General features: G+C 44.6%; 5 protein-coding genes, 1 long non-coding RNA gene and 1 pseudogene across 12 annotated transcripts; 4 read left to right on the top strand and 3 right to left on the bottom strand.

Moving 5' to 3' along the window:
• Window positions 1–53,585: 53,585 nt before the first annotated feature.
• LOC121573642 (leucyl-cystinyl aminopeptidase) lies at window positions 53,586–79,688 on the bottom strand. Its single transcript, XM_041885778.2, has 22 exons — window positions 79,322–79,688; window positions 71,416–71,510; window positions 71,067–71,260; window positions 70,803–70,914; window positions 68,795–69,052; window positions 68,326–68,516; window positions 67,984–68,122; window positions 67,679–67,813; window positions 67,369–67,489; window positions 66,922–67,073; window positions 66,563–66,676; window positions 66,330–66,467; window positions 66,072–66,197; window positions 65,657–65,817; window positions 65,476–65,564; window positions 58,513–58,696; window positions 58,128–58,284; window positions 57,819–58,003; window positions 57,478–57,639; window positions 56,810–56,950; window positions 55,969–56,050; window positions 53,586–55,856 (listed from the first exon to the last, which is right to left on the bottom strand). The coding sequence occupies exons 1-22, from the start codon at window positions 79,341–79,343 to the stop codon at window positions 55,725–55,727; spliced, it is 3,090 nt and encodes a 1,029-aa protein (XP_041741712.1). The 5' UTR covers window positions 79,344–79,688; the 3' UTR covers window positions 53,586–55,724.
• A 15,343-nt stretch (window positions 79,689–95,031) lies between these two features.
• On the bottom strand, window positions 95,032–116,613 carry LOC121566002 (annotated as a pseudogene).
• A 4,617-nt stretch (window positions 116,614–121,230) lies between these two features.
• LOC121583668 lies at window positions 121,231–122,740 on the top strand. The gene is made up of 5 exons (XR_006003554.2): window positions 121,231–121,349; window positions 121,488–121,655; window positions 121,799–121,846; window positions 121,960–122,065; window positions 122,287–122,740. It is a non-coding gene; the product is annotated as an uncharacterized LOC121583668 (long non-coding RNA).
• A 97-nt stretch (window positions 122,741–122,837) lies between these two features.
• LOC121573651 (repulsive guidance molecule B) lies at window positions 122,838–193,070 on the bottom strand. 6 transcript variants are annotated; one of them, XM_041885790.2, is made up of 8 exons: window positions 192,285–193,070; window positions 191,503–191,679; window positions 189,111–189,213; window positions 188,068–188,234; window positions 186,217–186,364; window positions 185,994–186,128; window positions 127,343–127,884; window positions 122,838–125,895 (listed from the first exon to the last, which is right to left on the bottom strand). In XM_041885790.2, the coding sequence occupies exons 4-8, from the start codon at window positions 188,080–188,082 to the stop codon at window positions 125,134–125,136; spliced, it is 1,602 nt and encodes a 533-aa protein (XP_041741724.1). In that variant the 5' UTR covers window positions 188,083–188,234; window positions 189,111–189,213; window positions 191,503–191,679; window positions 192,285–193,070; the 3' UTR covers window positions 122,838–125,133. The 6 variants fall into 6 exon arrangements, with proteins under 6 accessions (XP_041741724.1, XP_041741733.1, XP_045082879.1 ...); XM_041885799.2 differs by having other exon boundaries at window positions 191,537–191,679; XM_045226944.1 differs by having other exon boundaries at window positions 191,537–191,674.
• A 17,357-nt stretch (window positions 193,071–210,427) lies between these two features.
• Window positions 210,428–213,789, top strand: riok2 (RIO kinase 2 (yeast)). The gene is made up of 10 exons (XM_041885843.1): window positions 210,428–210,598; window positions 210,778–210,916; window positions 211,105–211,221; window positions 211,426–211,601; window positions 211,775–211,863; window positions 212,071–212,262; window positions 212,381–212,473; window positions 212,594–212,989; window positions 213,205–213,304; window positions 213,407–213,789. The coding sequence occupies exons 1-10, from the start codon at window positions 210,533–210,535 to the stop codon at window positions 213,566–213,568; spliced, it is 1,530 nt and encodes a 509-aa protein (XP_041741777.1). The 5' UTR covers window positions 210,428–210,532; the 3' UTR covers window positions 213,569–213,789.
• Window positions 213,790–217,499: 3,710 nt separating this feature from the next.
• On the top strand, window positions 217,500–224,376 carry LOC121583679 (protein limb expression 1-like). 2 transcript variants are annotated; one of them, XM_041899791.1, is made up of 7 exons: window positions 217,500–217,878; window positions 219,858–219,961; window positions 219,995–220,087; window positions 221,375–221,515; window positions 222,178–222,273; window positions 222,943–223,020; window positions 223,586–224,376. In XM_041899791.1, the coding sequence occupies exons 1-7, from the start codon at window positions 217,794–217,796 to the stop codon at window positions 223,862–223,864; spliced, it is 876 nt and encodes a 291-aa protein (XP_041755725.1). In that variant the 5' UTR covers window positions 217,500–217,793; the 3' UTR covers window positions 223,865–224,376. The 2 variants fall into 2 exon arrangements, with proteins under 2 accessions (XP_041755725.1, XP_041755724.1); XM_041899790.1 differs by having other exon boundaries at window positions 217,501–217,878; window positions 219,858–220,087.
• Window positions 224,377–225,450: 1,074 nt separating this feature from the next.
• On the top strand, window positions 225,451–259,697 carry LOC121573686 (ectopic P granules protein 5 homolog). The gene is made up of 47 exons (XM_041885855.2): window positions 225,451–225,553; window positions 229,610–229,720; window positions 237,062–237,748; window positions 237,892–238,152; window positions 238,305–238,503; window positions 238,591–238,727; window positions 238,843–238,947; window positions 239,144–239,217; window positions 239,437–239,545; window positions 239,674–239,788; window positions 239,990–240,140; window positions 240,241–240,390; window positions 240,512–240,669; window positions 242,807–242,958; window positions 243,093–243,233; window positions 243,392–243,553; window positions 243,660–243,782; window positions 244,222–244,484; window positions 245,161–245,301; window positions 245,505–245,649; window positions 246,008–246,205; window positions 246,345–246,452; window positions 246,626–246,748; window positions 247,015–247,181; window positions 247,272–247,499; window positions 247,582–247,705; window positions 247,827–247,971; window positions 248,129–248,300; window positions 248,391–248,556; window positions 248,716–248,858; window positions 248,978–249,134; window positions 249,233–249,427; window positions 249,652–249,865; window positions 250,007–250,182; window positions 250,299–250,506; window positions 250,694–250,769; window positions 251,016–251,110; window positions 251,701–251,876; window positions 251,953–252,156; window positions 252,391–252,600; window positions 252,768–252,912; window positions 253,083–253,325; window positions 253,518–253,731; window positions 253,889–254,101; window positions 254,198–254,233; window positions 258,555–258,669; window positions 258,742–259,697. Exons 2-47 carry the CDS (start codon window positions 229,667–229,669, stop codon window positions 258,922–258,924), a joined length of 7,761 nt encoding a protein of 2,586 aa, XP_041741789.2. The 5' UTR covers window positions 225,451–225,553; window positions 229,610–229,666; the 3' UTR covers window positions 258,925–259,697.
• The last annotated feature ends 8,514 nt before the right edge of the window (window positions 259,698–268,211 follow it).

Raw genomic sequence — 268,211 nt, 5'->3', positions numbered from 1 at the left:
GGAAATGTTTTTTGGGGATTAAGTTCATTTTCATTGCAATTTATTGCAATTCATCTGATCACTCTTCATAACATTCTGGAGGATATGCAAATTGCCATCATAAAAACTGAGGCAGCAGACTTAATATTTGTGTCATTCTCAAAACTTTTGACCACGACTGTACATGTAGGCCAACCAAGTGGTCATTACAGTTTTGGATAGCTGATGAGTGTTTAGATTGGCTCATGGATGGGTGCTGGAGAGAGCGTGCATGCGTGCTAGTACTGTAGACTCCAAAGGGGTGCTGGGTAATCTGCTACAGCCTCCTAACAGCCTTAATTAGTGTTTCAGTGGCGAAGCTCGTTAAGCTCATTAGCTAACGAAGAGCCATTAGAAGGTTAAACACAGGTCTGATTAACGAGTAGCTCATTCATTACTATATATATATGAGAACATGATCATAGTCTACCGCTACACATTTAATGTCATTACTGTACTTAATAACATAATTACTTAGTTGAACTCATATATTCATCTACATAATTGCTGTGTGACTCTTATAACTGCTCAGATTACTGTACCTGAGAATATGATTTCATTTAGATTTCATCAACGGAGGAGATGCTACCTGAATTTGACGTTTTCCATTTTCCTTCTTTATGTTGATATTTCCTCCAGCTAAGGACAGGTCCCAGGTAAAGATACCTGACTCACACCTGGATACATGGTGCACACTATGCTGACCCAGTGTGTTGTGAAGGGTACAGGCTGTTGTGGAGGGTACAGTGTGTTGTGAAGGGTACAGGGTGTTGTGAAGGGTGTAGTGTGGTGTGAAGGGTACAGGATGTTGTGAAGGGTACAAGCTGTTGTGAAGGGTTTAGGGTGTTTTGAAGGGTACATGGTGTTGTGAAGGGTACAGTGTGTTGTGAAAGGTTAGTGCTGCGAAAATGAGAAAAGTGTACTTTGAATGATGACAACAACCTATATGACAGGGTATCTGCCTGCTTGGAAAAAATGTATCTACTGTGGAGCAAACTGACAAACGTCACAACAGATGGATCACCAAATCTAACCGGTAAAAACATTGGCCTACTAAAAAGATTACAAGACAAAGTAAAAGAAGAAAGCCCTAACTCTGAGGAATTGATATTTCTTCACTGTATTATTCATCAGGAAGCCCTGTGTAAAAGTGTGTTAAAGCTGGAAAAAGGTTGTCAAAGTGGTTATAAAACCTCTGAACTTTATATGGGCAAGGGGGCTTAACCATCGTCAGTTCATTTAGCTGCTCAATGACACAGAGCACCAGGACATGTTGTACCATTCAAATGTGCGCTGGCTAAGCCTGGGAAAAGTATTTCGCCATGTGTGGGAACTGAGGTACAGTCCAAGTCAAGTCTCAAGTTTTTTAGGGCCAAGTCTAAGTCAAGTCTCAAGTCTTTTAGGGTAAAGTCTAAGTCAAATCAGAAGTCCCTTTTGGCAATGGCTTTCTGCTTGCTGTGGGTTAGGTCTATAAACCTTGTAAATTATTTGAAGAGACTCCCTTGTTCATTAGTCCATACTTGTATGAAAGAAAGCACATCAGGCACTATTTAAATCAAAATAAATTTCCTTTTAAAATGAAGACAGTTTACATGGATAAAAGTAACTGTACCGGATATGAAAAAAAGCTAACATAACATTTTAAAGTGCATGGTATTTTGTGGCAGACATTGTCTATATTTCACTTCATTCTGTCACACAAACAGAACATCTGTAGGTGAGGGAAGATAAATGACAACTGTTCAATAACGGCACTACTAAAGTGTTCTATATACCGTACCTAAAATATACTTACTGACCTGGACACTTAACAGAAACACAATTTCCTGTGACAAGTAGCAAATTACGTCCTGTGCCCTAAGACAGAGAACATTTCTGTTGCAGACAGTTTACATTTCAGAAAGATCAAGTTTGTCAGCGTTCTTGCGCTGAGCCTGGCACGATGAGGGCGCATGATGAGGCCTCCATGACTAAACACTCTCTCCACTGGGGCACTGGTGGCAGGCACAGCCAACACTGTCATTGCTACCTGCTTGAGCCTTGGAAAGTATTTCGCATGGATTCTCCAAAAGTCTAAGTAATCAACTTCATTTTCATCAGAAGATACTTGAATGTAGCGAATAATCTCTGCTCTGACAGATGACTTTATGCCTCCTTTCTTCTTGCTGATCTTGTTGCGGTAGCCAGAGAACAGTCTGGAGGGTTTGGCAGGTGGTTGTTCTTCTTCTTCTCCACTACTGCTCTCCGTAACGGGGACTTTCCGTGCCAAAACAAGGTCTGAAGAAAAATCATAAAATGATGTATATAATCAACAATATAACAGGATACATTATACATGAAAACGAATCATTATTATTTGAATGCAAGTGGCATAGAAAACGTTGCATGTTGCAATGCATTGTACTGTACCTACCAATCAGACTCTCCTTCAATTCAGCTTTATCTTCATGTGGTATGAGGACATCATGATCAAGCCAGAACAGGCAGAAAGATGGGTCCAGCAGTGCAGCCATTATGTATACATTGTCACCAAATGGAAGTTTTGTTGCCTGTTCATCCGAGTGCTCCATTCTGACATTCACAAACACCCCATGGAATCGGCGTTTGAGGGACTGCTGCAGTGCTTTTACTAGACTGACTAGGTGACGACTTGTGCTCAGTATACTTTGCAGATGATAGTTGAGTGACAGTACACAAGGAAGGGCAGCACTTTCTCCCCTTGAGTAAGGTCGGTGGCCTGGACAAAAGGGTACAAAATGTCCACTAGCTCCAATAGCTGGCTCCATTCCCTTGGTGATAAGCAGAGCTCCTTGTGTCCTTGGGCCTCAAGTAGAGTATTGAGGCTTTGTTGATTCAGATTGGTGACTGCTTTAACAAGCCGGAGGATGGAATTCCATCTGGTAGACACAGCAGCAGGGATACTACGATTGGCTCCGAACTCAGCTTCAAATGCTTCTTTCAGACCACAGGTAGTATGTAGTAAGCTGCAAAGTTTACTTACCTTAGCCAACACACTGTTTATGATTGTTGTTTCCTTTAGTCCGGCAGTTGGTTTGGATAGCTTCAACATCAGCATTGTACTCTTCACCAAATTCTTCCCATAGGCTGGGGTTATCCACATCATCATCATCATCATCATCATGATCATTGCTTGCTTTGGGGAAACAAACTGTGAAGGCCTTTTTCATATTTGCAGCGTTATCACATATTATATAATCAAATTTATGTTTTATGCCAAAATTATCACATATTACTTCAAATATATCACTGATTCTTTCCCCAGTGTGTGACCCTGTGAATCTATCACAGCTCAACAGAACTGACTCCAGTCTGGGAGTTTTTCTCTCTTCCATGGCCATGTAATGGGCCGTTACGCCCATGAAGCCCCTCATGGTCCTGTCAGTCCATATATCTACAGTGACGGACACTGATTCTGTCTTCTCTAGGGCACTTTTGATTGTAGCCTCTTTGTTCAGTGTTAAGTCATGCAGGCGCCTGGTCAACGTGGGCCTACTTACTGGTCTATATTTGTCATCTACCACTGACATCAAATGCCTAAAGTGAGGGTTGTCCACTAAGGACATAGGCAGGTTGCAGGAAATGATCAGGTCTTGCAGTATAGCCTCTGTCATGGCCTTCTGCCTGGGGTGGCCCTGGCAGTACACATGGACACCTATGGTGGTCAAGAATGAGTCAATGCTGCTCTGTCCTTCTGTCCCTGCGCTGGCCACCTTTGCTTTGCAGAATTCAGTGAACCTGCAGATGAACAACATGATGGATAGTTGTTGCTGACTTGAGATGGAAGTACAAGGACACAAACAAATATATATGGTCTATGGGATTTTTCAGCAGAAATGTCCAAGAAGTTGCATGCTTTGAACTCTTGTTTTATACTAAATTACTTCCTAGGACCAGGCTACAACAGAAAGTATATTAAATCCCATAGTGATATGCATATCGCTGAGATGTAATTTAATAATCTCTGCTAACAAGTAGACCTAGCTATCTGACAACCCACCTCTTAAACTTTCGAGAAATATTAGACAGTAATACATTTCAAGTTAGCTAAAAGATGACACACAAGCTGGCATCTGCTAAACAGGCTAAACGCCCTCTGTATTAAACTACTATCTCTGTGTTACAATGCCGCCTGTTCCATGTTATCTGACAGAATGCACAACAAAAACTTATCCCAGTACTGACTTGCATTGTTCACGAGTCTCTCATCTAGAGTCCAAGTCAAGTCTCAAGTCAATTGATCATGAGTCTAAGTCAAATCGCAAGTCATTTTCTTTGCGACATAAGTGCGACTCGAGTCCGAGTCTCAGACTCGAGTTTCCATCTCTGGATATAGGTATGTTACTTGATACAGTTGGTAAAGCTGACGACTTCTCAGAGTTGAAAGACAGACTGGCTGGGCGACTTTGCTTTCGGTGTGGACATATTGGGGCATCTGAACGATCTAAATGTGAAACTGCAGGGAAATTGTGTTTTTGTGCATGAACTGTATTCCAACGTGAAAGCATTCAAAGGCCAAACTTATGTTGTTCTCCAGACAAATGAGCAGCCGGTCTCTCGCTCATTTTCCGACACTGGCCGCACTGAACGCGCCCACATCGCAGTGCCGCACTGAGACATACAGTAGCACTTTGATCGACCTACATGCTGAGTTTTCCCGCCGCTTCTCAGACTTCACCAAGATTGAGACTGAGCTGGAGCTTGTATCATGCCCCCTGTCTTTTGACAGTGAGAAAGCACCACCAGACACACAATTGGAGATCATCGACATCCAATGTGACAGTGCTTTGAAGGAGAAGTACAAAGCAGCTAAAATAGACCAGTGCTATGGTTCACTGAATGAAACAAAGTTTCCAAACATTAAAAAGCACTCCCAAAGGATGCTTGTTTTATTCGGGTCCACATATGTGTGTGAACAAACATTCTCAGTCATTAATTACAACAAATCCCGTCACAGGTGAAATTTAACAAATTACCACTTGTCAGCTGTTCTAAGAATCTCTACATCAAAGATGACACCAGACTTTGATGCCCTTGCCAAGAGAGGTGACCAGAACCATTGTTCACATTAAGACTTGAATAACCGTGACTGGGGTAGGCAAGGATTATGCTTTTTCATGGTGATGGTTATGCAGTGAGAATTATCCAGCAATGCACTTGGATACAGGTAATAACTAATCAGTCAGATTTGGGCTGAGGTGATTGGGTAACTGTAAATATGGCTCACAATGGAGATGAGAATTGTTCCTTAATATGCTTTAAAAAACAGACCATTCCAAATTAAACTGATGCTCTTACCATATGTTTCACTCAAATTTTAGAATAGTTTTTTTTTACACATCTGCTGTTACATTTTGCATGTCTCCAGTCATATAATAGATATCTATTTTTAAGTTTGCATATTGTGACTGTAAGTTTGATTGTACTTTACAAGGGTAGAGATGCAGGATCTGTGTGTGTTTTACTAATTATGCAAAAATATCCTCGGTGGACAACGTAAAACACCAAATAATGCATGCAGAGCAGAATTAGGCTGATACCCGCTAATTATCAAAATCCAGAAAAGAGCCGTTAAATTCTACAACCACCTAAAAGGAAGCGATTCCCAAACCATCCATAACAAATAATTTTTTATTTTTAACTAGTCAAGTCAGTTAAGAACAAATTCTTATTTACAATGATGGCCTACCCCGGTCAAACCCGAACGACGCTGGGCCAATTGTGCGCTGCCCTATGGGACTCCCAATCAGGGCCGGATTGTGATACAGCCTGGAATCGAAATAGGGTCTGTAGTGATGCCTCTAGCACTGAGATGCAGTGCCTTAGACCACTGCACAACTCGGGAGCCCACCTACAAAGAGATGAGCCTGGAGAAGAGTCGCCTAAGCAAGTTGGTCCTGGGGCTCTGTTCACAAACACAAACAGACCCCACAGAGCCCCAGGACAGCAACAAAATTAGACCCAACCAAATCATGAGAAAACAAAAAGATAATTACTTGACACATTGGAAAGAATTAACAAAAAAACTGAGCAAACTAGAATGCTATTTGGCCCTAAACAGAGAGTACACAGTGGCAGAATACCACATATTTCCCTTAGATTACATAGACCCGCAAACAATTTAGAAAACAAAAACCAATTTTGATAAACTCCCATATCTATTGGGTGAAATACCACAGTGTGCCATCACAGCAGCAAGATTTGTGACCTGTTGCCACAAGAAAAGGGCAACCAGTGAAGAACAAACACCATTGTAAATACAACTCATATTTATGTTTATTTATTTTCCCTTTTGTACTTTAACTATTTGCACATAATATGACATTTTAAATGTCTTTATTCTTTTGGAACTTTTGTGAAAAATGTTTTTGTTTATTTCACTTTTGTTTATTATCTATTTCACTTGCTTTGGCAATGTAAACATATGTTTCCCATGCCAGTAAAGCCCCTTAAATTGAAATTGAAATTGAATTGAGAAAGAAAGAAAGAAAGAAAGAAAGAGAGGGAGGGAGAGAGAGAGAAATAGAGAATGTAAAATAGCAGACAGATTAGTAATGTCTTGTTTATACCAGTCCTCAGCGACTGTTAAGCACCTTGTGCTGAAATTATTATCATAATCTTTCAATTGTAGTTGTTTCTTTTCAGACTATTCATCTGAGATTCAGCCTTTATTATTCTGTGAAGTCGGGAATAATAGTGGAACATTATATGTTAATATAATAATATTCTGATTGAATTACAGTTTCTTCCACAATAATACTGTCAGGATAATACTATACTGTAAACATTGCCAATAAAGATAGAGGCAGATGTTTGTTCTTTGAATGAAAATGTTACTGTTGTGACGTCTCTATTTGAATGCTCTCTCTCACTCTCTCCCTCTCTCCCTTTCTTTTTCTCTACCCCTCCCACTCTCCCCCTCTCTCCCTGACAGCTAACAGTTGGGGACGTGTGATGGGGCCACTGAACCATGATGCAGAATAGTGTGATTTATGCCTGATTTATGCATGTGATTGTTAAGGAGGCTATGGAGCTTCTGTCTGTTGTTGTTAAACACAGAGATGTATGTGTGTGTGTGCGTGTGTGTGTGTGAGTGTGTGTTGACATTGTGACACACTTTCGCTTCGCTCCGAGAAACGCTTGCTAATTCACTACACAGCACATCTGTCCCACTTGTGTGATCTCATGCAGAGCAGAGGTGTCAGTAAATCCAGATGACAAAGTCACACTCCTCACTGGCTCACTCTGAACACACAGACAGACATTGTTTAATATCAATGATGCTACAGCTGCTATTTACTATGCAGTGCAGTAGTAATACACTCCACCGTAGTGCCATGCCTGCTTTACACACACATTATTTACAGTATCAGTCTATTATTTATGAGTCTTATGACCGATGTGTGTGTGTGTGTGTGTGTGTGTGTGTGTGTGTGTGTGTGTGTGTGTGTGTGTGTGTGTGTGTGTGTGTGTGTGTGTGTGTGTGTGAGAGAGAGTGTGTGTGTGCAGTGAGGGAAAAAAGTATTTGATCCCCTGCTGATTTTGTACGTTTGCCCACTGACAAAGAAATGATCAGTCTATAATTTTAATGGTAGGTTTATTTGAACAGCGAGAGACAGAGTAACAACAAAAAAATTCAGAAAAACGCATATCAAAAATGTTATAAATTGATTTGCATTTTAATGAGGGAAATACGTTTTTGACCCCTCTCAATCAGAAAGATTTCTGGCTCCCAGGTGTCTTTTATACAGGTAACGAGCTGAGATTAGGAGCACAATCTTAAAGGGAGTGCTCCTAATCTCAGCTTGTTACCTGTATTACATTTACATTTACATCATTTAGCAGACGCTCTTATCCAGAGCGACTTACAAATTGGTGCATTCACCTTATGATAGCCAGTGGGAGAACCACTTTACCATTATTATTATTATTATTATTTTGTTGATATTTTAGTTTTTTACGTATTTTTTTGTCTCCTTTCATTTTTGTTTTTTATATGTGTTTTTATTATTATTATTTTTTTTTATTATTATTATTATTATGGGGTAAGGGGGGGTAGAAGGATTACTTTTATACTATCCCAGGTATTCCTTAAAGAGGTAGGGTTTCAAGTGTCTCCGGAAGGTGGTGAGTGACTCCGCTGTCCTGGCGTCGTGAGGGAGCTTGTTCCACCATTGGGGTGCCAGAGCAGCGAACAGTTTTGACTGGGCTGAGCGGGAACTGTGCTTCCGCAGAGGTAGGGGGACCAGCAGGCCAGAGGTGGAAGAACGCAATGCCCTCGTTTGGGTGTAGGGACTGATCAGAGCCTGAAGGTAAGGAGGTGCCGTTCCCTTCACAGCTCCGTAGGCAAGCACCATGGTCTTGTAGCAGATGCGAGCTTCAACTGGAAGCCAGTGGAGTGTGCGGAGGAGCGGGGTGACGTGAGAGAACTTGGGAAGGTTGAACCCTTCAGGATCGGGTCAACGCTTTGATGTTAGCGGAGAATGACAGGGTGTTGTCCAGGGTCACGCCAAGGTTCTTTGCACTCTGGGAGGAGGACACAACAGAGTTGTCAACCGTGATAACAAGATCATTGAGCGGGCAGTCCTTCCCCGGGAGGAAGAGCAGCTCCGTCTTGCCGAGGTTCAGCTTTAGGTGGTGATCCGACATCCACACTGATATGTCTGCCAGACATGCAGAGATGCGATTCGCCACTTGGTTATCAGAAGGGGGAAAGGAGAAGATTAATTGTGTGTCGTCTGCGTCTGTATAAAATACATCTGTCCACAGAAGCAATCAATCAATCAGATTCCAAACTCTCCACCATGGCCAAGATCAAAGAGCTCTCCAAGGATGTCAGGGACAAGATTGTAGACCTACACAAGGCTGGAATGGGCTACAAGACAGTTGGTGCGATTATTCGCAAATGGAAGAAACACAAAATAACTTTCAATCTACCTCGGCCTGGGGTTCTATACAAGCTCTCACCTCGTGGAGTTGCAATGATCATGAGAACGGTGAGGAATCAGTACAGAACTACACGGGAGGATCTTGTCAATGATCTCAAGGCAGCTGGAACATAGTCACCAAGAAAACAATTGGTAACACACTACGCTGTGAAGGACTGAAATCCTGCAGCCCCCGCAAGGTCCCCCTGCTCAAGAAAGCACATATACAGTGGGGAAAAAAAGTATTTAGTCAGCCACCAATTGTGCAAGTTCTCCCACTTAAAAAGATGATAGAGGCCTGTAATTTTCATCATAGGTACACGTCAACTATAACAGACAAATCGAGAAAAAAAAATCCAGAAAATCACATTGTAGGATTTTTAATGAATTTATTTGCAAATTATGGTGGAAAATAAGTATTTGGTCACCTACAAACAAGCAAGATTTCTGGCTCTCACAGACCTGTAACTTCTTCTTTAAGAGGCTCCTCTGTCCTCCACTCGTTACCTGTATTAATGGCACCTGTTTGAACTTGTTATCAGTATAAAAGACACTTGTCCACAACCTCAAACAGTCACACTCCAAACTCCACTATGGCCAAGACCAAAGAGCTGTCAAAGGACACCAGAAACAAAATTGTAGACCTGCACCAGGCTGGGAAGACTGAATCTGCAATAGGTAAGCGGCTTGGTTTGAAGAAACCAACTGTGGGAGCAATTATTAGGAAATGGAAGACATACAAGACCACTGATAATCTCCCTCGATCTGGGGCTCCACGCAAGATCTCACCCCGTGGGGTCAAAATGATCACAAGAACGGTGAGCAAAAATCCCAGAACCACACGGGGGGACCTAGTGAATGACCTGCAGAGAGCTGGGACCAAAGTAACAAAGCCTACCATCAGTAACACACTACGCCGCCAGGGACTCAAATCCTGCAGTGCCAGACGTGTCCCCCTGCTTAAGCCAGTACATGTCCAGGCCCGTCTGAAGTTTGCTAGAGTGCATTTGTATGATCCAGAAGAGGATTGGGAGAATGTCATATGGTCAGATGAAACCAAAATAGAACTTTTTTGGTAAAAGCTCAACTCGTCGTGTTTGGAGGACAAAGAATGTTGAGTTGCATCCAAAGAACACCATAACTACTGTGAAGCATGGGGGTGGAAACATCATGCTTTGGGGCTGTTTTTCTGCAAAGGGACCAGGACTACTGATCCGTGTAAAGGAAAGAATGAATGGGGCCATGTATCATGAGATTTTGAGTGAAAACCTCCTTCCATCAGCAAGGGCATTGAAGATGAAACGTGGCTGGGTCTTTCAGCATGACAATGATCCCAAACACACCGCCCGGGCAACGAAGGAGTGGCTTCGTAAGAAGCATTTCAAGGTCCTGGAGTGGCCTAGCCAGTCTCCAGATCTCAACCCCATAGAAAATCTTTGGAGGGAGTTGAAAGTCCGTGTTGCCCAGCGACAGCCCCCAAAAACATCACTGCTCTAGAGGAGATCTGCATGGAGGAATGGGCCAAAATACCAGCAACAGTGTGTGAAAACCTTGTGAAGACTTACAGAAAACGTTTGACCTGTGTCATTGCCAACAAAGGGTATATAACAAAGTATTGAGAAACTTTTGTTATTGACCAAATACTTATTTTCCACCATAATTTGAAAATAAATTCATTAAAAATCCTACAATGTGATTTTCTGGATTTTTTTTCTCAATTTGTCTATCATAGTTGACGTGTACCTATGATGAAAATTACAGGCCTCTCTCATCTTTTTAAGTGGGAGAACTTGCACAATTGGTGGTGGACTAAATACTTTTTTTTCCCCACTGTACATGAACGTCTGAAGTTTGCCAATGAACATCTGAATGATTCAGAGGAGAACTGGGTGAAAGTTTTGTGGTCAGATGAGACCAAAATGGAGCTCTTTGGCATCAACTCAACTCGCCGTGTTTGGAGGAGGAGGAATGCTGCCTATGACCCCAAGAACACCATCCCCATCGTCAAACATGGAGGTGGAAACATTATGTTTTTCTGCTAAGGGGACAGGACAACTTCACCGCATCAAAGGGACGATGGACGGGGCGATGTACCGTCAAATCTTGGGTGAGACCCTCCTTCCCTCAGCCAGGGCATTGAAAATGGGTCGTGGATGGGTATTCCAGCATGACCCAAAACACACGGCCAAGGCAACAAAGGAGTGGCTCAAGAAGAAGCACATTAAGGTCCTGGAGTGGCCTAGCCAGTCTCCAGAACTTAAACCCATAGAAAATCTGTGGAGGGTGCTGAAGGTTCGAGTTGCCAAACGTCAGCCTCGAAACCTTAATGACTTGGAGAAGATCTGCAAAGAGGAGTGGGACAAAATCCCTCCTGAGATGTGTGCAAACCTGGTGGCCAACTACAAGAAACGTCTGACCTCTGTGATTGCCAACAAGGGTTTTGCCACCAAGTACTAAGTCATGTTTTGCAGAGAGGTCAAATACTTATTTCCCTCATTAAAATGCAAATCAATTTATAACATTTTTGACGTGTTTTTCTGGATATTTTTGTTGTTATTCTGTCTCTCACTGTTCAAATAAACCTACCATTAAAATGATAGACTGATAATTTCTTTGTCAGTGGGCAAACGTACAAAATCAGCAGGGGATCAAATACTTTTTTCCCTCACTGTATGTGTGTGTGACCCAGATTCCTATGCTCTATAGAGACCTTTCCATCTTTTCACTTTTCATAGTTCCCCTCTCCTATTTTTCACCCCTCCACCATCTCCTCCAATCCTCTAATGTATCTATCTCTTCCTTTCTTCCAATCATCTCGTTCACTCTTCTTCCTTCTCTCTCTTCCTCCTTTCCTCCTTTCCATTTCTCTTCCTCTCCTCTAAAAAGCTTATATGCCCATTAGTGCCCTCTGGTGGCTACCTGATGAGTCTCTCTCTCTCTCGCTCTCTCTCTCTCACTCACATCAACACATCGGCTCAATGCTCTGTCAGAACCCAGGGAGAAGTTCACGTCATCCATCCTCTGGATTTCAGAGGTAGTTCAACCAACCTGAAGACTCATGCCAGCTCCATGAACTGATGCCTTTAGCTCAGTGGGCTAACATTGTGTTTTTGTTTAACCCAGTGATGATCTGGGTCCAAAACCTGGCTTGCTTTCGCCCATTCCTCTGATTTCAGTCTTTCTGTTGGATCTTTATTCCAGAGTTTGAGGGAAAACAAGCAGCCTAATCTATAGTGTAGTCTCTAGTAGCAGCCTAGTCTCTAGTCTAGTCTCGTCTCTAGTAGCAGCATAGTCTCTAGTCTTATCTAGTCTCTAGTAGCAGCCTAGTATCTAGTCTAGTCTAGTCTGTAGTAGCAGCCTAGTCTCTTGTCTTATCTAGTCTCTACTAGCAGCCTAGTATCTAGTCTAGTCTAGTCTCTACTAGCAGCCTACTCTCTAGTCTACTCTCTAGTAGCAGCCTACTCTCTAGTCTAGTCAAGTCTCTAGTAGCAGCCTAGTCTCTAGTCTAGTCTCTAGTAGCAGCCTAATCTCTAGTCTCTAGTAGCAGCCTAGTCTCTAGTCTAGTCTCTAGTAGCAGCCTAATCTCTAGTCTCTAGTAGCAGCCTAGTCTCTAGTCTCTAGTAGCAGCCTAGTCTCTAGTCTAGTCTCTAGTAGCAGCCTAGACTCTAGTCTACTCTCTAGTAGCAGCCTAGTCTCTAGTCTAGTCTTGTCCAGTATTAGCCTAATCTCTAGTCTACTCTCTAGTAGCAGCCTAATCTCTAGTCTAGTCTCTAGTAGCAGCTTAATATCTAGTCTCTAGTAGCAGCCTAGTCTCTAGTCTAGTCTCTAGTAGCAGCCTAATCTCTAGTGTAGTCTAGTCTAGTCTCAAATAGCAGCCTCTAGTCTAGTCAAGTCTAGTCTCAAGTAGCAGCCTAGACTCTAGTCTTTAGTAGCAGCCTAGTCTTGAGGTTAGTAAAATAATACAGAATTAATGTAAACTGATGACCAGGTTTGATAGGTGGCTGTACGAATCATAGATTAGTCTTGACCCAAATGTGTGGTGTCTTTATACAACAGTCTGAAAGGCAATTATTCCAATCACAAAGACTATTTGTCATACTGGACAGCACAGTGTGTTATTATTACTAACGTATGTTATTATTATTACTGCTATGGTGTGTGTGTGCGTGTGTGTGTGTGTGTGTTATGGCACACTGTGTTCTATGTCTAGGAGAGTTAGTCTGGCTGTAGTCCATGCAGCTGGAAGCCATCATAGAGCCAATTATTGTCTGTCTGTTTGTCTGTCTGTCTATGTGTGTGTATGTGTGTGTATGTGTGTGTGTGTGTGTGTGTGTGTGTGTGTGTGTGTGTGTGCGTGTGTGTGTGTTTGTGTGTGTGTGTGTGTGTGTGCGTGCGTGTGCGTGGACTGTGTGCGCGTGTGTGTGTGTGTATTCTATGTTTATGTCTATGGACACATCTGGAGACCCCCTACCCTTTTCATATTAACACATACACACAGGCACGCATACACACACACAGGCACGCACACAGTTCCATGTCCGTCTCCCCTCCACTCCCTATTCTCCACTTCTACCCTTTACGTCTTTCCCCCTCCCGTCCTCCCTGGATCCTTCCCTCCTGTCCTCCCTGGATCCTTCCCTCCCGTCCTCCCTGGATCCTTCCTCCCGTCCTCCCTGGATCCTTCCCTCCCGTCCTCCCTGGATCCTTCCCTCCCATCCTCCCTGGATCCTTCCCTCCCGTCCTCCCTGGATCCTTCCCTCACGTCCTCCCTGGATCCTTCCCTCCCATCCTCCCTGGATCCTTCCCTCCCGTCCTCCCTGGATCCTTCCCTCCCGTCCTCCCTGGATCCTTCCCTCCCGTCCTCCCTGGATCCTTCCCTCCCGTCCTCCCTGGATCCTTCCCACCTGAGTAGAAAGTAGGAGAGGAGAGGAGAGACTTACTCATTTCACTCTTAGCAAATAGCGACTCATCTAGACAGATTATAAACACTTTAGATCAACTCATGTCTTATAAACCCGTCTGCTTGTGTGTGTGCGTGTGAATGGGTGTGTGTGTGTGTGCGTGCGTGTGCATGGACTGTGTGCGTGTGTGTGTGTATTCTATGTTTATGTCTATGGACACATCTGGAGACCCCCTACCCTTTTCATAGCTGGTGAGTGGATGTTGACCAGAGGTTACAGTGTAAACATGTGAAGGGTGTAATGATGACAAAGTGACACTGTGAACAAGTCAGCCATTGTGTTCCTTCCTACCTGCTGGTGAACACACACATACAGTACCAGTCAAAAGTTTGGACACACCTTCTCATTCCATTTTTGCTATTTTCTACATTGTAGAATAATAGTGATGACTTCAAACTATGAAATAACACAAGAGCTGGTTGAGAGAATGCCAAGAGTGTGCAAAGCTGTCAAAATAAAGAAAACCCATTGAATAAGTAGGTGTGTCCAAACTTTTGACTGGTACTATATTTACACATATTCACGCTCACACATATATGCACACGCAAACAGATCCACGCACGCACATACACATGCATACACACACACACACACACACACACAAACACAAGCAAACACACCAGGCTGGAGTTTCTGCAAAGTCCAGTTTATTAAATTAAATTAAATCTCTCTCTCTCGCTCTCTCTCTCTCTCAATTCAATTAAATTCAAAGGGCTTTATTGACATGGGAAACATATGTTTACATTGCAAAATCAAGTGAAATAGATAATAAACAAAGGTGAAATAAACAATAAATAATTTGCAGGGAACATTACACTCCAAGTTCCAAAGGAATAGAGGCATTTCAAATGTCACATTATGGCTATATACAGTGTTGTAACGATGTGCAAATAGTTAAAGTACAAAATAGAAAATAAATAAACATAAATATGTTGTATTGTATTTACAATGGTGTTTGTTCTTCACTGGTTGCCCTTTTCTTGTGGCAACAGGTCACAACTCTTGCTGCTGTGATGGCACACTGTGGTATTTCACCCAATAGAAATGGGAGTTTATCAAAATTGGATTTGTTTTTCGAATTCTTTGTGGGTCTGTGTAATCTGAGGGAAATATGTGTCTCTAATATGGTCATGCATTTGGCAGGAGGTTAGGAAGTGCAGCTCAGTTTCCACCTCATTTTGTGGGCAGTGTGCACACAGCCTGTCTTCTCTTGAGAGCCAGGTCTGCCTACGGCAGCCTCGCTCAATAGCAAGGCTATGCTCGCTGAGTCTGTACGTAGTCAAAGCTTTCCTTAATTTTGGGTCAGTCACAGTGGTCAGGTATTCTGCCACTGTGTACTTTCTGTTTAGGGCCAAATAGCATTCCAGTTTGCTCTGTTTTTTTGTTAATTCTTTCCAATGTGTCAAGTAGTTATCTTTTTGTTTTCTCATGATTTGGTTGGGTCTAATTGTGTTGCTGTCCTGGGGCTCTGTTTGTGTTTGTGAACAGAGCCCCAGGACCAGCTTGCTTAGGGGACTCTTCTCCAGGTTAATTTCTCTGTAGGTGATGGCTTTGTTATGGAAGATTTGGGAATTGCTTCCTTTTAGGTGGTTTTAGAATTTAACGGCTCTTTTTGGATTTTGATAATTAGTGGCTATTGGCCTAATTCTGCTCTGCATGTATTATTTGGTGTTTTACGTTTTACACAGAGGATATTTTTGCAGAATTCTGTATTCAATTTGGTGTTTGTCCCATTTTGTGAATTCTTGGTTGGTGAGTGGATCAGACCTCACAACCATAAAGGGCAATGGGTTCTATAACTGATTCAAGTATTTTTTGCCAGATCCTAATTGGTATGTCGAATTTTTTGTTCCTTTTAATGGCGTAGAAGGCCCTTCTTGCCTTGTCTCTCAGATCGTTCACAGCTTTGTGGAAGTTACCTTTAGTGCTGATGTTTAGGCTGAGGTATGTATCGTTTTTTGTGTGCTCTAGGGCAACGGTGTCTAGATGGAATTTGTATTTGTGGTCCTGGCAACTGGAGGTTTTTTGGAACACCATTATTTTGGTCTTACTGAGATTTACTGTCAGGGCCCAGGTATGTTTCCCCCCCAACACCGCTTTCCATCAATTTGTGTAGCAGACCCTCATGCCAAATTGAGTCAAAAGCTTTTTTTTAATCAAAAAAGCATGAGAAGACTTTGCCTTTGTTTTGGTTTGTTTATTTTGTAAATTAGGGTGTGCAGGGTAAATACGTGGTCTGTCATACGGTAATTTGGTAAAAAGCCAATTTGACATTTGCTCAGTACATTGTTTTCGCTGAGGAAATGTACGAGTCTGCTGTTTATGATAATACAGAAGATTTTCCCAAGGTTACTGTTGACACATATCCCACGGCAGTTATTGGGGTCAAATTTGTGTCCACTTTTGTGGATTGGGGTGATCAGTCCATGGTTCCAAATATTGAGGAATATGCAAGAGCTGAGGATAATGTTAAAGAGTTTAGGTATAGCCAATTGGTATTTGTGGTCTGAATATTTTATCATTTCATTTAGGATACCATTAACACCACTGGCCTTTTTGGGTTGGAGGGTTTGTATTTTGTCCTGTATTTCATTCAGTGTAATTGGAGAATACAGTGGGTTCTGGTAGTCTTTAATAGTTGATTGTAAGATTTGTATTTGATCATGTATATGTTTTTGCTGTTTGTTCTTTGTTATAGAGCCAAAAAGATTGAAGAAGTGGTTTATCCATACATCTCCGTTTTGGATAGATAACTCTTCGTGTTGTTGTTTGTTTATTGTGTTTAAATTTTCCCAGAAGTGGTTAGATTCTATGGATTCTTCAATTACATTGAGCTGATTTCTGACGTGCTGTTCCTTCTTTTTCCGTAGTGTATTTCTGTATTGTTTTAGTGATTCACCATAGTGAAGGCATAGGCTCAGGTTTTCTCTCTCTCTGTCTCTCTCTCTCTCTCTCTCTCTCTCTCTCTCTCTCTCTCTCTCTCTCTCTCTCTCTCTCTCTCTCTCTCTCTCTCTCTCTCTCTCTCTCTCTCTCTCTCTAGTCATCGGTTTACATCAATGCTCTGTCTCTCTCTCTGTAGTTGTATGTGTGTGTTTGTGTGCATACATGTTTCACCTACACAACAAAATACTACAGTATACTATGGTATAAATACTATATACTATGGTATAAATACTATATTACCTTACTGTAGTATTCACTGGAGTGTTTTTGAGGACTAAAGACAGCAAAAACACTACAATGAATACAGCAGTATTTACTGTAGTATAGTATTTACAGTTTACTATAGTATAAATACTGTTGTAAAGAAAACTGTAGTATATACTATAGTAATTACTGTAGTGTTTTTTCCAGACTGTATTACACTGTAGTATTTACTGTAGTGTTTTTGCGGACATTACTGTTGTATTTTGTATTTTTGTTTTATTATCTTTGACATAGAAGTGTCTTTTTCATTGAGAAAACCTACTAGACAAATACTAAAAGAGCAAATGTCCATAACCTGTAGGTAGGACTGGGGTCTTTTCTATAACCTGTAGAGAACTATACTTGGCATGTAGTTTTCTCACGTATGAGTGGCACAAAATGGGATATGGGGAATGGGCAGGGCAAAATTAAATACTGTAGTATTACTATAGTTTTAAAAAATATAGTGTTTTTGCGGACTGTAGTGTTTTTGCAGACATGATTGTAGTATTTACTGTAGTGTTTTTGCGTTCTGTAGTATACTGTAGTATTTACCCTAGTATTCTACAGTATACTACAACATCTGATAGTAAGTACTTCACATGATTGAGGGATACTACAGTGTGTAGTATATAATTATACTGTATACTATAGCTTACTACAGAATTCTATAGTAAGTACTGCAGTATTCTATAGTAAACAGTAGTATTATTTCAAGTGGGTCCAGTTAGAACAATTTCGACGCACACACGCACATGCACACAGACACACAGACACCAAACACAGACACACACACACACATTTGATGAAGTTGTATGTCACTGGACACAGACATACAGTAAGTTAGGAAGTTACAATGGGTTGATAAGAACGAGAGAATCATGAAGAGAACAATGAACAGAATACAACGAACATCTCTTTGTTCTATATAAGGCCTCTTGCAATGGGGGTTGATTAACAGAATACAACGAACATCTCATTGTTCTATATAAGGCCTCTTGCAATGGGGGTTGATTAACAGAATACAACGGACATCTCATTGTTCTATATAAGGCCTCTTGCAATGGGGGTTGATTAACAGAATACAACAAACATCTCATTGTTCTATATAAGGCCTCTTGCAATGGGGGTTGATTAACAGAATACAACAACCATCTAATTGTTCTATATAAGGCCTCTTGCAATGGGGGATGATTAACAGAATACAACAAACATCTCATTGTTCTATATAAGGCCTCTTGCAATGGGGGTTGATTAACAGAATACAACAAACATCTCATTGTTCTATATAAGGCCTCTTGCAGTGGGGGTTGATCTCCCGAGTGGCGCAGTGGTCTAAGGCACTGCATCGCAGTGCTAGCTGTGCCACTAGAGAGCCTGGTTCAAATCCAGTTGTAACTGACCGCGACCGGGAGATCCATGGGGCGGTGCACAATTGGCCCAGTGTCGTCCAGGGTAGGGGAGGGAATGGCTGGCAGGGATGTAGCTCAGTTGGTAGAGCATGGCGTTTGCAACGCCAGGGTTTTGGGTTCGATTCCCACGTGGGGCCAGTATGATAAAAAAAATTCTATAAAAAATTATGTTTGCACTCACTAACTGTAAGTCGCTCTGGATAAGAGCGTCTGCTAAATGACAAGAATGTAAATTAAGGCCTCTTGCAGTGGGGGTTGATTAACAGAATACAACGAATATCTCATTGTTCTAAATAAGGCTTCTTGCAGTGGGGGTTGAGATTATAAGAGCCAATATCCTCGCACACACAGACACACATATGGGGATGTGATTGAGTGTTTAGGCCAGAGTCTCTCTCTAGGAGAAGAAAAGTCACATTCCTGTGATCAGGAGTCATGAAGTATCAGGTTCCATAGACTGTGGCGGGACTCCCAGTTAAACACACATTTTTGGGCACTTTCGTCTGTGGTTCCCCATTGCTCTGAATCTGTGTGTGTGTGTGTGTGTGTGTGTGTGTGTGTGTGTGTGTGTGTGTGTGTGTGTGTGTGTGTGTGTGTGTGTGTGTGTGTGTGTGTGTGTGTGTGTGTGTGTGTGTGTGTGTGTGTGCATGCGTGTGTGAATCTGTGAATGGGCTTTTTTCTAGTTTACAGGCAGTTCCTGTGTCAGTGCCTGACATAGAGAGAGAAATTAGTTGTGGAGGATTCTACAACAGGACAGAGAGCACAGGGGAAGACCACTGGTAGTGTTGAGTAACATGACAGTCACCTGTCAGGCCAGCAGAGAGCAGCATCACTAATACCCAGACTACACTAGACTGGAGTGGACAAGTTATCCAAGCCTCTAAACCTAACCCCAAGTATTCCATCTCTCACCTGTCTATCTCCTCATTTGAATTCCATGCTGTCACTGTCCCTTGTCCACTAAAGCTTAACGTTGTTGTTGTCGATCGCCCACCAGAGTTCCTCAATGAGCTTGACACCTTGATAAGCTCATTTTCTGACGATGGCTCACTGCTCTTTGTACTTGGCGACTTCAACCTCCGGATGTCTGCTTTGATTCAATTCTTTCCAACTCTCTCTTGCCCCTCCTTGGCTCTTTTGACCTCACCCTTTCCCAGTCCCCTCCCACTCACAAGGCAGGCAATACGCTTGACCTCATCTTTACTAGAGGCTGTTCGCCTACTAATCTCACTGCAACCCCCCTCCAGGTCGCTGATCACTACTTTGTTTCCTTTTCTGTCTCCCTTTCCTCCAACCCTAGCCACTCAGCCCCTACCCAGATGGTCATGCGCCGTCGCAATATTCGCTATCTCTCTCCCACTACTCTCTCCTCTTCTATCCTATCATCTCTTGCTTCTGCTAAATCCTTCTCCCTCCTGTCTCCTGATTCTGCCTCTTCAACCCTACTCTCCTCCCTTTCCGCATCCTATGACTCGCACTGTCCTCTTTCCTCCCGGCTGGCTCAACCCTCCTGCTCCATGGCTCTGACTCATTGCGAGCTTAGAGAGCAGGGCTGCGGGCAGCTGAGCGAAAATGGAGTAAAGCTACACTTCCTGAGGACCGATCATCCTTCCACTCCCTCCTCTCTACCTTCTCTTCCTCTGTATCTGCTGCTAAAGCCACTTTCTATCACTCAAAATTTCAAGCTTCTGCCTCGAACCCTAGGAAACTCTTTTCCATCTTCTCACCCCTCCTTAATCTTCCACCCCCTCCCCCCCACTTCCCTCTCTGTGGACGAATTTGTCAACTACTTTAAAAAGAAGATTGACAACATCTGCTCCTCATTCACTCAGCCTATTGAGTCCACTGGTCCCAGTCACACAGAACTACCCTACGCCTTGAGCTCTTTCTCCTCTTTTGTTGTAGAAATATATATGACTCGAAAGTAGTCAACTCAAACATATCTCACAAGAAACTAGAGCCTGTGAATCCAAAAATTAGACTTTTATTATCTATTAACAAAAGCAGAGCAATTCCATGGAACAACTGTCTCTCTCTGGCTTAGACATCCCTTTTATACTCCCACACACAACTGCACAAACATGCGTACATGGCATATACAGTTACCCCCTTATGGCAAATTCCTAACTTATTTTAGTTCTACACCACCCTTCTTTTTCAACGTCCAGCTGTCACACAATGTCCACTCCAAAAGGTACTGAATGCTTTTTTCTATATGAAGCCTCTTATTCTATCATTCTATTGGCTGCGTGGCCTAGGCCCCTTCTTAAAAAAGAACTACGGTAATGCATACCATGTGTCCATAATAAGCCCATGGGCCACAGTTTGAGAGCCCCTGTGACAGAGCACATACATTCATTTAAACATAGTCATGTTTATTACTAATATTATTATTTTACCTTTGACCTCTCCCTACATTTACCTTAATGATACATAAAATAATACCATATAATCCCCCCTATGGGACATTCCAACAATGTCCCAACAATACAAAGATTAATTGTAAAAATGAATATAAGCATGTGCATTTACTTATTCCTAACCTTGCCATATGTGGCTACATTTTACGTGCATATATTTAAACCAATATATCTTCCTCATTACTTGACCCATCCTGATGAGGACCCAGAGCCCAGTCAGGTATTGATTAGAAGTCTAGAAGATTTTCCTCTAAATTAACCTCCACATTTTTCTATTGGGCTTTGTAACCATGGCAAGCCCATCCACCCCCAGGAACAACTCCATACAAACATTCAGAATTCCCGAATGGACAATCCATTGGTCCTCCCTTAACATTTACAAAATGTCCCATATTCATTTACATACTGTCCTGGAGCTCCCTGAACTGGGTGTATTTCTTTGGCTGAACTAGTAACAATGATCTGTACAGTTATTTGTTTTACTGTGGTTTGGATCAACAAATTATTTTAACAGAGGTAGTATACAGCAAAAAACCATTCCCATTACTACAAGTGCCATGCCTATCATGATTGCCATCTTTGTAAACATTGCTCCCCACTTCTGTTTAATTGTAGCATTTTCTCATATATGTATTAGTATCCTAACACATCAACATATGCAACTTTATCTTAACAATAATATCTAGGACATGTTAAGAATGGTGTCAACATCTTTAGCTTACATAATATTTTTTCACCCATATCACAAGTATTATAACAATCAAAATAATCAATGTCAATATCTAATCCATTAATTGCAATGTCAACATCACTAGGCATTAATATTAATAACTTATTCAGATCAATTAGTCCACTTATAATTTATAATCATAATCAAATTAATTACCCAAAACAACTTTAGAATGACAATTCTTAATTAGTCACCTTTGTTCCATCATTCAAAGTTAAAACTCTCACCTTGGCACATATTGACACTGGCAGAATGTATATTTATATTATAATAATTCTAGCATTAACTTCCTCATAACGAGACAGATCAGTATCTTAATGCATTGTCCAAATTACTATAAATTTAGTAGTGTATAATACCTCCTTAATCAACATACTACCTCAACTAACACTCCCTTCCTCTACCGGCACTCAATCTTCTGGCGTCTTCATTATGTTCTTCAAATAGCTTCATAGTTCATCTTGGATTGCCCATGGCAATGCCCCAATTCCAATGTCACACCTGAGCCTCCCCACCTCCGCCATCATTCTGTTTTGTTCATTTGCAAACCAGTATACCCAAACTACGAAGAACGTTGCATTTGCATAGACCTCTTTGCTCCTGCTCCCTCCACATGGACTCCTGTCACATTCTTGAAAGAAAAGGCACAAAAGAGAAGGCAATTGATTGCTTTGATTTGATGCTGGATTCAGGTCTCCTGGCAGAGGTGGTGTCAGACAGGAACGTCTTCAACGCCTTTGTTGTTCCTCTTCACCCGGGTAGAGGGTTTTTGGTTTTTATTGAGGTTTACACCGTTCTGGGCCGAATTATCTCTGCTTATGCATTACGACACCATCCGTAGTAACCTCAGGAAAGGACAGATCATAACAGTTCAGTTGAGTTAATTTCCAATCCAAAACATCCCTATTAACATTGTCTACATGACAAATCATTATGTTTCATCACTCATTCTTATACCCATTTCTATCTAATGCCTGATAGATTTTCCTTTGAGGGGTCCCTGTATTCCAAAGGCTATCTGTTTAAACACCCCCTAGTTTCACATTCTCCCTTGAATTCTCCCAAATTATATAACCCAATTGTTTTATTGTAACATTCCTATATTTTTGCTCATACTCTATTTGACATTACTCTGATGTTTCCCTTTCCCTGTTCCTATTCTAACAATTGCTTACACTTCTCACCTCATCCTGGTTGATCTTAAAATTGTTTATATTTAGGATTTCCTAAATATTACAAACATTCTGCTGGCCAATATGGTCTTTCCGAGTTCCTTATATGACAAAAGTTGTAGTTGAATCATAACACAGTCCTAGTAACTGTGAAGATTTTGAACTACTGTTAATTCTTTAAATGGAGATGTGGTGCATATTAGACTATTTTCTTTATTTAATTGTAATATAATATATTGTACTCATCTATATCAATCATTGTTTAACGGCTCCTTCAATTCCCTTTCTTCTGTATTTGGTATAGCTCTAACATATACAGGGTTTAGTAGGGTCTACTCCAATAACACTTCCCCCTGGAAATCTAACACCAAATACAACATCAAATTGTTTATCTAAGTCTTGGACTGTTCTCCTTATGTCTATGATTCACCTGTCTCTTTCTTTCATTATCTTAAGGTCACACTACCCCATGTGACTTCCCCATACTCTTTGTGCTGGTTTCTCACACACCAATAATATTTTAACCCTTGTATTTTAATAGTGATCCCTTCCTGTATTTTAGTTATGGTTCCTGCCTGTGCAAGAATATACATTCTAATCCTGTCTATATCCCTTCTATGTCTTGTTATTCTGCTCTTTATTATTATCAGTACTCCATTTCCCTTATTCTCAGGGAACTAGTCAAGTGTAGAGAAATCAATGATAAGGATATCTGGTGCGTCTTGGAGGTCTGGAATCTCTCGGTGGTCTGGAATCTCTCGGTGGTCTGGAATCTCTCGGCGGTCTGGAAGGTCTTGAAAGTCTCTTAATCATCAGTTCCCTCACTCTGGTACAATGGTTAAGATGATACCCGATACTCCCCTCTATCCGTACCATCGTTGGTATAACCTGGACAACGATGTATGGTCACTTCAGTTGTTAACCTTCCCCCATCACTAGGGTCTCCGGATCAGCCAGAGTCCCTCTCAATCTATCGACATCAGTCTGTGAAAAGTGTCCTTCAATCAGCCTACCCATAGGGAAGCTCAGAGTTACTGCTGCAAAGACACAAGCACAGACACACACAAAAGACAACAATGCTACCCAATGGCTGAGGTTGGAACACTCCTATAGTGGGAAACATGAATCTAAGTATCTGTCTCCACCACTTTTATCATCATTAAGGTAGCCAACAACACCTGATACAGGTCCCTCCACATAGGGTCTTTCCAGCTCTTTCTTCTGTAGTCTTTTGCCATCACATAGTCTCCAGGGCACAGAAAATACTCAGATTCTCCTACTCAGTTGGGCAGAGTTATCTTCACCCATGAAAAGAAAATCTTAAGAACATTGTTAGGTTAGGTGAGACACAGTATGCTACTCATGTCCTCTCATCCGTCAAGGTAAGCCTTGAGATTATGAAGCACACCTGCTTCCAGCTTGTTGTAGTCCACTTATCTCATAGACAGACCACCTCTACACCATGCCTCCTATCACAAAAACAAAAATGATTTAACCTAACCCATAACACATTATTACTACTGCTCATATCCTTAATACACCTTGCATATTTCCCCACAAAACCATAATAAAACATTAAAACCTCTGTAATCCCAACTTCCCCCCTTGGACACATGCATCACATCATGATTCATGTGTACAAAAAAACAAAACAAAACAATATTGCCTATCAAACCTAAAATAATAACTAACCTTAAAATGACAACCCTTGAGCATATCTTTACTTAACTGTATTCCATAACACTATTCAAGGAATACCTCTCCTTCAGGACTAACCCTCTCACTTCATCCTTGTCCTGTTTCGACTAATTTATATATAGGATTTTTTCCAAATTATAAACTTCTTCACAATTATCCTTATTATATCTAACCCCCTAATTCAGCATGCCTCTAGAATTTATAGTGCGGGTGATCAGGTCACACTATAAAGCCAGGACAGATTTCAGAGGTAATTGAAATCATTCAATGAATTGTTTCATCCAATAGTATACTACTCTTAACAAGCATCAAGATATTTGGATAAATGTTGTATCCCGAGTGTACAGTAAGTCCTTAGTACAGCTCATTTCAAAATAAATCACACATATTTACTTATCCCTCAGTAAATAAAAACCCACATTACATGTGTATGCCCCTTTAAGATATTTCACTTCCATCCCGTCACAAAACCCAAAATAGAAATAAAATCCTATACAGAATAACATTTCATACTAAGTAGTTTGTTTGTGGTTATTCGAACACCATATAGTAAAACAATAAACAAACAAAAATAGCCAGGCCTTATTTATTTTGGTAGCTCCCTATGACAACCTAAAAATAAAACTACTTAATTTTACTAACTAGTTCCACCCTAGCCTACAGACTTTTTTAACCTCCCAATAAAGAAATCCCCATGTTCCTGGAAGAGAAAGTATACATGTCATTAACATATAATCAACAATCCAAAGATAGTAATTACACACAAAACATCATACATATATTCCCAGTCCTATCTGATCAACAATCATTAACCCCAGCATCGATTTAAAATTGTTTGATACGTCGTGTCCTACTTTACCCCTAACATAATATTATAGGAGACTCCCATCAATCCTTAAAATAAAACTCCCACTTAGAAGACACTAGATAATAACACATTTTATTAAGTTAACTACACCTTCCACTATAAACCTATAACCCCATTTTAGAAATGTAAACGTCGCAAACTGTTGCATTGATGTTTTATAAAAAATATAAACTTATTGTTTCATAATCCAAAACCCATAAAAAGATGTCTACTTAATCCATCAAGCCAATAGCAACAACTACCTCCCAAGGTTCAACGTACTATAAACAAATTATCGTTATCTGAAGTAATAAAACATCATCATAGCTCACTGCTGTTTAAACAAACTATATAATGTCATAATAAAATGATCAATTATCAAATATCGTTCCTTATTCAACTATCGAGACATGTTCTTCATTAGTAAATCGTCTCCACAAAGCAATACTACCTAATAACATATTCTCATTCTCCTAAATATAAATAATTACTTATATTTAACAATCCCGTTCAACATCAAGTCAACCTGTCTCATCACCCAATTAACTTATTTTTTAAACCCTCTACAATATCTATCGTACTCTACCGCTAATTTCCCTCATAATGGTACCTCAACAGATGACAAATTATTTTATATTTATAGTAAAAACCAATAAAACATCCAATTCACCAATATGCAATTTGAATTACTATGTTATCCTATCCGACATGGATTGTTAGTACAACATCTTTCCTATAATGTTATCAATGAAACCAGTAATTCACATCAATAACATCAATGTAAAATATTTGCTTTCTGTCCCTTACTGGATTCGAACCAGGGACCCTCTGCACACATTGACAACATTCACCATCGAAGCACCGTTACCCATCGCTCCACAAATGCCACACAAAGCATCTACTTCCAGTTCATAGAGCAAGTGACGTCACCCAACGAAAACCGCACTAGCTCTCACCGCTAACTAGCTAGCAATTTCCTGCCGATAATATTCAACCTTCTACGACTTCCTACAAAATACGCGATCCTTGTACACCTAACTTAACTCATAATGTCCCTTATAGCGCTCTCACGTTTCAGCAAGCCCCAATGTTTAACACCCACAGACAAAAATGGAAATCCTTCCATTTTTCCTAGCAGACCTAATAAAACACACTTTCAAACAGCGTTCTGCATTTACCTCTATCATAGGGTTTAAAAACGAACTTAACAACATTAATCATGCTACATTTCCATAGTAACGTCATGTTTGGTTCAGTTGATCTATTACCATATAAGACATTCACTTCTCCATGCATCGTAAACTATATCCTATTTCTCTTATAATCAACTAAAATCATAGCCATGCAATTAAACCATCACCCCGCCATTACAGAATGAATGAGATCTATTAATCTATCCTTTCTAAGTAAGCTACAAGTAACACCAAACACTTGCTGTAGTTTACCATCATATATTGAAATCATCCATTTATCACAATCCAATTTATTTATAGACATGTTCCACCATTGTCACTCGTTTAATCTAGCAAAACCTTATTCAATGACAAAAATTACGTTACTCTCCTCTCCGTTAACATTTTAGTCATTTAGCAGATGCTCTTATTCCAAGCGACACACAATTAGTGGGCTCATACATTATTATACTTATACTAGGCCCCCCTTGGGAATCGAACACCCAACCCTGGCGTTGCAAGCACCGTGCTCTCCCAACTGAGCTACAGAGGATCACAGATGAGCGTATAGTGCCTTTTTCTGATAATGTTATAATTGTAGCCTATTGCATTGCTTTAGTTTAAAATATAAGTTTGTTTATTCAACAAATCTAGAACCCACTATAAATTGGTGCTATTCACTCAGCATAATAGCCAAAGCTCCTTGCATCCCCTAGTTCACGTAACGAAAATACATTATCATTCTACAATTCACCACTATTCGCATACATTACATAAGTCAACACCTATAATTTTATCCAATCCCTCGTATTAAATCACACTCACATAAAATTCATTCTATTCCAATATATTCATATCTACCAAACCATTCATGTTTCTAATTATTCTTTATTGCCACAATCAGTTAATCACAATCTAGTCTCAGCGGAACCTCCCAGAATCATATATGCTGGTCACTATTCACTGATCTTATGAAATTCTATGACAGGCATTGTTGTATGAAACTCCAAGATGTCATTTACAAGAAAAGCTTATTATTCCAATGTATATATAATTATCATACACACCTCTATATCTCATCATTCAAACTTCAGAGTGCGACTAATTTACACCATTATACCACTTTTATTCCATATTTATACAATGTTGTTCTCAAACTCGCTTAATTACTATTTGTATAACCTACAGGAATATTTTATTTTATCAAAGGGCCCAAATTTGGAATGTTAACCCTATCCTAGCTATTATTTAACTGTAGTCAATTTATCATAATACTACATCACCTCTAACTCCTCTGAAGTCAAGAGCTACAGACCGGTATCCTTTCTTTCTTTTCTTTCAAAACACTTGAGCATGCTGTCTCTTACCAACTCTCTCGCTATCTCTCTCAGAACAATCTTCTTGACCCCAATCAGTCAGGCTTCAAGACGGGTCACTCAACTGAGACTGCTCTTCTCTATGTCACAGAGGCTCTCCGCACAGCCAAAGCTGACTCTCTCTCCTCTGTTCTCATCCTCCTAGATCTATCCGCTGCCATCGACACTGTGAACCATCAGATCCTCCTCTCCACCCTCTCAGGTCTGGGTGTCTCAGGCTCTGCACACTCTTGGATTGCATCCTGCTTGGTAGGCCACTCCTACCAGGTGTCATGGAGAGGATTTGTGTCTGCACCACGTACTCTCACGACTGGTGTCCCCCAGGGCTCGGTTCTAGGCCCTCTTCTCTATGTACACCAAGTATATCCTCACATGGCCTCTGGTATCATTGCTTTGCGGATGACACTCAACTACTTTTCTCTTTTCTATGCATGCCTGGCAGATATCACAGCTTGGATGTCGGCCCACCACCTCAAACTCAACCTCGACAAGACAGAGCTGCTCTTCCTCCCGGGGAAGGCCTGCCCGCTCAAAGACCTCTCCATCACGGTTGACAACTCCACGGTGTTCCCCTCCCAGAGTGCAAGACCCTTGGCGTGACCCTGGACAACACCCTGTCATTCTCTGCAAACATCAAAGCAGTGACTCGCTCCTGCAGGTTCATGCTCTACAACGTTCGTAGAGAGTACGACCCTATTTCACACAGGAAGCAGTGCAGATCCCAATCCAGGCACTTGTCATCTCCCGTCTGGACTACTGCATTTCGCTGTTGGCTGGACTCCCCACTTGTGCCATCAAACCCCTGCAACCTATCCAGAACACTGCACCCCGCCTGATGTTCAACCTTCTCAAGTTCTCTCATGTGACCCCACTCCTCCGCACACGCCACTGGCTTCCTGTCAAAGCTTCGCATCCACTACAAGACCATTGTACTTACCTTCGGAGCAGCAAGAGGAACTGCCCCCCTCCCCTACCTTTAGGCTATGCTCAAACCCTACACTCCAAACCGAGAACTCCATTCTGCCACTTCTGGTCTCTTGGCCCTACCACCCCATACAGGAGGGCAGCTCCCGCTCAGCCCAGTCCAAGCTCTTCTCTGTTCTGGCACTCCAATGGTGGAACCAGCTTCCCCCTGAAACTGGGACAGCAGAGTCCCTGCCCATCTTCAGAAAACATCTGAAACTCTACCTCTTCAAAGAGTAATCCCACAGCACCCCGCCTCACATCCCCTTCTCGCACTTCACTCCCACCCCCCACACACACACCCTTTACTAGCTCTGACTTTGCTGATAGATGCTTTATTGAGGAAAAATGTACTTACTATGACTGTGATGTGTGCAGTGGTGGAAAAAGTACCCAATTGTCATACTTGAGGTAAAGTAAAGATACCTTAATAGAAAATGACTCAAGTAAAAGTGAAAGTCACCCAGTACTTTAAATAATATTAACTTAAATACTGGATATGTGGTTGTCCCACCTAGCTATCTTAAAATTAATGCACTAACTGTAAGTCGCTCTTGATAAGAGCATCTGCTAAATGACTAAAATGTAAAATGTAAAACTCTTTTCTTCAGGCAGTTGCAGAACCCTTTTCTTCAGGCAGTTCTCCTCAGTGCAGATAAATACCACCTCATATATTCTTTACCTATAATTGTCATAATAAACTTGTTTTACACTACTGAGTAGTCTGACTAGTACTTGTCTCCTTATTTCTAGGAAACAGGGGCCTCTTTAAAAGGTTGTTGGATCGTGAGTTATGTGAATGTAAAAATCCTGTTTATGTCAGAATTGCTAAAATACCAGACATCTTTATGGGCACACCTCTATGACACCAAATAAAAATTAGCCTTCTCTTTATCTTCCTCCTCTTCCCCCTCCTTCTCCCTCTCCTCTCTCACGCGCTCCTCCTCCTGCGCCATCGAGGAACGATGACTCCTAGATGTCTAGATGTCTGTGGGTGTAATTAGACCAGCTCGTTAGTCCGTCTCGTTAAGGTTGTTATGTAACTCTAATTGTATTTAATGATGTTCCTGGGTATTTATTGCGCTTGGGAGGATGATCAGTCAAAAAAACAGCACAGACAATGGAGAGAGCCATTACACCGTACACACACACACACAAACACACACACACACACACACACTACTCCAACTACTGTAGCCTCATTCCATTCAGGACATTCCCTATAAATTACACAATCAAATCAAACTTTATACAGCTGTGCAGTTGAAGTATTTTATTAAAATAAAAGTAAAATATAGAATAAAATACATTAAAAACAAGAATTAAGAATTACTTATAAAAGGAGCTGCTCACTGGATAATCTTCAAATATTGTAGCTCAACAGCTGAAGTCAAACGGACGCCCTCAGCAGCCCTCAGTGTGCGTGTGCGTGTGTGTGTGTATGAGAGAGAGATACATGGACTATGGTCGATCTCCGTGTGACACTGTGCTAGGTGGAAGACAACGTAACAAGAACAAAATGGCCTCAGAATAGAATCGAACAGACGAATAAAGACTATTTGGTGGGACAGAGATGTAGGACAGCAGATGTATGGTCCTCTGTAGCTCAGCTGGTAGAGCACAGTGCTTGTAACGCCAAGGTAGTGGGTTCGATCCCCGGGACTACCCATACACAAAATAAAAAAATGTATGCACGCATGACTGTAAGTCGCTTTGGATAAAAGCTTCTGCTAAATGGCATATTATTATTATAGAATCCGCATCTCTATTCACCTCCTGTCATTGTTAGGGTGACCTGGAGATAATTTTTCCCTGTCATCCCGTGATCTGTGAAAGTGGGGTAGAGGTAGAAAATTATAAATGTAATTTTGACCAGATGATAAACTTAATGTGTAGATAGTGCCACCAGATACCCCATCAGATGACCTGATATCCACCCTCTCATGTGGTTTTGGACGTGAATCGAGCATTAGAAGAATGCCCTCTTTTCATTAGCAGGAAAAGGTGGCTCTCAGGCCCATTTAGATCATCATCTGGTCAAAGTGACTTTTATCTCATTGTGACGTCCAAATGACAGACTATTATGCTTGTCTCTATTATGTCTAGCTCTATTTACTGTATGTCAGCCTCTATTTATCACATCATCGGGTCAAAATGACATTAATGACTTTCTACCTTGTCTAACCTACTTCCACTAATGACATGATGACAGGGCAAAAGAGGAAACATCTCTGATCTGTAGCAGCCTTGTTTGACTCAAACACAGACACACACACACACAGACACACACACACAGACACACACACACAGACACACACAGACACACACACAGACAGACACACAGACACACACACACACACACAGACAGACACACAGACACACACACAGACTCACACACAGACACACACACAGACACACACACATCCATCTTGCATAAACGTCCCAGCTATGACAATGCTTACACTTGACACATGATTTGAGATAAGAATGAGAACATAATCTGATAACAATCTTTGTATTGAAATGCTATCTGATGCCCTTAAGTCATGTTGATAGTGCCCTTCGTTAGTATGGTCTTACAGGCACATATCGAGACACATCTGTGACAATCAACTTTTCTTATATTGGTTAAAACAGAATATGCGGCCGATGCCTGGCTAGATTTGACCTTGACTGTGACTTGTTGCTACTAGAGAGATTAGAGGTTATTATGTGTCATCATGGTAGAGAAGGATACATTAACCTCCTCTCCTCCAGCCCTATAGCGTCCAGTGCGTTGGCGTCCATTAACAGTCGTTGGGACCTGCCAGTGTAAACTCTTCCCTTCAACATCGTGGTGTGTCTCCACATGGTGGCTACAGGCCACTACAACCACCACTTCCTCCAAGTCCTTATCCAGCCGCGGATGGAACTGTAAGCGCGAACCACCGCATTTAACCATGGCAAGGTGACTGGGGATATGGCAGAATACAAACAGTGTAGCTACTCACTCCGCAAGGCAATTAAACTGGCAAAACATCGCAATTCAACGGCTCAGACACAAGACGTATGTGGCAGGGTCTACAGACAATCAAGGACTACAAAAGGAAAACCAGCCACGTCGCCGACACCGATGTCTCGCTTCCAGACAAGCTAAACACCTTCTTCGCCCGCTTTGAGGATAACACAGTGCCACAAACGAGGCACACTACCAAGGACTGTGGCCTCTCCTTCTCCTTGGCCGACGTGAGTAAGACATTTAAGCATGTTAACCCCGCAAGGCTGCCGGCCCAGACGGCATCCCTAGCCGCGTCCTCAGAGCATGCGCAGACCAGCTGGCTGGTGTGTTTACGGACATATTCAATCTCACCCTTTCCCAGTCTGCTGTCCCCACATGCTTCAAGATGACTGCGTGGCCAAGCACCCCTCCAACTCAATCATCAAGTTTGCAGACGACACAACAGTAGTAGGCTTGATTACCAACAATGACGAGACTGCCTACAGGGAGGAGGTGAGGGCTCTGGGAGTGTGGTGCCAGGAAAATAACCTCTCACTCAACATCAACAAAACAAAGGAGATGATCGTGGACTTCAGGAAACAGCAGAGGGTGCACCCCCCTATCCACATCGACAGGACCGCAGTGGAGAAGGTGGAAAGTTTCAAGTTCTTTGGCGTACACATCACCGACAAACTGAAATGGTCCACCCACGCAGACAGTGTGGTGAAGAAGGCGCAACAGAGCCTCTTCAACCTCAGGAGGCTGAAGGAATTTGTCTTGGCACCTAAAACCCTCACAAACTTTTACAGATGCACAATTGAGAGCACCCTGTCGGGCTGTATCACCGCCTGGTACGGCAACTGCACCGCCCGCAACCTCAGGGCTCTCCAGAGGGTGGTGCGGACTGCTGAACGCATTACCGGGGGCAAACTACCCACCCTCCAAGACACCTACAGCACCCGATGTCACAGGAAGCCCAAAAAGATCATCAAGGACATCAACCACCCGAGCCACTGCCTGTTCACCCCGCTATCATCCAGAAGGCGAGGTCAGTACAGGTGCATCAAAGCTGGGACCGAGAGAATGAAAAACTGCTTCTATCTCAAGGCCATCAGACTGTTAAATAGCCATCACTAGCACATTAGAGGCTTCTGCTGCCTATTGAAATCACTGGCCACTTGAAACACTAGTCACTTTAATAATGTTTATATATCTTGCACTACTCATCTCATATGTATATACTGTATTCTATTCTATAATATTCTACTGTATCTTAGTCCATGCCGCTCTGTCATTGCTTGTCCATATATGTATATATTCTTAAATTCCATTCCTTACTAGAGTTGTGTGTATTGGGTATATGTTGTGAAATTGTTAGATATTACTTGTTAGATATTACTGCACTGTCGGAGCTAGAAGCCCAAGCATTTCGCTACACCCGCAATAACATCTGCTAAACACGTGTATGTGACAAATAAAATTGATTTGATTTGAACATCACCTGGGCAGAGGTCAACGTAGCTAAGGTAAGAGACAGAGCAGGGTGTGTGCGTGTGTGAGCGAGAGAGAAAGTGAGTGCGTGTGTATACTGTTTCTGTGTGGTGTTTCAAGGCCTGGTGTGTGTGGTTGTGTGAGTGTGTTCAGGAAGGTGTGTGTGTGTGCAGGTATATTCTAGAAACTTCCAGGCCGAGTCATGCAGGTAGTATCTCTGGAAATTCCATCTATCTGGAAGGGCCACATTTTGTACCTGAGCAGATTCACTTTTCTGGCCCAGTCACACACACACCCATACAGTACAGACTAGAGTTGCTCATTTTCTCATCCTCTTACCCTTTGCACCTGCACCGCAATAAACTGAAATAGTTCACATACACACAATTATGCACTTATGTACTCTGACACCGAGAAGCAGGTTCTTGACAAACCCTGGGAATTATGCCTTTAGGCTTTTCAGAAGGAGAAAAATATGACATATGCAGTACATTCTGTGTGTTTGTTGAGGTCATGACGATTTTGATTAATATGTGAGTCAGCTCATATATTACACACACACACAGACACAATCTCATCTCTGTCTCTCTCCTCAGCTGTTCACTGCAGTGCCAGTAGGTATAGGCCAGGTTTATGGGTGTGATAACCCCTGGACAGAAGGAATCTTCATGATCGCTCTCTTCATTCCCTCTCCCATCACCTGTGCCCACGCTACCATTGGATCTGCAGTCGGCATGGTCTCAGGTAAGCACCCCCACACACACACACACACCAGACGACATACAACATGAATGTACTTGAATTGTATTTGAATTGAGACTGGGGATCTGCACAGCACTTCAACAGAGTTTGCCCTTAGTTGACTGAGTTAGCCAACCAGTGCCCACAGTACTAGAAAACAGTGTTCCAGATGAGGTATTTGAAGAGTGTTCTGTACAAAATTCGTTCAGCGGAGTGAATCCCAGTGTGTGTTCTCTTCCTGTAGGTCTGGACTTGTTGGCTCCATTTTAAGCTATCTACTTTAGCCTTTGGGGTTATAACTGTGTTTACATTTGACATTTTAGTCATTTAGCAGACGCTCTTATCCAGAGCGACTTACAGTTAGTGAGTGCATACATTTTCATACTGGCCCTCCGTGGGAAACGAACCCACAACCCTGGCGTTGCAGGCGCCATGCTCTACCTGGCACACCTGTTGGCTATCACCTGTGGTGAGTTCACACTTTTGTGTGTGTCATAAGCAATTAAAGGAGAGAGAGGAGAAGGAGAGCGTGGAAGAGAAGAAGTGAGATTAGGAAAAGCGGAGGGTGAAGGAGCAGGAGTTGATGGGTAACTCAACGACAGTCTCCAGATGTTTTACTATGAGATGTACATATGTGGAAGTAGTGACTCGGGTGATGAAGAACAGATGTGTGTGTCTGCAGTGTTTGTTTTAACATTATACATACTGTATGTAACTTATCATTTTGTTTATTACTTCTGCAAAACGCCCAAAGCTCAGGTAACTAGCACTCAGGTACAGTAGGTAACGTAGGTATATAGTATTATAGAGTATTTATATCTCACTCTTCCAAGCGAAAACAATAAATATTGAAATATACTTAAATCATACTTCATTAATATATTTTAATATATTTAAGTAGGTCTGTGATAAATATACTTAAGTGTATTTAAAATGATCTAAATTGGAACAATTTTAAATACATTTCATGCATTTAATGTCAATTTCATTAGCATTTAAGTATATCAAATACATTTTAAATTATCTAAATTGGAACACTTTTTTTTGTACTTAAGTATATTCTTAGTATATTAGATAAAGAGAAAAACAAATATACTTTGAATACACCTTAAGTCAATTTTATGTATATTTCTCATAAGTTTGAAGTATACTAAAATGGTATTTAAATTAGAATTCCTGTATTTTCTTTACAAATAAAGTGTATTTATAATGTGTTTCAAGTATGCTTTTACAAATAGACTTCTACTCATTAACCACATTTGAAATTGTAGTTAGCCATGTAAAGGTTACCTTGATTGACCAAGGCATCTTCTCAGCCAATGTTAACACGCTATTTACAAAGCAGTTGTAGCTGGAACAGCAATTTAAAATAATTTTTTTTAATAACTGCTCACGAGTGGCATTTCACACTTTAGTTCACATTACAGTGATAAATTAACATTTCAATAAAATGTGTAATGGGTAATTAAAAGTACAACATAATTCAGTTTGAAAATGGAGAGGTTCCAACCAACTCAATGCACCATAGTACACATATCAATAAAAAGCTTTGCTGGGGCTGTCCCAGCAGTTGTCTTATATGCGGCTATACACAGACAAGTTATATTTGCATGATTTAGCATAATAAATTCATCATTACCGTTTTGTTTCATTCATGTGACCGACCAAAACACCACTTACGTATGTCTACGTGTGGGTGTGCAAGTTGTGTATTATTATTATTATTATTAATATTATTTTTCTTCATTGTTACTTTATCATCACTAGTAACCCAGTATACTTTTCTTCACCAATTCCTCCTTTAGAATAGTGTTCTATTCATGCAGGGGGTTTAGATATTTACACTAGTTGTTCTATTTAATTGCATATTTGGGAATAATACTCTCTTCTTTCATATCTCCATACAGAATCCCTATATAACGTTATAAATCTTTAGTTATTCATGTCCACATCGCCGCAATGACCACAGCGCAGCAGCCCGAGAGGTACACATATCATGTTCTCAAGGAAATCTCAGTGTCCGGGGGCATCAATGAACTTCATTGTTCAGCCCTTACCAATCTCAGCTGTTACCCTCTCAAACTTTTCAATGGCTTCTCCTGTCAGTGTTCACTACCTGTAGATCAATGGGCAGTGGTGGACTGAACCCATAGATAACGTTATAGATCTAAAAACTCAGCTCACAGAACTGGCTGGGGTATCCATTCTTTCATGCACTCAGTAATCCAGAGCTAGTCCCTTTGACAGCTCTCATTCACTCAGTAATTTATAGCTAAATTTCTCAATCTATTTTATTATCCAAATTCCAATCTTAATAGTAATAATTTCAATCCATTTATTATCCACATTTCAATCAGCCAAATTTCAATCTTAATAGTACTAATTTCAAAATTTCAATCAATCTTATTATCCAATCAGATTAAAATCCAAATTTCAATCAATCAGCTCTTGCTATCCAAATGTCAATCAGCTTAGTATGTCATATCTCACAATCACACAACTTTCACATCCACATTCACTTAGTACTATTCCCAAACACACTTGGTAATCTCCCTCATTACCCCATGTGAATCGTCAATGATTCTCTTGTCGTTACTTGCTATGCACCATATGTATCTTCACTATACATATAAATAACACCCCGTATTCAAAAATACCTTGTGTTATTTTGCAGTGGCTGCAGACCACGTAGACATTTCTCTTATAAATGCCTACGGACAGCTGTCAGCGGGGAATGGTACCATTACTTGCCCTCGCTCTAGTCTTCTATCTAAGACTAGCTATAGCCTTCTTCCACATCATATGTATCTTCTGCAGTTCCTCTATAGTCTCTACAGTCGCCATAGTCTCTACAGTATCTATAGTCCCTGAGCATCTGTAGTCCCTAAGCATCTGTAGTCCCAATAGCATCCATAGTCCCTATAGTTATAGCATCTATGGTCCCTACAGCATCTATAGTCCCTCAGCATCCATAGTATCAATAGTTAATCATTTACATTTCCATCACAACATGTACATGTTTTGCTCTAGGACGCCCACAGGCCTCACAAGACACGTCTGAAGGTCCCCCAGTACCAGCTGAAAAAATTAATGGAAGTATATATGGAGACTGGTTAGTGTCAAAAATAATGGGTTATATACATGTTTCCTGATCTTTCTTATACACTATACAGTGAGGGAAAAAAGTATTTGATCCCCTGCTGATTTTGTACGTTTGCCCACTGACAAAGAAATTATCAGTCTATAATTTTAATAACAAAAAAATCCAGAAAAACGCATGTGTCACGTTCGTTCATAGACGGGTCAGACCAAGGCGCAGCGTGATATGCATACATGTTTATTTGAAACGAATAAACAACGACAAAACAACCAACTAAACGAAATGTGAAGTCCAAGGTACACAAACAACATACCTCACAAGGAACAAGATCCCACAACCCACTAGTGCCAATAGGCTGCCTAAGTATGGACCCCAATAAGAGACAACGAGCGACAGCTGCCTCTGATTGGGAACAACACCGGCCAACATAGATCTAGACATACTAGATAGAAAACATAGAAAATAAAACATAGAAAATCACACCCTGACTCAACAAATAAGAGTCCCCAGAGTCAGGGCGTGACAGCATGTAAAAAATGTTAGAAATTGATTTGCATTTTAATGAGGTTAATAAGTATTTGACCCCCTCTCAATCAGAAAGATTTCTGGCTACCAGTTGTCTTTTATACAGGTAACGAGCTGAGATTAGGAGCACACTCTTAAAGGGAGTGCTCCTAATCTCAGCTTGTTACCTGTATAAAAGACACCTGTCCACAGAAGCAATCAATCAATCAGATTCCAAACTCTCCACCATGGCCAAGACCAAAGAGCTCTCCAAGGATGTCAGGGACAAGATTGTAGACCTACACAAGGCTGGAATGGGCTACAAGACCATCGCCTAGCAGCTTGGTGAGAAGGTGACAACAGTTGGTGCGATTATTCGCAAATGGAAGAAACACAAAAGAACTGTCAATCTCCCTCGGCCTGGGGCTCCATGCAACATCTCACCTCGTGGAGTTGCAATGATCATGAGAACGGTGCGGAATCAGCCCAGAACTACACGGGAGGATCTTGTCAATGATCTCAAGGCAGCTGGGACCATAGTCACCAAGAAAACAATTGGTAACACACTACACCGTGAAGGACTGAAATCCTGCAGCGCCCGCAAGGTCCCCCTGCTCAAGAAAGCACATATACAGGCCCGTCTTAAGTTTGCCAATGAACATCTGAATGATTCAGAGGAGAACTGGGTGAAAGTGTTGTGGTCAGATGAGACCAAAATCGAGCTCTTTGGCATCAACTCAACTCGCCGTGTTTGGAGGAGGAGGAACGCTGCCTATGACCCCAAGAACACCATCCCCACCGTCAAACATGGAAGTGGAAACATTATGCTTTGGGGGTGTTTTTCTGCTAAGGGGACAGGACAACTTCACCGCATCAAAGGGACGATGAACGGGGCCATGTACCGTCAAATCTTGGGTGAGAACCTCCTTCCCTCAGCCAGGGCATTGAAAATGGGTCGTGGATGGGTATTCCAGCATGACAATGACCCAAAACACACGGCCAAGGCAACAAAGGAGTGGCTCAAGAAGAAGCACATTAAGGTCCTGGAGTGGCCTAGCCAGTCTCCAGACCTTAATCCCATAGAAAATCTGTGGAGGGAGCTGAAGGTTCGAGTTGCCAAACGTCAGCCTCGAAACCTTAATGACTTGGAGAAGATCTGCAAAGAAGAGTGGAACAAAATCCCTCCTGAGATGTGTGCAAACCTGGTGGCCAACTACAAGAAACGTCTGACCAACAAGGGTTTTTCCACCAAGTACTAAGTAATGTTTTGCAGAGGGGTCAAATACTTATTTCCCTCATTAAAATGCAAATCAATTTATAACATTTTTGACATGCGTCTTTCTGGATTTTTTTGTTGTTATTCTGTCTCTCACTGTTCAAATAACCCTACCATTACAATTATAGACTGATCATGTCTTTGTCAATGGGCAAACGTACAAAATCAGCAGGGGATCAAATACTTTTTTCCCTCACTGTATATACAAAAGTATGTGAACACCCGTTCAAATGAGTGGATTCGGCTATTTCAGCCAAACCCGTTGCTGACAGGTGCATAAAATCGAGCACACCGCCATGCAATCTCCATAGACAAACATTGGCAGTAGAAAGGCCTTACTGAAGAGCTCAGTGACTTTCAACGTGGCACCATCATAGGATGCCACCTTTCCAACAAGTCAGTTCATCAAATTTCTGCCCTGCTATAGCTGCCACGGTCAATTGTAATTGCTGTTATTGTGAAGTGGAAATGTCTAGGAGCATCAACGGCTCAGCCGTGAAATGGTAGGCCACACAAGCTCACAGAACGGGACCGCCGAGTGCTGAAGCATGTAAAAATCATCTGTCCTCGGTTGCAACACTCACTACCGAGTTCCAAACTGCCTCTGGATGCAACGTCAGGACAAGAACTGTTCGTCAGGAGCTTCATGAAATGGGTTTCCATGGCCGAGCAGCTGCACACAAGCCTAAGATCACCATGCACAATGCCAAGCATCAGCTGGAGCGGTGTAAAGCTCACCGGCATTGGACTCTGGAGCAGTGGAAACGCGGTCTCTGGAGTGATGAATCACGCTTCACCATCCGGCAGTCCGACGGACGAATCTGGGTTTGGCAGATGCCAGGATCACGCTACCTGACCCAATGCATAGTGTAAAGTTTGGTGGAGGAGGAATAATGGTCTGGGGCTGTTTTTCATGGTTCGGGCTAGGCCCCTTAGTTCCAGTGAAGGGAAATCTTAACGCTATAGCATACAATTACATTCTAGACGAGTCTGTGCTTCCAACTTTGTGGCAACAGTTTGGGTAAGGCCCTTTCCTGTTTCAGCATTACAATGTCCCCATGCACAAAGCGAGGTCCATACAGAAATAGTTTGTCGAGATCGGTGTGGAGGAACTTGACTGGCCTGCACAGAGCCCTGACCTCAACCCCATCAAACACCTTTCGGATGAATTGGAACGGCGACTACGAGCCAGGCCTAATCGCCCAACATCAGTGCCCGACCTCACTAATGCTTGTGGCTGAATGGAAGCAAGTCCCCGCAGAAATGTTCCAACATCTAGTGGAAAGCCTTCCCAGAAGAGTGGAGGTTGTTATAGCAGCAAAGGGAGGACCAACTCCATATTAAGCCCATGATTTTCAAATGAGATGCTCGACAAGCAGGTGTCAACATACCTTTGGTCATGTAGTGTATAGCTCATATATAGGACAGACACTTCAGAACAAACTGCCTTTAGATTTTTTGGGGGGAATATCTGTTGTTCCATGTAGTGAATCTGTTATTTAATGTGTTTGTATGGGCTAAACAGCAGTAAGGGCAAACATCTTTTTTCATCAAATACTTTTTTCAAGCCCATAACCGTGTGTGTGAGGTGTATACTTTTGTTTCAAAATAGATTTGTTTAAGACTACCAAAAAACACAGTGTGACCCTGATTTAGCCCACCACAGTAAAAGGTTAATACATAATCCACAGCATAATTATTAACTTGACCATGCTTAAGGAGATATTCAATGTATGATTTGACATTGTTACCTATCTACTGATCAATGCCCTTCTTTATGAGGCTTTCGAAAGGCTCCCTGGTCTTTGTAGTTGAATCTGTGGTTGAAATTCAATACTTGACTGAGGGACCTAACATTTACATTTACATCATTTAGCAGATGCTCTTATCCAGAGCGACTTACAAATTGATGCATTCAACTTATGATAGCCAGTGGGACAACCACTTTTTTATTTTTTTTATTTTTTTATGGGGGGGGTAGAAGGATTACTTTTATACTATTCCAGGTATTCCTTGAAGAGGTAGGGTTTCAAGTGTTTCCGGAAGGTGGTCAGTGACTCCGCTGTCCTGGCGTCGTGGAGGAGCTTGTTCCACCATTGGGGTGCCAGAGCAGCGAATAGCTTTGACTGGGCTGAGCGGGAACTGTGCTTCCGTAGAGGTAGGGGGGCTAGCAGGCCAGAGGTGGATGAACGTAGTGCCCTCGTTTGGGTGTAGGATCAGAGCCTGAAGGTAAGGAGGTGCCGTTCCCCTCACAGCTCCGTAGGCAAGCACCATGGTTTTGTAGTAGATACGAGCTTCAACTGGAGGCCAGTGGAGTGTGCGGAGGAGCGGGGTGACGTGAGATAACTTGGGAAAGTTGAACACCAGACGGGCTGCAGCCTTCTGGATAAGTTGCAGGGGTTTAATGGCACAGGCAGGGAGCCCAGCCAACAGCGAGTTGCAGTAATCCAGACGGGAGATGACAAGTGCCTGGATTAGGACCTGTGCCGCTTTCTGTGTAAGGTAGGGTCGTACTCTGCGATTGTTGTAGAGCATGAACCTGCAGGATCGGGTCACCGCTTTGATGTTAGCAGAGAATGACAGGGTGTTGTCCAGGGTCACGCCAAGATTCTTTGCACTCTGGGAGGAGGACACAATGGAGTTGTCAACCGTGATGGCGAGATCATGGAGTGGGCAGTCCTTCCCCGGGAGGAAGAGCAGCTCCGTCTTGCCGAGGTTCAGCTTGAGGTGGTGATCCGACATCCACACTGATATGTCTGCCAGACATGCAGAGATGTGATTCGCCACCTGGTTATCAGAAATTAATTGTGTGTTGTCTGCGTAGCATTGATAGGAGAGACCATGTGAGGATATGACAGAGCCAATTGACTTGGTGTATAGAGAGAATAGGAGAGGGCCTAGAACTGAGCCCTGGGGGACACCAGTGATGAGAGCAAGTAGTGCGGAGACAGATTCTCACCACACCACCTGGTAGGAGCGACCTGTCAGGTAGGACGCAATCCAAGAGTGAGCAGCGCCGGAGATGCCCAACTTGGAGAGGGTGGAGAGGAGGATCTGATGGTTCACAGCATCAAAGGCAGCAGATAGGTCTAGAAGGATAAGAGCAGAGGAGAGAAAGTTAGCTTTGGCAGTGCGGAGAGCCTCCGTGACACAGAGAAGAGCAGTCTCAGTTGAATGACCAGTCTTGAAACCTGACTGGTTAGGATCAAGAAGGTAATTCTGAGAGAGATAGCAGGAGAGTTGGCTAGAGACGGCACGCTCAAGAGTTTTGGAGAGAAAAGAAAGAAGGGATACTGGTCTGTAGTTGTTGACATCGGAGGGATCGAGTGTAGGTTTTTTGAGGAGGGGTGCAACTCTCGCCCTCTTGAAGACGGAAGGGACATAGCCAGCGGTCAAGGATGAGTTGATGAGCGAGGTGAGGTAAGGGAGAAGGTCTCCGGAAATGGTCTGGAGAAGAGAGGAGGGGATAGGGTCAAGCAGGCAGGTTGTTGGGCGGCCGGCCGTCACAAGTCGCAAGATTTCATCTGGAGAGAGAGGGGAGAAAGAAGTCAAAGCATAGGGTAGGGCAGTGTGAGCAGGACCAGCGGTGTCATTTGACTTAATAAATGAGGATCGAATGTCGTCAACCTTCTTTTCAAAATGGTTGACGAAGTCATCCACAGAGAGGGAGGAGGGAGGGGGAGGAGGAGGATGATTCAGCAGGGAGGAGAAGGTGGCAAAGAGCTTCCTAGGGTTAGAGGTAGAGGCTTTACATTTAGAGTGGTAGAAAGTGGCTTTAGCAGCGGAAACGGAGGAAGAGAATGTAGAGAGGAGGGAGTGAAAAGGTCCGCAGGGAGTCTAGTTTTCCTCCATTTCCGCTCGATGTCCCGGAGCCCTGTTCTGTGAGCTCGCAATGAGTCGTCAAGCCACGGAGCAGAAGGGGAGGACCGAGCCGGCCGGGAGGATAGGGGACATAGAGAGTCAAAAGATGTAGAAAGGGAGGAGAGGAGGGTCGAGGAGGCAGAATCAGGAGACCGGAGGGAGAAGGATTTAGCAGAGGGAAGAGATGATAGAATGGAAGAGGAGAGAGTAGCGGTGGAGAGAGAGCGAAGGTTACGACGGCGCATTACCATCTGAGTAGGGGCAGAGTGAGTAGTGTTGAAGGAGAGCGAGAAAGAAAAGGATACAAAGTAGTGGTCGGAGACTTGGAGGGGAGTTGCAGTGAGATTAGTAGAAGAATAGCATCTAGTAAAGATGAGGTCAAGCGTATTGCCTGCCTTGTGAGTAGGGGACGGGATGGTGAGAGGGTGAGGTCAAAAGAGGAAAGGAGTGGAAAGAAGGAGGCAGAGAGAAACGAGTCAAAGGCAGACGTCGGCAGGTTAAAGTCACCCAGAACTGTGAGGGGTGAGCCATCCTCAGGAAAGGAACTTATCAAGGCGTCAAGCTCATTGATGAACTCTCCAAGGGAACCTGGAGGGTGATAAATGACAAGGATGTTAAGCTTGAATAGGCTAGTGACTGTGACAGCATGGAATTCAAATGAGGAGATAGACAGATGGGTCAGGGGAAAAAGAGAGAATGTCCACTTGGGAGAGATGAGGATTCCTGTGCCACCGCTGCGCTGACCAGATGCTCTCGGGTATGCGAGAACACATGATCAGACAAGGAAAGAGCAGTAGGAGTAGCAGTGTTTTCTGTAGTAATCCATGTTTCCGTCAGCGCCAAGAAGTCGAGAGACTGGAGGGTAGCATAGGCTGAGATTAACTCTGCCTTGTTGACCGCAGAACGGCAGTTCCAGAGGCTGCCGGAGACCTGGAACTCCACGTGGGCCGTGCGCGCAGGCACCACCAGATTAGAGTGGTAGCAGCCACGCGATGTGAAGCGTTTGTATGGCCTGTGCAGAGAGGAGAGAACAGGGATAGACAGACACATAGTTGACAGGCTACAGAAAAGGCTACAATAATGCAAAAGAGATCGGAATGAAATTAACTAAACATCTGGGGAAGCGAGAGAGCGGGGCCTCCCTCGACTAACTCCCGCAGAACAACTTGGCAGAACTGTCTTTGTTTCGGGGACAGTCTTTGTTTCGGGGACAGTCATTGTTTTGGGGACAGTCTTTGTTTCGGGGACAGCTGCCGCTGAACAAAGAGGTTGTGCTAATAACACTAAGCTAATTGCCTAGCACAAGTGTAGCCACTCCCCCTCCTATTGAGTTGTAATCTGCAGAGAACAAAATAAGTGGCTGGACCTGCGTCCAGTGTGAATGGGTAGCAATCGCTTCTTAAGCAGACTGGGTAGCTTACTAACTATGACAGACAGACAGAACCAACACAGTTTACAAGTTAAAACAATTCTACTTACAGAATCAAGCAGGATCCTTCCAAGACTATTAGTTGACACGCATTACCATCTGAGTAGGGGCAGAGTGAGTAGTGTTGGAGGAGAGCGAGAGAGAAAAGGATACAAAGTAGTGGTCGGAGACTTGGAGGGGAGTTGCAGTGAGATTAGTAGAAGAACAGCATCTAGTAAAGATGAGGTCAAGCGTATTGCCTGCCTTGTGAGTAGGGGGGGACGGTGAGAGGGTGAGGTCGAAAGAGGAAAGGAGTGGAAAGAAGGAGGCAGAGAGAAATGAGTCAAAGGCAGACGTAGGGAGGTTAAAGTCACCCAGAACTGTGAGGGGTGAGCCATCCTCGGGAAAGGAACTTATCAAGGCGTCAAGCTCATTGATGAACTCTCCAAGGGAACCTGGAGGGCGATAAATGACAAGGATGTTAAGCTTCAATGGGATAGTGACTGTGACATCATGGAATTCAAATGAGGAGATAGACAGATGGGTCAGGGGAAAAAGAGAGAATGTCCACTTGGGAGAGATGAGGATTCCTGTGCCACCGCCGCGCTGACCAGATTGTCTCCGGGTATGCGAGAACACATGATCAGACGAGGAAAGAGCAGTAGGAGTAGCAGTGTTTTCTGTGGTAATCCATGTTTCCATCAGCGCCAAGAAGTCGAGGGACTGGAGGGTAGCATAGGCTGAGATGAACTCTGCCTTGTTGGCCGCAGAACGGCAGTTCCAGAGGCTGCCGGAGACCTGGAACTCCACGTGGGTTGTGCGCGCAGGCACCACCAGATTAGAGTGGCAGCAGCCACGCGGTGTGAAGCGTTTGTATGGCCTGTGCAGAGAGGAGAGAACAGGGATAGACAGACACATAGTTGACAGGCTACAGAAAAGGCTACAATAATGCAAAGGAGATCGGAATGAAATTAACTAAACATCTGGGAAAGCAAGAGAGCGGGGCCTTCCTCACTTACGTTTCACTGAAACACTCAAATATAACTCTCCCAACTTCCACTTTAGAAATTATAATTGTTGTAAACTACAGCGGTTCAATGTTTTCTAGGAATAGACTCTAACTTAGTTTATTCAGCTAGCTAACTTGGTACAGTATTCTTCAGTGAAAACCGCCCAGGGCACCGTATCCTATGACGCCATAGCTAACTAGCATGTATGGGGAACAGACGAAGCGTTAGTCATTTTAAAATCATGCCAACCCCGATTATTTCACACAGAGTGAGCATGTAACATATTATGTGATTTGTTAAGCCAAATTTTACTCCTGAACTAATTTAGGCTTGCCTAACCGAAGGGGCTGAATACTTATGCAATGACTATATTTTAGTTATCAAATTTTTATTGACCAAAAACAAACACGTTTTTTTCTTCCACTTAGACATTATAGTATTTTGAGTAAATTGTTGACCAAAAAAATTATATTAATACATTTTAACCCCACTTTGTAACACAATAAAATGTGAAGAAATCCAAGGGGTATGAATAATTTTGCAAGGCACTTCGGAAAGTATTCAGACCCCTTGATTTTTTCCACATTTTGTTACGTTACAGACTTATTCAAAAATGAATTTAAAAAAAAAATATCCTCATCAATCTACACACGGTACCCCATAATGACAAAGTGAAAAGAGGTTTTTAGAATTTTTTTACAAATGTATGCAAAATTAAAAACTGAAATACCTTATTTACATAAATATTCAGACCCTTTGCTATGAGACTCGAAATTGAGCTCAGGTCCATCCTCTTTCCATTGATCATCCTTGAGACGCTTCTACAACTTGATTGGAGTCCACCTATAGTCAATTAAATTGATTGGACATGATTTGGAAAGGCACACACCTGTCTATATAAGGTCCCACAGTTGACAGTGCATGTCAGAGCAAAAACCAAGCCATGAGGTCGAAGGAATTGTCCGTAGAGCACCGAGACAGGATTGTGTTGAGGCACAGATCTGGGTAAGAGTACGAAAACAATTCTGCAGAATTGAAGGTCTCCAAGAGCACAGTGGCCTCCATCATTCTTAAATGGAAGAAGTTTGGAACCACCAAGACTCTTCCTAGAGCTGGCCGTCTGGCCAAACGGAGCAATTGGGGGAGAAGGGCCTTGGTCAGGGAGGTCACTCTGACAGAGCTCCAGAGTTCCTCTGTGGAGATGGGAGAACCTTCCAGAAGGACAACCATCTCTGCAGCATTCCACTAATCAGGCCTTATGGTAGTGGCCAGACGGAAGCCACACCTCAGTAAAAGGTACATGACAGCCCGCTTGGAGTTTGCCATAAGTTACCTAAAGGACTCTCAGACCATGGTCTGATAAAGTATACTTTAGTATACAAAATAATATATTAAAATATACATTTTTTTCAGTTGGGCTGCTGTACAGTGGATATTACCACAGTTGTGTACTTTTATATTCACTTGGTTTAAATTCTAATACAATTATATTTTTCAAAAAAAAGGTCTGAGTTGTTGCTCTTTGAAAATGCCACCATCATATCTCCAACACACTAGTCCTCATACACCATTGTCCCTGTTCCTAAGAACTCAAAGGTAACCTGCCAAACGACATGGTCATGGCACACATAAACACCATCAACCTAGACACCCTGGACCCAAACATACTTGCCCTACTGCCCCAACAGATCCACAGATGCCGCAATCTCTATTGCACTCCACACTGCTCTCTCCCACCTGGACAAGGGGAATACCCACAGTATGTGAGAATACTGTTCATTGACTACAGCTCAGTGTTCAACACCATAGTCCCCTCCAAACTCATTACCAAGCTCGGGACCCTGGAACTGAACACCTCCCTCTGTAACTGGATCCTGGACTTCCTGACGTGCCGCCTCCAGGTGGTGAGGGTAGATAACAACACATCTGCCACACTGACCTTCAACACGGGGGGCCCTCAGGGGTGCGTGCTTAGTCCCCTCCTATACTCCCTTTTCACCAACAACTGGGTGGCCACGCACGACTCCAACACCATCATCAAGTTTGCTGACGACACAATGCTGGTAGGCCTGATCACTGACGACGATGAGACAGCCTACAGGGAGGAGGTCAGAGACCAGTAAAACAAAGGAGCTGATCGTGGACTACAGGAAATGAAGGGGCAAGCACGTCCCCATCCACATCGACAGGGCTGTAGTGGAGCGGGTCAAGAGCTTCAGGTTCCTCAGTGCCCACATCACCAAGGACTTAACATGGTCTTCTTACACCAGCACAGTTGTGAAGAAGGCCTGACAGTGCCTCTTTCCCCTCAGGAGATTGAAAAGATTTGGCATGGCCACTCAGATCCTCAAAAAGTTATATAGTTGCACCATTGAGAGCATCTTGACTGGATGCATCACCGCTTGGTATGGCAACTGCATCGCCCTCGATTGCAAGGCGCTACAGAGGGTGTTGTGGACAGCCTAGTACATCACTGGCATCTAGGAACTTTATACCAGGCGGTGTCAGAGGAAGACTGGGAAAATTGTCAAAGACCCCAGTCATCCAAGCCATACGCTGTTCACTTTGCTACGGCACGGCAAGCGGTACCGGAGCGCGAAGTCTGGGACCAAAAGGCACCTGAACTGCTTCTACCCCCAAGTCATAAGACAGCTGAACAATTAATCAAATGGCTACTTTTTTGCACTGACTCTCTTACACTGACTCTACCCACACTCACATACTTACACTGACACTCCAACACACACTCGCTGCTGTTACTGTGTTTATTATCTATCCTGATTGCCTACTTGGTAACAATATTCCTTGTATAAAGCCTCGTTATTGTTATTGTTACTCTTTTCTATTTTTAACATGCCATTACATTATGCAACTCAGTCTTGATTATTGCAGATTATCAATTCAGATAAGAGCTAGTGTACAGCAGGACCGTTGCAGTTCAAATACACTCTTAAGTCACACTGGACATTATTTATAGCTTACATATAACAAGTAGCTGTATGAAAATGTCATGTCTTGGTGAAATTACATGTAACTTTAGTAACTTTAATTCAATCAAAACTAAATGCCACCCATTTCTGTAATTACAAATACAATTCTGCAGCTGCAATTACCATGTATAGCTGAGTAATAACATTCTGGTTAGCAGAATAGATGTAGAATAACTACAGTATAATATATGGTACTTTAGGGCCAACTTTAAGTAAAGTGTTGCTCAGTCTTTTTACTTTCTGTGGATATATACTGAACAAAAATACAAACGCAACATGCAACAATTTCAAAGATTTTACTGTTACAGTTCAAATAAGGAAATCAGTCAATTGAAATAAATTCATTAGGCCCTAATCTATGGATTTCACAAACCTGGGAATACAGATATGCATCTGTTGGTCACAGATACCTTAAAAAAAAGGTAGGGGTGTGGATCAGAAAACCAGTCAGTATCTGGTGTGACCACCATTTGCATCATGCAGCGCGACACATCTCTTTCGCATAGAGTTGATCAGGCAGTGCATTATCATGCTGAAACATGAGGTGATGGCGGCAGATGAATGGCACTACAATGGGCCTCAGGATCTCGTCACGGCATTCAAATTGCCATAGATAAAATGCAATTGTGTTCGTTGTCCGTAGCATATGCCTGCCCATATCATAACCCCACCCCCACCACAGGGCACTCTGTTCACAACGTTGACATCAGCAAACCGCTCACCCACATGACGCTATACACGTGGTCTGCGGTTGTGAGATCAGTTGGATGTACTGCCAAAATGTACATAGAATTCTCTGGCAACAGCTCTGGTGGACATTCCTGCCGTCAGCATGCCAGTTGCACGCTCCCTCAAAACTTGAGACATCTGTGGCATTGTGTTCTGTGACAAAACTGCACATTTTAGAGTGGCCTTTTATTGTCCCCAGCACAAGGTGCACCTGTGTAATGATCATGCTTTTTAATCAGCTTTTTGATATGCCATACCTGTCAGATGGATGAATTATCTTGGCAGAGAAATGCTCACTGTAAGGGATGTAAACAAATTTGTGCACATTTGAGAGAAATAAGCTTTTTGTGCATACTGATAATTTCTGGGATCTTTTATTTCAGCTCATGAAACATGTGACCAACATTTTACATGTTGCGTTTATATATTTTTTCATATTTTTGTTCAGTGTATTTCCGTGCGAGAGAACCCTACAGTTCCATAGCCAGTGTACGACAGGAGTTGATTGGTGCACAAACATGACAGAAAGAGTTTTGAAGGTTGTGTTTTCATGTGGTGTATATAAATGACAACATACAATATATCTATGTTGTATTAAAATGTGCCCTCATCCATAGATATATGAGGAACAAGGCTAAGGACAGCAAGGCCTCACAGGGAGAGGAGGGAAAGAGCAGCCTCTGGTGGTCTAGTTGATGCATTTAACCATACACAATCCTATAACAGAACACTAGCTCCAAAAATGTGTATAACTAAGATAGACCACAGCCTGTCGTTTCCAATGGGACAAATGAGTCATAGTGGGCAGAACAAGTAAGAGGTAGGCAGACCCAAGCACGAGCTAGCGAGATCCTATTGGCGCGTTCTAGCATATATTTGCATATTTCCATTAGGGAACGCCTACTCTGTGAAGTGCGCGTGTGCAATAACTAAATTCGCATTTGCACTCCTTCTAAACACATTTTTTTAAACACTTTGGCAAAGGGTAAAGTCTACAAATCTTTGTCCACTCTGTTCGGCACAGATTCAAGTTTTGGGAGCAGAAAACCATATTGAGATCAAATGTTTCATTGATGAGAAAATTTGCAGAATGTCTGCCAAATTCCATCTCCGGCCAATGGGCTTCCCTCACTACCATATTTGGTAGTGAGTAGAAATGCCAAGTGGATGCTTCACAGTCATACGTCTAGTGAAATATCTGGATCATTGTTCTATCGGTACTAGCTCTGTATACTGTGTATAGTCTACATTACATTACATTTTTATATGCAGCACATTTGGATAAGCCCCAAGCTAACACTTTTACTGCTGAGCACAAACCACGTTTAGCACACAAATACAGAACAGTGAAAGTCCAGAAAACATTTTATTCGTATTTTTTCCATGACATGAAGAGCCTGACATTTTTCAGCATCATTCAACCCCAGTGCAAAACAGTTTAAAATGATGAGCAACAATCTCGAGGTGGGCTTGGCATAGGAATACACTAACATACAATAATCATCTACAGCCTGGCGACATGCCAACTCCATCTGCGTCTTCATACACAAACACTTCAGCTGAACCAACATCATAAGTAGTCATTATGTATGATGTTGGCTTTAGCTAATTAGCTTGGTTTAAATCTAACCAACAAACCTATTATGCCAAGCTAATTGTGTTATGGTAGTGTGAAGGCAGTTTCTATAAGATTGCATCAGCTGTCATGATGACCGGTTATAACATGTTATGTCATCTTTATGGCAGTGTTATATAGACTATATGGCAGTAGGTTCAGTGAAGAGTTAACAACAGTTACTAACATAACCACCCTGAGGTACAGGCTGTAATATGTTGAGACTGACAGACATCTAAATCAACAATGATTCACAATTCTGCACTAAAGATAGGTTTGATAATAGACATATCATAACGACCAATATGACCTGGCTGTTCCAATGTTTTCAACATGACATCAGAACATTCAGAGTGAGGAGTAAAACCTCCTTCAGATTGAGACAGTACCAAACAGGAGACATAGCTACAGACATCTGAGGCTTTAAATTAGAAGAGGCGCTAGAAGCTCAGATATTCATTTGTCATGTTGTTCTGTAATAGAAGAGTCCCTTCAGGACATTCAGTGGTTGCCAACATTTGAGCCAGTGCTGCTGCAACAGAGAGGAGGTAGCATGAAATTACCCCTAGACCAGTGGAGGCTGCTGAGGGGAGGACGGCTCATAATAATGGTTGGAACAGAGCAATTGGAATGGCATCAAACACATGGAAGCTGTGTTTTTGATGCATTTGATACCATTCCACTTATTTTGCTCCAGCCATTACCACAAGCCCGTCCTCCCCAATTAACTGTGCCCTAGACACTGATCCAAGGTCAGTTTTGTGTTTGGTTAAGGTCTGCATTGGCGTGTAACTGATCCTAGATCTGTTCCTACAGGGAATTTCTACCCAAAGTCAGACTGGAGGCTGATACAATCATCTTCCACACAGTCAAAAACAACAGGGCTACCATAGACAACGGAGTACCATAGAGCTCACACATAGTGAGACAACGTAACCTAGCCCACTTAGCCAGGCTAACCAATGACAGAGGACTGTTGGACTAGACACAGTTAAGAAAACTACACTACCCAACTCTACACACTCAACTCCTTAAATGGAAAAGACAAACAGGCAACCCTGTACTTTAAAAACATACATTGGTATTTTTTAAGAATTTGATTTAATTATTACCACCTTAGACTGAAAAGAATCATGATGCAGCCACCCAACCCTAATATGAATCTACAGTTAGTTGTGTCTCATACAAGACCATGAGCCCTTGAAGTGACCCCACACTCATCAGTACACTTTGTCTTTTAGTAAAAACAAAACGAATAAAAGCATTTGACCAGGACTCTTAGGTATATGTGGCATCACACTGTACACACTGTACAGTGAGGGGAAAAAGTATTTGATCCCCTGCTGATTTTGTACGTTTGCCCACTGACAAAGACATGATCAGTCTATAATTTTAATGGTAGGTTTATTTGAACAGTGAGAGACAGAATAACAACAGAAAAATCCAGAAAAACGCATGTCAAAAATGTTATAAATTGATTAGCATTTTAATGAGGGAAATAAGTATTTGACCCCTCTGCAAAACATGACTTAGTACTTGGTGGCAAAACCCTTTTTGGCAATCACAGAGGTCAGACGTTTCTTGTAGTTGGCCACCAGGTTTGCACACATCTCAGGAGGGATTTTGTCCCACTCCTCTTTGCAGATCTTCTCCAAGTCATTAAGGTTTCGAGCCTGACGTTTGGCAACTCGAACCTTCAGCTCCCTCCACAGATTTCCTATGGGATTAAAGTCTGGGGACTGGCTAGGCCACTCCAGGACCTAAAATGTGCTTCTTCTTGAGCCACTCCTTTGTTGCCTTGGCTGGAATACCCATCCACAACCCATTTTCAATGCCCTGGCTGAGGGAAGGAGGTTCTCACCCAAGATTTTACGGTACATGGCGCCGTCCATCGTCCCTTTGATGCGGTGAAGTTGTCCTGTCCCCTTAGCAGAAAAACACCCCCAAAGCATAATGTTTCCACCTCCATGTTTGACAGTGGGGATGGTGTTCTTGGGGTCATAGGCAGCATTCCTCCTCCTCCAAACACGGCGAGTTGAGTTGATGCCAAAGAGCTCGATTTTGGTCTCATCTGACCACAACACTTTCACCCAGTTCTCCTCTGAATCATTCAGATGTTCATTGGCAAACTTCAGACGGGCCTGTATATGTGCTTTCTTGAGCAGGGGGACCTTGTGGGCGCTGCAGGATTTCAGTCCTTCACGGCGTAGTGTGATACCAATTGTTTTCTTGATGACTATGGTCCCAGCTGCCTTGAGATCATTGACAAGATCAACCTGTGTAGTTCTGGGTTGATTCCTCACCGTTCTCATGATCATTGCAACTCCACGAGGTAAGATCTTGCATGGAGCCCCAGGCCGAGGGAGATTGACAGTTATTTTGTGTTTCTTCCATTTGCGAATAATCGCACCAACTGTTGTCACCTTCTCACCAAGCTGCTTGGCGATGGTCTTGTAGCCCATTCCAGCCTTGTGTAGGTCTACAATCTTGTCCCTGACATCCTTGAAGAGTTCTTTGGTCTTGGCCATGGTGGAGAGTTTGGAATCTGATTGATTGATTGCTTCTGTGGACAGGTGTCTTTTATACAGGTAACAAACTGAGATTAGGAACACTCCCTTTAAGAGTGTGCTCCTAATCTCAGCTCGTTATCTGTATAAAAGACACCTGGGAGCCAGAAATCATTCTGATTGAGAGGGGGTCAAATACGTATTTCCCTCATTAAAATGCAAATCAATTTATAACATTTTTGACATGCGTTTTTCTGGATTTTTCTGTTGTTATTCTGTCTCTCACTGTTCAAATAAACCTACCATTAAAATTATAGACTGATAATTTCTTTGTCAGTGGGAAAACGTACAAAATCAGCAGGGGATCAAATACTTTTTTCCCCTCACTGTATATACAACAGAAACCAAACATAAAAAACAAGATAAAAATCTGCACGCACAGAAAATATGACGAGCAAAAAGCAACAGAAAGATAGTAGTATTTACACAATAATTTAATCTTCACAAGCATCGTGAGTGAAATATTCTGAAAAGATTGCCCCGTACGCAAAGGAAAAGTGGAAAAGCGGTCTGAACTATACTCCTTCAATCTGAATAAAGCTAGACAGCAGGCCAGTTACATTCATGTTTACCTAACAATGGTTTCCGTTTTCTGTATGACATTAACTGTCAAAATGTAACTGAAAGTGACATCAACAGAAGTGCTGGGTGGTTTATTTCACCCAACAACGTTTCAGCAACGTTTACACCAGGGGTGCTTTTGGGCTTGGTGGGCCAAAACATAATCTGAGTGGCCAAACAAAGACATAATTTATTTAGAAATATTAAAAAGTTAAACAATTGCTTTTTAGGGTCTTGAAAAATAGCTTTCTTTGAAAATAATCATAAAATTACACTTCAAACATGAATCAAATCGTAGCCATATAACTTGACACTTAACAACACATTCTAATTACAAGTATTAAAGTATTAAAACATTTTAGTTTTTCAGCAATTCTACACATTTTACATGGTGCAGAGATAAAATGTAGCAGTTTTATTACCAATTTCATGTGATAAAACAAAAATGTCCATGGGATGGAGAGACATTTTTGCACGTTTTAATGCTAATTCCCTGCAGTTGTACACATTTTGCTATGACTTATGCCATGTTCATATGATATCCGTGTGAGAGTGATTAACAAAATCAAATGTGGGCCCCCTGGAGGTCAGGGCCCCTGGACACGTTTTAGACAGCTGGCTAGACTAACTTACCTAGCAATCAATAAAATGTTAGCTGACATGGGCTAATTGATTGACTGTCAGTGACTGACATAACAAGAGGAAAACTGCTGAGGCACTACCAAATTTTGAAATGACACGTTGTCTATTCTACTATGCCATCTCGCAACAGAAAGTTGTGAACCCGACTGACTTCCCAAAAAAAAAAGAAGTCAGTCGGGGGCCCTCTAGCGGCCCTTGCGGGCCAAACCAAACGTTGTCCCCTGGTTTACACCATCAGACCAAAATACTTCTTGAGGTCTAACTAACAGACTGACAGTGGTGGAAATGTGGTAGAGTTGAATTTTCGGAGCATCTAAACCAAGGGTGTCAAACTCATTTTGACCCGGGGGCCACATTCTGTCTTTTACAAGGTCTGGAGGGCTGCACTGAATTTTTTTTAACAATATTTCCTCACCGCCAAAATCTGCAAAACATAGTCCTCTATCCATCGTTTTTTGAATTTTCTATGCTCCCTGACGGTCTAGTTTTCATTTCGGTGATTATTAGCGAGCTAGACACAGTCAATAAACTGTATACATGTAGGTCCATTAACATTTCTACACAGTTTCAATTTGGTTTTAGTCATTTTATGTCTCACATTTTTTTGAGGCCACCACTGATCTAAACAGTAAGAAGGTATTTTCCTTCAACATATACACATGTAGCTGTATATGTTCTGGCTGTAGCCTGCGTAGCCTGCTGAGCGTGCCTACTGTACACTGTCAGCTACCCCTCTGTAGCCTTACTCTGGCCTTCAACAGACATTCTCCCATCTCCCCCTTTTCTCCCAGACAGTAGGACAGTCATGTGGAGGCTGGAGTCGGGGCCAGGGCCTGAGATCACAATTAGTCACTGAGCCATGAGAGTTTCACAGGTGACACATACTGATGACATGTTGCCAGAGCTGATTACACAGCATGTTCTCTTCCTGTATTCCTTTGTTCTCAGGTGGATGCTACACATACATGCACTAGGGGGTGGTGGAAGGGGTGCGTTACCTCCATACAATGTGAAGCACGTTGCGTTTGAAAGAAAGACGCACTGCTGTGTGTCCAGGCATGGTGTTATGATGAAAGCTGTGTGAAGATTTGGTCGACAGCATAGAGAGAGAGCTGATACGGGGTCTGATACACAATCTGGAGAGCAACCCTGAGCTGGCTACTACAACTCCTAGGACACCCTGTTCCGTATATAGTGCACTACTTCTGACCATAGTGAAAAAAAGTAGCCACTATATGGGGAATATGATGTCATTTGAGACAAGCCCTAGTATAGTGCAAACACTGCTGTTGCCATGCCAACATGGCCCCACGGAGCTGGTTGCCAGGAGCGACAGTTGCCAAGCGGCCATGTTAGAGCCAGTGTCTGAGTGTTGGGAGGTTCCTGTCCATCCAGAGCTGGTTCAGTTCGATGGTCTCTAAAGCCTCCTGGACGCTACGCATCTGAGACCCCCGCTCCTTCAGACTGGAGAAGAAACCCTGGACCTACACACACACACACACACACAGTTGACATGAGAGAAGATACACATGCACTACGCACCTGATACACAGACACATGATATACAGTCGGCATGGTTCTGAGGTATAAGCTCACCTCCTCCAGGTGTGTCTGAGTGGAGAACTGGGAGGTGGTGGACTTGATGATGCTTTGGATGGGATAGGACCCCACTGGGAACCTACACACACACAGCCAAAAACAGACCATTTATTCACAACAGCCAATAAAAATAGGCCACTTCTCCATAAGAGCCAATCGAAACAGGCTAGGCTCCATAATAGCCAATCGAAACAGGCCCACTGATATCGATTGGGAAACTGTATTGTTTTTGGGTCCACTGTTCTGTAGGTTGATGCTGTAAGTATATAAATGTGCACTGAGTATACCAAACATTAGGAACTCCTTCCTAATATTGAGTTGCATCCCCTTTTGCCCTCAGAACAGCCTCCATTCGTTGGGGCATGGACTCTACAAGGTGTCAAAAGCATTCCACAGGGATGCTGGCCCATGTTGACTCCAATGCTTCCCACAGTTGTGTCAAGTTGGCTGGATGTCCTTTGGGTGGTGGACCATTCTTGATACACACGGGAAACGGTTGAGCGTGAAAAACCCAGCAGCGTTGCAGTTCCTGACACAAACCAGTGCGCCTGGCACCTACTACCATACCCCGTTCAAAATAACTTAAATATTTTGTCTTGCCCATTCACCCTCTGAATGGCACACATACACAATCCATGTCTCAATTGTCTCAAGTCTTAAAAATCCTTCTTTAACCTGTCTCTTCCCCTTCATCTACACTGATTGAAGTGGATTTAACAGGTGACAACAATAAGGGATCATAGCTTTCACCTGGTCAGTCTGTCATGGAAAGAGCAGGTGTTCTTAATGTTTTGTATACTCAGTGTATAATTTATCTTATTCATAAGGTGGCACTCACTTCTCTATGATCCTGTCCCAGTTCTCTTTGACAAAGTCCCAGACGAACAAGTGGCCAGCGAAGCCGTCGCTCATGGTGCTGATGACCAATGGCAGCTCCTGGGTCTGGATAATCCCTCCCTCGAGCCCCGCGCTGAGAATCCTGAAGGAGGTGGTATTTAGAGTGATGAGACACACACCACAGGCCGCAACAAACATATCTGTGCACAGCTTGAGTACATTTGATATATTAGTCATTTAGCAGACGCTCTTATCCAGAGCGACATACAGTTAGTCCATTCATCTTAAGATAGCTAGGTGGGACAACCACATATCACAGTAAGTACATTTTCCCCCAATAAAGTAGTTATCAGCAAAGTCAGAGCTAGTAAGGGGGCAAAAAGTCAAGTGCGAATGTTAGTTCACGAAAGCATCGGGCATGAGGAGCGGGTGCGAGGGGGAGGGGTGCGCTGTGGGATTATTTAAGATACTCTTTGAAGAGGTAGGGTTTCAGATGTTTTCGGGAAGATGGGAAGGGACTCTTCTGTCCTAGCTTCAGGGGGAAGCTCAGCTTGAGTCCAGCTGTATGTCGCTCTGCACAAACTCTGGGTAGAGGTTTAGTTGGCCAGTTAATCTGTCTGTAAATTGATTGATTAAGTACCATGGACCCACACACACTCTCTCCCTTACCATACGATGATTTGTGGGTCCTGTGTGGAGGCCAGGGCCTGCAGTATCTTGCGTTTCTCAGAGTCGTAGGTGGAGGAACTGTAGGCCTCCATGAGAGAACGCCAACCGAGGTCAGACTTGGCCGCTACAGAGAACACCACTCGCTGCAGATCACCCGGGATCCTGGAGGAGACACAACAGATCACCACAAGATCACTATAGAATAGATCTCTGGCTTTATTACTGATGATGACCATGGTGGCCAAAAAATCTAAAAGTATATATTTGTTTTAAACCAGCAAAAGTTGTGCCTCCGTCTTTCTTATATATAAACTCTTAAGTCAGTTGGTGTGTGTACCTACTGTTTGGTTTGGTTGGAGTTGGTCCACTGGTCATAGAGGGCCATGGCCTGGTCAGTACAGTTCTGCCGTCCCAGACTACAGGCCATCTCTAGCAGGGCTGACCTCAGTTCCAGTCTGGACACACTCTCCTCCTCTCCCCAGTCCTGACTGTCCATCAGCTGGCCAAAATGACTGCAGACGTATGCCTGAAACACACATTACAAAGAGAAAGTTAGCACAGTCAGTTTGTCCCAAATGGTGGGACTAGGCTCCAAAACAAGGTACCTGACAATCTAGTGTGTGAGTGTGTGTGTGCGTGAGTGCATTTACCTTCATGCGGGCCACCAGTCTTAGCTCCTGTCTCTTGTTCAGTAGTCTGTAGACAGAGCTGAGCTGTGACAGGGCCTCTGTCAGAGGAGCAGTCTCAGTCTCATTGGTGGCATAATCCAACAGACTGAGAACCTGACGGAAGGACACACGACCCAGCCTGATGAGAGGGAGAGAAGAAAAAAATAGACAATAGATCTGAATCAATTCTATCTATTTGTATCTGTTGCCTATTCTCTGTGCAGTGGAGCATCCATAAGATCTAAAATACAGACATTCACGTAATCGTACAAGTCCAGACAGAGTATTAAGACAGGCCTCCAATAAAAAATATTTGCTAGTATTACCATTGAGCGTACCATGCCACAGTACAAACACACACACTGACCTGGACAGGGCAAAGATGTTGTGTATGAGCGAAGCGCGGTCATGGGGTGTGAGTGTGTTGACATCAGTCTTTAGAGCATCTATGAGAGTGGCCCAGCCCTCGTCTCCATAGTGAACTATATAGAAGCCCGTGTTCATGTAGTTCAACTTCAGCCACTTCACACTGTCTGACACCTTCAGAGTAGCTAAGTGGGAAACACAGAACAATGCACTCAGACACATGATCATGCTCTTACCGAGAACCTCAGAGCATACAATCAGCAGGCCAAATATCACTAACTCCTACAGTACCAGTCAAAAGTTTGGACACACCTACTCATTCAAGGGTTTTTCTTTATTTTTACAATTTTTTTTACATTGTAGAATAATAGTGAAGATATCAAAACTATGAAATAACACATATGGAAATCATGTAGTCACCAAAAAAGTGTTAAAAATATATTTTAAATTTGAGATTCTTCAAAGTAGCCACCCTTTGCCTTGATGACAGCTTTGCACACTCTTGGCATTCTCTCAACCAGCTTCATGAGGAATGCTTTTCCAACAGTCTTGAAGGAGTTCCCACATATGCTGAGCACTTGTTGGCTTATTTTCCTTCACTCTGCGGTCCAACTCATCCCAAACCATCTCAATTGGGTTGAGGTTGGGTGATTGTGGAGACCAGGTCATCTGATGCAGCACTCCATCACTCTCCTTCTTGGTCAAATAGCCCTTACATAGCCTGGAGGTGTGTTGGGTCATTGTCCTGTTGAAAAACAAATGATTGTCCCTACTAAGCGCAAACCAGAAGGGATGGCGTATCGCTGCAGAATGCTGTGGTAGCCATGCTGGTTGAGTGTGCCTTGAATTCTAAATAATTCACAGACAGTGTCACCAGAAAAGCCACCTCACACCATAACGGTGGGAAATACACATGCGGCGATAATCCTTTCACCTACTCTGCGTCTCACAAAGACACGGCAGTTGGAACCAAAAATCTCAAATTTGGACTCATCAGACCAAAGGACAGATTTCCACCGGTCTAATGTCCATTGCTCGTGTTTCTTGGCCCAAGCAAGTCTCTTCTTCTTATTGGTGTCCTTTAGTAGTGGTTTCTTTGCAGCAATTCGACCATGAAGGCCTGATTCACGCAGTCTCCTCTGAACAGTTGATGTTGAGATGTGGCTGTTACTTGAACTCTGTGAAGCATTTATTTTGGCTGCAATTTCTGAGGCTGGTAACTCTAATGAACTTATCCTCTGCAGCAGAGGTAACTCTGGGTCTTCCTTTCTTGTGGCGGTCCTCATGAGAGCCAATTTCATCATAGCGCTTGATGGTTTTTGCGACTGCACTTGAAGAAACTTTCAAAGTTCTTGAGATTTTCCGGATTGACTGACCTTCATGTCTTAAAGTAATGATGGACTGTCGTTTCTCTTTGCTTATTTGAGCTGTTCTTGCCATAATATCGACTTGGTCTTTTACCAAATGGGCTATCTTCTGTATACCACCCCTACCTTGTCACAACACCACTGATTGGCTCAAAAGCATTAAGAAGGAAAGAAATTCCACAAAATAACTTTTAACAAGGCACACCTGTTAATTGAAATGCATTCCAGGTGACTACCTCATGAAGCTGCCAAGAGTGTGCAAAGCTGTCATCAAGGCAAAGGGTGGCTATTTGAAGAATCTCAAATCTCAAATATATTTTGCTTTGTTTAACACTTTTTTGGTTACTACATGATTCCATATGTGTTATTTCATAGTTTTGATGTCTTCACTATTATTCTACAATGTAGAAAATAGTAGAAAATAAAGAAAAACTCTTGAATGAGTAGGTGTGTCCAAACTTTTGACTGGTACTGCATATACAGTGGCTTGTGAAAGTATTCACCCCCCCCTTGGCATTTTTCCAATTTTCTTGTCTTACAACCTGGAATTAAAATGGATTTTTTTGGGGTTTGTATCATTTGATTTACACAACATGCCTATCACTTTGAAGATACAACATATTTTTTCTTGTGAAACAAACAACAGAAAACTTGAGCATGCATAACTATTCACCCCCCCAAAGTCAATACTTTGTAGAGCCACCTTTTGCAGCAATTACAGCTGCAAGTCTCTTGGGGGTATGCCTCTATAAGCTTGGCACATCTAGCCACTGGGATTTTTGCCCATTATTCAAGGCAAAACTGCTCCAGTTCCTTCAAGTTGGATGGGTTCCGCTGGTGTACAGCAATCTTTAAGTCATACCACAGATTCTCAATTGGATTGAGGTCTGAGCTTTGACTAGGCCATTCCAAGATATTTAAATGTTTCCCCTTAAACCACTCCAGTGTTGCTTTAGCAGTATGCTTACAGTCATTGTCCTGCTGGAAGGTGAACCTCCATCCCAGTCTCAAATCTCTGGAAGACAGAAACAGATTTCCCTCAAGAATTTCCCTTTATTTAGCGCCATCCATCATTCCTTCAATTCCCAGTCCGTGCCGATGAAAAACATCCCCACAGCATGATGCTGCCACCACCATGCTTCACTGTGGGGATGGTGTTCTCGGGGTGATGAGAGGTGTTGGGTTTGCGCCAGACATAGCGTTTTCCTTGATGGCCAAAAAGCTCAATTTTAGTCTCATCTGACCAGAGTACCTTCTTCCATATGTTTGTGGAGTCTCCCACATGCCGTTTTGGCGAACACCAAAAGTGTTTGCTTATTTTTTTCTTTAAGCAATGCAATGGCTTTTTTCTGGCCACTCTTCCGTAAAGCCCAGCTCTGTGGAGTGTACGGCTTAAAGTGGTCCTATGGACAGATACTCCAATCTCCGCTGTGGAGCTTTGCAGCTCCTTCAGGGTTCTCTTTGGTCTCTTTGTTGCCTCTCTGATTAATGCCCTCCTTGCCTGGTCTGTGTGTTTTGGTGGACGGCCCTCTCTTGGCAGGTTTGTTGTGGTGCCATATTCTTTCAATTTTTTAATCATGGATTTAATGGTGCTCCGTGGGATGTTCAAAGTTTCAGATATTTTTTTATAACCCAACCCTGATCTGTACTTCTCCACAACTTTGTCCCTGACCTGTTTGGAGAGCTCCTTGGTCTTCATGGTGCCGCTTGCTTGTGCCCCTTGCTTAGTGGTGTTGCAGACTCTGGGGCCTTTCAGAACAGGTGTATATATACTGAGATCATGTGACAGATCATGTGACACTTAGATTGCACACAGGTGGACTTTATTTAACTAATTATGTGACTTCTGAAGGTAATTGGTTGCACCAGATCTTATTTAGGGGCTTCATAGCAAAGGGCGTAAATACATATGCACGCACCACTTTTCCGTTATTTATTTTGTATAATTTTTTTAAACAAGTAATTTTTTTCATTTCACTTCACCAATTTGGACTATTTTGTGTATGTCCATTACATGAAATACAAATAAAAATCCATTTAAATTACAGGTTGTAATGCAACAAAATAGGAAAAACGTTGCAAAGCACTGTATATATATACAGTGGGGAGAACAAGTATTTGATACACTGCCGATTTTGCAGATTTTCCTACTTACAAAGCATGTAGAGGTCTGTAATTTTTATCATAGGTACACTTCAACTGTGAGAGACGGAATCTAAAACAAAAATCCAGAAAATCTTTTAATTTGCATTTTATTGCATGACATAAGTATTTGATACATCAGAAAAGCAGAACTTAATATTTGGTACAGAAACCTTTGTTTGCAATTACAGAGATCATATGTTTCCTGTAGGTCTTGACCAGGTTTGCACACACTGCAGCAGGGATTTTGCCGCACTCCTCCATACAGACCTTCTCCAGATCCTTCAGGTTTCGGGGCTGTTGCTGGGCAATACGGACTTTCAGCTCCCTACAAATATTTTCTATTGGGTTCAGGTCTGGAGACTGGCTAGGCCACTCCAGGACCTTGAGATGCTTCTTACGGAGCCACTCCTTAGTTGCCCTGGCTGTGTGTTTCGGGTCGTTGTCATGCTGGAAGACCCAGCCACGACCAATCTTCAATGCTCTTACTGAGGGAAGGAGGTTGTTGGCCAAGATCTCGCGATACATGGCCCCATCCATCCTCCCCTCAATACGGTGCAGTCGTCCTGTCCCCTTTGCAGAAAAGCATCCCCAAGAATGATGTTTCCACCTCCATGCTTCACGGTTGGGATGGTGTTCTTGGGGTTGTACTCATCTTTCTTCTTCCTCCAAACACGGCGAGTGGAGTTTAGACCAAAAAGCTCTATTTTTGTCTCATCAGACCACATGACCTTCTCCCATTCCTCCTCTGGATCATCCAGATGGTCATTGGCAAACTTCAGACGGGCCTGGACATGCGCTGGCTTGAGCAGGGAGACCTTGCGTGCGCTGCATAATTTTAATCCATGACGGCATAGTGTGTTACTAATGGTTCTTTGAGACTGTGGTCCCAGCTCTCTTCAGGTCATTGACCAGGTCCTGCCGTGTAGTTCTGGGCTGATCCCTCACCTTCATCATGATCATTGATGCCCCACGAGGTGAGATCTTGCATGGAGCCCCAGACCGAGGGTGATTGACCGTCATCTTGAACTTCTTCCATTTTCTAATAATTGCGCCAACAGTTGTTGCCTTCTCTCCAAGCTGCTTGCCTATTGTCCTGTAGCCCATCCCAGCCTTGTGCAGGTCGACAATTTTATCCCTGATGTCCTTACACAGCTCTCTAGTCTTGGCCATTGTGGAGAGGTTGGAGTCTATTTGATTGAGTGTGTGGACAGGTGTCTTTTATACAGGTAACGAGTTCAAACAGGTGCAGTTAATACAGGTGAACAGGAGGGCTTCTTAAAGAAAAACTAACAGGTCTGTGAGAGCCGGAATTCTTACTGGTTGGTAGGTGATCAAATACTTATGTCATGCAATAAAATGCAAATGAATTACTTAAAAATCATACAATGTGATTTTCTGAATTTTTGTTTTAGATTCCGTCTCTCACAGTTGAAGTGTACCTATGATCAAAATTACAGACCTCTACATGCTTTGTAAGTAGGAAAACCTGCAAAATCGGCAGTGTATCAAATACTTGTTCTCCCCACTGTATATATATACAGTGCTTTGCAACGTTTTTCCTATTTTGTTGCATTACAACCTGTAATTTAAATGGATTTTATTTGTATTTCATGTAATGGAAAAAAAGTATTTAGTCAGCCACCAATTGTGCAAGTTCTCCCACTTAAAAAGATGAGAGAGGCCTGTAATGTTCATCATAGGTACACGTCAACTATGACAGACAAATTGAGATTTTTTTTTCCAGAAAATCACATTGTAGGATTTTTTATGAATTTATTTGCAAACTATGGTGGAAAATAAGTATTTGGTCACCTACAAACAAGCAAGATTTCTGGCTCTCACAGACCTGTAACTTCTTCTTTAAGAGGCTCCTCTGTCCTCCACTCGTTACCTGTATTAATGGCACCTGTTTGAACTTGTTATCAGTATAAAAGACACTTGTCCACAACCTCAAACAGTCACACTCCAAACTCCACTATGGCCAAGACCAAAGAGCTGTCAAAGGACACCAGAAACAAAATTGTAGACCTGCACCAGGCTGGGAAGACTGAATCTGCAATAGGTAAGCAGCTTGGTTTGAAGAAATCAACTGTGGGAGCAATTATTAGGATATGGAAGACATACAAGACCACTGATAATCTCCCTCGATCTGGGGCTCCACGCAAGATCTCACCCCGTGGGGTCAAAATGATCACAAGAACGGTGAGCAAAAATCCCAGAACCACACGGGGGGACCTAGTGAATGACCTGCAGAGAGCTGGGACCAAAGTAACAAAGCCTACCATCAGTAACACACTACGCTGCCAGGGACTCAAATCCTGCAGTGCAAGACGTGTCCCCCTGCTTAAGCCAGTAAATGTCCAGGCCCGTCTGAAGTTTGCTAGAGTGCATTTGGATGATCCAGAAGAGGATTGGGAGAATGTCATATGTTCAGATGAAACCAAAATATAACTTTTTGGTAAAAACTCAACTCGTCGTGTTTGGAGGACAAAGAATGCTGAGTTGCATCCAAAGAACACCATACCTACTGTGAAGCATGGGGGTGGAAACATCATGCTTTGGGGCTGTTTTTCTGCAAAGGGACCAGGACGACTGATCCGTGTAAAGGAAAGAATGAATGGGGTCATGTATCGTGAGATTTTGAGTGAAAACCTCCTTCCATCAGCAAGGGCATTGAAGATGAAACGTGGCTGGGTCTTTCAGCATGACAATGATCCCAAACACACCGCCCGGGCAACGAAGGAGTGGCTTCGTAAGAAGCATTTCAAGGTCCTGGAGTGGCCTAGCCAGTCTCCAGATCTCAACCCCATAGAAAATCTTTGGAGGGAGTTGAAAGTCCGTGTTGCCCAGCGACAGCCCCAAAACATCACTGCTCTAGAGGAGATCTGCATGGAGGAATGGGCCAAAATACCAGCAACAGTGTGTGAAAACCTTGTGAAGACTTACAGAAAACGTTTGACCTGTGTCATTGCCAATAAAGGGTATATAACAAAGTATTGAGAAACTTTTGTTATTGACCAAATACTTATTTTCCACCATAATTTGCAAATAAATTCATTAACAATCCTACAATGTGATTTTCTGGAGAGAAAAAATGTCATTTTGTCTGTCATAGTTGACATGTACCTATGATGAAAATTACAGGCCTCTCTCATCTTTTTAAGTGGGAGAACTTGCACAATTGGTGGCTGACAAAATACTTTTTTCCCCCACTGTGTATATATATATATATATATATATATATATATATATATATATATATCCACATGTATCACAAGCAATTAAAATCATAAAGGCTTACTTGTGCTGAATTGGACAATTCAAAAAGTTAGTCAAGCTCACTGACAACTACACAGCTGAATGCACAGAGATTTACCTGTCTTATTATTTACCTGTCTTTTAATTACCTGTCTTCTTTATCTGTCTTATTAGTTACCTGTCCTATTATTTACCTGTCTTATTTCTCAGATGGAAGATCTGTCTGCAGGAAGGCGCAGAGCTACAGCTGTCATTCACATATGTCACGGGGATATGCCACAGGCTGAGAAGAACACAAAGAAATGTTGGTGTGAGTGTGTGTGTGTGTGTGTGTGTGTGTGCGTGCGTGCGTGCGTGCGTTCGTGCATGTCTCACCTAGAGGTGTAAGTGGCATTGTCTGCGGAGAGCAGGAAGTGTTCCTGTGTGAGAGTCACCTGACCAGCCTTGCGGCTGACGGTGACCAATGGGAAGCCTTTTTGCAGCGTCCATGTTCTCATCATGTCTGACACACTCTCCTGCTGGGGAAGCACCTGGGCCTGGAACATCCAGAACCAACAATCATCAATAATCATAAATAATCAATGACAAATATAAATAATCTACTAATATGACTACTCATCACCATGGGAGAGATATGGAGTATCACCATCAGTAGTACTAATACAACAGACAAGAGGAAGGATATGGCGGCAGATTTTACAGGAGCAAAATAAGGAACCTGTGAAAATAACTAATAAGGAAACAGAGATTAACTGTAAGAGACAGAGTGTCTCAGACAGACCACACCTACCTGTGTGAGGCTGTTCCAGAGGTCTTCAGTAACAGTGTTAGATCCTTTATTCAGGTAATTGATGAGTCCTTTCCTGAACTGACCGTCTGGCAGAGTGGAGTTCAACATCAGCAGGAGGGATGCACCCTAGAGACACACACAGACACACAGACAGACACAGAGAGACACATTACTGATGTGACTATAGCAGCAATATCATTCACTCTACTAATCAATTAACTTTTAAGCACATTTGTAAGGTAAGCCCAAAGATTGTACCTTCTCATAGGTGACAGAGTCAAACATCTCAGACACCTGTTCAGGTGTGGTCACCTGGGACGACTCTGACACTGGGTGGGAGGAGTTTACAGAATCTTTGGCCATCGCCTTAAACCGCACCCCCAGGAACGAATTGCCCTGGAGACAGAGAAGACAGGTTATTATTCCATGGCCATCTAAATCTACATTGACCCCTTCTACAGCACTTGCATGTGTAACGTGGTGCTACTTACTAGCTCCAGCTGTGGGAACTCTGTCATTAGGGACGTGTACTGCCAATAGGTGGCAAAGCCTTCGTTCAGCCACAGGTCATTCCACCAACGCATCGTCACCAGGTTCCCAAACCACTGACACACAACATCACAACAGAATTAGAACAGTTTTATGACAGCTTTATAACACTATCATAAGAGCATTACAGCACTGTTATAGCAACGGCATAAAACAGCAGCACTTCTTAACCAAACATCAAAACCGCATTAAGACTGCTGAGATACATACACATATGTTCCATCACCTTGTAATGGTCTACACACCCACCCACCCACACACACACACACACATCAGACAAACACATCAGACAAACACATACCTGGTGAGCGAGCTCGTGGGCTACGACGTTAGCAATGAGTTGTTTGTCAAGAGGAGAGGACTGGTTTCCCACCAGCAGGCTGGTCTCTCTAAAGGTGATCAGACCCCAGTTCTCCATCGCTCCCGCCAGGAAGTCTGGGATAGCAACCAGGTCTGGAGGAGGGAGAGAGAGGGAAGGAAGAGTAGAGAGAGAGGGACGGAATGGTGGAGGGGTAAATACCAATACATATTTAGTGTCTCATTATCGAAAACATTACACTTTTCCCTCACATTTTCAAATGGATTAAATTGTTATTTTTAGAATAAGGCTGTAACGTAACAAAATGTGGAAAAGGTCAAGGGGTCTGAATACTTTCCGAATGCACTGTACATGTAAAACGTGTTCATCAGTTGAGTTTATTGTGTGAGGGCTGAGTGTCTGTGTGTTGTGTCTTGTGTCACCTCTCACCTAGTTTCCTCAGAGGGTAGTCGATTTCAAAGAAGGTGTTGTAGAACTGCAGCAGCTTAGAGGCTGTGTCCAGAGCATAGTGTGTGTGTTCCTTCTTCTCTGGCACAGAGTACACTGACACCTAGAACACACAAACCATAGAAACTGAATAAATACAATAGATCCCAAAATAGGGGGATAGGCACAGAGTGGGGGGGCTCAAAGTGTGTAGTGGCCACCGGGGAAACACTTGACAGCTATCTGCATTCCAGTGTGTTGCAGGCAATAGAAATAGTGTGAATAGATTGTGAGGCAGGGATTCTGTACGTACCAGTGTATTGGAGACGTTTCTAGTGACGCTGGTGAAGTTAGCTACGATGAAGGCCACCAGGTAGGTGCTCATATTAACACTAGTCTGCTCAAACTCATCCTCCAATAGGCCGCTGGGTAATGTAGTAGTCTTAGCCTGGGGAACACAACACAGTCATATTAACAGATGGTTAACACACTGGCAAGTGTCTCCAATCAACACATCATGTATTTGCTTTTGTAATGTATTGATGCATGTTTACCACTTAAAAACACTGGCGCACGCAAACTCTCGAGCGCGCTAGCGAGTACACACACACATTGTACCTGGGGCATGTTGGACAGAGTGATGTATCCAGGCTCCCTGGTGATCCTGACCAGGAAGGTGGCTTTAAAGGCTGGCTCGTCAAAACAGGGGAAGGCCTTCCTGGCAGCCTGGGGCTCAAACTGAGTGGCAGCTAGGACCCTGAGGAGGGGGTGGCCAGGGTCACTCACAGAGAGCAAGGACTAGCAAGGACTAGGCTCAAACTGGAGTTGTAGTTTATTACATGTCAACAAACATTGTCAAGTTTACACACCATTACAGAATGAATCTCACTGCATTCACCCTGAGTTAAGTTGTTATTTTTTAGTAAATAGTTTTTAGTGTTTTTAAATAGTTTTGCTTACCTCTTGGCTCCAGTCTTGTCGTTGTAGGAGCTGTTGTAGAAGCCGTCATAGGTGTGTGAGAGGTTGGCTGTGTAGTCCAACGTTAACACACACACCTGGCCTGCCTTCAGATCCTCTGGGAAGCTGACAGCTATCTGCTGCCACGGCTTATACTCCAACACCTTGACCTCAACACTCTTATCCTCTCCAACCTGGAAGGGTTACAGTAAAAACAGCATTTAATAAGGTAAAACATAATCTAACTAGGTCAAAACATTATTTCGAAAGGGAAAACATAATTATCTAGGTAAAACATAATTTAACTCCTCAGGGGAAGCAAATCTTATTCTCTCTACACTGCTAGTAATTAAGTTACACACTGTGCATTAATATAATAATAATTACAGTTAAAAATCTAAACCTATAAAGATTTATCTCTCTTCATATTATTTTCGATTAAATAGCAATGGTAAGGCTGATCATTAGCTACCTGGAAGGTTGCCTTGGTGATAATGAGTTCAGAGCTGTGCAGAACGATGCGCTTGGTGTTGTGTTGTATCGTCATGTTGATGACGGTGCGGCCGGTGAAGGTCATGGAAGTCAGGTTAAGGGTCAAGGAGAGGTCGTAGTTCACAGGCCGTACGCTGGCTGGGAGGCGGAGCTCATTCCAGGGAAACAGATCCCCATTAGCGCTGTTAGGATAGGCCGGCTCCATAGGAGTGGAGGAGTTAGCCTTACCACAGCCAGCCTGGGGAGAAAGAGGATCAACACAGTGAATATACACCGTTCCTTCAGAAAGTATTCACACCCTTTGATTTTGTTGTGTTACAGCCTGAATTTTAAATGGTTTAAATTCAGAATTTGTGTCACTGGCCTACACACACACACAATACCCCAGAATGTCAAAGTCCTCCGTGGTCCTCTGTAGCTCAATTGGTAGAGCATGGCGCTTGTAACGCCAGGGTAGTGGGTTCGATCCCCGGGACCACCCATACGTAAAAATGTATGCACACATGACTGTAAGTCGCTTTGGATAAAAACGTCTGCTAAATGGCATATTATTATTATTATAAAGTGGAATTATGCTCAGTCGAACAGTGAATTTCAAAAACAGATTAAACTACAAAGACCAGGGAGGTTTTCCAATGCCTCACAAAGAAGGGCACCTATTGGTAGATGGGTAAAATGTTTAAAAGCAGACATTGAATATCCATTTGAGCATGGTGAAGTTATTAATTACACTTTGGATGGTGTATCAATACACCCAGTCACTACAAAGATACAGGCGTCCTTCCGAACTCAGTTGCCGGAGAGGAAGGAAACTGCTCAGGGATTTCACCATGAGTCCAATGGTGACTTTAAAACAGTTTCATAGTTTAATGGCTGTGATAGGGAAAAAACTGAGGATGGATCAACAACATTGTAGTTACTCCACAATACTAACCTAAATGACTGAGTGAAATGAAGGAAGCCTATACATAATACAAAATATTATAAAACGTGCATCCTGTTTGCAATAAGGCACTAAAGTAAAAGTGCAAAAATGTGGCAAAGAAATTAACTTCATGTCCTGAATACAAAGCATTATGTTTGAGGCAAATCCAACACATCACTGAGTACAACTCTTCATATTTTCAAACATAGTGGTGGCTGCATTATGTATTGGGTATACTTGTCATCGGCAAGGACTAGGGAGTTTTTTAGGATAAAAAGAAACGGAATAGAGCTAAGCACAGGCAAAATCCTAGAGAAAAACCTGGTTCAGTCGGCTTTCCAACAGACACTGGGAGACAAATTCACATTTCAGCAGGACAATAACCTAAAACAGAGCTTGAATAATTTTAAAAAGAATAATCTGCAAATATTGTACAATCCAGGTGTGCAAAGCTCTTAGAGACTTACCCAGAAAGTCTCACAGCTGTAATCGCAGCCAAAGGTGATTCTAACTCTTCTAATTCTAATGTATTAACTCAGGGGTGTGACTACTTATGTAAATGTGCTATCTGTATTTAATTTTTCTATAAATTTGCTAGAATTTCTGGGGTATTGTGTGTAGATGGGTGAAAAAAAGCATATATCAAATCAAATTGTATTTATGACATGCGCCGAATACAACTGGTGTAGACTTGACAGTGAAATGCTTGCTTACGAACCTTTCCCAACAATACAGAGTAAAAAAATAAATAATACAAAATAAAATAGTAACTAACAAAAGAGGAATAAAATAAAATACACAAGAATGGAGCTATATACAGGGAGTACCAGTACCAGATCAACGTGCAGGGCTACGAGACAATTTAATGCATTTTGAATTCAGGCTGTAACACATCAAAATGTGGAATAGGTCAAGGGGTATGAATACTTTCTGAAGGCACTGTATATATACACACACTATCTTGACTTTTTGGCACTGGTGCCACTTCCCGTGGCTGTGGAGGCCAATGCAGGAGCCACACACTTTTCACATACACCCGATACTCCAACACACACACCCCTACCTTAGTGAAAGTACAGCCAGGCAGGAAGTAGAGAACCATCGCCATGGATGCGACCAGTACCAAGATGAACACGCCCACCACCAGCATACGAGCTGAGGGGCGGGAACATGACCTGGCCAAAAACAAAAAAACTGTATTTATTAATCTATAAATATAATATTTATCTTTAGTATTGTTAATGTTATTGTTTTTCATTTACTGTAAAGTGTACTGGGATGTTTAAATTCACTTTAAATAAAGTTTGATTTGAAAAGTAAAAAGGACCTGGGTGGAGCCTGTCTGTTGTAAGGGGAGGAGCTAGGACTGTGGGTGGAGCTTCTGTTCATGAATGACATGCCCAGTAGGCGGGCTGACGACTCATAGTCATCCTCCTCATCGTCCAGGTCGTTCTCTCCCAGACCTCGCACCAGCAGACGGGAGCAATGGGGCTCGTACACCACCTCATCTGGTTCCAACGCCTGGAGGAGGGAGGTGGAAGAGAGCGAGAGAGAGAGAGAAAATAAAAGAGAGAGAACGCGAGATATGAAAATCTGGAAAAACTCTAACAGTTAGAAGAGAGGGGACTACTGATGGGTGGATGGGTTAATGTCAGTGTTGTATAGTATGTAATTACCGGGAAGGCTGTTGAGTCTTTGGCCAGGTCCACCACGTCAGGTTCCTCCTCAAACATACTGTTCTCTATCATGTTCCTGGGCAGGGACGCTCGCTCTGGTTACACACACAAACAAACAAAAGGTTAATATATACACACACAGACACACACACACACACACGTTCAATAAAATGTGCGTGTGTGTGGCTCCCTTTCTATTGATTCTCCCCTGTGTCTCTACAAACAAACAGAGAAATGCTCAATTCGCTCTAATTCAATAATAACAACAGTAGTCAAACTGTATAAAATGTCCCATTGTGCCTCTTGGTAAAGGGCGCCGTTCTCTCCTGTAATAAGACCAAGTCTTCTGAAGTCCCAGTGTGTGTCTGTGAATAGTGTGTGTACCGTGTATGGTAAGTGAAGAGCTAGCTAGTTTCATCATCATAACTAATGACAACACTAAACAAAGCCATCTCATACACCTAGTACGTTCCATTGTGTGTTTTCCATTGTGAGAAAGCGTGCGTGTTGGTAGGGCCCAGTGAATAGGAGAAAGCTAACTGAAGCCATCTGAGTTTCCTCTATCCCTTCCTGCAGCAGATATAGTCCTGATTCAGAGATCATGAGGTCTGCAGCGCTGCAGCCAGTCCTGCTCCTAATAATAGGCCTAGATATGGAGCTGAATATGTAATAATACCCAGATCAAAATAAGAACCAAAGCAACCTTATCAGATTCTTCTGACTCACACCAACCAGACAGACCTAATGCCATGTTAGTGTCAAATGAGGCTGTGCTATAAATGTGGTATCTGTTATTCAGACCAAAATGAGAGCACCTCAAACTGAAACAGCAAGGGCTGTAGCGTAAGCAGCAGTGAAACAGAAAATGTCAGCAACAGCTCACCACACTTTTCCTGTTTTCACCAAATAAACACAGAAACAGACTCAGAGCCACAGACATAGATGTTTATCCTATAGCCTACACAACTTAGCTAGAGCCACACAGACCTGAAGTTGGAGGCCAGTTGTGCTAGGACTAGTCCCAGGTCTACCCCAGGCAGGGCCCAGACCAGGTCTACCTGGGGCCTCAGGGCGTATAAGGCCAAGTAGGTGAAGCTGTGTTTTAGTGAAAACAACCTGACTGTCTGTCAGCTGAACAAGGAATAACCTCTGGACATTTCAGCTCCATATGTAGGCCTACTAGTGCCCTCAATGTCCAGGACAGGATTCCCCATCAGTTAGGCTTTTCACGTAGGCCTTGTGCATTCTGAATTGAAGCAGGCTAGGCTAATGAAATAACATACTTGGAATATTTTCCAAATAGTCAATTAAGCTTTAATGAAAAAGCCCCCACAGAGAAAGACAGCTGTGTCTATTGACCAGTAGTGTGTGTGAGTGTCAGTGAGTGTTCCAATCTGAACAGACAGAAGTCCCTTTATTTGCTGTAATAAAGCTGTTGAGCCATAAAGCAGACAGCACAGAGTTAGAGCAGGAGAGTACAGTCAGTGCTACTGAGCCTACAGAAATAACTTGCTGGTCCTTATCAGATTGAGCACACACACCACAGAGAGGGGATAAGGAGCCCTATCAAACATACAGGTCTGAACAAGCAACCAGTTGAGCGAGTTAAGAGGCAAATAAAGGCACATATGATTGAGTTGTGTAGGATAAACTCAACTGTGACATAATGTAGCCTGCCTTCTAGAGTGTGTCACTTGCAGTTGCTAGTGTGAATGTTGCAAAGAGCTTGGTGTGTCTCCAACAGCTCGATGTGCTTTTAGAACAGATAAACAAAGCACTGAGCTAAAGCAGCCACCAGTCACAGACTGTAAATAACACTACACACAGCCTGGCCTAGCCTGGCCTGAGTAACTAAAACAAGAGGATATAGCATCTTTGAGTAGCAGAATATTGTGGGCTACATATCCAATTCTGACTAATGTTATCAATGATAGTTGTTATTTACAGGAGATACATGTAACATTTCCACCTGCAACTAGCACCAAATGTCTATTACATTTGGCAGGGATAGACATTAAGGTCTTCCCTACACACAGGGGAGGAATCAGAAAGACCAGACTACTGGAATTCTTTGCATTTTGGTTGTTATCAGTGAGCGATCCCCTGTAGTAGCAAAGGAATACAAATCCACAAGAGTAAAACATATTTTAGAACGCTGGTTAATACATACACACATACAACAGCCCTCTGATGATGACTGGAAGAATAAAACACATCCAGCCTGCATGACACTAGAAATAAACCCAACTCAGATAGGCTTTACCTTGGCATATAACCCAGTGGGCTAAGCCAATCTGAGTTGGGTTTCCTCACTTTCCTGGGTAGTAGGGTTAAATATTTTCCCAGTATTTACAAATGTTCCATCCATCCTGAGAATAAATCCCTTTTCTCCCGGGTAAACCAGTATTTCCCGCCAAAATCGTTCTAAAGCATATAAATACAGTGGGGAGAACAAGTATTTGATACACTGCCGATTTTCCTACTTACAAAGCATGTAGAGGTCTGTGATTTTTATCATAGGTACACTTCAACTGTGAGAGACGGAATCTAAAACAAAAATCCAGAAAATCACATTGTATGATTTTTAAGTAATTAATTTGCATTTTATTGCATGACATAAGTATTTGATACATCAGAAAAGCAGAACTTAATATTTGGTACAGAAACCTTTGTTTGCAATTACAGAGATCATACGTTTCCTGTAGGTCTTGACCAGGTTTGCACACACTGCAGCAGGGATTTTGGCCCACTCCTCCATACAGACCTTCTCCAGATCCTTCAGGTTTCGGGGCTGTTGCTGGGCAATATGGACTTTCAGCTCCCTCCAAAGATGTTCTATTGGGTTCAGGTCTGGAGACTGGCTAGGCCACTCCAGGACCTTGAGATGCTTCTTACGGAGCCACTCCTTAGTTGCCCTGGCTGTGTGTTTCGGGTCGTTGTCATGCTGGAAGACCCAGCCACGACCCATCTTCAATGCTCTTACTGAGGGAAGGAGGTTGTTGGCCAAGATCTCGCGATACATGGCCCCATCCATCCTCCCCTCAATACGGTGCAGTCGTCCTGTCCCCTTTGCAGAAAAGCATCCCCAAGAATGATGTTACCACCTCTATGCTTCACGATTGGGATGGTGTTCTTGGGGTTGTACTCATCCTTCTTCTTCCTCCAAACACAGCGAGTGGAGTTTAGACCAAAAAGCTCTATTTTTGTCTCATCAGACCACATGACCTTCTCCCATTCCTCCTCTGGCTCATCCAGATGGTCATTGGCAAACTTCAGACGGGCCTGGACATGCGCTGGCTTGAGCAGGGGGACTTTGCGTGCGCTGCAGGATTTTAATCCATGACGGCGTAGTGTGTTACTAATGGTTTTCTTTGAGACTGTGGTCCCAGCTCTCTTCAGGTCATCGACCAGGTCCTGCTGTGTAGTTCTGGGCTGATCCCTCACCTTCCTCATGATCATTGATGCCCCACGAGGTGAGATCTTGCATGGAGCCCCAGACCGAGGGTTATTGACCGTCATCTTCAACTTCTTCCATTTTCTAATAATTGTGCCAACAGTTGTTGCCTTCTCACCAAGCCGCTTGCCTATTGTCCTGTAGCCCATCCCAGCCTTGTGCAGGTCTACAATTTTATCCCTGATGTCCTTACACAGCTCTCTGGTCTTGGCCATTGTGGAGAGGTTGGAGTCTGTTTGATTGAGTGTGTGGACAGGTGTCTTTTATACAGGTAACAAGTTCAAACAGGTGCAGTTAATACAGGTAATGAGTGGAGAACAGGAGGGCTTCTTAAAGAAAAACTAACAGGTCTGTGAGAGCCGGAATTCTTACTGGTTGGTAGGTGATCAAATACTTATGTCATGCAATAAAATGCAAATTAATTACTTAAAAATCATACAATGTGATTTTCTGGATTTTTGTTTTAGATTCCGTCTCTCACAGTTGAAGTGTACCTATGATAAAAATTACAGACCTCTACATGCTTTGTAAGTAGGAAAACCTGCAAAATCGGCAGTGTATCAAATACTTGTTCTCCCCACTGTATATCTGGATTTGATTAGAGCTTTGATCAGCATAAAAATTCAAGTCTGATGCTAACTGAGCCTGATGAACCATACATTTAAGACATTTTATGATCCCAACATTAAATACATTTTATGAGCCCAAGCCCAAAAATTGCCAAATGATTGTGCCGTTTTCCAATACGTCACCTATGATATAATATATAGGCTACCACACATTACGCACAACAGAAAAACATAAAAGCCCACAGATATACAGTGGGGAAAAAAAGTATTTAGTCAGCCACCAATTGTGCAAGTTCTTCCACTTAAAAAGATGAGAGAGGCCTGTAATTTTCATCATATGTACACGTCAACTATGACAGACAAAATGAGAAAAAAAAATCCAGAAAATCACATTGTAGGATTTTTTATGAATTTATTTGCAAATTCTGGTGGAAAATAAGTATTTGGTCAATAACAAAAGTTTCTCAATACTTTGTTATATACCCTTTGTTGGCAATGACACAGGTCAAACGTTTTCTGTAAGTCTTCACAAGATTTTCACACACTGTTGCTGTTATTTTGGCCCATTCCTCCATGCAGATCTCCTCTAGAGCAGTGATGTTTTGGGGCTGTTGCTGGGCAACACGGACTTTCAACTCCCTCCAAAGATTTTCTATGGGGTTGAGATCTGGAGACTGGCTAGGCCACTCCAGGACCTTGAAATGCTTCTTACAAAGCCACTCCTTCATTGCCCGGGCGGTGTGTTTGGGATCATTGTCATGCTGAAAGACCCAGCCACGTTTCATCTTCAATGCCCTTGCTGATGGAAGGAGGTTTTCACTCAAAATCTCACGATACATGGCCCCATTCATTCTTTCCTTTACACGGATCAGTCGTCCTGGTCCCTTTGCAGAAAAACAGCCCCAAAGCATGATGTTTCCACCCCCATGCTTCACAGTAGGTATGGTGTTCTTTGGATGCAACTCAGCATTCTTTGTCCTCCAAACACGACGAGTTGAGTTTTTACCAAAAAGTTCTATTTTGGTTTCATCTGACCATATGACATTCTCCCAATCCTCTTCTGGATCATCCAAATGCACTCTAGCAAACTTCAGACGGGCCTGGACATGTACTGGCTTAAGCAGGGGGACACGTCTGGCACTGCAGGATTTGAGTCCCTGGCGGCGTAGTGTGTTACTGATGGTAGGCTTTGTTACTTTGGTCCCAGCTCTCTGCAGGTCATTCACTAGGTCCCCCCGTGTGGTTCTGGGATTTTTGCGATCTTGTGATCATTTTGACCCCACAGGGTGAGATCTCGCATGGAGCCCCAGATCGAGGGAGATTATCAGTGGTCTTGTATGTCTTCCATTTCCTAATAATTGCTCCCACAGTTGATTTCTTCAAACCAAGCTGCTTACCTATTGCAGATTTAGTCTTCCCAGCCTGGTGCAGGTCTACAATTTTGTTTCTGGTGTCCTTTGACTGCTCTTTGGTCTTGGCCATAGTGGAGTTTGGAGTGTGACTGTTTGAGGTTGTGGACAGGTGTCTTTTATACTGATAACAAGTTCAAACAGGTGCCATTAATACAGGTAATGAGTGGAGGACAGGGGAGCCTTTTAAAGAAGAAGTTACAGGTCTGTGAGGGCCAGAAATCTTGCTTGATTGTAGGTGACCAAATACTTATTTTCCACCATAATTTGCAAATAAATTCATTAAAAATCCTACAATGTGATTTTCTGGATTTTTTTTCCTCAATTTGTCTGTCATAGTTGACGTGTACCTATGATGAAAATTACAGGCCTCTCTCATCTTTTTAAGTGGGAGAACTTGCACAATTGGTGGCTGACTAAATACTTTTTCCCCCCACTGTAGCTATGCTCTCGGGTAAATAAATTAAACAAGTTCCAGGAGGCTAATCTTTTTGAGTATGGACTGTATTACTTTACTGTATTGTATTATGCGAACTGGAATTACGCACGTCGTTCAGACCATTAAGCTGGGAGAGAACATGTGATGCTGGTACAGGATATGCAGCCTACAAAGTTACAATTATAGGCTAGCGAATTTGATTTGAATTTTGAAAGATAATAGGGCCTATTTTACATGTTTATAATTAGTAGGACGTGCGTATTAGCCTACCTCCTCTTTCTCTCTCTATTGTTGCTTGCTTTCTTCCTCGCTTTCAACAGTTACATTTAATACGTTTCGTTGTCCTTATCTTCATCATTGTAATGACATGCTTGAATAATATAGGACTGGAATAAGATGCAGCGCGGTATCACTTTTCTTCACAAATAATAAATAAATAGCTACTATAGTCTACCGCCATCGCATTCAGCAAACAAGAGCTTGCATCCCTCTTTGAATAGTCTATTAGTATAAAAATTATAAAATAAAAATGTCAAGCAAGCTACTCTAGTCTAGATTTTCCTGGGACTCCAAGAGCTAAGGAGTGTTTTTTAAGGAGAGGCAAGCGGAGTGCAGGTGAGTATTGCGCAAGAGACAGAGGCTATAATTTAGAAGCTTATGCATAACCCATCATCCATTAGCTAAATATAAGGCTAATATTGCATTGAATGTATTACCTGAAAGAGGTAGGCTAGGACATGTCTATATACACACTGAGTGTACAAAACATTACGAACACCATCCTAATATTGAGTTGCACCCCTTTTGCCCTCAGAACAGCCTACATTCGTCAGGGCATGGACTCTACAAGGTGTCAAAAGTGTTCCACAGGGATGCCGGCCTATATTGACTCCAATAGAGCCCAACAGTGGAGGTGTCATAATATCCATAATACCTAGCAGTCAAACAGGGAAATGGTTCCAATTGTTTTTCCACCATTCATTTTTCCCATAGGGGATTTTAGAAACACTTAAAATAAGGGTTGTGTTTTGTGTAGGCTTACCCTGGTGTGACGTTTTAATAAACATGTAAATCTCTCTCGGACAGTGTGACTTTTATCAATATATTTCGGCTGTATTTACTTTTTTTTGTTACTTAAAAAAAAAAACATGTACTGTGCCATTTTAGGTCATTCTGTTCATAGAAATAATGTATTATAATTTACAGTTCTCTCGCAGTTATTTATCCCGGGAAAGGGGAGTGGGTTTGGGCGGGAAATCTCAGTAACAAGGTTCCCGATATTTAACCCTAGTGGGTATGGCAAAGTGTAGGACAAGGCTGAACAATAAGGAAAGAATCATGTCCCAATAAACATAAAAAGAGTATGTGGTGTCAGTGCAATTCAGTCAATTCAACAGTTGTATCACAGATGGGTTAGTTATAAGTATATTTGGTTGTGTCACAGATTGATAGGGTTACTAGTATCACTTTGGTTGTGCTTTTCGCTCCCATTTTCCCTCATAACAATATCGAAATATTCTATCAGCTGTAACTGCAACTGGGCTGTCATAAGATTTCCATTTAGCCCCTTTAGCCCCTTACTGCTCTTTAGATGGCTAAGATACGTAGATAGCCTTTAATGGGTTAAATAAATAGGCCCTCGGCTGACAAGAGTCAAAAGTCAACTCTGACCTCAGCCCGACTGGGGAATGTGTCCCCAGTGAATGCCACTGAGAACACAGAATAACTAAAGCTAAAGATCCCAGTCTATTCAGGCAAACAGAGATACACTGGCTATTTTTATTTAGCTGTACTCAAAGGCCAGGCATAGCTAGCTATGTTTCTATCAGCTAACATTCCCATCATTACAAGTGTATGAATGCTGATTAGTCCGTACCAAAACTGCTGCCTGGCTATCAAGAGCCTGACACTTGTTGACTTGGAACGTTCTGTACTGTAGGTAACCGTCCGCAAGCTAAAATGCTAACTACTACAGAAATTGTGGCTGGCTAGAAAGTATGGGGAGCAGCTAGCTAGAGCCATCATCATTCCTTACCACTGTCAAAGGGGTCCTCCATGACAAGGTATCTGAAAGAGCCGAGCTGTCCTCACTTCACTGATAATAACAGCATGCCGCAGGAGGTAACGACGGTTAAACAAACTCCGCCACCACACACTGACACAGACTAGCTGATGCTACTAGCCTTGCGCTGGCTGAGCTAGTATCAGCCCCGATCAGTCCACTGTGTAGCTGCAGATTGTGTGCTAACTTGTAATATTGAAGTTAATAGCGTGTGCGATCAAATTAATTAAATATGATCAATCATCCAAACGATTCGCCATGCATTTCAATTACAGCTTCCTTCCTTCGTCTCCGCCCGGCAATGACTGTATGCAGAGAGGAAGAGGAAGAGAGGCCCAACTCGGCGGGACATCTGTCTCCCTCCAGCAGGTGGCGATGTTTCGCCCACTAAGCAAGGAATTTTTGTATGGAGGTCAATGAGTCGAATTTGGTCAACAAAAAATGTAATGGATTATTTGATACGTGAGGTTTATTTGATCAAATATAAGTTTCGTAATGCTTAAATTCTTACGAGTGTACTGATATAAGTAGGACACGTGACATCTGTCGTAGTAAATATTAAAATGTTATAGCTTGGTCTGACTAAAATCTTGTGCATGACCCATTTTAATGTTAGGAGCTTGTTTTCAGTCAATGCTGTTCCTATGCAAGAACAATGGACAGAGCCAATATCTTCTCAAGGACAACTCCCACGCCACAGGCCACAATCTGGTTGCTCCCCACGAGACTTTCCTTTGAGAACATACACACATTCACACACACATCTCCATGCATCGCACACTCATCCTCATGCCTCACGAGTTACGCACACACACAAACTGCACATCTTTCTACTGGTCGGTGCCTAGGGCAGAGGACTCTGCCGTGCACAAAATGGGGCTTCTACTCTGGACAGAGCAGACCCGCCTCCTACGCTTCGGGAACCAATCAAGGGACTAGAAGAAGGACCCCCTTCCTTTGTGTTGCATTGTATAAAGTAATGCTGAAAACTCTGTTTTTGATCCCTTTTCAACTGTCTCCATAAGAGGCAACTGAAATGGGTCCATGCATGTAGCTTGAGCAGATACCAGCTATCTCTGTGTTTAATAAACTGCCTTTTGCTTAAACATATTCCTCTCCGTCTAGCGTCGTTGGTTCTGTACTTCCTCTCCTGTATGGTTTCACCAACAAAAATGGTAGCAGAGGATGGTTTTTAATTCGATCTAAAAGTTGGTGCGAGAGGAAAAGGCAAATCATCGATCTAAAAACAGACGGAAGAGTGACCTGAAAATCCTGGAGAAATCAACTATTCGTCTTGGCTCAGGGAAACCTGATCAGAGCGCTCTTCTAAAAAGGTATGCAGAGCCTGTTAAAACGAAATCTTGCATATTGTATTATAGACCAATACCAAATTTTGATCAGAAGTACTGAGCGTGAGTATGAATACTTGTTAAATAATTTCCATCCTAAATGAATTAAGGCATACATGAGATATCTCGTACTGTGATTTATATTAATTAATCTATGTGAAGGCATAGTGGAAATCATAGTATAGATCTATGTGGAAGTTAAATCTATGTGAAGGCATAGTGGAATCATAGTATAGATCTATGTGGAAGTTAAATCTATGTGAAGGCATAGTGGAATCATAGTATAGATCTATGTGGAAGTTAAATCTATGTGAAGGCATAGTGGAATCATAGTATAGATCTATGTGGAAGTTAAATCTATGTGAAGGCATAGTGGAATCATAGTATAGATCTATGTGGAAGTTAAATCTATGTGAAGGCATAGTGGAATCATAGTATAGATCTATGTGGAAGTTAAATCTATGTGAAGGCATAGTGGAATCATAGTATAGATCTATGTGGAAGTTAAATCTATGTGAAGGCATAGTGGAATCATAGTATAGATCTATGTGGAAGTTAAATCTATGTGAAGGCATAGTGGAATCATAGTATAGATCTATGTGGAAGTTAAATCTATGTGAAGGCATAGTGGAATCATAGTATAGATCTATGTGGAATTTGCTGTGTTTTATATTTTAACGTGTCTGTGTTATATCTTAAACGTGTAATGGATGATGGGAAGTTATAGTGAGACTTATGAGACCGAACACCAATCTGTGGAATTGAGTGAATTTGACCTAGGGTTTCAGGAACCAGGGACTGGGGAGACTGATATTGAAGTTGTGCAATGATTCTAGAACAAGCGTGAGATAACTAAAGTGTGGTGTGTGCTGTGTGTAGAAATTACTGCATTGGTATATGTGACTGGAATTCTGACTTTTATGATAATGATTGCACTACACATAATATAAAAACAATCAGCCTCTTTATATACGAGGGTGTCGTACATGAGATAAGTCTGTATTTGATACCGATAATACATCCAAGATAGAGAAAGCAAGATGGCAGGACCAAACATAACCATACCCAAATTCAATGAATACTTAGAACAACGAATGACAGGGAGAGTAATGCCAGGTCCACCAAGGGAGGGAGGTCATATGCCCGCCCTTGATGTACAACAGATAGAAATGACTGATTATGTGTAGAAATTGACGGAATTTTCTGCAGCACTCTCTTCTCAGGTGCAGAAGGCCCAAGAGGGGGAGCTGTCGGGAAGTACGCTGCCGCTGAAGGTAAACGTGGGAGACTGGGTAAGGGGTTAAAGTCCACAAGAGAAAGTGGCTGGAACCCAGGTGGACTGGACCGTACGAAGTGAAGGAGGTTACTTCACACTCAGTCCAGGTCAGAGGTAAATCAGGCGCACCCTGGCACCATCTAACACACTGTACTCCAGCCCCCACTCCTTCCAGACCATTGTCTGAAGTAAGAGCTGATTTGAGCAGCGAGAACCAATCCTGACAACACAATGAAGAAACCCTAATGGGAACAACAATCTCACTCAGGGTGAAGAATAACTTTTTCCCCCTGGGAGAGATTGGGAGTGTCTGAATGTTTGTATGTATGTTTTCTGATAGGAATTGGACTCTGCTGGGCACTCCTTATGAGGGGTTGTTATGTGAAGCTATTTTGAATTACTTTAAATTTACTTGTAATATAGAAGAGGTGGCTAAGGGATTTTTAACAGTACCAACCATGGGGGAAATCCTCACAAGAGGTCCCAGAATTTACTGGGGACGAGAAATGCTTGATGTAATTAAAATGGAATCCAGAGATAGAAGAAATCTCCATTATATAACGAGGTGGAGGGAGAGGTATGGTTTTGAGGGGACGTCTGGACGCAGATAAACTCGAATCCATGCTTAAACAGATACATAAGGTGTGTAAAGGAGAAATAAGCAGTGAGAGAGAGAGAGAGTAGGAGGGGGCCAGTACCCACTGATAGCCTTACCTAATCTATTGGCGGGAAATGATAGGGGCCCCAGCAACCTTAGATGTATACAGTAATAATAATAATATGCCATTTAGCAGACAGGCCATGAACACAGAGGACGTGGCCAGAGCGGTAGAAAGAATGACCCACCCCATGACAGGAATAGTAAGGTTTGGGCTGCCGTTAGAGGGCAGTGGGTTTCAGGGGATGCCCATAGGACACTTTTGCCATGGGCCGACTACGAGAGTATGTTGGGAAAATAACTGAATTGTGTAATAGCCTCAGAGAGACATGCAATCCATCAGACAGGAGAGAGGAGAGAGAAGTCCATCCCCCAGCTTTGAGTGTGAGAAAGAGGAAGATAAGGCGTGACTAGTCCTTGAGGGAGAAATAGTAGACTCTAGTGGGGGAAGACTAAGGAACCCTTTGATCCAAATTGTGAGGTGTTTGAATTGGCTACTATTGACTTAGCACTTCAACAGGAACAGAGAAACCTAATTTGGCATTGACAGTAATGGGTATGAAAATTAATTGGATGATGGGGTTTTGTGTTGAATTAGAGACAGTGAGACTATTAGTCAATACCTAGGAGAGAAGAGAGGTTACGGTAGCAAAGACAGACAAGAAGGAAATAGTAATAGTGGAGACAGGAGTGAGTGGAAGTGTTACAATTGTGACAAAACGGGACATTTTGCTAGAGAATGTGAGGAACCGTGTAGTTACTGCAAGGAAAGGGCACCAGTTAAGAAACTGTATGCAGAAGGGGAAGAGAGAAATCAGGAGTCCTCATGACCTGGCTGTTTGGTTGTTGTTTTTTAATTGGGGTTTTCAAATAGAAAACAACACACCTAGTATGATGTTTATAAAGCCTTGTTGTTTCAATTTTGGAGGGTTTTCAGCAGGTCAAGGGTTATAGGTCTTAAAGGTGCACACAGTGAATTTTATGGATTTTTTAGGTTTTGGCTGAGTTTGGGGTATATATGATTTCTTATGAGAATGAATGTCATGAGGACTTAATGAACACTTGGGATAACTAACATTTATGAAAATATTTAGAATAATGGTAATTGTTTAGTATACTATGGGATTAAACAGTTCGTTAAATGATTTCAATGGCCTCTGAACTCTGTTTTAACATTCTGGTGTTAATTAATCATCCACACTAGTACATTCTAAAGGCATGAGAGGAAGACTTTAAGATAGTTTATTTTACTAAGTTGAGGGTAATTTATAGTACCGTGAAAATTGTGAAGAATATTATAATTTGGTAATAATATATTTGATTTGAACCATAAATAACAGAAGAGAGAGTGGAGGAATGGCAATTGGATAATGAAATACCAATATTAACTAAAGTGATTGTTTAGGTAGGTGGTAATATTGACACATGGCCAAATCATGTGTCAAAGAGGGGGATGGTTGGATTAAATATTAAATATATACGAAGGAGAGGACAAAATACTTAAAAAAAACAAACATGTATGATAGTTTATTAACCACACCTGTATGTCAGAGGTTTTGTGCCCCACAGGTGAACTAAAGGAGAAGGTGACCCACTCTATCTAACCAGGAGACTGAATCAGGCCTGGCGGAAGGGCCCTACCAAGTACTGCCTTTGCCAGCAGAATAGCTGAGAGATCCATCTGGGTGCATGTCACACACTGTACAAAACCAGCTACACCTGACGAACAAACACAGAGTTAGGAGAAAGATCCGATCACCACTATGGTTCGGGGTTGCCTCCTTAACGAAGATTCCCTTACCCTGTCTGATCATCCCTGTGTGAGTTCGATAGAAGGTAAAGCAATGGGTTGGCCTCTGGCATCTGACATGTTCTCAGGGCAAGGGTGGGGATTCACAGGTCTCCCGACGGTAGGTAGCTGTCTGATTGTGGGGGCCATATTCCTAACACACACGGACCCTCCTGTTTCAGCCAGAAGTGGTAGTTAACCTAACACAAGTTGAAAAGGCATAGGAGACAGCTAGACGTAGGGAAAGGGGAAATTCTAGAGTAAACCTCTCTGAGGGAGGTAGTGAGACCGGGGCTGTGATAAAGATAGTGCAAAACTATGGACCTGGAGGAAATAGTACAGGTGGAAACGGGTATAGAAATCTTAACCTGTGGTTGGAATGGATTCAGTATACGGAAAAAAAACTATGTCTAAAGAGGACTGTTTTGCCTGTAGGACAGCCAAACCAGGGATAACAACTACTCCGTTCCCCTTGACAGGCTTTAACTCTCTGTCAGGTTTTTCCTCCATGCAAGCCACCTGGGAATGTGGTGAAAGAGTCTTATGGTAACTTGCACTATCTGTTTCCCCCGATAACGAAGTCATCCCCGACCTGGGTTGCCTCAGTTTGAAGTCACAGGGGATTCTTATTATTGTTTTTCTAGGACTAGTAAGGATAGGATACAGGGTAGGGCATCTTAGCTCCTGCTCCCACACAGAGAATGTCACACCTAAAGAGACCATGACTAAATCTCTCCTCTTTGTTGCAGCAAGAGGATTATAGGAGCCAAAACCAGGCCCGTGCTGACATCTGATGGATGTGTGGTGATAACTGATTGTGAACTCACCTACATAAGCAAACAATCAAACGTGTCAGAGACTGGTGAGTTGTCACATAGAAAGTAGGACCTCCTCCCGGGATCCTTTGATGAAAGGATATATATTGATGGGATCCACAATCAGATCGCAGCTGGGTTTGAATCAAGTATTTTCTGGTGGTCAAACAATTAATAAAAATGTAAATTGGATAAATTATATTTAATATAACCAGCAAAAGATTTATTAACCACACTCGTGATGCAATAAAGGGATTAGCTGAGCAGACAGCGGCAACTAGCTTAATGACATGGCAGAATAGAATAGCTTTAGATATGCTTTTGGCTGAGCGGGACGGGGTTTGTGTTCTGTTTGGATATATGTGTTGTACTTTCATCTCCAACAATATAGCACCGGACGGGCCCGTGACCAAAGCGTTTGAGTGACCATCACCACGCTGGCCGAACGAACTGGTTGAGAACTCTGGTATTGATAGCTCCATAAACGGTTGGTTTGATAACGTATTTGGTAAATGGAAAACTATTGTTGTGACTATTCTGGGTGAAGTTATGGCCTCTATGGGTATACTTGTTCTTTGTGGATGTTGCCTTATTTCCTGGCTGAGTGACTGGTTTGGTGAGTACTCTACTATGGTGGTTACTGGATTTCTGACCCTAGTAATTGTGTTTTTTGCTGTTAATGTGTTGTGCTGCTTGCATCGTCCCCTGTCTCAGGAGGTCAGTGGTAGGAGTGGTGCAGGCGTCGGGTATGATGCTGTTGTTACCGGCCCAGGATGATGCAGGTGACTCTGCTACTGACTCTGAGACCAAGCTGGATGATCCATGTTTTGCCTAGTAAAATACATACACGCATTTATTTTCAGTTCTTGCTCATTTATTACCTTATGTTTTTACTAACCACTGTGATTGTTTATTCTTCCTGATGTGAAGGTAAAGGATTCCCTGGGTGGCTGGTAGCCAACTCAGTACATGTTAGGTGTAGGGGGAGGAATAGAGGGTTAAAATTATTATTTTTATTTTTTATTAACATTAAATGTTGTGATTTAATTTCCATATCCTGTTATTCTTAAGGGTGATTATACTCTGTTTAGAGTGACACCATAAAATTGTTGGGTTTTATTTTTTGGATCTGTATGTGATGAATAGCTTGGAAGGAATGCATTAATGAGGAGCACTGTACTGATATGGATTGTTTCACATAACAGGCTGATAAGAACACTCTCTCTTTGTTGTCTGTGAAACTGTCCTTGAACATGGGTACATGGAGTACAGTTTTTGGGGGCTCGTCCTTTTGGGTGCTGACTGTTGCACTATTAATAAAAACGTCGATAGAATTAACTACATACATTAATGTCCAGAAATTAGAAAACTGGACTCAACAAGGTTTTGAGGCTGTTCATGGACAACTAGCTGCAACTTCATTAATGGCTTTTCAGAATAGAATTGCTGTTGATATGTTGCTTGCTGAAAGAGGGGGTGTGTGTGCTATGTTCGGGGAACAATGTTGTACTTTTATTCCTAATAATACTGCTGCAGATGGAAGCTTGACAATTGCTCTAGAAGGTTTGAGGACTCTTAATGGTAAAATGAAGAGCCACTCAGGGTGGATACTTCAATGTGGGACTCTTGGATGGATGCGTTTGGTAAATATAAACGCTTGTTTCTTCTATACTTGTATCCATCTCTGTTTTTGCTGCAATTCTAGTGCTTTGTGGATGCTGTTGCATTCCATGCATACGGACGCTGACAACCAGGATTATAACCACCGCTATTGATCCAAATCCTGCAGATAACGGTCAGATGTTTCCTTTGCTTGCTATTGACGATGCTGACCAAGGATATCTGGATGATGAATAGCATCTAAGCTTTTGTCACGTCTCTTGTGAGACGTGAAGAGGGGGAATGTAAAACTTTATCTTCTGATAAAGTTTTCCCTATTTTGCCAATTGCAGCATTTAAGCTTTTTGTCACGTCTCTTGTGAGACGTGAAGAGGGGGGAATGTAAAACTTTATCTTCTGATAAAGTTTTCCCTATTTTGCCAATTGCAGCATTTAAGCTTTATGTCACGTCTCTTGTGAGACGTGAAGAGGGGGAATGTAAAACTTTATCTTCTGATAAAGTTTTCCCTATTTTGCCAATTACACTGTTAGCTTGTGTCACGTCTCAAGTTTTCCTTCTTTACTGTTACTTGGTCACGTCTCTGGGGAGACGTGAAGGATTTGTCGTAGTAAATATTAAAATGTTATAGCTTGGTCTGACTAAAATCTTGTGCATGACCCATTTTAATGTTAGGAGCTTGTTTTCAGTCAATGCTGTTCCTATGCAAGAACAATGGACAGAGCCAATATCTTCTCAAGGACAACTCCCACGCCACAGGCCACAATCTGGTTGCTCCCACGAGACTCCTTTGAGAACATACACACATTCACACACACATCTCCATGCATACGCACACTCATCCTCATGCCTCACGAGTTACGCACACACACAAACTGCACATCTTTCTACTGGTCGGTGCCTAGGGCAGAGGACTCTGCCGTGCACAAAATGGGGCTTCTACTCTGGACAGAGCAGACCCGCCTCCCTACGCTTCGGGAACCAATCAAGGGACTAGAAGAAGGACCCCTTCCTTTGTGTTGCATTGTATAAAGTAATGCTGAAAACTCTGTTTTTGATCCCTTTTCAACTGTCTCCATAAGAGGCAACTGAAATGGGTCCATGCATGTAGCTTGAGCAGATACCAGCTATCTCTGTGTTTAATAAACTGCCTTTTGCTTAAACATATTCCTCTCCGTCTAGCGTCGTTGGTTCTGTACTTCCTCTCCTGTATGGTTTCACCAACACATCCCGGCAATTTGGAGAAACAACACTTTATATCGGAGTTGTCTGAAGATGGCTAGGCATAGTCATGGCCGGAGGCAAGGAGCGTAGCATCGCATCTCTCTTCATTGAATACATGTGGTTGACGTCAACAACCCTCATCGAATATTCAAAAAATATTACAATAATGAGCTGTATCCACCAATCCCAAAAAAGTATAGGCGGGAGCGAGACAGCTTTGTGGACAACGACTCCCATTGTTTGGGCGGAGAGACTTGTATCTTGTCAGTATATCCATAATCTCTCTCTCTCTCTCTCTCTCTCTCTCTCTCTCTCTGTCTCTCTCTGTCTCTCTCTGTCTCGCTCTCTCAATTTCAATTTAAGGGGCTTTATTGGCATGGAAAACATATGTTTACATTGCCAAAGCAAGTGAAATAAATAATAAACAAAAGTGAAATAAACATATATATTTTTTACAGTAAACATTACACTCACAAAAGTTCCAAAGGAATAAAGACATTTCAAATGTCATATTCTGTTTATATACCATGTTGTAACGATGTGCAAATAGTTAAAGTACAAAAGGGAAAATAAATAAACATAAATATGGGTTGTATTGGGCTGTGAGCTCGCAATGAGTAAATATGGGCTGTGAGCTCGCAATGAGTCATCAAGCCACGGAGCAGGAGGGGAGGACCGAGCCGGCCGGGAGGATAGGGGAAATAGAGAGTCAAAGGATGCAGAAAGGGAGGAGAGGAGGGTTGAGGAGGCAGAATCAGGAGATTGGAGGTAGAAGGATTTAGCAGAGGGAAGAGATGATAGGATGGAAGAGGAGAGAGTAGCGGGAGAAAGAGAGCGAAGGTTGCGACGACACATTACCATCTGAGTAGGGGCAGAGTGAGTAGTGTTGTAGGAGAGCGAGAGAGAAAAGGATACAAAGTAGTGGTCGGAGACATGGAGGGGAGTTGCAGTGAGATTAGTAGAAGAACAGCATCTAGTAAAGATGAAGTCAAGCGTATTGCCTGCCTTGTGAGTAGGGGGGACGGTGAGAGGGTGAGGTCAAAAGAGGAGAGGAGTGGAAAGAAGGAGGCAGAGAGAAATGAGTCAAAGGTAGACGTAGGGAGGTTGAAGTCACCCAGAACTGTGAGGGGTGAGCCATCCTCAGGAAAGGAATTTATCAAGGCGTCAAGCTCATTGATGAACTCTCCAAGGGAACCTGGAGGGCGATAAATGACAAGGATGTTAAGCTTGAATGGGCTAGTGACTGTGACAGCATGGAATTCAAATGAGGAGATAGACAGATGGGTCAGGGGAAAAAGAGAGAATGTCCACTTGGGAGAGATGAGGATTCCTGTGCCACCACCCCGCTGACCAGATGCTCTCGGGGTATGCGAGAACACATGGTCAGACGAGGAGAGAGCAGTAGGAGTAGCAGTGTTTTCAGTGGTAATCCATGTTTCCGTCAGCGCCAAGAAGTCGAGGGACTGGAGGGTAGCATAGGCTGAGATGAACTCTGCCTTGTTGGCAGCAGAACGGCAGTTCCAGAGGCTGCCTGAGACCTGGAACTCCACGTGGGTGGTGCGACCTGGAACTCCACGTGGGTGGTGCGTGCAGGGACCACCAGGTTAGAGAGGCAGCAGCCACGCGGTGTGAGGCGTTTGTATAGCCTGTGCGGAGAGGAGAGAACAGGGATAGACAGAGGCATAGTTGACAGGCTACAGAAAATGGCTACAATAATGCAAAGGAGATCGGAATGAAATGAACTAAACATCTGGGAAAGGAGAGAGCGGGGCCTCCCTCACTTACGTTTCCCTGAAACACCCAAATATAACTCTCCCAACTTCCACCTCAGAAACTATAATTGTTGTAAACTACAGCTGTTCAATGTTTTCTAGGAATAGACTAACTTAGTTTATTCAGCTAGCTAACTTGGTACAGTATTCTTCTGTGAAAATTGTCCAGGGCACCTAGTCATATGACGCCACAGCCAACTAGCATGCCGGACTCCAACAACACGGTTTAGCACCAATACTCGGCCACAACAAACCACCAGTGTGTCAACACGCCAAGCAGATCATTCATGTCCGTGTCTAACGTTGTGGGTTAGTCCCGACAGCTTGAGCGAGTCCGTCGTCAACTTATTCAGCCAGTTAGTTAGCTAGAATAGTTAGCATACTAGCTAGCCATTGCTTTCAGACAACGAAGAAACCCCTCCTCCCACGGCACGAACACACAGAGAGAGCCAAGCTAACGTTAACTAGTCACCCATGTCCCGAATTCCCTTGAATGACTCTGGCTACCAGTATGTAAAAACAAAACACAAATGTAGGTTATAACTTACCCCTAGCAGCTACTGTTAACTAGCCAAGTGCAACGCTAGCCACTGAATTGACTCAGCCAGTTTGCGTCTGTTCGCTAGGTCGTTCCAGCTATTGTTTAGTAGCCATCCAGGTAGCAACAAGCTAGCTAAATTTCAAGCACAGTAGCCACTTACTACCTAACGTTAACGCTTCAGACAATGAGGTTAGAAAAACAGCTGAATGGTAGGCATTATTGTATGTAATTATTGTAGGCAGCTAGCTAGCGTAATTACAGGTACTCTCAGGCGTGAAACAACTATCCACAGTTGCTAATAGTTACCAGTAGCTACCCGCTAGCTAGTCCAGGTAGTGGGTTAGCTAGCTTCGTGCTTCACCGGGCTCAGCCGAATACAATACAAACCTACAATAATTACATACAACAACCCACGATAACTACCTACAATACCTAACTACAATCTAAATACATCGTTTAAGCTTTACTCGACAAAGCCCAAACTATGTATATAAGCCATATAAGCCAAGCTTACCTCCCGCCAGAGAGAGACACAACCTCACCTGACGACGACGACCTCACCCGACGACGACGACACATCTGCTTTTGCACATTTACAGTGGTGTTTGTTCTTCAGTGGTTGCCCAAATCTTGCTGCTAAAGATGGCACACTGTGGTATTTCACCCAATAGAAATGGGAGTTAATCAAAATTTGATTTGTTTTCAAATTCTTTGTAGGTCTGTGTAATCTGAGGGAAATATGTGTCTCTAATATGGTCATACATTTGGCAGGAGGTTAGGAAGTGCAGCTCAGTTTCCACCTCATTTTGTGGGCAGTGTATTTGTATTTGTATTTTATTATGCTACTCTTCCTGGGGTCCGGCAAAATTAAGGCAGTTATACAATTTAAAAAACATTACAATACATTCATAACAGATTTCACAATGCACTAAATGTGTGCCCTCAGGCACCTACTCCACTTCCACATATCTACAACACAAAATCCATGTGTATGTGTGTGTACAGTGCGTATGTTATCGTGTGTGTATGCATGTGTCTGTGCCTATGTTTGTGTTGCTTCACAGTCCCTGCTGTTCCATAAGGTGTATTTTTATCTGTTTTTTAAATCTGATGCTACTGCTTGCATCAGTTACCTGATGTGGAATAGAGTTCCATGTAGTCATGGCTCTATGTAGTACTGTGCACCTCCCATAGTCTGTTCTGGACTTGGGGACTGTGAAGAGACCTCTGGTGGCATGTCTTGTGGGGTATGCATGGGTGTATGAGCTGTGTGCTAGTCGTTTAAACAGACAGCTCGGTGCTTTCAACATGTCAATACCTCTCATAAATACAAGTAGTGATGAAGTCAATCTCTCCTCCACTTTGAGCCAGGAGAGATTGACATGCATATTATTAATGTTTGCTCTCTGTGTACATCCAAGGGCCAGCCGTGATGCCCTGTTCTGAGCCAATTGCAATTTTCCTAAGTCCCTCTTTGTGGCACCTGACCACATGACTGAACAGTAGTCCAGGTGTGACAAAACTAGAGCCTGTAGGACCTGCTTTGTTGATAGTGCTGTTAAGAAGGTAGAGTAGCGCTTTATTATGGATAGACTTCTCCCCATCTTAGCTACTGTTGTATCAATATGTTTTGGCCATGCACATAGCCTGTTCTCTTGAGAGCTAGGTCTGCCTACCAGTCAGGATGCTCTGCATGCATTATTTGGTGTTTTACATTGTACACAGAGGATTTGTTTTGAAGAATTCTGCATGCAGAGTCTCAATTTGGTGTTTGTCCCATTTTGTGAAGTCTTGGTTGTTGAGCGGACCCCAGACCTCACAACCATGAAGGGCAATGGGTTCTATAACTGATTCAAGTATTTTTAGCCAGATCCTAATTGGTATGTCGAATTTTATGTTCCTTTTGATGACATAGAAGGCCCTTCTTGCCTTGTCTCTCAGATCGTTCACAGCTTTGTGGAAGTTACCTGTGGCGCTGATGTTTAGTCCGAGGTATGTATAGTTTTTTATGTGCTCTAGGGCAACGGTGTCTAGATGGAATTTGTATTTGTGGTCCTGGCAACTGGACCTTTTTTTGGAACACCATTATTTTTGTCTTACTGAGATTTACTGTCAGGGCCCAGGTCTGACAGAATCTGTGCAGAAGGTCCAGGTGCTGCTGTAGGCCCTCCTTGGTTGGGGACAGAAGCACCAGATCATCAGCAAACTGTAGACATTTGACTTCAGATTCTAGTAGGGTGAGGCCGGGTGCTGCAGCCTGTTCTAGTGCCCTCGCCAATTCGTTGATATATATGTTGAAGAGGTGGGGCTTAAGCTGCATCCCTGTCTCACCCCACGGCCCTGTGGAAAGAAATGTGTGTGTTTTTTGCCAATTCTAACCGCACACTTGTTGTTTGTGTACATGGATTTTATAATGTCATACGTTTTTCCCCCAACACCACATTCCATCAATTTGTATAGCAGACCCTCATGCCAAATTGAGTCAAAAGCTTTTTTGAAATCAACAAAGCATGAGAAGACTTTGCCTTTGTTTTGTTTTGTTTGTTTGTCAATTAGGGTGTGCAGGGTGAATACAGTGTCTGTCGTACGGTAAATTGGTAAAAAGCCAATTTGACATTTGCTCAGGTCATTGTTTTCACTGAGGAAATGTATGAGTCTGCTGTTAATGATAATGCAGAGGATTTTCCCAAGGTTGCTGTTGACGCATATCGCACGGTAGTTATTGGGGTCAAATTTGTCTCCACTTTTGTGGATTGGGATGATCAGTCCTTGGTTCCAAATATTGGGGAAGATGCCAGAGCTAAGGATGATATTAAAGAGTTTAAGTATAGCCAATTGGAATTTTTGGTCTGTATGTTTTATCATTTCATTTAGGATACCATCAACACCACAGTCCTTTTTGGGTTGTCCTGTAGTTCATTACATTTCACATTTACATTTTAGTCATTTAGCAGACGCTCTTATCCAGAACGACTTACAGTTAGTGAGTGCATATATTTTTCATACTCAATGTAATTGAAGAATCCAGTGGGTTCTGGTGGTCTTTAAAAGTTGATTCTAAGATTTGTATTTGATCATGTATATGTTTCTGCTGTTTGTTCGTTGATATAGGGCCAAAAAGATTGGAGAAGGGGTTTATCCATACATCTCCATGTTGGATAGACAACTCTTCGTGTTGTTGTTTGTTTAGTGTTTTCCAATTTTCCCAGAAGTGGTTAGAGTCTATGGATTCTTCAATTACATTGAGCTGATTTCTGACGTGCTGTTCCTTCTTTTTCCGTAGTGTATTTCTGAATTGTTTTAGTGATTCACCATTGTGAAGGCGTAGGCTCAGGTTTTCTGGGTCTCTATGTTTTTGGTTGGATAGGTTTCTCCATTTCTTTCTTAGGTTTTTACATTCTTCATCAAACCATTTGTCAATGTTGTTAATTTTCTCTCTCTCTCTCTCTCTCTCTCTCTCTCTCTCTCTCTCTCTCTCTCTCTCTCTCTCTCTCTATATATATATATATATATATATATATATATATATACACTGCTCAAAAAAATTAAGGGAACACTAAAATAACACATCCTAGATCTGAATGAATGAAATAATCTTATTAAATACTTTTTTCTTTACATAGTTGAATGTGCTGACAACAAAATCACACAAAAATGATCAATGGAAATCAAATTTATCAACCCATGGAGGTCTGGATTTGGAGTCACCCTCAAAATTAAAGTGGAAAACCACACTACAGGCTGATCCAACTTTGATGTAATGTCCTTAAAACAAGTCAAAATGCTACCACTAGAGTGAAAGCACCGCCAGCATTCAAAAGTGACCAAAACATCAGCCAGGAAGCATAGGAACTGAGAAGTGGTCTGTGGTCACCACCTGCAAAACCAGTCCTTTATTGGGGGTGTCTTGCTAATTGCCTATAATTTCCACCTGTTGTCTATTCCATTTGCACAACAGCATGTGAAATTTATTGACAATCAGTGTTGCTTCCTAAGTGGACAGTTTGATTTCACAGAAGTGTGATTGACTTGGAGTTACATTGTGTTGTTTAAGTGTTCCCTTAATTTTTTTGAGCAGTGTATATATATATATATATATATATATATATATATATATATATATATATATATATTGTGTGAAGGTCTCGAAAAGTCAGAACCCTTGCTGTATTTTATGAAAAACAAAGAAAAAAAACGCTATTCTACATGCAAACATCTTTTCGTGTACGTGTCAAATGGGAACATTCTTTTACAAATCTCAGGGGTAAAAAACTTTATTGTGATGTCTCAAATCAATAGTGATACAGACAGACGAGTCAGTAATATACTCATATAAGCATTGAAAGACAGTTCGACCTCTGTGTTGGACCCGGACCCTCTCTGTGGCTACTACTCCATTAGGAGAGGAATTCATATACTCAGCATTCTGAGTTGCATGTGCCGGGGGGGCTGTCTGTCTCACACTGGCCTCTCTCTCTCTCTCTCTCTCTCTCTCTCTCTCTCTCTCTCTCTCTCTCTCTCTCTCTCTCTCTCTCTCTCACACACAGACACAGACACACAGACACTGTACAGGAGGTCAGGAGTCACATGCAGTAAGACGATGTCCCCATGGCCCAAAGCCAGCATGTGACTGAGCTTTGGCTACTTCCCTGTCCTTAACAATTAAAATAATGTGTGAGTTGAGATAAATACAAGAGATGATTCGGACAGCAACATGAACATGATATTCTTATGAGGTGCAGTGATAATTTATGAGATGGAACTGTAAGGCCAATACAGCACGGCTTGGAACGTTGCTTGTCCAATCAGCATCGAGGATCCTAACAATCAGTTTTATAACAATAGATTGCTAACAGTCAGTCACCACACACAGCTTTGTGTGTCACAGCACTTCAGAAACATTACTTGTGTATGCAGCTGCAAATGTGCAGTTGCTTGGAAGTTCATTATGGGCCAGTGGAGCCAAGAGATTTGAATAGTTATAGCACAGTAGGTAGTGCTCCTGCCCTGTAACCGTGTGTGTCTGATTTCAGGAAGTTGTTGTTTCAGCAGCGTGAGAAAGCTGTAACAGAGATGGAAGAAGAAGCGAGACATCCACTAAGCAGACCAGACCCAGCTGCTAATGCATTGGTGCCTATGGGAGAGCCACCCCGTTAAGCAGACTGGAACTGATATTTTTTTCAATGGTAAACGGTCTGAGTGGGACATCTTCATTTATCCACAATCTTTGGCTGTACTGCTCCAACAGCTTTTTCAGTTTTTCAGGCCCATCCACTGGTTTCCTGACTATTGCCATGACAACAGAGGAGAGGTTATGAGGTTCTCATCGCCTGTCCCTCCATCTCTGATCCCTGATGACTGTGTCATCACGCTCTCCGTAGCCGATGTGAGTAACACCTTTAAACAGGTTAACATTCACAAGGCCGCAGGGCCAGACGGATTACCAGGACTCGTACTCAGAGCATGCGCTGACCAGCTGGCAAGTGTCTTCACTGACATTTCCAACCTCTGCCTGACCCAGTTTGTAATACCTAATGTTTCAAGCAGACCACCATAGTCCCTGTGCCCAAGAACTCCAAGGTAACCTGTCTAAATGACTATCGCGCTGTAGCACTCACATCTGTAGCCATGAAATGCTTGTAAAGGCTGGTCATGGCTCACATCAACACCATTATCCCAGACACCCTGGACCCACTCCAATTCGCATACCGCCCCAACAGATCCACAGATGACGCAATCTATATTGCACTCTACACTGCCCTCTCCCACCTGGACAAGAGGAACATCTACAGTACCAGTCAAAAGTTTGGACACACTTACTCATTCAAGGGTTTTTCTTTATTTGTAAAAAAATATATATTGTAGAATAATAGTGAAGACATCAAAACTATGAAATAACACATATGGAATCATGTAGTAACCAAAAAAGTGTTAAACAAATCAAAATATATTTTATATTTGAGATTTTTCAAATAGCCATCCTTTGCCTTGATAATGGCTTTGCACACTCTTGGCATTCTCTCAACCAGCATCACCTGGAATGCTTTTCCAACAGTCTTGAAGGAGTTTCCACATATGCTTAGCACTTGTTGGCTGCTTTTCCTTCACTCTGCCGTCCGACTCATCCCAAACCATCTCAATTGGGTTGAAGTCGGGGGATTGTGGAGGCCAGGTCATCTGATGCAGCAATCCATCACTCTCCTTGGTCAAATAGACCTTACACAGCCTGGAGGTGTGTTGGGTCATTGTCCTGTTGAAAAACAAATTATAGTCCCACTAAACCCAAACCAGATGGGATGGCGTATCACTGCAGAATGCTGTGGTAGCCATGCTGGTTAAGTGTGCCTTGAATTCTAAATAAATCACAGACAGTGTCACCAGCAATGCACCCCCACACCATCACACCTTCTCCTCCATGCTTTACGGTGGGAACAACACATGCAGAGATCATCTGTTCACCCACACCGCATCTCACAAAGACAAGGCGGTTGGAACCAAAAATCTCAAATTTGGACGCCAGACCAAAGGACACATTTCCACCGGTCTAATGTCCATTGCTCGTGTTTCTTGGCCCAAGCAGGTCTCTTCTTCTTATTGGTGTCCTTTAGTAGCGGTTTCTTTGCCTTCAATTTGACCATGAAGGCCTGATTCACACAGTCCCCTTTGAACAGTTGATGTTGAGATGTGTCTGTGACTTGAACTCTGTGAAGCATTTATTTGGGCTGCAATTTCTGAGGCTGGTAACTCTAATGAACTTATCCTCTGCAGCAGAGGTAACTCTGCGTCTTCCATTCCTGTGGTGGTCCTCATGAGAGCCAATTTCATCATAGCGCTTGATGGTTATTTGAGCTGTTCTCTCCATAATATGGACTTGGTCTTTTACCAAATAGGGCTATCTTCTGTATACCCCCCTACCTTGTCACAATACAACGGATTGGCTCAAACGCATTAAGAAGGAAATAAATTCCACAAATTAACTTTTAAGAAGGCACCCCTGTTAATTGAAATGCATTCCAGGTGACTACCACATGAAGGATTGTCCTTTATTGGACACTGTGTTAACAAACCTCCAAACGAGCTTCAATGCCATACAGCACTCCTTCCGTAGCCTTCAACTGCTCTTAAACGCTAGTAAAACTAAATGCATGCTCTTCAATCGAACGCTGCTTGCACCCGCCCGCCCGACTAGAATCACTACTCTCGGCGGGTCTGACTTAGAATATGTGGACAACTACAAATACCTAGGTGTCTGGTTAGACCGTAAACTCTCCTTCCAGACTCACATTAAGCATCTCCAATCCAAAGTTAAATCTAGAATCGGCTTCCTATTTCACAACAAAGCCACCTTCACTCATGCTGCCAAACATGCCCTCGTAAAACTGACTATCCTACCGATCCTTGACATCGGCGATGTCATTTACAAAATAGCCTCCAACACTCTACTCAGCAAATTGGATGTAGTCTATCACAGTGACATCCATTTTGTCACCAAAGGCCCATATACTACCCACCATTGAGACCTGTACGCTCTCGTTGGCTGGCCCTCACTACGTATTAGTCGCCAAACCCACTGGCTCCCGGTCATCTATAAATCACTGCTAGGCAAATCCCTGCCTTATCTTAGCTCATTGGTCACCATAGCAACACCCACCCGTAGTATGCGCTCCAGCAGGTATATCTCATTGGTCATCCCCAAAGCCAACACCTCCTTTGGCCGCCATTCCTTCCAGTTCTCTGCTGCCAATGACTGGAACGAACTGCAAAAGTCTCTGAAGCTGGAGACTCTTATCTTCCTCACTAACTTTAAGCATCAGTTGTCAGAGCAGCTTACCGATCACTGCACCTGTACACAGCCCATCTGTAATTAGCCCACCCAACTACCTCATCCCCATATTGTTATTTATCATTTGCACCCCAGTATCTCTATTTGCACATCATCTTCTGCACATCTATCACTCCAGTGTTAATACTAAATTGTAATTATTTTGCACTATGGCCTATTTATTGCCCTACCTCCATAACTTACTACATTTGCACACACTGTATATATATTTTCTATTGTGTTTTTGACTGTACATTTTGTTTATCCCATATGTAACTCTGTGTTGTTGTTGTTTTTATCACACTGCTTTGCTTTATCTTGGCCAGGTCGCAGTTGTAAATGAGAACTTGTTCTCAACTGGCTTACCTGGTTAAATAAAGGTGAAATTAAAAATACATTTTAAAAAAGCTGGTTGAGAGAATGCCAAGAGTGTGCAAAGCTGTCATCAAGGCAAAGGGTGGCTATTTGAAGAATCTCAAATATAAAATATATTTTGATTTGTTTAACACTTTTTTGGTTACTACATGATTCCATATGTGTTATTTCATAGTTTTGATGTCTTCACTATTATTCTACAATGTAACATTTTTTTACAAATAAAGAAAAACCCTTGAATGAGTAGGTGTGTCCAAACTTTTGACTGGTAGTGTATGTGAGAATGCTGTTCATTGACTACAGCTCAGCATTCAACACCATAGTGCCCTCCAAGCTCATCACTAAGCTAAGGACACTGGCACTGAACACCTCCCTCTGCAACTGGATCCTGGACTTCCTGATGGGCCGCCCCCAGGAGGTGAGGGTAGGCAACAACAGATCCGCCACGCTGACCCTCAAATCAGGGGCCCCTTAGGGGTGCATGCTTAGTCCCTTACTGTACTCCCTGATCACATACGACTGCGTGGCCGCGCAAGACTCCAACACTATCATTAAGTTTGCTGACGACACAACGGTGGTAGGCCTGATCACCGACAACGATGAGACAGCCTATATGGAGGAGGTCAGAGACCTGGCAGTGTGGTCCCAGGACAACAACCTCTCCCTCAACGTCAGCAAGACAAAGGAGCTGATCGCGGACTAAAGGAAACGGAGGGCCGAGCACACCTCCATTCACATTAATGGGGCTGTAGTGGAGCAGGTCGAGAGCTTCAAATTCCTGTCTACATCACTAAGGATCTATCATGGTCCACACACACCAACATAGTCGTGAAGATGGCACAACAGTGCCTCTTCCCCCCCAGGAGACTGAAAAGATTTGTCATGGGCCCTCAGATCCTCAAAAAGTTATACAGATGCACCATTGAGAGCATTTTGACTGGCTGCATCACCACTTGGTATGGCAATTGCCTGACATCCAACCACAAGGCGCTACAGAGGGTGTGCGTACGGCCCAGTGCATCACTGGGACCGAGCTCTCTGCCAACCAGGACCTCTATACAAGGCGGCGTCAGTGGAACACCCTAAAAACTGCCAACGACTCCAGACACCAAAGTCATAGACTGTTCTCTCTGCTACCTCACGGCAAGCGGTACTGATGTACGTCTGGAACCAACAGGACCCTGAACAGCTTCTACCCCCAAGCCAATAGACTGTTAACTAGTTAGTTAAATAATTAACCAAATAACTACCCGGACTATCTGCATTGACCCTTATTGCAACTTTCTTGACTCATCACATATGCTGCTGCTACTGTTTATTATCTATCCTGTTTCCTAGTCATTTTATTCCTAGTTATAAGTACATATCTACTTCAATTTCCTCGTACCCCTGCACATAGACTCAGCACTGGTACCCCATGTATATAGCCAAGTTAGTAAGTTATTATTACTTGTATTATTACTTGTTGTTATTTTTCTATTATTTCTCTATTTTCTTTCTCTCTGCATTGTTGGGAAGGGTCCATAAGTAAGCATTTCACTGTTAGTCTACACCTGTTGTTTACAAAGCATGTAACGAATAACATTTTATTTGATATGATTCAACCAACTTGCAAACACTATAGGTGAAAGATAGGTCTGTCTTTTGGAAACCAACTAAACCAACTCTCAACATAGATACAGATCTTAATTTGACCCAGCTTCTCACAGCAGGAAAAGAATCCTGCAGCAACAGGAAATGTGAATTAATATGTGGATCATAATTAATTGACATTTTTGTAGGGGTTGATGCATATTTTGTTAGGGCAAATCGAGTCTGACATTTTAAAGTGGAAATTGCAAACTTTAGAAGCCTTTTAAAACCTTGAATACACTACAATTTGCATTTCCTGCTGCACAGGAAAATGTTCTGCTGATAACAGTGATCAAATTAAGATCGCAGATCTGTATGTGTACATTGCAACATGTTTACACACATCTCTGTTTCACACTAAATAATCTGCGGTCTGCTCCACCTAGTGGCTATGAGGTTGTAGTGTGTGAGGCCAAACAGTGGCCAAGCTTATTTCTGTCTCACTTACTGTGATGTTTTAGCATTTTCAGACCACTCCTACATTCACACCTAAAAATGCGTTTTCTGTTTTTATTTAATTTGCTCTGTGTAATTCCACATGATCCTGGCCTACTTACTGCTCTTCAAATAATACTTTCACAACATTTTATTATCAAACATCTTAATCAAATTCAACAAAAACATTTACAAATCCTGATGTAAACTGAAAAACATGACCAAACTATATACACTCAAGTATCCCACAAATATTCATCATTAAAAATCAAAGCTCTAATCAAGCTTTCAAAAACTGCAAGCTCATTTTCTATTGCTGTCTCTCTGTCTCCCTATCTCCCCACCCCTCTCTCCCTCCCTCCCCCTTTCTCTCTTGAGTCTATCCGTTGGTTCAGCCAGCTCCTCAGAGTTCCCAGGTTTCTTTCTATCCAGAGGATGTTCTTCTGGATGTTGTCAATGGCAACCTGAGTGACTCTCAGCTGAGACGCCTGCTCATGGATCGACTCAAAGAATACACGCACCTAGGGAACACACACACCTGGTAAGCATGGCCGTGGGCTTTGGGACACACACACACCCTCGCTCATACATTGCTACTGACACATTACATTTCTAGGTTCAGGGTGTAGTTGTTGAAAATGATATTGCCACTAACAGATCAGTAATCTCACCTCAGTGAGTTCCTCTGTGGAGGAGAACTGGCCTGTGGTGCCGATGATAATGTTTCTAATAGAGAACGATCCCAACTGGAACCTGCAGGGTGGAAACCAGAGGAAACATCACAGGTTGGCTAAAGCCCACAGGCTATGGGACTGCTGGCCTACTACTACATACTTTTTTTTACCATTGTCTGTCTATCAGTTCTCTAGCACAGGGATAGACACCACCTATTTCTCCTCCTGAGTGTTAGTTTCTCTCTCCCTCTCCCTGTGCCTCTCTCTTCCTCCCCCTCTCTCCCAACCCTCTCCTTCTCCCTCTCCCCCTCCCCCTCTCCTCTCTCTCACTCCCCCTCCCTCTCCCCCTCCCTCTCTACCACCTACTTGTCCACCAAGGTGCTCCAGTATTTCTGGACGTAGGTCCAGGCCAGATGATGTCCCCTGGGGTTCCTGGCTACCATGACGAGGAGGGAGGCCAGGTCCTGGGTACGGATCACCTTCCCCTCTAGACCCAGCTCCAACAACCTGGGGTAGAAACACACACACACACAAATTTAATGTAATGTCATATATTGAATTGAATTGACAGAGTATAGAAGACTATACATACTTGTGTAGTTTGTTTGTGTCTCTGCTGCTGGCCAGGGCAGAGAGGATCTTGTGTTTGTGTGTCTCTGAGAGGGAGAGAGTCTATATGTGGAGGAGCGACGCCCAGCCACTGTCCTCCTGGGCCCCTACTGAATACACTGTCTCTGTCACTGCAGGCAGGCTGGTGGAGGGAGAGGCACAGACAGGACATGGTTTACTTCTGCAGTCAGGCAAAGTTTGCACCTTTGATTGGGTCAAGGATTGAACAAGGTACTGTATGTTGCTGTCCATGGGATGTAATTACTCTCTCAAATAGCTGACAGACAGACAGACAGACAGACAGACAGACAGACAGACAGAAAGACCTGAGTGTACTGTTGGAGTCCAGCCAGTGTGTGAAGCTGCGCTGGGCCTGCTCCAGACAGGGGAGGTCTCCTAGATGGCAGGCCAGGGAGAGGAGCTCCGAACTCTGCCGCCTCTCAGACACAGAGCCCTTGTCGCTCCACATCTGACGGTCAATCACACCACGGAAATACCACAGGATGTATGTCTGCAGAAAACACACACAGAGAGGACATCAGACCACACACAGAGAGGACATCAGACCACACACAGAGAGGACATCAGACCACACACACACATACCTAACTCAAACTTTATGTAACAGAATGTTTTAGAATTATTTCATGTTTTATGTGTTTGTGTATGTGCCCTACCCTGAGGTTTTGTGTGACGTCAGGTATGTCCATCCTCTCCACCATCCTGTAGAAGGCTTCCAGGTAGGCCAATCCTTGGAGGAGGGGCACGGTGTGACTCTCTGATCGCAGGTAGCCAATAAGGTCCAAGGCTTTATCGAGTGACAGCCGACCTGCCCTATAGAAATATTATAGAGGGATGACGTCAGAAACAAAAGAGTGTTTGTGTTGTCTATTCACATAATCACATGGACACACACACACACAGATAGGTCTCTTACGTGGTGAGTTGGAAGGCGTTGTGTATGAGGTGTGTTCTGTCCATGAAGCTGAGAGCTGTGTGGTTGTTCTTCAGTAGTTGTATCAAGTCGTCCCAGCCTGAACCATCATAGTGGACCAGGTAATAACCAGCCATGTCCACATTCACCTTCACCCAGCCCCCCTCCACACTGTCTGAGGAGAGACACAGCAATCAATAATTCAATAATTTAGTGAAACAACCAGTCAACTCAGCAACCGCCACACTGAGGAGAGCGACAGCAACTATCTTCCCTGTGAGTGTGGTCAGTAGTTGTCTTACCTGTGAGTGTGGTCATGAGGTGTCTGTGGATGCTAGTTGAGGTGTCAGTTCTGTATGTCAGAGGGATGTGCCACAGGTACCTAACACACAGAGATCAGAGAGGGGAGGGATGAGGCGCAGGAATATGACCTCACAACACATGAACATCAGAGTGAGTGTGTGTGTGTGTGTGTGTGTGTGTGTGTTTACCCCTGCTGCAAGCTGGGCCATGCTGGATCAGAGGGATGTGTGGTCCTCAGGAACCTCTCCTGTTTCAGCACCAGACGAGACCACTGTCTAGCAACCGTTACCAAGGGCACACCTGTCTGCAACGTCCAGGTGTTCATCATGGTCGTCAGGTCCAGGTGCTCCCCAGCGTACAGGTACTGACACACAACACACACACACATCAAAACCACACCCACAGGTAAACATCACACAGTTAATTCAGTGGTGAGACGTTTACAGAGTACATGTTTGTAATGGTCAGACTGTTGGTATTGTAATGTAATGTACTGTTATGTAAAGAGAGGTGTGTTTACTGCGTTCTTAGCTGCCTGGCTGCTGCTGTAGCAGTGTTCTCCAGAGGTGAACTCCTCTTCTGAACACATCTGAGAAAAACAACACAGCAGTTCACATTTACACACTAAAGCAACCTATTGGGATCAAAAAATGATGTATCATTTGATCGATCTACGCACGTTGGCCAGGCTGTCCCACAGGTCCTGGTTGCAAGCGTTGCTGTAGCTGTACCTGCGAAGGTAACGCATGATTCCACTCTGGAACACTTGGTCAGTCAGGTAGTGTCTTAGCATGTGCAGGACATATGCCCCCTGGTGGAACAAACAACAAAGTACATCAACACTGGGGGCCTGATCCAATACTTTAGACATGCATCCTAACTCCCTCAATTGAAGTAAAGACAGGGTTGATGAAATCTATGTAATGGAAAAAGTGTGCTTGTGTATATGCGTGTTTGCCTACCTTATTATAGGATACTGTGTCGAACATCTCTTTAATCTGTGTGGGGCTTTCAGCCACTGAAGATGGGGCGAGAGGAGTTTAGAGAGTCTCGACCAATCGCAACGAAGCAGGTGTCCAGAAGATAGTCCTCCTAAGAGATTAAAAAAGGCACAGTTTCAACAGGAATTTCACTCAGGGACATGTCTAGATCAGGTGAAACATTCATACTGTGAACTCGGGCTAGTGATGTGTACAACAAGTGAGTAACAGGATCATACCACTCTGAGTTCGGGGTATGTGGCGTCCACTGAGATGTACTCCATGTATCTGGCAAAGCCCTCGTTCAGCCAGATGTCATTCCACCACTCCATGGTCACCAGGTTCCCAAACCACTGACTGACTGACAGACAGACAGACAGACAGACAGACAGACAGACAGACAGACAGACAGACAGGAGAGGACAGACAATGAGAGATGTCAAGAGAAGAGAGGAGTTCCAGTGCAGATAAACTTCCTGAAGAATCCAGAGGTTCATAGCATCACTGTTAATCCCTCTTCATGTCATTGTAGTCATATCACATAAAATCTAACTCCTTGCCATGACTGGCTACTTCCTGTTCTACACCGTGAACTGCACAACAACCTGTCTGACTCTTACCTGGTGGGCGAGCTCATGGGCGATCACCATGGTAACCCAGAGCCTATCGGAGGCTGAGGAGGTGGCAGGGTCGTAGAGCAGGCTGGTCTCTCTGAAGGTGATCAGACCCCAGTCTTCCATTGCTCCCGACTGAAAGTCTGGGATAGCCACCAGGTCTGGAGGGGGAGGCAGGCAGTAACTTTAGAATGATTGCCTTGCTTGTTTAAACAACTGGGTTATTCTTGAATTACGGTGGCCTTTGGGCATGGCAATTTTACTTCTTTTTTTCTAGATTTGTATTTATTTAAATGTATTTGGGTACATCTTCCCATTCTAAAACAACCAAAATGGTAGCTTAATGACTTTAAATATTTTTTACCATTATGATAACATTGTGACACCAGTAGGAGTAGTAACCCCAATGATGGTAACACCAATGAGACGTTTTAGATAAATTAGGATTTTCTGAAATGCAGGCCTTGAATGCTAAAATCTAAGGTCATCAATCTTTTAAAAGCCATTTACTAAAGTGAAGTGATTAATCATTTTGCTCACAATGTTATTTCCACTTCATTTAAATTGACTAACACAAAGTGACATTTTACATTTAGACACACCAAATTATCAGAGGGATGAATCCTCAAATTGATGAAATACTAAAAGGGTGTGATTAGCTAATACATTTTTAAAATATACTGTAGATCCCTCCCCTGATAAAAGTTTGCCGCTGGAGAGAATGCTCAAGGTCATTGTATATCTGCACTCATTCACGTACTCACTCATGCATACACTCATACAGATATACACTCATCCACACACACACACATACATTCATGCTACACATCACAACTGCTACCATACTCATATTATGATTGCTAAATACTGCCTTCCTGTATTATACTGATGCTAAAATGTTTATTATATTCTACTGAGCCATTTAACTTTATGTTCATATTCTTATCCTTTATTATTTCTTATTGTTGCATTGTAGAGAAGGAACCTGCAAGTAAGCACTTCGTTGGACGGTGTATACCATGTGTTTGCCTTACATACGACTAATAAAACTTGAAATGTGGAATTTGATATCTTTATAATCAGTGATTTTCAATGCGATAACACCAATGACATAAAACGGAGAAACACACATTATACTTCTTTGTTTTTATTGATCTATACAATATATTAAATACTTGTATTCACTGTCTAGTATTCAAAATAATAGATACAGATGTAGGATCTTAATTTGATCACCCTGTTGCAGGATAACTTGTAGTATTTCAGGTTTAAAAAAGGCTTCTGAAGTTTGTAATTTCCACTTTAAAATGTCAGACTTGATTACGAAAGATGTATCAACCCCTACCAAAATGTTCATTATGCATTATGCTTTATCATCAACGTTGATGTTGATGTATTTAGCAGTGGTGAAAAATTACCCAATTGTCATACTTGAGTAAAAGTTAAGATACCTTAATAGGAAATTACTCAAGTAAAAGTGAAAGTCTCCCAGTAAAATACTACTTGAGTAAAAGTCTAAAAGTATTTGGTTTTAAATATATTTAAGTATCAAAAGTAAATGTAATTGCTAAAATATACTTAAGTATCAAAAGTAAAAGTAAAAGTATAAATCATTTCAAATTCCTTATATAAACCAAACCAGACGGCATCATTTTCCTGTTTTTTTTATTTACGGATAGCCAGGGGCACACTCCATCACTCAGACATAATTTACAAACGAAGCATGTGTTTAGTGAGTCCGCCAGATCAGAGGCAGTAGGGATGACCAGGGGTGTTCTCTTGATAAGTGTGTGAATTAGACAATTTTCCTATCCTGCTAAGCATTCAAAATGTAGTACTTTTGGGTGTCAGGGAAAATGTATGGCGTAAAAAGTACATCATTTTCTTTAGGAATGTAGTGAAGTAAAAGTAAAAGTTTGGGTAAAGTACAGATACCCAAAAAAACAACTTAAGTAGTACTTTCACTGGTATTTAGTTACTTTGTTTAGGTAGTGGGTAGTTGATATTTAAGTATTAAGTTACCTTTTTTAGGTAGTTGATATTGAAGTATTTACACAGAATACAAATATAAACGCAACATGTAAATTGTTGGACCGGTTGGACGTACTGACAAATTCTCTAAAACGACGTTGGAGGCACTATATGGTAGATAAATGAACATTAAATTCTCTGGCAACAGCTCTGGTGGACATTCCTGCAGTAAGCATGCCAATTGCATGCTCCCTCAAACTTGAGACATCTGTGGCATTGTGTTGTGTGACAAAACTGCACATTTTAAAGTGGCCTTTTACTGTCCCCAGCACAAGGTGTACCTGTGTAATGATCATGCTGTTTAATCAGCTTCTTGATATGCCACACCTGTCAGGTGGGTGGATTATCTTGGCAAAGGAGAAAGGCTCAGTAACAGGGATGTAAACAAATTTGTGCACAAAATTTGAGAGAAATACGCCTTTTTGTGCATATGGAAAAGTTCTAGGATCTTTTATTTCAGCTCATGAAACATGGGACCAACACTTAACATGTTGCGTTTATATTTTTGTTCAGTATAGTTGCCTTGTTTAGGTAGTGGGTAGTTGATATTGAAGTATTTAGTTACCTTGTTTAGATAGTGGGTTGTTGATATTGATGTACAGTGCCCTCCACTATTATTGGCACCCCTGTTTAAGATGTGGTCGAGGACTTCCAAAAATTCTCATTTTTTTTTAAAACAACATAGAACCCAAATGCAAAAAAAGAGAAAAATCCAACCTTTTATTTAAGTACATTACTTTGGTGGTAAAAAAAAAAAAATCACACATTTACAAAAAAAAAACTTCATGTGTCCGAAAATCATGTGTCCCACAATTATTGGCACCCCTAACAATTCCGCAGAAAATTTTAATTGATTTTTTTTTAAATATATTTTTCTGTAGTTGCTAAAGTTGGTCAGGGTATCTAGGAACTTTTAATTAGTAATTCATGACTTCCTGTTTCCTGGGGTATAAATATGACGTGACACAGAGGCCTACTCTCTCTTACCCATTTGTCAACATGGCAAAGACAAGAGAACACACCATTCAAGTAAGGCAGATTTGTGTCGACCTTCATAAGTCAGGCAATGGCTACAAGAAAATAGCCACTGCGCCTTAACTTGCCCGTATCTACAGTCAGAGGAATCATTAAGAAGTTTAAAACAACTGGAACAGTGACAAACAAGGCTGGAAGAGGTCCCAAGTTTATCTTGCCACAACGCACAGTGAGGAGGATGGTAAGAGAAGTAAAAAAATCTCTAAGCTCACTGTCACAGAATTGCATCAAAGAGTGGCATCTTGGGGTCACAAAGTCTCCAAAACAACCATCAGACGCTCTCTACATGCCAACAAGCTGTTTGGGAGGCATGCAAGGAAAAAGCCTTTTCTCACTACTACACTCACAAACGTAAACGTCTTGAGTTTGCTAAGCGGCACTGGGACTTCAACTGGGATCGTGTGCTTTGGTCAGATGAGACTAAGATTGAGCTTTTGGCAACAAACACTCTAAGTGGGTCTGGCGTAAAACAAAAGATGAGTATGCCGAAAGCACCTCATGCCCACCGTGAAGTATGGTGGAGGATCTGTGATGCTGTGGGCCTGTTTCTCTTCCAAAGGCCCTGGGAACCTTGTTAGGGTGCATGGCATTATGAACGATTTGAACTACCAGGACATTTTAAATAAAAAACCTGATGGCCTCTGCCAGAAAGCTGAAGATGGGTCGTCATTGGGTCTTTCAGCAGGATAATGATCCAAAACATGTGGCAAAATCTACACAAAAATGGTTCAGCAGTCACAAACTCAAGGTCCTCCCATGGCCATCTCAGTCCCCAGACCTCAACCCAATCGAAAACCTGTGGGGCGAGCTAAAGAGGAGAGTGCATAAGAGAGCACCCAGGACACTGTATGATCTAGAAAGATTGTGCAAAGAAGAATGGTCAAAGATCCCTCTCTCTGTGTTCTCCAATCTTGTGAAATGTTATAGGAGGAGATTAAGTGCTGTCTTGTTGGCAAAAGGGGGTTGTACAAAGTATTAACATCAGGGGTGCCAATAATTGTGGGACACATGATTTCAAGTTTTTTTTTTCTAAATGTGTGATTTTTTTTTTTACACCAAAGTAATGTACTTAAATAAAAGGTTGGATTTTTCTATTTTTTTGCATTTGGGTTCTATATTGTTAAAAAAAAAGGAGAATTTTTGGAAGTCCTCGACCACATCTTAAACAGGGGTGCCAATAATTGTGGAGGGCACTGTATTTAGTTACCTTGTTTGGATAGTGGGTAGTTGATATTTATATATTTAGTTACCTTGTTTAGGTAGTGGGTAGTTGATGTTGAAGTATTTCTCGTAGAACTCCAGTAGTTTGACTGCAGCCTTCAGAGCATAATGAGTCTGCTGCCATTTCTCAGGAGCAGCATAGACAGAAACCTGAAACATTATTACAGTGATGTTCTGAAATCACACACATACACACACACACACACACATTGCACATACATACATGTACACATACCCGTATACACATCCCTGCCCCCAGTCAGACCTACCTTGACCCCTGAGGCAGTTGTTGCCTGACAGATCTGAAGTCACAAACGATGAAGGCCACCAGATAGGAGCTCATCCTCACACTCACAGCAAAACGGTCCTCCATTAGTCCATCATCCAGGACCACTGTCTGCTCCTAGAGGGAAAACACACACACATGCACACACACACACACACTGCCTTCAGAAAGTATTCATACCCCTTAACTTATTCAAAAAAATGTTGTGTTACAGGCTGAATTAAAAATGGATTCATTCGATTTTTTTCTCACCCGTCTACACACAATACCCCATAAAGTGGAAACATGTTTTTAGATATATTTAGTAATTTATTGAAAATGAAATACAGAAATATCTAATTTACATACAGTGCCTTGTAAAATTATTCATCCCCTTGGCGTTTTTCCTATTTTGTTGCATTACAACCTGTAATTAAATTGATTTTTATTTGGATTTCATGTAATGGACATACACAAAATAGTCGAAATTGGTGAAGTGAAATGAACAAAATAACTTGTTTAAAAAAATTCAAAAAAATTAATAACGGAAAAGTGGTGCGTGCACATGTATTCACCCCCTTTGCTTTGAAGCCCTAAATAAGACCTGGTGCAACCAATTACCTTCAGAAGTCACATAATTAGTTGAATAAAGTCCACCTGTGTGCAAACTGTCACATGATCTCAGTATATATACACCTGTTCTGAAAGGCCCCAGAGTCTACAACACCACTAAGCAAGGGGCACCACCAAGCAAGCGGCACCATTAAGACCAAGGAGCTCTCCAAACAGGTCAGGGACAAAGTTGTGGAGAAGTACAGATCAGGGTTGGGTTATAAAAAAATATCTGAAACTTTGAACATCCCACAGAGCACCATTGAATCCATTATTTAAAAAATGGAAAGAGTATGGGACCACAACAAACCTGCCAAGAGAGGGCCGCTCACCAAAACTCACCGACCTGGCAAGGAGGGCATTAATCAGAGAGGCAACAAAGAGACCAAAGATAACCCTGAAGTAGCTGCAAAGCTCCACAGCGGAGATTGTAATATCTATCCATAGGACCACTTTAAGCCGTACACTCCACAGAGCTGGACTTTACGGAAGAGTGGCCAGAAAAAAGCCATTGCTTACAGAAAAAAATAAGCAAACAGGTTTGGTATTCACCAAAAGCCATGTGGGAAACTCCCCAAACATATGGAAGAAGGTACTCTGGTCAGATGAGACTAAAATTGAGCTTTTTGCCCATCAAGGAAAACGCTACGTCTGGCGCAAACCCAACACCTCTCATCACCCAGAGAACACCATCCCCACAGTGAAGCATGGTGGTGGCAGCATCATGCTGTGGGGATGTTTTTCATCGGCAGGGTCAGAATTTAAGGAATGATGGATGGCGCTAAATACAGGGAAATTCTTGAGGGAAACCTGTTTCTGTCTTCCAGAGATTTGAGACTGGGACAGAGGTTCACCTTCCAGCAGGACAATGACCCTAAGCATACTGCTAAAGCAACACTTGAGTGGTTTAAGGGGAAACATTTAAATGTCTTGAAATGGCCTAGTCAAAGCCCAGACCTCAATCCAATTGAGAATCTGTGGTATGACTTAAAGATTGTACACCAGTGGAACCCATCCAACTTGAAGGAGCTGGAGCAGTTTTGCCTTGAAGAATGGGCAAAAATCCCAGTGGCTAGATGTGCCAAGCTTATTGAGACATACCCCAAGCGACTTGCAGCTGTAATTGCTGCAAAAGGTGGCTCTACAATGTATTGACTTTGGGGGGGTGAATAGTTATGCACGCTCAAGGTTTCAGTTTTTTAGTCTTATTTCTTGTTTGTTTCACAGTAAAAAATATTTTGTATCTTCAAAGTGGTAGGCATGTTGTGTCAATCAAATGATACAAACCCCCCCAAAAATCAATTTTAATTCCAGGTTGTAAGGCAACAAAATAGGAAAAATGCCAAGTGGGGTTAATACTTTCGCAAGCCACTGAAAGTATTCACACCGCTGAGTCAATACATGTTAGAATCACCTTTGGCAGTGATTACAGCTGTGAGTCTTTCTGGGTAAGTCTCTAAGATCTTTCCACACCTGTATTGTACAACATTTGCCTATTATTCTTTTCTAATTTCTTCAAGCTCTGTCAAATTGGTTGTTGATCATTGCTAGACAACCATTTTCAAGTCTTGCCATTGACTTTCAAGCTGATTTCTAAAGTGGAAGTTGGGAGAGTTATATTTGAGTGTTTCAGTGAAAGGTAAGTGAGGGAGGCCCCGCTCTCTCGCTTCCCCAGATGTTTAGTTAATTTTATTCCAATCTCTTTTGCATTATTGTAGCCTTTTCTGTAGCCTGTCAACTATGTGTCTGTCTATCCCTGTTCTCTCCTCTCTGCACAGGCCATACAAACGCTTCACAACGCGTGGCTGCTGCCACTCTAATCTGGTGGTCCCTGCACGCACGACCCACATGGACTTCCAGGTCTCCGGCAGCCTCTGGAACTGCAGTTCTGCGGCCAACAAGGCAGAGTTCATCTCAGCCTATGCTACCCTCCAGTCCCTCGACTTCTTGGCGCTGACGGAAACATGGATTACCACTGAAAACACTGCTACTCCTACTGCTCTCTCCTCGTCTGGCCATGTGTTCTCGCATACCCCGAGAGCATCTGGTCAGCGGGGTGGTGGCACAGGAATCCTCATCTCTCCCAAGTGGACATTCTCTCTTTTTCCCCTGACCCATCTGTCTATCTCCTCATTTGAATTCCATGCTGTCACAGTCACTAGCCCATTCAAGCTTAACATCCTTGTCATTTATCGCCCTCCAGGTTCCCTTGGAGAGTTGAGAGTTCATCAATGAGCTTGACGCCTTGATAAGTTCCTTTCCTGAGGATGGCTCACCCCTCACAGTTCTGGGTGACTTTAACCTCCCTACGTCTGCCTTTGACTCATTTCTCTCTGCCTCCTTCTTTCCACTCCTTTCCTCTTTTGACCTCACCCTCTCACCGTCCCTCCCTACTCACAAGGCAGGCAATACGCTTGACCTCATCTTTACTAGATGCTGTTCTTCTACTAATCTCACTGCAACTCCCCTCCAAGTCTCCGACCACTACTTTGTATCCTTTTCTCTCTCGCTCTCCTTCAACACTACTCACTCTGCCCCTACTCAGATGGTAATGTGCCATCGCAACCTTCGCTCTCTTTCTCCCGCTACTCTCTCCTCTTCCATCCTATCATCTCTTCCCTCTGCTAAATCCTTCTCCCTCCGGTCTCCTGATTCTGCATCCTCAACCCTCCTCTCCTCCCTTTCTGCATCTTTTGACTCTCTATGTCCAGTGTAGCGCAGTTGGTAGAGCATGGTGCTTGCAACGCCAGGGTTGTGGGTTCGATTCCCACGGGGGCCAGTATAATAAATAAATACAAATAATGTATGCACTCAATAACTGTAAGTCGCTCTGGATAAGAGCGTCTGCTAAATGACTGAAATGTAAAATATCCTCCCGGCCGGCTCGGTCCTCCCCTCCTGCTCCGTGGCTTGACAAGTCATTGCGAGCTCACAGAACAGGGCTCCGGGCAGCCGAGCGGAAATGGAGGAAATCTAGACTCCCTGCGGACCTGTCATCTTTTCACTCCCTCCTCTCTACATTTTCTTCCTCTGTTTCTGCTGCTAAAACCACTTTCTACCACTCTAAATTTCAAGCCTCTGCCTCTAACCCTAGGAAGCTCTTTGCCACCTTCTCCTCCCTGCTGAATCCTCCTCCTCCTCCCCCTCCCTCCTCCCTCTCTGTGGATGACTTCGTCAACCATTTTGAAAGAAGGTTGACAACATCCGATCCTCATTTATTAAGTCAAATGACACCGCTGGTCCTGCTCACACTGCCCTACCCTATGCTTTGACTTCTTTCTCCCCTCTCTCTCCAGATGATATCTTGCGACTTGTGATAGCCGGTCGCCCAACAACCTGCCCGCTTGACCCTATCCCCGCTTCTCTTCTCCAGACCATTTCCGGAGACCTTCTCCCTTACCTCACCTCGCTCATCCTTGACCGCTGACTATGTCCCTTCCGTCTTCAAGAGAGCAAGAGTTGCACCCCTCCTCAAAAAACCTACACTCGATCCCTCTGATGTCAACAACTACAGACCAGTATCCCTTCTTTCTTTTCTCTCCAAAACTCTTGAGCCGTCTCCAGCCAACTCTCCTGATATCTCTCTCAGAATGACCTTCTTGGTCCAAACCAGTCAGCTTTCAAGACTGGTCATTCAACTGAGACTGCTCTTCTCTGTGTCACGGAGGCTCTCCGCACTGCTAAAGCTAACTCTCTTTCCTCTGCTCTTATCCTTCTAGACCTATCTGCTGCCTCTGATACTGTGAACCATCAGATCCTCCTCTCCACCCTCTCCGAGTTGGGCATCTCCGGCGCTGCTCACTCTTGGATTGCGTCCTACCTGACAAGTCGCTCCTACCAGGTGGTGTGGCGAGAATCTGTCTCCGCACCACGTGCTCTCACCACTGGTGTCCCCCAGGGCTCAGTTCTAGGCCCTCTCCTGTTCTCTCTATACACCAAGTCACTTGGCTCTGTCATATCCTCACATGGTCTCTCCTATCATTGCTACGCAGACGACACACAATTAATTTTCTCCTTTCCCCCTTCTGATAACCAGGTGGCGAATCGCATCTCTGTATATCTGGCAGACATATCAGTGTGGGTGTCGGATCACCACCTCAAGCTGAACCTCGGCAAGACGGAGCAGCTCTTCCTCCCGGGGAAGGACTGCCCACTCCATGATCTCGACATCACGGTTGACAACTCCATTGTGTCCTCCTCCCAGAGTGCAAAGAACCTTGGTGTGACCCTGGACAACACCCTGTCGTTCTCCACTAACATCAAAGCTGTGACCCGATCCTGCAGGTTCATGCTCTACAACATTCGCAGAGTACGACCCTACCTTACACAGAAAGTGGCACAGGTTCTATTCCAGGCACTTGTCATCTCCCGTCTGGATTACTGCAACTTGCTGTTGGCTGGGCTCCCTGCCTGTGCCTTTAAACCCCTACAACTTATCCAGAACGCTGCAGCCCGTCTGGTGTTCAACCTTCCCAAGTTCTCTCATGTCACCCCGCTCCTCTGCACACTCCACTGGCTTGGCTTCCAGTTGAAGCTCGCATCTACTACAAAACCATGGTGCTTGCCTACGGAGCTGTGATGGGAACGGCACCTCCTTACCTTCAGGCTCTGATCAGACCCTACACCCAAACGAGGGCACTACGTTCATCCACCTCTGGCCTGCTAGCCCCCCTACCTCTACGGAAGCACAGTTCCCGATCAGCCCAGTCAAAGCTATTTGCTGCTCTGGCACCCAAATGGTGGAACAAGCTCCCCCACGACGCCAGGACAGCGGAGTCACTGACCACCTTCCGGAGACACTTGAAACCCTACCTCTTTAAGGAATACCTGGAATAGTATAACAGTCATCCTTCTACTTCTATTCTGTACAGACTTCCTTCTTTTCACTCTGTCAATTAGGTTAGTATTGTGGAGTAACTACAATGTTGTTGATCCATCCTCAGTGTTTCTTATATCACAGCCATTAAACTCTTTAACTGTTTTAAAGTCACCATTGGCCTCATGGTGAAATCCCTGAGTTGTTTCCTTCCTCTCCGGGAACTGAGTTAGGAAGGACACCTGTATCTTTGTAGTGACTGTGTGTATTGATACACCATCCAAAGTGTAATGACTAACTTCACCATGCTCAAATGGATATTCAATGTCTGCTTTTTTTTTACTCATATATAAATAGGTGCCCTTCTTCGCGAGGCATTGGAAAACCTTCCTGGTCTTTGTGGTTGAATCTGTGTTTGAAATTCACTGCTCGACTGAGGGACCTTACAGATAATTATAGATGAAGTAGCCATTAGAAAATCATATTAAACAGTATTATTGAACACAGAGTCCATGCAAATTATTATATGACTTGTTAAGCACATTTTTACACCTGAACTTATTTAGGCTTGCCTTAAAAAAGGGGTTGAATACTTATTGACTGAAGACATTTCAGCTTTTCATTTTTAATACATTTGTAATAATTTTGAAAAAAAAAAACGTAATTCCACTTTGACATTATGGGGTATTGTGTGTAGGCCAGGGGAAAATCTCCATTTAATCAATTTAAATTCAGGCTGTAACACAACTAAATGTTGGAAAAGTCAAGGGGTGTGAATATTTTCTGAAGGCACTGTATACTCACATAATATGATCTACCTGCCACCATGTTGTCTCACATCTCCACCATGGTGTGTGCGTTTACTCACTACAGGCATGTTGGACAGGGCGGTGTGTGCTGGGCTCCTCTTGATACTGATAGAGTAGTTAGCCTTGAAGCTAGGCTCATCAAAACAGGGAAACGCCATCCGAGCACTGGTGGGCTCAAAATGAGTGGAGGCCAGGGTCCTGGAGAGATAGAGGTAGGGGAGAGATAGGGGGGATGGTGGAATGGCGGGAGAGAGAGAGAAAATACAAGGAGTTTCATGTGATGTCTCTCCTCATACCAGTAGTTTCTGCGTTTGGATGAGGAGTGTCAGCCTTTCTCCCCTACATAACCTACACATAGCCCGTATACATAGAGTATACGTCACACACATACACACACACACATGCACACAAACACACACATTCCGTACCGTGTCTCTCCGGTGCTGGTTCTGTAGGTGCCTCTGTAGACGCCATAGAAGCCCTCTCCTAGATCCGCCCCAAACTCCAGAAACAGGAAGTACTTCTGCCCACCGCTGAGCACTCTGGGTGAGAATATGGCAACCTGCTCATGGGTAGGGTTGTGGAGAACAGGGAGAACCTGAGGACACACACAAACAGGAACACACGCGGTAGTAATTAGACGGACATGTCAGAGAAGGCAGAAACTGGGCATGATAGTTTAGTGCTGAGGGAGTAGCTTACCTGGTCTGACAGGTGAGCCAGGTTCTAATCCAGCACGGTTGCCATAGTGATAAGAAGCCCCTTGCTGTGCAGCACCACCCAGTTGGTATTGTTCTGAACCTGGAACTCTATCCTGACGGTACCGCTGTACCTGAGAATGGTGAGGTTAGGGTGGAGCAGGGGGTGGTAGTGGAGCGGAACAATGTACCCCGGAAGACGGAGGCGGCTCCAAGGGAATGAGAGGCTTCCCGTATTCAGGGGAGGCTGCTCCTCAGTGGGGTTAGGGGGCTCAGAGGCCTGGGTCGGGCTAGAGGAGGTCTGGGTCACACCAGCCAGAGACAGGAGGGCCAGAACCAAGAACCTGACCCAGAACATTATGGTGGAAAAGTTGTTGGATGACTACTGTAAAGATCAGGATACTAAAGATCACTCTTGAGAGCAGCAAGTGTTGTGCTGGCATTCAGTTTGTTTTCAGAATGATAGATAAACATTTGGGAGGATATCTGTCAGTCATTAGACCTTAGGAGGAGTGTAGTCTAAGCTTACAGCAACAGGCTAGTAGAATTGGCTTGAAATGTTCAGCAGATCTTTCTCGAAACCTGAAGAGAGAAGAAGAAGCTATGTTATTGTTATTTAAAAACAACAACAGCGGATCTCATCTAGGATCTCACACAGTGAAGTGTTAATGAGTTGTATTAGTTCTGTCTGATTTTATAAAGCCAAGAAGCTGAACAACTGACATTTCGGTCGGGTCGGTAAAGGTTGCTATCTATTCTATGCTATGATACACAGTGTATTACATGTCAACAAATAACATGGTGAGTGGAAGAGATAGCTGGTTGAATAGTTACACTATAGCTGTCCAGGCAGGCTACAATAGAGAAGGACAGGGCTTTCATTGTAATCTGATACTGCTGCTGAGTTAAAACTGGGATAGACACACACAAATGCACACTCAAGGATGGGCAAAAATTACAAAATACAATTACAAAATTCAAGTACAAAATACCCTAAAGATCAATGTATCAAAATATCTACCTTAGTTAAATGCACTGACTGTAAATAGTAAGTCACTCTGGATAAGTGTGTCTGCTAAATGACCAAAATGTAAATGTATATGTGAAAATTAACATACCAAAATGAACTGCAAAGCACACTAGGTATTAATTATTGGTTTTGTTTTGGGGCAGAGCTCATTAGAATAATACTCAGCATGCTTTGCAATTGTTCATTTTTACATATATGTACATTTATAGTTAGTTCATTTAGCAGACGCTCTCATCACACCATAGTGCCATCAGACTTCTGATACCAATGTAGGGTGAAAGGTTACCACAAAATGGTATAGAAAAGTATTTTGAAAATACAAAATACAGCTCTCAAAAGTATCTTGTTACAAAATACATTGGAGTGTAGTTCAGCCCAGTATAATACAAATTACAAAATTCTTAAAAGTAATTGAAATACATATTTCAAATATATGTAACAGAAATACTGCCCATCTCTGTGCACACTCACTCCACACACAGAATCATGCCCTGCTAAACAGCGAAATAACTTGTTTTAACATTAGTAAGTTCAGCACTATCACCATAGAGCAGTAATCATGTTGCCCTAGCACCCCAGCATGTTTCCTGAGTTGGGGGGAGGTCTAGAATGGAGGTTAATTCCATGTTTGAGTAAAGGGGGGTAGAAGGATTACTTTATCCTATCCCAGGTATTCCTTAAAGAGGTGGGGTTTCAAATGTCTCCGGAAGGTGGTGAGTGACTCCGCTGTCCTGGCGTCGTGAGGGAGCTTGTTCCACCATTGGGGTGCCAGAGCAGCGAACAGTTTTGACTGGGCTGAGCAGGAACTATGCTTCCGCAGAGGTAGGGGAGCCAGCAGGCCAGAGGTGGATGAACGCAGTGCCCTCGTTTGGGTGTAGGGACTGATCAGAGCCTGAAGGTACGGAGGTGCCGTTCCCCTCACAGCTCCGTAGGCAAGCACCATGGACTTGTAGCAGATGCGAGCTTCAACTGGAAGCCAGTGGAGTGTGCGGAGGAGCGGGGTGACGTGAGAGAACTTGGGAAGGTTGAACACCAGACGGGCTGCGGCATTCTGGATGAGTTATAGGGGTTTAATGGCACAGGCAGGGAGCCCAGCCAACAGCGAGTTGCAGTAATCCAGACGGGAGATGACAAGTGCCTGGATTAGGACCTGTGCCGCTTCCTGTGTAAGGCAGGGTCGTACTCTCCGAATGTTGTAGAGCATGAACCTACAGGATCGGGTCACCGCCTTGATGTTAGCGGAGAACGACAGGGTGTTGTCCAGGGTCACGCCAAGGCTCTTCGCACTCTGTGAGGAGGACACAACGGAGTTGTCAACCGTGATGGCGAGATCATGGAACGGGCAGTCCTTCCCCGGGAGGAAGAGCAGCTCCGTCTTGCCGAGGTTCAGCTTGAGGTGGTGATCCGTCATTCATACTGATATGTCTGCCAGACATGCAGAGATGCGATTCGCCACCTGGTTATCAGAAGGGGGAAAGGAGAAGATTAGTTGTGTGTTATCAGCGTAGCAATGATAGGAGAGGCCATGTGAGGATATGACAGAGCCAAGTGACTTGGTGTATAGCGAGAATAGGAGAGGGCCTAGAACTGAGCCCTGGGGGACACCAGTGGTGAGAGCACGTGGTGCGGAGACAGCTTCTCGCCACGCCACTTGGTAGGAGCGACCGGTCAGGTAGGACGCAATCCAAGAGTGAGCCGCGCCGGAGATGCCCAGCTCGGAGAGGGTGGAGAGGAGGATCTGATGGTTCACAGTATCAAAGGCAGCAGACAGGTCTAGAAGGACAAGAGCAGAGGAGAGAGAGTTAGCTTTAGCAGTGCGGAGAGCCTCTGTGACACAGAGAAGAGCAGTCTCAGTTGAATGACCAGTCTTGAAACCTGACTGGTTTGGATCAAGAAGGTCATTCTGAGAGAGATAGCAAGAGAGTTGGCTAAAGACGGCACGCTCAATAGTTTTGGAGAGAAAAGAAAGAAGGGATACTGGTCTGTAGTTGTTGACATCAGAGGGATCGAGTGTTGGTTTTTTGAGAAGGGGTGCAACTCTCGCTCTCTTGAAGACGGAAGGGACATAGCCAGCGGTCAAGGATGAGTTGATCAGCGAGGTGAGGTAAGGGAGAAGGTCACCGGAGATGGTCTGGAGAAGAGAGGAGGGGATAGGGTCAAGCGGGCAGGTTGTTGGGGCGGCCTGCCGTCACAAGTCGCAAGATTTTATCTGGAGAGAGAGGGGAGAAAGAAGTCAAAGCATAGGGTAGGGGCAGTGTGAGCAGGACCATCAGTGTCATTTGACTTAACAAACGAGGATCGGATGTCGTCACCCTTCTTTTCAAAATGGTTGACGAAGTCATCCACAGAGAGGGAAGAGGGGGGGATTCAGCAGGGAGAAGAATGTGGCAAAGAGCTTCCTAGGGTTAGAGGCGGATGCTTGGAATTTAGAGTGGTAGAAAGTGGCCTTAGCAGCAGAAACAGATGAAGAAAATGTAGAGAGGAGGGAGTGAGCTCTGGGCTGTTAGCTCTGAGGTGAGAGGCTGATGTGAGAGGCTGATCGTATCAATCATCCATCAAACTAGCCTCCTGACAGTGCCATGGGGTTCCAGAAGTGATGCTTTTGGTAGGAATTTGTTCCAGAACACCAGGCTTCTGTAGAGCATAAGATTTGCGTGCGTGTATGTGTGTGTGTGTGTGTGTGTGTGTGTGTGCGTGCAGGTGTACTCTGGGGATGATTGATACGATCAGCCTCTCACCTCAGAGCTAACAGCCCAGAGCTCCAGGTGTCCTCTGTGGTTACCTGTTTACTACTGATCTACTACTGGTAGACTATTGGCCTACTCACACAGTAGAGGACACAACCAGAGAACTCCCTGTTTTTACACTACAGTAAGATCCTATGGACCTCTGAACTATAGACACTGTATCAAGACACATTACTTGATACAGTTAAAATGACTCAGAGGTGAAATGGGTTCTCTCTCCTTCTCTCGCTGTCTCTCTCTCACTCTCCCTCTCAATCTGTGGGGAGATTCCGTGGCGGGTGTGAGGTCACATGACTATGGGCTGATAATCCCCCACAATGTACTGCTACCCAACTCAGTGAAATGTCTCCACCCTGCAGAATGATACTGACAAACAAAAAAACACACTCACTCACTCAAACACTCTCACAACTCATGCACTCTCTCACACACTTTCAAATGCATGCATAACGGCACCATAGAGGAGGATGCTCATCAGCAACATAGACATACCACAGACATGAAACAACGACAAAGGATTCTCCTCTGCCTCCCTATTGTCTACCTTTGGACTGGTGAGTAAAAACGAACTAACTAACTAAAGAGCTGACTGACTAACTAACTAACTAACTAATACTCTTTAACCTTTTACTGCAGTGGGCTAAATCAGGGTCACAGAGTGATTCTTGGTCGTCTTAAACAAATCTACTTTGAAACATAAGTATACAACTCACACACATGGTTATGGCCTTAGAAAAAGAAGCCACCTGTACCATGTCAGATATAGAGTTGAAATGTATTATATTTTGAGTTTGCATCCCAATATTACACTTTAAATACATCACAGAAGACAGAAATATACTAAACTGTTTTACATAGAAACACTGGATTTTCGGAATTTAAAAAGTATTGAAAAATATGAATGATATTCCACCCACGAGGCCACTAGGTAATTTGACTGCAGGAAAGGGCTACAGATGCATAATCAACTACAGTTTTTTGTTCTCAATAGCTTCAATTATGATGTAAATATATTGAGTAACAAACTAAAAGAATGACTGGTTGAACCTGAGACCATTAGAGACTGTGTTACTTCTCTCTATCATGCCCCATACCAACAGTGACTTACAGTAGTTTTCTCTTCTCATTCTCCCTCTCTCTCCCCCCTCCCCACCCCCCTCCACCCTACCACAGTGCTAGTACATTGTGATGTGTTGGCCTCCCTGGCCCCCCCAGTGCACCTGGCAGGTGAGAGGGTGGGCTGGACACTGCTGGTGTGTGTCATCACTGACCTGGGGAGGGGTCACCTGGAGGTCAGCTGGAGGTCACCTGGGGATGGTAGGCACATCAGCACACAAACACACACACACACACTAGACTAGATGTTACATTTTAGAAAATCTTGCTGTTTTTGCCCTTTCCAGTATGACAGTCTAGTGAATTGACACCTCTGTTCTCTCTGACATGGTCATCTAGTGAGTCCTGCCAGTGCTCCCTACAGTGTGGCCGGAGAGGAACAGGACAGTGGCCGCAGCGCAGTGGCCATAGTAACCGTGGCGACCAGCGAATGGCCGTCATACAGCTGCTTTGTCAGTCACCGCCGCCACGCCAGAGTCATCAGGACACACCATGCCACCTTCACAGGTAGGGCTTGTGTGTGTGTGTATGTGTGTGTGTGTGTGTGTGTGTGTGTGTGTGTCTGCGTGCGTGCGTGCTTTCAAATAACTTGGTATACTATACTGTAGCTCTATTGAAAGAGTGCGATGGTGAACAACTTTTTTCTACAGATGAAGACGGAGAGAGTTGCTATGAACATCACAACAGTGTGTTTCAAGGTAAGCGTAAGCATTCTCAATAACTAAACTGCCATTGAGGTAGTGAGTTTAGTTACAACATTCATTTGTAACAAACAAACATTTATTACAGCTGTGTTCCTCTCTCTCTGCAGCCAGTGGCTTGTGGACTGATCATGTGACTCTACAGGCCTTGAGGCTTCTCCTCCTGAAGACCACCATCTTTAATGCTCTGATCACAGCATGTGCCGTTATAAAGTGGTGAGACCGTAACCCTGACCCCCAACCCTTACCTCTAACCCCAAATTTTAGTTCTCTTTGACCCCTTGGGAGCATAGTGCGTCCACCATGACTCAACCGAGATTACCTGACCCCTAAATCTGCTCTTGACCCCTAACTCTAACCCCTGACTATTTATTTCCAGACATCACTGATCTGTAACATTAACTGTTGGCTGTAATAGTAGTATTTCCTCTTTTCAGATGGTCAGGAGTAGATGAAAAGAGGATTACTTCTATACTATCTTTATAGAGGAGAGAGAGACCATGGTCCACAGAGAGAGGATGTCTTCTAATCTCTACCATGATGATGACCATAGAGCAGATTATGTCCAGTAATGGCTAGGGTCTGCAGAGGATGTCTCCTGGAGTAGCTGCATATGTGTGTGTTTATGAGTTTGGGCGTGCTTCTCAGAAAGATTGCAGGTGTCCCTGTGAATGTTAGGGTGACAGTTACAGTAGCTGTGTGTGTGTGTGTGTGTGTGTGTGTGTGTGTGTGTGTGTGTGAACAAACCTGTAGTATCTGATCAACTCAGACAGATGTACACATACAGAGACAACTGGCTTCCACTCTGACCTAATTCTCTGTCAGTTAGAAACACTAAGACCAGAGACAATGTGAGATAACATAAGATATGTAAATAAAATGTAAATAAGTTTGAGAACAAAATTATTTGGTCTGTAGATTGATTTCCCTTTTGTCATTGTTTACAATTTCTTTTAAAATAAAAATCTGAAAAAGATACAATGGGTCTCTTTTTCATTTATTGTTATTTAAATAAAACACTTGCACACATTTCATTTTTTTTTTCAAGTTTTCTTTAGTGCCTCCGTAAGAGTAAAACACTGACATAGCAACGGAGCGCCACTAGGTGGCAGTACAATCACATCTGAAACAGCAAGAATATGGAGCGTACCTTCCTCTAACAGACACTACGTTTATAAATAAGTTACGTATTTCAACATTGAGCAGTCACTCTTCACCACACGGACACTCAAACACGATTTAAGAATTCACAATGCCAGAGGCAGACTGAGCATACATTTCCCATCAGACACCGCTTTGTAATTGTATATGAGGGCAATAGGCATATACAGTATATCCCATCAGACACTGCATTGTAGTTTTATCTGAAAGTGTGCTACATCGTCTCGGCCTGTGGGAGTCCCAGTGTTCCATCTACAGCCGGTAGGCAACACTATTCCTGTAGGGCCGCATTGTGTGCAGGCTTCTGTTCCAGCGCAGATATAACTTACCTGGTTTAACTAATCAAACCAATCATCAATATCTTGGTTAGCTGAATCAGGTGTGTTAGTGCTGGGCTGGAACTAAAGCGTGCACCCCTGGTCTACAGTTTACTACTGTCTAGCCATATGTCCCATTGGGGAGCAGCTGTCAGCTCTGGCAGTAGTAGCAAAATAGAGTTAATCTACAGTAGCAAGTTTACTAAGAGTTAGAGATGGGTAGGGAGGGGTCAGGGTGGGGGTTACGGGGTGTTACGGTTTGGGTTTGGAGGGGATGTGTGATCATCATGTTCCAACATATGAAAACTGGAGAACTTGTATGATGAATCACTATATGTGTTTGACTTTGGTTGCAACAGAAAGCAAACTGAACACTCATTGAAAGAGAAAACGCACAACATAGAAAAGCTGATAGTCAATGCTGTTTGGTAAATGGATTGAACTGTTACCGCCAGCTGAAATTTGGGGAAGTAAAAAAAAACAGAGTCAGAGCATGTTATAGTCATTACACCAGTGTGAACAAACAGTGAACAGTGAATATGTTCATAAAGAGTTGCTAAGGGTGACTGACTTTTCAGTCCTCAGACGACAAGTCAGGTAAAACACACGCAAACTTGGGCACAAGCACATACACACTGTATTTGCAGATATACTGTAAAATGTAATTGATTACCAAACATTAAACGGTAATGGTGCGTGAAACTGTTCTGAACAGCTACTATGGTACCATACAGAATACATTCAACAGAAAACATTAATTTACTATAGAACAGAGGCTAAATCAACTCAACTGCCTTTGGAATGTCGGCTTTAAAACAGAGGTTCCATCGCACTGTGTTAGTGAGCTGGTTAACTGTCTCAAATGTCTCCCTATTCCCCATATAGTACACTACCTTCGACCCTGCCCTATGTCCCTCTGGTGAAAAGTAGCATATTGCATAAATCAGGTGTCATTTGAGATTTGCACTGTGAGTGAAGAAAACGGCAGATGAAATCCACAGCTTGGGCTGTTGGAGAAGGGGGGTCATTGATACAGCCCCTCAGACTCTAAAAAAGGGTAATGTAGGGGGAAAGGTTGAGGGGGTGGGGTAGAGAGGGGAGAGGGGAACACTGGTGTGGATTTAGCAAAAAATTTAATAAAGTGCTTCTGTTAAATCAACTTCCTCTGTCTATGAGGTATAAAAAAAAACAATCACATCAAAATCACGCCAAAATAACAACCAAAACTCAACGCCATCCAGCGTTCCTGGATACGTCACTCACACACTATTTACAGTCTGGAGTGTGTTTCTACAATATACACACAAGTTGGGAGTGTTTGTTTGTTTAGGTCTTCCTTTATATACGTGTTATCCTCACATATAGATAGGTCATAATCTCCACGAGGCCTGCTAGGTCCCACATAGCAGAGTGGGGAAGAGTACAGGAGTGTCAAGAAATCTGTTCAGATTCCACCTGTGTGGGCTTGGACCTGTGGGCTTGCAGCTCCTTTGTGGCAGTAATATGCCTCGCGGTGTTCAGTCAACTATTCTCTTTTCACCAAGAAGAAGAAGAGGGTAAATCTCCAGAGGGGCTCTGGTTAGAAGTTTCTCCTAGACACAGATCTAGGATCAGCTTAGGTTACCCTCCCCAATCATAACCATTAGGGCGAAAACACAAAACTGAACATAGATCTGCATCAAGAGGGAACTTTACCCTACAGCTCAGCTAGGAGCTCTATACCAACATACACACACTCACACACACACACACACACATATACACACACTCACACACACTCACACACACTCACACACACACGCACACTTACACACACACACAAAAACACGCTATACAGAGTGTGAGCAGTAGGAGCCATGTGATAGGCTGAGAGGTGTGGGCTGAGCTGGGTGGGTAGATCGTCCAGCGCTCGCGGTGGGGGTGGAGACTCTCCATGTCCTTCAGGGCGCTGAACGCTGCTGCCGTAAAGTTAGCATCCCCGGTGGTCAGGAGGTCAAACACACACGAGTGGAAATAAATATCCTGCACTTCAAGCTGCTCCCTGCAGCGTGCCCGCGCATCCTCCACACTGAACCCCTGGGGGGCGCTGTAGGGAGCCGTGTGGGAGTGTGTGTGTGAGGGCTGGCCCTCGCCTTGTGGCTGCTGGAGCTGTAAGCCCAGGGCTAGACGTGGTAGAGGGAGAGGCAGGGACAGGTGACCCCCCCGGTCGATGCGTTCCGAGGTGGGACATCCATTCAGGCAGAGCTGCAGGTCCTGCGTAGCGTCGTAGGCATGGGCCATCTCCTCCGGGATGCGCACCGCCAGGGTCAGGTAGCGCCCCAGCTGCCGTACGATAACCGTCACGCCGATGTAGCCGGCATGCAGCTCCACGTGGCGACCAGGGCTATGCTCCGAGATCCACAGCGCTCGTACCTTCCCGGTAGAGTCAACGTTATTTCCGTTCAGGTTATGGTCAGGGGCCCCGCTGCTCACGGTACCGTCTACAAAGGCAGCGGGCAGGTCATCTGTTACTGCCTGGTACACACGCTGGTCTGTACACTCCTCAAAGGGCTTGAATATGATGGTGATCTATGGACACACAAAAACATAATAAAGTGACCAGGCACACAATAACTTTGATATTTGTATAAAACAGGTTCAAACAGGTTTGCCAGACACTTTATAATATCTTATCAAGTGTATCTTGTAATCCAAACACAGCAAACCCCCATTGTTGGCAGCAAAGAGAACACTGACTGCACACTGACAACTAATATACAATACTAATATACACTGAGTGTACAATACATTAAGGACACCTGCTCTTTCAATTACATAGATTGACCAGGTGAATCCAGGTGAAAGCTATGATCCCTTATTGATGTCACTTGTTAAATCCACTTCAATCGGTGTAGATGAAGGGGAGGAGACAGGTTCAAGAAGGATGAATCGGCCCGTGGTTTAACCTAGTTGATGATCCCTGATATAAACTATAAATGTATTTTACTGAATCGATTATTAGCTGTTTTAATAACCCCATCCTCACAGTCTAAGATTCCCCTAAGTGAGGCAGGGAACCGCTTGGCCAACACAGAGATGCCTTTGTGAGGAACAGAACTGACTTAGTGACGTCTAAAAACACTCTCAGCCTGTGTCTGAGGTGTCTGTGTTGTGTTGTGTGTGTGTGTGCATGTGTTTTGTCGTTTATGGTATGGTGCCCTTCGCTCTCGACAGTAACCTGCTTAAAGCCATATGTGTGTGAAAGGTCTTGGGTCCTCTGCTGACACACAGACAGTGGTTCCTTTCACGCGCCGCTCATTCCAGGGTATTAGAGGTCATGCTATAAGCAGCCATTAGTTAAGTTAAGATTCCAACACCACGTTAGTCACAAGTGTTGGTCACAAGACTCAACTGTTTGCTCTGCTCTCCTCGCACCTGTGAGTGTGAGACTGTGTGTGTTTTCTGCCTCAATGAGAAGAGCTCTTTCTCTGAGACACCGATAGCAGCTCAGAGGTGAATATATACATACACACACACAGGAACGCACACACACACCAGCCATTCAATATAGAACTCTGAAACTAAAACACAAAAAAGTCTAGCAGTCTGCAAAGTCAAAACGCAATATGTAAAGAGGTTTAAAAAAGAGAGAGAAGGCGCTAACTAGGCCAGGCTTCAGCTGCACAGGCACAGCTCTTCATACCAAATGGTTTGTTTATTCTGTACGCCAAACTCAACCTCTTTTCTCCCGTCCCAGACTTCATTCTATATTACATCCTCACAACACTGCTGCTTCAATGGAGAGCTGGGTAAGAACCTCCATCTATCAGACATCTTACAGAAGGAGTACCTCAGGGCATTTACATGTTTTATGTTATATATTAAAACAAAACAATCTTCCTGTATCTATAAGTGTATTGCTTTCTACTTTGTGGACTAGCACCCTTTCTGAAGTATGTAGGAAGGAGTTATTTTTCAAGAGTGCAGAGGCTTTTCTTTCAATATATAGTAATATACAGTAATGATCTCCCTTCACCTTATTGGTCGCCGTGGCGCTGGATCCAGTTACCACTGGAACGTTGGTCACCTGCACGGACAAGTAGTCATTATCAATGAGCGGCCACGCCCCCTCCACCTTGCAGGTCTGGAAGCTGTCCTCAAACGTCCGCAGGTGTGGGTCCCCAAACAGCCCGCAGAACAGGTAGCCCGGCTGCGTGTGAGTGTGTGTGTGAGTGTGAGGGTGTGTGTGAGTGTGAGGGTGTGTGTGAGCGTGCTGGGTGCGGCTGTGGTAGTTGCAGGGCTCTGATTGTATCTCGGGGTGTGTGGAGGAGGTGGGCCCGTCACGGGAGCAGTTTCTTTGGGTCATGAGGTCTGAGATACCCAGGACAGCAGAGTGGAAGACCAGGTTGCCCCTGCAGGACTTGGCTGTCCTCTGTGTGCAGGCACTGTAGGCCCTCAGAGCCTTACAGAATTCTACGTCAAAGCCATCCAGCGCTGGGGTCAGGTGAGACGTCAGGGACACAAAGTCTGTGGTGCACTTCTGGATACGACACTGAGGGGTGGCCACCTGGCACTGACCTGGAGAAACACACACATACTAACAGTCAGTACTATAGTACAACTACAATGTTATTACAGTTCTATTATTACAGCACTTATACAGTGCCAGTGGCCCTGGTAGGGTGGTAATACCATATCTATTGACAGGCTATTCATGTCATATAGAATATCAATGTTCATTCCTGGTACCAAAGACATATAGAGAACATGTGGTACAGCTGAAATGTGGCTAAAATAGAAGGTCATAGTCATGGGGTTTTGGCATTGGTATGACATACATTACATCTTCAGGGAAGCTCTCGTTTTCATACACACACACACACACAAACACACACACACACACACACACACACACACACACACACAAACACACACACACACACACACAAACACACACACACAGGGTCAGGTTGGTTAGGGGTGTGAAGGAGGCTTTGATCTCTATGGCCCAAATAAACACACACAACACTACTGACCTGTTCAGATTAGACCAATAAAGCAGAGAAAGAACAGGCTGTTGTGTGTGTGTGTGTGTGTGTGTGTGTGTGTGTGTGTGTGTGTGTGTGTGTGTGTGTGTGTGTGTGTGTGTGTGTGTGTGTGTGTGTGTGTGTGTGTGTGTGTGTGTGTGTACAGTAACACCGATTTATGACTTTTATAAACCAGAACAAAGAGCAGCGCTGAGAGACTAAGACAGAGACTTGCAGACCTTCCCACAGAGCCAGAGATAAGACTGAGACAGAGACTTGCAGGCCTTCCCACAGAGCCAGAGATAGGACCGAGACAGAGACTTGCAGACCTTCCCACAGAGCCAGAGATAAGACTGAGACGGAGACTTGCAGACCTTCCCACAGAGCCAGAGATCAGACTGAGACGGAGACTTGCAGACCTTCCCACAGAGCCAGAGATAAGACTGAGTCTGAGACTTGCAGACCTTCCCACAGAGCAAGAGATAAGATTGAGACAGAGACTTGCAGATCTTCCCACAGAGCCAGAGATAAGACTGAGACTGAGACAGAGACTTGCAGACTTTCCCACAGAGCCAGAGATAAGACTGAGACAGAGACTTGCAGACCTTCCCACAGAGCCAGAGATAAGACTGAGACAGACTTGCAGACCTTCCCACAGAGCCAGAGATAAGACTGAGACTGATACAGAGACTTGCAGGCCTTCCCACAGAGCCAGAGATAAGAGTGAGACAGACTTGCAGACCTTCCCACAGAGCCAGAGATAAGACTGAGACAGACTTGCAGACCTTCCCACAGAGCCAGAGATAAGACTGAGACAGACTTGCAGACCTTCCCACAGAGCCAGAGATAAGACTGAGACAGACTTGCAGACCTTCCCCAGAGCCAGAGATCAGACTGAGACCGAGACTTGCAGACCTTCCCACAGAGCCAGAGATAAGACTGAGACAGACTTGCAGACCTTCCCACAGAGCCAGAGATAAGACTGAGACAGACTTGCAGACCTTCCCACAGAGCCAGAGATCAGACTGAGACCGAGACTTGCAGACCTTCCCACAGAGCCAGAGATAAGACTGAGACAGACTTGCAGACCTTCCCACAGAGCCAGAGATAAGACTAAGACAGACTTGCAGACCTTCCCACAGAGCCAGAGATAAGACTGAGACGGAGACTTGCAGACCTTCCCACAGAGCCAGAGATCAGACTGAGACGGAGACTTGCAGACCTTCCCACAGAGCCAGAGATAAGACTGAGTCGGAGACTTGCAGACCTTCCCACAGAGCAAGAGATAAGATTGAGACAGAGACTTGCAGATCTTCCCACAGAGCCAGAGATAAGACTGAGACTGAGACAGAGACTTGCAGACTTTCCCACAGAGCCAGAGATAAGACTGAGACAGAGACTTGCAGACCTTCCCACAGAGCCAGAGATAAGACTGAGACAGACTTGCAGACCTTCCCACAGAGCCAGAGATAAGACTGAGACTGATACAGAGACTTGCAGGCCTTCCCACAGAGCCAGAGATAAGAGTGAGACAGACTTGCAGACCTTCCCACAGAGCCAGAGATAAGACTGAGACAGACTTGCAGACCTTCCCACAGAGCCAGAGATAAGACTGAGACAGACTTGCAGACCTTCCCACAGAGCCAGAGATAAGACTGAGACAGACTTGCAGACCTTCCCACAGAGCCAGAGATCAGACTGAGACCGAGACTTGCAGACCTTCCCACAGAGCCAGAGATAAGACTGAGACAGACTTGCAGACCTTCCCACAGAGCCAGAGATAAGACTGAGACAGACTTGCAGACCTTCCCACAGAGCCAGAGATAAGACTAAGACAGACTTGCAGACCTTCCCACAGAGCCAGAGATAAGACTGAGACAGACTTGCAGACCTTCCCCAGAGCCAGAGATCAGACTGAGACCGAGACTTGCAGACCTTCCCACAGAGCCAGAGATAAGACTGAGACAGACTTGCAGACCTTCCCACAGAGCCAGAGATAAGACTGAGACAGACTTGCAGACCTTCCCACAGAGCCAGAGATCAGACTGAGACCGAGACTTGCAGACCTTCCCACAGAGCCAGAGATAAGACTGAGACAGACTTGCAGACCTTCCCACAGAGCCAGAGATAAGACTGAGACAGACTTGCAGACCTTCCCACAGAGCCAGAGATCAGACTGAGACCGAGACTTGCAGACCTTCCCACAGAGCCAGAGATAAGACTGAGACAGACTTGCAGACCTTCCCACAGAGCCAGAGATAAGACTGAGACAGACTTGCAGACCTTCCCACAGAGCCAGAGATAAGACTAAGACAGACTTGCAGACCTTCCCACAGAGCCAGAGATAAGACTGAGACGGAGACTTGCAGACCTTCCCACAGAGCCAGAGATCAGACTGAGACGGAGACTTGCAGACCTTCCCACAGAGCCAGAGATAAGACTGAGTCGGAGACTTGCAGACCTTCCCACAGAGCAAGAGATAAGATTGAGACAGAGACTTGCAGATCTTCCCACAGAGCCAGAGATAAGACTGAGACTGAGACAGAGACTTGCAGACTTTCCCACAGAGCCAGAGATAAGACTGAGACAGAGACTTGCAGACCTTCCCACAGAGCCAGAGATAAGACTGAGACAGACTTGCAGACCTTCCCACAGAGCCAGAGATAAGACTGAGACTGATACAGAGACTTGCAGGCCTTCCCACAGAGCCAGAGATAAGAGTGAGACAGACTTGCAGACCTTCCCACAGAGCCAGAGATAAGACTGAGACAGACTTGCAGACCTTCCCACAGAGCCAGAGATAAGACTGAGACAGACTTGCAGACCTTCCCACAGAGCCAGAGATAAGACTGAGACAGACTTGCAGACCTTCCCACAGAGCCAGAGATCAGACTGAGACCGAGACTTGCAGACCTTCCCACAGAGCCAGAGATAAGACTGAGACAGACTTGCAGACCTTCCCACAGAGCCAGAGATAAGACTGAGACAGACTTGCAGACCTTCCCACAGAGCCAGAGATAAGACTAAGACAGACTTGCAGACCTTCCCACAGAGCCAGAGATAAGACTGAGACAGACTTGCAGACCTTCCCCAGAGCCAGAGATCAGACTGAGACAGAGACTTGCAGACCTTCCCACAGAGCCAGAGATAAGACTGAGACAGACTTGCAGACCTTCCCACAGAGCCAGAGATAAGACTGAGACAGACTTGCAGACCTTCCCACAGAGCCAGAGATCAGACTGAGACCGAGACTTGCAGACCTTCCCACAGAGCCAGAGATAAGACTGAGACAGACTTGCAGACCTTCCCACAGAGCCAGAGATAAGACTGAGACAGACTTGCAGACCTTCCCACAGAGCCAGAGATAAGACTAAGACAGACTTGCAGACCTTCCCACAGAGCCAGAGATAAGAGTGAGACAGACTTGCAGACCTTCCCACAGAGCCAGAGATAAGACTGAGACAGACTTGCAGACTTTCCCACAGAGCCAGAGATAAGACTGAGACAGACTTGCAGACCTTCCCACAGAGCCAGAGATAAGACTGAGACAGACTTGCAGACCTTCCCCAGAGCCAGAGATCAGACTGAGACCGAGACTTGCAGACCTTCCCACAGAGCCAGAGATAAGACTGAGACAGACTTGCAGACCTTCCCACAGAGCAAGAGATAAGACTGAGACAGACTTGCAGACCTTCCCACAGAGCCAGAGATCAGACTGAGACCGAGACTTGCAGACCTTCCCACAGAGCCAGAGATAAGACTGAGACAGACTTGCAGACCTTCCCACAGAGCCAGAGATAAGACTGAGACAGACTTGCAGATCTTCCCACAGAGCCAGAGATAAGACTAAGACAGACTTGCAGACCTTCCCACAGAGCCAGAGATAAGACTGAGACAGACTTGCAGACCTTCCCACAGAGCCAGAGATCAGACTGAGACAGACTTGCAGACCTTCCCACAGAGCCAGATAGGACTGAGATAGAGAGTGAAAGAATAACAGATCACACACATCCACATCTGATAACTGTTACATAATATTATATGCTGCCTGATTAAGCTTTTCCTTCTCCAGACCACCATGTTTATGGCCTCAAAATAATGCACCCACATGGGGGAAAAAAATCCAGAGTGCATTTTTAAGAGCTCAGAGACACCATCATGAGGAACTGCTAAAAGCTGCGGTGGCCACAGACCGCAGTGTGTTAGCGAACACTTGGATCTAGAAGTTCTTCAGAGCTCTCGGTGTCAGGCTGTAGTCCGCAGTGACCTCTGCCCCAGGCCTCTAGCCAATGGAGGAAAAGAAAACACTTTGGAATGATTCACTGATTACATCTATACAGCAGTAAAGGCCATATAGAGATGGTTCAGCCAGCGATAATGTTTTCCTATGTAGTGCAGCATTTTGGTCAATGTACTGCAGCAGTAGTTCATCTAGGCTTGGAAAAGAGAGGCCTGTTAAGGCTGAGAGAAGAGGGGGAGAGAGAAGAGGAAGAGATAAGAGAAGGAGAGGCCAGGCCTAATGCATCAGCCACAGTGAGCTCCTATTAGATTAGACCAGAGGCTCTAACACACACACACATAACTATCTCTGAGAGAATACTGGCTCTGCTTCCGCTGCCAACAACACACACTGTCAGAGCTCATCTGATTATGGCATGATTTACTAACAGACACCAGCAAACCAGGGTTTGGAACCAAAATTATTTTCCAATCATTCCGTTCTGAGCAGAACCCCTATTTATTTTGTACCGTTCCAGTGTTCCAACCAGCATTGTAAAGTTCTGAACCGTTTCGAACCAAATAAAAGTAACTGTTCATATAGTTCATTGTTCCCCAGGAAATCAACATAGTTTCTACATTTAGCTCATTAATTTACCACCCACCAATTTACATGGATACAGCACCTTGCTATGGAACGGGTAAGCTAGTTGTTTACATGTTTGATGGACAGATAAGTGCAGGCGCGAGATGTGATTGAAATTCCACGGGTGGGGAGAGAGCGAGAGAAAGTGGTGGACATGGAGGGGGTTTGTCTTGAAGCACTGAGCATCATGATGGGTTGGAATGTGTTTACACTATTACTATAATCATAACTTCAATGATTTACAGAATGATATACCAGACACTAGGAGTATTTTTTGGAACAAAAAATAACATTATTTACCGTTTCTCAAGATCTGAATATAACAGTTCTGTTCCGAACCACTAGAGATCACTTTCGGTTTTCTGTTCTGGTTCAAACCCCTGCAGCAAACACACACACACACATATATACACACACACACACAACATAGGCCCATTCACACACACGTCACACAGAACTTATGCTAACAATAGGCCTAGTTCCCCTGGTGTATACAGAGGTAAAGCAAACACATCCATGGTTCTCCTGGTGTGAATGCACTCAACCATAAGATGAAGGGGTAACAGAGAAGAAGAGGAATGTTTGCAGAAAGTCAATGCTCTCTCTCTCTCTCAGGGCTGTGTGGTGAGAGGGTTGTGTGTGTGTGTGTGTGTGTGTGTGTGTGTGTGTGTGTGTGTGTGTCAGTACCCGGTCCTACCAGGTGGAGACAGTAGTGTGCTGAGTATTAGAGGGAGGGTACACAATATAACACATCCAACTCACACTCTGGATCAGAATCTCCCTTCAGTGTGTTAAATACTGACACTACTCCTCAACAAACACACAGCCACATACACACAAACACACACAGCTTCTGACACCTTAGAGGCCTAGACCCAGAGCCACATATAGAATTAGAAATAATTGACTGGATCCAACTCTCTTTTTACAGTATGACTCTGATGAGTTTACTATTTACATTTACATTTTAGTCATTTAGCAGACGCTCTTATCCAGAACGACTTACAGTTAAGTGAGTGCATACATTTTCATACTGGCCCCCCGTGGGAAACGAATCCACAACCCTGGCGTTGCAAACGCCATGCTCTACCAACTGAGCTACATCCCTGCCAGCCATTCCCTCCCCTACCCTGGACGACGCTGGGCCAATTGTGCGCCGCCCCATGGGTCTCCCGGTCGCGGCCGGCTACGACAGAGCCTGGATTCGAACCAGGATCTCTAGTGGCACAGCTAGCACTGCGATGCAGTGCCTTAGACCACTGCGCCACTCGGGGGAACTGAGTGGCGCATCAACAAAGTAATCTCTAATGAGATGGCTTGCCCAACCAACACGTGGAGTGTGGCCATACAGTAGGTAGGTATCTATGGGTGGATCAATCTCGACCTGTCCCATCTCACACTGATTTTTACTGAAATAAGGAAGTCAAATAACAGCTGGATGCCACACACACACACACCCACATGCTGCAGATCTTATCATCTGACCCTCCCAGGCTTCCAACATGGACAAATGTGTTTTCTATGTCCCAGTATTTACAGAATGACACATTCAAACTTCTAGTGAGAGATCCAACCAAAGCCCCCCACTCAGCACCATTGGGGGCAGAGGTCAAAACATAGCCCACCCCTCTCCCTGTCCAGGAGTCATGTCTCCTCCCAGCCACTGATCAGACAAGCCTCAAGCTTCACAGGCCGAACCTCTAAGTGTTTATGGATCCAGACCCCTTGGATGCAGAGATTACTGTTCTCTCTCTCTCTCTCTCTCTCTCTCTCTCTCTCTCTCTCTCTCTCTCTCTCTCTACACACACACACACACACACACACACACACACACAAGAGTTACCCACAGATACAGTGAACAACTAAACACATTTTAATTCTCAGGCTGAATCTTGAGATTAAACCTCTACGCCAAACACATGTACGTCTCCAGTGCTTTCTGATCACACAGGTCTTTGTGCAGTGAGTCTAGTCTGAACATACTGATAACTGTGACTGACTGTGGGACAATACACAGCTGCTCTGGCCTCCGCTTCAGAGACACTTCCGTTTCAGTCCCCTCTCTAACTCACACACACACACAGGGCACTATCAAACAATAACACATAGAGGACAGGAGGTCCAATTCCAATACACTCCCATAGGCTACAACACACACAGGCCTACAGGACATACACTATTGCACCCCTTAAACCACATGGAAGACTAATTCCAATCCCACCCCACTGGGCACACACTGGTTGAATCAACGTTTTTTGAACCAACGTGGAATAGACGATGAATTGACATCTGTGTCCAGTGGGACATTCTTAGTTTTGTCATTATTAACTGGTTATTAACTATTTATTAGCCTATAACTGTTATGGCACATTTGCAGCGCTCGAGCTGAAGTTATCCGCGTACAAGGTACTAGGTCCCGATTTAGGCTACCGAGAATGAACAACATCCGAAGTTATCTAGTTACCACCTCTGTGAGCCCCGTAGCAGAGAGCAAGGAGCAGCAGCAGCAACGGTCGCAGGCGGGGCACCCTCGGCGGGGATGCGAGGCGCTCAGCCCCGCGGTAACAACATCCGGCTCTCCCCATCCCCGTCCATGCAGGGCCAGGTGGGAAGAGGGGACAGTCAGCCACGGGGGAGAGGCGTGAGGGGCGGCGGCGGGGTTTCCGAGAAGTCAGGCCTCTGCTCTCCTTCTCCCTCCCTCTCTTCTCCTTCTTCCTCGCTCTTCTCTCCTTCCACTCCTCCTCGAGTGCGTAGGGGCATTAAAGCGCAGCTGCTCCGCGGAATGCGATCCGTTAGGGCGGTGGAAAGGAAAGGAGAGGAAAAGGGAAAAACTAAGTTGCAATAGAAAAATACAAGTCCTTCCAGCAACAGAAACACTTTCACTCCTTCTTCGTCCCCTGCATCAGATTTCCTTCCCAGACCATGCCGTGTCTCTAGTAGCGCTATTCCGTCCTGGCTGAGTTGATTCTTGTTGTAGCGATCAATCTCGGCTCCTCTCTCTCTCTCCCTCTCTCTACCTCACCTCAGAATCCTGCCCCTCTCCTCTCTGTTGCTTCGATCGATGGGAGAGACCTAAGGACACTGCTGACCTGCAAACTACAAACTAAAATCTAAAACTGATCCTTACCCTAACCTTAACCCTTACCCTTACCTAATTTTTACCAATTCTGAAATTAAATATCAGTTTGCAGGTCAGGAGTGTCCATATAGCCTTTTCACAGATGGATAGCACAGATGATCCATTATTGACCAGATACTCAAGTGGCCGCTCTAACAATGGAAATAAGCGTCTTTAAAAATGGAAGGCAGTCGGGAGGAGGCAAGATCAGTTGGGACCATTCTAGCCAATGAGAGGGCAGATACGAGTGTGAACAACGGGCACAACTCCGATATAAAGTGTTTTTTATCAAAGTTGCCGGGATGTCACGTGTCCTACTTATATCAGTAAACTCGTAATAACCTAAGTATTACGACATTTTTATTCAATTAAATAAGCCTAACGTATCAAATAAGCCATTCAAATTTTTGCTGACCAAATTCGACACTCTCATGACCTCCCATACACAAAAATCTCTTTGGATAGCGAATGAACAAGACCGTTGGCGCAAAACCCTCCTCTGAGAGAGCAGGACCGGCCCCGCCTCTTGGCTTCCCGGGAGAGAGAGAGAAAGAGAGCGAGAGAGAGAAAGAGAGCGAGAGAGAGAAAGAGAGCGAGAGAGAGAAAGAGAGCGAGAAAGAGAAAGAGAGCGAGAGAGTGAGAGGAATAGTGAAACAGTGCATGTTATTTTGAAAACATGATGTATTGACGCAATAAGGCATTTAAAGTCATTGTTTATCATCTTATCAGTAGGCTATCAACGTCTATTGCTGTTGTTAGCTTGAAAAACGTTTCATTTCCAGAAGTAAGACAAAGACCTACAGACAATGTGAAGTTTTACAAGCCCTCATGATTATGACAACGCTATTGTAGCGAAACGTGCTCAAACCGACACTTTTAATATACACATTTATGACCCCTCTCTCTGCCTCATGGTCCACTTCCTGTGAGTCTGTCTCAGGTTTCACTGCTTCACAGCGACACTGTGTGTCCCACAGCAGTTCAGCATATTTTAATGCCGTAGCCAGTTGTACTATGTCTTTCATCTCCTGACAGGTGAGACAGAGACAGAGGCATCGTGGGTGTTGGAGTCCCACTGAGACCCAAACAGCTTTATTATGGAGACTAGCTCAGAGGAGAATATTACACCCCAACCCTTATTATTACACACCTTCACAGCATCTCATTTCCATTGTTGATGTCTGGAATGCTGAGCCTGCATATGAAACATGTTTTGCAAAAAATCTAATTCCCTCCAACTGTTTTCTCTCTTTTATGATTCTCCCTCTCACCGCTCTCTCTCTCTCGCTCTCTCTCTCTCTCTCTTTCTCCCCCCCCTCTCTCTCTCTCTCTTTCTCCCGCTCTCTCTCTCTCCGTCTCTCTCTCTCCCCCCCACCCCTCTCTCTCTCTCTCTCTCCCTCCCTCTCTTCTGTTTGTCTGCTTCCAGACGGATAGGGAGTGTGTGTCTGTGTGGGCTGGTTTGTGACGAGAAAGTGTGTGTTTGCGTGTGTGTGTGTGTGGCTGTTAATCCTCTCCCTTAGTCCAGCCAGAATGTGCCAGGTGTTACGAACAGTTAGACACCAGTGGGAATCACTGTTCACATTAACATCACTGCTGCTCAGTGTGGTCACACTGTGTGTGTGTGTGTGTGTGTGTGTGTGTGTGTGTGTGTGTGTGTGTGTGTGTGTGTGTGTGTGTGTGTGTGTATATATGCATGCATATGGGGGTGTGCGCAAGGGTGTGTGCGTATGGTTGTGTGCGCGTATGGGTGTGAGTGCGTGCGTGCATGTGCTTGCCGGAGTATGGAAAAGAGCTGCTCAGTGGTTGGTGTGCTTTAGGTTGGTGTGTGCTTTAGGATGGTGTGTGTTATAGGTTGGTGTGTGTTATATTTGGTGTGTGTTATAGGTTGGTGTGTGTTATGTTTGGTGTGTGTTATAGGTTGGTGTGTGTTATAGGTTGGTGTGTGTTGTTTTGGTTGGTGTGTGTTACAGTTGAAGTCGGAAGTTTACATACACTTAGGTTGGAGTCATTAAAACTCATTTTCCAACCATTCCACACATTTTTTGTCAACAAACTATAGTTTTGGCAAGTCGGTTAGGACATCTACTTTGTGCATGACACAAGTAATTTTTCCAACATTTGTTTACAGACAGATTATTTCACTTATAATTCACTGTATCACAATTCCAGTGGGTCAGAAGTTTACATACACTAAGTTGACTGTGCCTTTAAACAGCTTGGAAAATTCCAGAAAATGATGTCATGGCTTTAGAAGCTTCTGATAGGCTAATTGACATCATTTGAGTCAATTGGAGGTGTACCTGTGGATGTATTTCAAGGCCTATCTTCAAACTCAGTGCCTCTTTGCTTGACATCATGGGAAAATAAAAATAAATCAGCCAAGACCTCAGAAAAAAAATGTAGACCTCCACAAGTCTGGTTCATCCTTGGGAGCAATTTCCAAATGCCTGAAGGTACCACATTCATCTGTAGGAACAATAGTACGCAAGTATAAACACCATGGGACCACACAGCTGTCATACAGCTCAGGAAGGAGACGCTTTCTGTCTCCTAGAGATGAACGTACTTTGGTGCGAAAAGTGCAAATCAATCCCAGAACAACAGCAAAGAACCTTGTGTAGATGCTGGAGGAAACAGGTACAAAAGTATCTATATCCACAGTAAAACGAGTCCTACATCGACATAACCTGAAAGACCGCTCAGCAAGGAAGAAGCCACTGCTCCAAAACTGCCATAAAAAAGCCAGACTACGGTTTGCATCTGCACATGGGGATAAAGATCGTACTTTTTGGAGAAATGTCCTCTGGTCTGATGAAACAAAAATAGAACTGTTTGGTCATAATGACCATCATTATGTTTGGAGAAAAAAGGGGGTACCTTGCAAGCCGAAGAACACCATCCCAACCGTGAAGAACGGGGGTGGCAGCATCATGCTGTGGGGATGCTTTGCTGCAGGAGGGACTGGTGCACTTCACAAAATAGATGGCATCATGAGGAAGGAAATTTATGTGAATATATTGAAGCAACATCTCAAGACATCAGTCAGGAAGTTAAAGCTTGGTCGCAAATGGGTCTTCCAAATGGACAATGACCCCAATCATACTTCCAGAGTTGTGGCAAAATGGCTTAAGGACAACAAAGTCAAGGTATTGGAGTGGCCATCATAAAGCCCTGACCTCAATCCTATAGAAAATTTGTGGGCAGAACTGAAAAAGCGTGTGCGAGCAAGGAGGCCTACAAACCTGACTCAGTTACACCAGCTCTGTAAGGAGGAATGGGCCAAAATTCACCCAATTTATTGTGGGAAGCTTGTGGAAGGCTACCTGAAACATTTAACCAAGTTAAACAATTTAAAGGCAATGCTGCCAAATACTAATTGAATGTATGTAAACTTCTGACCCACTAGGAATGTGATGAAAGAAATAAAAGCTGAAATAAATAATTCTCTCTACTATTATTCTGACATTTCACATTCTTAAAATAAAGTGGTGATCCTAACTGACCTAAGACAGGGAATTGTTACTAGGATTAAATGTCAGGAATTGTGAAAAACTGAGTTTAAATGTATTTGGCTAAGGTGTATGTAAACTTCCGACTTCAACTGTATGTTTGGGGGGTGGTATAAGTTGGTATGTTATAGTTTGGTGTGTTATAGGTTGGTGTGTGTTGTGTGTGTCAATACAGGACTAACATTGAATCCTACTACACCGGCTCTGACGCACTGGTCACGGATTTCAAAGGGAAACCCAGCTGCAAGCTGCCCAGTGACGCGAGCCTACCAGATGAGCTAAATGCCTTCTATGCTCGCTTCGAGGCAAGTAACACTGAACCATGCATGAGAGCACCAGCTGTTCCGGACGACTGTGTGATCACGCTCTCCTTAGCCAATGTGAGTAAGACTTTGAAACAAGTTAACATTCACAAGGCCGCAGACGGATTACCAGGATGCATACTCAGAGCATGCGCTGACCAGCTGGCAAGTGTCTTCACTGACATTTTCAACCTCTCCCTGACCCAGTCTGTAATACCAACATGTTTCAAGCAGACCACCATAGTCCCTGTGCCCAAGAACGCCAAGGTAACCTGTTTAAATGACTATCGCCCTGTAGCACTCACATCTGTAGCCATGAAATGCTTTGAAAGGCTGTCATGGCTCACATCAACACCATCATCCCAGACACCATGGATCCACTCTAATTCGCATACCGCCCCAACAGATCCACAGATGACGCAATCTCTATTGCACTCCACACTACCCTTTCCCACCAGGACAAAAGAAACGCCTACGTGAGAATGCTGTTAATTGACTACAGCTCAGCGTTCAACACCGTAGTGCTCTCCAAGCTCATTACTAAACTAAGGACCCTGGGACTGAACACCTCCCTCAGCAACTGGATCCTGGACTTCCTGACGGGCAGTCCCCAGGTGGTGAGCTGGGGCCCCTCAGTGGTTTGTGCTTAGTCCCCTCCTGTACTCCTTATTCCCCCAAGACTGCGTGGCCACGCACAACTCTAACACCATCATTAAGTTTGCCGACGACATGACAGTGGTAAGATTGATCACCGACAATGATGAGACAGCCTATAGGGAGGAGGTCAGAGACCTGGCAGTGTAGTGCTAGGACAATAACCTCTCCCTCAACGTCAGCAAGACAAAGAAGCTGATTGTGGACTACAGGAAATGGATGACAGAGCATGCCCCCATTCACATTGACGGGGCTGTAGTGGGGCGGGTTGAGAGCTTCAAGTTCCTCGGTGTCCACATCACTAAGGAACTATCATGGTTCAAACACACCAAAACAGTCGTGAAGAGGGCACAACCACGCCTCTTCCCCCTCAGGAGGCTGAAAAGATTTTGCATGGGCCCTCAGATCCTCAAAAAGTTCTACAGCTGCACCACTGAGAGCATCTTGACTGGCTGCATCACTGCTTGGTATGGCAACTGCTTGGCAGCCGACTGTAAGGCGCTACAGAGGGTAGTGTGTACAGCTCAGGGGGTCCAAGCTCCCTGCCATCCAGGACTTCTATATCAGGCGGTGTCAGAGGAAGGTCCTAAAAATTGCCAAAGACTTCAGCCACCCAAGTCATAGACTGTTCTCTCTGCAACCGCACAGCAAGCGGTACCGGAGTGCCAAGTCTGGAACCAAAAGGCTCCTGAACAGCTTCTACCCCCCAAGCCATAAGATTGCTGAACAGTTAATCACATTTTTTGCACTGACTCTCTTACACTGGCTCTGTGCACACACGCTGGACTCTACTCACACACACGCACACGCACACGCACACGCACACACACACACACACACACACACACACACACACACACACACACACACACACACACACACACACACACACCAACACACACACACTACATGTACATATTACCTCAATTACCTCAACTACCTCGTACCCCCAGCACATTGACTCAGTACCGGTACTCCTTGTTTATAGCCTCGTTATTGTTATTTTATTGTGTTACTATTTCCTATTTTGCAAATTTTTCTTACTTTTTAACTCTGCATTGTTGGGAAAAGGCTCATAAGTAAGCGATTCACGGTAATGTCAAGACCTGTTGTATTCGGCGCATGTGACAAATAAAATTGGATCTGATTTGATACACACACTCCTTCCAATACCATACACACATCAGACATACACACACTCCTTACAATACCAGGCAGAGCTGTGCTGTCGTAATGAGCAGTAATAAAGTCTGCCAGCACACACACACGTAACAGTCTTACTTCTGTCTCTCTCCTCGCCCTAACCTGGGCTCGAACCAGGGACCATCTGAACACATCAACAACTGCCTCCCGCGAAGCATCGTTATCTATCGCTCCACAAGCAAGGGAAACAACTACTTCAAGGTCTCAGAGCGAGTGACGTCGCCGATTGAAACGCTACTAGGGCGCAACACTAACTAGCTAGCCATTTCACATCAGTTACACACGCACACACACACACAGACACACACAAAGACACACACACAAGACACACACACACACACACACACACACACACACACACACACACACACACACACACACACACACACACACACACACACACACAAAGACACACACACACACACTCTCTACTATACTCCTCATCAGACGTGGCCAGAATAAATTATCCTCATTAACCAGACACTGATATTAGATTCAGTGGAGGCTGCTGAGGGGAGGACGGCTCATAATAATGTCTGGAACGGAGCAGAAACTGCTCCAGCCATTACCATGAGCCTGTCCTCCCCAATTAAGGTGCCACCAACCTCCTGTGATTAGATTATATCTGCAGTTTCCTGTTAACTCTGCTCTGCTGCTCTGAGGACTATCTGTTCACTTCTTCTGGGAATGAGGCACATAGCTGGATCTACGCAACATGACAGGATGGGGATAATCTTCTTGACATTAGTCTATTTCTGAGGTGTAAAAACAGAACTGTAATTTGGGAGTAAGCAGGTGAAGGCTCTAGACTGTCTTGAGCTCTGGGGCTTGACTGTCATGGCAGCAACAGATACAAATGTTACTTGATTCAATTACAGCTCTCATGTGCTAACATATGGTGCTATTCATCAAGACTAATTTCATATCTTGTACTTAACACACACACGCACACACACACACACATTCACACACACACACGCACATGACCCAATTCATCAAGCTAATTTCATACAAATGTATTTAATCATTTACATCCACAGCTGAGACTGGAGAGCAGGGGAGGCTGAAACTGACACACACACACACATTAATCAAGCTAATTTCATATTTCATACTAATTAATTAAATAAATTACATCCACAGCTGAGACTTGGGAGGCTGAAACTGACACACACACAACAATCTGTTTTCAAATGTCCACCCTTTCTTCACCTTCACACCTCTCATTCCTTCCTCATTTCCACTTCTTTCCACACCTCCATCCCTCTTTCCCTCCCTCTCTCCATTCCCTCAAACACTACATGGCTCACACATCTCTCAGCCAGGGAACACCTGCGTGTGTGTGTGTTTGTGTGTCTGTGTGTGTGTGTGTCTGTGTCTGTCTGTGTGTGTGTCTGTGTCTGTGTCTGTCTGTCTGTCTGTCTGTCTGTCTGTCTGTCTGTGTCTGTCTGTGTGTGTGTGTCTGTGTATGTCTGTCTGTGTGTGTGTGTGTGTGTGTCCGTTTTTAAAAGCAGACCAGGGGAACACCTGTTTTGTAGCTAGTGTTGCTCCAGTCTGACCCAGAATTTCCAGAGCAGGGGTCACAGAGACACAGTGAGTCAGCCATTAGTCAGGCCCTTCCTGGGTAAACACAGCCTCACGGACAGCTTCCTTTGTCTACTGGTGCATGGACGATAAGATATACAAACAGTTTTAACTTCATTTCATTCACCTGGCTAAGTGGGATTTCGACAGAATAAGACCACAGTCTCAGTAGTCCTAGTAGTCCTAACCCTGATAGCAGCTATTATTGTGCTAACTAGCAAAGAACCCCACACAAGGTACACACACACATGTGTGCATGCAACATACAGTAAATATAATATTCATTAGGAAAGAGAGAGAGAGAGAGAGAGAGAGAGAGAGAGAGAGAGAGAGAGAGAGAGAGAAGGGCCATTACCAGTTAGGCGTCAGGGGCCTGGGTGTGTGTTCAACTAGCTCTCACAGTCTCACACCAGAGTTAGATGTTCATCCATGTTTCTCAAACGTCAAATTTCGAAGTTGTTCCAAACGTCAAATTTCAAAGTGTTTAAGGTTAAGTTGAGGAATGAATTTTAAAGGGTTAAGTTTAGGTACTAACTCCGAAATCTTAAGGTTAGGCATTAACTCCAAATGGTTAAGATAAGGATTAAGGTTTGGGATAGGCTTAAAACAAAAATCTCCAAAACAACTTTCTATCACATTTTTTGGGGATAGTAGCAGGTGTGACTTGATGAGAGTCAATAACAAACCTTCCTATGACAACATGTGTCTCTGTGTTGTGATGTTAGTATGTAACTGAACACCATAATGGTCTCTGTCACTTACCTTAAAACCTATCTTACCTTACACACACACCTTACATCTTACAGTATCTTAGGTTACACCCAGCTATCAGACTGCACTGTGTGTCTAGATGATACTCATCAGGGACAGAGACAGAGAAGAGAAGAGAAAGAGAGTGTAAGAGGAACAGGAGGGAGAGAGAAAGAGAGATAGAATAGATGGATATGTAAATTGCATTGTTGAAGAGGATGTAAGATGGTTGGGTCTCTGACTGGTTCCTACATTACTTCGGACCAATAGCAGAGCAGAGATGTGCCTCTCCCAGCCATACAAAGAGCTTCCTTCATCTCTGGTCCCAGCCCCTGGCAGGGAAGACAACATTTACATTTACATTTTTAGTCATTTAGCAGACGCTCTTATCCAGAGTGACTTACAGTTAGTGAGTGCATACATTATTTTATTTTTCATACTGGCCCCCCGTGGGAATCGAACCCACAACCCTGGCGTTGCAAACACCATGGTCTACCAACTGAGCTACATCCCTGCCGGCCATTCCCTACCCTGGACGACGCTGGGCCAATTGTGCGCCGCCCCATGGGCAGGGGCGGTGTGTTCAATAGGGCGATATGGGCGACGCACTGCCAAACGGGAAAAGGAAGGGATTTTTTTTCTAATCAATTATATCACGGCAACAGTAGTTATCAGTGTTCTAATCTGATCTGACTGCCACTAAATGTCAAATCAGGCTAAAGTCGTGCTTCAAATGGCCCCGCCCGTTTTTGGGGCGATTTCAGTCAGGTTGAAAATCGCCCAGAAGTCTGTCATAGACTCTCATGTAAAATCTATTTTTTTCAAATTTCAAAGCTTTCAATACAATCTCTATGTGTTTCTGAGGGCTTGCACTTACGCGCTTTCGTCATACGTGACGTAACCATGAACGTAACTAAGAAAATAGCGGCTAGCAGCGTCTCTGTTGCGACCTGCAGTGTGGCGTTATCTTATGTTTTTAATTTGTACACTTAGTGGCGTTATTTTATGTTTTTAATTTGTACACTTAGTTTACAAACATTCTGCCAACCATGGATTTCCAGTGGTGGGTTTTGGACTGATCTTGTTGATCGTGTACATACCCGCTACGAACGGACTAAATAATGAAAACGCTGCTGGCAGCGGAATCCAATACAGCTGGGAGACTTGGCTGGATGACAGAGTCCCGGACAGAGAAGTGGAGCCGGCCGGCTTCACCCTGGTCAGAGCGGACCGCGATCTGACAGTCACAGGGAAAATCGATCCTGGTAAGAGAGCGACTCTGTACCCCCGACATTGAACTGCTTTCTGTGTCACTGCGACCTTACTATCTGCCCCGTGAGTTCCCCCAATTGTTTGTTACCGTTGTGTACTGTTGATAATCACAAGTTTACTGGAGAACTGAGACCAAGTAGAGACTTTGGACAGGGTGGATATGGTATAATAAAGGCAGTTTATTCAGAGGTAAAGATATCTGGAATCGCGTGCACGGACTCGTTCGTCAAACTCTTAGGGAGCTATCTGAAGAGAGCCCCGAAAACATTGTGTGCAGACATTTTATACAATAAATGATGTAGGTTGAATCTAGTAGTTCTGATCTTCTGATTGGTCCTGATGAGTTGGGCGAGGTCCCCTCCACTGTTGCATTGGCTCTGAGTCGGGTTCTCTGTCTTCAAATGTTCAGCCTAAAGAGAGGGGATTTTTGTGTGTGTGTGTGTGTGTGTTTAACAGTGATGATGTGTGTGTGTGTGTGTGTGTTATCAGTGATGATGTGTGTGTGTGTGTGTGTGTGTGTGTGTGTCCTCAGAGCAAGAACTCGTGAGTTGGAAGAACTGAGAGACCTATGGCGTGGGTGTTGTCCTTGGCCACCTGCTGACAAGGCTGACAAGATAGGACTCTTTTGTCCATTGTTATAGGATAGGAACAGCATTGATTGAAAACAAACGCCCAACACAAAATGGGTCATGCACAAGATTTTAGTCAGACCAAGCTATAACATTATATATTTACTACGACAGTACATTCAACCAAAAGCTAATATAACAAAGGCATCAGAGATTATTTATAATCTGTCACAGAAACTGGAATCCATCTCCCCAGATCAGTCAATAAATGCTTCTGGTATTGACTTATATGCTGCCCCTGTCTTCATGTTGTTGCTGGACATATCTTTTTTAAACTGTGTGTAGGTCACCTAAATCATCAGAAAAATTGCCCCTCCTGAGAATTTTTTCAGGAGCCGCCACTGCCCATGGGTCTCCCGGTCGTGGCCAGCTACGACAGAGCCTGGATTCGAACCAGGATCTCTAGTGGCACAGCTAGTGCCTTAGACCACTGCGCCACTCGGGAGACAACCCAGCTCCTATTGCACATCTCCCTCTCTCCCTCTTTCCCCCTCTCCATCCCTCAATCTCCTATTCCACCTCCCTTTCACTCTCCGGAGCAACCTTGTCCTCACCTCACCCTCCTCAATGTCTTCTCTTCCTGTTCTCCTCCTCTCTTCTTCCTCTCCTCTTCCTTTCCTCTCATCTAGACCTTTCATCTATTAAAGCAGCACAGGGCTGCAGAGATGCCACACAGCATCTCATGACACTCATCATGTTTCTATGAGACAATGAGACAGACTCACTCACACTGATGTTACACTAGACCAGACCAGACACACACAGATGGAGGGATCAAATGAGAGGTGTAGTGAGGCTCCAGGCTGCAGATGGTCTCCAGCTTCCCAGACAGACAGACAGACACAAAACAGGCACACAAAGCAGGTGTAAGGGTTAAAAGAGAGAGGGGAGGGGGGGAGAGGCTTGTTGAGAAAGAGAAGGGTGAGAAGGAGAGGGGAGATAGAGAGAGAGAGACAGAGAGAGAGGGGAGAGAAGGGGAGGAGAGGGGGGATAGAGGGAGAGACAGAGAGAGAGGTGAGAGAAGGGAAGGAGAGGAGAGATAGAGGGAGAGAAAGAGAGAGAGGGGAGAGAAGGGGAGGAGAGGAGAGATAGAGAGAGAGACAGAGAGAGGAAGGAGAGTTGGATTGGGGGAGAAAGACAACCCTTCCCTCCTTTTTCCAGCTGTTAAAAACAGAGCCCCTCTCTTTCCCTCTCTTCCCCCTCTCCTACTCTGCCCCCCTATGGAATAGAGAGCTCAGAGTTCCCCCTCTCCTACTCTGCTCCCCTATGGAATAGAGAGCTCAGAGTGGGAGACGTGTGGAATGTATAATGCATCGACTGAACGGGGGGTGTGTGTGTGTGTGTGTGTGTGTGTGTGTGTGTGTGTGTGTGTGTGTTTCCATAGGGAGTAGGAGGGAGAGTCATTATAGTTCTAATTGTTGTGTTTTAGACTCAGCGCCTTGCAGAAGCCAAATGAGCTGTGAAGTGTTTCATTACATATGTGTGCCTGCGTGTGGGCATGTGTGTTTGTAATATGTTTTTGTTTTTGTGGGTCGTCACACTAGGCAACAGATCAGCGTATCAGTAAAATACAGTATAATAATAATATATGCCATTTTGCAGACACTTTTATCCAAAGCGACTTACAGTCATGCTTTTACATATGGGTGGCCCTGGGAATCAAAATCAAATCAAATCAAAATGTATTTGTCACATGCGCCAAATACAACAGGTGTAGACCTTACCGTGAAATGCTTACTTACAAGCCCTTAACCAACAATACAGTTTTAAGAAAAATAATAGTTAAGAAAATATTTACTAAATAAATAAATATACTGGGGGTACCGGCACCGAGTCAATGTGCGGGGTACAGGTTAGTCGAGGTAATTGAGTTAATATGTATATGTAGGTAGGGGTAAAGTGACTATGCATAGATAATAAACAGCGAGTAGCAGCAGGGGGGTCAATGCAAATAGTCCGGGTAGCCATTTGATTAGCTGTTCAGCAGTCTTATGGCTTGCGGGTGGAAGCTGTTAAGAAGCCTTTTGGACCTAGACTTGGCACTCCGGTACCGCTTGCCGTGCGGGAGCAGAGAGAACAGTCTATGACTAGGGTGGCTGGAGTCTTTGGCAATTTTTAGGGCCTTCCTCTGACACCGCCTGGTATAGAGGTCCTGGATAGCAGGAAGCTTGACCCCAGTGATGTACTGGGCCGTACGCACTACCCTCTGTAGCATCTTGTGGTCGGAGGCCGAGCAGTTGCCATACCAGGTGGTGATGCAACCAGTCAGGATGCTCTCGATGGTGCAGCTGTAGAACATTTTGAGGATCTGAGGATCCATGCCAAATATTTTCAGTCTCCTGAGGGGGAATAGGCATTGTTGTGCCCTCTTCACGACTGTCTTGGTGTGTTTGGACCTTGATAGTTTGTTGGTGATGTGGACACCAAGGAACTTGAAGCGCTCAACCTGCTCCACTACAGCCCCGTCGATGAGAATGGGGGTGTGCTCGGCCCTCCTTTTCCTGTAGTCCACGATCATCTCCTTTGTCTTGATCACGTTGAGGGAGAGGTTGTTGCCCTGGCACCACACTTCCAGGTCTCTGACCTCCTCCCTATAGGCTGTGTCATCGTTGTCGGTGATCAGGCCTAACACGGTTGTGTTGTCGGCAAATTTAATGATGGTGTCGGAGTCGTGCTTGGCCACGCAGTCGTGGGTGAACAGGGAGTACAGGAGAGGACTAAGCACGCACCCCTGAGGGGCCCCGGTGTTGAGGATCAGCGAGGCAGATGTGTTGTTGCCTACCCTTACCACCTGGGGGTGGCCCGTCGTGAAGTCCAGGATCCAGTTGCAGAGGGAGGTGTTTAGTCCCAGGGTCCTTAGCTTAGTGATGAGCTTTGAGGGAACTATGGTGTTGAACGCTGAGCTGTAGTCAATGTACAGCATTCTCACATGGGTGTTCCTTTTGTCCAGGTGGGAAAGGGCAGTGTGGAGTGCAATAGAGATTGCGTCATCTGTGGATCTGTTGGGGCGCTATGCGAATTGGAGGGGTCTAGGGTTTCTGGGATGATGGTGTTGATGTGAGCCATGACCAGCCTTTCAAAGCACTTCATGGCTACAGACGTGCCTGCTATGGGTCGGTAGTCATTTAGGCAGTTTACCTTTGTGTTCTTGGGCACAGGGACTATGGTGGTCTACTTGAAACATGTATGTATTACATACTCGGTCAGGGACAGGTTGAAAATGTCAGTGAAGACACTTGCCAGTTGATCAGCGCATGCTCTGAGTGCATGTCCTGGTAATCCGTCTTGCCCTGCGGCCTTGTAAATGTTGACCTGTTTAAAGGTTTTACTCACATCGGCTACGGAGAGCATGATCACAGAGTCATCCGGAACAGCTGGTGCTCTCATGCATGCTTCAGTGTTGCTTGCCTCGAAGCGCACATAGAAGTCATTTAGCTCATCCGGTAGGCTCGTGTCACTGGGCAGCTTGCGGCTGGGCTTCCCTTTGAAGTCTGTAATAGTTTGCAAGCCCTGCCACATCCGACGAGCGTCGGAGCCGGTGTAGTAGGATTCAATCTTACCCCTGTATTGACGCTTGCCTGTTTGATGTTTCGTCGAAGGTTATAGCGGGAATTCTTATAAGCGTCCGGGTTAGAGTCCCGCTCCTTGAAAGCGGCAGCTCTACCCTTTAGCTCAATGCGGATGTTGCCTGTAATCCATGGTTTCTGGTTGGGGTATGTACGTACGGTCACTGTGGGGACGACGTCATCAATGCACTTATTGATGAAGCCGGTGACTGATGTGGAATACTCCTCAATGCCATTGGATGAATCCCGGAACATATTCCAGTCTGTGCTAGCAAAACAGTCCTGTAGCTTAGCATCTGCGTCATCTGACCACTTCCGTATTGAGCGAGTCACTGGTACTTCCTTCTTTCGTTTTTGCTTGTAAGCAGGAATCAAGAGGATAGAATTATGGTCAGATTTGCCAAATGGAGGGTGAGGGAGAGCTTTGTACGCGTCTCTGTGTGTGCAGTAAAGGTGGTGTGTGGAGTAAACCCACAATCCTGCCGTTGCAAGCACCATGCTCTACCAACTGAGCCATACAGGACCACATCAGTCTCCAACAATAGTACTACAGTCTGCAGACACAAAGATAGAGTGCCTGCAGAAGGTACTGTTTTCATACCTCTAGACTTTAAAAAAAATCAATTTTAAATTCAGGCTGTAACACAACAAAATGTGGAAAAAGTAAAGGTGTGTGATGAATACTTTCTGAAGGCACTGTATAGTTTCTAGTACCAATATCACTAACGAGTATTGCACATTGGTACAGATTGGATTATCTACATATTTTATATCTAATGTGGATGTTCAATCTTTCCTAATCACTGTAACTACACCTCATTATGATTCATATAAGGAATCTGTGCTATAATGTGTGCATGTTTAAAAAAGCATAACTAATAGAAAACAAATAGACAGGCTGGGTCTACCTCAGACATAACTAGGACAGATAGACAGGCTGGGTCTACCTCAGACATAACTAGGACAGATAGACAGACTGGGTCTACCTCAGACATAACTAGTACTGATATACAGGCTGGGTCTACCTCAGACATAACTAGGACAGATAGACAGACTGGGTCTACCTCAGACATAACTAGGACAGATAGACAGACTGGGTCTACCTCAGACATAACTAGGCCAAATAGACAGGCTGGGTCTACCTCAGACATAACTAGGCCAGATAGACAGACTGGGTCTACCTCAGACATAACTAGGACAGATAGACAGACTGGGTCTACCTCAGACATAACTAGGACAGATAGACAGACTGGGTCTACCTCAGACATAACTAGGCCAAATAGACAGGCTGGGTCTACCTCAGACATAACTAGGACAGATTGACAGGCTGGGTCTACCTCAGACATAACTAGGACAGATTGACAGGCTGGGTCTACCTCAGACATAACTAGGACAGATATACAGGCTGGGTCTACCTCAGACATAACTAGGACAGATATACAGGCTGGGTCTACCTCAGACATAACTAGGACAGATAGACAGACTGGGTCTACCTCAGACATAACTAGGACAGATTGACAGGCTGGGTCTACCTCAGACATAACTAGGACAGATATACAGGCTGGGTCTACCTCAGACATAACTAGGACAGATAGACAGACTGGGTCTACCTCAGACATAACTAGGACAGATAGACAGACTGGGTCTACCTCAGACATAACTAGGACAGATAGACAGACTGGGTCTACCTCAGACATAACTAGGACAGATTGACAGGCTGGGTCTACCTCAGACATAACTAGGACAGATATACAGGCTGGGTCTACCTCAGACATAACTAGGACAGATATACAGGCTGGGTCTACCTCAGACATAACTAGGACAGATAGACAGGCTGGGTCTACCTCAGACATAACTAGGACAGATAAACAGGCTGGGTCTACCTCAGACATAACTAGGACAGATAGACAGACTGGGTCTACCTCAGACATAACTAGGACAGATTGACAGGCTGGGTCTACCTCAGACATAACTAGGACAGATTGACAGGCTGGGTCTACCTCAGACATAACTAGGACAGATATACAGGCTGGGTCTACCTCAGACATAACTAGGACAGATTGACAGGCTGGGTCTACCTCAGACATAACTAGGACAGATATACAGGCTGGGTCTACCTCAGACATAACTAGGACAGATATACAGGCTGGGTCTACCTCAGACATAACTAGGACAGATTGACAGGATGGGTCTACCTCAGACATAACTAGGACAGATTGACAGGCTGGGTCTACCTCAGACATAACTAGGTCAGATATACAGGCTGGGTCTACCTCAGACATAACTAGGACAGATTGACAGGCTGGGTCTACCTCAGACATAACTAGGACAGATATACAGGCTGGGTCTACCTCAGACATAACTAGGACAGATAGACAGGCTGGGTCTACCTCAGACATAACTAGGACAGATATACAGGCTGGGTCTACCTCAGACATAACTAGGACAGATAGACAGGCTGGGTCTACCTCAGACATAACTAGGACAGATATACAGGCTGGGTCTACCTCAGACATAACTAGGACAGATAGACAGGCTGGGTCTACCTCAGACATAACTAGGACAGATAGACAGACTGGGTCTACCTCAGACATAACTAGGACAGATAGACAGGCTGGGTCTACCTCAGATATACAGTAACTAGGACAGATTGACAGGCTGGGTCTACCTCAGACATAACTAGGACAGATAGACAGGCTGGGTCTACCTCAGACATAACTAGGACAGATAGACAGACTGGGTCTACCTCAGACATAACTAGGACAGATAGACAGGCTGGGTCTACCTCAGATATACAGTAACTAGGACAGATTGACAGGCTGGGTCTACCTCAGACATTACTAGGACTCTCATGCATTCTCTCAGCTATGAGACAGGGACATAACACACAAAGAGGGGGATAGTAGCAGTCCACACACCCCACCTGAATGAGAAAACAATAAGAAGAAGAGCTGTGAGAGGAGGGAGTCGAGTCCCAGGGGACTTCATTAATATCTATGATAAGATGATGAAAACGGTGTAAATCTGCACACACAGCATAGCTCCAGTGTGTGTGTGTGTGTGTCCCACAGTAGTTCAGTGTATTTTATACCGCAGCCAGGTGTACTATGTCTTTCATCTCCTGACAGGTGAGACAGAGACAGAGGCATCGTGGGTGTTGGAGTCCCACTGAGACTCAAACAGCTTTGTTATGGAGACTAGCTCAGAGGAGAATATTACACCCCAACCCTTATTGTTACACACCTTCACAGCATCTCATTTATATTGTTGATGTCTGGAATGCTGAGCCTGCATATGAAACATGTTTTGCAAAAAATCTAATTCCTTCCAACTCTTTTCTCTCTTTTATGATACTCCCTCTCACCACTCGTTTTCTGTCACCCCTTCTCTCTCTCTCTCTCTCTCTCTCTCTCTCTCTCTCTCTCTCTCTCTCTCTCTCTCTCTCTCTCTCTCTCTCTCTCTCTCTCTCTCTCTCTCTCTCTCTCTCTCTCTCTCTCTCTCTCTCTCTCTCTCTCTCTCTCTCTCTCTCTCTCTCTCTCTCTCTCTCTCTCTCTCTCTCTCTCTCTCTCTCTCTCTCTCTATGAGAAGCAGATTTCCTTTGTGTCTCATTAGTGAAGAAAACATCCTCAGCACTGCTGCTGATGAAATAATGTAAAATACACACTAGTGTGTGTGTGTGTGTGTACTGTATGTGTGTGGGTATGTTTGTGCATGCGTGCGTGAAAAGGGAAAAATCCAGATCTCCTGACAGCTGTTCTCCCAGACTCTTCTGTACTGCTCCCTGGACACCACAAACACACACACACACACACACACACACACACACACACACACACACACACACACACACACACACACACACACACACACACACACACACACACACACACACACACACACACACACACACACACACACACACAGTCTGGTCTCAGCGGGAACCTAAAGTAAGACATGGAAAGTTGTGTTTCCCATCGGCTACATACAGACAGACAAACAGACAGACAGGCAGGTTAAGCTGCTCATTAAAATACATGCAGTAGGATACATTATAGTATACGTTATCATCGCTCCAATGTGAATGTTTCTGTGTGTGTCTCTCTCCCCCTCTCCCTCCCTCTCTCTGTCTCTCTCCCTCAGAGGGACTCAGCTGTGGAGTTATTATTATTATTTGGGCAGATTTCCGTGACAACCAGACATCATCAGAGAATCCTTCGACCTCCACACACAAAGCACGCACGCACGCACATGCACACACACGCACACACACATACACACACACACACAAACACACATCCTGACACTAAAATAACATGCTGAATAATTCAGACAGATACATCTTTTATCAGTGTCAATTCACATCAATGCTGCCACACAGAGACACAGACACACAGCAAGGGAATAATGTGAAAATAGGACCGTAAGACTAACAGGCTTTCTAGTAATCTATCAATCGCTAAACATTCAACAATACCAGTCATACAATCCCAGTCAAAAAGAGCAGCACCTGTCCTTGATAGCCTGTCTGTAATACCTGTCATGTTGTCCATCGCTGCAGCGGACCGAAGAGTCAAACCAGCATTAAAGTCCTGCTGGAAACTCCTCTGCTCATACTTACACCAATCGAAAGCCTTTGAAAGAGTACACCAGTGCACTCTTCAGAAGAAAGACCAGAGAATTGGGACTGGAGAAGAAGAAAAAAACTAAGCTCAGAGAGACAGAGAGAGAGAGACAGAGACAGAGAGAGACAGAGACAGAGAGAGAGACAGAGACAGAGACAGAGAGAGAGACAGAATGTATTGAGTACAATGTAACTATGGTATTTGCCATTTTGTTTGGTTTTGGCTTTCATACCATGCCATGTAGCTTTTCAGTCATGTTAAAACTAGCCTACTACTATTACTTTTATTCATTATCATTATTATTATCTATAGTTGTTGTAGTTGCTGTTAATGTTAATATCATTACCATATATATAATTACCACTACTACTAGGACTACTATTATTATTACTTCATTAATGTTATTAATAAGTAACTTCAGTACTTCTATTGAAAGTCTATTGAATTGAGAGCGAAAGAGAGAGAGAGAGAGAGAGACAGAGAGAGAGAGAGAGAGTGAGAGGAGTGTAAAATGATCCTGTCATTAAATCGTGTCACACATTAAACACTTGTTTGGCCTGGCACCTTAACAAACTCTCAGTGGAACTGTCCTAACGAGAACATTCATATTTCACAGCTTCACTCTCCCTCTGGCCGTGACTTAATCACAGACCACCCTGTAGCCACACACACACACACACACACACACACACACACACACACACACACACACACGCACACACGTTATGTGGAATTCATTGAGATTCCCAAATGAGATTTATTCAGCTTTTCTGAAATGTACACAGGCAGGAATTAGTGTATGTATACGTGTGTGTACAGTGCCTTGCAAAAGAATTCATCCCCCTTGACGTTTTCCCTATTTTGTTGCATTACAACCTGTAATTTAAATGGATTTTTATTTGGATTTCATGTAATGGACATACACAAAATAGTCCAAATTGGTGAAGTGAAATAAAAAAATTACTTATTTCAAAAAATGCTAAAAAATAAATAACGGAAAAGTAGTGCTTGCATATGTATTCACCTCCTTTGCTATGAAGCCCCTAAATAAGATGCAACCAATTACCTTCAGATGTCACATAACTAGTTGAATAAAGTCCACCTGTGTGCAATCTAAGTGTCACATGATCTGTCACATGATCTCAGTATTATTACACCTGTTCTGAAAGGCCCCAGAGTCTGCAACACCACTAAGCAAGGGGCACCACCAAGCAAGCGGCACCATGAAGACCAAGGAGCTCTCCAAACAGGTCAGGGACAGAGTTGTGGAGAAGTACAGATCAGGGTTGGGTTATAAAAATATATCCGAAACTTTGAACATCCCACGGAGCACCATTAAATCCATTATTAAAAAATTGAAAGAATATGGCACCACAACAAACATGCCAAGAGAGGGCCACCCACCAAAACTCACAACAAGGCAAGGAAGGCATTAATCAGAGGCAACAAAGAGACCAAAGATAACCCTGAAGGAGCTGTAAAGCTCCACAGCGGAGATTGGAGTATCTGTCCATAGGACCACTTTAAGCCGTACACTCCACAGAGCTGGGCTTTACGGAAGAGTGGCCAGAAAAAAGGCCATTGATTAAAGAAAAAAATGAGCAAACACGTTTGGTGTTCGCCAAAAGGCATGTTGGAGACTCCCCAAACATATGGAAGAAGGTACTCTGGTCAGCTGAGACTAAAATTGAGCTTTTTGGCCATCAAGGAAAATGTCTGGCGCAAACACAACACCTCTCATCACCCGAGAACACCATCCCCACAGTGAAGCATGGTGGTGGCAGCATCATGCTGTGGGGATGAGGGAAACCTGTTTCAGGTGAATAGTTATGCACGCTCAAGTTTTCTGTTTTTTTGTCTTATTTCTTGTTTGTTTCACAAAAAATATATTTTGCATCTTCAAAGTGGTAGGCATGTTATGTAAATCAAATTATACAAACCCCCAAAAAATCAATTTTAATTCCAGGTTGTAAGGCAACAAAAAAGGAAAATGCCAACGGGGGTGAATACTTGGAAGAAGTTCAAGATGGTCAATCAACCTCGGTCTGGGGCTCCATGCAAGATCTCACCTCGTGGGGCATCAATGATCATGAGGAAGGTGAGGGATCCGCCCAGAACTACACGGCAGGACCTGGTCAATGACCTGAAGAGAGCTGGGACCACAGTCTCAAAGAAAACCATTAGTAACACACTACGCCGTCATGGATTAAAATCCTGCAGCGCACGCAAGGTCCCCCTGCTCAAGCCAGCGCATGTCCAGGCCCGTCTGAAGTTTGCCAATGACCATCTGGATGATCCAGAGGAGGAATGGGAGAAGGTCATGTGGTCTGATGAGACAAAAATAGAGCTTTTTGGTCTAAACTCCACTCGCCGTGTTTGGAGGAAGAAGAAGGATGAGTACAACCCCAAGAACACCATCCCAACCATGAAGCATGGAGGTGGAAACATCATTCTTTGGGGATGCTTTTCTGCAAAGGGGACAGGATGACTGCACCGTATTGAGGGGGAGGATGGATGGGGCCATGTATCGCGAGATCTTGGCCAACAACCTCCTTCCCTCAGTAAGAGCATTGAAGATGGGTCGTGGCTGGGTCTTCCAGCATGACAACGACCCGAAACACACAGCCAGGGCAACTAAGGAGTGGTTCCGTAAGAAGCATCTCAAGGTCCTGGAGTGGCCTAGCCAGTCTCCAGACCTGAACTCAATAGAAAATCTTTGGAGGGAGCTGAAAGTCCGTATTGCCCAGCGACAGCCCCGAAACCTGAAGGATCTGGAGAAGATCTGTATGGAGGAGTGGGCCAAAATCCCTGCTGTAGTGTGTGCAAACCTGGTCAAGACCTACAGGAAACGTATGATCTCTGTAATTGCAAACAAAGGTTTCTGTACCAAATATTAAGTTCTGCTTTTCTGATGTATGAAATACTTATGTCATGCAATAAAATGCAAATTAATTACTTAAAAATCATACAATGTGATTTTCTGGATTTTTGTTTTAGATTCCGTCTCTCACAGTTGAAGTGTACCTATGATAAAAAATTACAGACCTCTACATGCTTTGTAAGTAGGAAAACCTGCAAAATTGGCAGTGTATCAAATACTTGTTCTCCCCACTGTATGTGTGTGTGTATATGTGTGTGTTCATGTGTGTGTGTATCTCAGCGTTCTGCTTTTTCGACCCCTCGCTCCCAAACACACACCCAGGCCCCTGAGGCCTAACTGAATATGATATTTCTGTCTCCCTCTCTGCTCCCTTCTCTTTTCCTCTCACCATGTCCTATTTATCCCCCCTCCCCCATTTCGGGTTCCCCCTCCAGCCATGCACCTGGGTACAGCTCATCCTCACACGCACACGCACACACACAATATAGTAACTGTCCGTTTTGTAGTGGTAAAAAGGTGGGTACAGTAGGGTCTGTAAGGTCCCTCACGCAAGTATAGAATTTTCAAGCACAGATTCAACTACAACAACCAGGGAGCTTTTCAAAAGCCTAAAATAAAAGGGCAGTGATTGGTAGATGGGTAACAATGACAAATCAGACATTAAATATATCTTTAAGCCTGGTCAAGTTAATAATTATGCTGTGGATGATGTATTAAACCACCCATGCACATCAAAGATGCAGTCGTCCTTCTGAACTGAGCTGCAGGACAGGAAGGAAACTGCTTAGGGATGTCACCATGAGGCCATTGGTGATTTTAAAACAGCTACAGAGTTCAATGACAATGATGGGAGAAAACTGAGAATGGATCAACAAAATTGTAGTGAGTCCACAATAATGACCTAAATGACAGATTGAGAAGAAGTATACAAATATTCAGAATAGAAAATATATAAAAGAAATGGGAATGGCGCTGAGCAAAAGCAAAATCCTAGAGGAAAGCCTGCACCAGACACTGGGAGACAAATTCATCTTTCACCAGGACAATAACCTTTTACACAAGGCCAAATCTACACCGGGGTTGCTTACCAAGAAGACAGTGAATGTTCTTAAGTGGCCAAGTTACAGGTTTGACTTAAAGCTGCTTAAAAATCTATGGCAAGGCTCGAAAATTGCTGTCTAGCCATGATCCCCAACAACTTGACAAGGCTTGAAATTTGTTTTAAAGAATAATGGGCGAATATTGCACAATCCAGGTGTGCAAAGCTCTTAGAGACTTACCCAGAAAGACTCACAGCTGTAATCACCGCCCAAGGTGATTCTAACATGTATTGACTCAGGAGTGTTTTTTTTTTTTTTTTTACAACAGTTTCTTCCACTTTGACATTACACTCATTTGTGTAGATCAATGACAAAAAATTATCACAATTAAATTCATTTAAATCCCACTTTGTAACGCAACAAATGTGAAAAAAATCCAAGGGGGGTGAATACTTATTATACCCACTGTATACGGGACAGAGAGAGAGAGACAGGAGAGAGAGAGAGAGAAAGTGACAGAGGGAGATAGAGAAAGAAAGGTTTCTTGAATAGAGATGGAAGAGGAGCTTCTTTTGTTTGATGCTCTGCCTCCAGGGTTTCTGTGACAGTTGAAGTCACCTTTAGAGAGAGAGAGAAAAATAACAACAACTGTTCTCTCTCCCCCTTTACTCTCTCTCTCTCATGAGAGGGTCCTGTGGGGAAGACAGGTGTCCTGAGTTGTGCCTGATCTAAAGGAACACTAGGGCAGAGGTCACTGCCCCAGCCATCACTTATCACACACACACACAGAGAGAGAGTTCACTCCCCCAGCCATTATTCATCACACACACACACACATAGAGGAATCACCACAAAAACAATAGGACAAAACCAGTTTCCTATATCACAGTGGGCCTTAATCATATTACTGTGTCTGGCTGTTCCATGTCAATGCTAAATAATACTGTGTTCAAACATTGAGAGAGGAGTGCAATGTGAGCTGTTTGGTAAACAGTGTTTATGGATTGTTCAATATAAATATTGTTATTATTATTATTCCACTAGCTCATTGTGTTTCATTCAGAACATCAAAGCCAAGCATCGACTCTCTATGTAATAACATTAGCATAATAATAGAGTATTGGCTGGAGTTATGAAACACAAAATATAGTGTAATTATTCAGCTTGCCCAGTCTGCAGGACACTGTTTGTGTGTGTGTGTGTGTATGTATGTGTGTGTGCGCGCATGTGCATGTCTGTATGTGTGCATCAGTGTATGTGTGTGTTAATGTGCATTTGTGTGATGATAGTGATGTGTGTAAGGGGTGAACAAATCGAACGAATCTGCTACACCCTCTGTGTCATCTATATTTATGACATCAGCAATCACCATAGATACAGTATTGTGTAGGCTGGGGCAGGGGTCAGGGGTTATAATGTCAATATAACTCAGCAGAGATTCTGTCTGTGAAGAACCATGTGCTTTTAGTTAAACTTCTCTCCAAGGCCAATCTCTTGTAGCTCCTGATCTAGCAATAAGATCTCACAGTTTCCCTTCGAAATTTGACGTATTATGGATGAATGTATGTTTTTAACACATTTTATTCTGCGTGGTTACAGGGTTAATTCTGCGTGGTTACAGGGTTAAAACAGAAACAACTCAAAGGGTTAAGTTTAGGTATTCATTCTGAGTGGTTAAGGTTAGGGCTATGGTTTGGGGAAGGCTTAAATCAAAATAATTAAAAACGTGCCATTACCATTGAACCTGGTCTCAAAGCATTTCATATTATTCTGTACGTAAATCCGAGACACTGCATTTGGTATGATATGTTACGAACTACAATTTGTATTATATGTTACGAATTTGCAAAACGTACAGTATGTTAAGAATTGGCAAAACCTACAATATATTATGGGCAAAAACTAAGAGCTTTGAAGTGAGAGGCTAAACTTCTCAGCTGTTTTGGTTTCCATGAGTGGGTGTGTGTATCCGGGTCAGAACTGGTTCAGACAGAAGTCTGCTCAATCCATTTCCTCCTAGCAGAGTGCCGTGCATGTGTCTTAGGGTCACCGTTAGGGGAGCATTGCGTGCTGCCTCACCCTGTCCTCTGATTCACCCTCTCTCAGACACACACACACAAACACACACAGACACATACTAGAGGGTCTCTGAGAGTTCATAGAGTAGTGAATAATGAAAGCGTCCGCTCAGGACTGGGCTGTCTGCTGTAAAAATTGAAGATCTGTGACATGAATATCATTTCCCTGCCTCTCTGTGTGTGTGTATGTATGAATTATTCACTGTTTACTGATGAGGAAGCATTTAGGCTCCCAGGAGTGGTACTCAACACCATCCATCACCTCTCTCTCTCTCTCTCTCTCTCTCTCTCTCTACTGAGCTTCTCTACACAGTGTGAATCTCTCAACCCATAACTGAGCACTGTAATGTAATGACTATGTACAATGCCTTCAGAAAGTATTCATACCCCTTGACTTATTCCACATTTTGTTGTGTTACAGCCTGAATTCAAAATTGATTAAATTCATTTTGTGCCTCACCCGTCTACACACAATACCCCATAATGACAAAGTGATTACATAAATATTCACATCCCTGAGTAAATACTTTGTAGAATCACCTTTGGCAGCGATTACAGCTGTGAGTCTTTCCAGGTAAGTCTCTTAAAAGCTTTCCACTCCTGGATTGTGCAATGTTTCCCCATTATTATTTTCAAAATTCTTCAAGCTCTGTTAAATTAGTTGTTGATCATTGCTAGACAACCATTTTCAGGTCTTGCCATAGATTTTCAAGTAGATTTAAGTAAAAACTGTAACTTGGCCACTCAGGAACATTCACTGTCTTCTTGGGAAGCAACCTCAGTGACGATTTGGCCTTGTGTTTTAAACTATTGTCCTGCTGAAAGGTGAATTCATCTCCCAGTGTCACGTGGACAGCAGACTGAACCAGGTTTTCCTCTAGGATTTTGCCTGTGCTTAGCTCCATTCATTTTCTTTTTTATTCTGAAAAACTCCCCAGTCCTTAACGATTACAAGCATACCCATAACATGATGCAGCCACCACTATGCTTGAAAATATGGAGAGTGGTACTCAGTAATGTGTTGTATTGGACTTGCCCCAAACATAACACTTTGTACGCAGGACCAAAAGTGTATTACTTTGCAGTATTACTTTAGTGCCTTGTTGCAAACATGATGCATGTTTTGAATATTTGTATTCTGTACAGGCTTCCTTCTTTTCCCTCTGTCAATTAGTTAGTATTGTGGAGTAACTACAATGTTGTTGATCCATCCTCAGTTTTCTCCTACCACAACCATTAAACTCTATAACTGTTTTAAAGTCACCATTGGCCTCATGGTGAAATCCCTGAGCGGATTCCTTTCTCTCCGGCAACTGAGTTTGGAAGGACGTCTGTATATTTGTAGTGACTGGGTGTATTGATACACAATCAAAAGTGTAATTAATAACTTCACCATGCTCAAAGGGATATTCAATGTCTGCTTTTTTAAAATGTCTCCATCTACCAATAGGTGCCCTTCTTTGCGAAAACCTCCCTGGACTTTGTGGTTGAATATGTGTTTGAAATTCACTGCTCGACTGAGGGGCCATACAGATAATTGTATGTGTGAGGTACATAGATGAGGTAGTCATTAAAAAGTTAAACACTATTAGTGCACAAAGAGTCCTGTCAGGGGAGCTGAAGGTGTGTGTGGTGCAGGAATCAAGCGCAGGACGCAGAAGTCCAAAAGACTTTAGTGAGTTATTCACGTAGTACACAAGAACAATAAGCCCGGAGGCGAAATAAAGGCGCACACAGGCGTCAAACAAAAGGCGCACTAACATGTGCGAAAACCTCTCCAAACAACGGAGGGAAGAATACGTAGCTCAGAACACCAAACAGAGGAGCAATCACACACAACACCAAACAGACACAACGAGAACTAAATAGGACACTAATGAGGACTAACTAGACACAGGTGTACAACAACAAGACAAAACCAAACGAACATGAAACATAGATCGGTGGCAGCTAGTACTCCGGGGACGACGACCGCCGAAACCTGCCCGAACAAGGAGGAGGAGCAGCCTCGGCCGAAACCGTGACAGTACCCCCCCCTTGACGCGCGGCTCCAGCCGTGCGACGACCCCGGCCTCGGGGACGACCAGGAGGGCGCGGAGCAGGGCGCGCGGGATGGTCCCGGTGGAACTCCGACAGGAGAGATGGGTCTAGGATGTCCCTCCGCGGCACCCAGCACCGCTCCTCCGGGCCGTACCCCTCCCACTCCACGAGATACTGGAGACCCCCCATCCGGCGTCTTGAGTCCAAGATGGACCGAACGGTGTACGCCGGAGCCCCCTCGATGTCCAGTGGGGGCGGAGGAGTCTCTCCTATCTCACCTTCCTGGAGTGGACCAGCTACCACCGGCCTGAGAAGAGACACATGGAACGAGGGGTTAATATTCTTATATTCCACAGGCAGATGTAACCTATAACACACCTCGTTCAATCTTCCAAGGCCCCACAAACCGCCGACCCAGCTTCCGGCAGGGCAGGCGGAGGGGTAGGTTTCTGGTAGAGAGCCAGACTCGATCTCCGGGTGCGTACACCGGCCCCTCACTGCGGTGGAGATCGGCGCTCGCCTTGTCACGACGGATGGCCCGCTGCAGGTGGACGTGTGCAGCGTTCCACGACTCCTCCGAGCGCCTCATCCAATCATCCACCGCATGGGCCTCGATCTGGCTCTGCTGCCAAGGTGCCAGAACCGGCTGGTAACCTAACACACATTGGAAGGGGGTTAGGTTAGTAGAGGAGTGGCGGAGAGAGTTCTGGGCCATCTCGGCCCAGGGAATGTACCGAGCCCACTCCTCAGGCCGGCCCTGGCAATACGACCTCAGAAACCTACCCACATCCTGGTTGACTCGTTCTACCTGCCCGTTACTCTCCGGGTGGTACCCCGAGGTAAGGCTCACCGAGACCCCAAAACGCTCCATGAACGCTCTCCATACTCGGGAGGTAAACTGGGGGCCTCGATCAGACACTATATCCTCGGGTACCCCGTAATGCCGGAAGACGTGGGTAAATAGTGCCTCTGCGGTTTGTAGGGCAGTAGGAAGACCCGACATAGGGAGAAGACGACAGGCCTTAGAGAACCGGTCCACAACGACCAGGATGGTGGTATTCCCCTGAGAGAGGGGAAGGTCTGTCACAAAATCCACCGAGAGGTGGGACCATGGTCGTTGTGGAACGGGCAGGGGTTGTAACTTACCCCTGGGCAGGTGTCTGGGCGCCTTACACTGGGCGCACACCGAGCAGGAGGAGACATAACTCCTCACATCCCTGGCTAACGTGGGCCACCAGTATTTAGTGCTAAGACAATGCACTGTCCGGCCAATACCCGGATGTCCAGAGGAGGGTGACGTGTGAGCCCAGTAAATGAGTCGATCCCGAATCTCGAGCGGAACGTACTTCCGACCCTCAGGACACTGTGGAGGGCTGGGGTCGGTACACAACGCTCGCTCGATTTCAGCATCGACCTCCCACACCACCGGTGCCACAAGACAAGACTCCGGTAGTATGGGAGTAGGCTCAACGGACCTCTCCTCCGTGTCATACCGCCGGGACAGCGCATCTGCCTTACCATTCTGGGACCCAGGGATGTACGTGATTTTAAATACGAACCTGGTGAGAAACATACTCCATCGAGCCTGGCGAGGGTTCAGTCTCCTCGCTGCCCGGATGTACTCCAGGTTCCGATGGTCAGTCAAAATGAGGAAAGGGTGTTGAGCCCCCCTCAAGCCAATGCCTCCACACCTTAAGGGCCTGAACTACAGCTAACAGCTCCCTGTCCCCGACGTCATAATTTCGCTCCGCCGGGCTGAGCTTTTTAGAGTAAAAAGCACAGGGGCGGAGTTTAGGTGGCGTGCCGGACCGTTGAGAGAGTACGGCCCCTATACCGGCCTCAGACGCGTCCACCTCGACCTGAAAGGGTAATGCGGGATCCGGATGCGCCAGCACCGGAGCCGACGTAAACAGGTCCTTCAGTCTCCTAAAGGCCTGTCCGCATCAGCTGACCACTGCATGCGCACCGGACCCCCTTTCAGAAGGGACGTGATGGGAGCTGCCACCTGTCCAAAACCCCGGATAAACCTCCGGTAGTAATTCGCAAAGCCCAAGAACTGCTGCACCTCTTTGACAGTGGTTGGGGTTTGCCAATTACGCACAGCTGACACACGATCCACCTCCATTCTCACCCCTGACGCGGACAACCGATAACCCAAAAAGGAGACCGACTCCTGGAAAAACAGACATTTCTCTGCCTTGACATATAGGTCGTGCTCCAACAGCCTCCTCAATACACGACGCACCAGGGCTATATGCTCGGCTCGGGTAGACGAGTACACTAGAATGTCATCAATGTACCACGACCACCCCTTGCCCCTGCATATCCCGGAAAATGTCATCTACGAAGGATTGGAAGACTGATGGAGCATTCATCAACCCATATGGCATGACGAGATACTCGAAATGACCTGACGTGGTACTAAATGCTGTTTTCCATTCGTCGCCCTCCCTAATGCGCACCAAGTTATACGCGCTCCTGAGATCCAGTTTTGTGAAAAACCGCGCTCCATGCAATGACTCCGTCATGGTCGCAATCAGTGGGAGTGGATAACTGTATTTCACAGTAATCTGATTGAGACCACGGTAATCGATGCACGGGCGCAACCCTCCATCTTTTTTCTTCACAAAAAAGAAGCTTGAGGAGGCGGGAGAAGTGGAGGGCCGTATGTATCCCTGTCTCAAAGATTCGGCTATGTAAGTTTCCATAGCTTTTCTCTCCTCTTGAGACAAAGGATACACGTGGCTCCGTGGGAGCGCTGCTCCTGCCTGGAGATCAATCGCACAATCCCCCTGTCTATGAGGAGGCAACTGCGTCGCCCTAGCTTTACTAAACACGAGAGCTAAATCCCCATATTCAGGCGGAATGTGCAGTGCGGGCACTTGGTTTGGACTTTCCACCGAAGTTGCCCCCTACGGAAACACCCAGACATCGCCCCTCGCACTGAGCAGACCACCCATTGAGAGCCCTCTGTTGCCACGAAATAGCAGGGTTATGGGTGCTTAACCAGGGAATTCCCAGCACCACCGGGTACGCAGGAGAGTCGATCAGATACAACTGTATAGTCTCTTCATGACCCCCCTGCGCACACATCCTAAGTGGCGCTGTGACCTCCCTAATCAACCCCGACCCCAACGGGCGGCTATCTAAAGCATGAACGGGAAAAGGCTTGTCAACAGGTAGGAGAGGGATCCCTAAATCTAAACAAAACTTCCGATCAACAAAATTCCCAGCTGCGCCTGAATCTACTAGCGCCTTATGAATGGGAATGAGGTGCAACCTGTGGAAAACAAACAGGTATACAAAAGTGCGCAACAGAGAGCTCTGGGTAAGTGGGGCGTCTACTCACCTGGGAAGGCTCCCCAGTGCGTGGCCTGTTGTCTCCTCCCTCGGGGAACCCTCCCCAGCACCTGGCCGCAGTGTGCCCTCCACAACCGCACTTGGTGCAGGGGACAGGCCCCCTCGGGCCCCTCCTCCTCCTTTCTCTAGCGCCAGCACCCCCGAGCTCCATAGGGCTCGGCTCGGAGGTGCCGGAGGGTGGAATGGACGGACCCCACTCGGGACGTCCACGGGTGGCCAGCAGGGTGTCCAGACGGATGGACATATCGACCAACTGGTCGAAGGTGAAATTGGTGTCCCTGCAGGCCAACTCACGTTGAACGTCCTCCCGTAGGCTACATCGAAAATGGTCGATGAGGGCCCGTTCATTCCACCCCTGCGTCTGCCGCTAGAGTCCGGAACTCCAGCGCGAACGCCTGTGCGCTCCCCCTCCCCTGTCTCAGGTGGAATAGACGCTCCCCGCCGCTTTGCCCTCAGGTGGATGGTCGAACACGGCCTTGAAGCGACGGGGAGAACTCGGCGTAGGAGATGGTGGTGGCGTCCATCCTCCTCCACTCGGCGTTGGCCCATTCCAACGCCTTGCCCGTGAGACAGGAGATGAGGGCGGAAACGCTCTCGTGTCCCGAGGGCACCGGGTGTACAGTGGCCAGGTAGAGCTCCACCTGCAGGAGGAACCCCTGACACCCGGCAGCTGTTCCGTCATACGCCCTCGGGGGCGCGAGCCGAATCCCACTGGGTTCCGGACCTGGGACTGGTGGACCGGCCGATGGGGGTGGCAGGGTAGGTGGAGGTGTGGGTACCCCTCTGGACTCCCATCGGTGCAGGGTGTTGATGACGTCCTGTAGAGCGGTCCCCAGTTGTCGGATCTGGTCATCCTGGCCGCGGACATGCTCCTCCAGCGACTCAGGCGTGACTGTTGCTCCTGCTGATTCCATTCATTAGGGTGTGTGATTCTGTCAGGGGAGCTGAAGGTGTGTGTGGTGCAGGAATCAAGCGCAGGACGCAGAAGCTAAGTCCAAAAGACTTTAGTGAGTTATTCACGTAGTACACGAGAACAATAAGCCCGGAGGCGAAATAAAGGCGCACACAGGCGTCAAACAAAAGGCGCACTAACATGTGCGAAAACCTCTCCAAACAACGGAGGGAAGAATACGTAGCTTAGAACACCAAACAGAGGAGCAATCACACACAACACCAAACAGACACAACGAGAACTAAATAGGACACTAATGAGGACTAACTAGACACAGGTGTACAACAACAAGACAAAACCAAACGAACATGAAACATAGATCGGTGGCAGCTAGTACTCCGGGGACGACGACCGCCGAAACCTGCCCGAACAAGGAGGAGGAGCAGCCTCGGCCGAAACAAGTCCATGCAACTTATTATCAAATCAAATCAAATTGTATTTGTCACATGCGCCGAATACAACAGGTGTAGACCTTACAGTGAAATGCTCACTTACAAGACCTAACCAACAATGCAGCTTTAAGAGAAATAAGTGTTAAGTAAACAATAGATAACCAAAAAATTAAAGCAGTAAAATAACAGTAGCGAGGCTATATACAGTGGGGAGAACAAGTATTTGATACACTGCCGATTTTGCAGGTTTTCCTACTTACAAAGCATGTAGAGGTCTGTAATTTTTATCATAGGTACACTTCAACTGTGAGAGACGGAATCTAAAACAAAAATCCAGAAAATCACATTGTATGATTTTTAAGTAATTCATTTGCATTTTATTGCATGACATAAGTATTTGATACATCATAAAAGCAGAACTTAATATTTGGTACAGAAACCTTTGTTTGCAATTACAGAGATCATACGTTTCCTGTAGGTCTTGACCAGGTTTGCACACACTGCAGCAGGGATTTTGGCCCACTCCTCCATACAGACCTTCTCCAGATCCTTCAGGTTTCGGGGCTGTCGCTGGGCAATACGGACTTTCAGCTCCCTCCAAAGATTTTCAATTGGGTTCAGGTCTGGAGACTGGCTAGGCCACTCCAGGACCTTGAGATACTTCTTACGGAGCCACTCCTTAGTTGCCCTGGCTGTGTGTTTCGGGTCGTTGTCGTGCTGGAAGACCCAGCCACAACCCATCTTCAATGCTCTTACTGAGGGAAGGAGGTTGTTGGCCAAGATCTCGCGATACATGGCCCCCATCCATCCTCCCCTCAATACGGTGCAGTCGTCCTGTCCCCTTTGCAGAAAAGCATTCCCCAAAGAATGATGTTTCCACCTCCATGCTTCACGGTTGGGATGGTGTTCTTGGGGTTGTACTCATCCTTCTTCTTCCTCCAAACACGGCGATTGGAGTTTAGACCAAAAAGCTCTATTTTTGTCTCATCAGACCACATGACCTTCTCCCATTCCTCCACTGGATTATCCAGATGGTCATTGGCAAACTTCATACGGGCCTGGACATGCGCTGGCTTGAGCAGGGGGACCTTGCGTGCGCTGCAGGATTTTAATCCATGACGGCGTAGTGTGTTACTAATGGTTTTCTTTGAGACTGTGGTCCCAGCTCTCTTCAGATCATTGACCAGGTCCTGCCGTGTAGTTCTGGGCTGATCCCTCACCTTCCTCATGATCATTGATGCCCCACGAGGTGAGATCTTGGATGGAGAACCAGACCGAGGATGATTGACCGTCATCTTGAACTTCTTCCATTTTCTAATAATTGCGTCAACAGTTGTTGCCTTTTCACCAAGCTGCTTGCCTATTGTCCTGTAGCCCATCCCAGCCTTGTGCAGGTCTACAATTTTATCCCTGATGTCCTTACACAGCTCTCTGGTCTTGGCCATTGTGGAGAGGTTGGAGTCTGTTTGATTGAGTGTGTGGACATGTGTCTTTTATACAGGTAACGAGTTCAAACAGGTGCAGTTAATACAGGTAATGAGTGGAGAACAGGAGGGCTTCTTAAAGAAAAACTAACAGGTCTGTGAGAGCCGGAATTCTTACTGGTTGGTAGGTGATCAAATACTTATGTCATGCAATAAAATGCAAATTAATTACTTAAAAATCATACAATGTGATTTTCTGGATTTTTGTTAGATTCCGTCTCTCACAGTTGAAGTGTACCTATGATAAAAATTACAGACCTCTACATGCTTTGTAAGTAGGAAAACCTGCAAAATCGGCAGTGTATCAAATACTTTTTCTCCCCACTGTATCTATGACTATGCATAGTAAACAGAGAGTAGCAGTAGCGTAAAAGAGGGGGGGGGACACAATGAAAATAGTCTGGGTAGCCATTTGATTGCCTGTCCAGGTGTCTTATGGCTTGGGGGTAGAAGCTGTTAAGAAGCCTTTTGGACCTAGACTTGGCGCTCCGGTACCGCTTGCCATGCGGTAGCAGAGAGAACAGTCTATGACTTGCCTTCCTCTGACACCGCCTGGTATAGAGGTCCTGGATGGCAGGAAGCTTGGCCCCGGTGATGTACTGGGCCGTACACACTACCCTCTGTAGTGCCTTGCGGTCCGAGGCTGAGCAGTTGCAATACCAGGCAATGTTGCAACCAGTCAGGATGCTCTCGATGGTGCAGCAGTATAACTTTTTGAGGATCTGAGGACCCAAATGTTATGTAACTTGTTTAATGCGATTCTTTACTCCTGAACTTATTTAGGCTTGCCATAACAAAGGGGTTGTATACTTATTGACTCAAGACATTTCAGCTTTTCATTTTTAATTCATTTCAAACATTTCAAAAATCACAATTCCACTTTGACATTATGGGGTATTGTGTGTAGGCCGATGACAAAAAATCTAAATTAATCAATTTGAAATTCAGGCTGTAACACAAAAAAATGTGGAAAAAGTCAAAGGATGTGAATACTTTATGAAGGCACTGTATCTAGAATATGCATCTTTATGTTCTAGTGTAGAGAATACATCTGAATGTATAATCCATGATTTAAATTAATATTCTCTGCTAAATGAGCACAACATTGATTAAAACACACGTGCGCACACACATTTGTGAGGACTTTTTGGGGACCAACAATTGATTCCCATTTAAAAACCTATTTTCCCTAACCCATAACCCTAACCTTAACCCTAAAATATACTTTTTACAAGTGAGGACCAGCAAAATGTTTTTTTTGCTTTACTATTCTTGTGAGGACTTCTGGTACAAGTATAGGAAAACGTGTACACACACACACACACACACTTACAGACGCGGCCGAACAGTATGGCAGCACCCAGACACAAGCCAAGCCATGGAGAGGGGAAGCAAGGAGAGATGGCACAGAGACCAGCGAGGGATGGCAGAGTGAGGAGGAGCACAGGCCTTCTCGGTACAGACCGAGAACCCATCTGGGGCAAGAGACAACCCACTAGAACCAACAGCTTCCTACTGCAGCCTTACTGTATAATCACTGTGTGCATGCGTGCGAACGTGACAGAGTGTGTGAATGAGACAGTGAGTGTATACATCTCTGTTTGTCCAAATCTGTTTGCACTGATATTTTCGGCGCCTGTTTGTCTGTGTAGAACTATGTGACATGAATGATATTTTTGGCGCCTGTTTGTCTGTGTAGAACTCTGTGACATGAATGATAACTTAAACACAACACACACACAGATACAAAGAGCTAAATTGTTCTCTCGTAAAAAAAAAAACACTCACTGAACAAGGTGCGTTTGCACATTTCTGACAAAGTAAAAATCAGTCGTTCTGCCCCTGAGCAAGGCAGTTAACCCACTGTTAAACCCGGGCGCCATGAATGTCGATTAAGGTAGCCCTCCGCACCTCTCTGATTCAGAGGGGTTGGGTTAAATGCGGAAGACACATTTCAGTTGAATGTGTTCAGTTTAGGTATTCCCTTATGTAGATTATATCACCTGAGTGTTCAAATGTATTAACACTTCCCGTCAAACACACCACACACACCCCTTGCCATTCATCTGTGAAGGGTGATCTGATGAGGGGGTCAGACATGCATGCCCAACATTTTCAATGCATCTCAATGAAGGACCCTCAGCATATACAGTGAGGGGAAAAAAGTATTTGATCCCCTGCTGATTTTGTACGTTTGCCCACTGACAAAGAAATGATCAGTCTATAATTTTAATGGTAGGTTTATTTGAACAGTGAGAGCAACAAAAAAACAAAAAAATCCAGAAAAACGCATGTCAAAAATGTTATAAATTGATTTGCATTTTAATGAGGGAAATAAGTATTTGACCCCCTCTCAATCAGAAAGATTTCTGGCCCCCAGGTGTCTTTTATACAGGTACTTTTTTCCCCTCACTGTACACAGCTGTCACCCACACACAGCACGGACACCCACACACGCACCCACACCCAGCACAGACACACACACATCCACACCCAGAACGGACACACACACACCCACACCCAGAACGGACACACACACACACACACCCACAGCACAGACACACACACACAGCACGGACACACACACACCTACGGATACAACTGTCCCCTCAGCATCTAAGTGGTCCTCATTCACACGATCAGCACAAGTGTGAGTTTGTGTGTGTGTGTCTGTGTGTGTCTGTGTGTGTGTGCGTGACCCAGAGGAATATTGCCACAAGCACTGCCTTGTCTCAAGACAAAGAGGGGGTTAGAACGTCATTAGTCTCAGACTGCAGGACCCACACACACACTCCTCCTGGCCTATTACATATGCTAATCCCAGTGACACAGAGAGACTCATCTGGATGGGAGAAGCTTTGTTTAAGACACAAACACACCTCACACAAAAACACTGCCTGCGCATACAGTGCCTTGCAAAAGTATTCATCCCCCTTGGCGTTTTTCCTATTTTGTTGCATTACAACCTGTAATTTCAATGGATTTTTATTTAGATTTCATATAATGGACATACACAAAATAGTCCAAATTGGTGAAGTGAAATGAAAATTGAAATGAAAAAAATTTATTCACCCCCTTTCCTATGAAGCCCCTAAATAAGATCTGGTGCAACCAATTACCTTCAGAAGTCACATAATTAGTTGAATAAAGACCACCTGTGTCACAAGATCTCAGTATATATACACCTCTTCTGAAAGGCCCCAGAGTCTGCAACACCACTAAGCAAGGGGCACCACCAAGCAAGCGGCACCATGAAGACCAAGGAACTCTCCAAACAGGTCAGGGACAAAGTTGTGGAGAAGTACATATCAGGGTTGGGTTATAAAAAAATCCCACAGAGCACCATTAAATCCACAACAAACCTGCCAAGAGTGGGCCGCCCACCAAAACTCAAGGACCAGGCAAGGAGGGCATTAATCAGAGAGGCAACAAAGAGACCAAAGATAACCCTGAAGGAGCTGCAAAGCTCCACAGCGGAGATTGAAGTATCTGTCCATAGGACCACTTTAAGCCGTACACTCCACAGAGCTGGGCTTTACGGAAGAGTGGCCAGAAAAAAGCCATTGCTTAAAGAAAAAAATAAGCTAACACGTTTGGTGTTCACCAAAATGCATGTGGGAGACTCCCCAAACATATGGAAGAAGGTACTCTGGTCAGATGAGACTAAAATTGAGGTTTTTGGCCATCAAGGAAAATGCTATGTCTGGCGCAAACACAACACCTCTCATCACCCGAGAACACCATCCCCACAGTGAAGCATGGTGGTGGCAGCATCATGCTGTGGGGATGTTTTTCATCGGCAGGGACTGGAAAATTGGTCAGAATTGAAGGAATGATGGATGGTGCTAAATACAGGGAAATTCTTGAGGGAAACATGTTTCAGTCTTCCAGAGATTTGAGACTGGGACGGAGGTTCACCTTCCAGCAGGACAATGACCCTAAGCATACTGCTAAAGCAACACTCGAGTGGTTTAAGGGGAAATATTTAAATGTCTTGGAATGGCCTAGTCAAAGCCCAAACCTCAATCCAATTGAGAATCTGTGGTATGACTTAAAGATTGCTGTACACCAGCGGAACCCATCCAACTTGAAGGAGCTGGAGCAGTTTTGCCTTGAAGAATGGGCAAAAATCCCAGTGGCTAGATGTGCCAAGCTTAAAGAGACATACCCCAAAAGACTTGCAGCTGTAATTGCTGCAAAAGGTGGTTCTACAAAGTATTGACTTTGGGGGGGGTGAATAGTTATGCACGCTCAAGTTCTGTTTTTTTGGTCTTATTTCTTGTTTGTTTCACAAAAAAAATATTTTGCATCTTCAAAGTGGTAGGCATGTCGTGTAAATCAAATAAATAATATGCAATTTAGCAGCCGCTTTTATCCAAAGCGACTTACAGTCATGCGTGCATACATTTTTTTTTTGTGTATGGGTGGTCCCGGGGATCGAACCCACTACCCTGGTGTTACAAGCGCCGTGCTCTACCAGCTGAGCTACAGAGGACCACAAATGATACAAAAAAAACCAAAATCCATTTTAATTCCAGGTTGTAAGGCAACAAAAAAGGAAAATGCCAAGGGGGGTGAATACTTTCACAAGCCACTGTACACACAGAGTTCCCCTACTGGCCTAGGGTCGAGAGAGAGAGAGAGAGGGGGGGGAGAGAGAGAGAGTGACAGAGAAAGACAGAGAGAGAGAGAGAGACAGAGAGAGAGAGAGAGAGAGAGAGAGAGACATCCAACACTGTATAATGACATTTGAAATGTCTTTATTCTTTTGGAACTTTTGTGAGTTTAATGTTTACTCTTCATTTGTTATAGTCTATTTCACTTGTTTTGGCAATGTAAACATATGTTTCCCATGCCAATAAAGCCCCTTAAATGTAAATGTAAATAGAGAGAGAGACAGAATGACAGAGAGAGAGGGAGACAGAGAGTGAGCGAAAGAGAGAGAGAGAATGAGAGAGAGAGAGAGAGAGAGAATGAGGGAGAGAGAGAGAGAGAGAGAGAGAGAGAGAGAGAGAGAATGAGGGAGAGAGAGAGAGAGAGAATGAGAGAGAGAGAGAGAATGAGGGAGAGAGAGAGAGAGAGAATGAGGGAGAGAATGAGAGAGTTAATGAGAGAGTAGGGGAGGAAGAGAGATAAAAAGTCCAGCTATTAAACCATTTCCATAAAGTCCCTCTCTAACCTTGTCCTCATACATCAGGGTATAAAATCATTCTAAATACTGTTAGCTCACACTAATAAACACACTGCAAACTTGAAGAGCCGTAACACTGGAGTCAGCAATGCAACACACAGACACCCTTCCTCTACGGCCACATGGTAACCTGACCTCTCTCCTCTCCTCAGAGCAGTGTAGTTTCTGACATTAAACATCATAAAGGAATGATAGCTCCCTACTCCTCACACCTTTGCTTAGCGTTCTGTCACAAATAACTTAATCAATTGCACTACACAAATATAGATTGGATCTGATTTTATCTTATTTATATAAATGTTGGTGCAAGGTGCAGTAGTGTGCGGGGACCCCTCTCTCCCCCATCCACTCTCTCTCTCCTCCCTGCTCCCCCCATCTGCCAGCTGTAATCCCGGTTGGAGCAATGTTCGGGGTCTAATCCTGAGGTCTAATCCTGTCTGTGTATACTACACTGTGAGAACTCATGGCACAGGGCAGCGTGAGGAAAAACACTGGCGACAAAAATGACAGAGAGACACTCTCCTCCTCCCGTTCTTCTCTTACTCTCTCCATCTTCCCCCCTTCCCCCCATCCATTCATACAGAACTGTGCATCAAGGCCATGCCGTGTCACAGATTAATCCCTGCCCACCTCCCCTTCACACACACACACACAAATTCATGGCGACTGCTTTTACATCATTAACATGAGCCGCTGTGCACAGTGACATCATTAATGTGAGCCAGGTTCTTGGGAGCACCTTTAATGGCTTTTTAAATATGACAGGCTGACAGTGGCCAAGCAGCAGGGTGTGTGTGTGTGGTAGAATTGTGTCTCTTACACACAAACACACTGCTGCTTGGCCACTCTGTCAGCCTGTCATATAAAGAACCTATAAGTTACTGTGTGATATTTGCTTTCTCAGCCAGATCTACATGCAGAGCTTATGATGGATTCTGAATAATTAGGGAAATAATTGCTCAGGGGGGTGAGACGGGGAAGATCAATTGCAGAGTCGTTGTGTTGTTCGTGTATGTGTGTGTAACAGTGTTGCTTCCATCCCTCTCCTCGCCCCCTGGGCTTGAACCAGGGACCCTCTGCACACATCGACAACAGTCACCCTCGAAGCACCGTTACCCGTCGCTCCACAAAAGCCGCGGCCCTTGCAGAGCAAGGGAAACAACTACTTCAAGGTCTCAGAGCGAGTGACGTCACCGATTGAAATGCTACTAGTGCGCATCGTTAACTAGCTAGCCATTTCACACCAGTTACATGTGTGGTATTGAATTGCCATATGTGTAGTTAGGGCTATGCCTGTGTGAGAGTACTGCTGCTCAGTTACTGGAAATGTGTGCATGTTTGCATGACACACAAACATGCACCCAAACAAACATAAGTACTGGAAGAACACTGCACTGCGGGTTTGATAGCATTGAGCCTTGACTGTGTAACTAAAACAAACTTACGCTCAGTGGTGGAAAAAGTACTCAGTTGTCATACAAGTAAATGCTATACATCAAATTCCTTATATTAAGCAAAACAAAGGGAACCATTTTCTAGTTTAAAAAAAGTATAATTACCGACAGACAGGGGCACACTGCAACACTCAGACATAATTTACAAACGCAGTATCTGTGTTTAGTGAGTCTGCCAGATCAGAGGCAGTAGGGATGACAACGCATTATAGTGATAGGTGTGTGAATTGAAACATATTGCTGTCGTGCCTGAGCATTCTAAATGTAATGAGTACTTTTGTCAGGGAAAATGTATGGGAGTAAAAAGTACATATTTTGATTAGGAATGTAATGGAGTAATAGTAAAAAAATATAAATAGTAAAGTAAAAATACCCCAAAAAACGACTTAAGTAGTACTTCAAAGTATTTTTACTTAAGGACTTTACACCACTGATTACGCTTCTGTGTGTGTTTGTATGTCTGAGTGTGTGCGTGCGTACGAAAAAGAACAGAGAAAGACTGACGCTTCGACACGCATGCTTTTCCTCTTTTCCTTAGTTCCTGCTGGCATCTGTGTAGAGAGCGGGGACAGTCACTCCTCTCAGCCTTTGTTCAGCACAGAGACAGACAAACAATGTGTGTGTGTGGCTGGCTAGTCAGACAGCACCTGCACTAGGCTCACAATGTTTTTAACAATGTGAGATGTTTCTAACAATGTACACACACACACACCTCTAACAAAAGCATGATCAGAGCTGCCTCCCACTATGCCACTGTCAAGGAAAAGAGCAGTCCCCCCCTCCTATCTGCCTCCCTCCCTCCTTACCCTCTCATCTGCCCCATTCCCCCTCTCTATCTCCCTCCCTCCTCTCTTCCCCTCAGACAATGGTGAGCAGACGACACCTCAGACAGTGCTGATCAAACCAGAGCCCAGAGCATACATATCATTACTGACACACAGACACATTTTCTCTCTGACATATGATAAGAGTCACACACACCTCCACTGGCAGCCAGACAATGAGCTCCAATCACCATCATCATCGCCGTTCATCTCTTCCTCTCATATCTGCTCTGACTACAGAAACAGACAATCCTAATAGATGGATGTTGTGATGTTGTGGGACGGAGAGCAGCTCATGAGAGAGGGAGGGAGGCAGCTTTGTGAAGACTGGAGCAGGCAAGAGAGAGAGAAAACAAGAGTGGGAGAGAAAGAGAAAGAGAGAGAGAGCGTGAAATAAGGGAGAAAGGAAAAGCGGGAGAGAGAGAAAGGTCCGCCGTAGGCAGACCTGGCTCTCAGGAGAAGACAGGCTATGTGCACACTGCCCACAAAATGCACTTCCTAACTTCCTGCCAAATGTATGACCATATTAGAGACACATATTTCCCTCAGATTACACAGACCCACAAAGAATTAGAAAACAAATCACATTTTGATAAACTCCCATATCTACTGGGTGAAATACCACAGTGTGCCATCTTTAGCAGCAAGATTTGTGACTTGTTGCCACAAGAAAAGGGCAACCAGTGAAGAACAAAGACCACTGTAAATACAACCCACTGTACATAGACACCACACTGTACATAGACACAACACTGTACATAGACACAACACTGTCTGTAGACACAACACTGTACATAGACAAAATGACATTTGAAATGACTTTATTCTTTTGGAACTTGTGTGAGTGTAATATTTACTGTTCACTTTTTGTTTATATCACTTTTGTTTATCTATTTCACTTGCTTTGGCAATGTAAACATATGTTTTCCATGCCAATAAAGCACCTTGAAATGAAAGGAATAAAAGGGGTAGAGAGAAAAGAATAGTGACAGAGAGAGAGAGAGAGAGAGAGAGAGAGAGAGAGAGAGAGAGAGAGAGAGAGAGAGAGACGGGGCAGCTGGTTAAATTGGGTATGTTAAAGCAGATATCTCCATATGAATGCACCTCTGGGCCACTCTAAACACTACATATGCATTACTAATACTGTTCAAACACCTGGAGCTCAATATTCTATTCACTGGTGTGCGTTCGTGCATGTTTTAGCAGGTGTTCAGAGGGCAAATAGCAATCAATATAACTCAATTGGACCCTTCCCCAACTGATACACAGAGACATAAGCACACATTAACGCATGCACACACACACAAATATGCAGTATGCTGTGAGATATCCCAGTTCTTGTCCATGAGCGTAGATAGATACAACGGCAAAACTACATCCCAGACCTTTATTGGAAATTATGATAGGTTATTTAATCCGCTGTGAAAGGGTGTGTGTCTAAGGGTCATTATATGAATGAGTTGTTGACATTTTCTCTCCATAAACAGATGAGTGAGATCAACAGAACAGAAAGTAAGCCAGTTATCCTCCAACCACACAGGATATGACCTGAACTACACCATCTCGGGGAGCAGAGAAAGACAGAGGCAGAGAGTGAGGGATAGAGGCAGAGAGAGGGGATGTGGGGAGCAAAGGAGGGGGAAGAGAGAGAGAGAGGTGCTGCTCACGTGTAATTCATGAGCGAGCAGAGGATAAAGGCTCTTTTAAACATGATGAGAGAGAGAAGAGCAAGAGAGAAAGAATGAGGTGCATTCCAAAAGAGTGACTTCACTTGTTCTTTTTGTTTTATCTCTCTCTCGCTCTCGCTCTCTCTCTCTCACGCCATCTTGGTTTCTTTCTTTTGTTTTCATTCACTTTCAGGAGGAAGACAGGAGCAGCCCTAGAAAACAGGAGAGCGGGGAGGGAGAGAGAGAGCGATAGACGGAGGGAGATAGAGAGGGGGGGACAGAGGAGAAGAGGACAGGATGTGGGGAGAGGAGGATAGGAGTAGAGAGGAAAGGGAGAGGTGCGCTAGAGGAGGGGAGGAGAGGGGAGGGGGGAGCCAGACTTGGAAAATGAAATGAAAATGTCAGGGTCGCAGGTGGTACACCTCATAATGGAAAGGACACCAGAAGAAATATGGGCAGAAAGGAAGGGAGGAAAAGAGGAAAGGAAGCAAAGAAAAGCAAGATGCTTCTTTTGTGTTCCTGTTCCTATATACTATCATTTGCCTGACCATGTGGCACAAAGCCAGTTACGTACTTAACACTACACTCATAGCCTACATACACCACACTTCATACACATCATACACAAACACTATTTGATTTGAATTATTTATTCCAACATAAAAACAAGGCTCAGTTACATTAACCTCTTAAGGATCGCACCCTTTTTTTCAATTTTCGCCTAAAATGACATACCCAAATCTAACTGCCTGTAGCTCAGGACCTGAAGCAAGGATATGCATATTCTTGATACCATTTGAAAGGAAACACTTTGAAGTTTGTGGAAATGTGAAATGAATGTAGGAGAATATAACACATTAGATCTGGTAAAATATAATACAAACAAAAATACATGCGTTTTCTATTAATTTTTTCTGTTCCATCATCTTTGAAATGCAAGAGAAAGGCCATAATATCATATAGGAGTTTAGGCGCATCTAGATGGCCGGGCGGGGTGGGTGTGGAGCCAGAGACAGCAGGGGTTCAAACTGTAGAACCCAGTTCCTACATTTGAATATAAAAATGGATTTTATCAAACAAAACTATGCTACATTTAATCTCTGGGACCCTTAGGATGACAAATCAGAGCAAGATTACTGAATGTAAGAACATTATTTACCTTCAGAGGTGAATGTATCAAACCAGTTGCCGTGATACGTTTTTTGTTGTTGTGCACTCTCTTCAAACAATAGCATGGTATTTTTTCACTGTAATAGCTACTGTAAATTGGACAGTGCAGTTAGATGAACAATAATTGAAGCTTTCTGCCCATATAAGACATGTCTATGTCCTGGAAAGTTTGCTGTAATTTATTATTATTTTTATAAAAAAAGTTTAGGGGGTAGATCCACTTTAATATTGCAGATAGATTGTAACTTCCATCAATGTAATTGTCTGCATCACTTCCAATCCCCCATATGTTTTTCTTTCTTATATATATATACATACACACATACAGTTGAAGTCGGAAGTTTACATACATTTAGGTTGGAGTCATTAAAACTTGTTTTTCAACAAATGTCTTGTTAACAAACTATAGTTTTGGCAAGTCGGTTAGGACATCTACTTTGTGCATGACACAAGTAATTTTTCCAACAATTGTTTACAGACAGATTATTTCACTTATAATTCACTGTATCACAATTCCAGTGGGTCAGAAGTTTACATACACTAAGTTGATTGTGCCTTTAAACAGCTTGGAAAATTCCAGAAAATGATGTCATGGCTTTAGAAGCTTCTGATAGGCTAATTGATATCATTTGAGTCAATTGGAGGTGTACCTGTGGATATATTTCAAGGCCTACCTTCAAACTCAGTGCCTCTTTGCTTGACATCATGGGAAAATCAAAAGAAATCAGCCAAGACCTCAGAAAAAAAATTGTAGACCTCCACAAGTCTGGTTCATCCTTGGGAGCAATTTCCAAACGCCTGAAGGTACCACGTTCATCTGTACAAACAATAGTATGCAAGTATAAACACCATGGGACCACGCAGCCGTCAAACCGCTCAGGAAGGAGACGCGTTCTGTCTCCTAGAGATGAACGTACTTTGGTGCGAAAAGTGCAAATCAATCCCAGAACAACAGCAAAGGACCTTGTGAAGATGCTGGAGGAACAGGTACAAAAGTATCTATATCCACAGTAAAACGAGTCCTATATCGACATAACCTGAAAGGCAGCTCAGCAAGGAAGAAGCCACTGCTCCAAAACTGCCATAAAAAAAAACAGACTACGGTTTGCAACTGCACATGGGGACAAAGATCGTACTTTTTGGAGAAATGTCCTCTGGTCTGATGAAACAAAAATATAACTGTTTGGCCATAATGACCATTGTTATGTTTGGAGGAAAAAGGGGGATGCTTGCAAGCCGAAGAACACCATCCCAACCGTGAAGCACGGGGGTGGCAGCATCATGCTGTGGGGGTGCTTTGCTGCAGGAGGGAGTGGTGCACTTTACAAAATAGATGGCATCAGGGGAAGGAAAATTATGTGGATATATTGAAGCAACATCTCAAGACATCAGTCAGGAAGTTAAAGCTTGGTCACAAATGGGTCTTCCAAATGGACAATGACCCCAAGCATACTTCCAAAGTTGTGGAAAAATGGCTTAAGGACAACAAAGTCAAGGTATTGGAGTGGCCATCACAAAGCCCTTACCTCAATCCTATAGAACATTTGTGGGCAGAACTGAAAAAGCGTGTGCGAGCAAGGAGGCCTACAAACCTGACTCAGTTAAACCAGCTCTGTCAGGAGGAATGGGCCAAAATTCACCCAACTTACTGTGGGAAGCTTGTGGAAGGCTTCCCGAAACGTTTGACCCAAATTAAACAATTTAAAGGCAATGCTACCAAATAATAATTGAGTGTATGTAAACTTCTGACCCACTGGGAATGTGATGAAAGAAATAAAAGCTGAAATAAATCATTCTCTCTACTATTATTCTGACATTTCACATTCTTAAAATAAAGTGGTCATCCTAACTGACCTAAGACAGGACATTTTTACTAGGATTAAATGTCAGGAATTGTGAAAAACTGAGTTTAAATGTATTTGGCTAAGGTGTATGTAAACATCCGACTTCAACTGTACATACATACATATATTCACATACATATCCTTAAAAAATATATATTTCCCTTTATTACTTTCCAACCCCACCACCCCTTCCCTAATTGGAGTAAACTGGTGAACAACAACGCTTAGGCCTCTACTTCCATCTTATACATACTATATACATTTTATGGACACAATAAATATATTTTGTTTGTTTTTACTCCTGAACTTCCTCTACCCTCAACCTCTCCGATCATTTTCATGATGTCCATCCGGTTTGCTTCTATCTGCCATATCTTTCTAACTGTGCTCTTTCACAAAAGCTCTCAACCTATAACCTATATACTTATTATGGACACAGTATGCTTTACATGAGTTATCTTGTTGTTATTAGTTGTTGTTAGTTGTTATTAGTCCCATCCTTCAACTCCATTCAACACCACCCATCTATCTCTTAACAACATCCATATTGGATTTCTATTTGCCATATATTTTTCAACTGTACTGTGATGTTTTACAAAAAGAATAGAACCTTTCTATTCTCATTGTTTCTACAGATTGTGAATTGAAAATATTTTTTTGGGCTAAAAGTATTATTATATTATTGATCGATTGACTATGACTTTTCAGATCACCCAGTAATGCTATCTGCAGGGTTAGCTCCAGGTAAATATTGCAATCCTTTAGCCATTCCTGTCCAAAAACAAGCTACAAATGGACAGTACCAAAACAAATGATCTAATGATTCTGTCTCTTCGCAGCAAAATCTGCAGAGCTGGGAAGATTGTATCTCCATATAAATAACATTCTATTGGTAGCAAGAATTTTATATAATAATTTAAATTGAAAAATTCTAAGTTTTGATTCCGGCGTCGTTTTGCGTATCAGTTCAGAAACACTATGCCATGGGATCGGTACGTCAAAAATCTCTTCCCAACTATTTTGCAATCTATATGGGACGGCTGTCAATCCTTTGGTCCTTAAATGAAACTGGTATACTTTTTTATTTATCACAGTTTTCTTTAACCAATTATGTTCTTTAATGCAGGGCCGACAGACAAGTTCCTTACTTTTTCCCCCTTCCACTTTCCTCTTCCATTTTTGCGGTAATGCTGCAATTATTTGGTTGTAATTTTGGGTAGAGCAGACATTTCCATATGTTTTTGTTAGCTGCATGTGCGACATAACTCCACCAGTCCTACCGATGATATCATTTACGAAGATTATACATTTTTTAAACATTTTGTCAAAAAAAAAAAGTTTTTTATCAATTAGTATTTCTGTCCTCCGAATTCATATTCATTATATACAGTGGGGAGAACAAGTATTTGATACACTGCCGATTTTGCAGGTTTTCCTACTTACAAAGCATGTAGAGGTCTGTAATTTTTATCACAGGTACACTTCAACTGTGAGAGATGGAATCTAAAATATAAATCCAGAAAATCACATTGTATGATTTTTAAGTAATTAATTTGCATTTTATTGCATGACATAAGTATTTGATCACCTACCAACCAGTAAGAATTCCGGCTCTCACAGACCTGTTAGTTTTTCTTTAAGAAGCCCTCCTGTTTTCCACTCATTACCTGTATTAACTGCACCTGTTTGAACTCGTTACCTGTATAAAAGACACCTGTCCACACACTCAATCAAACAGACTCCAACCTCTCCACAATGGCCAAGACCAGAGAGCTGTGTAAGGACATCAGGGATAAAATTGTAGACCTGCACAAGGCTGGGATGGTCTACAGGACAATAGGCAAGCAGCTTGGTGAGAAGGCAAAAACTGCTGGCGCAATTATTAGAAAATGGAAGAAGTTGAAGATGACGGTCAATCACCCTCGGTCTGGGGCTCCATGCAAGATCTCACCTCGTGGGGCATCAATGATCATGAGGAAGGTGAGGGATCAGCCCAGAACTACACGGCAGGACCTGGTCAATGACCTGAAGAGAGCTGGGACCACAGTCTCAAAGAAAACCATTATTAACACACTACGCTGTCATGGATTAAAATCCTGCAGCGCACGCAAGGTCCCCCTGCTCAAGCCAGCGCATGTCCAGGCCTGTCTGAAGTTTGCCAATGACCATCTGGATGATCCAGAGGAGGAATGGGAAAAGGTCATGTGGTCTGATGAGACAAAAATAGAGCTTTTTGGTCTAAACTCCACTCGCCGTGTTTGAAGGAAGAAGAAGGATGAGTACAACCTCAAGAACACCATCCCAACCGTGAAGCATGGAGGTGGAAACATCTTTCTTTGGGGATGCTTTTCTGCAAAGGGGACAGGACGACTGCACCATATTGAGGGGAGGATGGATGGGGCCATGTATCGCGAGATCTTGGCCAACAACCTCCTTCCCTCAGTAAGAGCATTGAAGATGGGTCGTGGCTGGGTCTTCCAGCATGACAACGACCCGAAACACACAGCCAGGGCAACTAAGGAGTGGCTCCGTAAGAAGCATCTCAAGGTCCTGGAGTGGCCTAGCCAGTCTCCAGACCTGAACCCAATAGAAAATCTTTGGAGGGAGCTGAAAGTCCGTATTGGCCAGCGACAGCCCCGAAACCTGAAGGATCTGGAGAAGGTCTGTATGGAGGAGTGGGCCAAAATCCCTGCTGCAGTGTGTGCAAACCTGGTCAAGACCTACAGGAAACGTATGATCTCTGTAATTGCAAACAAAGGTTTCTGTACCAAATATTAAGTTCTGCTTATCTGATGTATCAAATACTTATGTCATGCAATAAAATGCAAATTAATTACTTATAAATCATACAATGTGATTTTCTGGATTTTTGTTTTAGATTCCGTCTCTCACAGTTGAAGTGTACCTATGATAAAAATTACAGACCTCTACATGCTTTGTAAGTAGGAAAACCTGCAAAATTGGCAGTGTATCAAATACTTGTTCTCCCCACTGTAAATAGGCCCGTTTAATTTTGTCTGGCTTGCCGTTCCAAATAAAATTGAATCTTTTTTTCTCATATAATTAAAAAAACTGTTCGCTAGGCGTAGGCAAGACCATAAGCAAATAGGTAAACTGGGATAATACTAAAGAGTTAATCAGGGTGATTTTTCCACAAATAGACAGGTATTTACCTTTCCATGGTAGCAAGATCTTATCTATTTTTGCTAACTTTCTATTAAAATGTATTGGAGTGAGATCATTTATTTCATTTGGGATATGTATTCCGAGTATATCCACATCACCATCAGACCATTTTATTGGTAAACTACATGGTAATGTAAAAATTGTATTTTTTTGTGATCCAATACGTAATATAGTACATTTATCATAATTTGGTTTGCTGTTACTTACAACAGTCATGCTAATCACATTAGCGCACGTTAGCTCAACATCCCGTATACGGGACACCGATATCGTAGAGGTTAATAGAAACAACACAGCTAAATCCAAGCCAGTTCACTTCTATTGAGAGCTACAGTACCGGACCACTTCACCATTACAACATGTTAACACACTGAGGCACTGAGACACAGACATCTGGATCGCAGAGAGAGTGTGTGTCAGGTTAACCCCATAAAACCCACAGACAGGTGCCGGTTACTTCAGACACACACATACTTTGTCATGCGTGGCTGGAGCAGTGTGAGATGATGTATCTAGACGTGGACTCTGTCTGACTCCATAGCAAACAGCCTCTAAGTACCTCTCCTCACAACACCTCTCTCTCTCTTTCTTCTCTAAAGTATTCAATGTTTTACCTCCATAAGGGGTAGTGAACGAGTGTACACTTCAGGAAGAAAGGGTAGAGAATTGGAAAATTGGAATCCAGCCAGCCAGTGATGATGCATTAGTCAGCTCTGCCAGGGAGGTCTGGACAGGCCCTTACTGCTCCTCTCTGCCCTCTGATTGGCTTGCCTCTGGGAGACACGGTGCTGCTGGGAGACAAAGAGCTCAGAGACGCCAGATGTCACATCAGAAAGACCTGCGCTCTCATTGGACAGAGCCCTGTGAGGAGTGTTCTGATTGGACAGGGCTCTATGAGGAAGGCTATGATTGGCTAGGGTTGACAGAGGGGATTTTGAGACTGCATCACTTCTTTCATACTGGGTAAGGGCTAGTATGTGTGTGTCAGGAGTGTGTGTGTCAGGTGTATGTGTGTCAGATATGTGTGTGTGACTCCTCTCCCTCCTGAGTGTACCCAGGCTGGTCTGAGCTGATGCTAGCGCCACCTGTATGTCACACAGGTCCGCTGCAGCTCTGTCCCTCTGCTCCTCCCACTCCTTCCTTAGCCTATCAGCAGCAAGCAGGAAGTCCCTCCCACACTGAGCCAACGCCTCCTCACCTACACACAAAAACACACGAAAGGTTTTTACTATGGTTGGCAGTGGAGTGTGAGAGGTTAGAGTTTGAGAGCTGCCAAGGGTTTATAGTGAAGTAACAGATGAGCCTAAATAAACACTTCACATTGCCACCGGAGACACGGCTCATACAGCCCTTAGCCAGTCCTTAGAACACAGCTCTCACACACACACACACACAGCCTAGGCCTCAGAACAGACGACTCACAGACCTTAGCCGAGGCCTCAGAACACAGGGCTGGAATGGAACATTTCTGGGATTTAGAGGGGGAGGAGGAGGGGAAAGGGAATATGTGTGTGTGTGTGTGTGTAAAACTAGATCTGGATGGGATCCACCAGGCCTTCCCTCTGTGTCAGGAGTGTTTGGTGTGTGAGAGGGGTTCTATGTATGCATAAAGACTGTAGCATGGGACTAGAAGAGGACTAGAACGCTACCGAAACACAGAATGGGAGTGTTACCCATAGAAATAAGAATAATAGAACAGGTTTGGAAGCTCTAACCCTGGCAATTGACAGGTAAACTCACGGGTACACTCACAATGGCTGCCTGGTAATGTGATGCAATAACTTCCATGGTTAAACTGATGCTGGATTGCCATGGTAATGTAGAATGTTCATTCAAATGATGCTAACTGATGTGGTTACTGCAATGGAATGTATTTTTTGTAATATCAGTTGACTCAACAAATCACAGCACAGATTGAAGGGGACAATTCCTGCTTTTACTTCCTGGCATGGGTCCACCTATTATGCCAGCATTGACTTTAATGGAGACGCCCTTTCTATTCATTCTTATTTCTATGGTGTTACCTTCTTCCTGTGACGGTGTGAGAGCCTGAAGAGCCTCTCTCAGTTCTGATTGGTTCCTCTCAAATGCTGACAGTAAGTCACCAAGGGCCGCCTCCGATGCAGAGATAACCAATGCATCATAACCAGATAGGATATCTGAAAACACACACACACAAACTCAGCAACACATCATAACAGGAGAGTAGTTCTAAGAGAATACACAACACACACAGTCTGATGTTACCTCGTAGTGGATCACACACACTCTGTTGGATCTCGTTCTGGAACTGGCTATAGGCGTGTCTTAGACCCTGGTGGAGCTGCTGTGATTGGTTCGCCTGCAATGAGGACAGCCGCCTTTGGAACTGAAGCTCCGCCTCCCCAGCCTCTAACTGACACACACAGAGACAAAAGAGTACCTCAGTGTGTGTGTGTGTGTGTGTTGAGTGAGTGAGTGAGTGAGTGAGTGAGTGAGTGAGTGAGTGAGTGAGTGAGTGTGTGTGTGTGTAGGTGTATGTACAGTAACAGTCAAAAGTTTGGACACACCTACTCATTCAGGGGTTTTTCTTAATTTTTACTATTTTCTACTTTGTAGAATAATAGTGAAGACATCAAAACTATGAAATAAAACATATGGAATCATGTCGTAACCAAAGAAGTGTTAAACAAATATATATTTTTTATATTTGAGATTCTTCTAATAGCCCCCCTTTGCCTTGATGACAGCTTTGCACACTCTTGGCATTCTCTCAAACAGCTTCACCTAGAATTCAATTCCAACAGCCTTGAAGGAGTTCCCACATATGCTGAGCACTTGTTGGCTGCTTTTCCTTCACTCTGCGGTCCAACTCATCCCAAACCATCTCAATTGGGTTGAGGTCGGGGGATTGTGGAGGCCAGGTCATCTGATGCAGCATTTCATCACTCTCCGTCTTGTTAAAATAGGCCTTACACAGCCTGGAGGTATGTTGGGTCATTGTCCTGTTGAAAAACAAATGATAGTCCCACAACCCAGATGGGATGGCGTATCACTGCAGAATGCTGTGGTAGCCATGCTGGTTAAGTGTGCCTTGAATTCTAAATAAATCACAGACAGTGTCACCAGCAAAGCACCCCCACAACATTACACCTCCTCCTCCAAGCTTTACTGTGGGAACTACACATGCGGAGATCATCCGTTCACCCACACCGCGTCTCACAAAGACACAGCGGTTGGCACCAGAAGTCTCAAATTTGGACTCCAGACCAAAGGACAAATTTCCACCGGTCTAATGTCCATTACTCGTGTTTCTTGGCCCAAGCAGGTCTCTTCTTCTTATTGGTGTCCTTTAGTAGTGGCTTCTTTGCAGCAATTCGACCATGAAGGCCTGATTCACACAGTCCCCTCTAAACAGTTGATGTTGAGATGTGTCTGTGAATTGAACTCTGTGAAGCATTTATTTGGGCTGCAATTTCTGAGGCTGGTAACTCTAATGAACTTATCCTTTGCAGCAGAGGTAACTCTGGGTCTTCCATTCCTGTGGCGGTCCTCATGAGAGCCAGTTTCATCATAGCGCTTGATGGTTTTTGCAACTGCACTTGAAGAAACTTTCAAAGTTCTTGAAATGTTCCGGATTGACTGACCTTCATGTCTTAAAGTAATGATGGACTGTTGTTTCTCTTTGCTTATTTGAGCTGTTCTTGCCATAATATGGACTTTGTCTTTTACCAAATAGGGCTATCTTCTGTATACCCCCCTACCTTGTCACAACACAACTGATTGGCTCAAACGCATTAAGAAGGCACACCTGTTAATTGAAATGCATTCCAGGTGACTACCTCATGAAGCTAGTTGAGAGAATGCCAAGAGTGTGCAAAGCTGTCATCAAGGGAAAGGGTGGCTATTTGAAGAATCTCAAATATAAAATATATTTTGATTTGTTTAACACTTTTTTGGTTACTACATGATTCCATATGTGTTATTTCATAGTTTTGATGTCTTCACTATTATTCTACAATGTAAAAAATTTTTAAAAATAAAGAAAAACCCTTGAATGAGTAGGTGTGTCCAAACTTTTGACTGGTAGTGTATGTATGTACGTGTGTGTTAGCCTACCTGGAGCCGTGCCATACACAACGCATGGTTGTGTGTGTGTGTGTGTGTGTGAGGGATTGTGCAGCCCGTGTAGCTCTCTGTTGGGCTCCGCGGGACATAGAAGGGAGCAGGGACAGAATATCCTTCACCTCAAACTCCATACACACATTCTGTTGCTCACGCTGCACCTGAAACACAGATATACACAAACATATACACACATCCCCATCTGTGTGTTTGTGTGTCCGCATCTGTGTGTGTGCATGAGTGTGTTTGTTTGACAGTGTGTAGTAACAGAGTAAAGAGGTCTACTTGGAGAGAAACCAGGTCATTATCATTAAGCAGCAGAGAGAGGATCAGACATATTTATTCTACAGAATCTAGAGTGTTGGAGATGAATAATGATCTCTTCATCTGGGCTTCAGTTTCACACCCTGAGAGAGTTGCAGAGAAGGGGGGGTCAGAGAGAGAGAGAGAGGGAGAGAGAGAGAAGGTGGGCCCAGCTGCTGTTGAGAGAGGAAGAGAGGAGAGGTTGTCTGTCTATCACTAAGCCCTTCCTGTCTGTAATCCCTGGCCCTGGGCTATGGACGGAGAGGGGGAACAGACACACAGGCACGCTGCACTGGGTGGAATAGTTACAGCATTCCCTTCATAGATGTTCATCTCACAGTCACTCAGTCCTGTGTGTTTCTCAGTGTTCATTTTATCAACAGCCGTCGTCTAATGTGTGAGTCAGTGTGACTGTGAAACCGTGGCTCAGCTCATAAGCAGTAGAGTCTCTATGGTTCGGGCACAGATGGGTGGACACCTGCTCCACATGGCCTGACATCACTCACAACATAGTAAGGCATGACAAGAACACACACACACACACACACACACGTACACACACACACACACACACACACAGCCAGTACCAGATCTGGGCACAACATGAAGGACATCCTCCTACTTCCTTGGGAGAAAGGAAAGAGTGGAGGAAGAAGAGATAGGAAAATTGAGAGTCAGACCAGAGAGAGTGTGTGTGTGTGTGTGTGTGTGTGTGTGTGTGTGTGTGTGTGTACCTGGGGTGTGTATGGTCCTATGAGGCTGAGTGGCAGTAGGTCTGTGCAGCAGGACTCCAGAGCAGACAGACACACAGACGTCTGACACCGAAGACGCTCGTATCTATGATGAGATAGTGAAGAATCAAACACTGGTAACTAGAAAGAGCTAAACACTGACCGCACAGGGTTGTCGTAAAACCAGGGGTGTATTCATTAGTCACACACTGTAGCAAAACGTTTTAATCCATTGCACAATGTTTCGCAACGGATCAACAAATGGCAACATATTCAATTGACTCTGCAACTCTTCCAACTATTGACTTTTTCACAACTGCCAACAGTTTGACACCAAAACATTGACAACAAATTCATACTGACGTGGTAAAATAAATAAGTGTGTAAATATAAAGGATATTTCATGCTGAAACCCTCATATTTAACACCAATGGTATTCACTAAGTTGATGGTTTATACACTGAACAAAAATATAAATGCAACATTTCAAAGATTTTACTGAGTTACAGTTCATATAAGGAAATCAGTCAATTGAAATAAATGTATTAGGCCCTAATCTATGGATTTCACATGACTGGGAATACAGATATGCATCTGTTGGTCACAGATACCTTTAAAAAAAAAGGTAGGGGTGTGGATCAAAAAACCAGTCAGTATCTGGTGTGACCACCATTTGCCTCATGCAGCGTGACACATGTCCTTCGCATAGAGTTGATCAGGCTGTTGATTGTGGCCTGTGGAATGTTGTCCCACTCCTCTTCAAGGGCTGTGAGAAGTTGCTGGATATTGGCGGGAACTGGAACTCACTGTCGTACACGTCGATCCAGAGCATCCCAAACATGCTCAATGGGTGACATGTCTGGTGAGTATGCAGGTCATGGAAGAACTGGGACATTTTCAGCTTCCAGGAATTGTGTACAGATTATTGCGACATGGGGCGGTGCATTATCATGCTGAAACATGAGGTGATGGCGGCAGATGAATGGCACAACAGTGGGCCTCAGGATCTCGTCACGGTATCTCTGTGCATTCAAATTGACATCGATAAAATGTGATTCTGTTCGTTGTCTGTAGCTTATGCCTGCCCATACCATAACCCCACCGCCACCATGGGGCACTCTGTTCACAACGCTGTCATCAGCAAACTGCTCGCCCACACGACGCCATACACGCTGTCAGTAGAAACCGGGATTCATCCATGAAGAGCACACTTCTCCAGCATGCCAGTGGCCATCGAAGGTGACCATTTGCCCACTGAAGTCAGTTACGATGCCGAACATCAGTCAGGTCAAGAGCTTCCCTGAGACGATTTCTGACAGTTTCTGCAGAATTTATTTGGTTGTGCAAACCCACAGTTTCATCAGCTGTCCGGGTGGCTGGTATCAGACGATCCCGCAGGTGAAGAAGCCGGATGTGGAGGTCCTAGGCTGGCGTGGTTACACGTGCTCTGCGGTTGTGAGGCCAGTTGGACGTACTGACAAATTCTCTAAAACGACGTTGGAGGCAGCTTATGGTAGATAAATTAAATTAAATGATCAGGCAACAGCTCTGGTGGACATTCCTGCAGTCAGCATACCAATTGCATGCTCCCTCAAAACTTGAGACATCTGTGGCATTGTGTTGTGTGACAAAACTGCACATTTTAGAGTGGCCTTTTATTGTCCCCAGCACAAGGTGCACCCATGTAATGATCATGCTGTTTAATGAGCTTCTTGATATGCCACACCTGTCAGGTGGATGGATTATCTTGGCAAAGGCGGAATGCTCACTAACAAGGATGTAAACAAATTTGTGCACAGAATTAGAAATAAATACGCTTTTTGTGCGTATGGAACATTTCTGGGATGTTTTATTTCAGCTCATGAAACATTGGACCAACACTTTACATGTTGTGTTTATATTTTGTTCAGTGTATTTAGGATAATGTTTTGCAGCTTTGTCATTCAAATATATATTTTTAAACCATCTTATTTAATTACTTCATATATTTAACATGTGATAAGTCCAAACAGGGGGCCAGAGATAATTACAGACACCTGTAAAAGTCTGAAGTAGCCAAAAGGGCCACTAGATGTCTTGTGATAGATTAAATAAAATCCTTGAAAGATACCAAAATTCTGGTAGTTTACTGGTAAACTTTGAAAGTTGCCATTAATATACCCTACTTTTGGAACCCTAGTAGTAACAGGGTAAAGAGGTCTACTTGGAAAGAAGCCAGGTCATTAAAGCAGCAGAAAGAGGATCAGGGATATTTATTCTACAGACACTAAACTCATGGGTTTAGTCCAAAAGGAAAACATTTTGCAACAAAAATGAGTTTCTATTGGAGATATGTAGGTAGGTCCCTCCCCCTTTGCTTCCGTTTGGTTCCTAGTGAATACACCTCGCGACGTACGTATCGAGAGGACAGAGACAGGAGGCACTCGTACATCACACGGGGTGCCGTCTCGGGGCAGGGGTTGTTGCTGGGGTGGTATCCAGGGTGGTTGCTAGGGCCCAGGATGTGTGTGAGTGTGTGTTTGAGTCCCTGCAGGTGTCTAAACAGCTGGCTGAGACCGCACTCCACACTACTCTGGAGGACACACACAGACAGACAGAAATAAATATTTATTTATTAAGATAACAATTTATTTAAAAAATATATATTTTATTTTTTCCTCCCCAATTTCGTGATATCCAATTGGTAGTTACAGTCTTGTCTTGTCCCATCGCTGCAACTCCTGTATGGAATCGGGAGAGGCGAAGGTCGAGAGCCATGCGTCCTCCGTAACACAACCCTGCCAAGCCGCACTGCTTCTTGACACACTGCTCGCTTAACCCGGAAGCCAGCCACACCAATGTGTCGGAAACACCGTACAACTAGCGCCCGGCCCGCCACAAGGAGTCGCTAGAGCGCGATGGGACAAGGACATCCTGGCCGGCCAAACCCTCCCCTAACCCGGACGACGCTGGGCCAATTGTGCGCCGCCTCATGGGTCTCCCGGTCGCGGCCGGCTGCCACACAACCTGGGATCGAACCCGGGTCTGTAGTGACGCTTCAAGCACTGCGATGCAGTGCCTTAGACTGCTGCGCCACTCGGGAGGCCAAGATAACATGTTTTAATTAACATGTTGAAGTTAACAGGACTAAGTTAACAGTTAAGTTTAAGTTAGCAGATTTAAGTTTGCTGGACTCACCACATACTGCAGGTTGATGCTGTCCATTCGGCAGTAGCAGAGGTCAAGCAAACTGACTGGCTGCTTGAGCAGACTGGGTGGGGCCAGCACCCAGGGCACAGAGAGACCCTCCACTGTATTCACCTACACACACACAGACAGTTAGCGTGACATTGGCATGACATTTCCAACAGATTTAAGTAAATAAGTGAGTCCAGAGAGAGAGAGAGAGAAAAATATAGATGTTTTGAGACAGAAACCAGGACAGTTGAGCCCAACAGGCATTCAGAGAGTAAAGCTTATTAACAGGGTTTGAGAGGAGGCTACTAACAAATACTGCATGTCAGTGAGTCTCAGCCATAGCCCCAGCACACACACACACACAAACGAAAATATAGCCTATAGGTGTAATTAACATTTCAAACATGGAGAATATGCAAATACATGGGAATCTGGGATTACATTATAAGGATGTTCCTCTATTTATCGATCTATCTCATTCAACAGTTGTGCGCGTGTGTGTGCATGCTTGCGTGTACTGAGTATAGCTAACACACAAGTAACACAGTAGATGCTGCTCTCTCTGAGTCGCGTCTGGGAATATTAAGTAATCAAATCAAATTATAAGTAATCAATCACATCATATAGACTTTAGATTAGAGCGTCATCGATCTACTCTGGGCTCCGACAAAAAGCCTGAGCTAAAACCTATAATGAGGACATCTCAAGTCAACACACACACTTCCTTCCTCTCTCATTTCCCACTCCCATGGTCCCCTTCCCCTAGTCTGGTTGCCAGTCTGTTTAGCGAACATTCCACTCCTTATACTCAATGTCATGTGCCTTTGGCATATGATACGGAGTACAAGGAGTGGAATCTGGCAACCAGGCTCCCCTTCCCCCTCCCTGTGTACACTACACACCACATACACACATACCACAAATATTTTCTCAAAACCACACACACACACACACACACACACAAGCACATACACGATAGTACACACAGACACTCAATCTCAAAACCAAATTAACTTAAAAATGAATTCAAAACAGACCTCATTTATCAATTTCTGTGACTGCGTATCACCCAAATCGCTCTCTGACAGACACACAGTGATACGCACTTACTCACACACACACACACAACCATTTATTAATGCTGTGTAGAACCCAATTATTGCTCTCTCGTATGATGAAGGCCCTGCCCTGAGGCTAGAGAGGGCAGGCGTAATGTGAGGTGATATGTGGTGTGTGTGTGTCACACCCATCCCTATCTATTGTCATCTACACACTATAGATAGATGAAAGACAGAGTAACACAAATGAAGATAAACAGTCATATCTACACCAGTAGGGTTACAATTACACATTCCATTTAATCAAATTTACAATTCAAGTCAATCTAAGACTGACCAGAGCCCTCCTCAGTTAAACTGACCCCCAGGCTTCCAGTAAAAAATACCATTGTTGTTCTACATCAGAGAGATTAATAGCATGTATACATTTGTGATGTACAGTTGTTTTTCTATTTGTGTGTCTGAGCATGAAGAGTTCAGTATGTGCTGTTGTAGCTGACATTGAGAGAACAAGGGTCAGTGACCAATCACATCACAGTTTGGGGAGGGTGAGTGACCAATGGGAGAGCAGGGATGATTGGAGTTGATTTACGTTCCTGACATCACTAACCAGATTACCCAGCATCCCTAGCGTTACCATTACTGTAATGCATGGGCCTGGCTGGTTGTGTGTGTGTGTGTGTGTGTTCTGATCATTCAGACCAAACGGTTACACACATTTCACATCATAGCACACACATCACTTAGACAAAGTGTGACCTTTTACACTATTACAACAGTTCCATGCTACAAGATAAAAACTGTTGGCCTCATTCATACTAATTGATTACCTCCATGTTCTTCTGACTTAACCCAATCAGTTGTTAAGTACTGTCTTCAACGACAAATGGAGGACAGGCATCTAATTTCACACTCACACCATTACTGACGTCACTCACTGTATTTGTGTGTGTGTGTGTGTGTGTCATCGCTCAGAACCCTCTCTCCTCGCCTGTCACACTCAGTAATGGGCTCACTGGGAATTATGTCCTGTATCTGCCACAGCCTGGTAGATACTTATAAATTACATACACAGACAGACACACACGCACACTCGGCACACACATGCGCACACGCATACCCTGAGCTCATGAAGTGAGCACTACTGGAGCTCTACTGTCGCTCCGCGCTCCAGTCAAATTGGGCACGCTCCGCTCCCCTCCTCGCTCCCCTCCTCGCTCCGCTCTAGCTCCGCTCCCCTCCTCGCTCCGCTCCCCTCCTCGCTGCGCTCTAGCTCCGCTCCCCTCCCCTCCTCGCTCTCCTCCTCACTCCACTCCCCTCCTCGCTCCCCTCTTTGCTCCGCTCCCCTCCTCGCTCCGCTCCCCTCCCCTCCTCGCTCTCCTCATCACTCCACTCCCCTCCTCGCTCCGCTCCGCTCTAGCTCCGCTCCCCTCCTCGTTCCGCTCACCTCGTCGCTCCACTCTAGCTCCGCTCCCCTCCTCGCTCCCCTCCTTGCTCCGCTCCCCTCCTCGTTCCGCTCACCTCCTCGCTCCACTCTAGCTCCGCTCCACTCCACTCCTCGCTCCCCTCCTCGCTCCGCTCCCTCCTCGTTCCGCTCACCTCCTCGCTCCACTCCGCTCCCTCCTCGCTCCTCTCGCTCCGCTCCCTCCTCGTTCCGCTCACCTCCTCGCTCCACTCTAGCTCCGATCCACTCCTCGCTCCCCTCCCCTCCTCACTCCGCTCCCTCCCCCCTCCTCGCTCCGCTCCCTCCACGCTCCACTCTAACTCCGCTCCCCTCCGCTCCCCTCCTCGCTCCACTCTAGCTCCGCTCCCCTCCTCGCTCCACTCCCCTCCTCGCTCCACTCCCCTCCTCGCTCCACTCTAGCTCCGCTCCCCTCCTCGCTCCACTCCCCTCCTCGCTCCACTCTAGCTCCGCTCCCCTCCTCGCTCCCCTCCTCGCTCCGCTCCCCTCTAGCTCCGCTCCCCTCCTCGTTCCACTCCCCTCCTCGCTCCGCTCCCCTACACGCTCCGCTCTAGCTCCTCATTCATACTAATTGATTACCTCCATGTTCTTCTGACTTAACCCAATCAGTTGTTAAGTACTGTCTTCAACGACAAATGGAGGACAGGCATCTAATTTCACGCTCACACCATTACTGACGTCACTCACTGTATTTGTGTGTGTGTGTGTGTGTGTCATCGCTCAGAACCCTCTCTCCTCGCCTGTCACACTCAGTAATGGGATCACTGGGAATTATGTCCTGTATCTGCCACAGCCTGGTAGATACTTATAAATTACATACACAGACAGACACACACGCACACTCGGCACACACATGCGCACACGCATACCCTGAGCTCATGAAGTGAGCACTACTGGAGCTCTACTGTCGCTCCCGCGCTCCAGTCAAATTGGGCACGCTCCGCTCCCTCCTCGCTCCCCTCCTCGCTCCGCTCTAGCTCCGCTCCCCTCCTCGCTCCGCTCCCCTCCCCGCTGCGCTCTAGCTCCGCTCCTCCCCCTCCTCGCTCTCCTCCTCACTCCACTCCCCTCCTCGCTCCCCTCTTTGCTCCGCGCTAGCTCCGCTCCCCTCCTCGCTCCGCTCCCCTCCTCGCTCTCCTCATCACTCCACTCCCCTCCTCGCTCCGCTCCGCTCTAGCTCCGCTCCCCTCCTCGTTCCGCTCACCTCGTCGCTCCACTCTAGCTCCGCTCCCCTCCTCGCTCCCCTCCTTGCTCCGCTCCCCTCCTCGTTCCGCTCACCTCCTCGCTCCACTCTAGCTCCGCTCCACTCCACTCCTCGCTCCCCTCCTCGCTCCGCTCCCCTCCTCGTTCCGCTCACCTCCTCGCTCCACTCCGCTCCCCTCCTCGCTCCCCTCCTCGCTCCGCTCCCCTCCTCGTTCCGCTCACCTCCTCGCTCCACTCTAGCTCCGATCCACTCCTCGCTCCCCTCCCCTCCTCACTCCGCTCCCCTCCCCCCTCCTCGCTCCGCTCCCCTCCACGCTCCACTCTAACTCCGCTCCCCTCCGCTCCCCTCCTCGCTCCACTCTAGCTCCGCTCCCCTCCTCGCTCCACTCCCCTCCTCGCTCCACTCCCCTCCTCGCTCCACTCTAGCTCCGCTCCCCTCCTCGCTCCACTCCCCTCCTCGCTCCACTCTAGCTCCGCTCCCCTCCTCGCTCCCCTCCTCGCTCCGCTCCCCTCTAGCTCCGCTCCCCTCCTCGTTCCACTCCCCTCCTCGCTCCGCTCCCCTACACGCTCCGCTCTAGCTCCGCTCCTCGCTCCACTCCTCTCCTCGCTCCGTACCTCCTCGCTCCGCTCCCCTCTAGCTCCGCTCCCCTCTAGCTCCGCTCCCCTCCTCGTTCCACTCCCTCCTCGCTCCGCTCCCCTCCTCGCTCCGCTCCCCTCCACGCTCCGCTCTAGCTCCGCTCCTCGCTCCACTCCTCTCCTCGCTCCGTACCTCCTCGCTCCGCTCCCCTCCTCGCTCCCCTCTGCTTCTCGCTCCCCTCCACTCCTCGCTCCGCTCTAGCTCCGCTCACATACTCTGACACACACAAACACAAAAATATAACAGAAAGGGTCATCTCAGCAGGCCTATTTGTTAACAACACTATTACTGTGACATGTTATTATCTAGCCAGGGCCACATTACGTCACTCACCCCTTCCCTCACACACACACACACACACTCTCTTTGTCGTTCTCATAGAAATTAAAACAATATTTATTTAACAACTTATAACATTATGATGCAGTGTGTGTGTGTGTGTTACCTTGTTGTTCCGGTGTAGAGTCTGTGTGACGTTGGAACACATCTCAATTAGCCGGGTGAGATCTGAGCGAGTTATCGTCACCTCAGCTGAGGATGAATCAGAACACAGCAAAGACCTGCAGCACACACACACACACACACACACACACACGAGTGTCAGAAAGTAAGTACAGCAGACAAAGCTGTGTTGTTCTTGAGTGTGTGTGTGTGTGTGTGTGTGTGTGCGCGCGTGCGTGTACCTCAATGTGTGTGTGAGTGGGTCCAGGGCTTTCTCCACATCCAAGCAGCGACACACCTGAGAGCTCAAACCCTCAGATAGAAGCACTACCTGAGGGGACCGACAACACATTAGTGGGATGTTGTGTGTGTGTGTTTCTGTGTTTGTTACCTGTCTCTCCAGCTGCATCAGCTGGGCTTTGAGCAGGTTGACCCTCCTCTCTCCGTACTCCTCCTCTGGCCCCTCTGTTAACAGCTGTCTGTACTGACCCCTGTGTGAGAGAGACAGAGAGAGAGGGGGTTAGAGAGAGAGAGAAATAGGGGGGGTTAGAGAGAGAGAGAAAGAGAGAGAGAGAAAGAGGGGGGTTAGAGAGAGAGAAAGAGGGGGGTTAGAGAGAGAGGGGGGATTAGAGAGAGAGGGGGGGTGAGAGAGAGAGAGAGAGAGTGGGGGTTGAGAGAGAGAGAGAGAGAGAGAGCGACAGAGAGAGAGAGAGAGAGAGAGAGAGAGAGAGAGAGAGAGAGAGAGAGAGAGAGTGGGGGGGTTGAGAGAGAGAGAGAGGGGGGTTAGAGAGAGAGAGGGGGGGTTAGAGAGAGAGAGGGGGGTTAGAGAGAGAGATATAGTGGGGGGGTTAGAGAGAGAGAGAGGGGGGGGTTAGAGAGAGAGGGGGGGGTTAGAGAGAGAGATATAGTGGGGGGGTTAGAGAGAGAGAGAGAGGGGATTAGAGAGAGAGAGAGAGAGAATAGTGGGGGGGTTAGAGAGAGATAGTGGGGGGTTAGAGAGAGATAGTGGGCGGTTAGAGAGAGATAGAGAGGGGGGGTTAGAGAGAGAGAGATAGTGGGGGGTTAGAGAGAGAGAGGGGGTTAGAGAGAGAGATAGTGGGGGGGTTAGAGAGAGATGGTGCGGGGGGTTAGAGAGAGATAGAGAGGGCGAGATGAAAGAGAAAGACATGTAACAAATATAACAAAATCTCATCTGATATTTGATCTAATCACTAATCAGATCAGATGACATAACTTCTACTGTTGAAAACACTCTGTCTTACTTTAAGACTTCCAACTCCAGTTGAGCATTCTCGCTTTGAAGTTCCTGTTGGCAATAACAATACAACAATGATACTGTATTATTGCACTGGGTGTGTGTGTGTGTGTGTTACCTCCATGCTGTCTGTGTCTGGGTGTAGAGAAGCAGTAGTCTGTGTGTGTGTCTCCAGGCTGTGAGAGGGCAGTCTGCTTGGGGGTCCTCTACCCTGCAGACAAGCAGACAACACAAGCTGTTCCTGATAGTTACCATTTCATTCTCCTCTGGCCTCCTCTCACAGCGACCAGGAACCAGACAGGGGTGTGTCTAGGGTAGGGAAAGCAGGCCCAACACTTTACAGTCCCACAACATAGGCCATAGTCTGAGGGAGATCACATCATTACACAGCATTTAGCCTAGCTTATCTCTCTACCCACTCTTAGCAGTTTACATGTCTGATCTCTCATTGTGTCTAAAGAGAACTACTGATCTATAGATAAGAGAACTTCTAATCTATAGATAATCATTATAAAAACATGGTTTAATAAGCAACCTCAAAAACCCTTCTGAAGAAGTTTGTTGGCTCATGGATTTTGGGTGTTTTGATATCAATACATCAAATATAGAGATAACTCCAGCTCAATTAGAGTCCTCATCACTACTCTACACAGGAACTTTCATCACTGTGACCTCTTCACAAGAGCTTTCATCTTATGCTAATCACACGCTCATTAATTCAGGATCAAAGAACCCTGATTCGGGGGAGGTCCGGGGAGATGATTTAGTGTGAGACATACTGGACATGGTCTAGGCCTACACTCCACACACACAGGATCTACATGCACACACAGGATCCACACGCAAACGGTCCACAGACACAGTTAACAGGTGATGGGCAACTCTCCAGTTCACACACACTGAGTGTACAAAACATTAGGAACACCTTGCCCTCAGAACAGCCTCAATTCGTCGGGGCATGGACTCTACAAGGTGTCGAAAGCGTTCCACAGGGATGCTGGCCCATGTTGACTCCAATGCTTCCCACAGTTGTGTCAAGTTGGCTGGATGTCCTTTGGGTGGTGGACCATTCTTGATACACACAGGAAACTGTCGAGTATTAAAGACCCAGCAAAGCTGCAGTTCTTACACACTCAAACCGGTACGCCTGGCACCTACTACCATACCCAGTTCAAAGGCACTTAAATATTTTGTCTTACCCATTCATCCTCTAAATGGCACACATACACAAACCATGTCTCAATTGTCTCAAAGCTTAAAAATCCTTCTTTAACCTGTCTCCTCCCCTTCATCTACACCGATTGAAGTGGATTTAACAAGTGACATTAACAAGGGATCATAGCTTTCACCTGGATAGTCTGTGTCATGGAAAGAGCAGGTGTTCCTAATGTTCTGTACACTCAGTGTATATACATACACTCCACCATAGACATATTTCAGACATGTAGGGCTTGCATCCTGTGATGACTTCAGCCCTGAGCCACAAGTACATACACTTTGTCCTTCATGGTAAATGTTTAGTTCCAGGGCCTAGGGAGAAGAAAGGGGGACAAACCTCATTATGACCACTGGAGTATTAGATTACAGAGAGAGAGAGAGAGAGAGAGAGAGAGAGAGAGAGAGAGAGATAGATTATGTCCCCAACCAAGGAGGGCCTAGATATTCTGTACAAATTCCATCTAGACACCGTTGCCCTAGAGCACACAAAAAACTATACATACCTCGGCCTAAATATCAGCGCCAACTTCCACAAAGCTGTGAACGATCTGAGAGACAAGGCAAGAAGGGCCTTCTATACCATCAAAAGGAACATAAAATTCTACATACCAATTAGGATCTGGCTAAAAATACTTGAATCAGTTATATAACCCATTGCCCTTCATGGTTGTGAGGGCTGGGGTCCACTCACCAACCAAGAATTCACAAAATGGGACAAACACCAAATTGAGACTCTGCATGCAGAATTCTGCAAAAATATCCTCGGTGTACAATGTAAAACACCAAATAATGCATGCAGAGCAGATTTAGGCTGATACCCGCTAATTATCAAAATCCAGAAAAGAGCCATTAAAATCTACAACCACCTAAAGGGAAGCAATTCCCAAACCTTCCATAACAAAGCCATCACCTACAGAGAAATTAACCTGGAGAAGAGCCCCCTAAGCAACCTGGTCTTGTGGCTCTGTTCACAAACACAAACAGACCCCACAGAGCCCCAGGACAGCAACACAATTAGACCCAACCAAATCATGAGAAAACTACAAGATAATTACTTGACACATTGGAAAGAATTTACAAAAAAACTGAGCAAACTAAACAGAGAGAGAAAGGTCCGCCGTAGGCAGACTTGGCTCTCAAGAGAAGACAGGCTATGTGCACACAAAATGAGGTGGAAACTGAGCTGCACTTCCTAACCTCCTGCCAAATGTGCCTTGCAAAAGTATTCATCCCCCTTGGCGTTTTTCCTATTTTGTTGCATTCACAACCTGTAATTTAAATTGATTTTTATTTGGATTTCATGTAATGGACATACACAAAATAGTCCAAATTGGTGAAATGAAATGAAAAAAATAACTTGTTTCAGAAAATTCTAAAAAATAAATAACGGAAAAGTGGTGCGTGCCAATGTATTCACCCCCTTTCCTATGAAGCCCCTAAATAAGATCTGGTGCAACCAATTACCTTCAGAAGTCACATAATTAGTTAAATAAAGTCCACCTGTGTGCAATCTAAGTGTCACATGATCTGTCACATGATCTCAGTATATACACCTGTTCTGAAAGGCCCCAGAGTCTGCAACACCACTAAGCAAGGGGCACCAAGAAGCAAGCGGCACCATGACGACCAAGGAGCTCTCCAAACAGGTCAGGGACAAAGTTGTGGAGAAGTACAGATCAGGGTTGGGTTATTAAAAAAAATCAGAAACTTTGAACATCCCACGGAGCACCATTAAATCCATTATTAAAAAATGGAAAGAATAACTACAAACCTGCCAAGAGAGGGCCGCCCACCAAAACACACGGACCAGGCAAGGAGGGCATTAATCAGAGAGGCAACAAAGAGACCAAAGATAACCCTGAAGGAGCTGCAAAGCTCCACAGCGGAGCATGGAGTATCTGTCCATAGGACCACTTTAAGCCATACATTCCACAGAGCTGGGCTTTACGGAAGAGTGGCCAGAAAAAAGCCATTGCTTAAAGAAAAAAAATAAGCTAACACGTTTGCTGTGGGGATGTTTTTCATCGGCAGGGAACTGGTCAGAATTGAAGGGATGATGGATGGCGCTAAATACAGGGAAATTCTTGAGGGAAACCTGTTTCAGTCTTCCAGAGATTTGAGACTGGGACGGAGGTTCACCTTCTAGCAGGACAATGACCCTACGCATACTGCTAAAGCAACACTTGAGTGGTTTAAGGAGAAACATTTAAATGTCTTGGAATGGCCTAGTCAAAGCCCAGACCTCAATCCAATTGATAATCTGTGGTATGACTTAAAGATTGCTGTACACCAACTTGAAGGAGCTGGAGCAGTTTTGCCTTGAAGAATGGGCAAAAATCCCAGTGGCTAGTAGTGCCAAGCTTATAGAGACATACCCCAAGAGACTTGCAGCTGTAATTGCTGCAAAAGGTGTCTCTACAAAGTATTGCCTTTGGAATAGTTATGCATGCTCAAGTTCTGTTTTTTTGTCTTATTTCTTGTTTTTTTAACGATAAAAAAAAATTGCATCTTCAAAGCGGTAGGCATGTTGTGTAAATCAAATGATACAAACCCCCAAAGAAATCCATTTTTAATTCCAGGTTGTAAGGCTACAAAATAGGAAAAATGCCAAGGGGGGTGAATACTTTCACAAGCCACTGTATTTCCCTCAGATTACACAGACCCACACATAATTAGAAAACAAATCAAATTTTGATAAACTCCCATATCTATTGGGTGAAATACCACAGTGTGCAATCACAGCAGCAAGATTTGTGACCTGTTGCAACAAGAAAAGGGCAACCAGTGAAGAACAAACACCATTGTAAATACAACCCATATTTATGTTTATTTATTTTCCCTTTTGTCCTTTAACTATTTGCACATCATTACAACACTGTATATATACACATAATATGACATTTGAAATGTCTTTATTCTTTTGGAACTTTTGTGAGTGTAATGTTTACTGTTAATAAACAAAAGTGAAATAAACAATAAAAAAGTATATATTTCACTTGCCCCTTAAATTGAAATTGAATTGAGATAGAGAAAGAGTTTTGTTAGTCTTATGTACGGGATACACATGGTCAACACCGTCCAACGAAATGCTTACTTGCAGGTTCCTTCTCAACAATGCAACAACAATAATAAATAATACAAGATAAGAATAGGAACATAAAGTAAATGGCTCAGTAGAATAGAATAAACATTTAAGAATAAGTACAGTGCATTCAGAAAGTATTCAGACCCCTTCACTTTTTCCACTTTGTTACATTACACCCTTATTCTAAAATGTATAAAATAAATGTTTTGCCTCATCAATCTACAAACAATACCCCATAATGACAGAGAAAACAGGTTTTTAGATTTTTCTGCAAATGTATTACAAATAAAAAACAGATATACCTTATAAGTATTCAGACCCTTTGCTATGAGACTCTAAATTTAGCTCAGGTGCATCCCGTTTCCATTGATCATCCTTGAGATGTTTCTACAACTTGATTGGATTCCACCTGTGGTAAATTCAATTGATTGGACATGATTTGGAAAAGCACACACCTGTCTATATAAGGTCCCACAGTTGACATTATGGGGTATTGTGGGTAGATTGATTAGGATTCTTTATTTTTTTATCAATTTTTTAATAAGACTGTAACATAACAAAATGTGGAAAAGTCAAGGGGTCTGAATACTTTCCGAATGCACTGTATAATACAGGAAGACACAATTTATAGTCCAATATATACACGTGTTTTGGGGAAGGGGGGATTGGGGGGCAAGTGTTACTTGGTGTGCAGTACTTAGCAATCATAATAAGAGGGAGAGACGGAAAAGAGAGAGATAGGGGAGAAGTGAGAGAGAGAAAGAGAGAGGAAAAGACGGGGGAGCGAGCTGTTCAGAGCGTGGCGAATTGCCTCTCACACATCTGGCCTGGAGACAGTGCTTGCTGTGTGTGTGTGTCTGTGTGTGTCTGACTGTGGGAAAGAACGTTCCACAGCGTTCCGGATAATTCAACACACAGATGGACTCTCTCTGTCCGCTCCCAGCTCTGCCTGTCTGTGATTGGACAGATTCAGGGCCGCTCTGGGCTGTATCCCTGTCTGTCATTGGCTGTTTAACATCAAACTTCTCACTTCCTGCTGTTGACTTCACAGTTGACTCACAGAGTTCCAAGTGGCCAATATTCGTGAAGTAGACTCGACAGACCATATAGGGGTTTGGGAAGTCAATGGGAGAGCTGAAAAATTATTCGTTAGTTGTTAATTTTCTCGAAATCTAAAGGCACAACATAGATTCGAGTCAATGTCTTAGGTTGCTGAACATGTCATGACTACAACCTTGTGAAAGTGACATGTTTTATATTTTTGTCCAGAACAACTTTATATAATGTCAGTTCAGCATGACACGACCATTAGGCCGATGACGTGTTTCTGAGCATAAGCTTAGCTAGCTCAGCTATCTCAACTAGCCGGTGCCCCCGCACATTGACTCTGCACCGGTACCCCCCTGTATATATAGCCTCCCTACTGTTATTTTATTTTACTTCTGCTCTTTTTTTCTCAACACTTTTTTTGTTGTTTTATTTTTTACTTTTTTTGTTAAAAATAAATGCACTGTTGGTTAAGGGCTGTAAGTAAGCATTTCACTGTAATGTCTGCACCTGTTGTATTCGGCGCATGTGACCAATAAAATTTGATTTGATTTGATTTGACAACGTCGCCATGACATCGCCTACAAGCGTGATTGTGTATTTGTATTGGAGAATCAGCTTCTGGACCTGTTCGTATACTCTCTTTGGTTGACTTGCTTCTGAGCGACAGAACAGAAACTTAGGCAACCCTAGGCTGCCTGACTATATATATTTTGCATTTTAGTCATTTAGCAGACACTCTTATCCAGAGTGACATACAGTTAGTGCATTCATCTTAAGATAGCTAGGTGGGACAACCACATATCACAGTCATAGTAAGTACATGTTTCCTCAATAAAGTAGCTATCAGCAAAGTCAGAGCTAGTAAGAGCATTAGTTCAATAAAGGCATATTTTCTTTTTGGGGGGTTATTTAAGATACTTTGAAGAGTTAGGTTTTCAGATGTTTTCGGAATATGGACAGGAACTCTGCTGTCCTAGATTCAGAGGGAAGCTGGTTCCAACATTGGGGTGCCAGGACAGAGAAGAGCTGCAGCTGGCCCAGCACAGAGCGGCACGTCTTGCTTTTCATTGTAATCAGAGGGCTAATATTAATACTATGCATGCCAGTCTCTCTTGGCTAAAAGTTGAGGAAAGACTGACTGCATCACTTCTTGTTTTTATAAGAAACATTAATGTGTTGGAAATTCCTAATTGTTTGCATAGTCAACTTACACACAGCACTGACACACACAATAACCCCACCAGGGGTAACACCAGGGGTCTTTTAACACTCTCCAGGTCCAGAACAAATTCAAGGAAACGTACAGTGTTATACAGAGCCATGAGTGCATGGAACTCCCTTCCATCTCATATAGCACAAGTGAACAGCAAACCTGGTTTCAAAAAACAAATAAAGTAACACCTCACGCACAACGCCTCTCCCCCCATGTGACCTACTTGTTGTGTGTATGTACTGACATGTATGTGTAACTGATAGATGCACACACACTACATTTTAATGTTTTGAAATGTATGTAAATTGTAAAGTATTTTGTCTGTAATGTATTTTTCGTTATGTGTCGGACACCAGTAAGACTAGATGTCGCCATTGGCGTCGGCTGATTGGGATCCTAATAAATCAACAACAAAAAAGCTGCGCGGGAGCTGCCCTCCCGTAGGGGTGGGAGGGCCAAGAGACCAGAGGTGGCAGGACGGAGTGCTCGGGTTGGGGTGCAGGGTCTGAGCATAGCCTGAAGGTAGGGAGGGGCAGTTCCTCTTGCTGCTCCATAGGCAAGTTCCATTGTCTTGTAGTGGATGCGAGCTTCGACTGGAAGCCAGAGTCGTGTGCGGAGGAGTGGCGTGACATGGGAGATTTTGGGAAGATTGAACATCAGGCGGGCTGCAGCGTTCTGGACAAGTTGCAGGTGTTTGATGACACAAGTGGGGAGTCGCAGGAGCCCAGATGGGAGATGACAAGTGCCTGGATTAGGACCTGCGCCGCTTCTTGTGTGAGGTAGGGTCGTACTCTACGGATGTTGTAGAGCATGAACCTGCAGGAGCGAGTCACTGCTTTGATGTTTGCAGAGAACGATAAGGTGTTGTCCAGGGTCACGTGGCTCAAACCAAGGTTCTTTGCACTCTGGGAGGGGGACACTGTGGAGTTGTCAACCGTGATGGAGAGGTCTTTGAGCGGGCAGGCCTTCCCCAGGAGGAAGAGCAGCGCGCAGTCTTGTCGAGGTTGAGGTGGTGGGCCGACATCCAAGCTGAGATATCTGACAGCCACGCAGAGATGTGTGTCGCCACCTGGGTGTCAGAATCGAGGAAGGAGAAAAGTAGTTGAGTTCCACATAGCAATGATAGGAGAGATCATGTGAGGATATGACAGAGCTGAGTGACTTGGTGTATAGAGAGAAGAGAGTAGGCCTAGAACTGAGCCCTGGGGGACACCAGTCTTGAGAGTATGTGGTGCAGACACAGATCCTCTCCACGTCACCTGGTAGGAGCGGCCTGCCAGGTAGGATGCAATCCAAGAATGTGCAGAGACGCCCAGCCCTGAGAGGATGGAGAGGAGGATCTGATGGTTTACGGTGTCGAAGGCAGCGGATAGATCTAGAAGGATGAGAACAGAGGAGAGAGTCAGCTTTGGCAGTACGGTGAGCCTCCATGACAGAGAAGAGCAGTCTCGGTTGAGTGACCCGTCTGGAAGCTTGACTGGTTAGGATCAAGAAGATCGTTCTGAGAGAGATAGCGAGAGAGTTGGTCAGACACAGCACACCCAAGTGTTTTGGCATCAGACTCTGAACTAGTAGGCTTTCATTATACACCGAGTGTACAAAACATTAAGAACACCTGCTCTTTCCATTACATAAACTGAACAGGTGAATCCAGGTGAAGGCTATGATCCCTTATTGATGTCACTTGTTAAATCCACTTCAATCAGTGTAAATGAAGGGGAGGAGACAGATTAAAGAAGGATTAACAGAAGTAACCAGCCCCCCTAAAACACACACACAAGACTGCATTCCACAGCCACAGAGAACCGCCAGTGTACAACCATTGACACACACCATTCTGAAGACTTCTGCAGTGAATGACACAAGTACTCTTTACAAGGTAAAGCACCTTTAGCACATGGAAAAGTACTCTCTATGCAATCCAATACTTTTACCAGCCATTTCTCTGTCTGCAAATCAATATTTGTTTGGAGGATATAAGCAATATGGCCACCCATTCTAAATGCCTGTTTAACAAAACACAGTGAATAAAACATTAAGAACACCGGTTCTTTCCATGACACAGACTGACCAGGTGAATCCAGGTGAAAGCTATGATCCCTTATTGATGTCACTTGTTAAATCCACTTCAAATCAGTGTAGATGAAGGGGAGGAGACAGGTTAAAGAAGGATTAACACAAGTAACCAGGATTTTTAAGCTTTGAGACATGGATTGTGTATGTGTGCCATTCAGAGGATAAATGGGCAAGACAAAAGATTTAAGTGCCTTTGAACAGGGTATGGTTGTAGGTGCCAGGCGCACCGGTTTAAGTGTGTCAAGAACTGCAACGCTGCTGGGTTTTTCACACTCAACAGTTTCCTGTGTGTATCAAGAATGGTCCACCACCCAAAGGACAAAAATCCAGCCAACTTGACAACAGTGGGAAGCATTGGAGTCAACATGGGCCAGCATCCCTGTGGAATGCTTTCGACACCTTGTAGAGTCCATGCCCCGACGAACTGAGAGGGGGGGGGGGCGGGGGGTGCTACTCAATATTAGGAAGGTGTACCTTATGTTTGGTATAGGTTAACAATAATAACAGGCCCAGCGATCTGTCATTCAGTCAGCTTTATCAGACCACAAGACCCTGAGGACCAAAACACACACACACACACACGCATAACCAACCACATAAAATATATTTTTTGGTCTGAGGGCAGATTTGTAGTGAACATCAAGATGGTGGAGATTCCTCCTGAACCTGTTGAATTCAATTACAGTATGACAGGATTATCCAATCAAAATCAGATAGAATATTAGATCTAGAAGTTCAACTCTCAGAGTGCTGTCATGTGCCTGCCTTGGCCTGGGTCTAGAGGGAGGGATTTCCTAATAATTCCTTGTTTAGACAAGTAGCCTCGGACATGGTTCCTAAATTAGGATCTATCCAGGGGTGTTTTCATATGGGTAAAGTGTTTAGAATGTTACAGATAGATATGTAGTTTATAGAGCTGAAGGGACCTTGTTTTTTATCAACTATACATTTCTATGAGTAGCCTATTCTATAATGTTGGCCTCCTGATGCTCCAGGATGTCTCTCTGTTAGATGAAGTAGAGCTCTCCCTCTAATCAAGCAGCCCTTCATGTCTATGGCTCCCCTCTCTGAACACCAGATTGATGAAAACCAGCTCACATTGTCTAAATGCTAAAAAGCATCTGAGAGATGACAATGAGCCAAAACAAAGCCTAAAGTCCCCTGGTACTGTGTGGTACGGTGTGTTACAGCGCCATCTAGGATACAAATATGGTACTGCAGCTGGAGGAGACTATCAGTCCATTACGTTTTTTAAACTCTATCTATAAGCTACCAGTGGAAGCTATCCATCACACACACAAACATGCCATGCACACACACAAGCTGCTTACCATCACATATGCCAACACACACCTAAGCTGTCAACACACCACATGTGTGCCATGACATGTCACACAGCCAGCACATGTCAGCGACACTAAGGCGGAGACCCGTGCTGAGCACTCATAAACACAGACAAGCATGTATGATGCAGAGTAGTGCACACTCTCACAGACACACACACACCTAGTCAACAACTAGACAACACCACATCAGGTAGATCTTACATAAACAATACTGCAGATAAGTGTGACTTCAGCCAAAAGCTAGAGGAAGGCAAACTAAATACTGTCTTCAGCCAACAGCTAGAGGAAGGCAAACTAAATCCTGTAGGCTACCTAAAGGCCTGACTCAAACTGGAATTAAAAGTTCTCACAGCTGGGATGTTAACACACATAAACACACACCCTCACACACATTCACTTACACACACACACACAGAGAGAGACAGACAAGCAAAGACACAGTCATAGACAAACACACACACAGACAAACACACACTCACTCACAGACAGACAGACAGACAGACACACACAGTCAGTGCATGCCTGGCTACTTTTGGACAGCCACTTGCTGAACCGCAGAATGTTAAATAAACCACCAGAGGAATTCCACTAAGTCAACACAGCCTGGGGTTGAGAGCTCAGTGTGTGTGTGTGTGTGTGTGTGTGTGTGTGTGTGTGTGTGTAACTGAGATGTGCCTGTAGGGTAGTGAGGTAAACACACACACAAGCTCTGTTTAGATAAATAAAGGTTAAATAAATAAAAATAAAAGATTCTACCTCTCTCTCACACACACTTTCTTTCTTTCTCTCTCTCTCTCTCACACACACACACACACTCACTCACAAACACACAGGACTGCCTCCATTTAGATCCTACCTGCCCATGGAATGCTCAGAATCCCGCAGCCATGGCAACAGAACACCGCCCGTAAATATCTCAGTTTAACACCCTCACACACACACACACAAATAAGTGATTTTAGAATGGAATGTGTGTCAATGCCCAGTGAAAACTCTTTCACAGCCCAGTGTTCTTAATTCAACATTGAGTGTTTCACTGTATGTATTCACCATTGAGAGATATCACAATAAACACAAAAACTGTTTTAAGTGAGAAGTTAGGGCCGATCAAAAGTCTAATGAGCACCACTGCCCTAACTTCATCGATATAGCCTATGCTAGCTAGACTGCTGTGAGATTCAAAGCCTGCAGTGCACACCCTGGGTTTCCAGGACCAGGATATATTGATATTTATGCAGAGATTGAAGAAACAGTGGTGCTTTGTGCCACAGACAGACTTGATGATTAGCTACACTTACTGACTTTAAGCACTAGATGGCGGTTGATAGCGACGAATGCTGTGGCAAAAAGACTATGAAAGTTTACCTGTTCAAACTTCTAGGAAGTTCAGGTTGTAGCAAGACCAACTTTGAGAATGATTGCCAACAGGCCTGGTTAACTAGCTACCATTATAGTAAATACATATATTACTCTGTAAAACCCTGTGGTTATAGAGATTCTTCGTTTAATTGTGTGATACTGACAGTACTGAGATTGAGAGCTACATAGCTATTTTAGCCTACTAATGCTTCTTACCTTTGTTGAATGCCTGATTGACTTCATAGGGTACTATTGGGTCCATTTATAACTACCGGCGGTAAGTGTATTGTAAATCAACCTGGGAAGGTTGCTAGCAAGCTTGTCTCTCTTGACAGTCTCTATAGTCTCTCCTGACGGTTGACTCTGTCAACAAACAACAACCGTGTTGCAAACGTGCGTGTCGCCCAATGTTCTACAGATATTCAATGAATAGATAAGCAAATAAAATATATGAACATAGGCGACAGTAGATTTTATACCTATTCTAGAATGACATGTCTATAGCGCCAACAGATAGTCCTGTCTGAGATATAGAAACAATATAACACATTCTCACAATTTATATGCAGGTGAGTAACTGCATTTATTCGAACAACATGGATGACAATATATAAATAGGAAATTATATATTATATTGAAAGCTGTCCGCCTTGTTTTTGTACAATATATATATATATACGCACAATAAAAATAAAACACTAGAGGGACCTGACGTCGAAGTATTAGACGAACGTAACGTCTTCTTCTATCCTTTACTTCCGGGTTGCGCATGCGTTTACAACAGAATGTGTAGGATCTCAGCAAATTAACACAATATTCAAGGGTTTGGAAACAATTACAGTGGTAATATGGGCAAATTAAATGTTGTAGTTTTGAGATATCTGTCCAGAGATGACTTCCGTGTCCTCACAGCGGTAAGTAAATGTCCTGTTGCCGTTTTTATATTTTAATTAAGCCGTCGGGACAGTAATAATGTAACGTTATACTGTACATGGTACACCGTGCCCCACTCAAGCAGCTCTCTGGCCATCAATCGTTACTTAAAGTGTTGTTCATCATATTGGTTTGTAACTGTGACTGTTGCTCCCTGCAGGTTGAGATGGGGATGAAGAACCATGAGGTAGTTCCAGTCAGCCTCATATCCTCCATCGCCAGCCTGCGTCACGGGGGCTGCAACAAGATCCTTAGAGAGCTCGTCAAGCACAAAATAGTGGCCTACGAGCGTACTAAGAGTAAGAGCACGTACAATGCTTCGTTTAAACAGGAAGGGTAGTTCACCCAGAAATCAGTTTGCCACACATTTCCATTCCTCAACCTGAGTCTCTGTCACCACAGTATATGCATTACGGAGGAATCTACAGGCCCCACGTGAATAGTGTGTTGTTGCAGTGATTGATGTGTGTCTATGTATTGTCTCCAGTGGTACATGGCTACCGTCTGAACTACGGGGGCTATGACTACCTTGCTTTGAAGACGTTCTGCTCTAGAGAAATACTCCTTTCTGTCGGGAACCAGATGGGTGTTGGGAAAGAGTCAGGTAAGAACTGACCAAAAACACACACACACTCGGGTAAGAACTAACCATCCACTCTGTCTCTATAACACATACACACACAGGTAACATAGCTCACACACACAACTCACACTTAAAGGTAATGTAGTTGGATTTGAGTCTCTGAGTTGAATCGGGTGTCTTCTCTAGAAGTAAGTGGTTGTATATTGTGTGGTGTTCCTCCTGTAGATATCTACATCGTGGCCAGTCCAGAGGGGGAGCAGTACGCTCTGAAGCTCCACAGGCTGGGGAGGACCTCCTTCAGGAACCTGAAGATCAAGAGAGACTACCACAAACACAGGAAGAACATGTCCTGGCTCTACCTCTCACGCCTCTCGGCCATGAAGGAGTACGCTTACATGAAGGTACTTGGCACCGACACGCAGTGTTCAGAGGCTTGCTTCTTCTGAAAAGAAGACTCAACCCTACTGTGAGGGTGTACTGTGAGGTCCTGGTGACCATAGATACTGTTATTCAACTGCTTTATATCTATGCTGTTGACATTGTGTGTATGACAGCTTTGTGTCTCTCCTCTCAGGCCCTGTACGAACGAGGGTTTCCTGTCCCTAAGCCCATTGACTATAACAGACACGCTGTTGTTATGGAGCTCATCAATGGATACCCACTGTTAGTAAAACACACACTCTTTTTTGTTTCTCTGCTCATCTTTCTCTCTCCCCTCCCTTCTCTGTTTCTCTTCACACACCTACTTCTCCCCTCCTCATTTTTCTCTTGACACACCTTTGTCTATGTCTATCTCTCTCGCTCTCATTTCACGTGTGTGATTCTAGCCCTCTGATTGGCTGTTCTGTTTGTGGTCTGAATGATTGACAGCTGTCAGGTGCGTGAGCTGGAAGACCCGTCTTCCATGTACAATGATATCATGGAGCTGATAGTGAAGCTAGCCAATCATGGCCTGATCCACGGCGACTTCAATGAGTTTAACCTGATGCTGGACGACCACGATCACGTGACCATGATCGACTTCCCCCAGATGGTGTCTACCACACACTTCAACGCAGAGTGGTGAGTCACATGCACACACACTCATACCCTGACAGACTGATGAGCACTGCACATGTAGAAAAGCACACCAGACACACTCAAATACATAGTTAGATAAACTTTCCTGTCTTGTCTCCAGGTATTTTGACCGGGATGTCAAATGTATACGAGATTTCTTTGCCAAAAGATACAATTATGAGAGTGAGCTGTACCCAACCTTCAAAGACATCAGGTAATTCAGCATGTTTACTATTAGCTCTACCAGTGGGGCATTTGTCATAAAGGGAGGTAGTCAGTGTGGAGGGGAGGGAGGTAGTGTGTGAATGGGACTCACCCTGTGTTTGTCCTCTAGACGTTCCTGTTCTCTGGACGTGGAGATCTCAGCCAGCGGCTTCACCAAAGACTTTGAGAGAGATGCAGCCCTGCTCGATCCTGAAGGACCAGATGGAGAGGATGACGACGAGGGAGAGGAGGAGGAGGAGGAGGAGGAGGAGGAGGAAATGGAGAAGACTATGGACATGGAGGAGTATAGGCATGCTATATTGGAACTGGAGGGGCTCAAAGTCAGCGACACACAGACAGAGACACACACTGAGACAGGAGACGAGGAGGGAGGAGAACCGAGAGAGACTGATCCAGAGGCTGTTGTGATGGGTGGTCTTCATGAAGCGAGAGAAAAGGAGGAAGAGGATGTGTGTCCTGAGCTGGTCGACCTCTCCTCCTCCAACAGAGAGTTCAAACCTTTCAGGTACAGATCACACACACTTCTACACACAACTCCATATCTCTTCACACACCCACGTCTCTCTCCTCTTCACATTTCCACCTCTTTAAATCTCCTGTAGAGTGTTAATGTATGTCAATGTCTCTTTCAAATGTGTCATTCTCCACCACGAGTCACATCTGACATATGTTTCCTTTCCTTGGTGATCATGTTAAAGTCCAATGATCTCTCCTCCACAGAGACTCAGACAGCCTTCTCCATGTGGTTGAACACAGCAGGAGGAGGACGGACAGTGAGGCTACCGCCGGCAGTGTAGGGAGCTGCTCTACTATACCACCGGTCAGTACACACACACTCCTACATGATTAAACATGCATACGCTGACATGGTCACACACTCACACGCGATCCCTCCACTAATGTATGTATTGTTGTGTTGTAGGAGGTGGTTCGTGCGAAGGTGAGGAGACAGCTGAGTAAGCAGCAGAAAGCAGCTCAGAGGAGACGACTGATGAAGGGAGAATCTAACCTGGTCACAGCGGAGAGGAGAGAGAATCAGAGTAACATCAAATCTAGTCTGGAGACTGATGGCTTCTGGGGCTGAGAGGGACGTGCGTGTGTGATTGAGTGTGAGTCAAGTGTGTGTGTGTGTGAGAACCTGGTCACAAGGACAACAGAACATGATGAGAACATGAACCACATTGGAGAGGAAAGGGACACATTGGAAGAAGGCCTCTCTCCCAGCGACGAGCCCCCAGTGTTGAACTGTCCTGCTTTGTATCTACTGCAGTGTGAATACTTTCAATAAAGACAACTTTAATATTATGACAATGAGTCCAGGTGTGTGATCACAATATACGCTGAGTGCACAAAACATTAGGAACACCTTCCTAATATTGAGTTGCACCCCTTTTTGCCGTCAGAACAGCCTCTACGAGCTGTCGAAAGCGTTCCACAGGGATGCTGGCCCATGTTGACTCCAATGCTTCCCATAGTTGTCAAGTTGGCTGGATGTCCTTTGGGTGGTGGACCACTCTTGATACACACGGGAAACTGTTGAGTGTGGAAAAACCCAGCAGAGCTGCAGTTCTTGACACTCAAACCAGTGTGCCTGGTACCTACTACCATACCCTGTTCAAAGGCATTTAAATATTTTGTCTTGCCCATTTACAGTGGGGGAAAAAAGTATTTAGTCAGCCACCAATTGTGCAAGTTCTCCCACTTAAAAAGATGAGAGGCCTGTAATATTCATCATAGGTACACGTCAACTATGACAGACAAATTGAGGGAAAAAAATCCAGAAAATCACATTGTAGGATTTTTTATGAATTTATTTGCAAATTATGGTGGAAAATAAGTATTTGGTCACCTACAAACAAGCAAGATTTCTGGCTCTCACAGACCTGTAACTTCTTCTTTAAGAGGCTCCTCTGTCCTCCACTCTTTACCTGTATTAATGGCACCTGTTTGAACTTGTTATCAGTATAAAAGACACCTGTCCACAACCTCAAACAGTCACACTCCAAACTCCACTATGGCCAAGACCAAAGAGCTGTCAAAGGACACCAGAAACAAAATTGTAGTCTTGCACCAGGCTGGGAAGACTGAATCTGCAATAGGTAAGCAGCTTGGTTTGAAGAAATCAACTGTGGGAGCAATTATTAGGAAATGGAAGACATACAAGACCACTGATAATCTCCCTCGATCTGGGGCTCCACGCAAGATCTCACCCCGTGGGAATCAAAATGATCACAAGAACGGTGATCAAAAATCCCAGAACCACACGGGGGACCTAGTGAATGATCTGCAGAGAGCTGGGACCAAAGTAACAAAGCCTACCATCAGTAACACAATACGCCGCCAGGGACTCAAATCCTGCAGTGCCAGACATGTCCCCCTGCTTAAGCCAGTACATGTCCAGGCCCGTCTGAAGTTTGCTAGAGTGCATTTGGATGATCCAGAAGAGGATTGGGAGAATGTCATATGGTCAGATGAAACCAAAATAGAACTTTTTTGGTAAAAACTCAACTCGGTCGTGTTTGGAGGACAAAGAATGCTGAGTTGCATCCAAAGAACACCATACCTACTGTGAAGCATGGGGGTGGAAACATCATGCTTTGGGGCTGTTTTTCTGCAAAGGGACCAGGACGACTGATCCGTTTAAAGGAAAGAATGAATGGGGCCATGTATTGTGAGATTTTGAGTGAAAACCCTCCTTCCATCCGGGCAAGGGCATTGAAGATGAAACGTGGCTGGGTCTTTCAGCATGACAATGATCCCAAACACACCGCCCGGGCAACGAAGGAGTGGCTTCGTAAGAAGCATTTCAAGGTCCTGGAGTGGCCTAGCCAGTCTCCAGATCTCAACCCCATAGAAAATCTTTGGAGGGAGTTGAAAGTCTGTGTTGCCCAGTGACAGCCCCAAAACATCACTGCTCTAGAGGAGATCTGCATGGAGGAATGGGCCAAAATACCAGCAACAGTGTGTGAAAACCTTGTGAAGACTTACAGAAAACGTTTGACCTGTGTCATTGCCAACAAAGGGTATATAACAAAGTATTGAGAAACTTTTGTTATTGACCAAATACTTATTTTCCACCATAATTTGCAAATAAATTCATTAAAAATCCTACAATGTGATTTTCTGGATTTTTTTTCCTCATTTTGTCAGTCATAGTTGACGTGTACCTATGATGAAAATTACAGGCCTCTCTCATCTTTTTAAGTGGGAGAATTTGCACAATTGGTGGCTGACTAAATACTTTTTTTCCCCACTGTATCCTCTGAATGGCACACATACACAATCCATGTCTCAATTGTCTCAAAGCTTAAAAATCCTGGTTACTTGTGTTAATCCTTCTTTAACCTGTCTCCTCCCCTTCATCTACACTAATTTGAAGTGGATTTAACAAGTGACATCAATAAGGGATATTAGCTTTCACCTGGATTCACCTGGTCAGTCTGTGTCATGGAAAGAGCCGGTGTTCTTAATGTGTTGTTCACTGTGTTTTGTTGAACGGGCATTTAGAATGGGTGGCCATATTGCTTATATCCTCCAAACAAATATTGATTTGCAGACAGAGAAATGGCTAGTAAAAGTATTGGATTGCATAGAGAGTACTTTTCCATGTGCTAAAGGTGCTTTACCTTGTAAGGAGTACTTGTGTCATTCACTGCAGAAGTCTTCAGAATGGTGTGTGTCACTGGTTGTACACTGGCGGTTCTCTGTGGCTGTGGAATGCAGTCTTGTGTGTGTGTTTTAGGGGGGCTGGTTACTTGTGCTAAACTCTCCTCTAGTCCCAGGGTCTCTGACAATGAAACAGGCTTTTCAATGGATGACATTCACACACATTCACCCCATATAGACCGTAGGGTCAGACACACACTCATGTGAACAGAACTTACACACTTGAAGACACACACTACCGTTCAAAAGTTTGGGGTCACTTAGAAATGTCCTTGACACTCAACTAGTCTCAAGAAAGCCAGTTTTATTGCTTCTTTAATCAGCACAACAGTTTCTAGCTGTGCTAACATATATAATTGCAAAAGGGTTTTCTAATGATCAATTATCCTTTTAAAATGATAAACTTGGATTAGCAAACACAACGTGCCATTGGAACACAGGACTGATGGTTGCTGATAATGGGCCTCTGTACGCCTATGTAGATATTCCATTAAAAATCAGCCGTTTCCAGCTACAATAGCCATTTACAACATTAACAAGGTCTACACTGTATTTCTGATCAATTTGATGTTATTTTAATGGACAAAAAAATTGCTTTTCTTTCGAAAACAAGGACATTTCTAAGTGACCCCAAACTTTTGAACGGTAGTGTACATCCACCCTCTCAAGATCCAATGAGCTCTACAGGGCCAGGCAACACAAGTACACACACATGCACACACAACCTGAAAATGGAAGTCTTGGGGACTGAGAATCCACTCTGTGATAGTGAGTTCATTAATCTGTAAGAGGCTCTGATGGAGTGGCTGAACAATCTGAACAATGGCCATTCATACATAGTCTGAATGGAGCTCAGGCCCTGGATGCACAAGAGTCTGCAGTCAACAGCATGGCTCCATCCCGCCTGCCCACTCACACAGTTACACACCATTCCTCTGAGGATGTGGGTTAGTTGGTATTTGGCTGTGGGCTGGAGGGTTAGGGATTTGGATGGGTGTTATTAATATTGGTTGGTCTAATGGCACATTTTACTATAAGAAGCCAGAGCACATTTCATCGACAGAGAGACCCAGTCAGAGATGTGGGACTGTTCTGTCCATTAGGATCCCTGCTGCCAACGGCCCTGGTACGTTCAGGGTGTGACCTAGACCATGTGTGGCTGTGAGAAGTAGAGAGGGGCTATACAGTGACTCCCTATAGAGCCCTATAGTCTCTGTCTGTCTGACCACTGGGATTAGGCAGCTGCAGAGGAGGGGGGGCGGGGCAGGGGGCTGCATACCAACAGCAGGCCTCAGCGTGTGCGTGTGAGGGGGGCTAATTAGCAGGGCTAGTGACAAAGGTGGAGCGCTACAGAGGAGAACCCCTGGGAAGGGCTTCACACGAGAGAGGGAGAGAGACGGGGGAGGAGAGAGAAAAGGGGTGTTAAGGGGAAGTGCATTCTTTATCCTCTTTCATTTCAAAATTCTTGAGTGGAGTTGTGTTTGGAGTAGTTTCCCACTGCTTGCTGATCTCTCCATGGAGCGTGTTTTGAACTAGACTAAGCATGTGTGAGTGTGTGTTTTAGCTGGACTAAGTGTGTGTGAGCGAGTTTGAGCCAGTGCGTGAACTGGGCTGAGTGTGCCAGAAGACTGAGGTTGAAAAGGATGAGCCAAATTTGGGATTTTCCATCCGATATCATGATATCACACCTTCTGTCCCCAAGTGACTACGGTACCAGCCTCAAGGACTGTGAGTAACTATCCATCCACAGAGACACACACATGGAGACAGACACACACACACATAATTCTCAGACGTCTGGGCTTGAGCATGTAACTGATGAGTGTCACCTGCAGTTGAGTCAGTGTGATGGCCATACTCAGATCATGCTTCCGGTGTTGCATATGGCTGTTTAATACAGGCATTTATATAGTCACTCAAAGCACACAGACATAGGGCCAGGGAAATCTCAATTGAATTGCTTTCTATCACAGGAATAATGTGGGTATGGGAAAGCATAGTTGAAAAGGCTGATTTATTAGATGCTTGTTTACCGAGATAGAATGGTCATGTTCCTTTATTTACTGTTTCAGCCATACATGCACACAGTAAAGAACATGACATTGATTCTGATACAAATACTTTTGATTTGATTGGATGTAAGCAGTGTTGAGTGGAGATTTTCCACTGTATTGACCTACAAGCACAATTAAATGAAAACATATTTGATTTTAGTAAAATGTCTGCACTCAAAGGTAAGCTTGTTCTTGTTCATCGGGCTGCATGGCTAGCCCTTCATGACCTGAAGCCCACTCTGCAGCCTTGGTTGGGAGGGTTAGAGATGAGTGGTTGGGTGGTACCCCCTGTTTCTAATTCAGCTCAAACAAACTCAGTCTGGGAATGTTCAGTTACAGAGACATACACACACACACATTGAGAGTGAAGGAATAGGTGTATAACTTGTGTGGCCATGGCTATAGACAGACGGTAGATATTATCAGAAGTTAAACAAGGTTCGGATGGGCTGTCTCTGCATTGATTAAGAGAAAAAGGTCTACAATCCATTCCAAGTGTCCACTTCATACCCTTATTAAGTCAGACAGAGGTTCTGTAGAGTAGCTTTGTGATGCTGAGTCTAGCTGACTTCCTATTGTATTGTTCTGGGCCCTCGATTTCTGTCATTATTGAAACTCTAAATCACCCTGACTTCTTATCCCCTGAACCCAGTGGTGTAAAGTACTTAGGTAAAAATACTTTAAAGTACTACCTAAGTAGTTTTTGGGGTATCTGTACTTTACTATTTATATTTTTGACAACTTTTACTTCACTACATTCCTAAAGAAAATAATGTACTTTGAAAAATTATTTTTTTAGTACTTTTTACCCCTTTTTCTCCCCAATTGGCAGTGGTGTAAAGTACTTAGGTATAAATACTTTCAAGTACTACTTAAGTCGTTTTTTTAGGTATCTGTACTTTACTTTACTATTTATATTTTTTACAACTTTTACTTTTACTCCACTACAATCCTAAAGAAAATATTGTACTTTTTACTCCATACATTTTCCCTGACAAACAAAAGTACTCGTTACATTTTGAATGCATAGCAGGACAGGAAAATGGTTAAATTCACACACTTATCAAGAGAACACGTGGTCATCCTTTTTACAAATGCATCTTTTGTAAATAATGTCTGAGTGTTGAAGTGTGCCCCTGGCAATCCGTACATTTTAAAAACAAGAAAATGGTGCCGTATTTATACTTAAGTATATTTTTTCAATTACATTTACTTTTGATACTAAATTATATTTAAAACCAAATACTTTTAGACTTTTACTCAAGTAGTATTTTACTGGCTGACTTTCACTTTTACTTGAGTAACTTTCTATTAAGGTATCTATACTTTTACTCAAGTATGACAATTGTGTACTTTTTCCACCACTGCCTGAATCCCTGACTGACTCCTTATACCTAAATCTCTTCATACCTCATTGTGTTTCTACCACAGCCACAGGACATCTCTGAAATGGTCTGTCATCCTGACAGGTAGCTTGTTCTAAAGCCCTGTGGAATCTTTTAGATTTCTTTTGATGTGACAATCATCAGGTCTATATGCAGACTTTGATTATTGCCACATACTTACTCTCTAAATGGTCATTACCCATAAGTGTATACAAAATGAGCACAAATGCCACCAAAAAGTTATGTGTGTGTTTGTGTGTGTCCTCAGTGAACGTTGTGGCCATGTTGCATCACTTCTGGGAGCAGAAACAGGTGAAGGGCTCCGACACCCAATCAGAGGACTCGTTGAAGGGCTCTGTCAGCCAATCAGAGGACTCGGTGAAGGGCTCTGTCAGCCAATCAGAGGGCTTGTTGCTGTATGAGTCGGCCCCCTCCCCAGGACCCCCTTACATCTGCTACGTCACTCTGCCTGGAGGAAGCTGCTTTGGAAACTATATGGTAACTGCCATAATAACCATCATGACCACAGCTACCTAACCCACCTCAACCATTACTACTCATCTAACATTATCTAGTTCCACTGTGGTGGAAAGCTAGGGTTGTTGGGGGTAGGGGTAGGGGTGAGGGGGTAGGGTTGGTGGTAGGGGGTGGTAGGGGTTAGGGTTTGGGCAGGGGTAGGAGTGGTTGGATAAGTTTGGGGTTAGGGTTGGGGTTGGCGGTAGACGAGAGGTGGGGGTAAGAGTTGGGGGCCAGGTGGTTCTTCTCATTAGCCCAATGACAGGAGCCCACCATGGAGTAGAGACAGTGTTTCCATAGCACAGCCAAAGACCACCACTGAACTGCTTTAACGGTGCCCTGTCATTAGTGTGAGTGAGAAAACACAGGAGTGCTGCTCATGTAACGGAGTTAAGAACGTACCGTAAGATTACGGCACAGTGGAGGAATATATACTGTGAGCAGCACACTGCGGTGACCCGGATCAGCAGTTGGGCTCAGCTCAATGGCCGGGGTAGCTCGCTGTGTAGCGAGTTTAGAAAGGTTAGGAGTAACAGAGTTCAGAAGGTATCGTAAACTCACTCCACAGCTAGCTTGAAATGTCACCGATGGAGCTATCGAATTAGATATTTTTCAATAGCTCAAACAGTTGGTACATTGTCAAGGAGGGTGGTCACGTGTGTCTGTGTGCAGAGAATCAATGGTTCGACACTTCGAGCTCGGTATGGGGACGGGGTCAGTGTAGGAAGATACACTGTGAGCAGCACACTGACGTCCGTTTAAATGAGCCCTGCTGTGGGTCTGAATGGGGTGCGGAGGGCCTCATTCCTGCACAGCCCTAAAGAGAGGTCCTTCATCTATACCCGTCAGACCCTGCGAAGCACAGACACACACATACACACACACACACAGCCTCTCCGCCTGCTTTGATTACTTTATTCAGCTGGAATCCCATTATGCTTTTCAAAGGGCTCATTGTGGCTCACGCAGCCTCCCGGAGGCTCTCTGATTGGTTCAGATCTGCCTCTGATGTCAGAATCTGATTCCACATTTGATTGCTAATCCCATGATTTGCTCTTATAAACTATCATAAACATGTTGAAGAAACTCATGAAACGAACCAAAGCGGAGCCATTTCCTAGATCGCCTTCATTTCTTTTCCAGTCTGATCATATTCATGCAAACAGTGATCAGCTGCAAATATAATTTACACAGAGGGACTTATGTCTCTCTCTTTTCTCTCCACTTCCTCTCTCTCCCAACCTCTCACCTCTTTCTGTTTCTCTGTAGGAGTGTGAGAGCCAGGCGAAGGCTCGTAGGGATGCGGCGCGTGTCGCTCTGATAAACTCTCTAGTGAACGAGCTGCCGTCTAGACGAATCACTCCTCAGTTCATCACACACAGCCTGCAGGAGGCTGCCTCAGCCAGCACTGTGAGTCTAGCACAAGACTAACTCTAGCACAGGACTGACTCTAGCATAGGACTGACTCTAGCACAGGACTGACTCTAGCACAATACTAACTCTAGCACAAGACTAACTCTAGCACAGGACTGACTCTAGCACAGGACTGACTTTAGCACATGACTGACTCTAGCACAGGACTAACTCTAGCACAGGACTGACTCAAGCACAAGACTAACTCTAGCACAGGACTAACTCTAGTACAGGACTAACTCTAGCGCAAGACTGACTCTAGCACAAGACTGACTCTAGCACAGGACTAACTCTAGCACAAGACTGACTCTAGCACAAGACTAACTCTAGCACAAGACTGACTCTAGCACAAGACTGACTAGCACAGGACTAACTCTAGCACAGGACTGACTCTAGCACAGGACTGGCTTTAGCACAAGACTAACTCTAGCACATGACTAACTCTAGCACAGGACTGACTCTAGCACAGGACTGACTCTAGCATAGGACTGACTCTAGTACAAGACTAACTCTAGCACAGGACTGACTCTAGCACAGGACTGACTCACGACGACTAAGCATTATCATGGCAGCATCGATACGATAGAATATATCCTGAGTTATTGATAATGAAAAGCTCTCTTGTATTGACTGACTGTGTTACTGTATGTTGCGTCCAGTTCTCTGTGGAGGATGCCTGTGATCCTAGCACCAGTATAGGAACCTATTGTCTCCTGCTCCAGTCATACACAGGCAGAACCATGCTGGAGTTCCAGGTAAGGACAGGATTATCATAGGAATATGTTATAGGCTAGTTATGTTATAATATATCCTTGCTGGTCTAATTATTATTTCAATCTTGCACTGCAAACATTATCTCATACCTAGTATTTTTTTACTTTTTGCTGAACCTATTCTTTGACCTCCACCACCTGTTCAAAGCAAAGTTTCATCGCACTAGTTCCATCTGTTTCTGATAATTACCCTTATCATTTATAACACCGTCTATGGATACATGGCAGCCATCCAGCCATCCAGCCAGACAGAATGCTCTCAATCACAGCTTCAGCAGACAGGCTTGGAACATAAAGGTTTAACGTAACTTTTCAAACTAATCACACACAGTTTGATTAAGGATTAGAAAAAAATTCTGATCATCTATCATCCCTGTCCTGCGTAATTACACAATTCATACTTGTCAACTTTCACGCCGTTCTGTTATTGTTCAGGTCTTGCTCCCATATTTACCTCTCTCCCATATTTACCTCTCTCTCTCTCTCTCTCTCTCTCCCTCTCTCTCTCTCTCTCTCTCTCTCTCTCTCTCTCTCTCTCTCTCTCTCTCTCTCTCTCTCTCTCTCTCTCTCTCTCTCTCTCTCTCTCTCTCTCTCTCTCTCTCTCTCTCTCTCTCTCTCTCTCTCTCTGTCGCTCTCTCTCTCTCTCTCTAGGAGGTGATGACCGTGTTTCAGTTGTTACACTGGAACGGGACGTTGAAGATTCTAAGGAAGAGACAGTGTTCCCGCCAGGCAAGCCCCTCACCTGGATATTCAATTATACACTGAGTATACCAAACATTAAGAACAAACCTTCCTTATATTGAGTTAATCCCCCCCCCCCTTTGCCCTCAGAAAAGTCTCAATTCATCGGGCCATGGACTCTACAAGTTGTCAAACGCATTCCACAGGGATGCTGGCCCATGTTGACTCCAATGCTTCCCACAGTTGTGTCAAGTTGGCTGGATGTACCATTCTTGATACACACAGGAAACTGTTGAGCATGAAAAACCCAGCAGTGTTCCAGCTCTTGACACAAACCGGTGCGCCTGGCACCTATTACCATACCCTGTTTGTTTTGTATACTCAGTGTATAAGTTAACTGGGCCCCGTGTAGCTCAGTTGGTAGAGCATGGCGCTTGCAACGCCAGGGTTGTGGGTTCGATTCCCACGGGGGACCAGTATAAAAAAATAAAAAATAAAATAATGTATGCACTCACTAACTGTAATTCGCTCTGGATAAGAGCGTCTGCTAAATGACAAAAAAAAATCTATAGAGCAGGGGCGATTGATTGGTTGTTACTATTTGCCCCCACAGAGTGTGATTGGTTATTACTCTCAGCGAGGGCTGGACGCCAGCATGCGCAGCAGCATGGCTCTGGATTGGCTGGGCCAGGAGCGGCAGACTCCAAGGCAGTTGAGGGCAGAGCTACAAGCAGCACAGAGTGAACTGGACGTGGCTAGGCGTCATGGAAATGAACTCCGCTTCTACAAGGAAAAAACGGAGATCCTTAGCCTGGCACTGAGTCACGCATTCACACATCAACCACACACAGATACACACGGACCACACACAGATTCACAAGAATCAGCTTGAACCACACATACACCACCAATGAGTCGCACGCACACACACAAACTACATGAACTACCTGAACCACACATAAACTATGAACCATTAACCATCCAGACACAGCACCTGATCCACACATGAAACCCTGAACCACCATACATACTACACACTAGCTATCTGAACCACCCAGCAAAGCCTTTTTACATAAAAAGTGAATGTTGTCCCTGGTGGTAGAGAGATTAATTCAACCAGAAAACCTGTGGGTTGAATCAGATGATCCACAGAGACCAGAGGAGCTTCATCATGAGAGGGACTGAGCAGGTGACTAGGTCAAAGGTCACCAGAGACCCTGCCAGGCTGCCTTCAACATTACACACAGAGAACTGTTTACTTTATTGCTGCTGTCAAATTCAAGACACATCAGGTTGCCTTGTGAATGAGCTGACATCAGTGATTTTACATACACATATATAAATACATATACATACATATATATACACATATCCTTTTTAAAAATGTATTTCCCTTTATTACTTTCCAACCCCACCACCCCTTCTCTAATTGGAGTAAGCTAGTGAACAACAATGCTTAGGCCTCTACTTCCAGCTTATATATACTATATAAATTTTATGGACACAGTCAATTTTACAATAATTCTATTTTGTTTGTTTTTACTCATGAACTTCCTCTACCCTCAACCTCTCCGATCATTTTCATGATGTCCATCCGGTTTGCTTCTATATGCCATATCTTTCTAACTGTGCTCTTTCACAAAAGCTCTCAATCTATAACCTATATACTTATTATGGACACAGTATGCTTTACATGAGTTATCTTGTTGTTATTAGTTGTTGTTAGTTGTTATTAGTCCCATCCTTCAACTCCATTCAACACCACCCATCTATCTCTTAACACCATCCATATTGGATATCTATTTGCCATATATTTTTCAACTGTACTGTGATGTTTTACAAAAGTTCTGAACCCTTCTATTCTCATTGTTTCTACAGATTGTAAATTGAAAATAAACATTTTTGCTAAAAGTATTATTATATTATTGATCGATTGACTATGACTTTTCAGATCACCCTGTAGTGCTATCTGCAGGGTTAGTTCCAGGTAAATATTGCAATCCTTTAGCCATTCCTGGACCTGTGTCCAAAAACAAGCTACAAATGGACAGTACCAAAACAAATGATCTAATGATTCTGTCTCTTCCGCAGCAAAATCTGCAGAGCTGGGAATATTGCATCCCCCATATAAATAACATTATATCGGTAGCAAGAATTTTATATAATAATTTAAGTAGAAAAATTCTAAGTTTTGAATCCGGCGTCGTTTCGCTTTTACTGTCTGCTATATAATTTGTGTGCTTGAACTCAAACTCAAGATTACTGAATGCCTATTAGACCTACCCCATAGACTTGGACCATCTGAAGGAGCATGGAGTTTCTGACTGGGACAAATGCTGTTAGACAAACTCCATATTTCAGTGGTTTTAACTATAAATCAGAATATGTTTACGACACAAAACGATTCGGTAACATGAATTTAGGCCCTTTTTGCGTTCCGTAGAAGGTGGAGTCATGTGACCAAATATTATTGCGATAACGGTTCCTTCCTAGAACAAAACAAATGACAGCTAGGGCTGCAGTCTGATGTGTGTTGCCTAATGTCACGTCGCTGGCGTTGATCAAATGTTGTTTTACAAAGGTAAGTAAAATTGTCAAACATTTTCAAGGGGGTTATCCTATTTGCAGTTTACAGCTGATCATTATAGCTAGCTACACCAAAAAGACTGGTACTGTAGTGTTAGTAGGTAGCTCGGTCCTTGTTGTTGTTTGCTCACTCCTCGACACAGCTAGCTAACGTAACGTAAGTGACAAGTTGTTTAAGATAGCGTAGTTAGCTAGATGGCAGAGCTTATTTAAGCAATAAGGCCCGAGGGTGTGTGGTATATGGCCAATGTACCACAGATAATGGCTGTTCATCTTTCGCATGACGCAACGCGGAGTACCTGGCTGGATACAGCACCTTAGCCTTAGCCGTGGTATATTGGCCATATACCACAAACCTCCGAGGCGCCTTATTGCTATTATAAACTGGATACCAACGTAATTAGAACAGTACAAATATTTATTTTGTCATACCCGTGGTATGGGCTGATATATGGCTTTCAGCAAATCAGCATTCAGGGCTTGAACCACCCGGTTTATATTTAGAATCAAGTGACAGGTAAACTGGGGTACACTGTGCTAGCCATGATGACAGACGACTGTGATATACACCCCCTCTACTAGCCATTGCTTTGCTAGTGATGTGAGAGGAAAGGAGAGGATATGTTTTTTCCCCCGACACTAGCTAACTAAAAAAAAAAATGTAACCAATACTTTTGGATGTCAGGGAAAAATGTATGGGAGTAAAAAGTACATATTTTCTTTAGGAATGTAGTGAAGTAAAAGTTGTCAAAAATATAAAAAGTTAACTACATATACTAAAAAAAAACTACTTAAGTAGTACTTCAAAGTATTTTTACTTTGTTACTTTACACCACTGGGGCTAACCCTAGCTTTGGGACACAACATTGGGAACCAATGCACAGACTCCCGATGTTGTGTCCCAAAGCTAGGCTAACCCTTACCCTATAGCTCAAGACTGGTATGAAACAACGCCTATTTGATCACAAGCACGGCACAGCCTTAATGTAAAGATAACACACATAGCTACTTGTTTATCAGTATTCATGTGAGTAAGTAAGTGGTGTTGTTGGCTAATGAGCGGTGATGGGGAGTAGTGAACTACATGTAGTTAAACTTTTTTAAATTAAATTTTTCTGTAGCTTGGTGGTAGTTGAACTAAATTAAAATCTTGGTAGTATTTTCAAAGTTAACTGTTTTGCCATGTAGTGGTGTACCTAGCTACTGGAACTACACTACTTTTTTGTTGTTGCAAAACTAACATAAAATATGGGTAAGTTAGGAAAGATTTCCTTTCTTTTTCAGCATCAGACCTGCCTTATTTTCACTTGAAACATAGTTTTTGTGTTTAATAAGCTAAATGCAGTGGCGGTCGTTTTAAGATTTTTGTTTTCAGGAGCATGGCCTTATTTCTATAAAGAATATTGGATGACTGTCATTCATATTCCATTCACCCAGTTCAATGTAACAGCGATAGGTTTAGGCTACTACAATTTCCCCTATACCCATCATGAGGTTGCTACAACCTAGCCTATGAATGAAGGTTTACAACGTAGGTGCACACAGGTCGAGAGAAATTTGAGGCGAAAAGACTGACACATGGATAGAAAGTGACACATTCAATACTGCCTTGCACACTCTTGCCTGCATCTAGCTGATCTAGGGTGTAATCATTAGTCCAACAGTTGCAAACAAGTGTTTCTATTGGACAAATTCAGGTATGATTATCCCCGTTTTGTTCCGTTTAAGAAACATTTTTCAACAGAATTGGCGGAAAGAATACACCCCTGATCACGTGTAAACACAGTTCACTTTCATAGCAGCCACATTGTATTCCTTCTCGCATCTATGCGCTCTCCTCCTCTCACCTTTTCCCTTCGCTTGTGGACTCATCAGCTGTATGTGACCAGGCAAAAAAAACTTTACAAACCATATCATAACCGCTACATACAGCCTACATCGTTGTCACCATATTAGCTAAAGTAATGTCATAGTCAACATAGCTAATAGAACTAACGTGTTAGTAAACTCACAACAATCATGCAGTAATGTTACAGTGTATAGTCTGTTAGCAGTTTAGCACTTACAGTGCCTTCGGAAAGTATTGACTTTTTCCACATTGTTACGTTACAGCCTTATTCTTACATTGTTTTTTAAATTAATAATTCTCAGCAATCTACACACAATACAGCATAATGCCAAAGTGAAAACAGGTTTTTAGAAATTTTAGCACATTTATTAAAAATAAAACGGTAATACTTCACAATTAAATTGATTGGACATGATTTGGAAAGGCACACACCTGTCTATATAGGGTCCCACAGTTGACAGTGCACGTCAGAGCAAAAACCAAGCCATGAGTTCGAAGGAATTGTCCGTAGAGCTCCGAGAGAGGATTGTGTCTAGGCACAGATCTGGGGAAGGGTACCAAAACATTTCTGCAGCATTGAAGGTCCCCAAGAACACAGTGGCTTCCATAATTCTTAAATGGAAGAAGTTTGGAATCACCAAGAGCTGGCCGCCCAGCAAACTGAGCAATCGAGGGAGAAGGGCCTTGGTCAGGGAGGTGACCAAGAACCCAATGGTCACTCTGACAGAGGTCTAGAGTTCCTCTGTAGATGGGAGAACCTTCCAGAAGGACAACCATCTCTGCAGCACTCCACCAATCAGGCCTTTATGGTAGAGTGGCCAGATGGAAGCCACTCCTCAGTAAAAGGCACATGACAGCCCGCTTGGAGTTTGCCAAAAGGCACCTAAAGGACTCTCAGACCATGAGAAACAAGATTCTCTGGTCTGATGAAACCAAGATTGAACTCTTTGGCCTGAATGCCAAGCGTCACGTCTGGAGAAACCTGGCACCATCCCTACAGTGAAGCATGGTGGTGGCATCAACATGCTGTGGGGATGTTTTTCAGCTGCAGGGACTGGGAGCCTAGTCAAGATCAAGGCAAAGTACAGCGAGATATGTGATGAAAACATGCTCCAGAGCGCTCAGGACCTCAGGCTGGGACAAAGGTTCACCTTCCAACAGGACAACGACCCTAAGCACACAGCCAAGACAACGCAGGAGTGGCTTAGGGACAAGTCTCTGAATGTCCTTGAGTGGCCCAGCCAGAGCCCGGACTTGAACCCGATCTAACCTCTCTGGAGAGACCTGAAAATAGCTATGCAGCAATGCTCCCCATCCAACCTGACAGAGCTTGAAAGGATCTGCATAGAGGAATGGGAGAAACTCCCCAAAAACAGGTGTGCCAAGCTTGTAGCGTCATACCCAAGGAGACTTGAGGCTGTAATCGCTGCCAAAGGTGCTTCAACAAAGTACTGAGGAAAAGGGTCTAAATACTTATGTAAATGTGATACTTCTGTTTTTTTTTACTTTTAATACATTTACAACAATTTCTAAAAACCTGTTTTTGCTTTGTCATTATGGGGTATTGTGTGTAGATTGAGGGGAAAAGTCAAGAGGTCTGAATACTTTCCGAATGCACTGTACACCGGCGGGCCACTGTGGCAAAAAATTTGTAAAAACAAACGCTTTCCTTGATTTGGAAGAATTCCAGTGCTGTGTTGGATAGTCATAGCCAGCTAGCTAACATAGCATCCATCTGTTTGAGCAGCGTGTTTGGGTGGGCTAAACTAGCTAGCTGCATTTGCCAGCTAAGTAAGTGAAACTGAAAGTTAAGAGAAAAAAAACTATCTTGCTTCTCCTTTATTTTGGAATAAATTAATTTGTTCAAAACTGTTCAACTATTGTCTTTCTCTCTCTTTTGAGTCAACTACTCACCACATTTCATGCACTGCAGTGCTAGCTAGTTGTTGCTTATGCTTTCAGTAGATCTCAGAGATCAAATTATATTTCAACAAAATAATATTTCAGGAATGCTAATCGTATCTGTTACTAACTACAGAAACGATTTCAGAACAATCTGAGATGGTGGGTGTCGAAATCTTATTTCTTGTGCTTTTTTTAGGTGGATTGACCCTAATGTGAGATTAGAAACAAATAATGTCCCAGAGCTGACTGAGCTCTATTGTTCTCCCATAAAACAGACCCACTGTTTTCTCCCTCTAGAAGCCTGTGGGTGAATGTGGTGTGAGGTGTGAAGGATATGACAGAACCAGACCAGAGATGGAGGCTGTGAGACCAAAGAAGTCCAAGTTAAAGACCAGCAGCAGGTCTGGGGTATGTATAGTACACTCCTGTACAGTGTTTCCTCTGGAAAAATGTGTAGCAGTGGCGGGGAAAGGTGGCGGAGGAGGGTGGTGGTGAAGGACTGAGAAGCTTAGTTCTAGTGACTTTTCAAAAGGATACTCTACTCCAAAATGAATGATTATGCTGGCACCATCTAAAATATAATTTCCACCTCCAGAAATGAGTTAAATTATTTTAACATAGTGGGCCATGCATATACAGTGAGGGAAAAAAGTATTTGATCCCCTGCTGATTTTGTACGTTTGCCCACTGACAAAGACATGATCAGTCTATACTTTTAATGGTAGGTTTATTTGAACAGTGAGAGACAGAATAACAACAAAAAAATCCAGAAAAACGCATGTCAAAAATGTTATCAATTGATTTGCATTTTAATGAGGGAAATAAGTATTTGACACCTCTGGAAAAACATGACTTAGTACTTGGTGGCAAAACCCTTGTTGACAATCACAGAGGTCAGACGTTTCTTGTAGTTGGCCACCAGGTTTGCACACATCTCAGGAGGGATTTTGTCCCACTCCTCTTTGCAGATCTTCTCTAAGTCATTAAGGTTTCGAGGCTGACGTTTGGTAACTCGAACCTTCTGCTCCCTCCACATATTTTTTATGGGATTAAGGTCTGGAGACTGGCTAGGCCACTCCAGGACCTTAATGTGCTTCTTCTTGAGCCACTCCTTTGTTGCCTTGGCTGTGTGTTTTGGGTCATTGTCATGCTGGAATACCCATCCATGACCCATTTTCAATGCCCTGGCTGAGGGAAGGAGGTTCTCACCCAAGATTTGACGGTACATGGCCCCGTCCATCGTCCCTTTGATGCGGTGAAGTTGTCCTGTCCCCTTGGCAGAAAAACACCCCCAAAGCATAATGTTTCCACCTCCATGTTTGACGGTGGGGATGGTGTTCTTGGGGTCATAGGCAGCATTCCTCCTCCTCCAAACACGGCGAGTTGAGTTGATGCCAAAGAGCTCGATTTTGGTCTCATCTGACCACAACACTTTCACCCAGTTCTCCTCTGAATCATTCAGATGTTCATTGGCAAACTTCAGACGGGCCTGTATATGTGCTCTCTTGAGCAGGGGGACCTTGCGGGCGCTGCAGGATTTCAGTCCTTCCCGGCGTAGTGTATTACCAATTGTTTTCTTGGTGACTATGGTCCCAGCTGCCTTGAGAACATTGACAAGATCCTCCCGTGTAGTTCTGGGCTGATTCCTCACCGTTCTCATGATCATTGCAACTCCACGAGGTGAGATCTTGCATGGAGCCCCAGGCCGAGGGAGATTGACAGTTATTTTGTGTTTCTTCCATTTGCGAATAATCGCACCAACTGTTGTCACCTTCTCACCAAGCTGCTTGGCGATGGTCTTGTAGCCCATTCCAGCCTTGTGTAGGTCTACAATCTTGTCCCTGACATCCTTGGAGAGCTCTTTGGTCTTGGTCATGGTGGAGAGTTTGGAATCTGATTGATTGATTGCTTCTGTGGACAGGTGTCTTTTATAACATATACAGTGGGGAGAACAAGTATTTGATACACTGCCGATTTTGCAGGTTTTCCTACTTACAAAGCATGTAGAGGTCTGTCATTTTTATCATAGGTACACTTCAACTGTGAGAGACTGAATCTAAAACAAAAATCCAGAAAATCACATTGTATGATTTTTAAGTAATTAATTTGCATTTTATTGCATGACATAAGTATTTGATCACCTACCAACCAGTAAGAATTCCGGCTCTCACAGACCGTTAGTTTTTGTTTAAGAAGCCCTCCTGTTCTCCACTCATTACCTGTATTAACTGCACCTGTTTGAACTCGTTACCTGTATAAAAGACACCTGTCCACACACTCAAACAGACTCCAACCTCTCCACAATGGCCAAGACCAGAGAGCTGTGTAAGGACATCAGGGATAAAATTGTAGACCTGCACAAGGCTGGGATGGGCTACAGGACAATAGGCAAGCAGCTTGGTGAGAAGGCAACAACTGTTTGCGCAATTATTAGAAAATGGAAGTAGTTCAAGATGACGGTCAATCACCCTCGGTCTGGGGCTCCATGCAAGATCTCACCTCGTGGGGCATCAATGATCATGAGGAAGGTGAGGGATCAGCCCAGAACTACACGGCAGGACCTGGTCAATGACCTGAAGAGAGCTGGGACCACAGTCTCAAAGAAAACCATTAGTAACACACTACGCCATCATGGATTAAAATCCTGCAGCACACGCAAGGTCCCCCTGCTCAAGCCAGCGCATGTCCAGGCCCGTCTGAAGTTTGCTAATGACCATCTGGATGATCCAGTGGAGGAATGGGAGAAGGTCATGTGGTCTGATGAGACAAAAATATAGCTTTTTGGTCTAAACTCCACTCGCCGTGTTTGGAGGAAGAAGAAGGATGAGTACAACCCCAAGAACACCATCCCAACCGTGAAGCATGGAGGTGGAAACATAATTCTTTGGGGATGCTTTTCTGCAAAGGGGACAGGACGACTGCACCGTATTGAGGGGAGGATGGATGGGGCCATGTATCGCGAGATCTTGGCCAACAACCTCCTTCCCTCAGTAAGAGCATTGAAGATGGGTCGTGGCTCGGTCTTCCAGCATGACAACGACCCGAAACACACAGCCAGGGCAACTAAGGAGTGGCTCCGTAGAAGCATCTCAAGGTCCTGGAGTGGCCTAGCCAGTCTCCAGACCTGAACCCAATAGAAAATCTTTGGAGGGAGCTGAAAGTCCGTATTGCCCAGCGACAGCCCCGAAACCTGAAGGATCTGGAGAAGGTCTGTATGGAGGAGTGGGCCAAAATCCCTGCTGCAGTGTGTGCAAACCTGGTCAAGACCTACAGGAAACGTATGATCTCTGTAATTGCAAACAAAGGTTTCTGTACCAAATATTAAGTTCTGCTTTTCTGATGTATCAAATACATGTATCAAATACATGAGGTGATGGCGGCGGATGGCTGGCAGGACAATGGGCCTCAGGATCTCGTCACGGTATCTCTGTGCATTCAAATTGCCATCAATAAAATGCAATTGTGCTTGTTGTCCAAAGCTTATGCGTGCCCATACCATAACCCCACCGCCACCATGGGGCACTCTGTTCAAAACATTGACATCAGCAAACCGCTCGCCCACACAACGCCATACATGCTGTCTGCCATCTGCCCGGTACAGTTGAAACCAGGATTAATCCGTGAAGATCACACTTCTCCAGCGTGCCAGTGGCCATCGAAGGTGAGCATTTGCCCACTAAAGTCAGTTACGACGCCGAACTGCAGTCAGGTTAAGACCCTGGTGAGGACGACGAGCACACAGATGAGCTTCCCTGAGACGGTTTCTGATAGATTGTGCAGAAATTCTTCAGTTGTGCAAACCCACAGTTTCATCAGCGGTCCGGGGGGGGGGCTGGTCTCAGACGATCCCGCAGATGAAGAAGCTGGATGTGGAGGTCCTGGGCTGGCGTGGTTACATGTGGTCTGTGGTTGTGAGGCCGGTTGGACGTACTGCCAAATTCTCTAAAACAACGTTGGTAGAGAAATGAACATTCCAATTCTATGGCAACAGCTCTGGTGGACATTCATTGCTGTGGCCTTTTTATTGTCCCCAGGATAACATTTACATTTACGTCATTTAGCAGACGCTCTTATCCAGAGCGACTTACAAATTGGTGCATTCACCCTATAGCCAGTGGGATAACCACTTTACAATTATTATTTTTTTTTAGGGGGGGCGTAGAAGGATTACTTTATCCTATCCCAGGTATTCCTTAAAGAGGTGGGGTTTCAAATGTCTCCGGAAGGTGGTGAGTGACTCCGCTATCCTGGCGTCGTGAGGGAGCTTGTTCCACCATTGGGGTGCCAGAGCAGCGAACAGTTTTGACTGGGCTGAGCGGGAACTATGCTTCCGCAAAGGAAGGGGAGCCAGCAGGCCAGAGGTGGATGAACGCAATGCCCTCGTTTGGGTGTAGGGACTGATCAGAGCCTGAAGGTACGGAGGTGCCGTTCCCCTCACAGCTCCATAGGCAAGCACCATGGACTTGTAACAGATGCGAGCTTCAACTAGAAGCCAGTGGAGTGTGCGGAGGAGCGGGGTGACGTGAGAGAACTTGGGAAGGTTGAACACCAGACGGGCTGCGGCATTCTGGATGAGTTGTAGGGGTTTAATGGCACAGGCAGGGAGCCCAGCCAACATCGAGTTGCAGTAATCCAGACGGGAGATGACAAGTGCCTGGATTAGGACCTGTGCCGCTTCCTGTGTAAGGCAGGGTCGTACTCTCCGAATGTTGTAGAGCATGAACCTGCAGGATCGGGTCACCGCCTTGATGTTAGCGGAGAACGACAGGGTGTTGTCCAGGGTCACGCCAAGGCTCTTCGCACTCTGGGAGGAGGACACAACGGAGTTGTCAACCGTGATGGCGAGATCATGGAACGGGCAGTCCTTCCCCGGGAGGAAGAGCAGCTCCATCTTGCCAAGGGTTAGAGGCAGGGAGGAGAATGTGGCAAAGAGCTTCCTAGGGTTAGAGGCAGATGCTTGGAATTTAGAGTGGTAGAAAGTGGCCTTAGCAGCAGAAACAGATGAAGAAAATGTAGAGAGGAGTGAGTGAAAAGATGCCAGGTCCGCAGGGAGTCTAGTTTTCTTCCATTTCCGCTCAGCTGCCCGGAGCTCTGTTCTGTGAGCTCGCAGTGAGTCATCAAGCCACGGAGCTGGAGGGGAGGACCGAGCCGGCCGGGAGGATAGGGGACACAGAGAGTCAAAGGATGCAGAAAGGGAGGAGAGGAGGGTTGAGGAGGCAGAATCAGGAGATTGGAGGGAGAAGGATTGAGCAGAGGGAAGAGATGATAGGATGGAAGAGGAGAGAGTAGTGGGAGAGAGAGAGCGAAGGTTGCGGCGGCGCATTACCATCTGTGTAGGGGCAGAGTGAGTAGTGTTGGAGGAGAGCGAGAGAGAAAAGGATACAAAGTAGTGGTCGGAGACATGGAGGGGAGTTGCAGTGAGATTAGTAGAAGAGCAGCATCTAGTAAAGATGAGGTCAAGCGTATTGCCTGCCTTGTGAGTAGGGGGACGGTGAGAGGGTGAGGTCAAAAGAGGAGAGGAGTGGAAAGAAGGAGGCAGAGAGAAATGAGTCAAATGTAGACGTAGGGAGGTTGAAATCCCCCAAAACTGTGAGGGGTGAGCCATCCTCAGGAAAGGAACTTATCAAGGCGTCAAGCTCATTGATGAACTCTCCAAGGGATCCTGGAGGGCGATAGATGACAAGGATATTAAGCTTAAATGGGCTAGTGACTGTGACAGCATGGAATTCAAATGAGGAGATAGACAGATGGGTTAGGGGAAAAATTGAGAATGTCCACTTGGGAGAGATGAGGATTCCTGTGCCACCACCCCTCTGACCAGATGCTCTCGGGGTATGCGAGAACACATGGTCAGACGAGGAGAGAGCAGTAGGAGTAGCAGTGTTTTCAGTGGTAATCCATGTTTCCGTCAGCACCAGGAAGTTGAGGGACTGGAGGGTAGCATAGGCTGGGATGAAGTCGGCCTTGTTGGCAGCAGAACGGCAGTTCCAGAGGCTGCCTGAGACCTGGAACTCCAGGTGTGTGATGCGTGCAGGGACCACCAGGTTAGAGAGGCAGCAGCCACGCGGTGTGAGGCGTTTGTGTAGCCTGTGCGGAGAGGAGAGAACAGGGATAGGCAGAGGCATAGTTGACAGGCTGTAGCAAATGGCTACAATAATGCAGAGGAGATCGGAATGAAATGAACTAAACATCTGGGAAAGGAGAGCGAGGCCTCCCTCACCACAACTCCCAAATATAACTCTCCCAACTTCCACCTCAGAAACTATAATTGTTTCACTGAAACACCCGAATAAAACTCTCCCAACTTCCACTTTAGAAATTAGAATTGTTGTAAACTACAGCGGTTCAATGTTTCAAGGAATAGACTCAACTTACTTTATTCAGCTAGCTAACTATGACGCCATAGCTAACTAGCATGCTAGCATCCAATAACACACGGTTTAGCACCAATACTTGGTTACAACAAACTACCAATAGTGTGTTAACACGCTAAACAGATAATTCGTGTCCGTGTCTAGTTCCTTTCATAACGCAGCAATAATTAAACGTTGGCTAGCTAGCACAAAGATAATGTATAAGGTGCACCTGTGTAATGATCATGCTGTTTAATCAGCTTCTTGATATGCCACACCTGTCAGGTGGATGGATTATCTTGGCAAAGGAGAAATGCTCACTAACAGGGATGTAATTTTAGAGAGAAGCTTTTTGTGTGTATGGAACATTTATGGGATCTTTTATTTCAGCTCATGAAACATGGGACCAACACTTTACATGTTGCGTTTTTATATTTTTATTCAGTATAGTTAGTATCCTATTGATGAATTTTATGTCCCAAAAAACAGTGAGTATGATATAGGCCTACCTGGTTAGGGAAACCCGCCACCTGGGGTAACAACCCCGTGCCTGTACTTCTCACAGAAACCACTTTGTCACCGGATGGCTGGCATCCCCCAAAAAAACTTTCCCTGGTTGACACTACTCTTGCCCAACAAAGAATTTAATCTGTCTCATCACAATATGTCACTCCCCCCAACATTATTTTGAGGTAGGGTGGCATTTTACCCCAAGTTACCCTACAATTGGCCCATGTTGCATTTAGCCCTACTCTCCCCTATGCACTCACAGTGAATTGTAGATTGGTAACTTGCTTAACCATGATGCTGCTAAAAACTCTGGGTTTAAAATGGTGCAGTTTGTGCATATTTAGGAGTTTAGATATAAATACATTAGGAATGGAAAGCTGGGAGCCCCCTCTTTTTAATAAAGGCCATTCAAACTGCTGTGTACGCGATTGCAAGAATTGTTGTGGATTGACTGCTTGTCAGAATGCATGTTTCCCTCCCTATGGCACTCGTAACTTGAATGTGCCTCAAGGAATATTTATCTTGCATAGAACACACAACAACAGGCCGACTAGGTAAATAGATAAACTATTTTACTATGGGGTTTGCCAGATTTTTCTATTCATTACTCGTTTTGTTTGCAGAGGAAAAGTAAATGTGGACTGTTCTAGCATCTTCAAAGCGCGCCCCGGCAGAAATATTTTTTAATGTTCCTTATTTTTTTGGCTTTGCAAATATGTTTTTCCCACCGCGCAGCACCACAGCAAAATGACTGCAGCGGAAACACTGCTCCTGTATACTGTCTTGATTATCTAATGATGGTGAAAGCATATGATCGTATGTATTACCCGGTCATTATTCATGAGTATTAACCAGTCAGACATATGTTCTGTGTTACCCCCAACAGGACAGGAAACAGAGGCAGAGTGGAGGAGTGAAGAGTGCCCCAGTTCTCTCTGCTGGTTGTGATGAGGAAGCTGGTGCTGCTGCCCCGCCCAACTCTGAGTTCACAGACGTCCCCCTCAGTCTGCCCTACGAGGGGACAGAGCAACAACAGGGCCTGGCAGAGTCATCAGTGACATTATCAGAGACATCAGAGGAATCATTACCAGCATCACAGACACTATCGTCATCCACATTATCACAGACATTGCAGACATCGCTAACATTATCATCAACCTCACCACAGACACTAGCCCAGCACTTTGAGGCAGAGCCAGAGAAGAGGGATGAGGGGAGAGGAGAGGCCCAAGGGGCTGAGCTCAAAGCTGCACCACAGAGCACTGAGGTGGGGAGAGAGACCCAGAACAAAACCCACATCCAGACCCAGCCCTGCATATCCACCCAGCTTGAGACACCCTTGGCCCCCAGCACCCCTGCCCTCTACCCCTCACTACCCACACTGGAGGAGGGCTCCCTGATGCAGCTGCATGGGGAGGCTTTGCGGCCCTGTGGGACAAGGGGCCCTGCTGTGCTGCCTTTAGGGGAGCAGGAATGTCCTCCCAGTCTGGAGCCTGTTGTAGAAGTGGCTCCGTCTGAAGGTTCTAGGACCAGACTGTACCCTGAACTACCCCAGCCCAGCCCAGAGCTACAGGTAACCACACATCCTTTGACCCATTGTGTCCTCGAAGCTCTCTATATTACAAAGCTATCTATGTTACAAAAGAATGGCGCATAGAAAATAATATTAGAATGCTATTTATTTATAGTGTGTACTGTGTTGTGTGTTACCTGCAGGAATTCTCGTTGGAGCAGCTGAGTGTGTGGGAGCCGGGTGGGGGGATGTGTGTGTGGGTGGAGGGGGTGGAGGTGTGTGCAGCCAGGTTTGCAGTGTTGGCCCGGCAGGAAAGCCACGAGCTGACGGAGCTCCTGCAGAACTACTGGCGCTGCCGCAGACAGCTGACACACGCACACACACAGCTGCACACACACACCTCCGACTGTAACACCACACAGAACCGACTCTGGAGCTTCAGAGATGAACAGCTCACACTACAGGTGTGTGGTTAAATTGACTATGTTAGTATACGACTTAGCACACCACATAAAAACTACAACGTTATACATTACACTTTTGTTGTTCATAATCTCTCTCTTTCCCCCTCTCTCTCTCTCTCTTAACCTCGCTCTCTCGCTCTCTTTCTCTCCAGGGTGTGTGTGGGGACCAGTCAAAGGTGTGTGGCTACCACCGCTTCCAGCAGGCTGACTTTAGTGAGGCTGTGTTGGTGGAGCTGCGGAAGCTGTTCGAGGCCCGCTCTGAACTTCTCCACCAGAAAGTGGCGCTGCACGCATACACAGCCCTGCTGTCACGACTTCAAGTGGAGTCATACCTACACTACCTGCTCCACGGTGGGATTTAATTTAATATTTAACATATTGTACACATGACTAGTGTGTTTCTTTGTTTAATTAGTATAAAGTGTATGTGTACTGTAGATATGTGTGGTACCCAGAGCCAGCCCTGCTCCCTCCTCCCCCTGAAGGAGAGCATCAGTGTTCTCTTCAGCTTCACGCGGAGAGTCCTGGACGACGCACAGTTCCAGACAGACATCCACCTCTGGCTGCAGAGACTGGTACACACACCCACACACATACACACACTTACCTATCTGTAAACCTCAACACTAGCCCTGACACACACAGCCCTGATCCATCTGTTGTGCTGTTTGATAATTCTGTGGTGTGTAGGTGGCAGTGTTACTGCGTGTGGAGGGGTCAGGAGAACACTACCTGTTGAACCATCTGCTGTGCTGTTCTGCAGGGGTGGGCAAGTGGGCTGCACCCTTCTTACAGGTGAGACACACACCCTCTATCTAGTTAATTTAATGTTTTGATTTCCTTGAAAGTAGGCCTAGTTTATGAATGCAGGCTCACCCCACTATTTCTTAATGCTTATTGGCAGGTTGTCATGTTTGGTTAACAGTGCCGTCCTTGCCAGGCAAAGTTGACAAATTCTTATCTAAAACATGCTTGGGGTGGTGTGTTTCAGATCCAGGTCCTGGGAAACCCCTCTGGAGTACAACAGTTCATGCAGGCTCTCGCCATCCTCATGTCTCCAGTCAGGTAAAGAACCCTAACTTCTCACTCTGACCCTTGACCCCTAAACCTACACGCAGGCTCTTGCCATCCTCATGTCTCCTGTCAGGTAACCCTAACCTTGACCTCTTACCTTTCATCCCCAGTCCTTACCTATTTACGTGATTGTTCAGTTGAACGCACACATCTCAAGTTAGGATTCCACCCTATGTGTTTTTCTCTCTGATCGTTGACCTTCATCTTTAGGCACCGTTCTGAGTTCATGAGCCACATGAAGCCTTGTGAGAGTCAGAGTGCTGCAGCCTCTTGCCCTGAGTCTGGCAACTGGACCCTAGTGGATGAAGGGGGAGAGGAGGTAACCATGTGCGAGTGTATTTGCGTGTGTGTGCATGCATGCGTTGGTGTGTGTAGTATTTCAGGGAACTGAACCCTAGGAGGGTTGCGGTAGAAGTGTTGTAAGGTTGCTGGTATGTGTGTTTTCAGGATGAGGACCCAGACAGCAGCTGGTTGTTACTGTGTGAAGAGGACCTGATCTCCCTTCTGTCCCAGTTCCCCTTCCAACAGCTCTTCACACACCTGCTAGGGATGAGCAAGAAGGGTGTGTGAGTGCGAGTGCGCGCCTCTGTTGTCTTGAAGTTGTATTTGACTGACGTAGTAATTCTGTTATTCTAGTGCCAGCTTTTTTGCTGTGTCTTCAGATGTGTTTATGCAGCTATGTGACTGTCCTACCATTTGTATAAGTGACATCTGTCTGTCTGTCTGTCTGTCTGTCTGTCTGTCTGTCTGTCTGTCTGTCTAGGTGTGTATGAGCCCAAGGCCTGCTCCAGTCAGAAGATGATGCGTGTGTTTGCGTTCGCCTCGTCTCTGATCGAGCTGCTGGCTGTGGGACTACACACCTACAACAGAGCTCGCTACCGCCAGCTAGTCAAACGCATCGGTCACACCATACGGTAATACACACATTACATTTACATTGCGGAAATGTGTTTAGATCTAGATGTGTTTGTAAAGGTGTATAACTGCTGCCTCCTGTGTGCTCCCTCCCTGCAGGATGACCATGTGTTACGTCAGTGATCACTGGGCCCAGTATGCAAGTGTTGCTGGTCCAGCCCAGCCCAGTACCATCTCTCTGGAGAAACTGCAGCTCGAATACGACCATCTATTCCTCAGAGCTGTACTACACGTCCTCAGAAACAAGAGGTGAGAGGAGAAGAAATGAAATGTGTCTGGGTATCTATTCTTGCAAGGCAGTAAAAATATTGATTTTGAGAGTAAGGTGTGTGTGCGTGTATTGTCTGACTGTGTGTGTGTGTTCTCCTAGGTTGGGTATCTGGCTGTTCATGTCAGAGATGCCCTATGGAACCGTGTCCAGTTCCATGCTGTGGAGAGTTCTGTACATGATGCAGTGTGCAGAGACCACTGCACCGGACACACTCAACTCTACAGACAACACATACGCCTGCCTACAGGCCCTCAGAGGTACACAGACACATACATTGCAATTGGAAAGTGTTCAGACCCCTTTTCCACATTTTGTTACGTTACAGCCTTATTCTAAAATGGATTTTTTTTTTATCCTCATCAATCTACACACAATACCCCATAATAAAACAGTTTTTATTTTTAGCAAAAATGGAAATATCATATGTTATATAAATATTAAGGCCCTTTACTCATTACTTTGTTGAAGCACCTTTGGCAGCGATTACAGCCTTGAGTCTTCTTGGGTATGACGCTACAAGCTTGGCACACCTGTATTTGGGGAGTTTCTCCCATTCTTCTCTGCAGATCCTCTCAAGCCCTGTCAGGTTGGATGGGGAGCGTCGCTGCACAGCTATTTTCAGGTCTCTCCTTAAATGGCCATTTACTGTTATAATCTCCACCCGGCACAGCCAGAAGGGGACTGGCCACCCCTCAGAGCCTGGTTCCTCTCTAGGTTCCTTTCTAGGGAGTTTTTCCTAGCCACCATGCTTCTACATCTGCATTGCTTGCTGTTTGGGGTTTTAGGCTGGGTTTCTGTATAGCACTTTGTGACATCTGCTGATGTAAGAAGGGCTTTATAAATACATTTGATTGATTGATTTACTCAGTACTTTGTTGAAGCACCTTTGGCAGCGATTACAGCCTTGAGTCTTCTTGGGTATGACGCTACAAGCTTGGCACATCTGTATTTGGGGAGTTTCTCCCATTCTTCTCAGCAGATCCCCTCAATCTCTGTCCGGTTGGATGGGGAGCGTTGCTGCACAGCTATTTTCAGGTCTCTCCAGAGATGTTCGATAGGGTTCAAGTCCGGGCTCTGGCTGGGCCACTCAAGGACATTCAGAGACTTGTCCCGAAGCCACTCCTGCATTGTCTTGGCTGTGTGCTTAAGGTCGTTGTGCTGTTGGAAGGTGAACCTTCGCCCCAGTCTGAGGTCCTGAGCGCTCTGGAGCAGGTTTTCATCAAGGATCTCTCTATACTTTACTCCGTTCATCTTTCCCTCGATCCTGACTAGTCTCCCAGTCCCTGCCGGTGAAAAACATCTCCACAGCATGATGCTGCCACCACCATGCTTCACCCTAGGGATGGTGCCAGGTTTCCTCCAGACGTGACGCTTTGCATTCAGGCCAAAGAGTTCAATCTTGATTTCATCAGACCAGAATCTTGTTTCTCAATGTCTAAGAGTCTTTAGGTGCCTTTTGGCAAACTCCAAGCAGGCTATCATGTGTCTTTTACTGAGGAGTGGATCCGTCTGGTCACTCTACCATAAAGGCCTGATTGGTGGAGTGTTGCAGAGATGGTTGTCCTTCTGGAAGGTTCTCCCATCTACAGAGGAACTCTAGACCTCTGTCAGAGTGACCATTGGGTTCTTGGTCACCTCCCTGACCAAGGCCCTTCTCCCTCGATTGCTCAGTTTGCTGGGCGGCCAGCTCTAGGAAGAGTCTTGGTGGTTATAAACTTCTTCCATTTAAGAATGATGGAGGCTACTGTGTTCTTGGGGACCTTCAATCCTGCAGGCATTTTTTGGTACCCTTCCCCAGATCTGTGCCTCGACACAATCCTGTCCCGGAGCACTACGGACAATTCCTTCGACCTCATGGCTTGGTTTTTGCTCTAACATGCACTGTCAACTGTGGGACCTTAAATAGACAGGTGTGTGCCTTTCCAAATCATGTCCAATCAATTGAATTTACCACAGGTGGACTCCAATCAAGTTGTAGAGACATCTCAAGGATGATCAATGGAAACACCTGAGCTCAAATTCAAGTCTCATAGCAAAGGGTCTGAATACTTATGTAAATAAGGTATTTCAGTTTTTTAAATTAGCAAACATTTCTACAAACCTGTTTTCACTTTGGCATTATGGGGTATTGGGTGTAGATTAATGAGGATTTTTATTTATTTAATCAATTTTAGAATAAGGCTGTAACGTGACAAAATGTGGGAAATATCAAGGGATCTGAATACTTTCCGAATACACTGTATAATAATGATAGGAATTAATTGTATTCATTAAGTACTTTTCTCACACCCAATGCGTTAAAAAACAACAGAGAATAAGACCACAATATCACACATTCACACAGTGTGTCAGAGCAGGAGCCATGCCTTAATGACGTGCTAAAATGTATTGCAGAGCCAGGTCACCAGGAGAGGTTTGAGAAGTGTCTGTGTGAGGTCAACAGTTCTGATGGAATCTCTCTCCTCACGGCACTAGCTCACATGGCCATGCCTACCCACCACTCTGACCCCACCTTCATTACTACTATAGCTCTCCTCGTTTACCAGGTAACACACGAGCACATTTCTTTTTCTACATTTTCACACGGAATGAATACAGTGCACGGCAAAGCCACTGGCTGCCAGTTTCTACTGGGGGTCACCCTATATTTCTGTCTCTCTGTTTTTCTCTCTCCCTCCAGGTGTCCTATGTCAGTGTGTCTACAAGGGAGACCTACTCTAAGGTGGGCCGGGAGCTGCTGGCCACCATAGCAACCGCTCATCCTTACATCATCTCAGTCCTGCTGGACAGACTCCGAGAGACCATAGAGACAGTCGGCATGGTAAGTGTGTTGGTGTGTGTGTGCATGAGTGTGTGACCTCTGTCAGCAGCTGAGGTTGCTGTGGAAAGTAGGCGGATGAATACTTCAAGTGTAACAGAGGTGGTTCAGTTAAGTAAACCTGCGTGATGATTAACCTTGTCTGAGAACTGTGTATGAAGGTGGCGCTATACCTCTGTAAGGAGCTGCCCCTGTGCCTTTGGCGTCCTAGCCCAGAGGAAGTGTGTGTGATCGGGAGCTGGCTGCTCCAACACCCCCTCTCTGCTGTGGAGAACCGCCTGGCCTGTGTTATACTGGAGGGACTGGACTGGGGCTATGCACAGGTACTATACACACACCTAACCCTACATAGAATGTGAGTGTGTTGAGTGTGTATTTTGGTGTGTTGACTGTGTACAGTGTGTAATGTTGAGTATGTGTGTCTTATAGGATGGGACTCTGGCCCTGCCCTCCTCTCTCCACAGTGAAGTTGCTCTGCTGGTGGCCGAAGCCTATCAGAAATACCTCACAGACAAACCATACAATGGACTCATCTCAGAGGGAATCAAACAGGTAACACACACACTATACACTAGTCCAGTGGTATTCAAAGTTGGGGTCGTGGGGAACTGCAGTGGGGTTGCCAAAAAATGTAATAAAAATATATAATCATATTTTTTAGGAACAACAAATTAATAGTACAGATTATTGTATGGGACAATATACAAACGTTTTTGAGGAAGGTCGTTTGAAAAATACAATTGTATTTATTGGTTTCTTTTCATTTTGATATGAGATGAAAATGCAATGAATTAAGGTTATTTGTTCATGAAAAATTTTAAGGTTGTCATTAGATTTGGGGTGGGGTCGTGAGAAATTCTTGCAAAAAAAAGAGGTCCACAGAAATTGTGGCGGAAATTCAGTCCCCAATGAAAAAGTTTGAATGCCACTGCACTAGTCTCATCTCAGAGGGTAACACACACTCCCATCTTCCTCTGTCTATGTCTCTCAGGTGTCCTACCTGGCTAGTGTTCTCCGTCTGGGTCTGTCTCCTGAGGCTTCTTTCAGCCAGTGGGCCTGGCAGCTGTTGCTAAGGCTGAAGCTCCATGGCAACACCCAGTACCCTCAGGCAGCCTGGTCCACCCCCGGCTCCGCCCCTAACCCCTCCCCTGAGCTCACTCACGCCCCCAACATGCACCCTGTTCTCAGGGCCGTGAAGGCGGGCATTCCCATTGGCTGTTACCTGGCCATCGCCATGACTACTGTAGGTCACAGGTATGACCATCTGCTCACACACACACACACACACACACACACACACATCAGACACCATAAATCAGGGATCAACTAGATTCAGCCGCGGGCTGATTTATTTTGTGGCGGATGTTCGGGGGGCCGGAACAGAATTACAAATCCTGCAATTTGACCGCAAGAATCCCATACAGATATAATATTTGACAAAAACATGATCATTTCAAACCTTGCTTACATTTACATTTACATTTTAGTCATTTAGCAGACGCTCTTATCCAGAGCGACTTACAGTTAGTGAGTTTTTTTTTCCATACTGGCCCCCCGTGGGAATCGAACCCACAACCCTGGCGTTGCAAGCGCCATGCTCTACCAACTGAGCTACACGGGGCCCATGGGAATACTTGGGAACAGATTTTCAAAATGTAAATAACTGGTGCTTTTACAGTCTTTTATGTTCAACAATTATTATATATTTTTTAAGCTCAGAAAACTTGGAAAGCCAAATAAAACCACCTGAGGGCCAAATTCAGCCACTGGCTGCCAGTTGGGGAACCCTGCCATACATACACACATCTCCACCCACTACTGTACTGAATTATTGCCTGTGTGTGGAAAGTCTCACTCTGTACTATTGTAGTGTGTGTGTGTAACCTCACTCACTCACTCACTCACTCACTCACTCACTCACTCATCCCAGTCTGGAGGTGTTCTGCACAGAGGGAGTGGATCTGCTGAAGAGTCTCATTCAGTCTCGTCATCTGAGAGCTGCTGTCCATCTACTGGACAACATCCTCCCTCCTACCTACCCTCTCAGCTTCTATCTGCTAAAGAACACACAGTAAGATATCATGCACACTATGTCTTACACACTAATATACAACATCCTCCCTCCTTCCAGCCCTCTCAGCTTCTGTAGTTAATTTTCACTACCTTTTAAATCCTTCCTATCCTAAACTGTAAAATCAAACTAAAATCTCACAAAACTGGAGGCCTGTGGCATTGCTCTGTTTGAACTACAACATGTTTTTCTCTCTGTGCCAGGTTTGTGGGCTGTGTCCAATTGTTCTTGCAGTGTGACAGTGTGTCCCCTCAGGGTGTAACACAGCAGGTCACCCACAAGGTGGCGCCTCTCTTCACTGGAGGCACCTACGGGGACATGGTACGCCTGCTGAACAGTGTGATACAGGTATTTATTTATTTATTTATTTATTTTTAGTCATTTAGCAGACGCTCTTATACAGAGCGACTTACAGGAGCAATTAGGGTTAAGTGCCTTGCTCAAGGGCACATCGACAGATTTTTCACCTAGTCGGCTCGGGGATTAGAACCAGCGACCTTTCGGTTACTGGCACAACGCTCTTACCCACTAAGCTATGTACACACACACCTAATAAATATCTATCAGAACTGGTGTGAAACATGGGACTAACCAGATTTATGTATCAGTAGTTACATCAGCCAACTGTAGAACTGGATGCCATGTTCCTGCCTCTGAACATTCCATTAAAATGTAAATGATGAGTGTGTGATTGTTTCTCTTTCAGACTCACGTGATGGAGAGTTCTAGGCCAGGTCGTGTGGGTCCGGCAGCGGTTCTAGAGTTCTGGGTGGGGGTTCTAACCCAGCAGAAACTGTGGTACCGAGACAGAACCGTTCTGTTTCTGATGGACCAGATCTGTCATGCTGCCTTCACACAGCGCCAGGAGGAGTGTGTACAGAGACTACTGTGCCAGCAGCACAAGGTACACACACTCATACACACACACAGAGAGAGCGAGACAGGAGATGTACAGTCCCATATATTTCAGATGTTATGCTTATGTTGATCGGTGTCACACACTAGATCAGTCTGTGATGCTCTAGGTCTCACCCCTCTGCTAGATTGCCTTAGGTTACCATGGAGACCGGAGTCTGCTCTCCTCCCTGGTTGGTTGGATTTCTGGAAATGCCACACCCTCATTCATCGAGGGCCAATCGATGAGCGTGGAGGTGAGGACTCTTACATCATTCCTATCTGACCTCTCTGATCTGTGCTGTACCTGGGTCATTCTGTGTGAAATAGAAGAACATTTGACATTTTTGCATTTTCCTTAGAAATTCAGCACAAATTCGGATTATGTGTAGGCGTGGTTTATTTGTGAAATGATAACTGCACTGTGTAGGTGTGGTTTGCGTGGCTGGTGTTGAACATGGAGGGGATGTTTGAGGAGGATTCTCAGCTGAGACGCTGTGTGGAGCATGAACTACTGTCTGACCCCAACCTCTCACCTGACCAGGCCCTGAAGGTACACACACACACACACTCTAACCCCAACACTCCACACATACTCTAACCCCAACCTCTCACCTGACCAGCAGAACATCCTCATGCTGTTCGGTAGATCTTAAAATAAAACTTTGAGAGATTTATAAGCCATCATCTGAGATACATGGTGCTTGTGTTTGACTATCTTTGTGTTTGGTGTGTGCGCGTGCGCCTGTGTGTGTGTGCGCGCCTGTGTCTGTGTGCGTCTGTGTGCGGTCTGTGTCTGTGTCCGTGTGTGTGAGACAGAAGGCCCAGCAGCGGTTGAAGCTCCCAGTGGCTCTGTCTCTGCAGCGGCTGCAGGTGTACCGGTGGGCGTGTCAGGCATTGGCCACACCCCCTGATCACCCGCTCCTCCCCCTCATCTGGCAGAGGTTCCTGCAGCTCTACCTGAGACAGCCAGGACCTGAGTATGGGTACGACACATCACACACCTAACACCATAACCTCTAGGCTGCATCTGGGTATAGATTCAGTAATGTTTTCCCTGTTTCTGGTGTCTACAGTCTGGATGCAGGGAGCTGTATTGGTCGTCGGTTCTTCCAGGCCTCGTCTCAGGCTGTGTTACTGAGAGATCTGAGACAGAGACTACAGGAGGTGTCTGACTTCCACCACGCCGCCAGCCAGGCCCTGAGGGTGCCCCCGACACACACCCCCAGCCAGGGAGAGGACAGTCCCGACTCCCCCCCGCCTCCCTTTCTCACCTCCCCGCTGCTACACACAGAGTTGGTCAGGTAGTAAGAGCTGGAAGCCCCTCCCCTCAGCTCTGTTATGACTGGCTGTTTCCCAAGATTATCTGATTGGTTGTTTTCCCAGGCTGTTTGGTGTGTTTGCCGTGTGGTTGGACGATGAGACTCTTCAGAAGAAGGAAGTGTACCTGCCCTCTCTCCCTCCGCAGTATGACCCCCACAGACTGGCCAAGGTCATGCACAAACAACAGGTGTGTGTGTGTGTGTGTCCTGTGTCATGTACCTACTGTAGATAGTTTGTCCTTGCCACTGTTGCCTCTGCTTTCCTTTTGATGTATTGATTGATAGATGTATTGTATTGGTTGAGTGTAGGAGCTGTGGTTGGAGTATGTTGACCAGGAGCGTGTCCAATATGATGAGATGGAGGTCCTGGCTCTCTGGGACAAAGTGAAGAGTGAACCTCCCTTCATACAGAGCAACAACCCTGCCTTCACTGACTACACCAACCCCAGCGCAGGTACACACACATGAACACACACACAGCCTCAGCGCATAGCAGGTACACAACAAAGTTGTGACATTGGAAATGTTACCATTCTAGTTCTACAAACCAAACTGTCTTGTTATCGTCATTGTTTTAACCTTTCGTGTGTGTGTGTACTCTCTGTGTGTAGCAAGGGAGCGTATCCAGTCTAACCTGCAGAAGCACCCTGTCCCTCGGCCTCTCCCTGAGCTGCAGTCGCAGAGAGCTCCAGTACCAGAGGTCCCCTCTGCCTGCCTCACTGACCCTACTGTTGCATCCACTCTCCTACAGCAGGACCTCAGCTGTCTGCAGGCACAGGCCAGGTACACACACACACCATCATTTCATTTATGTATAACTAGCTGTATGGGATTTTTAGGGCCCTGTCTTGACCATTTGCTTGGTGCGTTCAGGTTTGCAGTGTCTCGGGAGGCCCAGCAGGTGGCGCTGGAGTCAGAACTGCTGGAGAGTCTTCCTTTGCTCTACCGGAACAGGCCAGAGCAGGTCACCATGGCTCTGGAGTGCAGAGGGCAGAGGGGGGGGCAGCCCTGCCAGGGAGCTGCACACATCACCGTCACAGTAGGACTTCTATATGAGTCAATTCTGTTTTAAATTTCGTTTTCAGAATGGGTTGATTCTGCTTGAAAATTCCACTCAGAAAGGGTGATTAGGCCATCCTACGATGTAAACATGCATCCTCCCGTCTGTGTGTCGGCCTGTCTGTCTCTCTGTGTGCAGTGTGAGTGTGTGCAGAAGCAGGAAGCGGTGGAGACTCAGATCTTGTCTCTGCGCAGCGACATCAAGCAGTTGCAGACAGAAACCATTACTCCTCCCCCTCAGAGCCTCGCCCAGGCTGCAGTACACACCGAGAACTTCATTACGTCAGTACACACACACACACACCATGCTTGTTTTAGTTATTTCCCAATAATAATTTTTGATACTGTCAAATATGTGCCATAAAGTCAAAATGTGTATGACTGTGTGTGTGCGTGTGCAGGGCTCTGGTGAATTTGTACAAGGCCCAGCCAACAGCAGTGGTACAGAGTGTAGGAGTGGCTGCCTTCTACAAGGTGGTCTCTTTCGTCTGTGAAGACACACTCCGCCACCCACCCACCCGCCAGTACCTCTCCTCGTGCGTCGAGATACTGGGACAGGTACTACACACACACACACACACACACACACAAACTCATTGCATACACGTTTGATGTGACCGTAGGTGTTAATCCAGTATTTGTGCTTGTGTGTGTAGGTGTTTATTCAGGGCACCAAGGCAGAGTGTGGGCGTGTCCTCAGCACCATCCTGCAGCAGAGACGTCTGTGTCCCCTCCTCTCCCCCTTCTTCACCCCAAACGCAGCGCCCAATCAGCTCGTCTCCCTCTACGAGGAAGTGGTGACATCACTGCACCCCGACGGCGCTGACGTCATCTTCATGCTGCTCACTAAGGTCAGCCTCAACCTTTAAAAAATCATTGTAGGAGGATTTTAACACCTTAACACACACAACCTCCACACAACAGCTACACACACACACACACACACACCACCCACACAGAACAAACACATCCTTCACACAGAAAACACACTTCCACCTCCACCCACCTCACAGACAACTGGAGGTCTGTGGCATTGCTATATTAGGATGACTAGATCCTTTCTCTCCCTGTGTAGTTTGACCTGAGTGCGTGGCTGAGTGAGGCCCAGCCAGTATTCTCAGAGCGTAGCAAGCTGGTAGAGCTGGTCCACGCTGCTCTGTGTTCCTGTGGCCTTGACCCAGAGGCTGACCTCCTCACGCCCTTTCACCTCTTCACCCGACACTGGACCCTGCTGCTCAGACACCACTTCCCTGACCACTACAGCGACTGCCTGCGCCTGCTCATGACCAGTAAGACTGTTTGTTTGTTTGCTCTAAATGCGGACACTAAAGGTTGTTCGCACATGCGCTAATTGCGGACTTCAACGTGCAATGTGTGTGCAGACTTCTAAAGTGTGTGGTGTGGGTGATTGTGGTCTGTGTCACTGTCAGGTTCAACAGAGCAGTTGCTGAGCCCAGAGTGTTGGAGGGTGACTCTGCGTGTGCTGGGAGTCTCTCCTCCCCCCTGCAACACCAAAACCACAGCAGAGCCTTCCGGGACCGCCGATACCCCCAAACCCACATCTGCCTCCCCTCGACGAGCCCCCATCACCCTCTCTCCTCAGCAGGTGAGTCTGCTGAAAGTCTTCCTAAATCCAGATATTCAATACAGTTAATTTACAATACAGTTTATTTAAGAAACAACCCTGACCCCTGCCTTGTCTCCTGATTGGCCCCTCCCCAGGTGGAGGAGACAGTTGATTGGCTGTGTGAGTATTTCCTGCGATGTCGTCTCAGTAAGGCAGACCTCTGCAGCTTTGGCCTTTACTCCGCCTGGGCGCCATACGTCAGTGAGGTCACCGCGTTCTGGGGATATCTGATTGGCTACCTCATCGACCTACAGCTCAGTGCCTGCGCCAGGGAGCCACTGGGGGCAGCCAGAGTGATGAAAGGTACGAGACATAGAATGACATATATAGAACTCATATAGATATACATGTACATACAGTGATTTTATAGGATCTCTGTGGTACCAGACACAGTTCTAGGTTGTGTCATGCATGCATTCTGTTTTCCCAGTTGCTGTGCTGACAGATCTCCTTCTCCCCTCTCCTCTCTTCCTCTCGCTGTCTCTTTCAGCCCTGCAGGATCTAAACAGTAAGATGGTCCGGCTATTTAAGCCCTGGATCCTGGTTCTGGAGACAGACAACGTCAGGTACATACACCTCTCTATCCCTCCATCACTTTTTCTCCCTTTGCTTATCTCCCTCTCACCGACCTCCTTCTCACCTCACCTTGCATAACATTCACACAGAACTTGAGGCCTGTGGTATTGCTCTGTTTAGACTACAATATGTTCACTCTCTCTCTGTCTCTCTGTCTGTTCTCTCTCTCTGTCTCTCTCTTTGTCTCTGTCTCTCTCTTTGTCTCTGTCTCTGTCTCTTTGTCTGTGTAATCCAAGGTGTTATCCCTGGTTGGAGTCCGATGCCAGCGCTGCAGGCTGTCTTGTGGGACTCTACGCCCAGCTCACCAAAACACTACACCACAAGTTCAGAGGTGTGTGAGATGTCATGAAAGTCATTCATGTGTTTGCATGTGTAGGTCTACGTTTAAGAAATCCATAAACTAATGTACACTGAGTATACAAAACATTAAGAACACCTGCTCTTTCCATGACATAGGCTGACCAGGTGAATCCAGGTGAAAGCTACGGTCACTTGTTAAATCCACTTAAATCCGTGTAGATGAAGGGGAGGAGACAGGTTAAAGAAGGATTTTTAAGCCTTGAAACAATTGAGACATGGTTTGTGTATGTGTGCCATTCAGAGAGTGAATGGGCAAGACAAAAGATTTAAGTGCCTTTGAACGGGGTATGGTAGTAGGTGCCAGGCGCACCGGTTTGTGTCAAACCCACCAGCGTGCAGTTCTTTTCACGCTCAACAGTTTCCCATGTGTATCAAGAATGGTCCAGAACCAAAAGGACATCCAGACAACTTGACACAACTGTGGGAAGCATTGGAGTCAACATGGGCCAGCATCCCTGTGGAACGCTTTCGACACCTTATAGAGTACATGCCCTGACGAATTGAGGCTGTTCTGAGGGCAAAAGAGGAGGGGCGGTGTTCCTAATGTTTGGTGTGTTCCAGAGCGTCTTCTCCCCGGGCAGCGTGGAGCTCTATGGCTGTGTCTGATGCAGTACTGTGACAGCTGCAGCTCTCCTCGTACTCCTGAGTACCTCCTCTACCTTTACCACACACACCTCCGCAGCCTGCCCTGGACACAGCTGCACCCCGACACACACCTCATGGAACAGCTCTTCAATGTAAGACCCTAAGCCTAACCACTAACCCTGGTGTAGATTGTGTTTTGGTACCCAAGGTTAATCTGTTCCCCTGCAGGTGGAGAGAGGAAGTCGTAAGAGCTGCTTCCTCTTCCTTGGGGCAGTCCTCTGTGAGGTCAACTGGGTCAGCGTTCTGGGTGACAGCCTGCAAACCCCGGCCAGCTCTAACAGGAACATACACACAGACTCACACAAGATGCTGGTGTATCTGCTCTACATGCTGGTGTTCCTCACTAAAGAAGAGCAGCTGCTCAGCCAACCGGTGAGTGAGTATTAGGATGTTAGGATGCTGGATAGCTGTGTTTGTGTTTGTACACGACTTAGTAATCACTTTGTTTATTTATGTATTACCTCATTATAACTGGTGTGTAGCTCTGTTAAACTCTCCATGTCGGTGGGTATAAAGCTATCGACTATGGTTATATTGGGATTTTGTGGGAGATGGAATTTTTGACTGTCTGTACCTGGTATCGATTATTTTCCCCTCTTCCTCCAGGACTCCCCTCTTCTTAGTCTGTTGGTCCAGTCAGCCTTTCTGCCATGGCACCAGGTTGACCATTCCTCCTACCAAGGGATCATGGGATATCTAGGCACCCACTACCCTCCCTCTCTGCTGCTCAGCACAGACTTCGCTCCTCAGACGCTGCTCCAATCACTACGTAGCGCTGCTGGGCTACAGCCACGCCCCCACGGAATGCCACAACGGGTGAGAAAGAGGGGACACAACAAAATAATCTCACCCTCTCTTTTTCTCTATTTTTATCATTAACATACAGACAGTCAATCTCTACTCACTCTATTATAGATAGACTGTCTTTCATTACCACAGACAAAACTGAATGCCCTAATCTCTCTCCCTTTCGTTCTCTGTAGGACGAGACCGTCAAGGCCGGTGTGTGTGTGCGCTGGTGTGTCCAGTGCCTGGTCTCTCTGGAGCAGAGTGGCAGCATCAGTCTGGCTAACCTGGAGACGCAGCTAGAGACACTACTGGAGAGCATCATCACCTTCAACCCACCTGGTAAGAACTCTTCATCATCATCATTATCTTCATCACCTCCATCAATAATCTTCATTTTTGCTTTGTTATAACAAGATTTTATATTTCTCTCTCTTCCTGCTTCTCTCTCTCTCTCTCTCTCTCTCTCTCGCTCTCTCTCGCTCTCTCTCTCTCTCTCTCTCTCTCTCTAGAGCTGGGCTTGGAGCAAAGACACATGGCATTCTGTAGTCTGTTCTGTGGTTCGCTGGCTTTGCTGAACAGAGTGGGCGTGTCTACAGGCGAGGCCCTGGCGGCTCGTGTCATTGGCTGGCTGGACAGGAAGGGGCAGGGTTTTCCAGTGCTGCCGCTCCTGACCGCTTGCTCCCGTTGCCTAGCGTCCCTACGCCACATGACCCGTATCACAGAGGCTTGCATCATCGCCTACTTCACCCATGGTAACCACGGAGACAGTAACCATGGGAAGGGTTTCCCAAGGAAGGGCTTAGGGGAGGGTCTGTGTCAGGGTTTCTCAGCAGGGGGTACTGGTGATGGACAGTTGTATTTCTTGTACTTTATTTCACACATGATGTGAAAACCACACTCGATAGCTCTTCCTCTCCCCTCCCTCTCCATCTTTCTCACTCTAGCGGAAGAGGAGGGTGTGGGGTGGGGTCCTGTGTTGGCATCCCTGCAGGTGCCTGAGCTGACCGTGGATGACTTCCTGTCCGAGAGCCAATCAGGAGGCAGCTTCCTAACACTCTACGCTTACATCCTGCAGCGCCTCAACATGGAACACACTGCGGCCAATGAGAAGAGAACACTCGCTTTACTCAACACATGGACCAGTCAGGTCTTCCCCAGGTCTGACCCCCTCCCCCTGTGTGTGTGTGTGTGTGTGTGTGTGTGTGTGTGTGTGTGTGTGTGTGTGTGTGTGTGTGTGTGTGTGTGTGTGTGTGTGTGTGTGTGTGTGTGTGTGTGTGTGTGTCTGTCTGTAATATAGTTTGTCTCTCTCTCCAAGTGATCCCGGTGACGAGGCCAAGTTGTTCCTGTGGTGGCACAAGGCCCTGTGTGTGTCTGTGGAGCAGCTGCAGCCGGGGCTGGGGGAGGTCCCGGCCGTGGTAGCGGGCCTACTGCGGCTGCAGACTCTGCTCTCTCAGATGGGAGAGGAGAGACTCAGTTCAGGACTGCTGGGGGCTATAGGATTGGGCCGCCGATCACCCCTATCAAACAGGTACACACACACAGACATACTGTACATACACTGATTATACCAAACATTAGGAACACCTTCCTAATATTGAGTTACACCCCCCCCTTTTGCCCTCAGAACAACCTCAATCTGTCGGGGCATGGACTCTACAAGGTGTGGAAAACGTTCCACAGGGAATCTGGCCCATGTTGACTACAATGCTTCCCACAGTTGTGTCAAGTTGGCTGGATGTCGTTTGGGTGATGGACCATTCTTGATACACATGGGAAACTGTTGAGCGTGAAAAACCCAGCAGAGTTGCAGTTCTTGACACACTCAAACCGGTGCGCCTGGCCCCATTCAAAGGCACTTAAATATCTTGCCCATTCACCCTCTGAATGGCACACATACACTACCAGTCAAAAGTTTTAGAACACCTACTCAATCAAGGGTTTTTCTTTATTTTTACTATTTTCTACATTGTAGAATAATAGTGAAGACATCAAAACTATGAAATAACACATGTGGAATCATGTAGTAACCAAAAAAAGTGTTAAACAAATCAAAAAATATATATTTTTTGAGATTCTTCAAATAGCCACCCTTTGCCTTGATGTCAGCTTTGCACACTCTTGTCATTCTCTCAACCAGCTTCACCTGGACTGCTTTTCCAACAGTCTTGATTGAGTTCCCACATATGCTGAGCACTTGTTGGCTGCTTTTCCTTCACTCTGCGGTCCGATTGTGGAGGCCAGGTCATCTGATGCAGGTCTCCATCACTCTGCTTCTTGGTCAAATAGCCCTTACACAGCCTGGATGTGTGTTGGGTCATTGTCCTGTTGAAAAACAAATGATAGTCCCACTAAGCCCAAACCAGATGGGATGGCGTATCGCTGCAGAATGCTGTGGTAGCCATGCTGGTTAAGTGTGCCTTTTAATTCTAAATAAATCACAGACAGTGTCACCAGCAAAGCACCCCCACATCATAACACCTCCTCCTCCATGCTTTACGATGGAAAATACAGATGCGGAGATCATCCGTTCACCCACACCGCGTCTCACAAAGACACGGCGGTTGGAACCAAAAATCTCCAATTTGGACTCCAGACCAAAGGACAAATTTCCACCGGTCTAATGTCCATTGCTCGTGTTTCTTGGCCCAAGCAGGTCTCTTCTTCTTATTGGTGTCCTTTAGTAGCGGTTTCTTTGCAGCAATTCGACCATGAAGGCCTGATTCACACAGTCCCCTTTGAACAGTTGATGTTGAGATGTGTCTGTTACTTGAACTTTGTGAAGCATTTATTTGGGCTGCAATTTCTGAGACTGGTAACTCTAATGAACTTATTCTCTGCAGAAAAGGTAACTCTGGGTCTTCCATTCCTGTGGCAGTCCTCATGAGAGCCAGTTTCATCATAGCGCTTGATGGTTTTTGCGACAGTACTTGAAGGAACTTTCAAAGTTCTTGAAATTTTCCGGAGTGACTGACCTTCATGTCTTAAAGTAATGATGGACTGTCGTTTCTCTTTGCTTATTTGAAATGTTCTTGCCATAATATGGACTTGGTCTTTTACCAAATAGGGCTATCTTCTGTATACCCCTCCTACCTTGTCACAACACAACTGATTGGCTCAAACGCATTAAGAAGGAAAGAAATTCCAAATGCATTCCAGGTGACTACCTCATGAAACTGGTTGAGAGAATGCCAAGAGTGTGCAAAGCTGTCATCAAGGCAAAGGGTGGCTATTTGAAGAATCTCATATATATATATATATATATTTGGATTTGTTTAACACTTTTTTTGGTTATTACATGATTCCATATGTGTTATTTCATAGTTTTGATGTCTTTACTATGATTCTACAATGGAGAAAATAGTCAAAATAAAGAAAAACCCTTGAATGAGCAGGTGTTCTAAAACTTTTGACCAGTAGTGTATACAATCCATGTCTCAATTGTCTCAAGGCTTAAAAATCCTTCTTTAACCTGTCCCCTCCACTTTGTCTACACTGATTTGAAGTGGATTTAACATAATGAACAAAAATATAAACGTAACTTGCAACAATTTTAAAGATTTTACTGAGTTACAGTTCATATAAGGAAATCGGTCAGTTGAAATAAATTCATTTGGCCCTAATCTATGGATTTCACATGACTGGGCAGGATGCCGCCATTGTTGGGACTGGGAGAGCATAGGCCTACCCACTGGGGAGCCAGGCCCAGCAAATCAGAATGAGTTTTTCCCCACAAAAGGGCTTTATTACAGACAGAAATACTTCTCAGCACTCCCCCCACCACCCCTCAGACGATCCCGCAGGTGATGAAGCCGAATGTGGATATCAAGGGCTGGCGTGGTTACACGTGGTCTGCGGGTGTGTGGCCGGTTGGACGTACTGCCAAATTCTCTATAACTACGTCGGAGGCAGTGGCAACCGCTCTGGTGGACATTCAGCATGCCAATTGCACGCTCCCTCAAAACTTGAGACATCTGTGGCATTGTGTTGTGTGACAAAACTGCACATTTTAAAGTGGCCTTTTATTGTCCCCAGCACAAGGTGCACCTGTGTAATGATCATGCTGTTTAATCAGCTTCTTGATATGTCACACCTGTCAGTTGGATGGATTATCTTGGCAAAGGAGAAATGCTCACTAACAGGGATGTAAACTAATTTGTGCACAACATTTGAGAAAAATAAGCTTTTTGTGTGTATGGAACGTTTCGGGTATTTTTTTATTTCAGCTTATGAAACATTGGACCAACACTTTACATGTTGCGTTTTATATTTTTGTTCAGTGTAGCTTTCACCTGGTCAGTCTGTCATGGAAAGGGCCGTTTATTTTTTATATACTCTGTGTATATACAGTCGTGGTCAAAAGTTTTGAGAATGACACATATTAATTTTCACAAAGTCTGCTGCTCAGTTTTTTGTTATGAAGAGTGATCAGATGAATTGCAATTAATTGCAAAGTCCCTCTTTGCCATGAAAATGAACTTAATCCCCCAAAAACATTTCCACTGCATTTCAGCCCTGCCACAAAAGCACCAGCTGACATCATGTCAATGATTCTCTCGTTAACACAGATGAGAGTGAGTGTTGACGAGGACAGGGCTGGAGATCACTCTGTCATGCTGATTGAGTTAGAATAACAGACTGGAAGCTTTAAAAGGAGGGTGGTGCTTGAAATCATTGTTCTTCCTCTGTTAACCATGGTTACCTGCAAGGAAACACGTGCCGTCATCATTGCTTTGCATAAAAAGGGCTTCGCAGGCAAGGATATTGCTGCTAGTAAGATTGCACCTAAATCAACCATTTATCGGATCATCAAGAACTTCAAGGAGAGAGGTTCAATTGTTGTGAAGAAGGCTTCAGGGCGCCCAAGAAAGTCCAGCAAGCGCCAGGACCGTCTCCTAAAGTTGATTCAGCTGCGGGATCGGGCCACCACCAGTGCAGAGCTTGCTCAGGAATGGCAGCAGGCAGGTGTGAGTGCATCTGCACGCACAGTGAGGCGAAGACTTTTGGAGGATGGCCTGGTGTCAAGAAGGGCAGCGAGGAAGCCACTTCTCTCCAGGAAAAACATCAGGGACAGACTGATATTCTGCAAAAGGTACAGGGATTGGACTGCTGAGGACTGTGGTAAAGTCATTTTCTCTGATGAATCCCCTTTACGATTGTTTGGGGCATCCGGAAAAAAGCTTGTCCGGAGAAGACAAGGTGAGCACAACCATCAGTCCTGTGTCATGCCAACAGTAAAGCATCCTTAGACCATTCATGTGTGGGGTTGCTTCTCAGCCAAGGGAGTGGGCTCACTCACAATTTTGCCTAAGAACACAACCATGAATAAAGAATGGTACCAACACATCCTCCGAGAGCAACTTCTCCTAACCATCCAAGAACAGTTTGGTGACGAACAATGCCTTTTCCAGCATGATGGAGCACCTTGCGATAAGGCAAAAGTGATAACTAAGTGGCTTGGGGAACAAAACATCGACATTTTGGGTCCATGGCCAGGAAACTCCCCAGACCTTAATCCCATAGAGAACTTGTGGTCAATCCTCGAGGCGGGTGGACAAACAAAACCCCACAAATTCTGACAAACTCCAAGCATTGATTATGCAAGAATGGGCTGCCATCAGTCAGGATGTGGCCCAGAAGTTAATTGACAGTATGCCAGGGCGGATTGGAGAGGTCTTGAAAAAGAGAGATATATAATATATATATATATATATATATATATATATATATATATATATATATATAAAGCAAATATTGACTCTCTGCATAAACTTAATGTAATTGTCAATAAAAGCCTTTGACACTTATGGAATGCTTGTAATTATACTTCAGTATACCATAGTAACATCTGACAAAAATATCTAAAAACACTGAAGCAGCAAACTTTGTGAAGACCAATACTCGTGTCATTCTCAAAACTTTTGACCACGACTGTACACCTACTGTGTTTCCTGTTTGTATCTTTTGGTAACGTTTGTGTGTAGGTTCAGGGTGGTGGTGCGCAGTCTGTCTGCATTTCTCTCAGTCCAGATTCCCTCCGAGGACCAAGTCCGCCTCCAGCCCAGCACCGACCTACAGCTGACTGCTAAAGCACAACAGGTACACACACACACACACACAGCCACTCACTCACTCACTCACTCATCCTGTTTGTTGTATGTGTGTTTCTAGGCACTGGCTGTGTTGAAGTCCATGGCCAGCAGTAAGCAGTATGCTGACATGGAGGACTCTTTAGGAAAAGCTGTCCAGTTCATCCACTACCCAGGACACTGTCTTAAAGACGGAACTCGCCTCCTCTCTCTGCTGGCCAACCTCCTCTACCCAGACCACAGATACCTCAACATCATACGATAGCAGTGCCAGTTAGCATCGGCTAGCACTGTGACACAGTATGCTAAACAGGAAAAGTTAGAATAGCAACCTATCCTGTGGTCAAAACTAGGGAACTACATGGGGAATATAGTGTAATTTCAGATGTGCACCGATATGCTAGTAGCCTCCTAGCCATCGTATGCTGGACTGTTAGACATAATGGACTAGCTCTGACGACTGGATCTCAGGACCGGACATCATTTGATTGTTAATGATTGTTGCACAACTATAGGTTTATCATATCAGTCAAAGCTCTAGTTATTAGAGTATGATACTTACTCTCTATGTTTGTGACTTTCTATCTGTCTCTCACTCTGTCTGCACAGATATATTTGCTGCCAATTTGCTTTTTTAAATAAGGGTGTTGCCTGTTAATTTTAATTACTTTACCTGTTCCCCCACGTTTTGGCTATGGCTGATGTTGCAAGTGTTTGACAATTATGAAGCCGAGTTATCAAAAACAAAGCCACAGACATTCTACCATAAGGCAGTGGCACTGATTTAACTTATTCTCTGTGATCACAATTTAATGATGGAGATTATTACTCGTGTTGTTGAAGTTTAAAAATATATATATATTTTTTTAAGTTCTTCCCCAGTGGTGCATGTGGAGAAAGCTTTTACATACCAGTATTATTTGCCCATATTTGGTTGTGTATTTATTTCTTATTGAATGCTAGAGGATGAACCCATCAGCTAGGCGGCCTGCTACATTGAGGGTTGATTGGCGCACAGTAAATATTTGGTCAAAAGTGCTTTTTTTGTTCCTGCAAAATACTTCCTCTGTTAGACAGTTACTCTTAATCATATAGTTGTATTCCTTTCATCACCATGCTGTTGGGGTAGACAGAGACCGCACTATATCCTCAATTGGAGCAGCACATGCTAGGATATACTATAGGCCTGTGCATTGGGACAGAAAATACACATGCAAGTCATCAATCAGCCTTCGGAGAAACCATCTTGTTTTGTACACTCAGTTATTCTGACTGCCTCCCAAATGCTACCCTATTCCCTTTACAGAGCACTACTTTTGACCAGGGCCCACAGGGCTCTGGTCAAAAGTAGTGCACTATGTAGGGAATTGGGTGCCATTTGAGACGCTGCCAGGTATTCAGAGTACTGTGGTGTGACATAGCAGCAGTTTTATGATTGTACTTTATGTAACCTGCCTTACTGCCTGTGCTTCAGTATGTGGTGACTGTGTGTTAAGTGCCATAAGAGTTTCTCTGTGTGACTCACTCACAATGGGCTGCCAGAGGGGAGCAATGTTACAGAGCGATCGGCTAGAAATATAAAATGTAAAACAGACAAGACTCCCTGTCCTGTAGTCTCAAATAGGGAAGTGTGCCAGGTCTTGCCCCCCTGAATGTACCCCTGGCTGGTTGACTGTGTGTATATGATCAGCCTTGTCTACAGGCATGCCTAGCACAGGATCATAATATAAAGATTTAAAGGTATAAAATAAATAAAAAGAATAGTGACACGAGGAATAAATACACGAATAACAATAACGAGTAAAAATAACATGGCTATATACAGGGAGTACCAGTACCAGTGGATGTGCAGGGGTATGAGGTAATTGAGGTAGCTATGTACATATAGGTAGAGTTAGTGACTAGGCAACAGGATAGATAAGACAGTAGCAGCAGCGTGTGTGCGTAATCGTCAGCAGGGGTTGAAACTGATATTATTTTCAAATAGTTTAGTTCTGAACAGAACCTCTATTTTTTTCTGTTTCGTTCCACTGTTCCGACCATCAAAATAAAGTTCTGAACCGGTTCGAACCCCCAAAAAGTACTGGTTTATATTGTGCCTTTTCTGTAAATTTTTTAACCTGTGAAATCAAGTGTTTTTTAGCTCATTAAATACACCAATCAGTGCGAATAGAGCAGGCAAGGTAGTTGTTTACATGTGTGATGGACAGACAAGTGTAGCCTATGGTGCAAGATGCGACTGGAATTTTGCTGGAAGGGAGAGTGTGAGGAGGCTTGAAGTGCTGGGCATCTTGTTATGACATGCATTATATGAATTATGTCCACAGAATTATACTTAAGAGGAGCGGCTTCTATGGAGGAACTTTTAATGTCTTTTGAGCTAGCTAGCTAACAAGCTTGTGTGTGCAGAGCAACACTATAATTAAAAACACGTCTTACCTTTTTGTAGTTAATAAATCCAACGTGAAAGGTGATAACTAAGCCTATGATACCCTTAACTAGCATTGAAAAAGTTAATCCATTCTTCTCTAGCTTTCCATTCTTCTCGATCTCTCCCCATCTTCTGAATCAAGCTTGTAACGTCAGTATAGTAGCCTATGCTTCGGAGGGGGGTAGCCTAAACCGGCACAGGCAAAGATTTTCTGCTTGCAGCAGGCAGACACTGGAATACATTTCTGAGTGACAGATTGTGGGCTTTGCATAGGCGGGTCCTGTTGGTTTCAGACTTGGTGCACTGGTACCGCTTCCCGTGCGGTAGCAGAGAGAACAGTCTATGGCTTGGGTGGCTGGAGTCTTTGACAGTTTTTTGGGGGCCTTCCTCTGACCGCTTGGTATAGAGGTCCTGGATGACGGGGAGCTCAGCCCCAGTGATGTACTGGGCCGTACTTACCACCATCTGTAGCACCTTGCGGTCGGGTGCCTTGCAGTTGCCATACCAAGCGTTGATGCAGCCAGTCAAGATTCTCTCAATAGTGTAGCCAATCAGACCTTTATGGTAGAGTGGCCAGACGGAAGCCACTCCTCAGTAAAAGGCACATGAGAGCCCACTTGGAGTTTGCCAAAAGGCACCTAAAGGACTCTCAGACCATGAGAAACAAGATTATCTGGTCTGATGAAACCAAGATTGAACTCTTTGGGCTGAATGCCAAGCGTCACGTCTGGAGGAAACCTGGCACCATCCCTAGGGTGAGGCATGGTGGTGGCAGCATCATGTTCTGGGGACGTCTTTCAGCGGCAGGGACTGGGAGACTAGTCAGGATCGAGGGAAAGATGAACTCAGGACCTCAGACTGGGGCGAAGGTTCACCTTCCAACAGCACAACGACCCTAAGCACACAGCCAAGACAATGCAGGAGTGGCTTCGGGACAAGTCTCTGAATGTCCTTGAGTGGCCCAGCCAGAGCCCGGACTTGAACCCGATCGAACATCTCTGGAGAGACCTGAAAATAGCTGTGCAGCAACGCTCCCCATCCAACCGGACAGAGATTGAGAGGATCTGCTGAGAAGAATGGGAGAAACTCCCCAAATACAGATGTGCCAAGCTTGTAGCGTCATACCCAAGAAGACTCAAGGCTGTAATCGCTGCCAAAGGTGCTTCAACAAAGTACTGAGTAAATCAATCAATCAAATGTATTTATAAAGCCCTTTTTACATCAGTAGATGTCACAAAGTGCTATACAGAAACCCAGCCTAAAACCCCAAACAGCAAGCAATGCAGATGTAGAAGCACGGTGGCTAGGAAAAACTCCCTAGAAAGGAACCTGGAGAGGAACCAGGCTCTGAGGGGTGTGGAGATTATAACTACATGGCCATTAAGGCCAGATTTTTCTTCAATATGTTCAAACGTTCATAGATGACCAGCAGGGTCAAATAATATTCACAGTGGTTGTAGAGGTTGCAACAGGTCAGTACATCAGGAGTAAATGTTACTTGGCTTTTCATAGCCGGGCATTTAGAGGTTGAAATAGCAGGTGCGGTAGAGCGAGAGTTGAAAACGGCAGGTCTGGGACAAGGTAGCACGTCCGGTGAACAGGTCAGGTTTCCATAGCCGCAGGCAGAAGAGTTGAAACTGGAGCAGCAGCACGACCAGGTGGACTGGGGACAGCAAGGAGTCATCAGGCCAGGTAGTCCTGAGGCATGGTCCTAGGGCTCAGGTCCTCTGGGAGGGGAGGGAGAGAGAGAATTAGAGGGAGCATACTTAAATTCACACAGGACACCAGATAAGACAGGAGAATAACACCAGATATAACAGACTGATCCTAGCCCCCCGGCACATAGACTATTGCAGCATAGATACTGGAGGCTGAGACGGGGGGTCGGGAGACACTGTGGCCCTGTCCAACGATACCCCCAGACAGGGCCAACCAGGCAGGATATAACCCCACCCACTTTGCCAAAGCACAGCCCCCACACAGCCAGAGGGATATCAACAGACCACCAACCTACTACCCTGAAACAATGCTGAGTATAGCCCACGAGGGGGCGACAAACCGGTCAAGTGACGCACCCCTCCTAGGGACGGCATGGAAAGCACCAGTAAGCCAGTGACTCAGCCTCCGTAATAGGGTCAGAGGCAGAGAATCCCAATGGAGAGACGGGAACCGGCCAGGCAGACCGCAAGGGCGGTTTGTCGCTCCAGTGCCTTTCCGTTCACCTTCGCACCCCTGGGCCAGACTACACTCAATCATAGGAGCTGAGTCTTCAGTAAAGCCTTAAAGGTCGAGACCGAGTCTGCATCTCTCAAATAGATAGGCATATACCATTCCATAAAAATTTAGCTCTATAGGAGAAAGCCCTGCCTCCAGCTGTTTTCTTAGAAATTCTAGGGACAATAAGGAGGCCTGCATCTTGTGACCGTAGCGTACGTGTAGGTATGTAAAGCAGGACCAAATCGGAGAGATAGGTAGGAGCAAGCCCATGTAATGCTTTGTAGCTTAGCAGTAAAACCTTGAAATCAGCCCTAGCCTTAACAGGAAGCCAGTGTAGAGAGGCTAGGACTGGAGTAATATGATCCAATTTGTTGGTTCTAGTCAAGATTCTAGCAGCCGTGTTTATCACTATCTGAAGTTTATTTAGTGCTTTATCCGGGTAGCCGGAGAGTAGAGCATTGCAGTAGTCTAATCTAGAAGTGACTAAAGCATGGATTAGATTTTCTGCATCATTTTTGTACAAAAAGTTTAAGATTTTTGCAATTTTACGAAGATGGAAAAAAGCTGTCCTTGAAATATTCTTGATATCAAATCAAATCACTTTTTATTTGCCACATGCGCCGAATACAACAGGTGTAGACGTTACAGTGAAATGCTTACTTACAAGCCCTTAACCAACAATGCATATTTTTTTTAAGTGTTAAGTAAAAAAGATAAAAGCAAATAACTAAAGAGCAGCAGTAAATTAAAATAACAGTAGGGAGGCTATATACAGGGGGGTACCGGTGCAAAGTCAATGTGGCTAGTCAAACCGGCTAGTCGAGGTAATTGAGGTAATATGTACATGTGGGTAGAGTTAAAGTGACTATGCATAAATAATAAACAGGGTAGCAGCAGCAGCAGCAGGGGGTGGGGGTGGGGGTTTAGTGCAAATAGTCCGGGTAGCAATGATTAGCTGTTCAGGAGTCTTATGGCTTGGGGGTAGAAGCTGTTGAGAAGCCTTTTGGACCTAGACTTGGCGCTCTGTTTCCGCTTGCCGTGCGGTTGCAGAGAGAACAGTCTATGACTAGGGTGGCTGGAGTCTTTGACAATTTTGAGGGCCTTCCTCTGACACCGCCTGGTATAGAGTGTCCTGGATGGCAGGAAGCTTGGCCCCAGTGATGTACTGGGCCGTACGCACTACCCTCTGTAGTGCCTTGCGGTCGGAGGCCGAGCAGTTGCCATACCAGGCGGTGATACAACCAGTCAGGATGCTCTCGATGGTGCAGGTGTAGAACTTTTTGAGGATCTGAGGACCCATGCCAAATCTTTTCAGTCTCCTGAGGGGGAATAGGCTTTGTCGTGCCCTCTTTACGACTGTCTTGGTGTGTTTGGACCATGATAGTTCGTTGGTGATGTGCACACCAAGGAACTTAAAGCTCTCAACCTGTTCCACTACAGCCCCTTCGATGAGAATCCTCTTTTTTTTCCTGCAGTCCACAATCATCTCCTTTGTCTTGATCACGTTGAGGGAGAGGTTGTTATCCTGGCACCACACGGCCAGGTTTCGGACCTCCTCCCTATAGGCTGTCTCATCGTTGTCGGTGATCAGGCCTACCACTGTTGTGTCGTCAGAAAACTTAATGACGGTGTTGGAGTCGTGCCTGGCCATGCAGTCATGGGTGAACAGGGAGTACAGGAGGGGCCTGAGCATGCACCCCTGAGGGGCCCCCGTGTTGAGGATCAGCGTGGCAGATGTGTTGTAACCTACCCTTACCACCTGGGGGCGGTCGTCAGGAAATCCAGGATCCAGTTGCAGAGGGAGGTGTTTAGTCCCAGGATCCTTAGTTTAGTGGTGAGCTTTGAGGGCACTATGGTGTTGAATGCTGAGCTGTAGTCAATGAACAGCATTCTCACGTAGGTGTTCCTCTTGTCCAGGTGGGAAAGGGCAGTGTGGAGTGCAATAGAGATTGCATCATCTGTGGATCTGTTGGGGTGGTATGCAAATTGGAGTGGGTCTAGGGTTTCTGGGATAATAGTGTTGATATGAGCCATGACCAGCCTTTCAAAGCACTTCATGGCTACAGACGTGAGTGCTACGGGTCGGTAGTCATTTAGGCAGGTTATCTTGGTGTCCTTGGGCACAGGGATTATGGTGGTCTGCTTGAAACATGTTGGTATTACAGACTCAGTCAGGGACATGTTGAAAATGTCAGTGAAGACACTTGCCAGTTGGTCAGCATATGTTCGGAGTACACGTCCTGGTAATCCGTCTGGCCCTACGGCCTTGTGAATGTTGACCTGCTTAAAAGTCTTACTGACATCGGCTACGGAGAGCGTGATCACATAGTCATCCAGAACAGCTGGTGCTCTCATGCATGCTTCAGTGTTGCTTGCCTCGAAGCGAGCATAGAAGTGATTTAGCTTGTCTGGTAGGCTTGTGTCACTGGGCAGCTCACGGCTGTGCTTCCTTTTGTAGTCTGTAATAGTTTTCAAGCCCTGCCACATCCGACGAGTGTCAGAGCCGGTGTAGTACGATTCAATCTTAGTCCGGTATTGACTCTTTGCCTGTTTGATGGTTCGTCGGAGGGCATAGCGGGATTTCTTATAGGCGTCCGGGTTAGAGTCCCGCTCCTTGAAAGCGGCAGCTCTACCCTTTAGCTCAGTGCGGATGTTGCCTGTAATCCATGGCTTCTGGTTGGGGTATGTATGTACGGTCACTGTGGGGACGACGTCATCGATGCACTTATTGATGAAGCCAGTGACTGATGTGGTGTACTCCTCAATGCTATCTGAAGAATCCCGGAACATATTCCAGTCTGTGCTAGCAAAACAGTCCTGTAGCTTAGCATCTGCATCATCTGACCACTTTTTTATTAACCGAGTCACTGGTGCTTCCTGCTTTAGTTTTTGCTTATAAGCAGGAATCAGGAGGATAGAGTTATGGTCAGATTTGCCAAATGGATGGCGAGGGAGAGCTTTGTACGCATCTCTGTGTGTGGAGTAAAGGTGGTCTAGAGTTTTTTTCCTCTGGTTGCACGCTTGTGCTCATGCATCGTTCAGTGTTGCTTTCCTCGAAGCAAGCATAGAAGGCATTTAGCTTGTCTGGTAGGCTTGCATCGCTGGGCAGCTGGGTTTTATGTAGGGGGTGGAATTGGAAAAGAATCACTGGGGAATTTAGTTTGGGAACAGTGTTTCCACACATTCTCCCCCAATTCCACCCCTGGGGATATGGTGTATAGATGCTGTGTATAGAAGTGGGCTACATCTGCGATCTGGAATTAATACTTTTTCTGAAATGAAACCGAGTGAGTCTTTATCAATGATGTGTTCGTGTAGCTCTTCTGGCACCTCTTCACTGTCTGGGAGAGGAGTGTGCTGCACTCTAGATGCCAGCGGTCTCCATGGATACGGGATGGATAGAACTTAGAAGTGGAGAAGAGAACGGGGTGTACAGTACTGAGCCCATCAGATGGAGGAGAGACGCTACATAGACACACACATGCTGTGTCTCGCTAGTCTCCAGCAGGTCTGTATATGAGTCAGTTAGATTTACACCTTCACTATGTGACAACTTCTGTTACCCCTTCTGCTGGGACGGGGACACACACTCACCGCTCTTAAACCCTCACCACCCTCATACACACACAGGACCAGACAGATACAGAAAGCACTCAGAGGGCTTCTGTCTAGCAGCTCCTTCTGTTGTCATGGAAACAAACATTGAGTCAGCACTCAGTGTCTAGAGCCTTCCTGTATACACACAGAAATATTACCCAATGTCCCCTTGTGGGATTAATCAAGTTTCTTCAAATTACCCTATTGCACTCACACTCACTTACACTACCAGTCAAAAGTTTTAGAACATCTACTCATTCAAGGGTTTTTGTTTATTTTAAAAAATGTCTACATTGTAGAATAATAGTGAAGACATCAAAACTATGATATAACACATATGGAATCATGTAGTAACCAAAAAAGTGTTAAACAAATCAAAATGTATTTTCTATTTGAGATTCTTCAAATAGCCACCCTTTGCATTGATGACAGCTTTGCACACTCTTGTCATTCTTTCAACCAGCTTCACCTGGAATGCTTTTCCAACAGTGTTGAAGGAGTTCCCACATATGCTGAGCACTTGTTGGCTGCTTTTCCTTCACTCTGCAGTCCGACTCATCCCAAACCATCTCAATTTGGTTGAGGTCGGGGGATTGTGGAGGCCAGGTCATCTGATGCAGCACTCCATCACTCTCCTTCTTAGTCAAATAGCCCTTACACAGCCTGGAGGTGTGTTGGGTCATTGTCCTGTTGAAAAATAAATTACAGTCCCACTAAGCCCAAACCAGATGGGATGGCGTATCGCTGCAGAATGCTGTGGTAGCCATGCTGGTTAAGTGTGCCTTGAATTCTAAATAAATCACAGACCGTGTCACCAGCAAAGCACCCCCACACCATAACAACTTCTCCTCCATGCTTTAGGTGGGAAATACAGATGCGGAGATCATCCGTTCACCCACACCGCGTCTCACAAAGACACGGCAGTTGGAACCAAAAATCTCCAAATTGGACTCCAGACCAAAGGACACATTTTCACCGGTCTCGTGTTTCTTGGCCCAAGCAAGTCTCTTCTTATTATTGGTGTCCTTTAGTAGTGGTTTCTTTGCAGCAATTCGACCATGAAGGCCTGATTCACACAGTCTCCTCTGAACAGTTGATATTGAGATGTGTCTGTTACTTGAACTCTGTGAAGCATTTATTTGGGCTGCAATTTCTGAGGCTGGTAACTCTAATGAACTTATCCTCTGCAGCAGAGGTAACTCTGGGTCTGTCTTCCATTCCTGTGGTGGTCCTCGTGAGAGCCAGTTTCATCATAGCGCTTGATGGTTTTTGCGACTGCACTTGAAGAAAGGTTCAAAGTTCTTGAC

This window comes from Coregonus clupeaformis, chromosome 18 (assembly GCF_020615455.1).
Source record: "Coregonus clupeaformis isolate EN_2021a chromosome 18, ASM2061545v1, whole genome shotgun sequence".
Lineage (NCBI taxonomy): Eukaryota > Metazoa > Chordata > Actinopteri > Salmoniformes > Salmonidae > Coregonus > Coregonus clupeaformis.
This window is presented reverse-complemented; position numbering and strand designations above follow the sequence as displayed.

Excerpts from the sequence above, each read along its gene's own strand:
- LOC121573686 (XM_041885855.2), top strand. The coding sequence starts at position 229,667 with ATGGAGGCTGTGAGACCAAAGAAGTCCAAGTTAAAGACCAGCAGCAGG. Across the intron at positions 243,783-244,221 it reads TCTCAGAGGGAATCAAACAG|GTGTCCTACCTGGCTAGTGT; the intron begins GTAACACACACA and ends TATGTCTCTCAG. Across the intron at positions 251,111-251,700 it reads ACTACACCACAAGTTCAGAG|AGCGTCTTCTCCCCGGGCAG; the intron begins GTGTGTGAGATG and ends GGTGTGTTCCAG.
- riok2 (XM_041885843.1), top strand. The coding sequence starts at position 210,533 with ATGGGCAAATTAAATGTTGTAGTTTTGAGATATCTGTCCAGAGATGAC. Across the intron at positions 211,864-212,070 it reads CTCATCAATGGATACCCACT|CTGTCAGGTGCGTGAGCTGG; the intron begins GTTAGTAAAACA and ends AATGATTGACAG. Across the intron at positions 212,990-213,204 it reads AGAGAGTTCAAACCTTTCAG|AGACTCAGACAGCCTTCTCC; the intron begins GTACAGATCACA and ends TCTCCTCCACAG.
- LOC121573642 (XM_041885778.2), bottom strand. The coding sequence starts at position 79,343 with ATGGAGGACCCCTTTGACAGTG. Across the intron at positions 71,261-71,415 it reads AAGACTCAACAGCCTTCCCG|GCGTTGGAACCAGATGAGGT; the intron begins GTAATTACATAC and ends TCCCTCCTCCAG. Across the intron at positions 57,640-57,818 it reads AACTCCAACCAAACCAAACA|GATCCCGGGTGATCTGCAGC; the intron begins GTAGGTACACAC and ends TGTCTCCTCCAG.
- LOC121583679 (XM_041899790.1), top strand. The coding sequence starts at position 217,794 with ATGAGCCAAATTTGGGATTTTCCATCCGATATCATGATATCACACCTT. Across the intron at positions 217,879-219,857 it reads CGGTACCAGCCTCAAGGACT|TGAACGTTGTGGCCATGTTG; the intron begins GTGAGTAACTAT and ends GTGTGTCCTCAG. Across the intron at positions 221,516-222,177 it reads AGGCTGCCTCAGCCAGCACT|TTCTCTGTGGAGGATGCCTG; the intron begins GTGAGTCTAGCA and ends TGTTGCGTCCAG.
- LOC121573651 (XM_041885790.2), bottom strand. Across the intron at positions 186,129-186,216 it reads TGTGTGTGATCCACTACGAG|ATATCCTATCTGGTTATGAT; the intron begins GTAACATCAGAC and ends GTGTGTTTTCAG. Across the intron at positions 127,885-185,993 it reads CACACCGTCACAGGAAGAAG|GTCAGTGCCAGGTGGCCACC; the intron begins GTAACACCATAG and ends GTGTTTCTCCAG.